The following is a 223891-nucleotide window of genomic DNA, read 5'->3' on the forward strand; positions in this document are numbered from 1 at the left end:
GACAGGCCTGACTGGCCGGAAGGTGGACTGACCAGGGGCACCTCCGTTTTCTGGTGGATCTGTCTCATCAGATAACGTAACGAAGATGTTTCAGAGTATTTGAAAATGGGTTGGAATAACCTTGAACTACTAACACAGCATGCTCTGTACAGTGATTATAGTCGTCCCTCTGGAGTCACCAAGCTGTTGAGTTGTAAACGTAAGGGAAAGAGTTCCACGTGGGTGTGTGACAAGTCAGCATTTGTATTTTACACAATTAAATGGAAAAAATAAATTTTTAAAAAGTCTTTAAAGGAGAAGAATGTTGGCCTGAAGGAGTAATTGGCCTAAGAGTAGGGTAATGTTATAATTTCACATTCTCAGCCCTGCCGGCCACCCATGGAATCACAGAGCACTCTGTCCTAAGCGTTATCAGGAGGCCGAGGGAGGGGACAGAGACCCAGGCTTCATGAAGTCATTTTAAGGAAGTGATAGCTACAGAGTAGAAAACATGACTGAGGCCCAGGGAAGGTGAGGTGCCGGTCGCTGCTAAGGCCAGAGTCCAGTGCACAGCATTCTCTCGAGGGCGGCTGTTAGGAGACTTTTTTATTATTAATTAATTAATTTTTGGCTGCGTTGGGTCTTCGTTGCCGTGTGTGGGCTTTCTCTAGTTGTGGCGAGCGGGGGCTATTCTTCGTTGCGGTACACGGGCTTCTCATTGCGGTGGCTTCTCGTTACGGAGCATGGGCTCTAGGCACGTGGGCTTCAGTAGTTGTGGCACGTGGGCTTCAGTAGTTGTGGCACGTGGGCTCAGTAGTTGTGGCTCGCGGGCTCTAGAGTGCAGCCTCAGTAGCTGTGGCACACAGGCTTAGTTGCTCCGCGGCATGTGGGAGCTTCCTGGACCAGGGCTCGAACCCGTGTCCCCTACATTGGCAGGCGGATTCTCAACCACTGCGCCACCAGGGAAGCCCCGTAATTCACCTTAAAATACTCCAGTGCAGCCGGTGTGATATCACGTGTGTGCCAATCAGCTTCACATCTAATTCTGAGAATGTGCTGCCAACCGCCTGCTACCAGCACTAAAACACAGCTCAGCCATCACCGGCGTGAGCCACCCACAAGGCAGCTCAGTCTCCGTTCTGTGTGCTCGGGGAGACAGCTGCACAGCACCTAGGGCCTTCCAGAAAAGGCGACTCTCAGGTAGATCAGTGCACAAATGGACTTATCCACCAAACAGAAACAGAATCACAGACACAGAGAACAGACCTGTGGTCGCCAAGGGGGAGGGGGTTGGGGGAGGGACGGACTGGAAAGTTGGAGTCAGCAGATGCAAACTAGTATATAAAGGATGGATAAACAACAAAGTCCCACTGTACAGCACAGGGAACTGTATTCAATATCCTGTGATAAACCATCATGGAAAAGAATATAAAAAAGAACGTATATAGAGACTTTCCTGGAGGTCCAGTGGTTATGACACTGCGCTTCCACTGCAGGGGGCACAGGTTTGATTTCCAGTCAGGGAGCTAAGATCCTATATGCTGCACGGTGCAGCCAAAAGCACAACCGAAAAAAACAAACAAAAAGAATGTATATATGTATAACTGAGTCACTTTGCTGTACAGCAGAAATTAACATTGTAAATCAAACTATACTTCAATAAAATTTAAAAAAACAAAACAAAAAACAGATCGGTGGCCACCCGGGGCTCGAAGCTACTATGAAGGGGCTTAACGAACGTTTTATGTCATAGGAAAAGTTCTATATCTTGACTGTGGTGCCCAGCTTAGATATTTGTCTAAACTCAGAGGGGAGTTCCCTGGTGGCCTAGAGGCTAGGACTTGGTGCCTTCACGGCCGAGGGCCCGGGTTCAATCCCTGGTTGGGGAACTGAGATCCCACAAGCTGCACGGCCAAAAAATTAAAACAAACAAACTCATAGAACCCTATACTGAAAAGGGAGGTTTTTGCTATATGTAAATTATATTTCAGTAAACTTAAAAAGACTGCACAGTCCACATTTCACTGTAAATTTTACTTCAAAAAATCCATTTTGGAATACTGGCGTCTAGTTGATGTCCTGTTGGCACGTTTAGGGGTGCTGGGCTGAGGCCTGCCACCTGCCCCGAAATGTAGCAGAAGTGAGAGGGAGGGCGGGAAGGTCAGACACAGATGTGCACAGACATGCAACGAAGTAAATGTGGCAGAACTTTCAGGTAGCAGCAGGGTCTGTGGTTCCCTAAGTGCTGTGCCAGACCGGCAGCAGAGCCTCACCCAGAAGCTTGTTAGAAATGTGTATTTTCAGCCCAGAGCCGCTGCTGAATCAGAGCTGGAGGGAGGCCCCACCCCGTGGGTTTTCACAGACCTCGGAGGTGATTCCGACGCAGGCCGCAGTCTGAGAACCGTCGATTAGAGGCTGGTGTGTTGGTGTTCGTCGTACAGTTCTTCCGAGGTTTCTGCATGTTTTGAAAATCTTCATAACGAAGTGTTGGGGCAGAGACTGTGTAGCCTGGAAGCTGGCCCCCGGCACTGACTCAGGAAGGGACACCCTCAGGGCGGGGCTGTCGCCAGCCCTCCGCCGACTCCATCAACAGCCTGGGCTTCTCTCATCAGCGTCCTGGCCGTCCAAAACGGGGTTTTGTGGGTAGAAGTGGTGTCTTGTTACTTAGCACGATAAATGCCAAAAATGGGCTCGCGTTGGTGAAATTAAAGGTATTTAAGTAGGGATCGGTCAGACTGCCAGAGCAGGCATGGGAGTGTGGAGGCCCGTGGCCTGTGCCCCTCAGGCTGGGCCTGGGGTGGGGCCTCATGGGGGCTCAGCTTTTGCAGCTCAGGAATGTTGCATCCGCGGGTGTCGGGCAGGCAGAGGACTGAGAGCGGGCACTTCTTTGAGCCTCCAGAACAGGTTGTAGGAGCCATTCTGTGCCTGTGTTCTAACCAGTATCTCGTAAATGCCTGTTTGTATCTGAATCCAGTCTGAGACTCACTTTCATTTTGACCCAGGGGTGAGATGTGGGTGGGCCTCACTCCAACCACTTCAAAATTCTGTGTCCGGGGCTCCCCTGGGGGCGCAGAGTTTGAGAACCCGCCTGCCAGTGCAGGGGACACGGGGTCGAGCCCTGGCCCGGGAAGATCCCACACGCCGCGGAGCAACCAAGCCCCTGCGCCACAACTACTGAGCCTGCGCTCTAGAGCCCGCGAGCCACAGCTACTGAAGCCCGCCCGCCACAATAAGAGAAGCCACTGCAATGAGAAGCCCGCGCACCGCAACAAAGAGCAGCGCCCGGTCGCCACAACTAGAGAAAGCCCGCTCGCAGCAACGAAGACCCAACGCAACCAAAAAAAAAAAATTTTCTGGCAGCCGTCACCCCCCAAAGGAACAGAGGGGCTGTGTGTGACCACATGAACTCAGACCAGGTGTAGCAGCAGGGGACCGATCACTTGATAGCTGGATGGTTCAGGAAACGTCATGTGGTTGCCTGACCACAAGTTCAGCCATTTGCCGTCAGTACTTTAGGAATTCCTTCTTAATTAGTCATTGCAGGCATCTATGGCTTCTAGACTTTCTTTGATTCCTGGTTAGCCTTCACTACAGCCTTCTTTTGTTAGCAGGACTTGTCCTTTTTCTCCAAATTTTGCAAAATAGTTACTGATTACTCCAGAAAGCTCATTCCACGTGGAAGGAAATCTAATGACGTGAGATGTATCGTGATCACCCCTAACATTTCATTCCGCATTGAGCCTCTTTCCAGGCTGGCCCTTCGTGTGGGGGATACTAGTCCAGGGCTCCTCACCTGAGGGTCACAGATCCCAAAAGTCTGTGGATGGAACTCAAGAGACTTGTGAACTTGGACGGGGAAAAGTTACATCTTTATCTTCTCCAACTTCGAACTGAAACTTAGCATTTCCTTCCAATTACAAATGTGGGCAGCACGATACAGGCAGGCCAGCAGAACCTGTGCCTTTGTCTCCAGTAGAAATCAGAGATATTTTCACATCACATGACAATTTTGTAGTTATTCTTGAAAGACCATTTATGGTCATCACTGCTTCAAAACTAGGGAAGTTGTTAGATCTGCCAACCCATCTTAATGCATGAATGAAGAAACACATATATTACTATATCACCAGATTTCTAAAATATTTGATCAATATTTGTATTTCAATAAAACAGGTTTCCTTTGGAATCATATGTATTTTATTTTATGCCTTAGAAAATATTCTGAGAAGGAGTCCACTGGCTTCCCCAGACTGTTAAAGAAGTTCCTGGCTCTAAAAAGATGAAAAAAATCCTGCTTAGCCAGATTGAGAGATGTTATTTATTTCTGAAATTTATTTCTGAAATGTGAGGGTTGGAAACCCACCCCCACCATGGCTCTCAGGGCACTGCCAGCCCGACTTCAACAATTGCTCGGAATTCAAAGGAGCTGAAGGGAGGGGAGGTGGCCAAGGGCAGGGCAGTGGAAACAACACTTGCTTAGGGACCAGCCCTCCCATCTGGGCCTGGGGATTTGCTGGTATTTCATCATCACGGTGACAGCCTTTGCTCTTAAAGATAATAATCTTCAGATTCCTCAGTTTTGGTGTGAGCCTCAGTATTTCCAGTGGCTCCAAAACAAAAGTAGATTTACTGCAAATGGACTGCATAGTTTTCAGTGAAGCTCAACCTTGGCCCGTTGTACAGAAACGCATGAAACGGCCCCTGCTTTGCTGGCTATAAAACCCAACTGGAAGCTGTTCCAAGCTCAGGAGGAAGAGGGTTGTTTAATAAGGAGGAACAGGAGGGGAGAGCCCTGTCAACTCTCTTAGAGACGCTGAGAAGACGGGCACTGGCCGCCGGCACGCTCTGGTCATAGCACACAGGGAGCCAGATCTGGATTGGAAACCTGGCTTAGCCACTTACTAACCAGATTTGGGGCGAATTAAAGCCTTTGAGCCTCCTTTTCGTCTCTGTGGAATGCAGTTTATCAGTGGATATTTTAACTTCCACTGATTTCCACTCAACTACACCACTTCCGCCAAAACATGACTGTGAAGCCAAGCGTAAATGGCCGAGCCCGTTTTGAAACCAGCATTCCGCTCGTTAATGCCTTTTGTCCTATCACGTGCCACGTGTTTAAGAATAAATTGTCTTCAAACCAAATGTCAGTCAACGGTGCAACGTCACACAGACCAATTTTTTGTCTTTTACATGGAAATAGCAGTTCAATAGTAACAGATACTTTTTTTTAGAATACAATAAAAAATATTTAATTCTTCCTTCTAGATCACAGGGGTGAAATGATAGGTCTCTCAGCCTAATTCTCGGGAACTATCTTAAAATCATTTTTCCAAGCCCCCAGGCCTCTCACCAGAGCGGGCCCCCTAGCACCTCGTTTGTGTTTTCCACAGCTGCCCTCATTTGAACTTCAGATTCCAGCTGTGATACCCCATGAGCATTCAGCCCTTGCTCTGTTAGTCTCCTGTCCTGATGCTGCTCTGTAAATAGCGCCCCGTTATGATTCCTCTTCCACGTGGGTGGCGGGGTGTCCCTCCATCAGTCCTTTGTGTTCATTCTCTCCGAGCCCTTGGCACAAGAGTGCTCAGCGGACACTACCGGCTGCCACGCAGTCCTGTCCCACCTGTCCCACCTGTCCCGCTCAACAGCGCACCCACGGAAACAGAGTGTTACACGACTGTGCGATCCTGGGCCTTTTACACAATACAGTAACCTGCGTCACCCAGACCTGTGCTCAGCGTTTAGCACTGGAATCACAAAGGCAACTTCAAATATGAAACCTGTTCTCGGCTGAGCAGAAAAGTACTTGTTTCTCACACAGATGAACCCCATGCGTCAGTGTTTTGCCAGTTGTGCTCTTTGCAGCGCTTACGTGTGACGACCTCACTGCACAGTAACGCCCAGCACTGCCAGGGAATTCTCAGGGCTGAGAGCCCCTTGGACTGCTCTCTGGGTTCAGGTGGCCCACGTGGCACTTTAGACCATGCCCGTTAGGAGAGCTGTTTCCTGGAAGCGAAAGGGCAGCTTCCTCCACGCAGTCCTCACGGTGGGGGTATTGCTCCTCTTGGGGAAGAAACTGAAGTCAGTTGACCATCTCTCTTCACCCCTAGTCTCAGGTTCCTGACATTCTGAGAGGTTTTCAGTGACACATTCCGATGGGTGTGTGACCTGCCCACACGGGGTGTGGCCTCGGAGTCCCCCTCTGAACCAGCCTGACCTCCGTTTCCAGCTGAGATGGAGGCCATTTTGTGTGTGTGCACGCGTGTGTGTGTGTGTTTGACAAACGATAGGGCTCGACTTTGATCAATTCAGCTAATTATGCAATGAGTGTAAAAACACTCAAAACAAGGTGGAGTGGTGACATAATACTATCGGATGTCAACAAGTTCAAAGTCATCTGCATGTTCCCCGTCTAACCTGTAAACCCCACGTTTCTTCTCTTTGCGTAATAGCATTAAAAGAAAACTAGGACTATCCCTGAACCAGAACCCTGAATTTCAGAGACCGACCATAACATGTCGCTCTGCTCTCACCAAACAAAATACTTGTCAGGCCTTAAAATGGCTGAGAATTAATTCCACAGCTGGCAGCTGTGATGTTCACCCTGTGGTATTCCTTCCTGAGGTTAGGGAAATTCCATTCAAAGTCCCCAGATTCTTCTATTTTTTTCAGCATGTACAGCATGTAGAATTTAATATAGCTCAATAGTTTTACAAAACAAAATTCACTATCTATAGGATGTTGGTCACAAAATCATCATAAATGCCTTTTTTAGATTTTCTGATCATGATTCCTAAGAATGCACAGCTGTGGGCTGTAACTGGGAGCAGACGGCGCTGTTACCTTCTGTAGAAATTCACTTCCCTCCCCAAATGTGACATTAATAATTTGATTCATGAGATGGAAAACTGACAGAAAGATTATTGGCTTTACCCTCCCTTCTAAATAAGATGTTCTTTTCCCTCTTGATATTTGGTAAGCTCCAGCTCTTCAGGATTTTTCCTTGGATAAAAGTTTCAACAAACACCTACCGTATGCTGGGGACTTCACACGTATGTCTCTCTCATTTGGTTCTCATGACACCATAGGACAGAAGTGAATCCCTACTCTATAAAGGAGGAAACCAGGGCTGTGAAAAGTTCCAAGAAACTGGGTCAAGATCTCATTACTAACCAGATCCGTTGGCTCCAAAGGCTGGGTCTTTCCAGTCCACTCAGCTGCCTCCTGGACCAGAGGTCATGTGCTTGCAATCCAGGATCAGGGAAGGCTTCCTGGAGGAGGTGGCAGGATGGGGAGCTGATTCAAGATCAGGGTGATGGAGCTTTCAGAGCAATGAGTGGCAAAAAGAATTAAGGATCAAAATCACAAGGAAAATAATTAGAAACACAAGGTACACATAGCATTCCTGGGCACCTGCTAATCACCCCGTTGGACAGCAGTTAACTTAAATCGTTCTACCAGATGTATTGGTCACTGCCCATGTGCCAGCCCCTGTTCTCGGCGCTGAGGATGGAACTAAGGCTGAATGGTTCCAGCGCTGTTGGCCGCAGTGGGGTAAGGGCTCTCCTTCCTTCACCTTCACCTACTAATCCATCCACCCCTGCCTTTTCCAGGAGCCTCGGAAGCGCGTCCAGGGCGCGTCCAGGACGCAAAGCTCAGACAGAAGCCTGGCAGCGGAGCAGCGCGAGGAGGGTCTGTCTGTCCTGAGCTGTCACTGGGGTGGGGGTGGGGGTGTCACGGGAAAGGACCCGCCGGCGCCTGACCAGATCCTGGTCCACTGGTCCACTGTCTGCGCCTTTGACCGCCCCTGGCCCCGGCTCCGCGCCCCCGCCCCCGCCTTGCCCGCATCCCAGCGGCATCCCGTCCCTGGGGATGGGGGAGGGCTCTTCCCAGCTACCTTGGCTCCACGCGGCCCGGGAACAGGCGCCCCAGGGTAGGGACAGAGCCCGAGGGGCCACCGGCCGCGGAAGGAGCGGGCGCCCGTGACTCTGGCCCGTCCCCTCCCTCTACGCCTCGCTGGCCTCCACGCACCGCCCCGTCGGGTAAGACTCGGAACCAGCCAGCCCGCCAGAGTTTGGTTTCCAGATGGGTTTTGTTTCGTCAGCAAAGTGTTTTCTCAAAAACGGACTCTGCAAATTTCTAGGCGAGTCGCGCCTGCCGCCGCGGGTCGGATATGGTTCCTTCCTCGGGGGGCCTCACCTGGTGGTCCTCGCAGGTACCTGCCCCTCCTGAGCCGCTTGGCAACCCTGAGGCCAAGCTGGACCCATCCCGCGTCAGCAGCCCCCTCGTCCTCCGAGCCCGCAGCTGTGGTTGGCGGAGGCTTCAGACAAAGGACGCGACAGCAAATACCGGGGCTCTGCTGGCGTGTCCCTCACAACTGCTGCCGTAGGGCAAAAGCGGCCACAGACAGCACCGAACGGCTGCGCGTCACTGTGTCCCCCAAAAGCTTCATTCACAGACACTGAATGACGGATTGCATATCATTTTCACGAGTCATGAAATATTCTTTTTCTGATTTTCTCCCCCAATCATTGAAAAATGTAAACACCATTCTTAGCTCATGGACCACATAAGAACCGGTGGTGGGACAGACCTGGCCCCTGGGCCACGGTTTGCTGACCCCTTGTACAGGGTGAGTTGTGTTCCTCCAGAATTCCTGTTGGAGTCCTCAGCCCCAGGACCTCAGACTGTGACCTCATTTGGAGAGAGGGTCCTTGCAGAGGAAATCAAGCTGAAATGAGGTCTTTAGGGCGGGCCCTAGGCCACGTGATTATGTGTCCGTACACACAGGGGAAGTCTGAACACAGACACAGACAGAGGAAAATGGTGTGGAGACCCCCGCGGCCACCGAAGCTGGGAGAGTGGCCTGGCACACACTGTCCCACGGCCATCAGTGGGACCCAGCTCTGCGGACACCTTGACGGCACACCGCCAGCCTCCAGGACTGAGAGCCAGGAATTTCCGTCGTTTGAGCCCCCAGCGTGCGGTGCTCTGTTAGACGGCCCTCAAACCGCTCCAGCCCTGGCCTCCCCTCTTCCCCACCAGCCCTGCCATCCGCTGTCCACACAGAGGTGTCCAGAGGCCATGTCCTTCCTCAGTGTGGACCTTCTCAGTGACTCCCGTTGCTCTTGGGTAGATGAGCCGCACCGCCTCGCCCCTCCCGGAGGCCCAGCGGCCGTCTCGCCTTCCTCCACGGCGCCTCTCAGGGCTGTGTGATGACCACTCCTTCCCGGGCCCCTTCCGCCCTAAAAATTACAATGCTATTTATACCTGTGTATGATCCAGGCTGGACTTACTGTTATACATTCATTGTTAGTACATTCACATTTTTCTTCTGATTTTAAAACACTCAAAATTAAAACATTTCTTTGGGGCCTGGGCCCGATGGTGAGGCTCACGGGGGATGTGAGGGGGATCTAGGTCACCAGCGTCCTCCCTCACGCCGGCCCCTCCAACTAAACATACCGCTCGGTGAAAACAGTACTGCTCTGCAAAAGCAGCTTGGGGACAAGTCCCCACCCTTACTCAAGCCGACTGGGGGCCCTACCAGCGCCACCAAGAGGGAGGCTGTTTGGTGAAGAAAATGGAGGGGTGTCATCTAGCAAGAGCGGTGAAAGCTTCCCCCCCAGGCAGCCTGTCCCCCAGCACCCCGCAGATTCTTGAGCCTCAGGGCCTGGGACGCTGTGTGTGCCCACCCTCCCTGCCCCGTGCCTGGCTAGCGCCACTCCCTCTGGCGCTCAGAGGCCACTTCCTGGAGAAGGCCAGACCCCACGTGATTTGGTTGGAAGTTCACCTCCTGGAGGCTGTAAATTCTGCGATGACAGGGTCCTGTCTGGTTTGCTCACCATGGTGATCTCAGCATCCAGCACTGTGCCTGGAATTCAGCGCACATGTGGTGGATGAATGAACGAAAAAATGTTTATGATTCCTGAAATTCCACCTAAAGAGATTCAGTCATTGGAACCTTAAAGGCTTTCCATCTCCTGGGTTCCCTCTAGAGCACAAGTACCCGGCGGTTATCAGTTACAGAGGGAACGTGGTCCAGAAGGGCCAGACGTGGCCTCCTGAGTGACCACACGTGGGATGGAGAGAACAGCATCTCCTTCCGTGGGAATCAGGCCAGGACTTCAAAGGGCATTTTCAAGGACCCTCCCCTCTTACTTTTGCCCCCCTCTTAGGGCCCGCTCATAGAAAGGACCTGGGGGGGCTTCCCTGGTGGTGCAATGGTTGAGAGGCCCGCGTACCACAAAAAAAAAAAAAAAAAAAGGACCTGGGCTTGGGATCCTATGTGATCCTACACTATTTTTATTGTACTTAGGAATTAAAAATTAGTCTGGAGAAGAGACTGGTAAACGTGTCCAGAACGGTTCCCCAGTCGGGGCGGGGGAGGGGTGCGCAGGGGGAGGCGGGGCGCGTGCAGCAGCCTGTGTTTGCAGGAGCGAGTTCCGGGCACTCAGCCCCCTCACAGCCGGTTCCCTCCCAGCGTCCGCCCCCGCCAGCTGCACTTCTTGGCTTCTCGCTCTGTGTTCTGCCGCTTCTTCCCTTCCTAGCTAGTTTCTGCTACAGTTTCTCCAGATTTCTGTAGCTGTGATTGGAGTAGTTACACATTTGTTAGAGGACTCTTCAAGATGCTTCACGTCTCTGCACTTTTTTTTTTTTTTTTGCCGTACGCGGGCCTCTCACTGTTGTGGCCTCTCCCGTTGCGGAGCGCAGGCTCCGGACGCGCAGGCTCAGCGGCCATGGCTCACGGGCCCAGCTGCTCCGCGGCATGTGGGATCTTCCCGGACCGGGGCACGAACCCGCGTCCCCTGCATCGGCAGGCGGACTCTCAACCACTGCGCCACCAGGGGAGCCCACATCTCTGCACTTTTAGTTGTGTGTAGAATAGGTGGAAGTGAACTTGCCCTTTTTTAAAAAAAATAAATTTATTTATTTTTGGCTGCATTGGGTCTTCATTGCTGCGCGCGGGCTTTCTCTAGTTGCGGCAAGCGGGGCTGCTCTTCGTTGCGGTGCGCGGGCTTCTCATTGCGGTGGCTTGTCTTGTTGCGGAGCACGGGCTCTAGGCGTGCGGGCTCGGTAGTTGTGGCTCGCGGGCTCTAGAGCGCAGGCTCAGTAGTTGTGGCGCACAGTCCCTGAACATGCCCCTTGATCTGGGGGAAAGCTTTTTTTTTTAATCTATTTTTCTCTTTCTAAATCGAAGTACAACTTATATTCACCATCGTCATTTTTCCTCCATCATAATTTCACCCTGGAAGAGAAACATTAAAATGCAGACTTAGTCCTTCAGGATGAGCCAAGTCCTGTTTCGTGTGAATGTAACTTACTATTATCTATTATCGGCAGTATTGAGAAAAATAATTCCTTGGTGGTCAGCAGCCATTTACAAGAGAAAGTGTCTCTTTATCCATTCTTATTTAGTATTAATTCCTTAAAGTTCCAAAGTCCTCTTCTGAGGAAAACCATGAAATAGAACTGAATTAAAACTAATTACATGGGACTTCCCTGGTGGCGCAGTGGTTAAGAATCCGCCTGCCAATGCAGGGGACACGGGTTCGAGCCCTGTTCTGGAAAGATCTCATATGCCGCGGAGCAACTAAGCCCATGTGCCACGAATACTGAGCCCGGATGCCACAACTAGTGAAGCCTACGCACCTAGAGCCCATGCTCTGCAACAAGAGAAGCCACCGCAATGAGAAGCCCGCGCACCACAATGAAGAGTAGCCCCCGCTCGCCTCAACTAGAGAAAGCCTGCACGCAGCAACGAAGACCCAACGCAGCCAAAAATTAATTAATTAATTAATTAATTAAAAAATAAATAAAACTAATTACATGTCAAGAATAATATTTCTTGTTAACAGAAAATATTCAAATGGTTTTGGGGCCACTGACTGATGAATGGCTTCTACTTTCAGAGAGATTCTATTTCACCTGAGGGAAACGAGGTGCGAAAAGCCCGCTTACTGTGGTTATTTTGTTTCTGCCATGTCCATGGGGACGTCCATGTGCTGACTTATTAGGTAGAAACAATTACTGAGTGACTTCTGGGTACCAGGCAAGGGGCTAGAGAGTTTGGCAGGTACTGTACCCACCCAGACCCTGGGCCCTCACCTCAGGGAGCTGGAAGTCTAACAGGAGAACTAGCACGGTTCTGGAATAAACACTTCTCAGCAGGTGCCGCTGGGAATTCAAAGGAAAGGAAAGTGGTCCTTTCCAACGGAGACCATCAAGGACAGCTCCTTGGCGATGCTGCAGTAGAACCAGGCCATGACAGAGGGTGTAGTACTGACAGTTTCCTCTTGCTGCCGTAACAATTCCACCAACGAGGCTAAAGCGTCACGAGTTTATTATCTTCCAGTTGCGGAGGCCAGGAGCCCACACGGGCCTCACTGGCTACAACCAAGGCCTTGGCAGGGCGGCCTGCAGCCTGGAGACTCTAGGGAGAGTCTGTTTCCTGTCCATTTGGGTTGTTCTTTGTGGTTGTAGGACCCAGGGCCCTGTTTTCTTGCCGGCTGTAGGTTGAGAGCTTTTCAAAGCTTCCGGAGGCTGCACGTGGCCTCTTCTGACCTACCTTCCCATCGTCAGGGAGTAAGCGTAGGCTTCTTTAAGTCACTACTTCGTGGTAGTTTGTTACAGCAGCGGTAGCAATCTCCCATTAAAAATAAAAATAAGGGGCTTCCCTGGTGGCGCAGTGGTTGAGAGTCCGCCTGCCGATTCAGGGGACGCGGGTTCGTGCCCCGGTCCGGGAAGATCCCACATGGCGTGGAGCGGCTGGGCCCGTGAGCCATGGCCGCTGAGCCTGCGCGTCCGGAGCCTGTGCTCTGCAACGGGAGAGGCCACAACAGTGAGAGGCCCATGTATCGAAAAAAAATAAATAAATAAAATTAAAAAAAATAAATCCTCCCTGTGAACCCTCATTCTCCTCCAGCTGCTTCTTGATCACTTTCCTCCCCTTTCCAACCGTATGTCTCAGAGTGTTTTGTCTTCTGCTCCTGTGCTCATCACAGTATCTCCCATCTAGCAGCTCCTCTACCAAAAGAGCTCTTTGCTGAGATTCCAGTGGCTGCCACGTCTTTAAATCCAGGGGGCACTTTCCAGCTACCATTTTACTTGCTTCTTAGTAGCCTGTATCTTGGTTGACCCCTCTCTCCTTGAAACACTCTTCCTTTTGTTTCTGAGAAGCCCTGCTTTCCTCCAGCCCCCGGCGGCTGATCTGTTTCCTGTGCGGACTCCCCCTCCACTTCACTATGAATGTTGCATTTCCTCAGCGTCAGGGCCCCTCCCATTCCATCTACACTGTCTGTGAGGCTCTTCCTCCACACCTTATCCACGGTACCTGTAGGGCAACTCACTGTTTGCATCTCCCCTGCTAGAAACCTGTTGTCCACGATGCCCTCCGTAACATCTCCATCCACTCCACAGCAGCTCAGAAGATACCTCCAAAAACAAATTTAAGGTGTTGGTCCACAGGACGGCACCAGCACCCCCGTTACATAAGTGAGAACCCAGGAGCCACGCCCTTCTCGCGTGGTCCAGACGGTCAACCCATCACTGGGGTCTCAAAGTTTGACCACTGTTATTTCTCCATTTCAGCTACTTTTTCCCTCGTCCACTGTTACCATCCTGGCTCAAGCTGCATCACCTCCCTCTGCAACTAGTAACACTCTGGCCCCCTGTCTCCACCCCCCTCCCCCACTCATTCCCACACAGCTGATCCTGTCATTCCTCTACTTGGGATGCTTTCATGACTCCCACTGTTCTGAGTATTAAGACTGAAATCCTTAAAGTGACCTTAAAGGCCCTGGGTGCCTACCTCTCCTTCCTCACCTCCAATCTCTCCCTGCATCTCTGCACTCCAATCACAAGGGTCTTTTTCAGTGTTTGAGACGCTGGGTCTTGGTTCCTTCCACCACAGGGCCTTTGCACATGCAGTGCTTCCCCCCCCACCCCACCCCCTCTCAGAATGCTTTCCCTGTTCGTCTTGTTAATGTCTTCTCTGATTTTGCATCTCAGCTAAAGTGCTTCCTCATTTCCTAGACCAACCAGGTCACATCCCCTCTATGATAAGAGCTCAAGGAGCTGTGTGTCTTTCCTTTACAGTATTAATCACAATCCAAAATTTCCGTGAGTTTGTAGTGTTACCTGGTGATTATTTGCCTCTCCGCTAGACTCGGAAGCTCCACGATAATGTCTGTTGTCACTGTTCTGTCCCCAGGGCCTAGCACATCTGGGTGCCCAATAATGTTGAACAAATTAGATGCTGCTGGAGAGGGTGACAAGCCTGGCATATCGTAAGTTCTCAATAAATATTTGTCCTTTTGACTTTCAAAGGTTGTCGAGACACAAGCGGGAAAATGTCTAGCAAGCAGCTGGAAGTGGGAAAATGAAAACATTGGATTTTTGTGATGCAGATCATCACTTTCGTGACCCATGAACACACCAAAAATTCCCATTTATGCAAAATACCAGAGAGAAAGGGTAGGCAAACTCAAGACCTTGCTTTTCCTTGAGGTCGTCTTTCAGTGTAGACATAAACCATGCTCCACCCTTTTGCCCTATGAACCCTGGGCACTGTGCTGCCTTCCACCAGAGTGTAGTCCTTTCACCTCCAACCTCTACTTGAGCTCAGTTAAATTTTCTCTCACCTCCTGTGATAGCTCCCAAATATTTTTTCAGCTCCTCTTTTCCCCAAGGATTGACTCGACAGCACATGGTCACGGAGCTGCCATCCACCTTCCCTCTGCTCTCTCTGAAGCCCACTCTCTGCATGTCTTAAATGCCTGCCTTCCTGTGACTTGCTTCTGCCCTGTCCCCCTTCCCAGATCTTTGCCTTGAACTCTAGTTCCTCCTCTCACCTCTGACTTTCTGAAGGGTATTAGCTCTGGGACATTTTTCGAGTTCCAACCCCCAAGCCCAGAAACTCTTCTTCTCCTGGGGTTACAAGCAACCAGATGCAATCTGCATGCCTGCTTCCCAACGTTTGTAGGTTTCCCTTTGCTCTTTCAAGTTGGGCAGCCTGTCTGTCGTGGGCCTCCTTCCACTTCTGCACATGAAATCACCTTATGATAATCTCATCATGGGTTTCATGATCAAAACCCATTTATCCAGCATCTGAAGAAAACACACTCAGTTTTTCTTTTCAGGTTTGGTTGATAAAGCAAGATACGTGGTCTTAAAAGCAACTGTTCAATGACAACCATAACGACACTTAGTAGTTAATTATAAATTAAAAGTTAAAAATAGACCATGAAAATGTTCTTTTTACAATTACACAATTAAATATTTCCTGTCAATTTAGATTGGCTCAGATGTTTCCCTTCGAAAATGTTAATTTTGTTATAGAGATTGATTTTGTTGAGACAAGAGTTGGAGGCTTACACTTTTTGTTCTTCCTAGAGCAAGTTTTACCAATGTTCACTGCAAAAGACTAGATTAAAAACCTGAATGGAAAGTTTTAGAACATCTAGGAGCATACAGACCTTCACAGTAGGATTTTTCTTTCAATTACAGACACAAGAACATTCTGCTCATGTCTGCAAAGGAAACAGAAGTTGCAGCCAACTATAAATGTAATGAGAAGTAAGTAAATAGCTGGTGTCGCTGTCACAGCTCACTCAGCATAAAAAGTAAAGTAAGGAGGATGTGGTAAGAAAAGAAAATGCGTTTTAGCAATTGTCTCTCAATAATGTAAAGTGTCAACATAAGAATTCTTTAAATGCAGAATGTGATTTTTATCTTGACAGTGTTTCTTTGAAGTCTTCTGGGAACACGTCTTAACTTATTGAGCAATTCTGACTTATGCAATCACATACTTCATTATTCATCTGAGAAGCAGAGTGGCTATTCGGAGAATGAAGCTGGGTTCTGTGTTGGAAAGGGCTGGAAAAGTAGGTCTGCAGAGACTGGCAAGGTGGCCACCCTGTAGGGCCTGCTGTGACCCTGGGCCTTTCCCTAAATATGCCCTAGAGGTTTTTACCAAATTTTCCAGGAAGCTCTGTTTTCCAAAATGGCTCAAAGCAATTAGAAATAAATTAAAATCAGAGAAGGTTTACTCTCTCATGATTTTAAGATTGGAAAACACATGTAAGAATTGAAATTTAGGGAATTCCCTGGCAGTCAAGTGGTTAGGACTCCGCAATTCCACTGCAGGGGACATGGGTTCCATCCCTGGCGGGGGAACTAAGATGTTGGAGGCCACGTGGCGTGGCCAAAAAAGAAAAAGAAAAAAAGGAAAAATGGTTAAGATGGTAAATTTTACATCAGTATTGTTTAGCACAATTGAAAAAATAAAATAATTTTAAAAAGAAACCTAGTGGTAGAACTATTACGTACAGGCTTTTGAAAAAAATATAAGGTATGAAGTATTTCCGGTTATGCATCTACTATCTATTAATTGACTACTCTCTTAAAAACAATAATAACCCACTTTTCCATAAGTGTGACTTCCAGTAATATAAACCCTTTGGGAAATGTCCAGAAACTGAGGACAAGAGATGTTTTAATACTTGAAATAGCATCACAAGGCCCTAGCTCTCCTCTGCATAGGAAAGACTTTTAGGAATAAGGTTCTGGTAGCTCTTAGTTTACGTACAGTTTTGAGAAGCGAAGTCATCTTTCATAGCCAACAGCAGACTAAAAGCAGAAAATCAGTGGGAATTCCCTGGCAGTCTAGTGGTTAGGACTCCATGCTTACACTACAGGGGGCACAGGTTCGATCCTTGGTTGAAGAACTGAGACCCCGTAAGCTGTGTGGCAGAAAATTACCTAACAGAGGAAAACAACAAAAAATCCCGCAAAAGAACAAACAAGGTGGGGAGGGAAGTAGGGTGTTAGGTGTTTAATGTGGACAGAATGTCAGTTTGGGAAGATGAAAAAGCTTTGGAGATGGATGGTGGCGATGGCTGCACACAATGGGAAGGTACTTAATGCCCCTAAGCTGTACAGTTAAAATGTGATAAAATGGTAAATTTTATATTATGTATATTTTATTACAATAAAAAGACAGTAAAAAAAAGAAAGAAAAAAGAGTTCGTCATCAAAGCATATCCCGCAACTAATAAACTTGGTACTGCCAAGTCTTTCTAGACGTTCCTACGAGTTTGCAGAACCAAAACCTCCAAAGAACAGTGTACCAGGAGATCTCCCTGGCTGACCCAGAGTGCTTGGTCCTGAGAAAAATGTGATCTTTAAAATTTTGATATTTCAGGGCTTCCCTGGTGGCGCAGTGGTTGGGAGTCCGCCTGCCGATGCACGGGACGCGGGTTCGTGCCCCGGTCCGGGAGGATCCCACATGCCGCGGAGCAGCTAGGCCCGTGAGGATGGCCGCTGAGCCTGCGCGTCCGGAGCCTGTGCTCCACCACGGGAGAGGCCGCAGCAGTGAGAGGCCCGCGTACCGCATAAAACAAAAAAACAAACAAAAAAATTTTGATATTTCAGACATTAAAACAGCCTTTAAAAGTTCATTCAATACATTCAGATCAGCAGTTAAGTTCTCTATATGTAGTTTTGGGGGGAGAAAATGGTCCTTGTTCTTGAGGAATTTATAATCTAATTAAGGAGACAGACCACATGGGTATAAAAAAAAATTAAATCAGTGTAGCACACCTTCTTTCTAGTTTTCCAGGCCTTTCACAATCTAACCCTACTCTACTTTTTCACTACTCCCCATAGAGAACATTCTTTGTAGTTAGCGGATTTGCTGTGTGTCCTCCACGGATTATTAACAAGGAGGCCTTTTCTTTCCAAAAAGACAAAAATTGTGTCTAGAGACCAGAGCCTGCTTTCCAGGCACTAAGGTATAAAGAGGCTGAGTCATAATCAGGTTTCTTGCATTCACAGGTGGGGGAGGGGTGGGGGAGGGGTGGGGGAGGGGAAGCAGGTAGGTAGTCTCAGGGCGCATTGCACAGCAGCCTCAGGGAGAACCCGTAAAACATCCTGGCCCCGCATCTGCAGGTGAGGTGATGCTGGTTCCTGCCAGCCCTCAGCCTCTGCCCTGTCTGCTGCGGGAGGCCCTGGGCCCCCCTTCCTCACTCCACAAAGACCATTCCTCTCCCCTCAAAGTAAAAGGGAGCTGATTTGGTTTCAGTTTCCTTATTATTAAGTACATTGTGATCATGACTGTTTGAGATTACCTGAAGACAGCCTTATAATTCAGTGCTTCCAAGCTCTGGCGTCAGATCTACCAAGGTTGGAATCCCAGCTCTTTGGTCTCTGGCGAGTTAGTTGGGCTCAGTGTATTTTAGGGTCTTCTATAAAATGGGGTTAATAACATGGTTGACTAGAGGATTAAATGAGATAATACACAAGTTTAGGGCAACACCTGGTATACACACATAGTAGACGTATGTTAATCAATTAATTTATACATGGAGAGGTTGCCACTGCCCCAGGCTTTGTGCTCAGTGGGACTTGTGCTGTCTCTCTTTTCTCCTCTTGGCAACTGGATGCATTATGTGGATGAACTTATGTAGCTGATTATTTAAACAGTTTTTAACTATCCTCTTTAGAAGTATCAGGAATTATAAGACAGAAATCACCCAGAATCACTATATCCAGAGAATACCACTTTTAATATTTGGCTGCATACTTTACTGGACATATATACATATTTTTGTTTGTTTAATATACGTTATATTTTATATAATATATATCATTTATATTTTATGTGTATAGCTTAAATATAAATACATGTACTTATATTGTTTCACCAAGTTAGATCCTGTACCCTATTTTGTCACTATATTTCTTTTTTTTTTTTTAATTTTATTTATTTATTTAAGTTGTGGCTGCATTGGGTCTTCGTTGCGGTGCGCGGGCTTATTGCGGTGGCTTCTCGTTGCAGAGCACGGGCTCTAGGCGCACAGGCTTCAGTAGTTGTGGCTCGTGGGCTCAGTAGTTGTGGCTCACGGGCTCTAGAGTGCAGGCTCAGTAGTTGTGGCACACGGGGCTTAGTTGCTCCACAGCACGTGGGATCTTCCCGGACCAGGGCTCGAACCCATGTCCCCTGCACTGGCAGGCAGATTCTTAACCAGTGTGCCACCGGGGAAGTCCTATCGCTGTGTTTCTTGAACGCATCAACAAGAGTGTAAGCTCCACCAATGGGTAAATCGTGTAGTTTTGCTCACTGCAGTACCAATGGTGTTTGGTTTAATCCATGGTTCATGGTAGGTCCTCAAAAAAATTTAAAAAACAAAAAACCCAAAGGAATGATTGACTGCATGTCAATAAACACAATGTTCTCCTATATGGTGTATCAGTTTCCTCAAGTAAGCCTCTATTTGGAAAATTACCCGTTTCCAATTTGTTTCATATATATATATATATATATATATATATATGTAAAAATGTTTAAGATATTTTTTAAAAGGCACAAAGAATAACACACTACACATTATTGGATCTAATCACTCAGAATCAACAAATTTTAAGATTTGGACAATTTGTTTCAAATAAAGAAAGCAAGCACTGGAGAGAAAGTCGTTGTCCTTACTTTTCTCTCGAGTCTAATTTCTGCACTCCTTTCTACACCGGCCACAGCTGTAATGAGTCTGGTGTGTACATTTTCAGTCCGTGACTCTACTCGTATAAAGAACGTGATTAGCATAGGTTCTGTGGGATTTTATTTCTCAACATGGTATCATAGTGTAAATATAATTTTGCCACTCCCTTTTCTCCACTCTACAATGATTTTTGAAGTCTATCTACATATCCTTTGAAAAGTACAGCTAGTTCATTCACTTAGCTATTTTACATATTTTATTTTCCCACAGTTCCCTACTGCTGGACTTTTAGGTTCTTCCTGATTTTTCACGATTGCAAACAGTTCTATAATGGTCATTGTAATCCCAAAATTTGATTAGGTGTCTCGCACATAAATTGTAAAGTCCATTAAATTCCTTTTATTTACGATATATTTCTTTCAGTTAACTATGTTTCTGTCGTTGAAGACACAGCAAGGGCAGGACCTTTACCTGCATACAAAGGGAGGAGGGGGCCAGCCCCGGGGTGGGGGCGGGGGGGAGGGAGGCCTGTCCGGGTGCGAGCGCCCGGGGCGCAGGTGAGGGCGGAGGCGGCGCCGCGCCGGGCCGCGCGTCCAGGTGAGCCTCGCGGGGGGCGGGGCGCAGGTGAGCCGGATCCCGGCGCTCAGCGGTGGCCGGGCCATCGGCGCGCGGGGACCCCGGGCTGTCCCCTGGCAGACAGTCCGGAGCCCGTCCGCGCGGGAGGACGCGGGACGGCAGCGCCGCGGGGGTGGGGGACGGCAGCTGAGGCCGCGGACCCCGCACGGACGGGCGGACGGACGACCGCCGGGCCCCGCGCCCCCTGGGCGGCCGGCGGGCGCGGGCGGGGGCGGCGCTGACGCGGCGGTCACGTGACGCCCCAGGAATGCCAACAATGTAGCGAATGTCCCGCTCGGGCTGCGCGCTGGGCCGCGGCGCGAGCGCCGGAAGATGGGGCCGCCCGCCCGCCCGTCAGCCCGGCGCCCCGCGTCCCCGCCCGCCGGCCGCCCCCGGGCTCGGCGTCCCCCGCGAGGCCCCGGAGCCGCGGGCCAGGCGGCCGCGGACGGCGTAGACGGCGCGAGGTGAGCGGGGCGGCGGGGTGCGGATCGGGACTCGGGACTCAGCGGCGGGCGGGGCCGCGCGCTCGGGCGGAGGGGGGTCCGCGCCGTCGGGCCACCTCGGCCCTAGGCCCCTCGCGGGCAGGTCGTCCCCGGACGGAGGCCGCGCCGCCCCTCCCCCTCGCGGGCCGCCCCTCCCCCCGGGCCGCGCCCCCGGGTCTTCCCCTCCCCCACCTTACCCCACCCCCACCCCGACCCCCGTCTGGAGTCCGGCCTCCCGCGGCGCCCCCCTGCGCTCGGCGCCCGCCGTGCTCCGGACGCGGGTTCCGACCCGGTTCGCGGCGCCTGGCGACCCGGCAGAGGCAGGTGGGGCCGGGGAGACACACGTGCCCCGCCCGCAGGCCTCGGTGGGACCCGGACCGTGCGCGCTGTGTGCGGGGTTCGTCGTGTGGACCGATTACACGTACGTGGGGGGCAGGGAAGGGGGTCTCCCTGGGCAGGAGTCCAGACTTCAGAACTCACTAGCCCGGGACTGTGTGAGACCCAGCGCTTGGCAGGTAGAAATGCAGTGGCCAAACAGCTCTCTTCCCAAAGTGTTCAGCAAATACGTGCAATTGTAGAGGAAGGTTTGCCCCCATTTTACTAAGAAACATGAATGGAAAGTCACAAAATGTGTGATGTTCGCACAGGTGTTCAGTTTGAATTTTAACCTAGGGGTTGACAGGCCTTCCCTTGGTAATGGAGAAGGTAACTCCTGGCCCATTATTGGGGAAATTGTGCTCAGGAGCGCTTGATTCATAGTTTTAGTTGAATCTCAACTCCAATCCCTGCTTGATGGATCGTCATTTCTGAGCGCTCAATCAAGAGACTAAGCTACTTTGTATCTTTTAAAAGTTTTTGCTTTAGCAAATGTATTAATAAGAGAGTAACAGAAAAATCTTCAAAATAAGAATGCATAGACTGTTTAAGAAAGTTTGTTTTAAATTATAATTAACAAGACACTGTGTTATTCAGCCTGTCATAAAATTTGGTCTCATTATCCAGGTATATAGAGCGCTGTTTAAAGAATATGCCAGCATTCCTTTGAAATTAAAATTGCTGAACATTTAATGAATCTCAAAATGTCAAGCAATTTAAAATGATATCTGGGCAGAAGCTGTCATGAAACATTATTAAGGTGAATTATGAGAATCTCGGAATTTTTGAACCGGAAAAGATTCTTCTAGCTTCTTCATCTAATTTGAAATCGTTTTGACTTAGGTGTAATTGGGAGCTGTACATATTTCTTTCTTTCTTTAGCGAATCGCAGGGTTGGGGGAGGGACTTTCCTTTGGTGGGAGGGGAATGTTTTTACAATAAGATGCCTTGTTATTTTAAATGATGTTTTGTAAGTAGCCAGCCCCGGGCTCCTAAATCCCACTGCTTGTGTGGGTTGGGCGTGAGGAGGGGTGTTGAAGCTGATAGATTCGCTGTAAACACCCAGGAAACATTTGGGGGAACTTTGCGGGGGTGTTCTGATTTGTATTGGAAAAACCAGACTAACACAGGTTTCGAAAAGCTGCTTTTATGTTTTATTTCATGGTTATAATAATGTGAAACTTCTAAATAATGTTCCTTACTGACTTTTAAAAAATAAAAGGTTTGAAGAAGTACAGAGGATAAATTCACTGCATTTACTTTGTTTTGACTGTAAATCTGCTCTAAAAAGGAGCAAAATATTCTGATCAACAGAACGAAGAGCTTGGGCTTGAACATTTCTAGAACATTTCCGACTTCCAGCATGAAAAATTCCCTGAATCTCCTTCCTTTTTTAAAAAAAAAAAGCCTATTGCTCAGTAATTCCTATGGACAGAACTGGGCGTCCCGAGTCCAGGGGTCACCATCCCCATTGTGTGCTGGTGGCTGACGCTCTGTGTGGGGCGGGGAGTGGGCTTTATTTCAGAGAGCACCTGTGACAGCTCCCAGAGCCTGGAGGTAGCCCTGTTTGGCCACTCAGGTCACTAAGTGTTAGAGTTAGTACTTTTGAGTCTAATGCTGTTTGATTTACAGTTTCATTTTGAAAGTATGATTAGAACAAGGTAATGCTGGAAATAAGGATAAGGTGCTAAAATTAGGGTGGAAACTGGACGTTGTTTAATGTTTGCCGTTCACTCTACGAAAGCTTTATTTCGCTTGCCACTCGACCACGTCAACCTAATAGTGACAAGTGGTTGTTTAAGTTAATTAAATACTTTTTGTTCATATGCCAATATTTGACATTCACAGGAATTTTCTGGAGGACAAGGGAAACTCATATTGTGTCGCAGTGGTTTGTGTTTACCGTTAACTGTTCCGATACTGCGGCATAGAGCAGATCCTGTAGTCTCTAGATTTGTTAGCACGGTGAGAATCTTTTCGAGGATGTAAGCTGGCTTTTGAATGGAGTGGGCTTCTCTTTGGAGTACTGACCGCCCTTCTCCAGGCCGTGGTCTTCAGCAGGAGTGCTAGGGATCAGCTCGTTCCTTACGCATTAATTAAGTCCATCCTGTCTCACGAGTGTTACTCCTGTGTTTTCATTAAATGTACCCAGATGCACCTGCCTCGCTCCCCGACGTTATCTGCCTGTTCATCTTTTCTATGTTTGAGCCTTTTCGCAGGAAGTTCCGGACTCCAAGAATAGCTTCACACTTCCTCCATCAAATCATAGCCCTTGCGCCTTTCCAACTTTGGTGAAGTGATCCTTTCTCTGGGAGGTTTTCTCCAAATAGGCCTGTGCACTGGGATTCCTTGGATGGTCATGTATCACCTCTGTCCACAGCAGTGACTCTCCAGTGGCATGGGTGGTCCAACCCCTGGCCGCGGAGTTTCCGAAACTTGAAGGGGAGAGGGTTTCAGAGGAGGTGAGGCTTCTCAAAGAGTGAAAGCCCCTGCCGGGGTGTGAAATGGAATATAAGGAGACCCATCCTGTTGGGTTGCTTGCTGTTATGATTGCTAGAGAGAGCAGGTGACAGATTTATCTACAGCCTGGTCATTCCACGTGGTCATCTTGAGTACAAACTTATATAGCTCCGGGCTTCCCTGGTGGCGCAGTGGTTGAGAGTCCGCCTGCTGATGCAGGGGACGCGGGTTCGTGTCCCAGTCCGGGAAGATTCCCACATGCCGCGGAGCGGCTGGGCCCCTGAGCCATGGCCGCTGAGCCTGCGCGTCCGGAGCCTGTGCTCCGCAACGGGAGAGGCCACAACAGTGAGAGGCCCGCGTACCGCAAAAAAAAAAAAAAAACCCTCTATGGCTCCATTTTCTAATGCTGTTATTCATAATGTGTGTCTCTAAGTGTATGTATGTGTATATCTATATACACACACGCACACACACATATATATATATGTATCATACAGATATCATGTACAAAGCAAACAGGGCATGTGGTAGTTTGTTTTCCCTGGATCATAAACTTATTTGGGGGTGAGGCCCAGTTCTACCTGAGTGAACCCATATAATGTCCGGTGCAGCCTTTGGCCCGAGTGGGAGACCTCCGTACCCGCTGAAGCCTTGTGACTGTGCTCTTGGTTGGAGAGACGTCCTCAGGGACCCTCCTGGCGCGGGGTATCCCCTGTGAGGGCTTCCTGGCTGGGGCAGCCCAGGGAGGTCCTGCCGCACGGCGGTGCACGGTTCTGACATTAGGCGTCCGGCTGCAGGCCTGGCCCGGCTGCCTGGTTTATCTCAGCTTTGCCAGTTAGTTAGAGTAAGGATATGATTTAAGTAATAACTGGAATTTTAGGTCCGAGAAATACTGTTTTAAAAGTGCCAGCATGTGTCCGTAGTGCGGGCCCTGCGGCCCGTGGGTTTGGTCGGTTCCTCCGTCGGTCGGGGCTGCATGTCTGTTTGGCAGCCAGTGTGGGTTGTGAAGTACTGGGAGAAATTAGAATAAAAAGTCTTGAACGTCTGATAGCGTTTTCCAGGATTGGTTTAAGAACCAGAACTGGGTTTGGTAGGGCCAAATTAAGGGATGATTAAAGTATTGCTCTCATATTAAGTTTTTACAGGAGCCACCTATACTAGGAATAGGATTTAGTAGTTGTGACAGCTCCAGATTTGAAAATGACTTGTTTCTGTCTTGTGAGCTGTATTGCAGTTTTTTGGGGGTTTTTTGTTTTTTTAAGAAGCATGAGAGAATAACACTTCATTGTTAGGAGATAATACAGGGGCTTTCTTTGCACATCGAGAGTATTGCAGTTTTAAAATTCCAGTGTCTTGTAGTTTCTTTTACTATTTTATTTATTTATTTATTGGCTGCATTGGGTCTTGGTTGCTGTGCGCGGGCTTCCTCTAGTTGCGGCGAGCGGGGGCTACTCTTCGTTGCGGTGCGCGGGCTTCTCACTGCGGTGGCTTCTCTTGTTGCAGAGCACGGGCTCTAGGCGTGCGGGCTTCAGTAATCGTGGCTCGTGGGCTCTAGAGCGCAGGCTCAGTAGTTGTGGCACATGGGCTTAGTTGCTCCGCGGCATGTGGTATCTTCCTGGACCGGGGCTCGAACCCGTGTCCCCTGCATTGGCAGGCGGATTCTTAACCACTGTTCCACCAGGGAAGCCCTGTAGTTTCTTTTGAAGTATATTTAAATCAGTTGATGATACCTAAGAAATTTCTAAACTTAGATTACTTTGCTTGCTACCCCCGTTTGTTTTCTTTTTTCTTTTTTTTTTTTTTGGCTGCACCGTGGCCTATAGGATCTTAGTTCCCCAACCAGGGATCGAACCCGAGCCCCAGTAGTGAAAGCACAGAGTTCTAACCACTGGAGCACCAGGGAATTCCACTACCCCGATTTTTTAAAGACCCATCCATGAGGCTTTAGGGTCGTATTTGTAAAATTCTTGATGAGAGAGCTTAGTAAAATGATACAGTAGTGCGTCAGAGTAGCTCATTCCCAGCTGCAGTCTTAATTTGACGGATGAGTATTCTCGTGAAAAATGCTTTCAGAAGTTCATAATTTCACCATGAAATCAACTGTCGTCAAACTAAAGTCTAAAATACAAGGTCTCAAGCTGAGGAAATACTTTCATTCTTTGTGTAACTGAAGGAAAGTTTCATCCTTACCAAATTATTCAGGCAGGACCAGTTTGCCTGTAGGTGTCCTACATGCTCACGTAGGAAGCCAGGTATGCCCAGGAGACCATGGTGGGAAGGCGATGAGAAGGGGGGGGTGTCTTCCCCCCACCGCCCCCGCATGAAGGAGCTTTCCCAGGCACGGCTTTAGGAGGTATCACTGAATAACTCTTCCAGCTTTCCTGTATGTTTGAAACTTTTCACAATGAAATGTTGAGGGAAAAGGAACCAGGACGTCTGATCCAGATTCTGTTTGTGGGCACCTCCACCTGGTATTTCTTAGCTCGGGTAGAAATACAGATGTCGACACAGAAATGTCTGGTCTCTCCCGTGCTGCTTGGCTTTAGAATTGGAATGTTTGTGGGACACACGGGCACTTAAACCCCCAGTATTTGCAGGCGCATGGCTCTGGGAAGCCCCTCCCCGTTGTGTGTATCAGTGTCCTGGTGGAGTGCGGAGGGGCAGGAGGTTCAGACCTCCTGCGAGGAGAGTTTGTCCACTGCCAGCACACAGTCCTGAGGTCCGGCCTTGCCTTGTGGAGCTGTGTTTAGTGAGGGAACACGAACAAACACTAGCTAGCTGGATGTGAACAGTTAGATGACTTTGCATAATGCTCATCATTGTAACCATTCCTTAGGGTACAGTTCAGCGGCATAGAATACATGAACATTGTCACTGCAGTCAGCACCACAGTCTGTATTACAGACTTCTTCATCGTCCCGGACAGAAACTCTGTACCCATTAAACAGTAACTCCCCCTCCCCGAGCCCCCGTGACTCCAGTCTTCGTGTCTCTCTGGATCTGCCCCGTAGGAGCGGATCCCACGCTGTTGGTCCCTCGGTGTCTGGCTCAGGTCGCGCAGCGCAGCGTCCTCAGGGTTCGTCCACGTTGTAGCAGGTGGCAGAGCTTCGTTTCTTTTCTGGCTGAGTAACGTACCGTAGTCGTGCAGCCTTTTATAGGAGTTTTGTGTAAATGGCAGGAACACTGTGTCTGAAACCTCAGAGAAAGGGCACTGTGTTTCCCGAGGGCCGTCCCCGTCCACAGCCCGTGCTGCGTGTTCTCCCGAGGGCGCCGTGGGGCAGGTTTTACCCGCAGTCCAGGATCGTGGGGACAGACTCAGACGCTTCCGGGCAGCGGGCAGGGAAGCCCCTGCCCTCGTGGCGCTTACAGTTCAGGTGATTGAGGAGGAAAGTGGGCACACTTGACAGTGCTCTGCGGGGCTGTGGGTGGCCTGCAGGGTCTCCGGGGCTGGGTGGGTGGGAGACCCTCTGCCGTGGGTCACAGCTTTCAGTGCTTCTCCCTTTTAGAGTAACTCCCAGGGAATTTACTCAGAACCCTCCTGGCGGCCCCACACCCTTCTCTGCTGCCGTGGCCAGGCAGGGAGGCCGGCCCTGCGTCCTGGCTTTGACCTTCTTACAGCCCTTTTTCCTTCTCCATGGACCATCTCCAGGGGCCGAGTGGAGAGCAGCTTTCCCTATCCTGCCTGTGTCACCTGGCAGCGGCCTGAGGCCCATCACAGCCTGCTGCCGCTCTGAGGACTGCCGCTCACCCGCCTAACTGTCCCTGTCCCCCAGGGGTGTCGCTGCTTCTCATCTAGGCCCCTGTCGTCCACCTGGAGTGTCCCAGCTTTGTCCCTCCCAGCCCTCTGTCCAGTTGGCTTCCTGACTCAACCCTCTAAAGGGCGCTTGGCTGTGTCACTTCTTAGCTCGGCCGCAGACGGTAGCTCCCTGTGGAGTCCAGACGTGGCCGTGACCTGGAAGGTCCTCCCCATCAAGCCCCTGGGCGCCTCCCAAGCATCACCCCTCCAGACTCCAGGAAAGGCCTCTCCGTGGCCCTCAAGCTGGTGGAGGAGCCTGTGGACGGCGCATTCCTCTGCTCCTTTGCTTATGCTGTTCCCTGGGCTGGAATTCCAGTCTTCCCTGCACAGAGGTTTAGTTCTCTCTACTGCGGAGATTTTTCTGACTTTCTCCTGTATTCTCCCATTTGCCAGATGATTCTTTTTCTCCTCTTGGGCATCTCTTTCTTTGGAGCAGTTTATCTGCCTCCCTCACCCGCTCCTCTCTGCAGTGTGACCGTTTGCAGGGGGGATGGGTTGGGGAGGGGTACCGGAAGGACCCTCCCTGCGTGTTGTCAGGCCCCTCCTTCACATCGGTTATTTATTGCGAGGACAGTATGATTTATGACTTCTGTATTTCCATTTTCAAAGGAAGGGAAGAGAGCTAAAGATTGGAAACAGTAGTTTGTGTGAAGGTCGTAGGAAAAGGTACAACTCCTGTCTGTTCTCAGACTCCAGACGTGCTCAGCAGCTCCTTGAGAATCTGTTCATTTTTGTTGGAATGTGAACTTGCGGTTTTAGACAGTTAGGTGTTTCAGAACAGATGCTTAGACCACGAGGTCACTGAGAATGAGTGTGGGTGCAGTGTGCCCCATATTACACCAGTGCAGCAGGGCTCTGGGCTCGGGTCCACTGCACGGGAGCCTCAGCTGTGTCTCAGCCAGTAGGTCACTATCGCGTACTCAAGGGCGTTTCAGCGACTTTAACGTATTAGATATTGTGTTTAAAAATATGAATTTCAGGGCTTCCCTGGTGGCGCAGTGGTTGAGAGTCCACCTGCCGATGCAGGGGACACGGGTTCGTTCCCCGGTCCGGGAAGATCCCACTTGCCGCGGAGCGGCTGGGCCCGTGAGCCATGGCCGCTGAGCCAGCCCGTCTGGAGCCTGTGCTCCGCAACGGGAGAGGCCCGCGTACCGGAAAAAAAAAAAAAATTGAATTTCATGTTGAAAATTTTATGTAGCCTGCTTTTCTTACTTTCTAAATAGAATCTTCTTGTAGTTACAGTGAGAAAAGGGACAGGTAAAACCTTCTGAGACCTTCCATCTTCCCATCTCTAAGAAAGGAATAGTAATTTTAGGTCATTTTTTCAGGTTTACTGTTGTATATGGTAATGTAATAGATCTATGTAAGTTAATTCACATGAAATGCTTAGAACAGAGCCTGGCACTTGGTAAATACTGGATAAACATTAGCTATCTCCCCACCACAGTGGGGGAAAAGGGGTGAAAAAGGCCATGAAGCACGGTTCCATCTTACAGTTAGTTTCTAAGCTCCTCACTGAAAGAAGTCCAGACCCCTGTGCCCCTCCTTCTAAAGGGTGCTCCAAGAAGGGATCAGTTTTCCTTTGTTCATTAAAACTCAAAGTGATTTTACTTCACTATCTGCTCCCTGGGTTCTGTGGTCATGGCCACGTGGGCTGCCTCCAGGGCAGGACAGCTCAGGACGGACACAGCAGTGACCACGGGACGCTGAGCCTCACTCTGTGCTCACCCGCTGCTGCCACCTGTTGGACGGAGGGGAGGGAGGTGACCTCACCTGTCCCAGGCTACGCAGCCCTGAGCCCCTGAGCCAGGTGCTGCCCGGCAGCTGGCAGCTAAGGGCAGCGTCAGGGCGGGGCTCGCCTTCTGGCTGCCGGCATGACAGCACTCAGTGCGTTAGCCGGGAGCAGGTGGAATCATCGTGGGGAAGTGCCCTTGTGACAGCGAGCTCTGCACAGAGAGTCTGCTTCCATGCTGAGGTGGGTGCCGCACACAGACGACTTGCATCTGCACAGCCCTTGTTACTGTCGTCACCGTGTGACCACCCACATGCTGTTACCAGACCCCTCCATGCAAGTGTCAGTTTCCACAAGCGAGACATTCTCATTTTATTTTTATTATTTATTGATTTATTTTTGGCTGCGTTGGGTCCTCGTTGCTGTGCGCGGGCTTTCTCTAGCTGCGGCGAGTGGGCCTGCTCTTCGTTGAGGTGCGCGGGCTTCTCATTGCAGTGGCTTCTCTTGTTGCGGAGCAAGGGCTCTAGGCGTGTGGGCTCAGTAGTTGTGGCTCGTGGGCTCAGTAGTTGTGGCACACAGGCTCTAGAGGGCAGGCTCAGTAGTTGTGGTGCATGGGCTTAGTTGCTCCGCGGCATGTGGGATCTTCCCAGACCAGGGCTCAAACCCGTGTCCCCTGCATTGGCAGGTGGATTCTTAACCACGGTGCCACCAGGGAAGCCCCGAGACATTCTTATCTGGTCAAAATGCCGGTAAGAAGTTGACCACTTTATAAAAAAACCCAGAGGAGTCGTGACCCTCAAAGTCTCATAGCACATTGTGCGAACCTTCAGCGTGGCAGACTGTGGTTTCTCTCAGGAGGTTTGGGAGGGCTTTATAAGAGAGAGTTCCCAAGGTGTGGAAGGACCGCCGGCTGAGGTGAGTGGGGAGGCTTGTTAGTCATGCTATGGGGATGCAGGGCGTGGTGTGGACCAGCCGCTGAGCCCTCGAGCTGTGGATTTCCAAGTGAAACCATATTATAAAGGAGAACTTTAAATGAGCTGTCGGTCATTAGTACTGTTGTTCTTGCCCCAAATTGAGTATTTATAAGAAAGTATTGGCTTCTGCAGCGGTATGTCATTGCAGGTTACATGTTACAGGAGACGCCTGGGGTGGCCCTGCCTGTCATGTGCTCGAACCAGAGGTGAACCGTATCTTTATCTTTTCTGAGAGGTGGTATGTTCTTTCTTTATCTTTCCAAGTGGAATATTTTCAGGATCATGGTCCATTTCTGAAAAGTGTCATTAACATCATGTGGGAACCACAAATGAACACCTCTCATTTTCCTTTTCAGGTAGAGATGGTCTTCAAAGTGAAGTCTCTGGAAAATGTTCGGTTCTCTGCAGAAACTACAGAAATGGAAGGAAAGAACATTTTCAAAACAACATTGTTGTGAAAGTGTGTTTACAACTAACTGATACTGTTGACAGTTTTGTTTTCGTTTTAACTAATAAAACACTTTAAGAAGATTGTATTTATGGTCAAAGGAAACTGGACTAACCATGCGGCCGAAGACTTTTCCCGCCACGACCTACTCTGGGAACAGCCGGCAGCGGCTGCAGGAGATCCGCGAGGGGCTGAAGCAGCCGCCCAAGACCCCGGCGCCGGGGCCGCCCGCGGGGCCGGGCAGTGACGCCGCCCTGGATGCCAAGGCCCTGGGGGGCAAGGACGCGGCTAGGCAGCAGCAGCAGACGAGGACAGCCCCGAAGTTCGGGCCTTACCAGAAAGCCCTGAGAGAAATCAGATACTCCTTGCTGCCCTTTGCTAATGAATCGGGCCCTTCGGCCGCCGCAGAAGTAAACCGACAAATGCTGCAGGAATTGGTGGACGCGGGCTGTGACCAGGTGGGTGGACGCTCCCAGGAGGCTGCGCATCTGGGGTGCAGAGGAGACCAGCAGAGGTCCCTGGAGAGGGGTTTCTAGGCTACAAACCCGAGGCCCTTTCTGCGTCCCATTGCACTGTTTTCCACCTTCTCTCCAAAACCATCTCGTTAGCTGCTTTCCTTTTCAGGCAAGATCCAGAGATTTCTCAGCTCTCCTGAAGTTGTGTCCCGTGCGCTTTCTGTCCTGTCCCTGTGAGGACGGGAAGGCTTTCCCACGTAGCCCTCTCCTTGGGGTTTATTTGGCTTATCGTGAGCTGTCGTGGGGAAGAGACTGGCTTCCTTGAACTTGTGTTTGGTGTGTGCATTTTTTAACTCAGCTAAGGGGAAGGTTGGTTAACATGAGTCGGCTCTTTGCCTCTGTTTTCTCCTGTTTTAAAAGATAGCATCTATGCTATTAGAGGAGACGTAACTATATTAAGGGAATGAGAAAGACTAGAAAATAAAAAGCTTGAGAAATCATCAGAATGGTGGCAACACAGCCTGACTTCTCACTGCTTAAGAATAAAGGCCAGTTAATGGAGGAGACATCAGTTACACAGAAACACACACGGGGACCGTGCGTACGATCCTGTGCTCTTCACGTGGCTGAGTAAAGCCCGAACCGAGGAGCAGGACCGTATAACATGGAGCTCGTGTCCAACCAGGTAAAAACGTGTCCGTGACATGTAACTAGTAAAAATGCAGCTGTCTTATGAAACGGCTTCTGAAAGCAGGTGCTGTGTCATCACCTGTCGTGTGAAAGTCAGAGCTGCATGAACGTGGAAGTAGACCAGGCACGTCTGCCGCCCTGCAAACTGAGTAGGATTTCACGCGCAGAGCGCATCAGGATGGCTTGAGCACTTCTAGTTTCTTAGAAACAGCGTAACTACGTACTCCTGGCCTCACAGTCACGGGAACTGGGAGGAAAGAGAAACAACACCCTCTTTTATTTCCAAAAGCTACCTCAGCCCTCTTATAGTTTCTTACCGGAGAGCTTAGATTTCTCAGATGATCTGTTTGGGAAACTAGTGGCGCTGTTTTGTGGGGCTTCCTTGACCCTTCGGGATGTGCCGGGATTGACCTGGGTAACGAGCTGCTTTCGTGAAGCCCAGGCTGTGAGTGGTGGGTGCAGAGGGTTAACAGTGCGAGCTGACAGCACAGCCACGGCCTTTCTCTCTGTGAAAATATGAAGCTGTCCCCTGACCAGCAGAACTTGATGCTTTTGAAGGTAGGCTGGAGCCATCCTGGGGAAGTAGTGGGTGAGAACTGCAGGTACTCAGCCCAATAACAAAGCTGAAAGCCTTGTGTAAATCCTTGCAAACAAGAGGTCATCAGAGCCGCTGTTCTCGCAGTTGTGATAAAAACAAACAAATCGGGTAAACATCCAGAATCCAGGTGGGATCTCCTTGTGGTAAAATCCATTCGTGATGACTACAGTGCACGAAATAACGAAGCTGGTGCCGTTTATGGTAAAACACCAATATGGTAAAATTAAGGGTCGGGACACCCATAAGTTCCCATCAGCATTTAATTTATGTTAATTGCTGGCAGAAAGGACTCTTTACCCTTTTGATGCTCCTGAAATAATCCGTCAGATTGGTGCATAGTGCTACTTTGTGGCTTAAGACAACTCTGCCTTCGGTCTGACCCTCCAACTCAGACTTTTTCTGGCCTGGTTAGAGGGTACGTTTGCTTTCAGAGGATTCTGGTTGGAAAGTCATTATGTGAACCCAAATAATGTGAGGAAAAGCTCAGCAGTACCTCTGGAGTTGTGTGTCTTGGATAAAGCAGGTGATTAGAATTCCCGTGTAGCAGGTACAGAGAATCCCTGTCTGTGCAGCTTTTCCCCTTGCCTCCTGTTGTATTGCCTTTTAATCTAGGTTCAGTTTTGTTTCCTTATATTTTGAGTTTAAATGCCATTTTAGCCCTATATTTATAAGAATGGCAGTAAACTCCCAGTTTTCCCAAGGTCTTACAGGTCCTTGTTGGTGATGACACACTTTGGTATGCAGTGTTTTATCTACTGCATGTGCACACACATTTTTTTCCCCATTTTATTGGGACTCTGATTCAGTTTCTGGGAAAACGTAAAAGACTGTTCACTGTGTAATGGTATAATGTATATGTCAAACGGTGTAATGTTCATAAGTCTTTTGCACATAAATCATTAAAGACTTACGACAATTTCTATAGGGCAAACAGAGGCCAATAGGTTAATATTTCTTAAGGAAGGAGCTGTTCTTTAAATATAGATTTAAGGAATTGGAAAGATATGTTTTTGATTATGAGCATCCTGTTTTGTAGTCTCTTATTAGCACAAGTGATGACTTAAATTTAGCTCTTACTTTATCTTTCTTATAAAATTTAGTTTCACTTTTTCTTTTAATCTTTATGGTTCCAAACGACCGTATTACCAGGTGTTCCCTCTTTTTCTTCCTGAGACAGTTTTAGAAACGGCTGATTCGGCGTTGCCGCGATGTTCATATGTGTGACATCGCTGCTTCTCGGAAGCACTGATCTGTATTCGCCTGCTGCATTGTGGCGGGTTAGCTCAGGGAGGGCGCCCTTGGGGCCCCTCACAGTCTGTGCTGGGGCCTTGGGAGAGCAAGGATGCCCATGGCTCCTGGGCCCTTAGAGCAGCTGAGTGTTCCATCACGGTGTGTCCCCAGAGGGGGACTTAGGTGAGGAATTTCTTTCAGACGGGGGTCCTGGGACTTGTTCGTGCTTTTTCCCAGTGGCTGACCTGTGTCCTGACCCTGCCCGCCTCCCTCCTTGCTCTGCCATGGGCGGTGCGGAGTCCAGGCGTGGCTATGTTCCCCTGGTCCCGAATTTCTCTGTTGGTATAATTTTCCTAATCCTGACTTAATCCAGTTTTCCTCACTTTATTGTATGTGTTTAAGTGAGTAAAATCTTTAACTAAATGCAGGTAGGAAGAAATGTAAACAAATGTAAAAATCGATTTCTTATGCCCAATTCGGCCTGAGGAAGAAAGCCAGTGGTCAGGGACCCGAGCACAGCACCAAGTAGAGTGGGGTGACTCGGTCAGGAGGAAAAGGGAGACAATTCTTGGCATCCTCAAGCCAAAAAGTGCCGAGGAATCACGTTTCCCAGCCCACCACACAGGTGCTCCTTGACCCAGGTCCTTTTGCAGAGGCTGCGGCGCTGGGCGTGCTGCTGTCACAGTGGAAGGACAGGACCTGGTGGTGGCTGCGACCGTGTGTCCCCGCGCTGTTCTGAGACCGCGTGGCAGCGGTCAGAGAGGGCTCCAGTTGCGACCCCAGTGACTCAGGCTCCCCCCGCCCCGGCAAGCGTGGTCGCACGTGCCTGTCACACACGCTTGAGCGGAGGGAGGACAGCGGTGCCCGCGGAGGGGCTTCCTCCTCAGCGACTTGGTCCCCTCCTCTCGCCCCCCTCCTCCCCCCGGCCACGCTTGCCCAGCCCCCCTTCCCCTGGACAAGCTCACACCGGAGCTCTGTGGACGTGTCGCACTGTGTCGGCGGTGATGCCATCTTCCCTCATCCCTGTCTGGATCAGCTCACCTCCTGCAGGAACCCTGGTTCTTGCCTCCGGGTTTGAGCCAACCCTGGTCAGACCGCCAGGCTCCGTTGTTTCTTCTTTTTTTCTTTTTGGCTGCACTGCACGGCATGTGCATGATCCCCTGACCGGGGATCGAACCCCTGTCCCCTGCACTGGAAGCGCACAGTCTTAACCACTGGACCTACAGGAGAGTCCCGGGGTCCGTTGTTTCTAACTCGTAGGCCCGTGGTCGGCCGCCCCTCTCGGCGCTGGACCCGCGAGTGTGCCCCGCGAGTGTGCCCCGTTGCCCTGGAGGCCCCGCGTGGCCATGGGGCTGTGCCCCTCATTCGGCAGGAGCAGTGATGGTGGGAAACGCAAGCTTTGCAGAGAGGATTCCGGGCGCTGGTCCACTAAACTGTCCCTCAAGTCTCGGGCACTAGAACAGACAGAAGCACAGCTCTGCCTCACTGGCCGTTATCAGGAGAGGGCCAGGGGGTGACCCTGAGGGGCGCTGACGCGAGGCTGCCATCGCTTCATCCTGGTGACAGGTGGCCTCGGTGGTCTCACTCGAAGGCCGGGGTTTTGCTAATGAGGGAGATGCAGGGATTCAGGTGACTCGTATGTTTCCTCCTCTTCCTCTGGAAAGGGGACTAGTGTTCAGGGTTGTCACTGCCCTGAAATATTAATAAGAGCAGGAGGAAAAAAGAAACACTTGAGTTGAGGAATGTCAGTCCTGTAACAGGAAACTGTCTTAACAATGACTGTGGGTGTAGCAGCCTTTGCCTTTTCCCCCTCTGTTTTTTCTTTTCTTTTTTTTTGATTTTCAAATTAATTTCAGCCCTGCCAAAAGATAAACTATACCTTTCTAAATAGGATTTAGACAAGACACTAGCAAATCATACCTTTGTGTCGTACCTTCCCCAGGCTTCCCCAGGTCATTAAAGTAGCGTGTGTTCATTGCATACTTTCAGAAAATACAGAAAAGTATAAAGAGAAAATGAAAATTGCCTGCAATTGTATCAGCCCACATATGGCCACTCTGAACATTTTGGTATAAAAGTGGCCAAATTTTTTTTCTAGTTAAAGGAAATTAAGGGAAGTTATCAAGGAGCGATGTGCCCAGGGTGACAGGTGGAAAAACGCTGGTCACAAAACAGCACGTACAATATGATCCCAGTTCTTCTGTTGCAGAAATATACGCGCTGACTCTCTCCCTGCTCGCCTTCCCGCTCAGCTCTCCCGCCAGGCCCGGGACCGCAGGGCTCCTCTCCCCATCTGTTCCCTGCACAGAACCCTCCGAGCGGTCACTCTGGAAAGGAAGGAGCCTGTCCTTTCCCTCCGGAAACCTTCCCACTGTGCCGGGGACGAGTTCTTGGCCTCAGGTCCCGCCCTTTCCCGCGGTCGGCACCCTGGCCCCGCCGGCTGTGTGGCCTCTTCTCAGGCTTCCCAACTCCAGCCCCGCCTTGCCTGGGTGATGCCCTCTCTCTTTGGAGGCTTGTCTTAGTGTCATGGATTCAGAAAAGCCTTTTCTGATCCCCAGTCTAAGTTGGAACCCCCTGTTTTCGTTCTTTCATTACCGTGGAAGTTCCCTCCGTGGCGTTTATCAGAATTTGTTTCTATGTGTGTAGGTGTGTATTTTGTTCAGTAACCGTCTCTCCCTTCAGGTTGCAGACCTGTGAAGCGGTGGCTTTGTTCTGAGATCACCATCCTCTAGGCCCTGAAACTGTGCAAACCCTCAGAAGTGAAGGGATAAAGATTTCATCATAAACGTTTTTGTCTGTAACATCTGTGTTATATTCCATTGTTCAAACAGATGTTCTGTAATTTACTGTAAACAGCTGGTGTTAAAAGGTAAACCGAGGCATATTAAACATTTTAAGAGTTTATTTGAGCAAAAATCTATTTGAGTTGGACAGCAGCAAGTCGGAAGTGTTAGGAGCTCCAGTGACCAGGCAGGGGAGAGGGAAGCAGGAGGTACTGGTGGGCTGCAGCGAGACCTGGCCACCGCGAGGGGCAGAGTTTCGGGCTCGTGCCCGGGCTGACGTGGCATCAGACCACGCGGGGCTCGCGGCCTCCTCGTGAGCAGCTCAGTGCCGGCGATGAACAGCCTTCTGCGGGAATCATAACGGATTTCACTGATTTCCTGGGAATAAATTTTAGAAATGGAATTACTAGGACAAGTGATAGAACCTTTTTATAGCTTTTATTTGAATCGCCACATTTCTTGACAAGTGCTTAAATTGCACTTACGCTTTCAATCCTACCAGCAATGAATGAGATCTGTCTTGGACTCGTCCCTGACCAGAGCCTCTCCTTCAGTCATTGTTTAATGAATACTTTCCCCGATGCCTGCGATTTTTTACTCCTAAGTAGCTTTCACATCTCTGTCTTCTCCGTGCTAACACCCTGCCCTACCCTAGATTCTCCTGAGAAGTCCCCCGACCCCCATTCCTCCTGGCGGCCTTTTCCTGAAACGCGGCCGCAGCCACCCCCTTGGGAGCCGCTGCACTTCCTCATCCGACCCCGTCCTTTCTCTCGTTGCCAGGCACACCCGCCTGCCCCGGCCGTATCCCCCTCCTTACACGCCGGCGGCCTCCAGGCCGAGTAACTGCCCCCACGCACTGTCCGTCCTCCCGCTGGGGCCTCCCCGGCAGCCCAGCTGCATCCCACCCCGCCAAGGCCCGCTTCTTCCGTGGTCCATCGTGTGGCCTCCTTGGGCAGTGGGTTCCCGCACGAGCCGCGTTCTCCCTTCCCTGAATCCCCGTTTCCATCAGGACCCCCCAGGCAACCGTGGTGGCTTACACGGGGTCTTAGGGATTTGCTGGCCCACCTGGCACGTTTCGCAGGTGAATTAGCTGAGAACCCACGACAGTAGAAGGAATCGGTGAAATTAAATATGGATCAGCGGACATCACACAAGCAAAAAACATAGAAAAGATTGAAGAGAAGTAAACGGAATCTCAGAGGCCTGTGGCACAATACCGAGGGGTCCAGGATGTGTGACGTGTGTGAACTGGAATCCCTGAAGGAGGAAGGGACAGAAAAACATCTGAAGCAGTAATGGCTGAAAACTTCCCAAATTTGGTGAAAACTTTCAGGTACAGTCAGATCTCAATAAAACGGGGCTTCGCTTTGTCGCGGCTCACGCACCGGGGGGTGGGGCCTAAGTGGAGATGCCACTGACCCTTGAACGACTTGGGTTTGAACTTCACGGGGCCACTTATCCACAGATTTTCTTCAGCAAACGTGTCCCACGCACTCTGTGGTAGGTTGAATCCGCGGACGTGGAACCATGAGTGCGGACGGCCGACTGTACAGCTGTACACGGGTTCTCAGCTGTGTGGGCAGTTGAAACCCCTATCCAACCCCCATTGCTCCGGGTTAGCTGTAGCAAGGGTCCTATCTTTTTCCTGACACAATTGGAAATCAACATTTAAGTAGGTGGTGGTAAGTTAAAAATGCATGTTGCAGCCTTTAGAGCCATCACTAAAATACAGTTGGAGGAGACAGAGCTACAGAGTCAGTGAAGAATTAAAGCGAACGACTAAAGCAGCATTTGATTAACGTGGAAGGAGCCGGGGAGGGAGGAGTGGCGGAGTGAAAGCCAGATGCGTCAGTAGGAATGCAGACCTAAATAAAGCCATAGCGATCATTACACTCGCCGTGTAAAGCGATTAAGCACCCCAATCAAAAGGCAGAGACTGTCACACTGAATAAAAAAGCAAGATCCACCTCTGTCCCGTCTACAAGGCACACCTGTTACAAGGACAAGGACACAAAGAGACTGAAAGCCAAAGTCGGGGGGAAACGTCTGCCCTGCAAACCGTAAACATCAAGTAGATGCGGTGGCGACGTTGAAATCAGACAGTCCCCTTCAGAGTGAGTGTTGCTTGAGACAGAGGGACACAATAATAAAAGGGCCAGTACGTCCGGATGATGTACCAGGGAGAACACACCTGAAGACAAAGCTTCAGGCTCTATGGGGTGAGGGGTGCCACGCGGGAGCTAAAACCTGGCTCTCCCGTGGTCGATGGAGCGGCAGACAAGGACCGGTGGGATGCAGGACACGCAGCTCCGCGTCCCTCCAGCCTGGAGCATCGTGCGGGGGTCCTTCCTCCGTGCTGAGGGTGGGAGGCCCCGCCCTCCGTGAATCAGCCGGCCACTCACATGTAGTGATTCTAGATGCTGACGGGGACAGTCGAGGCCCGGATTGGGTAGGTCAGTAGTTTTGATCCCGAGCCAGTAAAAACCAGACAGGGTTTCAGGGTGCTGTGCGTCCCGTCACGGACAGAGCTGAACACCCGAATGGCCCTGCTGAAAGGCACTTGCAGAACAAGAAGTTGCCACCAGCTTGGGCGCCTTCCCTCTGAGGATGCCTTGCATGGTGTTCCGCAGGTGCTCCCGTGCTGGCCCCGGGACACCAACAAACTTCTCCGTCAGTGTACTTGAATTCTAGTTCAAGAACGGTGCAGAACTCACTGGGAGTAGTAAATAGTAGCTTAGACGTAAAGGAATACTGACGTAGCTGATAATAACCTGTTAAATAAATAAAAATCCATGAATCAAAAAGCAAAACAGAATGAGACGGCCAGTCAGTGGGCAGCCGCAGCCTTCCGGGTTCTGCAGTGGGCGCTCTGTGGGCCCGGCGGAGGCTCCCAGGCCCTTACGGCCCGTGGGGGGCGCCTGCGCTGACCCTGGCGGCTCGTCTGAGTTGAAGTCTGCGCTGAGCCTGATACATGCCTTATTTGGAGGACTTCGTGCAAAAAAGAGAATGTAAGATATCTCTGTACCTTTAATATTGATTGCACTTGAAAGAGATATATGGGGGTAAATAACGTATTAACACTAATTCCACTTTTACCTTTTTCTTCTTAAATGTGGCTACAAGAAAATGAAAGTCCCTCTGTGGCCCGTGTTAGCTTTCTGTCGGGCAGTGGTCAGTTGTGCCAGCGAAAGCAGTCGAACCCTCGCTCACTCCCTGCCCAGACCTCGTGCACTAGAAATGTCAACCAGCTTGGAAAGGGCAACTCATAATTTCATGACTACTATAGGTGTATTGTTTTCAAAATCGTAATTTATGTTCCTTATAGAACGTTCTAGACATTGTAGATGAAAATGAAAGCAACTGAAAATCTTACCTCTGAAAGGCAGCCACTGATAAGATTACGTTTTTAACATCAATATTTTGATAGATAAGCACCTTCAGTCTTTTGTGTGTGTGTGTGTATTTATTTGTTTGTTTAGTCCGAGTTGGGTCTTCGTTCACGGGGGTGGGGGGGTGGGGGGTCTACTCTTCATTGCGATGCGTGGGCCTCTCATTGTAGTGGCTTCTCTTGTTGCGGAGCACGGGCTCTAGGCGCGCGGGCTTCAGTAGTTGTGGCACACATGCTCAGTAGTTGTGGCTCTCTGGCGCTAGAGCGCAGGCTCAGTAGTTGTGGCGCACGGGCTTAGTTGCTCCGCGGCATGTGGGATCTTCCCGGACCAGGGCTCGAACCCGTGTCCCCTGCATTGGCAGGTGGATTCTTAACCACTGCGCCACCAGGGAAGCCCCGCTACAAGTGCTTTGAGCGCCTCTCCTTCTACCTGGTCCTTGCTATCACTGTGGCTTAGGGTAAGTTGCTAATCCATCTTACTCTCGGTTTTTGCATCTCTGACACATGGCTGGCGGCACTCATTTCTTGGGGTGATTGTGGCGGATAGGACGGGGCTTAGATGCAGGGTCCTCTGTCTACACATTCACTCCACAGGCCTTCCTGCTGCTCATTTCTTTACAAATCTGCCAACAGCTTGTACGTGCGACTCTCCGAAAGGGGTGCTAATGGCATTTTCTAAGAGCATCGTTTTAAAGTGGGACCACAGCTAGGTAGAAAGTTTGGCTGGAAGATTTCCTAGTGGAGTTCCGGCAGGTATTGATGAAGCTTGTCGTCTTTGGAACTCTTAACTCTGCAGCGGCCCAGATGTTTGAAATTCCTGGCCGAGGGCAGAGCCTCCCATTGTACGAACCTGTCCCGAGGTGTGTCAAAATAGCTGTTTTCTCAGGGAAAACTCATGCACCTCCGAGCACTTGTGTGTTTATTGTCTGGTGTTTAGTCTGCTGCCTGTGGGCACGTGACCAGCTGGAGAAAACAAGCCTCCTTGTAACGAGGAGCATCCCTGCAGTGGTGTCACACGTGTCCGTGGAGGGTGGAGAGGACACGGGTTCTGACCCGCAGCCGGAGCTGACACCCACGCACGGTCTCTAGAAGCCCGTCTCGATAGAGCCGAGAGAAGGAAGCAGATATTTTTAAACAGCAGCCAAAGAAGAGGTGAGAGGAAGTGAGGGGGGGTCGTGGGTCCCAACACCAGGGAACCTGGCGGTTACTTGGCTGCGTTTCTGGAAGATCACCGGGCCCCCATCGCTCTGAGGCGCCACCGCGAACATGTCGGTATCTGGTGTGATTTTTTTTAATTTACAGAATGAGGTCATATCGTGTGTGCTGTTGGGTTTGTTTGCTTTGGCTTGAGTTGGAGGCTGTTCGTACCTGGGAGTGACGGCCACAGCGCTGATGGCAGGGGCTGCGCTGGAGGCCGGGCTTGGCTTCTCCGGAGGAGGGGAGACCCTCAGCTCTGTGAGGTGTCGTGGCTCCCTTGACCCTCTGCCTCACTGCTGTGCTGCCCGTCGGCCCCTCGCTGGGCTGCAGTCTCTGGTCGGAGCTTCGGGTTCAGTGTCCCCAGGGGAGGGCCGGGCCGGGTGGGACCCTGGGTCCTCATCCTCTCCTGCCCGGTGGGCTCACAGCTTGCTCCTGGGCGTTTCACCCCCTCCTTCTGGCTTCTCTATTCCAAAACGTGCTGAGGTCCCTTCTCCGCTGTGACTGCCGCGTCAGAGCACGGATGGAAAATGATGAGAGCGATTTGGCCGCTGACGCACCAGGTATGAGCCGAAGCCCCGTGTGTGTTTGGGACCCACTTTTTGTGCTTGGCTTGTTTTACTTTACAGTATATCGCAAGCATTGCCCGTGTCATTTTATTCTCCGACACACTGTCTAAAAAAACAAAGTGCCGCGTTCCAGTGAATTGATGATAGACCTCGGTCTATTCTGGGGCACCCAGGTTGTTTGAATGTTGTCACCCGTAAGCGACAGCCAGTGGGTCACTCTTTCACTGCCTGACGGGACCCGCTGGGCCACAGGAGGGGCTGTTTGAGGCAGGAGCAGGTGCGGAGGGGGGTGGGATTCGGCGCCTCTAGAGCCTCCAGGGCGGAGACCACGCAGGGACGGCGCTCTTCCCGTCCCCTGTGCGCTCACGAGATGGGGCCGCCAGGGCAGGAAGGGCTGGGCTTTTGCACGTCTGTTCATTCGTCCGTTCATCGCTTTCCGAGCGCCCAAGCAGTTCCTGTCTGCCAAGCCGTGGACACAGACGTGAGCAGGACGCAGCTTCCGGCCCCGAGAACTTCAGGATGAGCAGGCGGGATTGTGGACAAGGGGCACAGGCCGCGCGTGGGCAGGCAGCACTGGGGCTGGCCTTCCTGTCAGACATGCTTGTGATGACTGATGATGATTTTTCATCAGTCAAACGTTTATAGAAGTAGAGAGAATGATGTAACATTTTCCCACCTTGTTCCAGAGACCTTTGGGAGAAACGCTGTGTCACATGGAGCAGCTCCTCTGTGCCTCCGTGCTGGGTTCCTCTTTCCCATTTGTGTTCGGTGCCGTTGCTTCAGACGCGTTCTGTAACCAGTCTGCGGTATTGTTTTACAAGGTTTTTAAAACCCCTGTATAATGTGATTTTGCAGCTTCCTTTTCCCGTCTGCATCATGTTTCTGAGGTTTATCGACGTTGATGGACGAGGCTCCCGTTCATTGTAATTGCTGTCATTTCACCGCCACTTACGTCTCCGTTATCCCACTAATGGATGTTTAGATCGTTTCCAGTTTTCCATTCTCGACAGAAGTGCAGCAGGTGTTCTCCTGTGTGTCTTCTTGTGACACGTGGGGACTTTCTCTGGAAGTGGGGTGTGTGGGTCACAGGATACGAGCATCCCTGACTTTACCAGATGCTGTCACAGTGTTCTGTGTGGTTTACTGGTCAGCATCTCGTCCTCAGCCTCTGCAGGGCGGTCTTCCCTGTCCTAGCCGACACTTGGTGGTGTCAGGTATTTTAAACACTTGTCCATCTAATGAGTGTGAGATGGTTCCTTATTTTAAAAAATGCAGCCTCTGATTACTGGTCTTGTTGGACTTGTTTTGACTGTTTGGGTTTTGAGTTCTGACTTTACCACTGACTGTGTGAACTTGGGAAATGATTACTCGTTCTGAGCCCCAGTCTCCTGATTTTTTAAAGAATATTTTATTTATTTATTTGACTTCGCCGGGTCTTAGTTGTGGCATGAGGGATCTTCCTTGCCGCGTGTGGGATCTTTAGTTGCGGCATGCGGGATCTAGTTCCCCGACTAGTGATTGAACCCGGATCCCCTGCATTGGGAACTCGGAGTCTGGACCAGCAGCGTCCAGCCACTGGACCAGCAGGGAAGTCCCAGTCTCCTGATTTTGATAAAATACAAGCACCTACATTTTAGGGTGATTCCAAGACTCGGAGACTCGTGCACAGCTCCCGCTCCCTCTCTGTCTCAGTCCCGAGTCCTCCCACCAACAGGGCCCACGAGGCTGCGCCTCCACTCAAGAGACCCTCCCAAAGGCTGGTCTGCAGCACGAGAGGAGCTGAGCTCCCTGTGGGCTGCGAGGGCCCGCCAGGGAACCCAGCAGGAGTCCGTGGGGACCTGGACAGTCGGTGCGTCTGCACGGTCACGCCGGCCCCTTAACCTCCCCCATCCCCCTTAGACTGTGCTCTCCACAGCGCAGCCAGGGGACCCTTTTAAAACAGAAGTCGGATCTCATGCTCCAAACACTAGGTGGCTTCCTGCCTCGATCAGGGTAAAAGCCAGCGTCCTTGTCCCGGCCTAGTCGATGGGCTTTCACACTGGGGTCAACATCCATTTCAACCCTGAAAACAGTTTAAAGGATTTCAAACATGTTTTTAAAAAAATATTTATTTATTTATTTGGTTGCCCCGGGTCTTAGTCGCGGCACGCGCATGGGATCTAGTTCCCCGACCAGGGATCGAAGCCAGGCCCCCTGCACTGGGAGTGCGGAGTCTTACCCACTGGACCACCAGGGAAGTCCCAGTTTAAAGGGTTTCGGAACCACGGGGTGGAGTCGGCCAGAAGGGTGCCTGCATAGCAGCTATGTGCCTGTGTGCGGAGCTCCCCAGTGTGTGTCCATTTCAAGGTTACACTGTAACTTTTTCTTTGCTTTTTTTTTTCTTTTTAATAGATTTTTTTTTGTTTTGGGGTTTTTTCTGTTTGTTTGGTTTTGTTTTGGGCCGCGTGAGGCTTGCGGGATCTGAGTTCTCCAACCACGGATTGAACCCGGAATCCTAACCACTAGGCCACCAGGGAACTCCCTAACTTTTTCTGAAAATTACATAAAAACTAGCTTGGGAGTTTGTCTTCAGTACCATGTTTCATAATTAAACATGTTTGTAAATTTCACTGTGTCTTTCAAGGGTGTACAAGTAGCAGAAGACTGTCTTCCTTCTCAAATGAGCCCACAGCTTTCTAGATGGCCCCGTTTACTTGATAACATTAAAAACAACCACAGAGAGGAGAGCTCCCTGAACTCTGCATTAGACGTCCCTTCCCTTTGATGCCTGTGGGCTGACGGTCCCCAGCAAAGTGGGACGGAGGCCGTGCAGAGGCTACAGGACACACAGGAGAAGAGCAGCTACTCATTGAAAGCTCAGAAAGGAGCTCGAAGGTCTGTAACGAAGGATGCTCGGTGGGGAGGCCCGTGTGCTGTCTGTGGGTGAGACGTCTGAATGGCAGAAGTTGGCGGTGGCCCTTGTCTGCACGGGAAGCCTCTCCCCACACACTCAGGCCACTGAATTTCAGGAGCCGAGGCGGGCTTGTAGCCGATGAAGAATCTCTTCTTCCAGAATCACGCGGAGCCGCTGGCGCCTGAGCTCTGCCGGCTGGTCCATGTCCCGGCGTCCTGACGCCCATTCGCGGCGCGGGTCTGGCCTTCGTGGCTCCGTCTCGTGTCCGCAGGTACCAGGCGGTGGGCAGCCCCCGCCCCCGTCCCCTGGGCCCAGGGTCCCGCTGCTCACGCACTGGACTGCCACCTCCTGCTTCGTCATCCGGCATCGTGGGCTGAGACAGAAACCGAATCCTTTCCTTCGTGAAAACCTTGTGCCTCTGACGACAGAGTTCCCAACAAGAGTGCGAGCCACAGCTCCCCATTAAGCCCCCCTTGATTCCCCTCCCAGCCCCGGAGGACAGTGGCCGGAGGCTCTTGGGCCTGCCCTCTCCCGGTGTCTTCTCTCTACCCTGTAGAGCCCACAGTGCGGTTCAGAACCAAGTGTGCAGAGCTTGGAGCTTGGCAAGCCCTTCCTTCTGAACCCTTGTCCCGACCTCCGATCCTGCCCTGAAAGGAGCCAGGGCCCTGCCCAGCGGGGGAGCAGGAAGGCTGGCCCTGGGACCCGTCACACCGCGTGCCCCAGTTCAGACCATCCAGTGAGGCTGTGTTGTCCCCAGGCTTTCTCTGCCTGAGACCTTTTCTTCTGAACTCTGCCCACCCCCAGCTCCACCCTCGTCTGGCATCCTCAGCTCAGGCTTTGAACGCGCCTGTCTCTAACTCAGCGTCAGGTTCTTTGTGTTGGGCCACCACGGACCTCTACCCACTCGTGTCGCCAGGCTCTCTGGCTGGTGGTGACCAGCTCCCCCCCGGAATCTGACTTCTGAGGGGCCTGCACCGCCCACCGCTGTGCTCTCTGCCACGGGCTCCTTGGTTCCCCCAGAACTCAGAACGCCAGGGCTCGTCTGTCCCTGGCAGGGACGGTCTGGCTCCTTCCTTGTTTCCTGGGGCAGAAGAGACTGTCCTAGAGATTTTGTGGTTTTGTGTGTGTGCCTATTTATTGCATGACTTGTGCAAGCCAGGTGTTAGAGGACCTGTCGGCGTCCCTAAAAGCAGGCATGTGCTGGTGAGGGTGCGGTCAGGGGGTTCCTGCCAGAGCATGGGGGGCAGCCATGCTGGGGAGGCCCGGCAGAGCCTGTTCCCTGAGCCCAGCGGCGGGCCCACTGTGTCCACGGGCAGGTTCATGCCGCTGACCGTCCTCAGGAGGCCCTGACCCTGGGCAGCACATGTGCTGTTAAAACTGGTTCCCTACCCTTTCCTGGAGCACGGCTAAGTGTTTTTGTATGTTATATTCTATTTCTCTATGGCTTTTCATTATTGACAAAAATGGGAGTGTTTTTTTCAAAAAGAGGTTGGACCTAAGTTATCGTAATAGGCATATCCAGGAGTGTAGTGTTCCTTTAAGAACAAATCCCACGAAGATACAAGAATGGTTTTGTAGTTAAATAGTAACCCAAGTAAAATACTTATTTAAGGGCCTATGAAGTTGCAAGAGCATGTAGAAAGCAGTACTTCCTGCTGACTGTGTAGCCAAATTATGATAAATGGAAGCAAAGTAGGTATTTGATGATTGGGCTCATAGTAGGACAACTGGAATAACCCGCTGGATGGACTGAACTAAAGACGTTGTTTAGGTTCTCAGACGTCACTAATCACACCAGTATAACGTTCTCATCTCCTGTGTGTGTGTGTGTGTAAACTCATAGGGGATTTTGGTAGTTTCCCTGGAGTGGGTCACACCTCCGCTCACCTATCTCAGTAGTGCCAACAGTGAAATCCTTAATGTTTTAGCAAACATCCCTTGAAATCGTGGAACTTTACAGCTGAAGGGAGCGCTGGGATGACCTGGTGACATCTTGCCCTCTCACTGGACTCAGCTGTGATCTGGAGGACTTTTGTCATCTGCCCACAACTGTGTAGCTGGATAACACTGGCAGCTTTACTATAATGGAACTGGACATACGCATAAGTATTCTCATCATCTTACGCTCTTTAACAAGAAGAAATCGTTGCATATTTCAACATAAAACTGTCAAACTTGTTTTCCTCGTGTTCTGATCAAGCCCTTGTTTGTGGACGAAGCTCAGACACATTTTGCACGTCACTGTTTCTTCATGTTGTTTACGCTCTTGGAAGTCGCACATTTTGTTCACTGCTGTGTACTCTGTAGAGAAGAATATTAGATGCTTAGTGCTTCTCCAGTAGGAGAATTTGGCCATAGCAAGTATTTTTGGGCTGCATTAAGTGTATCCCAGGGAATACTTTAATTATAATGAACATAATTATTCTCTCATTGGATTATTTAAGCCCTTTCTACTCCTGCCCTACACCCTTCTGTTTGAGGGGCTGATTTATTGTATTATATCTAATTCGGACAAACATCTTTATGCAAGTTGACTTTTAAAATAGGATTCTTTTAAATTGGCCTGAGAATTTTAGGAAGTAAAATTATTAAATCAGGGCGCACGTTTAATAACTTTTGGTACTTGTTAACAAACAGTCACCTCAAAGGACCAAAAATATATGACTGTGAAGAGTTTCACCAGCCATTTGCCTTTGTAACTATTTTGTTTTGGTGTTAACAATTCAATATAAAACGCTATTTTATTAGAAGTGTTTCTTTGATCCTTGGTAAGGTTGAGCATTTTCCATGCTTGTTTAATTTTAGCCCAAATTTCTTCTTCATTCCCTACCTATAAGTTACTCTAAAAAACATCTTTTTCCTCGGAAGCGCTCAGTGGGCGCCCTGCCCCGCGGCTTTGCTGTAGGGCCTTGAGCCGGAGTTGTGCCTCATCTTCTCGTCACCCACTCACAGTTCAGATCCAAAGGCCCCTTGCGGGTTTTCTTGGCTTTAGTTTTCTCTTCTCCTTCTCCGGGAACCGCGCGGGTGCCGGGTGTGTCGGACTGGCGCGGGATCCACTCGCTCCGCGGGGGCCTGCGTCTCTGGCTCTGGCCCCAGGCAGGCTGGGTCGCCCTTTCCTTCTCCTTCACAGCCAGCCACCCGCCCTTCAGGCTCTTGGAAGCGCCGGGAAACTGCCGTGAGGAGCTGCCCTGCCCCCAGGCTCTGGAGCTGCGGGACTTTCAAGCGGGGCAGCTCGGCCGGTGGAGCGAGGGAGGGCAGGGGGGAGGGGACGTGGGTCTAGACGCCGAGGGGCAAGGGGGTGGCGCGGGGGCAGCCGTGCAGACCCTGGGCCCCTGCTCATCGGGCTCCCGAAGGTCCCGGGGGCAAGCGTGCTGTCCAGCTGGGGCGGAGCTCAGGGGCAGGGTGTGGGCGTCCCTGGGCACCGGTCTTACAGCGGCACACCACGCTGCTGGCCTGACATCTGGGCACTGGAGTCACAGAAACGGCGTCCTGCTGCCTGGGGGGGTGGAGGCAAGGCAGGGTTGTGATTCCTGATGGGTTTAAAAATGATCCCGAGTTTCCTGCAGTTTGTGGGTTTTTTTTAGTATTTATTTATTTACTTACTTATGTTTATTTTGGCTGTGCCAGGTCTTAGTTGCGGCATGCGTGCAGGATCTAGTTCCCTGACCAGGGATCGAACCCGGGCCCCCTGCATTGGGAGTGCGGAGTCTCACCCACTGGACCACCAGGGAAGTCCCTTCCTGCAGTTTTTAAAGCACGCCTATACATATATGTCTAGTGGTGTCTCTGAGAGTTAATGTACGGAAACTGCACACTTGCTAAATTTGGTGGAAGGGACAGACGGCAAGGGCAAGACTGCCTGACTGGGTTGTTTAGTAGACAGGAGGGCTCATTAGCGTGGTCGGGTGTGTGATGGGCGTATGGTTAGTTGGTCGGTTGTGCGATTCGAAGCAGCCCTGTGAGCACGTCGGTACCTGTGGTTGCCTCCCAGTGTTCTTGCTGGTTAAGTTCCTCGACTGGAAGCAAAGCGTTGGGAAGGTTGGAATCTTGAGGCTGAGGCCAGTGCGCAGCAGGGAGTTGAACACACACACTGTCTGACGTGGTTGGTCCTCAGAGTCGCCGCTTCCTTGACACGTAGCCGGTCTGAAGTGACGCACACGTGCGGCCGGTCACCCCAAAGAAGCCAAAGCTTCGGTCCCGTCCCAGACACAGCAGATGGGCGCTGTCCGCAGCGGGCTGGCTCTCCCCCAGCTCGTGCCCTTTCCTTCGATCCCAAGGCAGCTCTGGCCACCGCTGCCCAGCCTCGCGAGCCGTCCCTTCCGCTGCTTCCCCCAGAGGCCGCCTCCCCCCCAGCCCTTGGCTCACGGGCGGGGCTCTTCCTGCCTCTTCTCTCCCGAATCCCCGAGGACACAGGCACAGGTCACGGCCGTGTGCGTGCTTTGTCCAGCCACCCCGTGGGGCCCGGCCAGGATGGAGGTTAATATTATGTACACAATCAGTGGATGTGAAGCACCAGAGTCCTTCCCGTCCCTGTGTTAGGTGGGTGGGCGCAGCCCTGAGCCACAGGAGGGTCAGGCCCCCAGGCTGTCGCAGTCCTAACAGAGGGGCAGACACACAAGCGCGGGGACAGGTCCACTCTGTTAGCCTTGAAAAGCCCCTGGCCCGGCAGGCGGGGAGAGCGGCTCATCCGTCCTCAGGGTCCGGGGCATCTCCTGGGTTTCTGCTGTGGCTCTTTGCTGACCGGCCTCTGTCCCCTGGGGACCTGGGGTCCTGCTGCCTGCTCACTGCCTTCTCCTCTCCTGTCCAAGCTACAGCAGTGTCTGTCAGGGCTCTCCCACCCCTGCTGCTCTGAGACCCCTCCCCTCCGGTCACCACCCACTTCCTGCATTTGCAGTTCCCTCCTCCTTGCCCACCCACCCCTCCACCTTCAGAAGACCCCTGTCTGTCCACAGAATCCCCTCTCGCTGCCCCTCCTGGTTCCATCCTTGAAGGCTGGCTTCCCTGTCTGGCCACAGCTCTGCAGCGCCGGCCCAGGGCGCCTGGGCCACAGCCCTCGCAGCCCTCCCCCTCCGGCCTGAGCACCCGACCACGGGTTCTGCAGCTCTGCCCCTGGCCCATCCTCTCACTGACCCCGACCCTGCTTGGAAAGCTCCCGCGACTGCCTTCAGGTAGGCGGCCTGGTCTGTGGTGCCTCCCCGCTGTCCTCTCCCGCCTCCCCATTCTTCCCCCACCAGGCCCCTGCTCTGACGGTACCACCTGCTGCCAAGAATACCTTTCCTCCACTGAGCCCTCCTGCTGCCTGAATCCCAGCTGTCTGTGAAGAGCCGGCTGTGCCTCCGTCTGGCCTGTGATCAGCCCCTGGTCCCTCTCTGTCCTCCAGCCCTCTTCCCCGGTGCTCATCCCGCCAGCAGTGCTGGGGCCTGTCCTGGGCTGACGTCCTCTCTCGCCCGCCGCCGCCCGCATGGGCACGGGGCACCATAAACAGTAGATGTGCAGGTCTCCCCTCGGGGCAGGGGTCCCTCCCCCAGGAAGCCTGGGCTGGGGAAGGCCAGTTCTCTGACTTCCACAGGCTGGATGGGAATTTCAGTCCAGTCACAGAATTTTTCTAGCAGGAGCAGGACGTACGGTCTTCCAGGCCCATCGTCGTGGTCTGGGGGTCAGTGAGGTTGTCATCGGCGCCTGACGACACGTCCCCAGTGCTGCTGGCTTGGAGCCGGGCGCAGGGCGGGAAGGCAGTCCTGGAGGCTTCGTGTCGAGGGGACGCGCACCCAGGCCCCCACTAACGTCTCTGTGTCCACCCCACCCCCAGGAGATGGCGGGAAGGGCCCTCAAGCAGACCGGCAGCCGCAGCATCGAGGCCGCCCTGGAGTTCATCAGTAAGATGGGTTACCTGGAGCCGGGCAAGGAGCAGATTGTGCGGGTCGTCAAGCAGACCTCCCCGGGTGAGCACGCTGGGGGCTGCGGGCAGGGGCCGTCCTGACGGTCGCCCGAGGGCGGGGACGGCGGGTGGCAGATATGACACTGAGCTGGGTGCCTCCTACTTGCTGGGTTTGTGGATTTGTTTTGCTTATGAAAGATCGGAAAATTCACTGGATATTAAAATGAGGCAACCCCCGCAGGTTCTTTCTGCTTTCTCTTGGGCTTGTGGGGGAGGCTTATTTCATTGATTCTGAAACACACCGTTTCCCACTCTGTGGCCTCTGAGAGCAGGCTGCCCAGTGGCAGGTTCCTCCAGAGCCAGACACCTTGGGCAGAGGTGTGGGAAGGCCCCCTGGTGCCCCTGGGGAGGGCCAGAGGCCCCAGCACCAGATGTCTGGCCTTGCTGCCTGTCACTGAATGTTTCTGTTTGCTGGTAGAGCAGATGGGGCCCATTTGGGGACCTGAGGTCCCTGGGTTTAGTAAGGGATTCAGGATATTGAACAGGAGTGTTCCCTGTTTTGTGGGAGACCTTGGATAAGCCCAGTTCATCTGCTGAGGGGGAAATTGCACGGGCTTTGTAGCCGTATCTTCTTTGTGAAGAGGACACAGGTTTCTGTTTTCTTCTTGACTGAGGAGTTCCCTTAAACAGTGCCTCGCTGGCCACCGTGTCCAGACTCTGAGGGTCCCGGGGTCTGTGTTGCAGCCCAGCCCCTCAGGAGGCAGCGCCCACTCTCTGATGACCCCGCACCTGCCTTGCTCGTGGTCTTTCTGATGCATCGTCTTAGCCTGAGAACACAGTGTCATTTGCCGTGGCTTCTGCTGGAAGCACAGCTGCAGAGGGTCAGGGCTCGGCCAGGTGCTCCGCGGGGGCGTCCTCGGACAGGCAGGGCACGGCCTTTGGACTGGGAGCCCGGCGCCGCCCACGCGGCCGTCACTGGCGTCAGGGGCCTTCCCAGGCCTTCGGCCGCGGAGTAGCCGTGCCGCGGCGTCAGCCTCCCGTTCCCTCCTCTGCAGGAAAAGGCCTGGCGCCAGCCTCTGTGCCGCGGAGGCCGAGCTTCGAAGGAGCAGGTGACCCTTTCCCGCCCTACGCCCAGGTGAGCGGGCCGGCCTTCGAGGGCCCCGCCGCCCTGGACGAGGCGCCCCGCCAGTACCCGGACTTCCTCTTCGCCGCCGTCGGGCCTCACTGCCGTCCGCACCCACCCAAGGGCTATGCCGCCGCCGGGGAGGCCGCCGGGATGAGCCTCCCCGGCCCCGGGGGCCCGGCGCCCCCGCTGCAGGGCCCGCACTACAGGGCCCCCCTGCTGGTGCCCGGGGAGCCCCTGGCCTACGGCGTCCAGCGCAGCCCCTCCTTCCAGAGCAAGACTCCGCCGGAGGTCGGTGGGTACGCGGGCCTGGCCGCCAAGGGCCCGGCCGTGCAGGTGCAGGTGCAGCCCGGCCTCGCGTTCCCGCCCCCGGGCGGCGCCGCTGCGTACGCGCCCCACCCGCACCCCAAGCAGCCCCACCCGGTGCACGCGGGGGGCCCCCGGGGCGCCGTGTTCGCTGGCGACAGCCCCCCGCCGGGCCTGGCCACCCCCTCCCGGACCGGCCTCGGCGCCGAGCGGTTCGAGCCGAGCGCGCCCCCCGCGCCGCAGTGGCCGAGCGCCGGCCTGGCCCGGCGGGACTCGCTGCAGAAGCCGGGCCCCAGCAGGACCGGCTCCTTCAACGGCCACCAGGCGGCGGCCGCGCCCTCCCCCAACGCCATCACGGCCGTGACGGCCGCGCACATCCTGCACGCGGTGAAGAGCGTGCGGGTGATGAGGCCCGAGCCCCAGACGGCCGTGGGGCCTTCGCACCCCGCCTGGGTGCCGCCGCCGGGCCCCGCGCTTGAGGGCCTGGAGCCCCAGGACGAGCATCCCCCCGCCCCGGGGGGCGCCGAGGCGCGGGGCCGGCCCCCGCCCTACCCCCGGCACCTGCTGCGGCCGCAGGGCCGCGCCGAGCAGTACGACGTGGACGGCCTGTGCGCGGGGCTGCAGCAGGGCCTCCGGGGCAGCCGGGCCGCCGAGCCCCCCGACGGGAGCCCCAGGAGCCCCAGGGGCGCCAAAGGGGAGAAGGCGGGCAAGGACCGCAAGCAGATCCAGACGTCCCCGGTGCCCGTGCGCAGGGGCTGCCGCGACGAGGAGAAGCGGGAGTCGCGCATCAAGAGCTACTCGCCCTCCGCCTTCAAGTTCTTTATGGAGCAGCACGTGGAGAATGTGCTGAAGACCTGCCAGCAGAAGGTGGCCCGCAGGCTGCAGCTGGAGCAGGAGATGGCCCAGGTGCGTCGTGGGGTCGCCTCGGGCCCCTTCTTGCTTCTGCTTCACGCACCTCGCCTCCAGGCCGGTGGCCTCCTGGGGAGGGGGGCTGGTATCGCGAGTCCCACCTGGAGAAGTGCTGCACGTTGCGTTCCCCTCCCCCTCGCTCTCGGGAGGGGAGGGGCTCTGCCTGACGTGCCGGCGCGTAAATGAGCGCATTGGTTTTTATGGTGTGTCCTTACTAGTGCACAAATCCACCAAGTTTTTCTAACTGCTAAGGAAACATTTTGAAAGAGTAGAAAGAAGGTTTGAGGTTTTATACATTGAAATTGTGGGATTTATAAAGACAAATATATCTAGTAGTGATTCATCTATTTCTTAAGTCTATAGTTAGAATATAAGGTTTGAAATACACCCTAGTTGGCACTAAACTGTCAGAAAAGGTAATTATTAATGAAATTATTTAGATTAAAATGCTATGGTCAATTTAAATCACACAGAGCCGGTAACTACAAATTCTAAAAATAAGATTTGTGCCCTTCCCGCTGTCCCATTTTCGTTGACTTTGTTTGTTTTCCCATTTTCCCCTGAACTATTATTAAATTATTACATTGCTCTTAGAGCTCCAGGAATTTTGTGGTCCCCTTTCCCCCAGATTTTTATTAATATAAGTTTCCTGTAGTTTTTAGAGCCTAAGGTCACCTGGAGAAAAAAGTCCCTGTTATTATGTCTTCCCTTTCGATTCCAGATCTGCGACTCTGTGTGGATGTAAAGCACAAAGAGTTATTTTCTCGCTTGTAGTGTCTGGCCGCATTCTTCTGCACCCTGGTTTCCGCGGATCGGTTGGGGTCCCCTGCGTTCTGGGGCCCCTTCCCCACTCCCATCCCCCACCCCTTCCCCCTGGGCTCCCCCAGGGTGACCCTCCCCTGTTTCCTCCTGCACAGGCCGGGCTCTGTGAAGCTGAACAGGAGCAGATGAGGAAGATCCTCTACCAGAAGGAGTCCAATTACAACAGGCTCAAGAGGGCCAAGATGGACAAGTCCATGTTCGTGAAGGTGAAGACCCTGGGCGTCGGCGCCTTCGGGGAAGTGTGCCTGGCCTGCAAGGTGGACACGCACGCCCTGTACGCCATGAAGACGCTGAGGAAGAAGGACGTCCTGAATCGCAACCAGGTGGCCCACGTGAAGGCCGAGAGGGACATCCTGGCGGAAGCAGACAACGAGTGGGTGGTCAAGCTCTACTACTCCTTCCAGGACAAGGACAGCCTGTACTTCGTCATGGACTACATCCCGGGCGGCGACATGATGAGCCTGCTCATCCGCATGGAGGTGTTCCCCGAGCACCTGGCCCGCTTCTACATCGCGGAGCTGACACTGGCCATCGAGAGCGTCCACAAGATGGGCTTCATCCACCGCGACATCAAGCCGGACAACATTCTTATAGATCTCGACGGCCATATCAAGCTGACAGACTTTGGCCTCTGCACTGGGTTCAGGTGGACGCACAACTCCAAATACTACCAGAAAGGTACCGCCTCAGGCCTTTCCTTCCCCTCCTGGGGCGCAGCTGTCACCGGGTGATTTTATAATTTGGTGTGACATCCTTTTCTCCCTGAAGAAGTCGAATGACGTGTGAGGTGGTTTTTTTTGTAAGTTAGTGGCTTCAAATTTTACTAATACGTTTTTAGGACAGTAGGCCATAGCGTCTCATGGGGCCTTGCTGAGGGGCCATCACTCTGCCCTATTAAAACAAGCCTTAAAACACAAGCCTCCCAGCCTCCCAAGGAGCCCTCTCTCACAGCCGCCCTGAGTCTACCTGCAGGCACAGACCTGGCTGTGGATCCAGCTTAACTCCACCTCCTGGAAAAGTCAGAAACAGCTGGTCATTATCTATGGCTTGAATTTTTATAATAGTGATTTTAATACTCTATAGCTCAGGCTTCTTTTTTTTTTTTTTTGCGGTACGTGGGCCTCTCACTGTCGTGGCCTCTCCCACTGCGGAGCACAGGCTCCGGACGTGCAGGCTCAGCGGCCATGGCTCACAGGCCCAGCCGCTCCGCGGCATGTGGGATCTTCCCGGACGGGGGCACAAACCCGCATCCCCTGCATCGGCAGGCGGACTCTCAACCGCTGCGCCACCAGGGAAGCCCTCAAGCTTCTATTTTTTAACTCAAAACTAATCCTAAATCATTTTGTTCATTCCCATTTTTTGTCACTGAAGTCATTTGTGTTCGTATTTTCTAAATCCTCTCACTCTTTTCCATGCCCGTCTTAAAACATGTCTATCAAACAGGTGGTGTTAGCCTTTGAGACGGGCCTGAGAGGCTCTGGGGCCACCATCCTACAGTCCCTGAGCCTTTCTCACTGGCCCTGCACTGTCACCCAGCACAGGGCACAGCCCCTGCGGCCGCCTCCTCCATGCTTCCCGTGTTGGCACAGGAGTGCACCTCACAGCTTGGGTGTGAGGCCCAGGACCTCCGCCACCTGCGAGATGGCGGGAGGAATCTTTCTCTCACTGTGTCAGGAGCTGGGTTGGATTACTTTTCCTTTTGAAGCTGTGGATTTGTTGCATTGTTGAAGAGTGAAAATTAACTTTTTCATTCTCTTCTCTCCTCGGCTCGCTTCCTGGGTGAAAGGGAGTCACACCAGGCAGGACAGCATGGAGCCCAGCGACCTCTGGGACGACGTGTCTAATTGCCGCTGTGGAGACCGGCTCAAGACCCTGGAGCAGAGGGCGCGGAGGCAGCATCAGCGGTGTCTGGCTCATTCCCTGGTTGGGACCCCAAATTACATCGCCCCGGAAGTGCTCCTCCGAAAAGGTGCGTGCTTCCGCCCTGCACCCAAGCCAGTGACCTCTGAGGGTCCCGAGCCCCAGCTTTCAGAGACTCGACGTGTCCCCACGGTGTCTGTGCTCACGGGAGTCCGAGAGCTGGATTCTTCCCTTAGCAAACACAGCCTCCAGTGTGTGTCCCTCTGTTTGGGAGCTGCCTCTGCTTCTGGCCCGTCTCCACTTGCCCCTCCTTAGGCTGGAAGTGACAGGCCGGGTGCGAGGTTGGCTTGCTCCCTGGAGCCCAGAGGAGTCGCTCCAGAACTGGTTTTGACAGAGTCCTGTGATAGACAGGACTTGGGGGGAGGGATGCGCGGGCGTCCTACCTGGGTCACCCACCTTCACTGGTCAACGGGTGTGAGGATACAAACACTGTGTCCTCCAGTTCTCCGCCGCAGGTCCAGAAGCACCTTCAAGGTAAGATTTGGGGACGGCAGTGCTCCGTCCCATCCAGTGGGCGCCTGGCCGAGCACGAGAGGCATCTCTGACAGTCAGCTGCAGGGCCCGCAGCGCCTGCGTTTGTTCATCTGATTCCGTTTGATGAACCCAGAGAGCAGTGGCCTGTCTGTTCTCACGTGTTGTTTCCAGTCATTGGAGCCAGGACCCTCTGTCCTCACCCGTGTTCTCTGTGAGCTGTGTGACCCAGCGCGGGTTACTAGCCTCTCACCGCTTCTCGTGTAACAGCAGTGCCTCGAGAGGTTAAGAGTATTAACCTCCCTGCCCAGTAAAGCTCTCCCCCTCCTCCTCCTTTCAAAGAGGGAGGGGTGGGTGCTGGCCTGCGGGGGAGGACACCCGTCTCCCCCAACCCCCCGTTCGCAGCAGCCCAGCGGAGCCTCCGGGGCCAGACGGGCAGGGGCTGCAGGTCACACTTAGCAAGAATTCGGTGACAGCAGGACCGGAGCGGGGCTCGGACTGGGATGTGGGACAAAATCAAAGATCAGCCTGCTCCGCAGCCTCCACGAGGCCGCCCTGCCCGAGCACCGGGCCGCCGGAGCCCTGCGGGGGGGCCTGGCTCCCTCGGTGCCCCCAAGGGGCGCGACAGGTGGCAGCCGTTCCCTTTGCCAGTTTCCTCCCCCCGGTTCTCCCAAAACCTCCCCAGGAAGCCTCCCCGGGAAGCCTCATCACTGGTCTCACCTGACCTCGGGTCACAGAATTTCTGCTTTTTAGTTTCTATGATTTTAACTTGCGTCTGTTCGTGTTCTTTAAGAACCTAAAATTCTGGTTATTATTGTTACTGACAATAAGAGTAATCTTTTAAAATTAAAAAGCCTTTTATTACAAGAGCATCCGGTGTTTATCACAGACTAATGGTGGAAAATAAGAAAATGCTCGTGACCACGCTCCTCCCACGTGGAGACCGTGGACACCCCGGCAGCATTTTTCTCTCAGACTGTTCTGAGCCCCGCATGCCGGAGGTGGTGACGTCACGCGTGCGCCGCCGGGTGCGGAGACGGTGGCATCACGTGTGCGCCGACACGTGCGGGAGGCCGTGACATCACACGCGCGCCGTCAGGTGGGGCGGTGACGTCACCTGTGCGCCGCCTGGGGCTTCCCCGCCGACGTGAGCCGGTTCTCTCGGGGTGTGTGAGGAGGGTGTGTGCGGGGTGGGAGCTGAGTGACGCTGTCTTTCAGGATACACCCAGCTCTGCGACTGGTGGAGTGTTGGCGTGATTCTCTTCGAGATGCTGGTGGGGCAGCCGCCCTTCCTGGCGCCGACTCCCACGGAGACGCAGCTGAAGGTAATGGGGCACGTGGTTTTCTGATGAACCCAGGAGGCTTAGGCCAACATTTGACCTTTTATTCTGAATAGTGTAGGGACGTCATTTGTATGTCATGGGATGTTTTCAAGTATTCTTGTTATTACCTATTAATTTTTTATCTGGGTAAGTAGAGGCACAGGGTCAGAGCTGAGCTGTGATGCGCGCGTGAACCTGAACCATGGTCACCTGCCGATGTGGTGCTTGCAGGTGAGAACTAGGGGTGGGCGGAGCACCGAGGCCGCAGGTCTGGGCCCGGCGGCAGGTGTGCCGTGCAGCAAGCAACACGGCTTTGAGACTGTGCCCGAGGAAATGGGTTTGATACTTGGATGTTCTGTCGTTACCGTTGGCCAGTTACAAGCTATGTGTCAGGCTAGTTGTACACAGTTCTGATATTCATTTCAAGTAATTAAAAAGTTACTGCGTCAAGTAATAACTCAGTACTGAAGAATTAGTTTTAGAATGGTAGCCATTTACTGTCTGAAATGAATGATTTGATTACTTAAAGACTGAATAGCGAACCTGATGAAACCTTTGGAACTTCTCAGAACAGTGCCCTTACACATGTTCACTGACAGTTCTAGGATGTAGTCACATACCCCGGAGTCCACAGGAGACCCGAAATTAATAACCTCTTAATTAGAAAAACCCTAAATGAAGGCTTGGTTTCTTTACAGTAACAGTGAAATTGGAATTTGGCATTATTTATATCCTAATTGAATTGCTGAATTAGTTACCAATTTGTCTGCATGATAATAACCCAATTTTTAAAATTGTGGTGAAGTTTACCATTTTAACTACTTTTAATTGTACAATTCAGTGGCGTTAAGTACATTCACAATGTTATGCAACAGTCACGGCTACCTATTTCAAGACATTTTCACCATCCCAAGCAGGAGCTTAACTACTAAATGATAACTCCATTCCTCCCTCCCCTCTGTCCCTGTAACAGCTCTTGTATCAATACTTTCTGTCTCTATGAAGTTGCCTGTTCTAGGGACCTCATATAAGTGGAATCATACAGTATTTATCCTTCTGTGTCTGGCTTATTTCATTCAGCATAATGTCTTCAAGGTTCATCCATGTTGGAGCCTGTGTCAGAATTTCCTTCCTTTTTAAGGCTGAATGATATTACGTTGTATGTAATATTGAGTAATACTCCATTGTGTGTAAATAACATTCCATTTTTTTAATCCATCATCTGGCAATGGACGTTTGGGTTGTTTCCACCTTTCGGCTCTTGTGAGTAGTGCTGCTGTGAACATAAGTATGTGTACAAGTATCTGTTTGGTCCCTGCTTTCAGTTCCTTTGGGGATATACCCAGGAGTGGAATTGCTGGGTCATAGGGTCACTCTATGTTGAAACTTGCTGAGGAACCTCCATACTGTTTCCATAGTGGCGGCACCATTTTACATTCCCACCAACAGTGCACAAAGGCTCCTGTTTCTCTACATCCTTGCCAACACTTAATTTCCTTTTGTTTTTTTAAAAATAGTAGTTATTCTAGGGGGTGTGAGGTGGTATCTCATTGTGATTTTGATTTGCACTTCCCTAAGGTTCAGTGATGTTGAGCCTCTTTTCATATGTTTCGTGTTTGTTTGTAGATCTTCTTTGGAGAAATGTCTATTCAAGTCCTTTGCCCTTTTTTAATTCGGTTCTTTGGGTTTTTGTTGTTTAGTTGTAGTTCTTTATATAGTCTGGATATTAATTCCTTGTCAGCTATATGCTTTGCAAATACATTCTCCCATTCCATGGTTTGTCTTTTCACTCTGTCAGTAGTGTCCTTTGATGCACAAAAGTTTTAAATTTTGATTAAGTCTGTTTTATATATATTTTTTGTTTTATTGCCTGTGCTTTTGGTATCATATCCAAGAAATCATTGCCAAATCCAACGTCATGAACGTTTTCCTTTATGTTTTCTTCTATGAGTTGTATAACGTTGGGTCTACTAAAACAGCAACTCAGTTTCAAACCAGCCCTCGTACCGCCTGCCCCGTGCCACTCCTGGTTATATTGGCCTTGCTTTATCCTGACTCCAGGTGTAAACAAGAAGTCCCTTAGGCTTCCTCCTCACAGCAGACAGGTCTCTGTGAGCGTCCTGATGGCTGATGTGTGTGGTTGAGCACCACCAGCTGGGGGTGGCTTCCTCGCCCTGTGCCTCAGGCTGTGGGCTCCTCCTGAAACCACACCAACCGTTTGTAGCTGCTCAGAGCCTCCTATGTCTGTTCTGTTCTCCCATCGTGAAATTATCAAGATCTTTTTAAATTAAAAAAAGTTATTTTTATTGAAGTATAGTTTATTTACAATATTGTGTTAGTTTCAGGTATAGCAGCAAAGTGATTCAAGTATATATTATTTTCAGATTCTTTTCCATTACAGGTTCTTACCAGATATTGAATATAATTCCCGGTGCTATCCAGTCGGTCCTTGTTATCTATTTTATATATATTGAATAGTAGTGTGTATCTGTTAATCCCAAACTCCTAATTTGTCCCCTCCTTCCCTCCCTCTCCCCTTTGGTAACCATAACTTTGTTTTCTATGTGTGTGAGTCTGTTTCTGTTTTGTAAATAAGTTCATTTGTATCATATTTTAGATTCCACACATAAGCGATATCATGTGGTATTTGTCTTTCTCTGTCTGACTTCACTTAGTATGATAATCTCTAGGTTCATCTGTGTTGCTGCAAATGACGTTATTTCATTCTTTTTTCATGGCTGAGTAGGATTCCATTGTATATATGTAACACATCTTTATCTATTCATCAGTTGATGGACATTTTGCTTCCATGTCTTGGCAATTGTAAATAGTGCTGCTATGAGCATAGGGGTGCATGTATCTTTTTGAGTTATAGTTTTGTCTGGATATGTGCCCAAGAGTGGGATTGCTGGATCATATAGTAGCTCTATTTTTAGTTTTTTGAGGAACCTTCGTACTGTTTTCCATAGTGGCTGCACCAGCTTACATTCCCACCAACAGTGTAGGAGGGTTCCCTTTTCTCCACAGCCTCTTCAGCATTTATCATTTGTAGGCTGATGATGGCCATTCTGACCGTTGTGAGGTGGTGTACTGCACTGTGGTTTTGATTTGCATTTCCCTGATGATTCGCAGTGTTAAGAAATGATACGTTCTTTAACACCCTGTCCCGGGACGGCCCTCGTCGGCCTCGAGGTTGAGGAGGAAGGAACACTGGGTGTATTGTCCCTGCAGGTGATTAACTGGGAGAGCACGCTGCACATCCCCGCGCAGGTGGAGCTGAGCCCCGAGGCCCGGGACCTCATCGCCAAGCTCTGCTGCGCGGCTGAGCACCGGCTGGGCCGCAACGGGGCCGACGACCTGAAGGCCCACCCGTTCCTGGGTGCCATCGACTTCTCCAGCGACATCCGGAGGCAGCCTGCCCCCTACGTGCCCACGATCAGCCACCCCATGGACACGTCCAACTTCGACCCAGTGGACGAGGAGGGCCCCTGGCAGGACGGCAGCGAAGACAGCTCCAAGGCCTGGGATGCGCTGGGCCCCCCGGGCAGCCGGCACCCCGAGCACGCCTTCTATGAGTTCACCTTCCGGAGGTTCTTCGACGACAACGGCTACCCGTTCCGGTGCCCCAAGCCTGCGGTGGCCGAGACCGGGACTGAGGCCGAGCAGCCAGCTGCGGGGGGCCCGGCCCCGGGGGCACAGGCTGGGAGCTGCCAGCCCGTGTACGTGTAGACCCTGGGGGACCGGGAGGTCAGCCCCTCAGGTCAGTCGGCCGATTGCCCCTCGAAAGTCTGGTCTGCACCCAAAACCAAAGCAGAAAAGCTTCTGAAAGAGGACTCGCCTCTGACGTCTCCTCCACATTCTGGTTGACGGCGGGGCGGGTGTCAGCATGGCCTGGAATTGGCTTTTGAGGACCTTCACTGCATTAAAACAATATTTTTTAAAATTAGTACAGTTTAGAAAGAGCACTTATTTTGTTTATAGCCATTTTTCTTACTAAATTATAGGGATTAATTTTGACAAATCATGCTGCTGTTATTTTCTACGTTTGTATTTTATCCACAGCACTTATACACATTTAGGGAAAGACGTAAAGATTGAAGAACATGTGATAAGAAATCTCTGTGCAATAATGTAAAAAAAAAAAAAAAAGATAACACTGTTCTGATGTTACTGATACCATTTTATTCACACAGTGGTTTTTGTTTTATATTTTTCCCACATTTCAAAATTGTGATACATGTTAAAAGCTGCTTTTGTTTTGTTCTGTTTGCTTTTTGCATATTATAGTATAATAGGAAGTGTGAGCAGGTGATCACGCGGGTGTGACTTCAGATGCCAAGTGTGGAGAGATCGCTGCATGAACAGGGTTTTTCTGTTAAAGCGTGACCGTGTCTTGCCATTCACAGCGGGTTCTGTGAATACGTTTTGAGTGAGTAATTCTGGACAGTGTGCTGATGCCGTGTCGTCCTGTGGTGACTTCCTCGCTGTGACTGCACCCCTCCTCTCTCGTTGAGGAAATGCACGTGTGCCTGAGAGCTGATGTGACTGTATGTGTCTTGGGTGTGATTGGATTCTTTGGGGGGCAAAGACGTTTGTCCTACACAACACTTGTATACATCAAAAGGGATTCTCTTAGCTCTGCCAAAAAAATGTAAGTTAGTCGTGGACCTCTGTCTGCTTCGCGAGTCAGGATGCTGTCCTGGTGGTACAGCCGCCACGGGTAGCCGGAGCCCCACCCGGCAGACGCCCTGTGGAAGGGCAGTGATCTTGGGGTTCTCTCACCGTGTTTCTAGTGTGCTTTGAAGGATCCATCTTAATTTGGTTTTAGAAGCACATTTTTCTAATCTTTGTGAAACAGCGAAGTGATGTTGAAAAAGAAAAGATATTTAAGCCATACATATTTTCTTAGGAGTGTAAATGTATATATAACTACATAGATAAACACAAAATATTCCTATTTCAAATTAGTATGATTCCTATTTAAAGTGATTTGTATTTGAATAAAAAGTTAAATTCTTTTTTTGCTTTTTAAAAACCTGATGCATCATATTTTTCATTATATTATTCCACATATTTTTCCTTGAGGTTTTTAGCATAATGTATCCATTAGTTAGTGTATCTCTAGGCAGCACACTTACGCGTCTATCGATGGCTAAACTGAAGAAGATGATTCCTGTGTACTGGTTTACATGTGTGTGAGTGGCAGGTTCTGGGTCTGCTGTGCTGTGTCGTGACTGTCAGTGTTTCTCTAGTTTTGCAGTAACGCCGTGTTGTTATTTACGCTCTGACAGACGTCATGTGGTAGGTTCTTTCTCAGGAACTCAATTTAACTATTATTTATTGATATATCATTGCCTTTGAAAAGCTTCTACTGGCACAATTTATTATTAAAGTTTTGAATCCAAATCCACTGGTGTCAAGCTTCATTGGAATTTGTAAGTTCTTGCTTATATCATGTGTTGCCACTCCCCCAGGCTTTCCTGTGATTCACGGGCAGCCAGGGCTGCCATCGGGAGGGGGAGGGGGAGGAGACGCCCCCCCCCCCCCCAGAGGAGAGCGGGTTTCAGGTCAGCACACGGTCCGAGCAGGGGTGCGGTTGTGTGACCAGCTTCTCTTCGCGAAGGTGGTGACAAGTGTACGGCATTAGATTGTCGAGCGGGTAAAGTGGGTTGTCAGGGAAATCGTGAGTGGGAGCTGATTCTCCTGCTCGGGACAGTTACACTGACAGGACAAGGCTAACGCCTCACCTTTGCTTTAAGATGGTTGATGGCATTAAGAAATACAGAAAATACCGTTTGTTTTCCGATGAGTTGGTCTTTTGAAAGGTGCAGTCACGTGGTCCCCACTGGGCAGTCGCGACTCCACCAGGCCGCCTCCGACCCTGTCCCAGCGGGGAGGGGCTCCCCTTACTGCCGGCCCCCGCTTTCCTCTTAGGCTGCCACGTTGGGGAGCCGACGGGCGTGGAGGTCCCAGCGTCCTGCCCTAGCAGGAGTCCCGGCACGTCACCCCAGCAGGACGCTGGGGGCTCTGCTGGCAAGGCCGGGGGCAGGGATTTCTGGTCGGACTGGCTGTACTGGAGCAGTTACTGCCCGTCTGTCTGCCGTCTCCTCTGCGTCGGGGGTCGGGCTGTCGCTGGGACCCGGCTTGCTGGTACTTGCAGGTTGCGGGGCTCAGCTCCAAGCCTGGAACCGGAAAGAAACCCCGGAGCACGTAGCGCTGCGTCGTTCCTCAGGCCCCGAGGCCCAGCTCCCCTGCCGCCGCCTCCCCACCTCTCAGGGTCTTCCGTTCTGCCCGCCGTGTCCAGGAGTTTGAGTTGTACTTGGTGGGAGGCGTAGGAACAATCTGCTCCATCTTCCTGGAGGGGGAAGTGGGTTTCGGTTTCAATTTCAGTTTCGAGTAACGAAGGCTCACAACTCACCTCAGTCACGCCGGCCACGTTGCGCAAGCTTGTCGCCGTGCTCAGCGGCCCACGCTGGACAGCACGGGTCTGCGCAGATCCTCTGGCTGTGCGTTAGCCCTTGCGCTGACACCTGGCAGAATCTGGGCGCTAGCGGAGCAGTTGGCCTTCATCTCTTTCTCACGTGTCATTCCCTCTTGGGTAGTGGAGAGACCACCCTTCCTCGCAGCGGGTCAGCTGACCTGACCACCCACAGTGTCCAGCCTTCAGCTCCAAAGCATCGCGGCCTCTTCCTTTCCTGCTTGCCCGCCGCTCGGAACGCGCGGACCCTCCTAAAGTCACCAGCTTCCTGCCTTTTCTAAGCCGGTGACTGGTGTCTCCAAAAGGATCAGAGTAGCTTATGGGTCCAGGACCCGGGTACAGACGTGGAGCCCGCCTCCCCACCCCTGCAGTGGGAGCTCGGAGTCTTAACCACTGGACCGCCTGGGAAGTCCCCAAATTATATTATTTTTAGAAAAAGAGTCTCTGTCCATATCTCGCCATTTCCTGCTTCCCAAACACAACCTCTCCCATGTCTTCTATGTCATTTTTCTGGCATTTTCACTGATAGGCTCTTAATGATATTTCTTGATTTACTTATTTTAAATATTTTCTATCAATGACATATATGGTGATTCTCTTATAGGCCTCCCTCAACCTCTGTTTCCTAGTGTAAGTTCTCTCACAACTTTTAGTTAAATCAGTTATCAACGTAAATATTATGAAGACTATGCTGGGGAATTCCCTGGCAGTCCAGTGGTTAGGACTTTCACTGCCGTGGCCCCGGGTTCAGTCCCTCGTTGGGAAACTAAGGTCCCATAAGCCTCGAAGTGTGGCCAAAAACAAAAACAAAAGACTGCTAGGTTGTCTTTGAGCCAAATAGTGTATTCTGATTATGTTTCCTTCTCATACAAAAAAATTTTCCTCTTGGACTTAGTAATTACCTTGTTTTTTCATTTACTTTGTTTTCTTTGAAAGTACAGGTGTTTTGTCCATCCTTCCTTCCTTCCCTCCTTCCTCCCCTCCCTCTCTCCCTCCCTCCCCAGTTGCTGCGATGGATCTGTCAAATCCCAGACTGTTTTCCAGGAGCACGAGTGCTGTGTCTACCTCATCCTGCAGTCTGGACCAGCTGCCCTTCAAGCCTGACAAACAGCTGTCATCTTGGGAATTCTCTTTGTCACTTTCCTGTGTTGGATCCCATTTTGCCAAATGCCGTATCTTCCTTTTCCTCAGTTTACACCTGGAAAGAAGTTGGGGTTCTTGCTTGTCCAAAAATGTCCCTTTTTTTTTTTTTGCGGTACGCGGGCCTCTCACCGTTGTGGCCCCTCCCGCCGCGGAGCACAGGCTCCGGACGCGCAGGCTCAGCGGCCGTGGCTCACGGGGCCAGCCGCCCCGCGGCACGCGGGATCCTCCCGGACCGGGGCACGAACCCGCGTCCCCTGCATCGGCAGGCGGACTCCCAACCACTGCGCCACCAGGGAAGCCCCCTTTTCTACTTTATTGAAAATATAAATAAATCTAAGATTCTAGGATGAAATTCACGCAGCATTTTGGAGGCATTAGTCCTCTGTTTCCCAGGTTCACAGTCTTGTTGAATACCCTTTCTCTCTAGAAGCTTCTAGAATCATCTCTGTCTACCCTGTGGTCTACACTTTATGGCGACGTTCCTCCATTGGTTTCGTTTATTGTCCTGAACACTGAGGCTTCAACCTAGAGATGTGTGCCCTTTGGCTCTGGAGAATTTTCTTGCATTATTTTTTTAAAATATTTATTTATTTATTTATTTTGGCTACACTGGGTCTTAGTCGCGGCATGCAGGCATCTTAGTTGCCGCATGCATGGAGGATCTAGTTCCCTGACCAGGGACTGAACCTGGGCCCCCTGTATTGGGAGTGCCGAGTCTTACCCACTGGACCACCAGGGAAGTCCCTTCTGGCATTATTTTGAACTTTATTCCCTCCAAAGATTCTCCAACTCCTCAGCCGATTCTCTGATTTCTTATATTTATTTCCTGTCATCCATGGTTTTTTTATTCCACTTTCTGGAAGGTTTCATTGACTTCATCTTACAGATTTCATATTAAATTTTGGGGGCGAAGGTATTATCTTTTTAATTCCCAAGAGCTCATTCTTGTTCTCCAATCAGTCTGTCCGTCCCTGTTTTATGTCTTCAGTATTTGTGTTTGTTACCCCTCTTATCATTTCAAGGGTTTTTAAATTCTGCTTCCAAATTGTCTGTATTTCCTCTGGGCTCCTTTGTGTTATGTTTTTGCTGCTTGTTCTTTGTTTTACTCTTTCTCCAAATTCATGTTGGAGGCTTTCCTTAAATGACTCTGACCATCGTTTTTTTTTAAATAACTTTAACGAGATATAATTCACATAAGTATAAAAAATTCACCCAATTAAGGTATATCATTCAGCAGTTTTTAGTATATTCACAGACTTGCAGAAACATCACCACAATCAACTTGAGAACATTATTATCACTCAAGAGAGGCCGGGTTCCCTTCGGCCGTAACTTCCATTGTTCGCGACCATCACAAGTGCACTCCTCAGACAACCACTGATCTACCCCCTGTCTCTACGGATTTGCCCCTTTTGGACATCTCATATAGATGAAATCATACAGTAAGAGGCCTTTGGTGACTGGCTTCTTTCACTTAGCATCATACTTTAAAGTTTCACCCACGTGGTAGCACTGTCAGTATGTCTTTCCTTTTTATTGTCAAATAGTATTGCGTTGTGTAGATTTATCCCATTTTATTTCTCCTATTTATCCAACAGTTAGTGAACATTAGAGTTATTTCTGCCTTTCGGCTATTGTGCACAGTACTGCTCTGAGCATTCATATGCAAGTGTTTGTGTGGACATACTTTATTTCTCTTGGGTGTCAGCCCAGTAGTGGCTTTACTGGGTCAAATGGCAACACTGTGAACCTTCTGAGGTGGTGCTAGACTGTTTCCAGAACAAGTGCACCATCTTACATTCTCTCCAGCAATGTATGATGGCTCTAATTTTTCCACATCCTCACCAATTTCATTTTTTCTTTTTGGTGTTCTTTGATGCCCCCCCCCATTTTTTTATTTTGCTAAGTCCAATTTATCTATTTTTTTTTTCTCCTGTTGTTTTTGCTTTGGGTGTCCTATCAGAGAAGACTTTGCCCAACCCAAGGCCATGAAAACTTACTCCTGTATTTTCTCCCAAGACTTTTATAGTTTAACCCTTCATTTAGGTCGGTGATCCATTTTTAGTTTATTTCTGTGCAGTGAGATGCGGGGTGTGATTTCACTAGTGTGCGCGTGAGTAGCAGGGAGTCCCAGAACCGTTTGTTGAAAAGACTAACCATTCTTTCCCCGTTGCATTGACTTGGCACTCTTGCCGAAAATCAACTGACCCTAAAGTTTTAAAGGTCTGTCTCTGGACTGCCCATTATGTGTACTTGCCCTAGCGTCAGTCCTTACCGTCCATTCTCGTGTAAGAGCTCAGCACTGACCACTGACTGGAAGCCCCCCGGGGGTCAGGGAGTGTGCTTTGGTGGCTGTGAGCCTGAGGTCTTTTTGTGTTTGCAGGGAGGGCGTGCCTGCTGGTGCCTGCTGGTGGTCACACACCCAGGTACGGGCCTTCCCTGTGCACCCCTCCCCCTCCCTCGAGAGCCCTGCCCCACTGCTTCCACTTGGCCGTGTGCTCCGTCTCCGGGAAGGATCTTCCATGGTGTGGAAAGAAGCCTCCTTGCAGCGTGACGGCTACCTGAAAATGGTCCCCGGTTACTTGGCCTCTGGCCCTGCCGGCGTGTCTGTGACTCTTAGATGGGCCACTGCGGGCGGTGGACCACTTGTTCCCGCGCTTTCTGTTTGCACTGAGAGCTCTGCCTGTCTCCCCGGGACCACAGGGGACCAGCTGCTCCTGTCTCAGTGTGTTGTACGGGCCCAGCTGGCTACGGATCAGGCCTCTGGAGGTATCTGCATCCTCCCACTTCCCTGACACCATTAACATGACAGGAGAGAGGTTTTATAAATTAACAAAACTTATTTTTCAGAGCAAAATGGAGCGGAAGTACAGAGAGTTCCTGTCCACCCCGTCCCCAGACACACAGCTTCCCCCCAGTGTCAGCATCCCCCCCAAGGTGGTACCTTTGTGACGGTCAGAGAACCCACACTGACACGCCGTCATCTCCCAGAGTCCACAGCGTGCATTAGGGGGTCACTCTTGGTGGCGTACTTGCTATGGTTTGGACAGATGTACAATGAGGTGTATCCACCTTATACTCTCACGTGGAGTAGGGCTGCCCTAAGAGCCCTCTGTGCTCCACCTATTCACCCCTCTCTCCCTGTAACTCCTGGAAACCACTGAGGTCTTTTTACTGTCGCCATAGTTTTGGCTTTTCCACAACTATGGAATCACACAGTCTGTAGCCGCCTCAAATTGGCTTCTTTCACTTAGTCATATGCACTTAAGGTTCCTCCAGGTCTTTTCATGGCTGACAGCTCATTCCTCTTTAGCACTGAATTATATTCCATTTTCTGGATGGACCACAATTTATTCATTCACCCACTGAAGGACATGTTATTTGCTACCCAGTTTTGGCGATTATGACTAAAACTTTTATAAACATCCAGGTGCAGATTTTTGTGTGGACATACTGTTTGACCCACTGGGGTAAGTACTAAGGAGTGCAGTTGCTAGATTGTATGGTGGGAGTGTGTTTAGTTTTGTAAGAAACCGCCAAACTGTCTTCCACAGTAACTTCCAGTGTGCGTTCCCACCAGCAGTGAGTGAGGGTTCCTGCTGCTCCACATCCTCGCCAGCTTTTGGTGTTGTCAGGGTTTGGGATTTTGGCCATTCTAATAGGTGTGTAGTGTGGGTCGTTTTAATTTGCTTGCATTCCCCTGATGATACGTGATGCGGAATGTGTTTCTGTATGCTTTCTTGCTATCTGTACCCCTTCTTTGGTGAGGTTTCTGTTGAGACCTTTCGCCTATCTTTTGACCAGGTTGTTTGTTTTCTTACTGCTGAATTTTAAGAGTTCTTCGTATATTCTGAATAACAGTACTTTATCAGATGTGTCTTTTGCAAATATTTTCTCCCAGTTTGTGGTTTATCATCTCATTCTCTTGACAGTGTCTTTCACAGAGAAGTTTTTAATTTTAATGAAGCTCAGATAATCAATTCTTCCTTTCACGGATTGTGCCTTTGGTATTGTATCTAAAATGTCATCGTTGGTACTTCCCTGTCGGTCCACAGGTTAAGGCTATGCTTCCAATGCAGGGGGCGCGGGTTTGATCCCTTGTCGGGGAACTAAGATCCCACATGCCGTGCAACTCAGCCAAAAACAAAAGTCACTGTCATACCCAAGATCATCTAGGTTTTCTCCTATGTTATACTCCAGGAGCTTTATAGTTTTCTGTTTTACATTGAGGACCATGATTTTTGGTGAAAATAATTTTTGTGAAGGGTGTAAGGTATGTGTGTCTAGATTCACGTTTTTGCATGAGGATGTCCAAGTGTTCAGGGACCATTTGTTGAAAAGACAATCTTTGCCTTTTCTCCTTTGTCAAAGATCAGTTGACTATATTTATGTTTGTTTATTTGAATGTTGATCCAGCCTTTCTTACCTGGGACAAATCACACTTGGTTGTGGTGTATAATTCTTTTTTTATACATTATTGGATTCGATTTGCTAATATTTGTTGAAGATCTTGCATCTATGTTCATGAGCGATATTGGTCTGTACTTTTCTTGTAACACCTTTGTCTGGTTTGGGTATTAGGGTAATGCTGGCCTCACAGAATAAGTTATATTCCCTTGGCTTCTATCTTCTGGAAGAGATTATAGAGAATTGGTATGATTTCTTCTTTAGTTTTTGGTAGAATTCACCAGTGAACCCACATGGGCCTGGTACTTTCTGTTTTGGAAGGTTACTCATTGTTGATCTAATTCCCTTAGTAGATACAGGCCTATTCGGATCATCTGTTTCTTCTTTTTCTTCTTCTTGTTCGTTTGTTTCTTAAAATCTGTTTCTTCTTGTGTGAGTTTTGGCAGCCATTGTGTTTCAGAGAACTGGTCCATTTTATCTAGGCTGTCGGGTTTACCCTCCTAATGCTCATGTGCTGGTGATAATCCCCTCCTGCCTTTCTGATATTAGCAATTTGTGTTTTCTCTCTTTTTTTGTTAATAAGTCTGCCTAGAAGCTTATTGATTTTATTGATCTTTTCAGTGAACTGGCTTTTGGTTTTATTAATTTTTCTCTTCTGATTTCCTATTTTCAATTTCAGTGGTTTCTGCTCTCTTAAGTCTTTATCATTTATTTTCTTCTGCTTACTTTGTATCTAATTGCTCTTTTTCTAGTTTCCTAAGGTGAAAGTTTAGTTTATTGATTTTATATTCTTCTTCTTTTCTAATATATGCATTCAATGCTATACATTTCCCTCTTGTCACTGCTTCTGCCACATTCCACAAATTTTGATAAGCTGTATTTTCATTTTCTTTTAGTTTAAAATATTTTAAAATTTTCTTGAGATTTCTTCTTTGACCCATGTGTTATTTAGAAGCATGCTGCTTCATCTCCCAGTATTCTGGCATTTTCCAGACGTCTTTCTGTTATTGATTTCTGGTTTAATTCCATTGAGGTCTGAGAGCTATGATTTCTGTTTTTTGAAAGTATAAAAGTGTGTTTTGTGGCTCAGAATTCAGTCTATCTTGAATGTTCTTACTAAAATAAAGAGGATTGGTTGAAAATCTGTTTTAGAAGTTACCCAGGTCATCTCCACAACTCTAGCCGGACAAGTGGCTGCCTTTCCCCCAACTGGAAAAAGACGGGAAAGTTTTGTCTGAGGATGGTAAGCTGGAGGGTTGCTATGGTTACAAGGCACTCTGTTTGGGACAGAGCTATGAAGTGAATATGTGTGTACTGACTCCTTCAGCCCTCTTCTCCCACTCAGCTCTCGGAATACCGGCAACAAGATTGTCATCCTCTGGGCAGGAGACTGGTGGTCTCCTCTGGGGCCTCTGAACAGCCCAGGAGGAAAAGACTGGAAGATACTGATATCAAGGTTCTCCAAGTAGAGGGCCCGGCGGGATTACCTCGCATGGCAGCTTCATGTGCACACGCAGAGCTTCCCGTCAGCATTTCCACGGCCAGCCCTCGCATAGGAACCTCTGAAGAGTAATGTGAGGCTGACGTGGACGACGCAGACGAAAACGAGCCCGAATGAGACTGCAGAAGAAGAGCTTCAACAAACTGTCACTGATGTTCTCAAGGTAAGATAAGATGTTGCAGCCTTGAAACAAGAAGAGAATATATTTAAAAGGAACATTCAGAGGACAAGAGGGAGGTCTTTGGAAAATTAACAATGATAGCAAAAATTAAAGTCCGTGGAAAGTTTGGACAGTAAAGGAACTCTCCCAGAAAAAAAGAGCCAAAAAATGAAGAAATGGAAAATAAAAGGGAAATGTAAGGAACGTAGAAGATACGTCCATGTCTATATCTGAACTGTGGCAGTTTCAGAAAAAGAAAAATGTTAATGGAGTTGAGGAAATCTTCAACTCAGTAATTCAGGAAAATGACCTAGAGCTGAAGGATATGTTTTTAGATTGAAAGGAGCTGAAATGCCCAGAACAGTGGGTAAAAATAGACCCATACAAATGTGCATCATAAGATATTCCGGAACGTCTGGAACAGAGAGAATGCTACAAGCTTCGGAGAGATAAAACAGTCCATACACACAGGATCAAGAATCAGAAGGGCTTTGAAGGTAACACCAGCTCTAGACGTTAGAGGGTGATGGAACAAGGCCTTCACATTTTGTGAAAATAATTGTTTTCAACCTTAAACTCTATCCGCAGACAAGCTATTAATCAAGTGTGAGGGTAGAATAAAGACATTTCAGACATTCAAGAATTCAGAATGTTTTCCTCCCATGTCCTCTTTCTCAGGAAGCTGGAAGCAGACATGGGGTCCAAGAAACGGGTCTGACAAAGGGGAGGAAGAAGGGGCTCAGTGGGAGCTGCTGAAGGGGTCCCAAGTGACAGCTGTGCCCCAGGTGCGGGGGGCAGGCTGCTCGCTCGGGACCAGCGGAGGGTCTAGGGTGGCCTTCGCTGGGAAGAGGTCCTTCGCCTGCCTTAGAGGAGATTCGGTACTTGGAGAACAGTTTGGGATTGGGTTTGGGTTGAGGATATAAAAAACTAAGCAAATGGAAAACACGAGCCAATTATTAATTCTAGGGAAAACTAAAGGTTGTATGGAAAAGTGAAAGTGATTATAGGAATAGTGTGGTTCGTTTGGGGATAGCGTTTACATAGTCGTAGTAATATGTTAATTATTGACTTAACCAAACGTCCAAAAGTCTGACAACGTGTATTAGGAAGACAAGGGAATGGGAAGGGCATGCCTGGGTATCAGGGGAAGAGGGTTTAAAAGGAGCTAAATTCTCATCTTCCATAACGGGAAGTAATTACATCATGCCGAGACGAAAGCTCAAGACACTGCTTTACAAGGATGCAATCTGGGTACAAGTCCTTTGTCAGATATACATATTGAGAATATTTTATCCCATTTCCTTAATGGTGTCTTTTAAAGAGGAGGTTTTAATTCTGATGAAGCCAAATGTATTATTTTTCTCTTATTGTTAGTGCTTTTGCTATTCTATTTAAGAAATCGTTTCCTTCCTCAAGATCGTGAAGAAATTCCCCTGTGTTTTCTTCTAGAAGCTTTTTAGCTTTAGCGTTTATATTTGATCTGTGATCCATGTCTAAGTATTTTTGTGTTTAGTGATTTTTGCTAAAGTGAACATGTCTTACTCTTCCATTGACTTCCTGTGCCTTTTTGCGCATAGCAGGCACTTGTTAATTTGTTGTATTTTATCTATATGTTTACCTATATGTTCCTTCTGAGCAGGACCTATGAGACAGTCATTTGTGTTCTCCCTGACCCGTCCCCATCACACACCGCTCCACACGGTAACAACCCTCCGAAAAAGGAGCCCAGAGGAGCGAGGGCACCAGCCACGGCTGTTTGTCCCTGTGCCGCGGAGCCAGGCAATGCTGTGTTCCTCAGATGCAGAAGGTGCATCTCGCAGGCACAGGTAGAGCCCGCCTGGGAAGGCCGCACACGCTGGGCACTGGGCATGGGCAGTGGCTGGCCCTGGGGTCCGTCTTCTGGCCTTTTCTTCCTGGGATTTCACGTGCCCAGATGCTGGCGTTCAGTTTCCGCGCTCTGAATTCTAAGCCAGCCTGTAAGCCACGCCACTTCTTTTCTCCCTGGGAACTCTTTGATCTTAAGCTTTATCTCCCAGTAGCATGGAGTCTCGTTTCAAAATAAACCCCACCTGGGAGTGCACACAAAGTCAATATTAGTAACTCGTTAGTGCTTAGACACAAACATGTTTTTACTTTCATCTACCCAAATACAAAGTAAAAAGTCAACCACAATCATGGAATGCAGCCACCAGCTTCCTGCTGAGAAAACCCAAATCTGCAGGGACTTCCCTGGTGGCGCAGTGGTTAAGAATCCGCCTGCCAATGCAGGGGCCATGGGTTCGAGCCCTGGTCCAGGAAGATCCCACATGCCGCGGAGCAACTAAGCCCGTGCGCCACAACTACTGAGCCTGCGCTCTAGAGCCCGCGAGCCACAACTACTGAGCCCACATGCCACAACTACTGAGCCCGTGAGCCTAGAGCCCGTGCTCTGCAACAAGAGAAGCCACCACAATGAGAAGCCCGCGCACTACAACAGAGAGTAGCCCCTGCTCACTGCAGCTAGAGAAAGCCCCCACGCAGTAACGAAGACCCAAGGCAGCCAAAAATAAATTTAAAAACCCCAAAAAACAAAAAACAACCAAATCTGCATTGGTTCCATCACCATCGAACAAGGACAGGAGCAGGGGGGACACTGAGGGCAGAGCTGGGCCGAGATCCTGCCGCATCTCCCAGGACACTCGCCAGCTCTGGACTCGGCCATGGCTTCCAGCCCAGAGCATGTCCTTGTCCTCATTTCTCTGCGCGAAGGAATGACGTGAGGGGCTGTGGAGGACCAGCCCTCCCCCACCCCCTTGGGGCCCTCGAGACCACTGCCCAGACGTGAACTGCTCGTGCCCGCGTCCCGGAAACAGCCCCAGTCTGAGTGAATCATCTCCCTGATGAAGCACCTTCCATGATTTCCGTTGCCCGAAGACAAGGTGGTGCAGCGCTGGAGAACCTGGCCAGCCCAGCCCAGGCCCCTCGCCTGCGGGGGATGGAATCGTGGGAAGCTTCGGCTTCGGATGGACTTGACTTTCAGTTCCTGGCGGGTCTGAAGCTGTGTGACCTTGGGTGCTTTTCCTAACCTGGAAGAGTTGCTAAACACCTCAGAGGCTCAGGGCCCTTAATTCCTGAACACAAAATGATAACGGTGCCAGTGGGAGAATTAAATGAAAAGCATCTGCAAAGTGATGCAGATACTCTAGATGCCCCTGCCCGGCCGGTTCCCCTCTCGCCTCCCGCCTGGCAGCCACCTGAAGCCACTCCCACATGAATCCCTGTGCACTCGGCCCTCCTTTGCCTCTTTCCTTTACCTGAAATGTGCTTGCCTTCAGGCCTTCACCCGAAATCTACCACGTGCCCTGAACACCAGGTCACCTGCCGGCATCGCCGCGAGGGCACGCCCGCCTAAGGCACCCGTGGTCTAGCCCAGCCAGGGAGCGGGCCTCTGGCCCAGGAGCCACACCTGTGTTGTCAGGGCTGAGGCTCCTCCGAGGCTCCCTGCAGGCATCGCTAGGACCCAGCACCGCTGGGCACAGAAGGAAGCACTTGAAGTGTCTGCTGAGTAAATGAGTGAAAATTAGTACCTGTTGATCCCCTCCCACCCTGGCGTCTGGGGGGGGGGGGTGCCGCCCTTGTTAAATATGACCGCAATCTCTCTGAGCCGCAGTCTTGTTGTCTGTAAAATGGAGCTAATACTAGTGTCTATTTCAGAGATTTTACTGGTAAAGATGAAGGGATACACTGCAGGTAAGGGATGCACTGATGATCTTTTAAAGCGTTAGATCGCTGTCATCAAACCGTGCTGCCCTGGGTAAGTCACACAACTGTTCCTTCTCAGCCTGTGCATCTGTGAGAGGACAGCGCAGAGCCAAGTCATTTCTAAAGCTATTCAAGCCTTCAAGGATTTCTGTAAAGTCAGTGTTTAACAAGCTCATATGATTCTGAAAGGGCGTTTATAGAATAAGCTCTCTTTTGTAGTAAGAAATTTCCAATTCAGGGGCGTGGGAGCACGGGACAGAGTCTAAAGCAGCTTTAGTAAATGAGTACAGCTGAGAAGCGATTCACTGAGAAGTGATTTTTATGGAATATTTTTTTAAAGTTTCTTAAATATCTACACAAAATAGAGAAACTAGTTTTCAGCTATTAACCTAACTGCTGATCCCTTTTTGTGTCGGGAAGCCTCTCCAAACCTGCCTTCCCGTGTCCATCACGAGAGCGCATGTCCCGTGTCCATCACGAGAGCGCACGTCCCAGTGTCCATCACGAGAGCGCACTTCCCGTGTCCATCACGAGAGCGCACTTCCCAGTGTCCATCACGAGAGCGCACTTTCTGTTGGTCCCTCAGAGAAGTAACAGTTTACACTGGATGGTGGTTTTCAGCTTATTTTCATGCCTATGATCTCATTTAAAATTTGTCACGGGGAGGGATTTCCCTGGTGGCCCAGTGGTTAAGACTTTGCCTTCCAATGCATGGGGTGTGGGTTTGATCCCCGGTTGGGGAACTAATATCCCGCAGGCTGCAGCCAAAAAGTAAAAAAAAAAATAAGTAAATAAAGAGAAGATAATTTAATAAATAAATAAATAAACAAGGAGATAAAATTTGTCACAAACCTGAAAGATGGCAAATACTGGCAATTCACCGTTCAGCTGAGGAAACCAAGGACAGGGAGACCTGCCTGGGAGAGCGAACGCGTGTCACCTCTGTGCTCCCAGCCAAGGCTTCAGACTGCGTGTCCTTCTCAAAGACTCTGTTCAAAGAAGACACGCGTTCTTCAAAATAAACAGCCCCGCGGTGGTTAGTTTTATGTGTCAGCTCGACCGGCCATGGCCTGCGCAGATGAAACATTATCTGGGTGTGTGCGTGTGAGGGTGTTTCTGGATGAGACGAGCATCGAATCGATGGACTCATATTTTCTGTATATTTCTAAGTTTCCTACAATGAAAGCGTGATCCTCTACATCCTAATTGTAAGAAGGTAGAAATGGGGGCTCGGCTCTAGGGTCTAAGTGCACTTTTCGCTCTAAAATTCCATACGGTTCACAGTTCACAGCACACGAGGGTTTTTCCCTCCACTGGTATAGCAGGATGTAGTACAGGTTTGCTAATAGCAGTGCTGTCTGGCATTTCGCTTCTAAATCTCGGGAAGACTGCATTGTTATCTGTAGAACTTAAGTGCTGGGTCGTGTTCGTCTGCGAAGTTTGTCCACGCTGCCTGAGGACCAGACTGAGCTAGGACAGTAACGCGTGGAGAAGATAATAACGTTTTACTTGTAAAGGTGACGTCACAGTGTCAGGGCAGCTGGTGCAGCACTTACTCATCCCAGGGGCGTGTTCCTTCCTCCAAGATGTGGTAACGCTTCTGACAGTTTCTTTAAGGCAAGGCGATGAGCCCAGCCTGCTCAGAAAGGCAGACCCAGGGGTGAACCCGGCGTCTGCGCGTGCGGCCATGTGCCGTCAGTCCCGATTTCCCGTCTTTGTTCCCACCTGGGGAGGTGGTGTGCAGAGGGAGAGGCGGGCGGTCTTAACAGCCTGCCTCGGGGCGGGGGTAGGAGGCCCCTGGCTGGCCAGGCCTGTCTTTGGGGCAGTCCGTTGCAAGGGAGGGCACTGCCTGCCTCGGGTCGCTGTGGGGGGCTGGCTGAGGCCCCGGCAGCCTCCTCTGGTGGCTCATGCGAGGGCAAAGCGGGGTCTCCAGCCCGGATGGGTCCCAGCCTGAAGCCCCTCAGCTTCTTGACTCTGCCCTCACGGTCAAGGTGGTGGTGCCCCTTCTGGACAAGTATCCTGGACCAGGTCCCAGGCCTTGGGTGATGACACACTGATTCCCGTTGGTCCCTCCCCTCCCCCGTCTGTCCCATGTTGAGTCCCCTCCCTGCAAAAGCCCGTTTCTCTACTTTCACAGCCGACCTTTACACGCCCCTTAAGGCCAGAACCCGCATCTTCAGCACTCGCCCCTCCCCAGATGTGTTCCTGTCTCCTGCTGAGCCAGGGTGGCTCCGTGTGGTGGCTGCACCTCTTCCACCAGCTCCCGGGTGGGTGGCTCCGTGTGGTGGGTGCACCTCTTCCTCCAGCTCCCGGGTGGGTGGCTCCGTGTGGTGGGTGCACCTCTTCCACCAGCTCCCGGTGGCTGCTTTGTGCTAGTCGCACGAAGCCACGTCTGGTCCGGAGGGCAGGTGCTTTGCGTACCTCCCCACGGCGCCCCGCTGGGGACTGCGCGCTGCTTCCCCTGGTCAGGCCGCCCCGCGGGAGCAGCGACCACCCGGCGGTCTCACGCTGTTCTTCCACAGGAAACAGAAATACGCTTGAGAGAAAAGAAACAGTTTCTTTTTGACAAATGCATGTCTTTGTACACAAGTCTTTTCTGCATCTCTCATTATACCCTTTAGACATTTCCGAGTGGATTTTCTGGAAGGGGTGTGCTAACTTACACCCCGTGGGAGCGTGAGCTCTTAATACCGTTTGTGAAGGTTCTCTTAGTTTTTAAGTTAAAAACATTTATTTATGTTATTTATTTGGCTGTTCCGGGTCTTAGCTGCGGCATGCAGTATCTTTAGTTGCGATGTGTGGGATCTAGTTCCCTGACCAGGGATCAAACCCAGGCCCCCTGCATTGGGAGCGCGGAGTCTTACGCACTGGACCGCCAGGGAAGTCCCTCATTTCTGTATTTTGAATAAATGTACGACGTGATGTTTCCTGTGGGCTTTTCCTTCATTCCAGGCTCAAAGGCTTGGCCGGAGGTTGTTAAGATCTACACGTTCCATTCAGGGAGCCTGGGGACACCCGAGCTTCCTGAGGCGTGCAGGGCGGCGGCCCAGTTGCCACCAGTCAGCCCTCCAGACCCTCTCACTCCTGGCAGCAGAGACTTCTTCACTGGACGGACGTCGGCTCAGCCAGAGCTGTTGCCCGTCGGGAACCCTGTGTCACCCCAGTGGGAGAAGGAAAGCTGGGGAGAGGTGAAGGTTCAGGGCGGGAAGGGGAGCAGCTCCCAGCTGGCCTTGGGGCCAACCCCTCCCTTGGGTGGAGTCGAGGCCGTGGGTGACAAGCGGACCCCAGGAAGCCAGCTCGAGAAGGTACGTGGGAGATCGCGTCCCAGGGCAAGCAGCAGCCTGGCCCCGGGCCTCACTCCTCCGGCCCCTCCAGCGGCCGGCCTGGGACCCGTGCAGCCCCTGCGCGGGGAGGGCCACCCACAGGGCTCGGGTCCCTCAGCGTCAGCCCGAGGGCAGGGGGTTACCGGCGGGAGTGGGGAACTTACCATGAGGAGTCAGGTTCCAGCTACAGGCCCCTCACCTGTGTGAGCCGTTTCTGTGTTTACTACCTGAGGGTCCCCAACCTTTTATACAGTTTTATGAGCTTCATATCTTGATCTGCACCTGACGGGGGTCACAGAAGGAACCCTCGGTCTCCCACACACTTCTTTCTTTCTCCATCAGAGACGCCAGGAAGGAGGAAAAAGGGGGCTGATGCACACCTCCTCGACTCCCACTTCAGGCACTAAGCACTTACGCAGAATGCATCAGAAGTCACGGCACCTGCCCAGAACGTCTCTAAGGGACTGGCTACCCAGTGGGAAGCGGCAGCTTGATTTTGGACAAAGTTCTTGGAGGTGAGGGTGGAGATAAATATGTGCTGTTCCAAAGGATTGAGTCACCCAGGTTGGAAAGTCATAAAAGGATGTGTCGCTGTGGTTCTCAAACTGTGTGCCGAGGTGCCCACGTGCCGCCCACCCACGGGGGCAACGAGGGGGGTTTCAGCTTCTCAGGGAGACAGTGACGTTGGTTGGATAGACTCTACCTACAAGCCAAGGTGGCTCAGTTTCCACAGCACCTACACTACATTCCCCGCAATGACATACATCTTGGCAAAGCTGGGGTTTTACGGGTGCCTTGATGAAAAGCAAGCTCCTGGTGAAGGTCACTGTGGAGTGGGAAACAAAGGTGGCGGCAGCGTCGGGTCTTGTGCCAGGATTTGAGGAGCCGTGCAGTGCCCGACAGGCACACACATCCCACTCGCAGTGGTGGTTACTTAAGAATGAAATTAAAATAGCATTTTCCTTTCAGTTTACTGTATTTTTTTCCCAGATGGCTACTAGGTTTTTAGGACACAGACACTTCTTAAACTGTTTGGAACGAACTACCTAATAAACGAACTGCTAGGCAGTCCTTTTGTCATAGAAGCCCTGAGAGAGCTGCTAAGAACCCATGAAGTGAGAATGTTTGGGAACCTGCCGTGGGCATCCCACCCCACCCATGGAGGCAACCGCAGATGCTGGGTTTTGGTCCGTCCTAGAGATATCTAATGCACGTGATAGCAGCTCACACTTACTTAACTTTTACTTTGTGTCAAGCGCTGTTCTAAGCTTTGTGTTTCTTAACGAACTTAATCCTAGAGATGAGGCCACAAAAGCGCCCGAATCCACATCCCCCCACCCCACCCCCAGTAAGGGCTTCAGGGGCCGAGCTGACACAGACCTGCTCTGCCTTACCTCTGTGCAAAGTCGGGGCATTCGCTTTAAATACGTGTCAATTTGATAGGAAAAAATAGCAGTTGTTAGAATATTAGTTTCTTTAAACGCTTTTTTGTATCTTTTTTGGTCATTTATATTTATTCTTTCCATGACTGTCCTTTGTGAACATCGTTAAGCTTTTGAAATGTCACCGCTTTCTAGGTGTCTCTACAACATTAATGTGTTAATTATTTTGAAACACCCGATCAGGGGAAAGGTTGTCGTGCTAACTGGAACCTTCTCCTCCTCTAAACTTCAGTAGGTCAGATCCATTTTTTAAAATTAGGTGTTTACCTGCTAGACTCAGAAAACTAATCTTGAGCTTTTCCCTCCTAGCTTCTAGGTTAAAATGGTTATTTGAGAAAAAATAAAAAGAGAAGACTCTCCCTACCTCATAAAAGAAACCTTAAAACGTTTGTCTCGGACAATCCATGACTGTGGGCACTGCAGAAGTCACTTCTGCTGATTGATTTTCTCGTAACAGGGGACTGTTTTTTTCCAAGTCTGAGGAAGAAATCGATGCTGTGTGACATTTTCTTATCCAGGTTTTCTGATGTTCACGACTGACCTTTGCTGACTGTCCTTCACTTCTCCACGTGAGACCTTGTTCCGCATCCTGGTTGGTCTGGAAGGGCTTTGGTGTCGCACTGCTGAGGCCTCCATTTACTGGCTGGCAGCCCCCTGAGTTCACGTGAGGAGTGGAGTTCTGAAGAGTCATGTAGATTTCCTTTTATTATATTACTAGTTAGTCCAGACAGCTAACCTGCAGCACAGGTGTCACGAAAACAAACTTGGGTGTGCTTGCCCCAGCGCGATAAAGCCAACCTACTGCCCCCAGGTTGTGGTGAGGAAAGGGCAGCGTTTATTGTGTTTAATTGCAGGCCCCAAGCAAGGAGAACAGGCAGCTCAACGCTCAAAAGACCCAAACTCCCCGATGGGAAGGCCTTTTAAAGACAGGGGGAGGGAGGAGGCTTGTGGAGGGCGTGATCAGCTCGTGGACGTTCTTCTCATTGGTTGGTGGTGAGGTAATTGGGGGTCAACATCATCAAATTTCTGGTTCCAATTGGTCTGGGGTCTCCGTGCTTGTGGGCAGCATGCAGTTAACTTCTCCCACCCGGAGGGGGTTTTAGTATCTGCAAAAGAGCTCAAAGAACATGGCTCAGAATATGATCTACAGCCCTGGAGGAGGAACTAAAGGTCCTTGACTTCGTTTAATGGCTAAACTATTATCGTTTTGTCTTGCTTGACTGTTTTCCTTTCTTTCTGCATTTTCTCACTTCTCTGATTAATTTACTCTTTGGAACTCGGGGAAGACCTATGAGGCAAAGGTTTCTCTACAGACAAGAGGCAGGTGGAGGGCATAGCGGGGATGGGGGAGTGTGTGTGTGTGTGTGGTGTGTGGTGTGTGTGTGTGTGTGTGTGTGTGTGTCTGTCTGTCTGTTTGTCTGTCTGTCCTGGGAAGGCCCCACAGGGTCCCAAACAGTCACACATCAGCTATGATCTGGACTTCAAGAAAAGGTTGTTCCCATAGAGTTGCTTTTTCTTGGATCACTTCACTTTTTTTACCCAAAGAGTGATTGTTGTATAAAAATATAAAAGATTCCTTTTTCCAAATAAACCTGTCTTTTCCAATTAATCTGGGGTCCTTAGGAACTAGTAAAATAATGTAGGTGAAATACACCAGGTATATAGGTATTAACAGAGGAACAATATAGAAACTAAGATAATGCACTTTATAAGTGGATCTATGAGTATTTTTTAAATTATTATTTACTTTAATTAAGGAGAAATAACTAGAATCCACCTTGATGATTTCAAGAAGGCTTTAGTACTTGGAATGAAAAATAGTTTAAAGCTAGGGAAAGAAAATAAAATTGTTGCCCTAAATACAGCTGCAAGTTTTCTTCCTAATTAAATTAGTTGTTTTTCCCCCAGAATTGTGACCTTAAAGAGCTGATGAACAGAAGATGAAGGCTTCAGTTCAAGGCAGAGGTGGCCCCAGGGCATCATCTCGGCAGCTTGGGGATTTTCTATTGAAGTGGCTAGTTGTTTGGATAAGTGGGGCTTCACACCTAGAGGCTTTAGAACTCCATAGGTGGGTTTGGCTACTCTGCTCTGATCTTCCACAAATAACTTCCAGAGATCATCTGAATTTTGTTTAGCAGATTTTTTTTTCATGTTTCTCTTCTGGCCCATGTAATTTGTACTAAATAGATATAAATAAATGTTGCAAGTCATTTCTTCGCAATAAGAGGTTATATGATCACAGCTGAAACAAAAACAGATAGTATTGAATATAATAGTAAGAATATATATAGAAATGCTCTTGTGCAAATGTGTTTGGTGGTTTGATTTCCTTTGCTCTGGAATATACATACAGAACAGACTCGCCTGTGCCTACTCCAGTAATAATTTATCCTGAATTCTATACAGAGTTTTAGTCCAAAAGGTACCATAGGTTCTCTGAGTTCCAAGTTCAACCAACAGACAGCAGAGGGAGCTGGATGCTTTTGCAACTGAGATTTGCGCTCACCTTGAGGGCTCACAAGATGTCTTGGCGTGCCCTTTCCGTGGAGAGGAAAGTAGGGATTATTACTAAACCACCCGCAAATTGCAGTGTTTTCTTTTCACATTTTTAAAAAATTGAAGTATAGTTGATTACAGTGTTGTGCTAATTTCTGCTGTACAACAAAGTGACTCAGTTATACATATATATACATTTTTTAAAATATTCTTTTCCATTATGGTTTATCTCAGGAGATTGGATATAGTTCCCTGTGCTATATAGTAGGGCCTTGTTGTTTATCCATGCAATGTTTTCTTTATTTCTTTTTATATCTATATATGCTGGGAAGGTGCTGTTGAACCTACACAGTCACTTAGAAGTGATAAATACTGTGCAGATTTCTATGTTAAGGCAAATCTGCATTATGTGTCCTTCCCCTTCCCTCCTCCCCACAATTTAAAAACTAGACAGTTGTCAGGGGACCCTGGAATGGCGTGGCTTACTCTGTTCTTGAACTACTGTGGGTACCTACTACTTGTGCATCACACATTGAGTCAACAGAAATATGTCGGACAGCACTGTGTTCAGTGTGTACATTGAGCGCCACCTGGCACATGTTGAACCCTTCAAATGGAAGCTTGAATGTTTTAAAAGCCATGGGAGTCTCTACATAAATTTGTCACAAGTTTTTTGCAGGACGAACAGTATGAAGCAGATGGGATTAGCTGATTCAATGAGTAAGTTCTCTAGTCATTACTTTCCTCAGACTCGGAGAGCAGATTATTTTAAGGCTACGGAAAGAACAGAGTTTTACCTGAAACGTGACTTTTCCTTTTACGTAAACAGTGCGGGGACACAGTCGGGCGAGCCGGCGGGGGCTGTCTTTGAGAAGGGGTGGGCTTGCGCTTTGTTGGAGGGTACACAGGACTGCAGTCATCACAGGAGGCAGGGATGTGGCTCCAGCTGAGGGTGGCAGTCGTGGGGACCGTGGGACCAGACTGGCCAAGGTTGTTAGAAAAGCAAGCAAGCAGCGCTTGCCAAATGCTGTGTTCCTTCCAACCAGACAAACCGGAGGACGTGCTTCCAGATGGCTGCATTCACCAGTGCGGCGGTTCTCAAAGTTTCGTTTTGGATCCTTCACGGTCTTTCTTTTTAATATAAATTTATTTATTTTATTTATTTTTGGCTGTGTTGGGTCTTCATTGCTGTGCGCGGGCTTTCTCTGGTTGCGGTGCGCGGGCTTCTCATTGCGGTGGCTTCTCTTGTGTGGAGCACGGGCTCTAGGCGCGCGGGCTTCAGTAGTTGTGGCACACGGGCTCAGTAGTTGTGGCTAGCGGGCTCTAGAGCGCAGGCTCAGTAGTTGTGGCTCATGGGCTTAGTTGCTCCGCAACATGTGGGATCTTCTCGGACCAGGGCTCGAACCCGTGTCCCCTGCATTGGCAGGCAGATTCTCAACCACTGTGTCACCAGGGAAGCCCTCCTTCACACTCCTAACAAGTACTGACGGCCCCACTGAGCAGGCTGCTGGCTGAGCTGTCAGGTCGGGAGAGGAGTTAACAGCGCTCCTTCTGGGCCTCTGTGAGGCAGGCCCCTCGCCCCCCGTGGCTGCCGGGTTTACCTGTTTTGCTGGCATCAGGTCCACGCTGATGACACAGGGCTTTGTCCAGCAGGTAGAGGGATGGATCCAGAAGACCCTGCAGGGAGAGCCCATCCTCCCAGGAAGAACTGAGGAGGATAAAAATGAGACCAGAGGCTTTAAAAAGACCAGAATATTTTGGAATGTTTGGCAAAATATTGAAAGTTGCCATCAATAATGACACATAATACTCAGGTCAGGGCTTCCCTGGTGGTGCAGTGGTTGAGAATCCGCCTGCCAATGAAGAGGACACGGGTTCGAGCCCTGGTCTGGGAAGATCCCACATGCCGCGGAGCAACTAGGCCCGTGAGCCACAACTACTGAGCCTGCGCATCTGGAGCGTGTGCTCCGCAACAAGAGAGGCCACGACAGTGAGAGGCCCACGCACCGCGATGAAGAGTGGCCCCCGCTCGCCACAACTAGAGGAAGCCCTCGCACAGAAACGAAGACCCAACACAGCCATAAATAAATAAATAAAATAAATAAATAAATAAATAAATAAATAAATAAAATTAAAAGTCCAGTTCCTTCCTAACTCCACTAATTAATAACTTGTCCTTTGTAAACTTGTTTCTTCATCTATATAAAGGAGCTAAATTCTGCTTACTTTATAAGGCATTGTCAGGTTCATACAAAATACTGCCTATGAAAGTCCTCAGAAAAAAAAAACAACAAAAAAAACCTCAGGTCAGAGGGTCCAAGTGCCAGTGTTAATGGCACCTGTGTCTGGTTGGAGGATGCTCTCAGGGCTCAAAGTGAGAAGACAGCTGGGTGGAGATGGCAGGACACCTCTGCCCCCAGGCCCAGAGCTCCTGCGGGTCAGAGGACAAGGCCAAACACATCAAGAACATGAACAGAAGCTGCTTCAAGACATTTATAAATTAAATCCCCACTTTCTCAAATTACCCGTTGGCTTCAAACGTGAAGAACAAAGCAGAGCTCTGCTGACAAAGCCCCAGACCCTCTCTTGGGGGCCTAGTGATTATTCCCAGGGACACCCAGCAGGGATAGCCTCCACCAGCCCTTGTTCTGTCAAAACCAGCCCAGGCGTCACTGTCGGTTCCTGGGTCGCAGCGCTCGAGCCCCTGTGGCAGGGGCAGGGACAGAGTCGCAATTGCTGTTGAGACAAACCAACCCCGTCCCTGGGGGGCCTCCTCCTGGCCCAGTTCCTGGGGACTCACAGCAGAAGCCGGGCCATGTCGTCCTTGGATGTCAGCCCTCTGAAGTCATTTAAGAGCCCCATCAGGCCTGCTTGAGGGGACCTTGGCCCCCCTCCGATCCCCTTGCTGCCTCCACCCTCAGCTCTGCCGGGGCCCCGGGCTCTGACCCTGACGGCCAGCAGCACCCCTGCTGCCACCTCTCCATGACACTTTCTCAGTCTTGCCCCGAGGCGCCCGCAGTTTCCATCTTCTGGGCCCGGAAGCCCCTGCTCTTCGGTGGCCTTCCCGTGCAATGACATCATGCTCTCTTGAACGGTATGGCAGCCTTTCAGATGGTCACTCCTTAGCCGGAGTCTCTGGCCAGGGCGTCAGGAGGACTCCCAGCAGCAGGAGGCTCGGTTACAGCCTTTGGGAATCTGTGAACAACTCATGCCTTTAGGTTGTTGGGTCGTAGGGACAATTCCAGAGATTTGTCTGGAAAAACAGAGGTCTTTATCACAATCTCAAAAAATTGTAATGGGATGGATGTCTTATAATGTTGAGCTTTATAAGGAAGGTGGCGTATTGTACTTGGTTATTGATTAGAAGCATTTTACTTAATAGGAGAGTTGCTAAGTTCTTACATATCATACAAATTTTAAAAAGAAAGAAAAAGAAAAATAGACTCTATAATTATGGTGCCACCCTGCTGAATAGGGTTCAACAGCGTGAGAAAGTCTTGATTTCATGTTGTAAAAGTAAAGTGGTTCAGAAATAAATTTCAAGATGATAGGTTGTGAGAGCAGGAGGGATAAAGCCACGGACTACGTTTTGCAATTACTTCGATATACACACATCAACACTGTGCTATATTAATCAAGTATTTAGTATTTAAGAACTCCAAAGAGTAACATTTCACAGACATATCATATGTGCAGAAATACACTTTATGTACAAGAGAACTATTTTAAAGACATATTTCCCTTTTGGTCTCATGTTTCTGTTTCTGGGGAAATATATTAAGTTCCTATAATTTGATACCATAATACTTTTGGTTCTATACTGCTACCTTGAAAGGTTTCAGAACTTTGGGTTATAAGATCCCTTAACACTTTCTAGATCAGGTGTCTTCTATATCAAAAGGAATTAAGTGTTCCCATCTAATTTGGGCTTTAGAGATGCCTTCTAAAAGAGAGATTTTGTTCTTCTATGGAGTCTCTCAAGTAAAATAGAATAATCTCGCACTCTGTTGCATAATTCATCTATATTCATGTAAGGGCCTCACTGTAGTTTTGATTTGCGTGAAATTATTTTCTTAATTTCCTTTTCTGATGGTTCGTTGTTGGTATATAAAAATGCAACTGATTTTTTAAAATTGATTTTGTGTCTTGCAACTTTGCTGAATTCATTTATTAGTTCTAACAGATTTTTGTGGAATCTTTAGGATTTTCTATATATAGGATCACATCATCTGTGCACAGAGATAATTTTACTTCTTCCTTTCCAATTTGGTTGCCTTTTATTTCTTTATCATGCCTAATTGCTCTGGGTAGCACATCCATTAGTATGTTGAATAGAAGTGGTAAGAGGGAGCATATAGTTCGATCCTGTTTTTCATCCCTTTAGCCAATCTATGTCTATTTTTAAAGTTTTTTAAAATAAATGTGTTTATTTTATGTTTATTTTTGGCTGCGTTGGGTCTTCGTTACTGCGCGTGGGCTTTCTCTGGTTGCGGCGAGTGGGGGCTACTCTTCGTTGTGGTGCGTGGGCTTCTCATTGCAGTGGCCTCTCCTGTTGTGGAGCACGGGCTCTAGCCGCGCAGGCCTCAGCAGTGTGGCACGCGGGCTCAGTAGCTGTGGCTCGTGGGCTCTAGAGCGCAGGCTCAGTAGTTGTGGCGCACGGGCTTAGTTGCTCCGCGGCATGTGGGATCTTCCCGGACCAGGGCTTGAACCCCTGTCCCCTGCACTGGCGGGCAGATTCTTAACCACTGCGCCACCAGGGAAGCCCCCAGTCTATGTCTTTTGATTTCTTTGTCAATTTAAAGTAATTACTGATAGGATGATAGCCATATGAAAATTCTTTTGACCCAAGACCCTCTGATAGGATCTTAGGGACCTACTAGGTATTCTGGGACTTAACAAGTGTCCCCAGGCCACACTTTGAGAACTGCTGCTCTAAGGTATTTCATCAATATGTTTATGTTGACAAGATGTTTATGACTTGACAAAAACAAACAAACCCAAACCAAACCTGTTTCCAAGGAGAAATATATAATATACTCAACTAATCACTTTTGGTTAAGAATAAGTAGGAATAATTTTGCACCCCATGACATCATAGGTGTTAAAGGCATACCCTAAAAGTACAGGGGATGTACTATCTGTGAAATGTTTTTGATTCCAGGAACACTTCGAGCAGATTTTAGGCCATAAATATTTCTCTTTTGTGTCTAGTGAGAAATTATTGGAATTTGCGCAACTTTCTTCCCTTCTACTTCAGGATATGAAGAGCCTGTGGCTAGGCTGGACTACTACTCCTTACCCCGTCCCGCACCCCCAGGAGAGCGCTACTGTTGCATAGTAAACCAAGAAATAACAAGAGTCAGGCATTGGAGGGGAGGTTAAATTAGTGGGCAAATTCTAGAATCTTCCAACAGTGAAATTCTACAACTCTGCCCTAAAATTCATGGCTCCATTATGGGAGATGTAACTTCAAAATGCTAATTTGATAGGAAGCATACTCATTCTCACATTACTTTTCCTTCTTCCTCTTTCTTAAAGAGTGTCTAGATGTAAAGTTCTTATGTAATTGCACAAAACAAATGCTTTGGAACACAGGGCCCAATCTGAAGCATCATAAGCCTCAAACATTTAATGTCACAAAATACTCATTTGTCTACACTTTTGCAGATATATCATGGAACTGCCGTAATTACTATTTGTAGTGGGTAGAGACATTTTGTAATCTTTTTGTAGGTTGCTTTATAAAGATCTTCCTTGACTTAGGATGGGATTATGTCCCAATAAACCCATCGTAAGTTGAAAACATCCTAAGGTGAAAATGCTTCTAATACATCGAACCTACCAAACATCACAGCTTAGCCTCCCCTACCTTAAACCTGGTTAGAACACTTAGTATTAGCCTACAGTTGGGCAAAATCATCTGACACAGAGCCTGTTTTAGAATAAAGTGTTGACTGTCTCATGTAGTTTGTTGAACACCGTACTGAAAGTAAAAACCAGAATGGTCTTAACGGTACCAGTGGTTCACCCTCGTGATTGTGCGGCTGACTGGGCGCTGTGCCCCACGAGGGTATATCGGACAGCGCATCGGGACCGCACATCGCAGCCCCGGAAGAGATCAAAAATCGAAGCACGGCTTCCAATGAATGTGTAACGCTTTCACACCATCAAGAAGTCGAAAAATCGTTAAGTCCAGACGCCTGTACTTAGTGAAGTATTTATTGAATGCCTACTACATGTTAACCACCTAGTTTCACACAATTCTTAAAGTAAAAAAGGCCATTCACTGCACTCACTTTGCCCTTTTGTAACGAAATAAAAGGTACTTCGTTTCTCAAGCAATGAAAGCCTTGTTAATTCACTTCCTCAACTTCAAGTTGTAGAGATGCCCAATATAAGAAACCCGTTTTTCAATGGAGCTAATAATGCAATTCTGTTGCAGGGACATAAAAAAGGGAAAACCCCAAAGTATGGCTTATTTACCACTGAAAGAAGAGATAAAGGAAGACGTTAACAGAGGAAACTTAACGAACACTGAAATGAACGTGACTTTCTGTGCAGCCCCAAGAAGCAGAACAGCACCAAGAGCTAGAAACCTACGCGTAAGTACGTGTCAGCTCAGAACAGAACAAGGTTTCCAGCAGTTGGAGCTGGTGTGAGCGCTGAAACAGTGAGGGGAGGAAGAGTGGGTTCCGAGGTCCCCTAACGGACCTTCCCTCCAGGCTCCACACCGAACATCGCTGCTGCGAGGTCCCCACACGGCACAGCGGGGGCGGCGCGCTCCACCGACTCCGGAAGCTAGACTGCCCGCCGAGGGGGCTCCGGCCTCGTCCCCGTCCGGTGCCCGCAGCTCGGGGCTGTGTGAGGGGGGGGGACGCGAGCGGGGAGGACGCGCGCTCCGCGGGGTCGCAGGCACTTCTAGTCCCGCAGGCCGCCCTGCCCCGGATGGAACGCGACCGCAGAGGACACGTTCGGGCCGGAGGCGCCCCCGGGTCGGGCGGCGGGTGGCGGGCGGCGGGCGGCAGGCGGGCAGGCGGGGACCGGCCCAGGGCACGGGAGCACCCCGCCGCGCGCCCGCAGCCCTAACCCCGCGACCCCGCGTCGACGTCGGCGGCGGCGACGGCTCCGGCGGGAGCGCGCGAGCCCGGGGCGCCGCGCGATTGGCCGGCCGGGCGCCCGCTCCCAGAATGCAGCGCATGGCGCGTCATTGAAGAGAGACCATGATGGCGGCGGCGCTGGGGCCCCCAGAAGTGATCGCTCAGCTGGAGAACGCGGCCAAAGTTCTGATGGTGAGTGGCCGCGTCCCCGCGCCCCGCGTCTGCTGCCTCCGGCGGCCCTGCTGCGCTCGGCCTTGGCGCCCGCCGGGCTGGCGGCCGGCCGCGGCCTCCCGGGAGCCCGGGGCTGGAGGGGGCGGCTGGCGTGGCGCAGGACTCTCCCTCCGGCTGTGCGCCTGCCTCCGTGCCCCTGGCCGGACTGTCCCTTTGCTGGGTGTCCGGCGCCCCCGCCGCGCAGCGGAGTGGGGAGCCGAAGGAAAAGGGCTTCTTGCGCCCCAGCCCTCCCGCGCGGGGTCGGGGAGAGGCGGGCGCGAGGTCGGGGGCTTGTGCGCGCCGCTGGGGGGTGGGTGCTGGCCGAGGGCTGGCCCGGCCCCGGTGCTGTTAGCAGCGCTCGTTCCCCTCGTGCCTTCGGGTCCGCGAGTGCTTTCTCCGGCCTGCAGCCACGGTTGGGCAACCGCAGTCGGCCGCACGTGGAAGGACCGGCGGGCGGGCGGGCGGGAGGGAGGGGAATCTTAGGGACCAAGGTCATTGGGGCAAAACTTTGTCTAGTACTGAGCTCTGTGCGGGTCGCGCGTTGAGAAGAGTTGGGTCTACGGTCCTCGTTGACTTCTTTCTTCCCCTTACAGTACAGTGAACAGAGCAATTTAGTGAGTAGGTTATTTACCTACTCGAGGAGTTGAAGCCTTCCACGCAGGGAGTAGAAGTAAGGATAAACCATATTTAGTTACTCAGTAAACTGTATTTGCTGGCTCAGTTTTGTTTTTTGTAAATCATGACTTCCGTGCTTGTAGATCTCTTTGGAAGCTAGAGGCTTATTTGATTTCTTGAATTGACACAGCCTTTCTAAGAATTGAATGTAGCCAGCTTCGTTACCTTTTTGCACCTTTTTTCCCCTTTTGGTTCGGTGTTTGGGTTATGTGTTCAAGCATCATAGTTTAAAATATTTGAACTAATTCTAGCATAGTTTGTAGTTCCTTTTCTCAAGTTTTGTTTTCACACACAACACCAGGTAGCTCATGAAATTTAGCTCATGAAACTGAGAAGCCTAATTAAAAGCAGGATTTACTTGCTGCATTATGAGCGAAGTTAGGTGCATCGTTTTGTCACAAAAACTGACTTAGAGAACGTTTTCAGACTCTTCCAAGTTAAGTCCAGAAAAAACTAGCTACGATTCCCCCTAAATACAAAGTTCTTAAAATCTCTGACTTACAGCGTTTCCTGAAATATCCGAAAAATTTCTAGGAGCTAGAGGCCCCATTTTCATTAGACTTTGGAAGGAGTATGTGACCCCCAAAACACTGCTTTAGTTCTAAGGTCGAAAAGGTAAAAATGTGCCCTTCATCATTGGCCTGAGTATTTATTTATTATTTTTTTTGCGGTACGCGGGCCTCACTGTTGTGGCCTCTCCCGTTGCTGAGCACAGGCTCTGGACGCGCAGGCCCAGCGGCCTTGGCTCACGGGCCCAGCCACTCCGCGGCATGTGGGATCTTCCCGGACTGGGGCACGAACCCGCGTCCCCTGCATCGGCAGGTGGACCCTCAACCACTACGCCACCAGGGAAGCCCCCTGGCCTGAGTATTAATTAGCATTTGTGCTTGCTAGGACCTTCTGTCTTCCCTGGCAAAGCTAGTTTTATCACCTATAAGGGAGTAGCTGAGAAGAATCGGAATAAATACTGTTAATTGAGTGCACATTGCCTGCCAGATGCTGTGCTTGATGCTTTACATGCTTTGTTAACCCTTGCAGCCGCCTTACAAGGTTGAGAGAGAGCTTAAGGTGGCCCAGGTTATGTAATTACTAAGTGGCTGAATTAGGTCTAGAACTCGCATCTGTCTGGCTCTAATACTCGCTCTCTTTCTACTCTACCTTACCACCTCTCATATGTGTTGTATAGGTATCCATTTACGTACTTTTAAATCTTTCCATAAGAGTATTGAAAAAAATGTGATTAAAAATAGGAAATTCCTGGGAATTCCCTGGCGGTCCATTGGTTAGGACTCCATGCTTCCACTGCAGGGGGCCCGAGTTCCATCCCTGGTCAGGGAACTAGGATCCCACAAGCCCCGAAGCACGGCTGGAAAAAAAAAAAAAAGGAAATTCCTTTTTGGAAGTGTCCACTTACTATTTAAAAATGTGGAAGAGTAGCGCTTACTGCATGATTTCTCAGTATGAAAGCTGCATTCCATTTTATTATAATTAACAATAATAGCTCACATTTTATCGGGTGCTTACCGTGTGTGAGGCACTATGCAAACACTTTGCATATATTACCGTATTTAATCATCAGTGACTATGGTAGTTATTACTTTCATTTCCATTTTCTGGACTAAGGGACTGAAACGTGTAGATGCTAAGTAATTTACCCGGATTTTCAAGGCAAGTAGCAGAGTGGGGACTCCAGCTCAGCTTTGTCTGTTATCAGCCTGTGGTTCTTGGCCTGTGGGGTAGTGGGACTAGAAAGCAGGTAGATTCATTAATTTGGGGATAGCTAAGATTGTCAAATCTCCTTCAGTTACTTAGCATTAGAAGATTAAAAAAAAAAAGAACAGGTGATCGTAGCATTTATCGGGTCTGTGGGTCGGATGGATATCCCTCTAAGGAAATTTTTTTTTTCTTTTTTTTTTTTTGGCCACGCCACGCGGCTTGTGAGGCCCTAGTTCCCCGGCCAGGGATCAAACCCGTGCCCCCTGCGGTGGAAGCGTGGAATCCTAACCACTGGACCGCCAGGGAAGTCCTTGAGGAAATCTTGTTTGTAGAAAACTGCTGTGTATTTTAGCTGTTACTATGTTTTGGGATTCAAAGAAATTAGTGATGTCTTTCACGATTATTTTTGCTTAATTTTTCCATTTGGTAGTCCATATATTTCTTTCATGAAAATCAGCTTGGAGTTTTAGTGTGTAAAACAATCTCAGGAGATCTTTTCATGCAGAGGTCTTAGGGAGTTCACGATGGGTATTAGAAGGGAATTGTAAGTAAATTTTTGGGTGCAGACATAACATTTTTGGTAATAGGGTTTATAGCTTTTATCAGCCTCTCTCAGGAAATAGAGACCCTGAAAAAAAAATCTAGTTTAAGTGTTTTGCCTTCCATTCTACGGATGGGGAAACTGAGGTTCAAAGAGGTAGAAGTGACTTGCCAAAGGTAGGTCACAGAACAAATTTGTGATAAGAGTGATCCAGAACCTAGATCACCAGACTCCCATTTCAGAACTCTTTTAAAATTTACTTACTCAACCATGTTACTTCTCAAAGTCAACATATTATAATACTATAAATGTTAAATTTTATTGCTTGATGGGAAATTTCAAAATGTGTTTTTGGTTATTGCAGTTGCTTCACTGTGAACACCTATATTCTTTCCTCTTTAGGTTATTGGATAAGCTGCCAATAAAGTAGTATATTAGACCTTTAGAGTAAAAAAGATGTTTATGGGATTTAGAGATGTAGGTCTCAACATAAAGCCTGATTCCCCGCCCCCCACCCCCAAAGTAGTAATAGGGAGCATTTTCTGTACATGTTTGTGAATACTGCTTAGTCTTCTGATTCAAGACAGTGAGGTTACTTGCTGGAAAATAAATTTGAAGGTGAACAAACTAGAATGAGGAAGGGCTTTTGTAAATTAGTAACAGTATGCACGTGACGCCATCTATTCTGAAAACAGTGTGCAAATGGAGCATTGTTTAAATAGGTCTTGAAATTTTCTGTTCCAAAAAGATTCCAGTTGTTGGCTTCTGCTTAAGATACCTAACCATGCGTTTTTGAGAGGATATTAAATACATACAGAGTAAGTAAAGTGGACCACACTTCTGTGCTGACATTCTCAGCAGTGAGAGTGACTGTAAGAACTTATAGCAGGTTACAGTTACAGACCTGAAAATTTGGTGTTGCTGATACATTTTATGTCATTTACAAATTATGACAGTAATACTGGAACATGTTATTTTAAAGTACATCAACAACACACAATGTACAGAATAACAAGTGTTCCCTCCTTTCCCCACTCTCAGTCCCCTTTCCTAAGCAATCTGTATTAAGTTTGAATATACTGTGACCTTATTTCCTATGCTTTTACAATATACATTATGTAGTGCTTTCTGTATAAATGATACACTGTAAATATTATCCTTGATTTAAAAAAATCTTATCAATGCCTTTCTGAATAGTAAGAAATTCAAGCTGTGCAGAAAGGTATATGGGGAAAGTAAAGGCTCCCTAAGCCCCCATCTCCTCTCTTCAGAGGTCACTGTTCCTTGGGTATCCATCTTGAAGATCTCTGAGCATGTAAGAGCACACATATGTCCTTTTTTAAAATAATCAATCAATTTATTTGCTTATTTTTGGCTGCATTGGGTCCTCATTGCTGTGCGCGGGCTTTTCTGTAGTTGGGGCGAGCAGGGGCCACTCTTCCTTGCGGTGTGAGGGCTTCTCATTGCGGCGGCTTCTCTTGTTGTGGAGCATGGGCTTTAGGTGCGTGGGCTTCAGTAGTTGTGGTACACGGGCTCAGTAGTTGTGGCTTGCGGGCTCTAGAGCGCAGGCTCAGTAGTTGTGGTGCATGGGCTTAGTTGCTCTGTGGCATGTGGGATCTTCCCAGACCAGGGCTCGAACAGGTGTCCCCTGCAGTGGCAGGCGGATTCTTAACCACTGCGCCACCAGGGAAGTCCCTAATGTATTTTTTTACATAAATGAGATGGTGTGATCCATATCTTCCTGCACTTTTCTTTGTTGACTTCATTGTGGATGAATTTTAAAGAAGTTTATTTCCATTTTCTCCTTTATGTGAATAGATATAAAATAAAGGATGTGTTAGGATTTTACAGACACCATAATGGAGAAACCTAGTATTCTTTTGTTATTAATATTGCATTTGTTTGAACCATAAATCCAAAGAGTGATTTATTTATTGTCTTAAATTTCCTTGGTTTTGCTCCCCTGGCTCCCTTGGATAAAGGGTTGTCCATAACAAGTGTGTGCAGTGACAATATAAAATAATGCAGAGCACATATGTTAATTGATACTTTATAGGAAAGTAATTTCATATATTTGTTTTAAAGCTGGAATGGATTTTAATAAATCTAAATGCAACTTTAATGAGAGAGATTCATGATTGGCTTTCATGGCTTTTATTTTGGAATTTGGTTAACATTTTAAAAGCATCTGCAAAAATGTAGTGCTGTAGAAAAATCCTTACCATCTTGTTTGATTTACTTACTCTGCAGCATTTCTTCAGTACACGTGTGCTGGGCATGATGCTACGTATGCTGAGGAGACAGGAGAAACAGGCCTTGTTTTCAAGGAGAACAAAAGTCTAAAGGGGGAAGAAAGGCAAAACTATTAGCGAGTATTAGGTGATGTTATAATAGGAGCATATGCTGCTGCTCTGTGAGAGTACAGAGGAGGGACGTCTATCTGAGGCTGAGATGGGACCTAGAGAGGGCTTCTCAAAACCTATGTGATCCTTAAGCGGAGACATGAAGGACAAATTGGAGTTCTCCAGTTGGATAGGGGTGTCCCAGGTAGAGGGATATATTTGTGTGAAGCCCTGAGAGAACCACGTGCAGTGTGTTTGGGGAATAGTTGAGCATTTATTTAGTGTTTCCTGAGCCCCTTCTATGTATAAGGTATAATGCTTTTTGTGTGTGTGTGTGCGTGCGATCAATAGTGCACGTCATAAAATTAATAATTTTGCTTATAGCATTTACTTTTCATATTGAAAAGATTCATTGTATCGTGTAAGCATTGTTATTTATTTCAACCTTGTCTTTTCATCTCTGCTGTGGCGCTAGATATTAGACTGGCACTAACAGTTCTTTTTCTCAAAAAACTAGGTAACGGGAAATTTTTATTTAAAATTCAGTTTAATTAAATTTGTATTTTGCAGTTGGATTTGTGTCAAACTCAGCTAACTGCAACATAACCAGTGATCCAAAGAAGAAATGTGAAAGACATTTGAAATCATCCATAGATAACCTAAAAGGCAGCTGATAAAATTTAACAGCATTTTATGATTAAAAATTCAATAAATTAGGAAATGATAAATCTATGATAAAAATAATTATTTGAAACCACCAGTAAATGGAGATAGTCTTACGAGTAAAATAGGGAGTTCTAATAAAACTATTATTCAACACTTTCTGAAGGGGAGGACCTAGCTGATACAGTAAGATAAGAAAAAGAAATAAGGGACTTCCCTGGTGGTCCAGTGGCTAAGACGCCGTGCTCCCAATGCAGGGGCCCGGGGTTCGATCCCTCTTCAGGGAACTAGATCCCACATGTTGCAACTAAGAGTTCACATGCCGTAACTAAAGATCCTGCATGCTGCAACTACAAAAAAGAAAAAAAAAGATTCTGCCTGCTGCAACGAAGACCCAGTGCAGCCAAATAAGTAAATATCGGAAAGAAAAGTAAAAAGATCATAATTTGCAGGTGATATTCAGAAAGAAGAAATCCAAGGAAATTAACTAAAAAACTATTACTAGAACCAATAATTGTTTGGTAAGGTGGCCAGATATAAGGCAAATAAACCAATTGTAAGATTTCCTTTATACCAACAATGGTCAGCCTAAAAATGGAAAAAAATCTCATTCTGTTAAGAATAAAAACTGGAGGAATAAACTGTAGGACACTATTTAATAAGAAATATACAACATTTGTGTGACAAAAACTAGACCGCTTATTTGAAGAATGTAAAAGAAGATCTGAATTAAATGAAGGTTGTGTTCCTCAATTCAAAGAGTTAATCTGGTTAAGGTGGCAGTTCCTTCCTCATTAGTCTATATACTGAATGTAGTATCAGTAAAAATCCCTCTTCCCTCCTCACCCTTTTTTGAGGTGGGAGAAAATCTTGACTGATTAATTAGAAAATATATATTATCTGGAAGAATATTGCATGACAGTAACAAAAAACGTTAAGAAAAAGAAGAAAGGAGGGTTTGGGGGAGTTTGTACCAGTTATTGAAATGTATTCAGAAGCTACAGTAATTGCAGGGTTGTGGTGCTGGCGTGGAAAAAGAATGGGAAGTTGGAATAGAATAGTGCAGAAACAGCCCTGTGATTGAGACGATATTTCAGGCTGTGGATGTATGGAGATGGACAGTGTGTGTGGACGCATAGCAGGCTGCACGTTTGGGAGATGGTCTGGAGGTGTGTTACAGGAGCCTTGAAAGTCTGCATGCCCTCTGACCCAGCTGTTCCACTTCTGCCCCTTCATTCAGCCTCCCGAAATACTTGCATATGGGAAAAGCACTTACTGTAGTGTCTATATACCTTGCTGTAGCAAAGAACTGAAACAGTGTGCATGTCTACTGGGAAGAAATTGTGGTAAATAAACCGTGGTACTCTGTATAGTGGAATATTATGGAACTTTCAAGAAATGTGGGTCTAATATGTGATAGTTTTTTTTGTTTGTTTTTTAATTTTTTGGCTGTGCCACATGGCATGCGGGGTCTTAGTTCCCTGACCAGGGATCAGACCCGTGCCCCCTGCAGTGGAAGTGTGGAATCTTAACCACTGGACCTCGAGGGAAGTCCCAAATTTAAGTTTTGCTTTTTGGAACTTTCTGGAATTTTTTCCCCAAATATTTTCCATCTGTAGTTGGTTGAATCCTCAGATGTGGAACCTGTGGATTCAGAGGGAAGATGATAATTATTTACAAGTGTAAATTGTAGTACATTTACAGCTCATGATTCTTGCAGAACATTTTTTCTAAAAAGATTGAACTCTTCACATAAATCAGTTTCATGTGAGTTTGAATTTAATTTTAGGTGTAAATTTATGAATATTTTAATGTTCCTGTGACAGTTATTGTTACTTGCAGAGGTTATACAAGAAACCACAAGTAGCTTAATGATTTGTATGTAATTAAAAACGCCCATTTATGTATCCTGTGGTTGTATCTTCAATTGTAGGAAAAAAGTAAAATTGTCTTCCTCATTAATAAATGGTTCATACAGAGCTTTATGTTAAAATAGCATTCTTCTCCATTGAGTGTGACAATCTCTGAATTTAATTTCTATTTCTAAACCTGTAGATGTTTGCTTTGCTGTAGCAGTTTGAAAATCAGAGATTCTTTTTAAAAAATATTTGTTTATTATTTGGTTGCACTGGGTCTTAGTTGCGGCAGGTGGGCTCTTTAGTTGCATCTTGCCAGCTCCTTAGTTGTGGCATGTGAGATCTAGTTCCCTGACTAGGGGTTGAACCCGGGCCCCCTGAATTGGGAGCACAGAGTCTTAACCACTGCGCCACTAGGGAAGTCTCCAGAGAGAAGAATCAAACTTTATGAAAAATTCTGATAACTCCCTGAAATGCTTTATTGTGGTGTCCGTGTGTACATTTTTGTTTTGTAGTTTACTGAGAAAGTTTACTGACTTCCTGTCACAGTGCTCAGGCTGGAGAGTTAATGTCTGTGCAGGTGCCTCAGTGACGGGCTCTGGGGAGGGAGATGCAAGCTGGCCTCGCCATGGGTCCGGGTGCTGCTGCCTGCTTGGGCCCAGCTCCCACCCTAGCCACCTTGACCCGGTGCCCCAGGCTGCCTCGAGACACGTGCACGTGTGCCTGGCCACCATCCTGTCCTCACTACTCCCATGCACGCTCCATTGTCCCATTGGGCTTCGCTTACAAAACACAGGTTCAGAGATAAAATGATTAAGAATTTCAGGATGGCGAGCGCAGAGTATTGCATTAAGCATGGGGCCCTCTGGAGAGTTGGGCCCCATGCTACTGCCCCGGTCACACATTGAGGAAGCTGGCCTTGGGCTGCGCAGACTGGGCATCAGTCCACACGTTGGATCTGCTCTCTCCTTCCTGAACCTTACACGCATGGATTCCCTCGGCTTAGAACACCCTTCTCCCTCTTTTGCCTAGTTGACATTTAATTTTTCAGATCTCAGTGTAGGTGTTTGCTTTGACAGGAAAGTCTGACCGCTCTGAACTAGGTTAAATTCTCTTCCCATGGCGCCATTTGCTTTAGTAACATTGATGGCATCCACAGTTTTGTGCTGCTTATTTGATTATGATTGACTTCTCTGCTGGATTGTAAGCTCCTTGGGAACATGGATTCTGTTTGTTTTTGTTTATCAGTGACTCACTGTTGTGTCTGAAGCATCTAGCACATTGCCTGGCACATAGTGGACATTTGATCGTAATTTGTGGATGGAAATATGCTGTAAGGGAAGGGTTCCAGAGACAGATTACCCAGGTTTGAACTGAAGTTTTATTACTGCTTTCCCTTTGTGAGGCTTTGGATAAGTTTTTATCTTTCCAGCTTCTTCCTTTTTTTTTTTTTTTTAAATTTATTTAATTTATTTATTTTTGGCTGTGTTGGGTCTTTGCTGCTGTGCGTGGGTTTTCTCCAGTTGCTGCGAGCGGGGGCTACTCTTCGTTGCAGCGCGCGGGCTTCTCATTGCGGTGGCTTCTCTTGTTGCGGGGCACGGGCTCTAGGAGTGCGGGCTCAGTAGTTGTGGCTTGAGGGCTCTAGAGCGCAGGCTCAGTAGTTGTGGCACACGGGCTTAGTTGCTCCGTGGCATGTGGGATCTTCCCGGAGCAGAGATGGAACCTGTGACCCCTGCATTGGCAGGTGGATTCTCAACCACTGCGCCACCAGGGAAGCCCATATTTCCAGCTTCTGAGGACCCTTCTCCCATCTTTTTTTCTGCATCAGCCACACTAGTTCTTTCTCCATCCTTCCCTCTCCTGTCCTTGGTCCTGTCACAGAACCTTTCATACACTGTTCCCTCTGCCTAAAACGCTCTTCCTCTCTCTCACCTGATCTTTCAGGTCTCCCCATAGTCGCTTTCTCAGGAAAGCCTGCCTTAGCTTCTCAGAAAGGTGAGACTCACCTGTCCTATACTTAGATAACACCTGCCCCATCTGGAATTTTACATTTATTTGTGTGGTTAATTAATGAATGTTGGTCTCCCTAGCTAGATGCTAATATGTGTTAGTTTAGGGACCTTGTTTGCACATAATAGTTGCTTGGTAATATTTGTTGAATGAAAGAAATGAATAAAGGGGGAAGGGAGATGAGCCTAGAGAAATAGGCAGGGGCTGGGCTATGTAAGGTCTTATTTGCACAATAATTAGCTTGGACTCACCCTGTAGTGTGACATGTCGGTTCTGTGGTTTCACTCTGACAGCAGTGTGAAAATCTCATCTGAGGGAAGCAATTCGTGAGGTGGAAGACCAGTTAGGAGGCTGTTAAGTTGTTCTGCAAAGAGATGATGAGACTGAACAAAGCCAGGGTGGAAGGGAATATATTAATATTCTTAAAATTTGTTTTACTGCTAAGGTGACTCTTATGGTAAAAAGAGAGTGAATATATATTTGGCGGGAGCTAGGGAGTACACCAAAACAGCTTGTATAAGCTAAAATTTCTCAATTTTTATCTTAAAAAGTTAATAGAGGGACTTCCCTGATGGTCCAGTGGTTAAGACACCACACTCCCAATGCAGGGGGCCCGGGTTCGATCCATAGTCAGGGAACTAGATCCCACGTGCTGCAACTATGCAACTAAGACCTGGCACAGCCAAATAAATAAAATATTTCAGAAAAGGTTAATAGAAATTTTATTCTAGTCCATAATATATCCATGTTTTAATATAAAATTATTTGACCCCAATCTTGCTGGTCTATCTATATTTTGTGGATTTGTGGCAGGAATTAGAGAACTAATTAGAAAACAACAGTAGTATGATAGTGACCTAATCAGATAAGATGTTAGAAAAATCACCCTATTGCTAGACTAGGCAGCACACATGGAGCAGTGTTGACATTTAGGAATTGAGCAGCAGTAGAACATAGAGAGTCTGGAGCCAGACTGTTTGCATTCCTCTTGACTCCACTCCATGACTAGCTGTGTGACATTTGGCAAGTCACTTAACCTCTATGCGTCTGTTTCTTCTTCTCTAAACTAGGAAAATAATTATTTCCAGGGAGTTAATGTGTAGATTAAATGATTTCATTTACATTAAAAGGAAAGTGTTTAGAATAGTGCCTCATACATAATAAGTGCTCTATAAGTGATAGCAGTTATTTTGTACATTAATCTATCACATAACATCGCATCAAATCATATGAATCTAGGTAACCTTATAGTAAGCACTCTGTAAATATTTGTTGAATTAATTAAATTTCTTCAAGAGTAACGTCTTCTATATCTGCACTCTCCAGTGTGGTGGCCAGTAGCCAAATGTGGGTGTTGAGCTCTTGAAACGTGCCTTGTGCAGAGGAGGAACTGAATTTTTTACTTTAATTAATTTACATAGTCAGTGGGGGTAGGGACTGCCATATTGGGCTGCGCGAGTCTGGAGTGTGACTGTATCTCTTTGCGTTCATCTTCTGCTCTGTAAATATTGAGTCCAGGTTTCAAATACTCCTCATGGGTCCTGTCTCTACTCCTGGTTGTTACATTCTCACCCTCAAAATGTAGTACTGATTCTAGACATCAGATGAATCTTTAATACATTTTTGCTTATTATTCTGATTCTTTTTCCTGCTTTAGAATCATCAAAACAATACTTTTGAAAACATTGATGGCATTTAATATTTTATTTATTTATGTATATATGTACGTATGTATGTCTGTGTTGGGTCTTCGTTGCTGCGCGCGGGCTTTCTCTAGTTGCAGCAAGTGGGGGCTACTCTTTGTTGCCGTGCGCGGGCTTCTCGTTGCAGTGCCTTCTCTTGTTGGGGAGCACGGGCTCTAGGCGCGTGGGCTCTGTAGTTGTGGCACGTGGGCTCAGTAGTTGTGGCTCGCGGGCTCTAGAGCGTAGGCTGAGTAGTTGTGGTGCACGGGCTCAGTTGCTCCGTGGCATGTGGGATCTTCCCGGACCAGGGCTCGAACCCATGTTCCCTGCATTGGTAGGCGGATTCTTAACCACTGCGCCACCAGGGAGGTCCCAATGGCATATAATATTGATGAACAGAAGATGACCATATTTTTTGCTTCCTAATTGTGAGTCATTTTTATTTTTAGATTTATAGACACCAGTTAGAATGAGCAAGACAATTACTTTTTTTATTATCTTTGTATACACACCTGCCTTTAGCATTTATCCTTTAATGAACTGTATCAAGCAAACTTTTTACACAGATATCGTAAGAGGGTAAAAAATACTGTCATATCCTTTTAGCAAAACAAGTTGGTTCCAGTTATTGTCACAGAATATTGGGTAATAAAGTAATTCTAGCGTAATGACTGACTGGATGAGAATAGCATGTTTCCTTTTTGTCCTTCGAAGTATATTGTTCATTCACTGATTCTTGAGTTTGAGAAAATTCACCTAGGGCAGGATTTCTCAGCTTTGTCACTGTTGGTGTTTTGGGCTGGGTTGTGCATTGTAGGATGTTTAGCAGCGTCCCTGCCCTTTATACACTAGTTGCCAATAGCACTCCCCAGTGTGGCAACCAGAAATGTCTCCAGACATTGCTAGATGTCCCTTGTGGGACAAAGTTGCCTCAGTTGAGAACCACTGATCTAGAATATCAATATCTCAAGACTCAAGTTCTGAGGTTACACTTATAAGATTAGTTTTATCATCGTTAATGGAGTTTGTCTGTTAAAACTTTCTGCAGTGATAGGAATGTTCTGAATCTGTGTTGTCCAGTGTGGTAGCCACCAGACACGAGTGCTATTAAGCACTTGAAATGTGGCCAGTGCAGCCAAGGAACTGAATTTTTTTTTGTTTAATTTAATTTTAACAAATGTGGCTAGTGGCTGCTGTTTCGGACTGTGCAGGTTTAGTGTGCTGCTGTATGTCTTTTTGCATTCAGCTTCTGACTTATCTCTTAATTGTGAAATGCCTCTCCTTATCAGTTTTTTTCTCTTTGTCATTATGGGTAGAAAATTCTCAATTCCCAACACTCTTCAATGAAACCTTAAAAAAAAAAAAAGACTACAAAGATGGTGTTCCCAGATTTCATTTATACCTTGCTGAAAGATCATGTTATACTCTGAGCAACGTAGTAAGAAAGTTGAGGATAATGTAATAGTGCTGATTTATTTTGTTATTGTATTACTTTTCTAGGTGATTTTATCATTTCTTATTTATCTTTTAAATAAATTATTTAATTTTGGCTGCATTGGGTCTTCGTTGCTGCTCGCGGGCTTTCTCTAGTTGCAGCGAGCGGGGACTACTCTTTGTTGTAGTGCGCGGGCTTCTCATTGCGGTGTGGCTTCTCTTGTTGCAGAGCACGGGCTCTAGGCGCGCAGGCTTCAGTAGTTGTGACACATGGGCTTAGTTGCTTCGCGGCATGTGGGATCTTTCCGGACCAGGGATCAAACCTGTGTCCCCTGCATTGGCAGGTGGATTCTTAACCACTGCACCAGCAGGGAAGCCCCCATACTCAGTATTTTTGTAGATTATATTCCATTATAGGTTATTACAAGATAATGGCCGTAATTCCCTGTGCTGTACAGTGTATCCTTGTTATCTATTTAACGTAGTTCTTTAATGGAAATATTTTCATTTTTATCTAGAGAGCTGTAGAGGGTGCTATATCATTAGGAATAGTAGTCTGAACTGGCTTTAGCTAATTATAAGAATTCCTTTAGGCAAGAGAATCAAAGTTAATTTTTCTTGGATTTACTTCTTTTTTTTCTATTTTAACTGAAAGTAGAGTAACTAATGTTGCATAATTGATATAGTTTGTAATGAATATTAATCTAATATACCTGGTTATGTTTTTCATCTTCCAGAGTCTTTGAATACAGTTGAAATGATGATTTCCCCACTTTATATTGGTTACAATAACAAAGGTTTATTTTCCTGCCAACTCCCCTCACCCTCCCCTCCCCTCCCAAATTGAGAAATCTGATATTTTGTTCTGTATGCTGTATAAGCAATCTCTTCTCCTTCTCTTCAGATGGGTCTCAGTAAGGTCAAAGATAACCTTTGAATGTATATTTTAGGAATGTATATTTTAGGTAGCGCTGTTCAGAAGAGTATTATCTTTGGAAGAAAGACTGTTAGAACAAAATGGAATTTAAAAACCTGAGCAGACTTTTAGGAGCTGTTTTTGTTGAGAGAGAAGGCTGGCTTTTCTGGCTGATTAATTGATTATTCAGAAAGGAGTTTGGTAAACTCCAAACTTCGCTGTTCCTAATTTTTCTGGTTTAATAGTGATTTTAGAAAACTAGAGGTAGAATTATCTGATAATATTTCTATCTTAAAGGATTGTTTTTAGAAGTTCAATTTTTAGTAATTTTGGATTCATTTTCACCAGGGCTGAAGAATAGAAATTATTTGAACTTGGTCAGTTTAGATGGAGTGGTATATTTCGGAATAAAAGGCAGTGAGTAGGCTATGTTTTTTTAAAAAATTACAAAAAGATGTTAAATAAATATATCTTTCTTAAATGTAGGCAACTTGAAAGGATTCTGATCCAAACCTTGTCAGGAATTTGTTTCTTTTCCCTGAAACTGTATTTTAAATATTTATCATGAAGTTAAATACTATAGTTACTTAAGAAAAATTAAGCAAGAATTTGTACTCCCGTAGTCCCCTGAAAGTGAAAGTATTTCTCTTGTTGTGGGTAAAAGGATTGCTATTGTTCAAGCTTCCTTATTAAACAAGTGTGCTCTGTGTTTGTGTTTGTTTTTAAATCTCAAGGCACCACCTTCCATGGTTAACACTGAGCAGCGCCAGCATGCTGAGCATATATTCTTATCATTTAGGAAATCAAAATCACCATTTGCAGTTTGCAAGCATATTTTGGGTAAGTGTTTACTTTAAAAATACCTAGTTTTTCTATCTTGAACTTTAGATATTTTAAATTCCTTTAAAAATAAGCAGGTTTGTACAGTTATAATTTTCCATTAATAATCATTCCACTGAAGTGGCTTTAAAGATATTCCATAAAGCCAGAGAGAAAACTCTGATTTTGCTTTGGATTTTTCTTCCTTAAATAAAACATGCAATAAGTTGTTTTATTATTGACCGTAATATCAAGGCTGTTAATGGTGGGAGGAAAATCTAATGTTTTTTCTGTTGTTTTCAAGTATGATATCACTTACAGGAAATGTACTATAACGTATTCCAGTGTTTTAAAATTAAGATTATTTTTGGGGGTTTCTACAGTTTCTTTTAGTTGTTTTTTCATCGTTTTTTAAAAACCATGTAATTTGTACTCAGCTCGCTTAGCGAATATTGGTTAGTTCTGTGTAGGATCTTCATCGTATGTCCTAAAATGAAGCATTGATTTTTAAGTCTTGTAAAAAATGTTTTGTGAGTACCTTATGTCTGACATATGTATGGAAGTGATCTCTTTCCTTTAAAAATTATCACAGAAGTCATAACTTATTCAGAGATGGCATTTTCTCTGCCTCTTAGGTATTTTTCAATAATAGTTAAGAGAGATTTCATTGGTTATTGTTATTTTATAATCTGATAATTGTTGGCTGTTTTTCTTAATTGGAGCCACTTTTTTGGTAACCCATATTGAAGGCTTAGAAAAGAAGGCTATTTGAGTTGTCCATGACCACAGAATTGGTTAGTTGAGTGTTAGGAACTAAACTATCTGACCTTTTATCCTTGTGCTTTTAGGAAGACTAATCCGTAGCCACCAGCACTCTGGTTTCTGGATGGAAACAGCCTGCCATTCCAGCTCTGTGTGCAGAGTGCTCTCCAGCTCAGGGCTGGGGCGAGGACTGTGGGGCTCAGTGGGCAGGGCCGGGCGCCAGGGTGCCTGCGGCCTGGAAGCAGCTTGAGGAAGTCACTTCACCTCTCAGGCCCTTTTTTCATCTGTGAAATGGGCATAATGATGTCGTTTGCCTTAAATGGACTTGACCGTCTTAAGTCGTAGTGAGGTGCAGATGTAGTAACATATGAAAGCACTTTGTGAACAGTCATGTAAATGTCATTGCCCCGTTACTTCATTTCAGATGGCCTTTGAAAAATGCTCTGTCCTCTGCACGGAGCTAGCATCGGCGGTAAAGGCGGCCTTGTCTCCTTCAGGAGTTAGATCTTACATTAGAGAAGCAGTTTAATAACCACCTTTAATTCTAAATGAGGCGGGGATTTTTGTTTTTCGGGTTTTTTTGAGTACTCTGTTTTTATACTCGGTTGAATTTGCTTCTGGCACTAAGGAAATTTGTTACCTTGTGGAGAATAACTCAGTGTTAAATTAAAAGAAGCAAAACTAAACATCATTAAGAATTTAAGGGAGCCTTACTTCATCCTTACTGCCTTGAAACTGCTGAGCATTAATAGATGTAGAAAACCTCAGATGATCTGAGTCTGGCTCTTGTGGCTGTGCCCTCACTGCATAAACAGGGTCCCAGCGGTGTTTCATCTGACTTCCGACTGACTGTGACTCAGTTGTCCTTCTGTGCTAGCTGGAAATACCCGAGCTAAGTGATAAGTATGTTATTAGAGTGTATTTGTTTATACCACTCTTTCCTTTTTAGAGTATGTATATTTTATGAAGAACTATTGCTTTGTTATGATGTGAGCTTGTTTTAGAATACTTTTGTTTTCCTGATAAAAATTTCTAAAGAATAGTATTGCTAGTTCCAGCCGCGCTATTGGAAGCAGTTTGGGTTTTGAGACATTAACTGTTTAAAAGGTTGGGTGCATGTGTAATAAGCATAATCATTAATGTACTGCAAAGCCTTGTGTTACATTAATGTGTACATCTAAACTTCACAGAAAATCTTAACTCCTTACTCAGTTGCCACCAGCCCAGAAAGGTTAATTCCTCTAAGAAGACTTCTCATGCACGTGGCAGTCGATCGCAATCCAGAATTTTCACATTCTTATTTCGGGATTATAAGTCATTTTTATAGAATGTCTGGGTGATAGATTCTAATGAAGGGGAGACTTTCTCTTGGATGCTTCCCTTTTCTGGCCTCTTAAAATTCTTCCTTCCCACTTCTAACTTAAGTTTTATTATGTTTCTCATTTTATCTCATTTCTTTCTCGTCTTATTCTTTTGTTTTCACTGTAGTTTTAATTTCTTTGCTCTTTTCTGTGTGTTTGTGTGCGTGCGTGCGTGTGCATGTTGCATGCTTGTGCGTTTTGTTAGAAGAGCACTTTCAGACCTCTTGGCCTCAGAAGTCTTTGGCACTTAGGAATTTACTAGTTTTATAGGGTCAGGTGTTCCTTCAAAAAACCTGTGAGTTCTGCTCTTGTTAAAGAAATACCCCCAGACCTTGAGGGGTCGGTCCAGCACTTCTGGAGCTAACTTAGCAGCTTCCTTTTGCCCTTTTCTCAGGGAGAAAAGGATTTCTTTCGTTTCTTATCTTGGAGGTAGCCGAGACAAAACAGAACGAGCCTGAGACTTATTCCATTACTGTTGGTGTGCTTGTGTGTGTCACTGTGCAGCTTACGTTGCCTCTGCTTTGGACAGGAGCCCCAGGGCCGGAGAGGGGAGCGTAGTTGCCGGAAGCCAGAACGCAGTGCTCTTCCTCTCGGCCCTTACCTTCACTCTCGCTTTAGTCTTCCTGGCTCGAATTCAGATGGCCGACAAGATGTGTGTGAATTTTATTTACGTAATTATTATTAAGGAGTTACTGTGGTAGGAAGTGAAAGCTTCCTGCTAAAGTGGCTTAAACTAAATTGTCGTCTAAACAGTGTCCTAGTCAGTGGGAAATCATCCCTAAGAGTATTAGAAATTCTAGATGAACTGTGAGTTCTGCACAAGGACCTTGCAATTTGAGCATCTTTCCAGCAGGAAGCAAGAATAAGGCTCCTGTGTGTGTCAAGTCCTCATCCTCTGCTGGCAGGCTTCCGGGGCTCCGGCGAGCATCTTCCGCACATTTCTGTTGTGTTTAAGTGCAGTCTGTGAAGGCCAATGGCAGTTTTTATGAGAAAGTGTAATTTATTAGGTTAGGAAGACTTTTAACTTTGGAATCTGGCTTCTTTTTTTCAGATTCCTCCATTCTTAGAGACAGTTTCTTATAGGAATAGTAATTTAGAGATCTTCATTGATACCAGACAGAGAAATCTAAGGAAAAGAGGTATCTTGAAAACTTCTGAATGTGATTTACTTTCTGTAATTGTACCCCTACTGACCCTTGCAAAAAAGGGGAGGGGGCAGAAAAAAGCTAGGCTGTAAGCACAGGGAGTTAGACAGGAGCGTGTTTCCTTGCTCACGAGAAGCAGGAGTATGTGCTGGGCCTTGTCTAGTTGGCACCTGCGCTTAGGGCAAGGCGCGTGTCACCAGAGGACACCACCCAGCCACGCGGGCTGCAGTTTCCTCTCACAGTCAAGTGCAGGGATCGGATTAGATGATCTTTGGAGTTCTATTTCTAAAATTCTATGAGTCCCTACAATTTTGCTTCCTTGTTAAAATCCATGGTTAAGAATTTCAGGTCCTTAAAATGTTTACGATTTCAGTAGAAAGTACAGATAGGCAAACCATCATTTTCTTTCAAGCAGAGGTTTATAATAAGAGATGATTTGAATTACATTTATGAGGCAGTACCATATTTCTCCTTAGTGAGCAAAATAGATAGAACTGGTTTCTGTTTCCAGTCCTCTTTGAATAAAACACTTTTTGTTTTTCTCCTGGAACTTTAAACACATCTTTTTATAATAGGTTTACATTTTTGGAAGCTGTTGCTTTATTTATTCATTATATTTTAAGGTTTCTAAATTTTTGTGAGTTCTGATTACCATCTCAATTAGAATTCATGTTAAGATGGCATGGACTAATCAAACTTAAAAAAAAATAAAGGTCCAGATTGGTTCCTCTTACTAGTTTTAATATGTTCAAAACTCCCGTGCTGTAGTCTAGTGTGATAGGAATTGATGTAGGCATACCTTTTCTCGCACATTTTTATAGAAAATTGTGTCAAGATCACTTGTAATATTTTTAAATGATCTGTGCTTGAAATGGAGAGAAAATGATGTGCCTGCTTGTATCTTCATACTCTTCTGAGAAGTTCTTGAAGGTGTTATTCTGTGCCTAGAGGTATTTCTCGGGCTTCCAGGCACTCCTGTCTAGTGATCTTGGCAAATACCCAGGAGTTGAATCAGACTCTGCATGGGTTTCGCATGATGGTTATTTTGTAGAGCTTCAAAAAATTTCGGCTTTTTCTTGACTTCATTTTGACTGTTTCTCCCTTTTGATAATGCTATTTGGAAACTGATTGCAGTGGTATTGCTGAATTAAAGAAAAAATAGAAAATTAATGTAAAATATTTCTTCAGTATGTTAATTTTCTATTTTTTTCCCCTCCTGATTCAGTTCTTAGGTCGGATACTGTAACTTGCTAGTTAAAGCTGGATCTTTCTGAGTGCAGCTTTGGGATTTTACTCAGTTTGATCAGTATTGCAATCAGAAAATGCACAAGAACTTCTCACCTTGTGTAAATGTGACCCCCCCCCCTTTTTTTTAACATTTTGAGAAAATGAACATGATTGTGTTTATTTCTGAACTTGCTATTGGAGATGGGCCATCCTGCTGAAAGCTTAATTAATTACTGAACAGACATGTTTTGACAGCATGGCTCCTCGCAGATAGTAATGTTCAAAGACTAGTTTATTAGATACTTTTCTGATACAAAGTTCTGTTTTGCACAGGGTGAGAATCTCTTAGGAAATTTTCTGATTGCTTTATATTTTTATTTTATTTTTTTTAAAGCTGTGTTATTTTTTAGTTCTTCATGCTTTGGAAGTAACAGTTGAAGAGAGGTGAGGAAAGTTTGTGAAAATTGTGATCGGTGATTAGCTGCCACCTGCCTGAGGTGTCTTCTGAGAGGAACTAACCTCTTTGTGGTGCTAGAGCAAAGGTCACTGGATAAAAAAGGAACAGGTAACCATCTCATTCCTTGTCTGAAAGTTCTCTTTAAAATTAAGAAATGCAGAATGTTCAGGGGAAGGTGAGCTGCTGTTTGAAGAAGGTGTCTGTTTCCTCCTTAGAAACGAGTAAGGTAGACTACGTCCTCTTTCAAGCTGCCACAGCCGTCATGGAGGCCGTTGTCCGCGAGTGGATCCTCCTGGAGAGAGGGAGCGTCGAGTCACTGCGCACATTCCTCTTAACCTACGTCTTACAGAGGCCTCAGTAAGTGCGCAGGGGAGGCGCCGCCAGACGCTTCCCTGAGCCATCCTTTGGGATGCTTTTTCCTTTACTTTTTAATGATTGACATTTATGGTTAAGCTCTTTGTGGGCTTGTATTTTAAAAACCCACACACGATTGTAGGTTGTTTGGGGACTTAATGAAAGAATACTTTTTAATTTAAGCTTGTGTCAACTGGGTTTTGTTTCTTTGAAGAGATTGTGCTTTGATGTTAGGGTTTTTTGTTGTTGTTTAGTTCCGGGATTTTGGTTATAAATAAAAGTTGATCTTTGACTCTGTCGAAAATCCTTTATACTTAACTTGATCTTCTTTTGGTTCTTGGTATGTATTATAAGACGTAAGTGAGTAGCCAGGAGGGTGAGGGGAGATCAGGCACCATTATCAAACCAAACGTTACACGTATATATATGTGTCAATACATAGAAACGTGCATTGAAAAGGTTGTAGAAGAAAAAGTACCAGATTCTTTAATGATTTTTTTTGGATAGGGGATCAGATTTGAGGAATGGGATGAAAGTGAATTTTCTTTTTATATTATACACGTATTGTTTAAAAAATTTACAAGATTGTGTGTATTCATTGCTTGTATGATTTAAAAACAAATGAGGAAAACTATTAGCCGTACAACTTTGGGAGAAATTCATTTACTCTGTATCTTTTTTTTTAAAGTCCCCTTAATTCCAAGTTGTCTTCTAAGACGAGGCAGCGTACATTGTATGTATGCAGTTTGTGCCGTTGAATACTTTTTTCATAGATACTTAGTTTTACACTCAGTGAAGAAAATGTTACATAATCAGAAATGCTGGCAATTCGGAATGTTGATTGACGGCAATAAAGATGCATAAAACTTTCGAGCGTGCTGTCATACCTTTGTTCCTGCTGACTTCACTGACAGCCTCTGAGTTCATAATATTTAATAATAATTACTGGCATGACTTCTGCACTCAGTAAAGTGCTAATAAGTGCTTCACATATCGAAAAATGTATGAGAGGAAAAAACCAAGTGTTACTTAGCCTATTAGCATTACAGGTTTAATGGACAGCGTGTTCCAGGGATGAGCAGGTATACATATCTCTGAGTGAGGGTGTGGCTTATTTTTTCTGATTTTAACAGAATAAGGAAAACTTGCCCCCATTTCAAACCTTTCTCTTCTCCTTCATGCTGGTTTTCTTCCTTTATTTACATTTTAATCCGTTGTTTAATGAACCCTTTTGGGTGGATACCAACTTGCCCTGGAGCTGCTGATTTATCACAGCCCCACCTCCACCCCCCACTGAGCTCGGCCGGTTTCAGCTGTGTTTATGCATGTCATCTCTTGTGTCATCCAGAATCATCTCACTGTAATAATTTTGATTCAGGAGTTATTTTAGAGTTGATTGTAGGGTTCCACATTGAAATAGTTCACTTATATATTGTCTCCCAAACTCTTTCTTTTTTTTGCTGTGCAGCTTGTGGGATCTCAGTTCCCCCACTAGGGACTGAACCTGGGCCATGGTACTGAAAGCCCAGAATCCTAACTACTAGGCCACAGAGAACTCCCCCAAACTCTTATTTTGGAAAAAAGAAAAAAAAAGTTTTCAGCCAAGTTGAAAGAGTAGTACTGGGAATAGTACTGGGAACACTCACGTGCCCTCTCCCTAGTAGAGGCTCAGCCAGCTTTTAGTGATACTACATCCCTGAAGACTGCAGCATGTCTCTTCTAAGAGATCATCTCAATACTCCGGATATAATTACTATATTTATATTATTTAATATAATTCTGACCTCATATTTTGATATTCCCAATGTTCTGGAAAATGCTGTTTATATCCTTTTCCTTCTTTATAGGTTACTTTTTTGATCCAGGGTTTAGCCTCAGATTACATGTTGTATTTAGTTGTTGTGTCTCCTTTTTTTTTTTTTTTGCGGTACGCGGGCCTCTCACTGCTGTGGCCTCTCCCATGGCTCACGGGCCCAGCCGCTCCGCGGCATGTGGGATCTTCCCAGACCGGGGCACGAACCCGTGTCCCCTGCATCGGCAGACGGACTCTCAACCACTGCGCCACCAGGGAAGCCCTGTGTCTCTTTTAATCTAGAATAATTCTGCCTTTTTTTTGTCTTTCATGACACAGACATTTTAATCTTGTAGAATGTCTGATGAATGGATTAGAGTCAAGTTAAAACTTTTGGTGCTCTGCATGGGTAGAATGCTACAATACTGTAGAATGCAGTATTCTATACTGTAGAATACTAAGTACGTAATGTTCTCTACTTCCCATTGCATGCATGGAAGTTTTCCTTTTCTATTTTTTCCTCCTAATTGTGATTAAAATTTGCACAGAGTGAAATGCAGGGCACACTTTTTAATTTTTATTTATTTTATTTTTTGGCCACACCGCATGACATGTGGAATCTAGTTTCCTGACCAGGGATCAGACCCACACCCCCTGCATTGGAAGTGCAGAGTCTTAACCACTGGGCCACCAGGGCACACTTTTTTAAAGGCAGTATGGCATAGTGGTTGAGAAAGGGGCTGTGAGTCCCCCTCTGCCACTTAACTCCATGACCGTGGGCAAATTATTTAACCTCTCTGTGCATTAATTTTCTGATTATTAAATGGAGTGAATAACAGTACTGATAGTACTTTACTAAAAAGATTGTGAGGATTAAGTGTACTAATTTTTGTGAAGTTAGTTTATATAAAGACAGGTCATAGGCACTCAATAAATGTTGGGTATTATTATTTATTTTCCTAGTAATTTATAATTTTTGCCAGTAACAATGTTTAAAGCTAGCTTTATGTACATTTCTAGTAGCAGTCAGTGTGTTTGAAACTATCGTGTCCCCTCAAAAGTACGAATATTCCCTTTGGTCAAGTCACGCTCTTGCACACAGTAGGATCTTTGCTTTTATTCACTTAGTGAATGCTTCAAGTCTGTTTTGAAGGAATACTTTTCGTTCTTGGCAGAGCGAGACACGTTCGTTCGTTTGTATGAATGTCTGGCGAGTGCGTGTTACGCAGCAGGCGGCGTGCTTCTCTGTGGGACTACAGCAGCATGCTCGGCGCGGCGTGCTTCGTGTCGTGTGAAGTGTGAGGGAGCCCTTCTGTGTACTGACCAGCCGCGTGCAGAGAGTGGCATTTACAGGCCAGGAACTGAAAGAGGTTTGGTGTAGCTGTGGTCACGAGAGTGCGTGGAGGGGCTGCGATGAGAGGGGAGCAGATCCCTGGCCATGAAGGGCCCTAATTAGAAGTGGGTGGCCATATCGTTTATGTCCAAATGGGGACACCTTTCAGAGTAAAAGAAAGCACTATTCATCATTGTTCTGGACAGCGGGTAGATTGGGAGTACCCCAGGAAGGCTGGGATGGGACCCACTGCTTATAAGCCGTGTTAGGGAATTTGGGTTTTATCCCAAGGGCATGTGGTGGTTGTATCTGTACGGCATTCTAGAGGCTGGATTATAGTTTAGGATTATGTTTTCTGAGCCTTCTTTTTAAGAAACCGTTGTGAAAAGGCAGTTAAATCCGTGTGCCCTTGTGGCCCAATGGCCCTTTGTAGGAGGTCTCCATCTGAGGTGGGTGCTTCTGCCACCACACTGAGGGACAGATATGAACATTAGATATGAACATTTACAAAGGTTTAGAAGAGCGTGTATGTTTCCATAATGTTGTATCTTGGCTAGCTAGCATGTTGCCTTTCCATGTTAAAGGGAATGGATCTAAGATGATACTGCTGGTTGGAGATGGAGATTAGGTCCGAATGTGGCTCTTAACTGGTAGAATGTTCATCTGGCTTAGTGAGCTGATAACACCACCCGGAGCTGCTGACACTCACGTAGCGCTTAGTGTGCACGGGGTGCAGTGTTAAGAATATGTGATTCTTGTGACAGCCCTGTTAGTGTTATCCCCATTTCACATGTGAGAAAACTGAGGCTCTGAGTGTGAACGGTCTTGCCCAGGGTCACATAGCCAGTAATAACTGGAGTGTGGATTGGAACCCAGGTCTCTGGCTGTGGAGTCAGCGCATAACCAGGAGCACGCTACCTCAGATGTGAGCCGTGCTGTCAGCAGCTGCAGGCACAGTGAGAAATTGGGGAGTATTTTTATATTGGATTTGTGTAAAAGTTTTCACAATGATTTTTATGTTTTACAGCCTCCAAAAGTATGTTCGGGAACAGATTCTATTAGCAGTAGCAGTAATTGTAAAACGAGGATCATTAGATAAATCAATTGACTGCAAAAGCATTTTTCATGAAGTCAGCCAGTTGATAAGTAGTGGCAACCCCACTGTGGTAAGTGTGCTAACTATTCGTAAATACTTAAAAGTTTTATTTTGTATTACGCAAATACCGTTATAGCAACAGTAATGGATATCTACATAAAAGAAAAAAGGCACAGTCTAAGAAATCAAGCAATTTCCATTTGTTCATGTTTTCCTCTAGTCCGTTTTTTACATGTGTACGTACTGTAGATACAGTATACTTTGCTTTTTCATTTGATTGTTTTTTATGTTGCCAGTGTTCATAGTCATCATAAGTTCATAAACCTCGTATGGTTTTCGTAATCCTGTTTAATGGTGTCAAATATTACAAGCTAATGTACCATAATATTCTTAACCATTTCCCTTCTGTTGAACATTTTCCCCTATTTTTAATAAACCTTTGACAAGTACTAGTGATAATGGAAATGTGAATAAAATATAAAATGATATCTGACATAAAAATTCTTAAATGTTGCAATACTAATAGGCCAAGGTATGCCATGACTACCAGGTGTGACTGTCAGCTTCCTGAGTTTTCTGGGAAGCCTGGTTGGTTTTTCCCCTCTCCATCTCCTGTCTGCCTGTGAGAACCGGTCAGCTGGGAGGGTGACGGGTTGTGGCCGCCCTGTCAGAGGCCAGAGGAGCTGGAGCTGGTGTTACTGATCAGCTGTGGTTGTTGGCTGGAACCATTGACTTTTATCAGCTGGGTGAGATTCAACTCATGTTGAATTGGGGTTGGCAATACCTAGCTCTTCTTTTTTTTTTTTTTTCTTTTTTCATTGAATTACAGTTGATTTACAGTGTTGTGCCAGTCTTGGCTCTTCTGATTCTCAGGTATTAAATCTTTAAATATTTTGGGTAGTCTGTTCACTTTCCCAGTTTCTTTAATCATTTGAAAGATATCTGTGAGGCTGTACCCCTTACGATTCTGTATGGTTGGTGTCTTCAGTGGGCCCTCGGCGTGCGGTGTGATTTTAGGTTGTTTGTGGTGTGAGTTAGGGTGCTGTGGTCATTTTAGGAGGACCGCGCGCACCGTCCCTTCCCTTTCACAGTGTCTGGGTCTCTCCTCGCCACACAGACATGTGCTCACCTTCCCGCTCCTGCTGTCTGCCCTCCACTCTGCTGGGAGTGACCCAGCAGGGTCTCCACCGAAGGAATAAATGAGCAAGTTGTCAGGATTTCCTGTATCTACCCTAGGTATTTTTTGTTTTTCCTTTGGAATTTTCCTTATCAACTTTATTGAGGAGTAATTTACATGCGTTACTGCGTCCATTGAAAATATACACTTCAGTGAGTTGTGACAGTTCTGTGTACCAGTGAACAGTCACACAATCAAGATACAGAATGTTTCTATCTGTGTTTTCATTATTGATTGTGTAGATACTGTGTTCTATGTCATTTTTGTGGCAGGTTTCTTCCGAGAGTAGTGCTGTCCAGTAGAACCTTCTGTGTTGATGCAGTGTTCAGTATCTTTCCTCTCCAATGTGTGGGACCGCACTAGCCATATGCTGATTTTGAGTGTTTAAAATGTGACTTGTGTGACCAAGGAACTGAATTTTTAATTTTATATAATCTTAATTAAATTTTATTTGAATTCAGATAGCCACATGTCGCTAATGGCAACCATATTGGACCATGTAGTCTAGAGACTTTAATATCTAAAGGTCTAATTTTATGTTCCTAACACTTAATCTTAGTATTCTAAAATTTAATTGTTTATCTAAAACTAACAACTTCGAAGATGTGCATGTTTGAATCATTACTTTTTTTTTTTTTTTTTTTTGCGGTACGCGGGCCTCTCACTGCTGTGGCCTCTCCCGTTAAGGAGCACAGGCTCCGGACGCGCAGGCTCAGCGGCCATGGCTCACGGGCCCAGCTGCTCCGCGGCATGTGGGATCTTCCCAGACCGGGGCGCGAACCCGTGTCCCCTGCATCGGCAGGCGGACTCTCAACCACTGCGCCACCAGGGAAGCCCAATCATTACGTTTTATGAGTTATTTTGGCTTTGATTTATATAGTGAGGAGCTCTGTTGAAAATAGTCCCCAGATAAGATTCCATTTACAATGTTTTGAGGTGAAAATGATTGGGAAGCTACTTTTTACTAATAATAACCTATATGCTCTCAAAATTCTCTCTATTGGTAGACATAGTCTCCCATTTCTGATGAAGAGCTTTGCTCTCGAGATACTGATGCTTCAGGGCTGCCCACATTCATTGTGTCAGTACATCCGTAGTCTTACATTTCCGTGGATTTCTGTTAGCATTTCCTGCCTAACTAATGGCCGTGTGCGCAGTCCAACGGGGACGTCACTGTTGGTCAAGGGAAAATCAAGTGGTGGTCTGACTAGCCAGAACTCGTAGGGAAAAGGCTTGGAACGGAGGCTGCTACTTGGAAATATTATCCCAGCCTCTACTGCTCTAAATCAAGTTACTCTTCATCATTTTGGCTCTCTTCGTAATGTGTCAGGTGACACATTGTTTCACTTGACAATCTGCAGTGAAGGAGTCCAGCTCATTGGATTGACCAGGATTTAAACTTTAGGAACTTGAGCAGCAACTCTGGGATCTCTGCTTTTATGATTGTAGTTGGGTGATCATGTTGACTGGGGTTTCAGTATTAAGGTAGGATTTCTACAGTCTGTTCTCACCCCCACGAGTAGCTTCTTGGCAGCCGGATGCCGAAGGATCCGGAGCCCTGGCCCCTCAGGAATGAGCACACACTCGGGAATTGTGTTCTCCGCTTCCTCTCCCCTGGGTAATTTGACCCACCATAAAAAGTAGGCCCACTGCAACCTGGCAATTGGTTTTTTTGAGCCACTGAAATAACTGATGTTCTGAGAATGATTGGAACAGATGTAGCTGTCTAGTTAGAGAGGATTTTGCTCTGTTCACAGTACATACACTTTGAGGGGAGTGGATAAATTTAATATCCTCGTGAAATATTCCAAAGCAGGAGGAGTTTTTTAAAGTTGAATTTCTGCTAACAGGGTTGAGAACTTCTGTAGCGGTAAGAAGTCAGTAGCGGGGGGTAGAATTTAATTTCAAGATTGCTGGATGAATTTATTTTGGTGACCACACTGAAAACACAACTCAGAAAGCATTCCTGCGTTTATATGGCAAGTTCAGAATTCCTGCCTGGAGCCATTCCTGCTCATTCAGCAGGTCTAAAAAATGAGGTTAGAGGTTACAGACCAGTAAAACATTTTAATCTATCTTCGTCTCTGTCTTCTCAGACTGTTAAGAATTTGTGGGAGTGCTTCAAGAATTTACTTAAGATTTTCTTAGTCTCAGAGACATGAATAGCAGTGGGAGAGAGGTTTAAAACTTTGATAAGAAAGTAAAATCAGAATATGGATACAATGTTGGCTAGAAGCTTTCTTTATAAAGGTGATTTTAAGAGATATTTGAAAGGAAGAGAGAACTGACTCTGGTTTTTTTTGGATGAAAGAAAGGGTTGACCTCATGAATCATTAAGTTAGGCGACTAACTTTACCCTTGCACATCTTCTAGAATGATGCTCCCAGTGAACCCTAATGGACTGGGAACTGTACGTAGTCTGGCTTCCCTGCCTGCTTGCTAAGAGTGTATTTTTTGGTCCAGCATCGTGCTAGTCAAGTATGCGTGTTTAAATGAGTTTAGGGGCAGGATAACATGATACAACACAGATTTTGATTTTGGATTTACACGTAGGTTCAAATCCTAGCTCTGCCATTTACTACCTACTTAACTTGAAAAATTGTTTAACTTCTCTAGGTGGTGATTTACTAATACGTGGAATAAATGTGGTAATATCCAGGCCCAGAAGAGGAAAGACAATATTAAGTGCATTTAGTAAGCATTCAGTGAATGTTTGTTTTATGTCCCTAGTTAGTGGTTTCACAGCCCTTTGTTTATAGAATCTTAGGACATGAACTATCATCTCTTTCTATCAAATAATATTTTAAGTGTTGAAAATCAGAAGAAAGTATTTATACTATTATCCATGGACGGAAACTAATTGAGTATTTAAAAAATATATAACCAACGTATTAGCTTTCCTTTAAACGCTCTGAGAAGTATCTTATGGTCTTTGTTCTCTGTAGATATTTATGAGTTAAACGATTTCCTGTGGAGATTGTATTTTGTAGCCCCATTCAGTTTTCTGTGTATCGTGATGTCCTCTCAGAGGGACAGTGCTCGTGCGGCTCTTACGTTCTGTGCTGTCTGCTCCAGTCTGTGTACAGGCTGTCCTCCCTCTGTGGCTGCTTCACCTTGCTTTGCAGTGGTGTTAGACCTCAGAGGGATACATACAGAGGCTTCACTTCCCAAAGAAAGTGGTCAAATTTTTAATTTTAATTAGCATTTAAGCTAAATTTTTAACCTATTTCATGTTTGTTTTAGTTCCTTTGAAAGAAGTAGGCCTATTTAAGTCACTTTTAAAGCTGTTGAACGCATCATTTAAGCCTCCTTTCTTCCTCTTTGCCATGCTAGAGAGAAGAGGGTGAGAAATTCCCCGTGTGCTGCAGTGCTGCCCCGGACGTGATAGCAACTTAATCTCTCTTATCACAAGTCTCATTGATGTTTGCTTAGAGGAGCAGCTGGAAGTCTGCTTTATGTATGGCAACCTTTCATAAAGTTTATTCTTGGTAATAAAGCTCCTGGGGTAAGAGCCAGGCTATTATAAGAGACAGTCCTCTCTCTGAACAAGAGTATTTTATTTTGTCAGCTGGAGTTAGTGTTTGAGTATCTTGTTCTTGTGACAGTAGGCTGGAGAGTAAGGCAAACTGTCTCTGAAGGGTGTTTTTCCACTGTCATGAAATTAGTGTCTTTTACTGGAAATGAGAATTCTGCTGAAAGATTTTTAATGCGAAGACAGCAGTTACTTCAGTTGTTAGCCAGTGAATTAACTTGTGATTTTTTAGTACTTCAGTGAAAGAAAACATATTAGACTCTTTCATAACCTCGAGACCTCATTGAATTTCTTCTACTTGTTTTACATATTTAACTTTTCTCTTTGAAATTCATCAGTAGGGAAAAAAAACAGGGAGCACATCATTTATTCATTTTCTGCCTTCCCTTGTGTTAATGTCGTGTCAGGCACAGAGGCAAACATTGGTTTATTAATCCAGGTGATGTTTAGTGAGTATGCACTCTATTGCTCTAGTGATGCTTTAGTTTAGTATTTTTTTTTTAATGGATAACTTATTTTGTGATTTTAATTTGGTGGATTGCAGATAACAGTCAAGAAGGACTAAGACGCCAAAACAGGTTTTTTTTTTGTTTTTTTTTTTTTGCGGTACGCGGGCCTCTCACTGTTGTGGCCTCTCCCGCTGCGGAGCGCAGGCTCAGCGGCCATGGCTCACGGGCCCAGCCTCTCCGCGGCACGTGGGATCTTCCCGGACCCGGCCACGAACCCGTGTCCCCTGCATTGGCAGGCGGACTCTCAACCACTGCGCCACCAGGGAAGCCCCCGAAATAGGTTATTTTTTATGATAAGGATGAGAATACTGTTGCCGCTTCACCTCATATCTTATCAGAACCTGCTACATTTACATAGTACTTTTTGTTGCGTTATCTGATTTGAAGGTTAGGACAATCGTGTGAATTCTGCAGTGTGCAGGGTAATAGCCCTTTTCATAGATAAGAAAATCGAGGCTCAGGTAGATGAAGTGGTTTGCTCTCAGTTACTTGAGGTGGTAAATCTTGGACTCTCAGAGCGCAGATTTTCTGACTTCTTTTTCTGCACTATTGAAAGAGACTGCAGAGTGTTGTTACTCAGAATTTATTGGGAGATAGTTGTGATAACGATTATTGTTTGGTTTCTGACCTACTGAAAATGAAAGCTGTCACTTTGGGACTGCTTGTTAGTGCTGGTCCAGTGGCCAGCAGCAGCGAGTGACAGGCACAGACAGAGTGATTGGGCAGAGCGGTGGGCAGACGCGCATCGGGGCTTGGGGCTCTGCCCCCAAGTGTCGTAGGCTGGGAGCCCTGCCCTGTGTGTTTCAGCAGAGTCCAGGTGCTCTCCTTGTCACCACGTCATGTAATCATTGCCTTAGAAATGATTCTCTTGGAAAATTTTACATGAAGGAAGTTTCATTAAAAGTGTTTGCTTGCTGCATTTGGAAAATTAAGATACTACCTGAATTCTTTATGATCCTGGAGAAGCATTGCCACGTGAGCCTCTTGGAAGTCTAAGATTTGTACTAATGGTACTCTATACTGGCTTCATCCCTGTTAACTTCAGTGTTACAACCCCATATATGCTGCTTACTAGTCAGTCCGTCACCTTTCAGCTGGTTTCATTGAGACTCACCTCTCTGCAGTACCCACCACAGGTTTTGTCTCCGACCCTCTGAAGTATTGGCATCACCATCTCTAGTACAGAAATAAGATCCAGCCCTGCCTGAGGCAGAGGCAGCCCTGGAGGCACTGGTCCGTCGGGGGAGGGAGGGGGGTCAAGAGGTAACACACTCGGGGTGACCCCTGACACCTAGAGTGTGAAGCAGGCAGACGGAACGTCCACAAGGGTAAGGACGACAAGAACTTGTGGGTGCCTTTCCCCCGCTTCCTTCCTCCGTTTCTCTGTCCCGAGAAGGAGCTTCCCTAGCTGTCTCAGTGCCCCTGCTCCGCAAGTCACTTTATGTTAGTGAGATTTAATTGATAAATGGTTGTGGAAACGAATAAACGTATCGGGTAATGCGTCTTAGACACACGGTGTGTGCTTGATTCCTCTGTGAATAGGGAGAAGTGCTTTGCTGATCTGTGCAGAGTGCTTTGCTCTTTTAATGTACAATCAGTGCTTCCTATTCATCATTCTCCAGGAATTTCTTAATTAGCACCTCTGAGCCACGGTAGTATAATCTTTTTTTTTTTTTTTTGGCCACACCATGCGGCATGTGGGATCCTAGTTCCCCCACCAGGGATCGAACCCGGGCCCTGACAGTGAAAGTGCCAAGTCCTAACCATTGGGCCGCCAGGGATTTCCCTATAATTAATGTTTATGATGCTAATCTCAAATCCTTTCAGGGCTTCCAGGTTAAGGAGCAATTAAACTGTTTGGTTATCTTTTAATGATGAAAATATCTTACTGAATTTTAGTTCTTATAAAGCTGGTAATTTTAGGTGGGTCAAGGCCAGGACATTTGACTTCTGGCATTACCACAAACCATGCTGCATAATTTATTTTTATGTATTTCTTAAGTCTTTGAGTGGTAAATTTGGTAAGGAGACACTTGCTTTGGAAAATTTGTCCTTTTATTCCATAAGTGGAAAGTGGAAAAAGTAGAATACAAAACAGTACATTGGGTTAATAGTAATGGTATTGTAATAAATAATGTATAACTGCATTTCAGAATTGGAAAGCTGTAAATAGATATTACAGTAGTAATCTATGGATGGTTATTTTTGTAGGAAGAAAAAGTTATTTAAAAACAAAATATTCTTATGCTCAACAAGCTAATTCCACAATAAGAATGTGTTTTGTTCATACTTATGCACTAAGAACACACTTTCTTTTATGGGTGAATTTGTACTTCATTGTCGTGAAGTTTGTAGTTGTGGTGGGATGTTTTTATTGCTACATCTCAAAAACAGTCCCATCCCACCGAGGGCTCCTTGTTTGTCTGCTGAGGCTTTTACTTTTAAAAACTCTTCCTTTTCCTAAGTAGTAACCTCAAAAAGCTTGTCCCTTTTCACTGCTCCTGCCCTTTTCTGCGCTCACTGACCACAAACATGTGCTTGTAATCCTAGGAAGTGTTTATTTCACAGAAAAATAAAGCTTTATTGTGAGTACATGTTGGCTTCAATCATTAATTAGAGTTGTGTTACTAAAAATTTAAATATGGTCATAGTCTAAAAATATGTTGTTTTGTGGTGAATATAGTTTGGCACTAAAAAACAATTTGTGGCTAAATTACTTGTGCAAAACTACTATAGATAATTTATTGGTAAGAACGATAAGTTTGTGTTTGATGGTGCTTCTGGGTTCTTTTCAGCTTGCATGTTTTTGTATAAGTTGTGCATGAATTCTGTTTTCAGTATTCAGTAGATTGATTATCTCACCTGAGATTCCAAAATTAGTTTCCTTTTTTTAGTAAGACGCATTTTCTTAAACATTTAGGTATCTGTTCATAGTGTCCTGTTCACTGAAGTCTTATTTAGAAAGGGTAGGAGAAGAGCAAAAAATATGGGGAAAGATTGTTTTCAGGATCATATGGTCTTGTAATCCATCATGGTAGATCCTTGTAAGTTAACTTTTCCTTTTGCATTTCATTAATTTGAATTCAATACTACCCACTTTCCCCACCAAAGCCTAGCTGTACTTAAAAACTGTTCATGGTTGATCCCAACGGTATTTAAATGTATCTGAACTTTTGATTGCTGGCACTTTGGTCATTAATCACCATTTTAAAAGAAAGCCATTTTTTAAAATACAATTTTGTTAACTAAAAAAGTGAACGATTGTACTTGATGTGTTTCTAAGGTCTCTTTCAACTGTAAGATGAAGTATGTGATAAACTGTTTCTCTGTGAGAGGCTCTTTAATGCTTGGTTTCTTCCTCCTTGTGCCTGGGTCCATGCAAAGGCAGTTGAACTTACGCACTTTTCTTGAAAATTGGGTAAAAGGGGACATTGTAATGTTAAAACAGATGTATCAATATATTTTGAAGTACAATTACAGAGAGAGATGGGGGGAGAGAGAGAGAGAGAGAGAGAGAGAGAGAGAGAGTGTTTAAGCTAAAGGAGCTATAGTCAGAGGACTTACTGTTGAACACAGCCCTGTCTGTATACCCCCGGATTCCCAAGGGTATTTGCACGTATTGTGTGTTGTTAGGGCTTCTTGGTGTGGAAAAGTCTGAGAAACTGCTTGAGTCTCTGGGCTAGTGTGCCATCGTAATTGCTCATTATACATCATACTTACCCTAGTTAAGACTGAGGCAAATAGGAATTTAATTCTTTTTTACATTTTCTTAGAGGAAAGTTTTAGACATATACACAAATATACAGATATACTACAAATAGTCTGTTGGTCACCTATGTAACCATCATTCATCTTCAACAAATATCAACTCATGCTAATCTTTAGGAATTTAATTTTATGTATATTTGCTAAGATTTGCCAAGATAAGCATCTGTAAGGTCAAGGTACTGACATCAGAAGCATTTCTGAGCAAAGATGTTGCAGTTGGTGGGCGGGTAGGACCGTGCTCAGCTGTTGTATAAGCTGCATAAATAGTATCATCTTGACTTTAATCTTTCGGTTGTTCAGAGGTAGTGTGCATATTTCTCTGTAACCCTTGGAAACTTGCCAGAATAATTTGTATCAGCCCCATCATGGCACCTTGACTCTGAATAGTCCATGAATAAAAGCAGCGAATTGAGAGTAGACGCTTGTTGGATACAGCCATTGAGAAGGAAAATCGTCATTTTCAATTTTAAAAACTTGGGAGTACTACGTGGTTAATGTTTTGGAGACCGTAAAATCCGTTTCACTTTTCATCTATTTGGAAATACATTTTACAGACATCAGAACGTAGAGTCAGACAGACCTGGGTTCAAATCTCAGCTGGCCCGAATTACCTGCCCTTTGAATCTCACTTCTTTCAAATGTAAAATGGGGATAGGGATTGTTGTGTGAATTCAATGAAATGATATGTTAAATACTGATCATCTTAAAATATCATTTACACTCTGTAGTTGAGTACTAGTAGGAGTACTCAGGAGTGTGTCCTGAGTTCAGGTCTCAGATAGGTTTGTGTAACTGGAGTGAGGAGGAATACTAAACAGTCCCAAGGCCACTGGGAAAGGAGAGCTAATCTTTATCTTGTCATATCTGACTTTCTGGCTGGTAGGTATAAGATCTCAAGATACCATGGAAGATCTAAAGATAAAAATGTTTCATTATGTTTGAACAAATATTGTATTGAAACAAAGCATCGGGGAAATAATGCCTCACAATGATTTGTTATCAAATAATTACAGCAAACTCTGGCCTGTTCTATTCTAACTGCACTATTGAGTGAATTCTCAAGTTCAAGTAAAACTAGCAACATTGGACTGAGTATGGAGTTCCACGGCAACTGCAAAAGAGTTTTTCAGGTACCAGTATTTTTGTTCTTGTGTTTTAATTATTAGATCACTCACTTTTCACTCAATTTGTTGCTAATGGAGTGAGGACATTGCTTTTATCTAGTTGAACAATAGCCTATACTTGAAGGTTTGCGTTGTGATTTCACAGGATATAGTAAAGCGATAGGTATGGTGAACATAGTTGACGGTTTAAGATTATTTAATTCTAGTCTTAAAAAGGAAATGCTACTATTAAGACCCTTAGCTTATTAATTTTGTTCTTATTGTGTTTAGATAGAACTAATTCAATTGGTGGGACTCCGCTGGCCTTAAAAATAGGCCTGGCTATATGCCAGAGAGGGCTGTGTATTTCAGTGTTATTGCAGATGGTGTGGGCTCTTTGTTTCGTGTGTATTGTTTGGCTCTGAAGTAAAGTTGTGTGAAGGCACTGGTTTCAATCCGAGGGCTCCCACTGAAGCTGCTGAGCCCTCAGCTCTGTCGTGGTCGTCAAGACCTGCTTCTCTAGGGAGTGGCATTTATGTGACAGTAAATGTATTCAGACCGGCATCACTGTAACGTAAAAGCAGGCCTAAAAATGGAAGATGTCCTTGAAGAAGCGATATTTTCTGTTGGAAGCTTTAAGGTTTTTATTTGTTTGTTTTGTTTTATGGTTCTAAAAGGGAACATATCTTGAATAAGCTTTAGATACAAAAACACGTGTGGTTAATTTACTGCAGGAAGAAGACCTCCGTCAGATCTTCCTGCTGACGGTGGAAGTCCTGCAGGAATTCAGCAGGCGGGAGCACCTCAGCGCCCAGATGTCATCCGTGTTCCAGCGCTACCTGGCCCTCGCCAACCAAGTCCTGAGCTGGAACTTCCTTCCTCCAAACTATATCCTTTCAACAACCGAACGGTTTATGTGTGGTCACTTTCGTAGATTGAATTAATTATGGCTAAAAGTACTTTATCTCTGCAGATTTATGAAACATGTTGTTTGAAAGAAAATAAGAATCTTTTAGAAATGGAATTTTACTTTATTTTATAATACCACAATGCAGTAGAGTACTTAGAAAATTTTCAGTTTCATTCATAACTTTGTAGAAGAGGGTTGAATAAATGGAAACATTTGGTGGGTCATTGGGCTGTTGCTAACCAAGGGATAGGAGTATGCCTTAGGAAGGGAAGGGAAAAAGGTGGGAAGTGCATTTTACCAAGAAACGGAATCATTTTCTCCTGTAACATGTAAATTCCATTCAGATTTTGACTGACTTTCCTTAAGGCGGGCTTGGAGTTCTCTATTTGATCTTTGTGGATTACAGTTGCTCAAGTGTAGATAATAAGGTACTAACGTGTTTACCCTTCGGAGAGTGTTCCCAGTATAAAAATAGGAAAATTCCATTTCTAGCAGGTTATTTATTAGGAATACAAATTAAGTTTAAATAGGTTATATTATAGATACAAAGTGTCTACCTTTTTATCATTTACTAAAGTGGAGAAATTTGTGTTAGAAATGGAATTCTAGTTCAGAGTTTATGATTTGCTTTTCTAGAACATTGCTACCTTGATAGATTAGAAACAGTCATGTACGGTGGGCTGCCCGTATGTATCATAGGTGAGTCACACAGATCCAGGCTCAAGGTTCATCCAATCGCAGGCAGGTTACTTAACGTCTCTGAGTCTCAGTTTCTCCAAATGTAAAATGAGGATATGGATTGTTGAGTGGATTGAAGGAAACAATACATTTAAAATACACTCAGGAGTTAGCTCCTGTTTATTGAGCTCTTGGTAGCCTCCTTGAAGTCTCCTCCTCAGCTTGCTGTGCTGTGCTGTTTCTTCTTGATCTGGTATACTGCTTATGGTATAGGAAATTACGGGAGGTTTACTTTAACCTGTTCTAGGTATTGTTAATAGGAGGACAGCGGTGAGGGTCTATTTAGGAGAAAAGGGCAGATGATAAGCAAATAGGACATAGATATCCAGCCACTTGAGAGATGAGGATGAGCCGGGAGCCCTGCACTCACCGACACATATCTGAGCTAATTACCTGGGCTGTAAACTGTGAGGTTTTTAAGGGGGCACGAGCGGGGTGTAACTCTTTCTTCTGTTTTCAAGCTAATAATTCATGTAATAGAAAATGAGTTGTAAGATGCCATGTAGGGTGCGAGGTCTCTGACGGGAGCCCCGAGTTCTCAGTTCTTTCTCAGAGGCGGTCGTGGTGAGTGGCTGCCTTGCAGGGCAGAGCTCACAGGGAGGCTAGTCATGCCCCCTTCTACCCTAGTCGCTAATCCTCCTTCTGCTAATAGTCAATTTTATATCTTCAGTATATTCCTTTTGGCTGGTAAGAGGCACATATTTTCTTAGGTTTGCTTTTAAAAAATTTTCCCCTTTGTGTTTTGCTATCTAATTTTTGCTCTAGTTTTTGTTAGGGAAAAAAAAGATGTTGAAAAACTTTGAGACAGATTTAAAAAGTAACAGGCCATATGGAGCTATCAAAACATTAATTATATATGGGAAAATCAAGGAAAGTTACACTGCATATATTGTAGCCAATTTTAAAGTCTGTTTTAGGGGAAAATTCAGTTGGCTGAAAAGTGACTGTTTTGTAAAGGGAAACAGTGCTCTAGGAGTTTGGAAACAAAGTTTGTCTAAAGATACACACATAAAATATTTTTATAAAGCATGTAGATAAAGCTTTGGAAAACTTGTCATCTAAAAATGATAGGCAGGACTACAGTGTTGCTGAAGGAAAGAATTCATCGTTTAAAGAAAAGTAGATCTTGCTCTTGATGTACAATGTTCTGTTTCATGGCTTACAAGTGAGCTTCTTTGTGCCTATATGTGTTCCTACCGCCGCCATTTGTTGGGTAACAGCTACAGTTAAGCATTCCTTCCTTTAAGTGGATTAGCTTAAGTGTAGGACAAGAATATGGCAATGGAATTAAATGAAGCTGCGTTGTCAGTGCTAACAAAGAAAACTAGTTTCAGGGAACCCAATTCTGCCATAATTTCTAATTTTGGCGATTACTTGCTGATCTGCTGTTCAATAAGCTGGGAAGGAGTTCAATAATTATTTAGTTTTTTAAATTAATTAATTAATTAATTTTTGGCTGCGTTGGGTCTCCGTTGCTGCGCGCGGCTTTCTCTAGTTGCAGCGAGTGGGGGCTACTCTCCATTGTGGTGCACGGGCTTCTCATTGTCGTGGCTTCTCTTATTGCAGAGCACCGACTCTAGGCACGCGGGCTTCAGTAGTTGTGGCATGCGGGCTCAGTAGTTGTAGCTTGCGGGCTCTAGAACGCAGACTCATTAGTTGTGGCGTATGGGCTTAGTTGCTCCATGGTATGTGGGTTCTTGCTGGACCAGGGATCGAACCCTTGTCCCCTGAAGTGCAAGGCGGATTTTTAACCACTGCACCACCAGGGAAGTCCCAATTATTTAGTTTTATACCTTGAAAAAGGTCTAATGATCATATTTAACTTAATTAATATATTGAGTTGATGTCTTTTTAAAATACGATTTGACTTTTAGGATAGACAGAATAGCAAGTAGACCTTGTAAAAAATACGTTGTGTGCTTTGTATCACATCTATTTGATCATTTAGAATAGTATGTTAAATGAGTCTGTGTTAAATTACCAGTATCAGTTCCTATTCATAATTTTTGTAATCTGCTATCTTCTTTGTATCTTTTTATTTTGAAGTAATTTTAAGCATGCAGGAAATACTACAAGGGTAGTTGAGAGAATTGCCGTATGCCCTTTACCAAGATTCACCCGCTGTTAACATTTTGTCCCATTTCTTACTCTTCCTGTCTCTGTCTCTCATTACACACACACACACACACACACACGTGTACGTGCGTTTGTATGACAGTATGTGTATATTTAAACACATTTCTTCTGAATCATTTGAGAGCACTTGCAGACATTATACCCATATACCTCTGAGTACTTCACTGTTTGTTTTCTTGTGATCAAGAATTTTCAAATTGCACTGCGGTTCTTATAGGAGAATGTCTTACAAAACTCTAGTATGATTTTCAAAACCAAGAATTTAATGTTGACACATTGTTATTATCTAATCTGCAGTCCATATTCAAATATTGTCAGTTGTCTCACTAATACCTTTTGTAACTGTTTTCAGTACTTTGTATTTAGTTGTCCTAAGTCATCTTTGATCTGGAAAGCTCCTCAGCTTTTCTTTGTCTTTCATGAATTTGACATATTTGATGTGTATAGATCAATTACTTTAAAAAAATACCCCTCAGTTTGGGCCTGTTGGATGTTCCCTCCTGATAGTTCTGGGTTATTCATTTTCGTAGGACTATTGAGTAGTGGTTCCTTTATGTCAGGAGGAGTGTGATCCAGTTTGTCCCATTTGCGGGGAGCGGGGCGGTTTCTCTTTGATCTTTTGGTTAAGGTGGTGTGTGCCAGGTTTTTCCATTGTAAAGTTGCTGTTTCTTTTTGTAATTAATAAATGATTTGTGGTGTTATACTTTATATAAATATCCTGTTCCTCCTAAAATTTCAACCATTAGTTCTAGCATCCCTTGGTACTCCTGGCCTGAAACAGTTGGTGCGGTCGTTGCACATTGGTGATTTTTCTGATCCCATCATCTCCTTTTGTGCTTATTTGCAGCTTTCTGCCATAAAGAAGAGGTTTCCTTTCGTCATTGATTTATTCATTTATATCAGTATTGACTCAGGGATTCTTCTTCTTCAGAATGGATTGTGGTCTGTTGCTGTCATTGTGTATTTTGCTGCCCACGTTGTGCCAGGTCTGGCCCTTGTCAGCTGCCTTCTGTGTCCTTTTGGTTTGTCCCACTGTTCTAAGTTTTAACTGAAACAACCTGGGTTTAAATTTTTAGGAATGAATGACTTATTTTAGATGTTCTATGAAGAGTTCACTCTAATTATTTAAAAGTTTTCTTTTAAATGTTAAGAAATTTAAACACTGAGCTCCCTTAAACAAAATATCTGCATTGGACCCACTTTGTCTGTGCCTGTGCTCAGGTAGTGTCCGTTGCAGTGATAATTGGTTATTTTGTAGGACAGCTTTATTGAGATGTATTTCACATACCAAACCATCTGCCCATTTAAAGGATACAATTCAGTGGTTCTTTGTGCGATCATAGACTTGTACAGCACGACTGTCGTTAACATTAGAACATTTTCATGACCCCAAAAAAGAAGCCCTTGTAATCTGTTAGTGGTCATTCCCTGTTTCCCCCAAATTCACCAGCCCATGTCACTCACTCATCTCCTTTCTGTCTCTATGCTGGACATTTCATGTAAATCGAGTCATATAATATATGGTCTTTTGTGACTGGCTTTCATTTAGCCTGATGTTTTCAGGATTCATTCATATTGTAGCATGCATCAGCACTTCATTCCTTTTTATTGCCACATAATATTCTGTTGTAAGGATAGGCCATAATTTTATTTATTCATTGATTAGTTGATTGACAGTTGGATTGTTTCAACTTTTTGGCTATTATGAATAATGCTGCTATGAACATTCCTGTGTAGTACAAGTTTTTGTGTGGACTTAATATTTTCATTCCTCTTGGGTATACCTAGGAGTGGAATTGCTGGATCATAAGGAAACTCATTGTTTAACCTTTTGAGGAACTGCCAAGCTGTTTTCCAAGGTGGCTGTACCATTTTACAGTCCCAGTAGCATTATATGAGGGTTCCAATTTCTCCACATCCTGGTCAACACTTGTTATCTGTTTTTTGTTTATAACTGTCTTATTTCGTATGGAGTGGTATCTCATTGTGATTTTGATTTGCATTACCCTCGTGGTTAATGTATCAAACATCTTTTTTGTGGTCATGGGCCATTCGTGTATCTTCTTTGAGGAAATGTTTATTCATATCCTTTGTCCATTTTTAAATTGGGTTATTTGTCTCTTTAAAATTGAGTTGTAACAATTTTTTATATCTTCGGATAAAAGTCCCTTAGCAGATAAATGATTTTCAAATATGTCCTCCCTTTCTGTGAGTTGTATTTTTACCTTGTTTTTTTAAACATTCATTCATTCATTCATTCATTTATTCATTTATGGATGGCTGCATTGGGTCTTCGTTGCGATGTGCAGGCTTCTCATTGCAGTGGCTTCTCTTGTTGCGGAGCATGGGCTCCAGGTGCCAGGCTTTAGTAGTTGCGGCACGCCGGCTCAGTAGTTGTGGCTCAGGGGCTCTAGAGCGCAGGCTCAGTAGTTGTGGTGCACGGACTTAGTTGCTCTGCGGCATGTGGGATCTTCCCGGACCAGGGCTCGAACCCGTGTCCCCTTCATTGGCAGGCAGATTCTTAACCACTGCGCCACCAGGGAAGTCCCTGTTTTTACTTTTTTATGGTGAACTTTGAAGCACAGAAAATTTTAATTTTTATGATATTTAATTTATGTCTTTTTTTCTCTTGTTGTCCTGTCTCAGAAACCATTGCCTGATCCAAGGCCATGAAGACTTATGCCAGTGTTCTTTTCTAAGACTGACTTCTTACATATAGGCTCTTATATTGAGGTCTTTGATCCATTTTGAGTTAATTTTTGTATATCATGAGAAATAATGATGCAACTTGATTCTGTTGCATGTGGATATCCAGTTATCCTAGCAGATCACTGACGGTTGATGAGAAGGAGGAAGAGTCTGGTGGAGTAGGAAGCACTGGAGAGAGAGTGGTGGTGGGCGGTGACTGACTGCAACTTCGTTGCCCTAACGTCATTTGTGGGTTATTCGTCTTTTTAAGATTTATGAGTTGTGGGACTTCCCTGGTGGTTTAGTGGTTAAGACTTTGCCTTCCAGTGTAGGGGATGCGGGTTTGACCCCTGGTAGGGGAGCTAAGATCCCACGTGCCTTGCAGCCAAAAAACGAAAACATAAAACAGAAGCAATGTTGTAACAAATTCAATAAAGACTTTAAAAATGGTCCACATAGGGGCTTCTCTGGTGGCACAGTGGTTAAGAATTCACCTGCCAGTGCAGGGGACACGGGTTTGAGCCCTGGTCCGGGAAGATCCCACATGCTGCAAAGCTACTAAGCTTGTGGACCACAACTACTGAGCCTGCGCTCTAGAGCCCGTGAGCCACAACTACTGAGCCCACGCGCCTAGAGCCTGTGCTCTGCAGCAAGAGAAGCCACCGCAACGAGAAGCCTGCGCACGGCAACGAAGAGTAGCCCCCGCTCACCTCAACTAGAGAAAGCCTGTGCACAGCAACGAGAACCCAATGCAGCCAAAAATAAATAAATAAAAGAAAAATTTTTTAAATAAATAAATAAAAATGGTCCACATCAAAAAAAATCTTTAAAAAGAAAAGATTTATGGGTTATAAGAGTTCTTTGTGAACTCTGAATATATAACACAAATTCTTTAGTGGATGTATGATTCTCACATATTTTCTCCCATTCGGTGGTTGTCTTCTTTCTTGATGATGTCCTTTGAAACATAGAAATTTTTAGTTTTGTTGATGTCCAATTTATCTATTTTTTCTTTTGTTGCTTTTGATATATTTAAGATGGCTTTGCATAATCCAAGGTCACAAAGATTTTTTAAAATAGACTTTTGTTTTTTAGAGCAGTTTTCGGTTCATAGCACTCTTGAGCAGGAGGTACAGAAAGTTCCCACGTGCCCTCTCCCCGACACGTGCATGGTCTTCCGTCATCACCACCCTACCAGAGGGGGGCTTTTTTTTATAATGGAAGAACCTGTATTGACACATCATTGTCCCCAAAGTCCGTAGTTTACATTAGGGGTCACTCTTGGTGTTCTGTAGGTTTGGACAAATGTACAATGACATGTATCCACGTTGCTGTCTCACATAGAGTAGTTTCACTGCCCTGCAAGTCCTTTGCGATCCACCTGTTCACCCCTTCCTCTCCCCGTACGCTAGGGACCCGCTGATCTGTTCACTGTCTCCACAGTTGTGCCTTTTCCAGAACGCCATATGGTTGGGATCATACAGTGTGTAGCCTTTTCAGATGGGCTTTCCCCGAGTCACATGCAATTAAGGTTCCTCCATGCTCCTCCATGGCTGATAGCTGATTTCTTTATATCGCTGATTAATATTCCACTGTCTGGATGACAGTGGACTCAGCCATTCCACCAATGAAGGACAGCTTGGTTGCTTCCAAGTTTTGGCAGTTATGAATAAACATGTGCGTGCAGGTTTTTGTGTGGATATAAAATTTCAGCTCCTTTTGGTAAATTCCAAGGAGTGCAATTGCTGGATTGTTTGGTGGGGGGGGTATGTTTAGTAAGAAACTGCTAAACTGTCTTCTGAAGTGGCTGCACCAGTCTGTGTTCCCACCGGCAGTGAGGGAGCGCTCCTGCTGCTCTACACCCTCAGCAGCGTTTGGTGTTCTGGATTTGGACCTTTCTCCTAGGGGTGGGGTGGTATCTCATTGTTTTGCTTTGCATTTCCCTAAAGACCATGTGATGTTGAACATCTTTTCATGTGCTTATTTGACACCTGTGTGTCTTCTTTGGTGAGGTGTCTGTTAAGGACCTGGGTCCATTTTTAACCAGATGGTTTGTTTTCTTATTGTTAAATTTTAAGAGTTCTTTTTATATGTTGGATAATAGTCTTTTATCAGAGATGTCTTTTGTACATATTTCCTCCCAGTCTGTGGCTTATTGTCTTATTCTCTTGACAGTGTCTTTCACAGAGCAGAGGTGTTTAATTTTAGTGAAGTCCAGCTTATCAATTCTTTCTTTCATGGATCATGCCTTGTTATTTTGCTAAAAAGTCATTGCCAAACCCAAGGTCATCTAGATTTTCTCCTATGTTATCTTTTAGGAATTTTACGGGTTTTTGTTTTTTTGACCACGCTGTGTGTCATGTAGGATCTTAGTTCCCCCGACCGGGGGCCAAACCCGCACCCCCTGCGTTGGAAGCATGGAGTTGTAACCATTGGACTACCTTACAGTTACACATTTTACATTTAGGTCTTACAGTTACACATTTTACATTTACAGTTACACATTTTACCTTTAGGTCTATGATCCAGTTTGAGTTGATTTTTGTGAAAGGCGTAAGGTCTGTCTGTATCTTGATTCTTTTTTTTTTTTGGTATGTGGATGTCCAGTAGTTAAGTACCATTTGTTGAAGACTTTTTTTGGCTCCATTGCAGTTTACTACTTTGTTAAAGATCATTTGACTTCACGTATGTAGGTCTGTTTCTGGTTTCTGTATTCTGTGCCGTTGATCTATTTATTCTTTCTCCAATACCATACTGTCTCGGTTATTGTAGATTTATAGTAAGTTGAGTTGTGTCAGTTCTCTGACTTTGTTCTTGTCCTTAAGGTCACAAAGATTTAGTCCTATATTTTCTTCTAAGAGTTTTATGTGGGTCTGTCATATGGTAGGTCTGTGATCCATTGTACGTTTTGTGGAGATATAAGGTATAACAGGATCCTGTTGTTCCTGCATCATTTGTTGAAAAAGGTATTTTTTTTCCGGTCGAATTGTTTTGGCCCCCTTGTATAAAATCACCTGGCTGTAAATGTGACAGTATTTCAAGATTATTTAGTCTTCTCTCTGTCTCTTTCATATCCATTTGAAGTTTAGGATCAGTTTATCAATTTCTGCAAAAAAGGCAACTGGGATTTTGATAGGGATTATGTTGAATCTGTAGGTCAGTTCGAGGAGAACTGCCATGTTAACAAATGGCAGAATATTAAGTTTTCCAGTGCATGAACATGGGATGTCTTTCCATTTTTTTAGATCTTTAGTTTCTTTCAACACTGTTTTATAGTTTTCAGAGTAGAAGTTTGAACTTCTTCTGTTAAATTTATTCTGAGTATTTTATTTTTTAATTCAATTATAAATGGAGTTGATTTTACAGTTATTTTTGTGTTCATAGTGGTGTATAGAAAAACAAATTCTTGTATATTGATCTTGTACCATGTAGCTTTGCTGAACTTATTTTTTAGTTCAAATAGTATTTTTCTGGATTTTCTGTGTATATGTCTTCTGCAAACCTTTTTTTTGGGGGGTGGGGGCAGTGCCATGCAGCATACGGGATCTTAGTTCCCCCACCAGGGATGGAACCCGTGCTCCATGCGTTGGGAGCGTGGGGTCTTAACCACTGGACCGCCAGGGAAGTCCTTGCAGACCATTATTTTTCTTAAAGGATTATTACATGTAGGTTTTATACATGTAGAAGATGATTTAGGAAAGCATCCTCCACTCCAGGCCTGGTGCAAAGTCTATAGCTCCTGGGCTTTGGCAGGTGTTAAAATCATCTCCTGGCCCAGTGAGCTAATTGCTCTGGCCATTCTGCCCTGGTCTTACTGTCTTGAAAGATCTGAGATGAAATCCACCTGCTTTTCATTCTGTTTTAGATTATTATTGTGTAAAGAAAGTACCCTAGTCCTAGGATCCTCTGTTGTACCACCACCCCATTTACAAATGGGCGCTAGGATTCTGGATGGTCTGGTCTCTACCTTTCTCTCCGAACTCTCTTTGTCCTCTTTCTGTTGGTGCTGCACCCACAGGCCAAGTTTCCTTCTGCCCTGGCACCTTTGCAGGTGAACTTTTCCCTTGCCTCCTAGTTGTGCCTCCGTCATTCACTCCAGACCAGGTCAGGTTTCTTTTGATGTGGCTTTTTTTTTTTTTTTTTAATTTACATTTTTGGCTGCGTTGGGTCTTTGTTGCTGCGTGTGGGCTTTCTGTAGTTGCGGCGAGCAGGGGCTACTCTTGGTTGTGGTGCACGGGCTTCTCATTGCGGTGGCTTCTCTTGTTGTGGAGCACGGGCTGTAGGCGCGTGGGCTCAGTAGTTGTAGCTCGCAGACTCTAGAGCGCTGGCTCAGTAGTCGTGGCGCACGGACCCAGTTGCTCCGTGGCATGTGGGATCTTCCCGGACCAGGGCTCGAACCCGTGTCCCCTGCATTGGCAGGCGGATTCTTAACCACTGCACCACCAGGGAAGCCCCTGCTGCGGCTCCTGATATGCATGTTATACACACTTCTCTCCCATTTAGCCCACTTGTCCATTGTAATTTTCCTTTTGTTAGCCTGCTGGAGCAGTACCTGTTTACTGCTTGTCTGGAGGCTCAGGAAAGCACAGGCCGTGTTTTGTCCACTGTGTTGTCCACACTGTGCAGTATCTAGCATGTAGTAACAGATGCCTAACAAATAGATATGTTTTAGTTATTGAGACAAGGTGATTCAGAAGTAGTGTCTCCGTTCTTGGCTGTCTGTTCATGCTGCTCGTATTGTTTAGCCATTAGCTCACCTAGCGTCCGTAAATGCTTCGGGGTTTTGGCAATGCTAATCATAAATGACAATATCGTTTTGTAATAAGAATGCTTGGCAGGTATGTTTGGTATGTTGGCTTCAGTAATAATTCTTTTTTTAGTTTGGTTACACTGCCTTTTATTGGTATTCTATTTTTGTGTATCTGATTTGGTTTTGGTAAAAATTTTTTCAACTCAAGCTCTTGGGGAAAGCTAACTACATCATAAAATAGTAACGGGACACAGAAGCTTTCACCTAAATTAGGATTTCCAGTAAAGCCAACGTTACTATTTGGAGGCAAGGCTTTGGAAAACATTCAGGTGAGGTCAGTTCTCCTTTATTTCAAAGGACTTTGGTTACTTGGACTAAGTGCTATGTGAGACCGGGCTCAGTGGTTCCGTGCTGTGCCAGAAATAGCAGTTTTTGTTGTTAGAAAAGTTAGTAGTGACAGAGATTAAAAATATAAGAAGAAAAGCTGGGCTTCCCCTTGCTTCTGAAATTTTGTTTTACTAATGAGGTGGGATAAAAAGAAGATGGGAAGATGGGGAAATTAAAGTATTCCTTTTGTAAAATGTCCATTGTTGCTACAAGATCTTCCTGTATTGTGAAGTTCTTATAAGAATAGGCAGTGGAGATTTTCAGACTTTCCATGTTTGCCTGAGGGTAATTTGTAGCTGTTGTGTGCCTCTTTTGTTGTTTTACTGTCGGTCACCACCACAAGATGATCCCCATACAGAAGGTGTTCATAGATGGACTAGACCTCATTTGCATGTGGAAGGCCCGGTGTGTTTCAGAGGTGACCACCCCCCTTCTGTTAAGAGCATGCACTTACAGGTCACACTGTGTGGTTGACACAGAAGACTTTGTGGGTTTATCCAGTGGCAGTCGTGGCCGCTGCGGCTGAGCTCTGTCCTCCTGGCTCCTCAGGTGTGTGTGGTGCTGGCCGGCATGTCCAGGGCAGGGCAGGTGCTGCGTGTCTGTGCCTCTGGTTTCTCAGGAGCGGGTGAGCTTCCCCAGCAGAGAGCTTTAGAGCTCGGTAGGATGGCCGTGGGAGAAGGGCCAGGAGACGGAGAGTTAATTCTTCAGTGTGTGTGCGAGGTTGAGTTGACTTCCAGCTGTGACTGATTTCCAGGGGACTGAGAGCACAGAGGTCAGAAGACGGGCTGGGTTTTCGGACTTCAGAATTGCAGCCTTGCTCACAGACGGGCTTGTACGGTGTCCAGTGACAGGAGAGTCCTTGTATGGTAGCTCCTGGTTCTCGAAGTGGTGAAAACACGGCAAGGTGAAGTGATGTTGATGCGATGACAGATTTTTAAAAAGACATAGGATTATTAAAGGCTGAAAGCAGCGCTCTATGGCTGTCACGTGGGTTGAATTTTATTTGATCACAAAATGAATGATTCTGATACAAAATATAAATTACCTGAGTTTAGTATTTATTTTAGAAAAATATGTAAAGCCATAGCCCCAGAAAATTCTTGGTTTAAAATCTGATTTGAATTTTGGTAAATAATTGCTATTTAATGGTATCAATCTGGTGTGACTCATATGTCTCCTAAAATCTAACAAGCATATAATAAATGATCAATTAGTAAATAATCACTTCACTGTCAGACTTCTCTTTTATTGGTAATATATTTGGATAAAAATAAAGCAATATAATGTTGATATTATGACATGGCTGTTAAAGTAGTTCTGTGAACTGAAACTTCTGCAGCTTTTAAGTAGGAACCTGCTGCTTTATTAAAACTGTTAGAGACTGTTGCTTTGTATAACAATGTTTTGGGAAAAGTTATTTTTGGGTATCAGGAAGAGAGAAACATGATTAACATTTGTATATGATAGTCTAGGCTTGGAGAGAATTATAGGTTATTAAACAAGAACTTGAAAAAAGTAAAGATTTTTGAGAAGGAATAAAGGAAGACGCAAAACTAGGAAAGAAGGAGGAAATACTGCTTGATTTAAATTTTAAATCATTAAAAAAATATTGTCTTAAGAGGAGAAGTGATAGAATTTTAGTGATGGTCTTCTCCTTGTTGTTTTTAAAGTATTCTACATTAAGAATTATCTGGGGAGAAGTGGTATTTTGGGGTCACTTATACACAGATACAGAAATAGTTGGTAATACCAAATTAAAAGTTGAATTGAATGTGCAGAAACGGTCCAGATCTGCATGTGAAAGTCTGTTCACACTGTGATAAGCTTCTAACTAGCTTTTTAATTGAAAAGCAGTGCATGCGCCGTCTTACTAACAGTATTTCAGGCAACACAGAAGGGCCCTTATTCCCTCCTCTTTACAGGCAGCGCCCTCAGCAGATTCACAGTCCAGTGTGCTGACTACGACGTGTATTTCTTGTTCGAATAGCACTGTTCTTAAAAATGTGTTCCATTCATTACTGTACTGTTCTTTTTGCTGTTTTTATGTTAAGTTTGTATTAAAATGCTTTTGAAGATAATTACATGTTCTTTTCGTAGAGAGAGAGAGATTATTTATAACTAAGTCATACGGTTGTGTCTCACTGTACACACTGGAGCATGTGTTCATTCTTATTAGGAACAACTGGTACCGGGTGGCAGTGCTAGGCTGGCTGGTAAAAGGGAAGGTGGGTTAGTCTGCAGTGCTGTAGGGTAACTCTTCAAAGAACAGTTAGTGTGGCCTCTGTGCCAGGAGCGCTACCAGTGAGCTTTCTTAATAGGAGGCAAATGTCATGCCAGAGGTAAAGATCCTTTCCAGGTTTGGAGTTAAAAATAAAACTCACATGGAACTTTAAAATAATTATTGGAGAAAAGTATTTTATGATTGTGTCAGATATTAAAGTCTCAGATCTCCTTGTGCTGTGGGCAACATGCAAGGAATGACAATTCTAAAACCATGCTGGTCGTCAGCTTTTTAAGAACATTTGGCCATACAGACTGGGCACTGGGAATAGTGTGTTTAAAACAGGCCAAGATCAAGAGAAGCTAACATCAGGATTAAAAAAAATAAATAAAAGATTTGAGGATTATTTTGCACCTGATGTTTAGGTGAGCAATTGCATTTAATTCCATCTCATAGCTGGAAAAAAGACTTCTCTCAAACTTACATCCTTCTGTTTCCTCTTAATGTAGGTAACTGATATCTACAAGTATTTATGGAGTGTCCACATTTTGTAATTGAATGAAAGATAGCAAAGAGATCTTGGTCTAGGTCTCATTTCCTTTTGTAATATTTATTAATCTTTGACGTTGATCAACTCTCACTTGCTAAAGGACCTGGGCAACCCCCTGCTGTTTTGTAACTGGCAGCCTTGGTCAGTTGCAGGGCTCTTCACTCACTTGAAACGGGCTTTTCCACATTTCCAAGACTAGCAAAGTCCATAAACACCACTCTTGGCGTCCGCCCGCAGCGCCCCTCCTCTGTGTTGGGCCTCTGAGGGGCCTCCGCTGCTCCTCACCTGAGGGCTGCGTGCATTTGCTCTGCCCAGGTGGCTGTGCGAATGAGACCCAGGACAGGTGGCCTGACCGTTTCATTACGGTTCAGTGACTCTGTCTCACATCCCACCTAAGGTAAAAGTAAAATCATGACACCGTTAGTGAGCAGATAAAGTATTAAGACATTCTGTTATTTTCCTCATGGAAAGTGTTTAGTGATGATACACATATTTTGTTTGTTAGATTTGGGTGTCTGACACATAAAGTTTCTTACCATTTTAATGTCAGATTGCAGCTCCTTAAAAAATGTAACTAGATTGTCATAATTTGTGCATCTTTGTTCAATGTGGAACTCAATATAAGTATTTAATAAATACTTTTCATTACTGAACAATTTATATACCAAAAAATTGCCTTTTAATTGAAAAAATAGGACACTGAAAATTAAGGGAATTAACCTGGAAAAGAAGTGGAACATTTTTTATGAAGTACAAAAACTTTGTCTTACTCTCAGGTGCTTTATTTCATGTGCTTGAGCCTCCTTGTTTTTTGGTTTTGTTTTTTTTTTGCAGTACACGGGCCTCTCACTGTTGTGGCCTCTCCCGTTGCGGAGCACAGGCTCCGGACGCGCAGGCTCAGCAGCCATGGCTCACGGGCCCAGCCGCTCCGCGGCATGTGGGATCCTCCCGAACCGGGGGACGAACCCGTGTCCCCTGCATTGGCAGGCGGATTCTCAACCACTGCGCTACCAGGGAAGCCCGAGCCTCCTTGTTTTATGTCCCAACTTTTACTGTGGAAAATTCCAAAGGTGCACAAAAATAGAATACAGCTTCACCAGCTGTAAGTTTTATTTCCTCTCTGCTCTTCCAGCCCCAGATTATTGTGAAGCACATCCCAGACATCACATTTCACCCACCACCATTTCAGTTTGCTTCTCTAAAGGATAATCAAGCCCCCGTTTTTAGATAACACATGGAAAGACCTAGTGTTTAGCTGTTGTGTTCTCTTCTGGGTGAGAGCCCAGTACTAACAATCTCACACCAGCTAGGTGCCTCGCGAGAAGATGAAGTCGTTCTAGAAGCTACGGACACACCAGTGGCTCTGGGTCAGGAGGCCCCGCGCTGCTGCTGTTTCAGAGTCCGGCAGCTCCTTCCTTTTGGCCCCAGTTCTCCCTGCCCTCCACAAGGGGGCAGACAGAGGAAGAGAAAAGTGAGATTTAAACGAACCTGGTTTGAGTTTCACTTTTATTCAGCAATTAAGTGCAATCACAGAACATTTCTGGAGTGATTGTTCAGAAACAAGCAATGGCTTCTTTTCTGAAAGAACTCTTGGTGCCCCTCCTTGCTCTTCAGACACAAAATAATATTAGTTATTTTAAAAGAGGGTTAAACAAAAATCTTTTTAAAAAATTTCCATAGCGTTGCCTTTAATTTTCTCTGTTAATGATTTGGGCTTTAATGAACATGTAGAATTTGAACTTATATCTAATTTTTGCAAACCGTAGTTTGGATAACTTGTTGAAATTTCTCATTGGGTGATGAGAATGGTCTGGCTCAGGGGTCCCCAACCTTTTTGGCACCGGGGACCGGTTTCATGGAAGACGGTTTTTCCACGGGCGGGGCGGGGGGCGTGTTTCAGGCGGTGATGCGAGCGATGGCGGGGTTGGGGGGGTAGCGGCAGAGGAAGCTTCACGTGCTCGCCCACCGCTCACCTTCTGTCGTGTGGCCCGTTTCCTAACAGGCCGCGGGGCTGATGCTGGACCTCGGCTCGGGGGTTGGGGACCCCTGGTCTAGTTGGGCATTTGATGAGCGTGGAAGGGGCGTAACGCTGTCTGTGCCCAGACAGGTTTCTCCTTTCCTGAAACCTCAGTTACCGTGTCTGTGTCCCTGAATGAGTTATGTTCACAAACACCTGCAGGTGTATTTTATGGTTACTCTCTGTGTGGTAAAGACGGTGTTCTGTTTGAAGCAGCTTGACAGTGAACACCTGAACATCATAAGCGTTGCTTTTTAGCCTGGGATAGAGTTTTATGTAAAGTGATAATTGTCTTTGTTGTGGAGTTGATGATCTGATGTTGGAAGTTCTTCTTCTTCGGTAGGATGTGTATTTGCTCCTCCTTTACTCTTTTTGTGTCCCAGTAAGTGTATTTCTTTTGGGAAAATGCTATTTTTCCAAGCAGACTGTATGAAACTCACATTTTGTGTAAGTGGTTTTAGCTGCTGTAAGATATTGGGGGACATGATGGGATCAACATGTAGAAATGGGTTCTTTTCTTGCATGTGTTTTGGCATCTGTTTTGCGTTAGTGTTTCTCCTCCTGTTGCCACCACTCAGATCACCTGTGCTCAGACTTTATGTACCCCTGCAGCATGATATATAATTATGATGAAACTGTTACCTACATTCCTCTAGCATTCTTTTTTCCAGCACTTAATGCCTTTTATTCCTTAGCTTCAGGCGTGAATTATGTAGCATATGTGAAGAGGCTTAACCTGTTTCCATTACATTCTTTCTGGATGGCTCCGTTATATTTAGGGGATACTTACATCTTAGACAGAGTCGGAATGTTACTGTGGTTGACCTTGACCCCAGCTAACTGGGAAGACATTATATAGCCATGTTTGAGTCCTCGCAAAATGTGCTCCTGAAGCCCACGGAGTCCTGGCGGGAGGCCCTTCTGGACAGCAGGGTCATGGAGCTTTTCTTTACCGTAAGTCCTGCTCTCGCTCGCCACAGGGAAGCCACAGAAAGGTGCCACGGGAAGAGTGCGTGCTTTTGTATCTTTTTTAAGTAAATCAAGACAGATTGCTTTTCTCCTCCAAAGCCTTCTCTCCTGATCAGTATATTTGCTTAAACAAAGATTATATAGAAATGTTTTTGCTGGTTTATTAAAATGTTATATAATTATGAAGGGTTTAACGTCGTAGAGCTCAAGCTTTTTGGTCTCAGGGCCTCTTTACGCTCTTAAAAATCATCGACGACCCCGAAGGGCTTTTGTTTATGTGGGTTATAGCTATTAGTGTTTACCATGTTAAAAATTCAAACTGAGAACTTTAAAAAATAATTTATTAATTCACTTAAAAATAGCAATACCAGACCACTACATATTAACGTAAATAACATTTCAGTGAACAAATAGCTATGTTTTTTAAAACAAGCAGACAGAAAGTTTAGTGAGAAGAGTGGCATTGTTGACATTTTTGCAGACCTCTCCAATGTCTGGTGTCACAGAAGACAGCCAGGCCCTCTCATCTGCTGCTGCGTTCGCTCAGTTGCAGTGTTCTATAGTCACGTAGAACGTGGGTGTGTGACGGTAGGAATGGAAAAGGCAAACACTGCCTCAGTGGTATTATGAGAGTAGTTTTGACCTTACAGACAACCTGACAGGGTGTCAGGAACCTTTGGGGACCCCTGGGCCGCACTTTGAGAAGTGCTGTTCTAGAGCAGTACACTTGTTGTGTACTGATGAGCAGCCGTGGGTTAAGTTAGAGTTACTGAATACCAGTTTATTTCAGCTGTAACTTTCAAATACCAGGAAGTTAGGAATGTGCTCCCATGTTTGCCCTAGAGGGCCCCCCAGTGTAATAGTCAAAAGCTGGAGAAAATATGGAAAATACGTGTGTGTGTGTTTTGGATACAGGTTTGCAGATGTAGGGCAAGCATGCAAGTTAGTTAGGTATAATGACTAGGGCAAAAGTCCAAATAAAGACCAATTAAAAAGAAAAAAGAAAGCTATTTTGCTAAATCCCAACCATTAATTATAGTTTACCTTTTCATGTGTTTTAAAGGTACTATTCACGAGCCTTACAAATTTCACCCCTAGGTGTACATAAAAATATTTTTCTATAGAAATGTTTAGACTGAGTATTACCTTGCATTTTCTCCTTTAAATCCGAGAAATGATGGCTAAAAACGTTATCAGTATCAAAGATAATTGTAACTACATTTTAACATTCTGTTGCCTGCCTCTGGCAGAAATTGTTTTGATGTGTATCCAAGTTCAGTTCTCTGTGTTATTCATTTGACTGAAATTGGATCCCATTCCAGCAGTTTTTGAAAAGGTGAAAAACTTGCTGGCAGTGCTGGAAACAGCTCCCCTGTCTGAACAGCTGTCTGGATGCGGTAGACAGCTGCTCCTGTCAGCTGGGAGCCTCCACATGCAGATAACTTCTGCATCTGAAAGTTAACCCCTTTCAGCTTGTGATTTTAACAGTTTTGTGTTTGTGGCCTATTACTTTTTCATGTATGCACTTATGAACAATTTTAATTTTGTTATTTGTTAGAAAAATGTCAGTGACTAATCTTTTCATTCACTTTTTTTTTAAGTTTATTTTCAGTTATGTGAATTCATTGCCTATTTGAAGCAGTTTTCCACTGCATGTCACTTTTTCTCTAGATCTGAATCGCTGCACTTATGTGTACTGTGTCGTGGCCTCGAGACCCAGCTGTGACCCATCTGGGTTCAGGAGACCTTAGATGGCCTTCTGCCCCCTACAAGTTCACAAGCTTCTCCAGTTTTCTTCTTTCCATTAGGTGTTGGAGAAACCACTCTCCTTAGTTTTTCCTTTTTGACATATTCTTCCTGATCTCATTTATGGTCTCTTCTTACTCTGCTCGTTGGATAAATACTGGTGTTCCTATCTCAGTTCTCAGCTTTGCTGACTGTGTACGTGTTCCTTGGGCTTCTTTTTCCACTCGTAGCTCACCGAGCGACACTTCTGCACCAAGGACTCCTCGTCTGTATTCAGCACAGGCTGCTCCTGTGTCCCAGAGCCTCGTAATCCTTGCGCTGGGCGCTTTAACTTGGATGCCCGAAGTCGTCTCGGATTCAGTGTGTTCCCATAGGACTCAGCGTCTTACTAACGTACTTTTCTTTATTCCTTGTCCGTATTTCTTGTCTTGCTTCTCCAGTCACCTCCCTGGGTCTTCCGCTAGACTTTGCTTTTCTTTATCCCTCTGCTTTTCCCTATTCAGGTGGTGAATTCAGTTTTTAATTTGTGTAACATGGTTCAGATATGGTAGAATTCCTTTGTAATGGAAGAGAGCAAGAATCTACCGTGTTACGTAAGAATCAGCCATTGATTTATCATGTTTTATGTGGTTCATATTTTAGGAAACATAAGTATGCCCAGTAAAGTCAGGCTCTGAGGACAGTTTCTTATTTTTATTTAATTTAATTACATAATCCATGTTGGCTGTTTCTTTTGCTTCCTCATGTCTGGACCAGGATTGAGCAACCATTTGGCTGTGTGGGTGGAGAAGCAGCCCTCTGTGGTCCCAGGTTGCGTTGTCTCTGTCATGTTTAAATGTTGATAAGGTTAAAAAAACAAGGTGACAGAAATGTAGGTACAGTTTTCAGATAAGGAACTTCAGAATAAGCTGTGTTCAGAAGTTCTTGAATAGAACGGATATATGGATTTGTGATTGTACTTTAAATTTACTATATATAAAACTTAGAATGTATTTTGAAAAACCCTTGTGTTGTTCTAGACCAGGGATTGGCTGGGTAGAATATTAGGCTTTGCAGGTCATTAGTTCTCTGAGGCAGCTTCAGCTCTGGCCTCTCAGTACAAGCAGTTACAGCAAAACTTCACTGATGGCTGTTACAACGTGAATTTTGTATAATTTTCACATGTCTTGAAATATTATTCTTTGGTTTTGTTTTTCCCAACCACATAAAAGGGTAAAAACCATTCTTACCTCACAGGCCGCACAAAAGCAGGCAGGAGGCCAGGTCTGGCCTGTGGGCTGTGGTTTGACAACCCCTTTTCTAAACCCCTTTCAGCATGTCAGTAGATAAATTAACTTTGTAACTTAACAGCGAGTTTTTAATATTTTAAATTTCTTAGAACCTTAAGCAGTTCAGGAATTAAAGATTAATAGAATCAACCAGTGAATTAAGGGTTTATGAGTATTCACTGTGTCCCCGCACTGTGCCAGTGAATAGTTGGGAAGCATCCTAACTTCAAGTAATTTATAAATGATTGCAGAGTCAGAGTGAAATAACCTGACACAGATAGAGAATAAATGTTTAAATTGTGTGACACTCAGAAAGCACAGAGATTTGTGTAGGGAAAGAGGGGCTGGAAAATTCAAATCCTTGTGGAAAGTGGAAAGTGGCCACAGTAAATGTGGTGGATTAAGATAAACAATTACCTGTGATTTCTCTGCTAAAAATATTTTCCTTGTCTGTTTTAATTATGTAAGTCTGAGGATATTAATGACACTGTAAAATTAGGGAGCAGTATTTTGGGAGTGTTTCTTTCATCAGAACACTGTATGCCAGGTGTTTCACCTCAGTATTGCAGCATTGAAATAAATTCTACGTGAGGTTTAAAGTGAATTTAAATATAATTTAGGTAAAATTTAAACATTTAAAAAATTTATTAATAGCAATGATATAGGATAAAAAGAGATTCAAATAAATTGTAGGCAATATCAGAGTTGATGAAATACCATGTTAATATATTGTTTGAATGAGTGAATTTCTAGGAATTGGGGGGCATGCTGGTTTTGCGAGTGTGTAACTGTCTGCTTCCAGCGAAGCAGCATCTATATGCTCTTGCCCGAACTTTGCTGACTTTAGCAAGAAGCTGCAGCGGGGCATAGTTAGCATAATACAGATGACTGTCGTTGCTGCTGTTTTTAGAAAAAGCAGTATGTCTGACTGGCCGGCATCTGTTTCTTTGTCATAACACGCCGGAGACAGTTCAGTTTTCAAAATGTAGGTAGCTCTCCACTGACAATTAATTGGTATGTTTAAAATCATGGCCTATAACATAAAATGGACTGAGGGACAATTTTCAAATTTAGTTTAACTCGGGAATTAGTTGTCTAGAAATGCTCAGCTACAGTGAATTTTTCTCTCACCTCGTTTGGCACGATAGACACGTGACCCTTACAAAAGAATTTATGTTTATGGATTAGCGATTCTTTCTGACAGGTACATCGAAAAATCAGAGAAGATTCCGACATGGCACAAGACTCCCTGCAGTGCCTCGCCCAGTTAGCTTCTCTTCACGGACCCATCTTCCCCGACGAAGGGTCCCAAGTGGATTATCTCGCACACTTCATTGAGGGCTTACTGAATACCATCAATGGGTAGGTATCCTGGCCCTTAGAACCAAAAAGGAGCTTCAGTTCTTCCTCATGATTAACAGTGGAGGAAAAAAGAAACTAGCGATTCCCTGCTTTTATATTTTAGAGGAGAGTTACATGTGTCAGTTGAAATGAGTACACAGAGACGTGCCTTTGAAAATGAATGGGTGCATGTTTGGAAACGAGTTACCTCTGCTCCACTTAACGCTGATGCTCATGCCTTGGGTTGTAGAATTGAGATAGAAGATTCTGAAGCTGTGGGGATCTCCAGCATCATCAGCAACCTGATAACTGTGTTCCCTCGCAACGTCTTAACCGCCATTCCAAGCGAGCTCTTCTCGTCCTTTGTGAGCTGCCTGACACACCTCACGTGCTCTTTCGGGCGCAGTGCTGCACTAGAGGAGGTGGTGAGTGGCTCCGACTGAACCGCGCTATCTCGCAGGGGGACCTGCTCTGCCTCTGAGGCGTGTCTCATGGCCGCTAATTGTTTTAAAGGAGTGCGTGTTTGTTTATATGTGCAAATCATTTGGCAGTCTGTGCTTGGGAACATGACTTCTTAAAAATTTGTGGAAAATCACTTTAGTAGACTAAATTTTATTTGTCTCAAGATTTTATTTTATTTTATTTTATATTTTTTAAAAATTTTTGGCTGCGTTGGGTCTTAGTTGCTGCATGCAGGCTTTCTCTAGTTGCGGCGAGTGGGGGCTACACTGTGTTGCGGTGTGCGGGCTTCTCATTGCGGTGGCTTCTCTTGTTGAGGAGCACGGGCTCTAGGCGCGCGGGCTCAGTAGTTGTGGCTTGAGGGCTCTTAGAGCGCAGGCTCAGTAGTTGTGGCGCACGGGCTTATTTGCTCTACAGCATGTGGGATCCTCTTGGACCAGGGCTCGAACCCAAGACCCCTGCATTGGTAGGCAGATCCTTAACCACTGTGCCACCAGGGAAGTCCCTGGTCTCCAGATTTTAAGTTGAGATAATTTAGTACCTGAAAGTAGGAAATGGAATGAAATGTTTTTATTAAAAACTATGTTGAAAGCCATTTTAATAATAAACTCTTTAAGTTCAAGGGGTGCTAGGAACTTTATGGTATGGTTGTGATTGTGTATAATTTTAAGTGTTTTTTGAGAATTTAGAAATCTTGGGCTTATCTGGAAATTATGTAAATATAATTTAGTTCAAATAATTGTAACCCTGCTTATTTTGATTAATTTTTTTGGTGTTTTTTTATGGTTTTAATAATATATCTTGGTAAATTTTAATTTGCATTAAAATTAAGACCAATTCCTGTAGTAAAGATGTTTTTTGGTACAGATTTTTAAATGCTTATCTTCCACATTTTATATTTAATTTGGAAAACTCGTACTAAACTCCTTGACAACACAGCTGTGTTTGTAACAGTTACTGGGAATAACTACGTTAATCTTGGGAAGTAATTGATTTTTTCCCTACCAAGTAGTTATTAAATTGTTGAAACTAATTGTTTTTTTAATGAAATGTAGATTCTTTTCAAAGATTGTAAGGGTAAAAAGAATACTTGTAGACCTCTGATAGAATTTCATGTTAAGTCCGAGCGGTTGTTTTGTTGGGGGTTTGGCAACATGTGTGGGAGTGATTTGTGCCCCTTCAGAGGTGTCAGAGCACGAAGAACTCGGGAATGACTGTGTTCACAACAGTGGGCGCCCCAGTGGTTTGACGGGAAAGGAACCAGGCCAGGAAGTTATTTATGTGTTGGAAAGTGTCGGTCATGGAGGAATAGAAGTTTACGGGCCTCATATGTGAGGTCTGAATTTCTAGGGAGAAAAATCATGTACTAAGCATGGGAGCAGAGGGAAATTTTAAGTATTTAAGCTGTACTCAAACTCTTTTCAAATGACCACAAATTCTGAATCACTCGGGTTTCACGTAACATCCCCCTTTCCCCCACCCCCTCCCCCTTGGTTAAATGGCACGTTGATCACATGTTTAGAAACACAGCTGCCTTTTATTATAGTTTGTTTGTGGGTTAAGGATGCTTCTAGAGGAATTGCTGGAAGATTTGTAACATTCTTGGCTTGCACATTTGAGGTTTAGAATTTATTTTGCCTAGGGGACTAACAACTTGGAAAACAATTTTTCTGCCAAGGTTTGACCTAGAAGTGTTGGGACACAGGGAGCCTGGATGCGCTTTCAGAGAGTAGATGTTTAATTGTGCTTCACAGGGAGGCATGCACTGTACCTAATGGGCCTCATTCAGGAAAACGGCTATTTCTTTTCCTTTCTTTTAATTGGTCGATTTCTTTTAATCTGTTTATGACATTTAAAAAATGGTGTTAGAAACAGTTGGTTACCCATTGAAACAGGCAGAGGGAATAGATTTGTCTGATGCTTTTGCATGACTCATAGCAGCCAGATTGGCGAGGGTTGGTGAAGTCGAGGGCTAACGGGGGTCCCTGCACGATGAGTTACCAGAAGACTAAGCGAATCCTAAATGTATCTCAGCCGCATGGGGTTTTCATTCTGGCTGTGTGAGGTGGGGGCGGGGCCTGGGGAGTGGGCGGCGGGGCGGCGAGGTGTAGGGACAGACCCAGCCCGGCTGCGGTGGAGCTTCTGGGACGCAGGGCAGGGCACCTCGTGCACAATACATAGTTGTTGACCTAAGATGGCAAAAGGTATAAAGAAATGAGCTTATACGTAAAAATCGAAAAGTTGAGGCATATTAAAATAACTGCTTTGGGGAGTCATGCGTGGTGAGAAAGATCAGGAACTTTTGAGGGAGACGCTGCGGCGTGAGCCAGAAGGAGTCCTCAGCTGCAGGGCCTTGGGCAGGTTGCTTCTCCTTCTGTGAGCACGTTTCCGTGCGGTGTAGTTAGGATGCTGGTCTCTTCTGATGTTTCGTGGGGTGGATTAATGTGAAAGTGCCCCTACGGTGTGCACAATAAAATGTGGAATTATAATGATACAAATGAACCTTTATAATGGGCTTTACTAACAGCCGTATTATGTGTGCTGTCCTATGAGTAAGACCAGATCTTGAGTTTTGTTGTTTCATGCAAATCAGTAATATTATTTGTTTATTTTTTAAAATGTTGTCTTTTGTGATTTGCTCTCAAATTATATCTTTTTATTTTTTTTGCAGTACACGGGCCTCTCACTGCCGTGGCCTCTCCCGCTGCGGAGCACAGGCTCCGGACGCACAGGCCCAGCGGCCACGGCTCACGGGCCCAGCCGCTCTGCGGCACGTGGGACCCCCCCAAGACCGGGGCACGAACCCGTGTCCCCCTCATCGGCAGGTGGACTCTCAACCACTGTGCCAGCAGGGAAGCCCTGTATCTCTTTTTTAAAACACAAATTTATTTATTTATTTATTTTTGGCTGTGTTGGGTCTTCGTTGCTGTGCATGGGCTTCTCATTGCAGTGGCTTCTCTTGTGGTGGAGCATGGGCTTCAGTAGTTGCAGCACGCAGGCTCAGTAGTTGTGGCACATGGGCTTAGTTGCGCCGTGGCATGTGGGATCTTCCCGGACCAGGGCTCGAACCCGCGTCCCCTGCATTGGCAGGCAGATTCTTAACCACTGTGCCACCAGGAAAGCCCCAAATCAATAATTTTAATATTAGGTTTTTAAAAACAATTTTAATCTTGTGAAATGTTTTGTTTTTCTTTAATATTGAAAGAGTTTCTTTTCCCAGTAGGAAAACAGATTCAGCAAAACACTTTTCTTGTTTTTTTAGTTGTGCTCAGGAAGGAAGGTTTTATTTTTATTTTTAACATGTATTTATTTATTTATTAACATATTTGTTGGAGTATAATTGCTTTACAGTGGTGTGTTAGTTGCTGCTGTATAACACAGTGAATCAGCTATACATATACATATATCCCCATATCTCCTCCCTCTTGCGTCTCCCTCCCACCCTCCCTATCCCACCCCTCTAGGTGGTCACAGAGCACCAAGCTGACCTCCCTGTGCTATGTGGCTGCTTCCCGCTAGCTATCTGTTTTACATTTGGTAGTGTGTATATGTCCATGCCACTCTCTCACTTCGTCCCAGCTTACCCTTTCCCCTCCCCGTGTCCTCAAGTCCATTCTCTACGTCTGAGTCTTTATTCCTCTCCTGCTCCTAGGTTCATCAGAACCAATTTTTTTTTAAGATTCCATATATATGTGTTAGCATATGGTATTTGTTTTTCTCTTTATGACTTCACTCTGTATGACAAGACTCTAGGTCCATCCACCTCACTACAAATAACTCAATTTCGTTTCTTTTTATGGCTGAGTAATAGTCCATTGCATATATGTGCCACATCTTCTTTATCCATTCATCTGTCGATGGCCACTTAGGTTGCTTCCATGTCCTGCCTATTGTAAATAGTGCTGCAATGAACATCGTGGTACCCAGCAATACACTTTTGTTTTACTGTGGTATTTTTTCAAAACTATATTTATTTAGGAATACATATAGATTGTCTCTTGTTTTAGGAACTCGTGTCTTAGATGGTGATTATGTTTCTGTAGCAAGAATTTAAAAAAGCAACTTCATGGGAAGAAAAATTCTTGATACTAACATGTATTCTTGAACTATGTTCTTGTTTGGTGGTTGTAGCGTGTGTATGAAGAGAGGCTGTTATTTATGACTGCCCTCAACTTGCAGTGAACTTGAAAGTCTCTGCTCAAAAAGAGCAACTCCAGTCTTCAGCCACTTTATTCTGTTGGCTGTTAAAATTTTTAGGTGTTGGGCTTCCGTGGTGGCGCAGTGGTTGAGAGTCCGCCTGCCGATGCAGGGGACATGGGTTTGTGCCCTGGTCCGGGAAGATCCCACATGCCGCGGAGCGGCTAGATCCGTGAGCCATGGCCGCTGAGCCTGCGTGTCCAGAGCCTGTGCTCCGCAACGGGAGAGGCCACAACAGTGAGAGGCCCACGTACAGCAAAAAAAAAAAAAAAAAAAAATTTCTTGGTGTTACTTGAGGCTTCCTGAAGCCAAGAATTTTTTCGTTGCACCCGAGAAATCAAATTTTTGTCTATTGCTAGACTGGAGAAGTGAGATGGATTATAAGATGAAATTATTGCCTTAAAAATTAAAATCCTAACAAAATAATTGTTCATATTATTATGTCAACTATTTTATAAAATGTCTATAATACTAGTATATGCATTTGAATTGATTCAGTGAAATTTGAAGAGAATATGGCTTGAACTCTAGACTCTCATTTGTTTCTTGGTTTCTTTTGTCGGTTAAGTTCAGCCCCCAGTAGGTTCATCAGCCAGAAGCCACATAACATGTTAACTGAACAGAGCAACCGTCATGGTCCTTAAACTTTGCAGTGTGTGTGTGTGTGTGTGTGTGTGTGTGTGTGTGTGCGTGCGCGTGCGCGTGCGCATGAGGGCTGTGGGTTGGGTATGTAAGGCAGGTGGGGGCGATGGCAGTAAACTTTGCAAAGGAAGAACTTCATATTTAATTTTAGTCCATTTGCTCCCTAACCTCAAGACCAGCAGGCCAAGGCAGAAGAAGAAAAATCTTGATAAAGTCGTTGGGAAGTCCATTATAGAATGTAATGCAGTAAAATAATTTCGCAGTTCCTTAGGTGAGTGAGTGCATTTAAAGTTCAGCATTCTTAACTCAAAATCTAGTTTCTCCAGCTCGATGGATAATTACTCTGTGGAGAGGAGGTGTGGTGAAAGAAATGCATTGAAGCCAAGTTACAAATGGAGAGGTGGGAAGCAGGAATTTGGGGGTATTTCAGGGATAAGAGGGAATAACTTACTGTCTGGAATGGTGATGTCAGTACAACACAAATGTGTGGTCGACCCTGCACCTTAACTCCCGGGGGAAGGGATGGTTTGAGAAGCTGTGCCAACCTCCCTACCCAGCATTCTGCTGGCCGGGGAGGAATGAATGGATGATAGTCCAGACGGCGACCCAGCTGTCCAGCTGCGCTGTGTGCACTCATTTCCTCTGCTTGTTGATCAAAGAAGAATTAAATGAGATGCATGAGTAGCCTTGCACATTTAAAGTATGCTTCTTTTTAATCCTAACAGTGGCTTTACCTCTGTTCAGGATATTTGAAAGAAAATTGGTTACTGTTACAACTTAAACACAGATTCTTATTGAAAGAAATCCTTAAAATAATCTCTATGTTTCATTTAATTCTGGTTGGGTCGTAATTTTGCCATGCAGTGTTTCCTAACTTGGATATGAGTCAGCCCTGATTTTTCAGTCTGCTTCCAGTCCTAGCACAGAACCAATGTTTGTTTTACAGAATTCTTGCACTTGAGATAGAATGTAGTGGATTTAGATTAAAGCTTATTTATCGTCATAACTGTGGTTTCATATAGTAACCTTTGTATTGCTTACAAGACTAGCATTAGAAACATAACCAGAGCTAATGGGCCAGGGTTTTGAAAATGGACGCTAGAATGAGGTGGAAGAAGAGATGGCCCTCCTACCTCAGGTAAGGCAGGTGAGTCCCAGCAGTGCCGGCCCCTTGGAGTACTGCTGAGTCAGTTCAGTTCCGTGAATATTTACCCATCACCTACATGTGCCAGGGACTGTGTTTGATAAATATACGTTCTTTAGCATTAAGAATTTGGAAATACATATATGTTTCCAAAAGGAAGAAGTTACGTTAATCTAGGAGTGTAACATTTAAAAACTCTCTGAAAATTACACCTTGGACTCCTGGTGCGTTTGTGGGGAGTCGATTTTTTTACGTGATCTATTTATAGGATTCTTCTAGCAGCTGCACTGCTTGTCCACTAAGTCAATTTCTCTTAGGGGATTTCAGAAGCCAGGAATACTGTCAGCTGCATAGGTAGTCTGGAGTCAAATTAATTCTGTGCTGTCAGGACTGGCTATGGAAAAAAAAATGAGAGAATGAATTAATTTCTTTTGCATTTGACATTCAAAGACTTCTAAATTCTTTTTAAAATGGAGAGCTCATGATCTGTTTGTGACATTTCTGCGATTTTTCTCTGTATTGCCATTGTTGCTTTCTATGATGCTACACTAGGAAGGAATATTTATAGCAGATGAGTAGCAGCATGAACTATTATAATTCAGTCTTTAATCTTTCATGTGCCCTTTCTTATTGTTTTACACCATGCAGTACATGTATTATTTGATCTGTCATTGGACTTGGGGGTTATGGCTATGCCTGTAAATTTTAAACTTACTGTGAAATATTCTGTTCACATAAAGTAAAAGCTTTATACATATATATATAAACATTTGTAAAGAAAAATAAAATGAACAACTGTCTGCCAGGCATGCAGATTAAGAAACAGTATATTGATAGGACCTTTTCCCCCTTCATTTACCTGGAGTTTCCCCGTCTGTTGTTATAAGCACAGTTTATGTTGTGCAGACTTATTTCTGCCAGTTGATTTTGTATCATGTTTGCAAATGAGCGCTGCCAGGGAACCCCTGGCCAGTGCTGTTGGCTCCTTTCCCACCCTCTGCGACCTCTGACTGTTCCGTTTGCTTTCGTTCCCAAGTCCTTATGAGAGCAGTAGAGCAGCCCCAGGCTCTAAATAGGGAACACCGAGTTAAACAGGGCTATTCCTCAGAAATGAAACATTCCATGTGAGAGCTAATGGCCCACACCCACCTTATTGCAATTTTTATGTCTATGAATCATAATGCTTTTCTTTTTTGTTAATAAATAAGTAAATTAATTTATTATTATTATTTTTTGGCTGTGCTGGGTCCTCGTTGCGCGCGGGCTTTCTCTAGTTGCGGCGAGGGGGGGCTACTCTTTGTTGTGGTGCGCAGGCTTCTCATTGCGGTGGCTTCTCTTGTTGTGGAGCATGGGCTCTAGGCGCACGGGCTTCAATAGTTGTGGCTCGTGGGCTCAGTAGTTGTGGCTTGTGGGCTCTAGAGCGCAGGCTCCGTAGTTGTGGTGCACGGGCTTAGTTGCTCCGCGGCATGTGGGATCTTCCCGGACCAGGGCTCGAACCCGTGTCCCCTGCATTGGCAGGCGGACTCTTAACCACTGCGCCACCAGGGAAGCCCCTATGGATCAGAATGCTTTTCTTAACTGACTCATGTAACTTATGTTTACATATGAAGATAGCACTCAGGGTCAAAGAAAGAGCTTTCCGATTTCATGGAGATGATTCGGAGTTGTCACGTTGGTTATTTGCTCTTTGTAGAAGAAAAGCTATTGGAGTTCTTTGCAGCATAACAGATATTAGAACTACTGTAGCACAGGATTTATCATGTATACTTTTACAGTATCTAACATTAGGGACACATGCATACACTTAATTTTTTTAGAGCAGTTTTAGATTCACAGCAAAATTGAGTGAAAATACAGAGTTCCCATCCCTGCCCCAGTACACCCAGCCCCCCGCCATCAGCATCCCTACCAGAGAGTGCATGTGTTACACCTGATGAACCTGCACCGAGGCCGTCATCATCCTGAGCCCATGGTCTACATCAGCGTTCACTCTTTGTGTTGTACACTCTGTGGGTTTGGACAAGTGTGCAGGGATGTGTAGCCACCGTTACAGTCTCATGCAGGCTAGTGTCACTGCCCTGAAAATCCCCTGAGCTCTGCTCTTCACACCCCCACCCAGCCCCTGGCAACCACGGATCCTTTTATTGTCTCCATAGTTTGGCCTTTTCCAAAATGTTGTATAGTTGGAATCGTACAGTAATGTTAGATTTTAATCTGAAGTTCACATCATTGTTAAAAGGCGGAGCAGTTCCACATACTGAAAGTTGTCTTTCCCAAGCTTCATTTGCCAGCATGTCCAGAGACAAAATGAACTGCTGCTTCTATATGTCCAAATACTCACCAGACGCAAAAGCAGATTTCTTTCTGCGGCTGAAGAGCTGCAGGTTCACCTCCAGTACACTTGCAGGTTAATTATGGACGTTGACATGTCAGTGCTGATAGCATGTTTTGATTACCTTCTCCACCCTCCGTTCCCAAATGGGGAAAAGTGGAGTCAAGTCGCCTCCTAAGCTCTGCGCCCCTCTCCAAAGCCCTCCTGGCAGCAGGCCCGAGACACCCCAGGCACGAGCAGAGTGTCTGGCTTGGGCCCTCGTCATCTTGGGGCACGTGCTCCGGCTTGGCGGCTGGGTCTTGGCCAGAGGGGCTGTGGAGCAGGGCCAAGGTATTAGGAAAAACCACTCGGCTGGGTTTCAGTTCTCTGTGATTAGCCTGAAAGATTTAGCTGCCAATTGTCATCAGCCAAATTGCTCACACTTTGCCTGATGAGTTACTTGTATTGGTTTCCAAGTGGAACAGAGGCCCTGTACAAGTTTGCAGTTCTTATTTTAAATCACCATCCAGTGATAGGGGCTCTGATGGTCCGCTGTGATCTTCTGTTTTGTCTAATATCAGGGCTCTATGGGAGGAATTATGGAATGCTCTTCCAATAGTAAAAGGCTTATAAGGCTTTCCCATTTTATTTGTACTTTTCTGTATCTGAATGATTACACCATGATAAGCATGCATTGTATATGTGCTAGGGAACAACAGAGAGAGTTCTTAGAATTGCCTACTGCTTCCTTCTGAGCGGTGGGGTCAGAGGATGCTGTTCCTCTTAAGATATGTTCCCAGTCTGTTTATTTTGGCAACATAAACTGTTAAGACTTAACAAATGATTTCTGCAAAGCACATGCTTTAAGTATGCAGAAACGGTCTTACTCATCTCCTGCTCCGGTACTTAGCTGGCATTAGTGATTTCTGCTGCAGGCACACACCAGCTGCTGCAGCGACCAGATGGGCACTTACCTGGCCTTTTGTTTAAATTTTTTTTAACATCTTTATTGGAGTATAATTGCTTTACAGTGGTGTGTTAACTTCTGCTTTATAACAAAGTGAATCAACTATACATATACATACATCCCCATATCTCCTCCCTCTTGCGTCTCCCTCCCACCCTCCCTATCCCACCCCTCTAGGTGGTCGCAGAGCACCAAGCTGATCTCCCTGTGCTATGTGGATGCTTCCCACTAGCTATCTATTTTACATTTGGTAGTGTATATATGTCCATGCCTCTCTCTCACTTCGTCCCAGCTTACCCTTCCCTCTCCCTGTGTTCTCAAGTCCAACCTCTGTGTCTGTGTCTTTATTCCTCTCCTGCCCCTAGGTTCTTCAGAACCGTTTTTTTTTAGGATTCCATATATATGTGTTAACATACGGTATTTGTTTTTCTCTTTCTGACTTACCTCACTCTGTATGACAGACTCTGGGTCCATCCACCTCACTACAAATAACTCAATTTCGTTTCTTTTTATGACTGAGTAATATTCCATTGTATATATGTGCCACATCTTCTTTATCCATTCATCTGTCGATGGCCACTTAGGTTGCTTCCAATATCGTGTCTGTTGTAAGTACTGCTGCAGTGAATATTGTGATACATGTCTCTTTTTGAATTGTGCTTTTCTCAGGGTATATGCCCAGTAGTGGGATTGCTGGGTCGTATGGTAGTTCTATTTTTAGTTTTTTACGGAACCTCCATACTGTTCTCCATAGTGGCTATATCAATTTACATTCCCACCAACAGTGCAAGAGGGTTCCCTTTCTCCACACCCTCTCCAGCATTTATCGTTTCTAGATTTTTTGATGATGGCCATTCTGACGGGTGTGAGATGATAACTCATTGTAGTTTTGATTTGCAGTTCTCTAATGATGAGTGATGTTGAGCATCCTTTCATGTGTTTGCTGGGAATATGTATATCTTCTTTGGAGAAACGAGGTCTTCTGCTAAGTTTTGGATTGGGTTGTTTGTTTTTTTGATATTGAGCTTGCATGAGCTGCTTGTATGTTTTGGAGATTAATCCTTTGTCAGTTGCTTCATTTACGAATATTTTATCCCTTCATCTTGTTTATGGTTTCCTTTGCTGTGCAAAAGCTTTTAAGTTTCATTAGGTCCCATTTGTTTATTTTTGTTTTTATTTCCGTTTCTCTAGGAGGTGGGTCAAAAATGATCTTGCTGTGATTTATGTCATAGAGCGTTCTGCCTATGTTTTCCTCTAAGAGTTTTATAGTTTCTGGCCTTACATTTATTTTTTTAAAGTAAATTTACTTATGTATTTATGTATGTATTTATTTATATATATATATTTATTTATTGTCTGAGTTGGGTCTTTGTTGCTGTGTGCGGGCTTTCTCTAGTTGCGGTGAGCAGGGGCTGCTCTTCGTTGCGGTGCATGGGCTTCTCGTTGTGGTGGCTTCTCTTGTTGCGGAGCAGAGGCTCTAGGCGCGCGGGCTTCAGTTGTCGCGGCACGCAGGCTTCAGTAGTTGTGCCATACGGGCTCTAGAGCGCAGGCTCAGTAGTTGTGGTGCACGGGCTTAGTTGCTTCGTTCCCTGTGGGATCTTCCCAGACCAGGGCTCGAACCCGTGTCCCCAGCATTGGCAGGCGGATTCTTAACCACTGCACCACCAGGAAAGCCCTGGCCTTACATTTAGGTCTTCAATCCATTTTGAGTTTATTTTTGTGTACAGTGTTAGGGAGTGTTCTAATTTCATTCTTGTACATGTAGCTGTCCAGTTTTCCCAGCACCACTTATTGAAGAGGCTGTCTTTTCTCCATTGCATATCCTTGCCTCCTTTATCAAAGATAAGGTGACCATATGTGCGTGGGTTTATCTCTGGGCTTTCTATCCTGTTACATTGATCTATATTTCTGTTTTTGTGCCAGTACCATACCATCTTGATTACTGTAGCTTTGTAGTGTAGTCTGAAGTCTAGGAGCCTGATTTGTCCAGCTCCGTTTTTCTTTCTCAAGATTGCTTTGGCTGTTTGGGGTCTTTTGTGTTTCCATGCAGATTGTGAAGTTTTTTGTTCTAGTTCTGTGAAAAATGCCATTGGTAGCTTGATAGGGATTGCATTGAATCTGTAGATTGCTTTGGGTAGTAGAGTCATTTTCACAATGTTGATTCTTCCAATCCAAGAACATGGTATAATCTCTCCATCTCCTTGTATCGTCTTTAATTTCTTTCATCAGTGTCTTATATTTTTCTGCATACAGGTCTTTTGTCTCCTTAGGTAGGTTTATTCCTAAGTATTTTACTCTTTTTGTTGCAGTGGTAAATGGGAGTGTTTCCTTAATTTCTCTTTCAGATTTTTCATCATCAGTGTATAGGAATACAAGAGATTTTTGTGCATTAATTTTGTATCCTGCTACTTTACCAAATTCATTGAGTAGCTCTAGTAGTTTTCTGGTAGCTTCTTTAGGATTCTCTGTGTATAGTATTATGTCATCTGCAAACAGTGACAGTTTTACTTCTTCTTTTACGATTTGGGGTCCTTTTATTTCTTTTTCTTCTCTGAATGCTGTGGCTAAAGCTTCCAAAACTATGTTGAATAATAGTGGTGAGAGTGGGCAACCTTGTCTTGTTCCTGATCTTAGAGGAAGTGGTTTTAGTTTTTTACCATTGAGACTGATGTTGGCTGTGGGTTTGTCATATATGGCCTTTATTATGTTGAGGTAGGTTACCTCTGTGCCTTCTTTCTGGAGAGTTTTTATCAAAAATGGGTGTTGAGTTTTGTCGAAAGCTTTTTCTGCATCTGTTGAGATTATCATATTGTTTTTATTCTTCAGTTTGTTAATGTGTTGTATCACATTGATTGATTTGTGTATACTGAAGAATCCTTGCATTCCTGAGATAAACCCCACTTGATCATGGTGTATGATCCTTTTAATGTGCTGTTAGATTCTGTTTGCTGGTATTTTGTTGAGGATTTATGCATCTGTGTTCATCAGTGATATTGGCCTGTAGTTTTCTTTCTTTGTGACATCTTTGTCTGGTTTTGGTATCAGGGTGATGGTGGACTCGTAGAATGAGTTTGGGAGTGTTCTTCCCTCTGCTATATTTTGGAAGAGCTTGAGAAGGATAGGTGTTAATAGAATTTGCTTGTGAAGCCATCTGGTCCTGGGCTTTTGTTTGAATTTCAGTGCTTGTGATTGTTCTGTTTATATTTTCTATTTCTTCCTGGTTCAGTCTCAGAAGGTTGTGCTTTTCTAAGAATTTGTCCATTTCTCCCAGGTTGTCCATTTTATTGGCATATAGTTGCTTGTAGTAATCTGTCATGTTCCTTTGTATTTCTTCAGTGTCAGTTGTTACTTCACCTTTTTCATTTCTAATTCTGTTGATTTGAGGCTTCTCCCTTTTTTTCTTGATGAGTCTGGCTAATGGTTTATCAATTTTGTTTATCTTCTCAAAGAACCAGCTTTTAGTTTTATTGATCTTTGCTGTTGTTTCCTTCCTTTCTTTTTCATTTATTTCTGATCTGATCATTATGATTTCTTTCCTTCTGCTAACTTTGGGGGGTTTTTGTTCTTCTTTCTGTATTCTTGTTTCTTGAGGTAGGATTGTGTTGCTATAAACTTCCCTCTTAGAACTGCTTTTACTTCATCCCATAGGTTTTGGGTCGTCGTGTTTTCATTGTCATTTGTTTCTTGGTATTTTTTGATTTCCTCTTTGATTTTTTTCAGTAATCTCTTGGTTATTTAGTAGCGTACTGTTTAGCTTCCACGTTTGTATTTTTTTACAGTTTTTTTTTCTGTAATCGATATCTAGTCTCATAGTGTTGTGGTCGGAAAAGATACTTGATATGCTTTCAACTTTCTTAAATTTACCAAGGCTTGATTTGTGACCCAAGATATGACCTATCCTAGAGAATGTTCCATGAACACTTGAGAAGAAAGTGTATTCTGTTGTTTTTGGATGGAATGTCCTAGAAATATCAGTTAAGTCCATCTTAATGTGTCATTTAAAGCTTGTGTTTCCTTATTTATTTTCATTTTGGATGATCTGTCCATTGGTGAAAGTGGCGTGTTAAAGCCCCCTACTATTATTGTGTTACTGTCGATTTCCCTTTTTATGGCTGTTAGCATTTGCCTTATGTATTGAGGTGCTCCTGTGTTGGATGCTGAAATATTTACAATTATTATATCTTCTTCCTGGATTGATCCCTTGATCATTATGTAGTGTCCTTCTTTGTCTCTTGTATTAGTCTTTATTTTAAAGTCTGTTTTGTCCGATATGAGAATTGCTACTCGAGCTTTCTTTTGATTTCCATTTGCATGGAATATCTTTTTCCATCCCCTCACTTTCAGTCTGTATGTGTCCCTAGGTCTGAAGTGGGTGTCTTGTAGACAGCATATATACGGGTCTTGTTTTTGTGTCCATTCAGCCAGTCTGTGTCTTTTGGTTGGAGCATTTAATCCATTTACATTTAAGGTAATTATCAATATGTATGTGCCTATTACCATTTTCTTAATTGTTTTGGGTTTGTTTTTGTAGGTCTTTTCCTTCTCCTGTGTTTCCTGTCTAGAGAAGTTCCTTTATTTGTTGTAAAGCTGGTTTGGTGGTACTGAATTCTCGTAACTTTTGCTTGTCTGTAAAGGTTTCAATTTCTCTGTCGAATCTGAATGAGATCCTTGCTGGGTAGAGTAATCTTGGTTGTAGGTTTTTCCCTTTCATCACCTTAAATATGTCCTGCCACTCCCTTCTGGCTTGCAGAGTTTCTGCTGAAATATCAACTGTTAACCTTATGGGGATTCCCTTGTATGTTATTTGTTACTTTTCCCTTGCTGCTTTTAATATGTTTTCTTTGTATTTAATTTTTGATACTTGGATTAGTTTGTGTCTTGGTGTGTTTCTCCTTGGATTTATCCTGTATGAGACTCTCTGTGCTTCCTGGACTTGATTGACTGTTTCCTTTCTCATGTTAGGGAAGTTTTCAACTATAATCTCTTCAGAAATTTTCTCAGACCCTTTCTCTTTCTCTTCTTCTTCTGGGACCCCTGTAATTAGACTGTTGGTACGTTTAATGTTGTCCCAGAGGTCTCTGAGACTGTCCTCAATTCTTTTCATTCTTTTTTCTTTATTCTACTCTGCAGTAGTTGTTTCCACTATTTTATCTTCCAGCTCACTTATCCGGTCTTCTGCCTCAGTTATTCTGCTATTCATTTCTTTTAGAGAATTTTTAATTAATTTATTGTGTTGTTCATCATTGTTTATTTGCTCTTTAGTTCTTCTAGGTCCTTGTTAAACCTTTCTTGTATTTTCTCCGTTCCACTTCCAAGATTTTGGATCATCTTTGCTGTCATTACTCTGGATTCTTTTTCAGGTAGACTGCCTATTTCCTCTTCATTTGTTTGGTCTGGTGGGTTTTACCTTTCTCCTTTATCTGCTGCATATTTCTCTGTCTTCTCATTTTGCTTAACTAACTGTGTTTGGGGTCTCCTTTTCACAGGCTGCAGGTTCGTAGTTCCCGTTGTTTTTGGTGTCTGCCCCCAGTGGATGAGGTTGGTTCAGTGGGTTGTGTAGGCTTCCTGGGGGAGGGGACTGGTGCCTGTGTTCTGGTGGGTGTGGCTGCATCTTGTCTTTCTGGTGGGCAGGGCTGCGTCCAGTGGTGTGTTTTGGGGTGTCTGTGAACTTATTATGATTTTAGGCAGCCTCTCTCTTAATGGGTGGGGTTGCGTTCCTGTCTTGCTAGTTGATTGGCATGGGGTGCCCAGCACTGGAGCTTGCTGGCCGTTGGGTGGAGCTGGGTCTTAGCGTTGAGACAGAGATCTCTGGGAGAGCTCTTGCCGATTGATATTATGTGGGACCGCGAGGTCCCTGGTGGACCAATGTCCTGAACTCAGCTCTCCCACCTCAGACGCTCAGGCCTGACATCAGGCCGGAGCACCAAGACCCTGTCAGCCACACAGCAACCCGTGCAGATGTCGTATTGCCAACCTGGTTCCAACTGACACTGTGAGGAAGGAAGGAACGCCGAACCGCCCTCACCAGCAGAGCGGGAGAGGCGAGTGCCTCCCCCATCCCCCGTCATGCCCACTGTTCCCACACTCTACTGTCCGACGCCTCTACCTGGCCTTTTTAAAAATTAATTAATTAATTTATTTATTTAGACAAGTCTCTACCTTTATTGGCCAGCAGGCTACTTAAGGGGGATGAAGCGGGAGGAGTGGGTGGCCCCAGTGCCGGGCCGGCCGTGCTTCACAGGCTTGTAGGTGATGGAGAACTTGCCTAGGTAGTGGCCGATCATCTCAGGCTTGATTTCCACCTGGTTGAAAGTCTTGCCGTCGTAGACGCCCACCACGCTGCCCACCAGCTCGGGCAGGATGATCATGTCGCGCAGGTGCGTCTTCACCACCTCGGGCTTCTCCATGGGCGGCGCCTCCTTCTTGGCCTTGCGCAGCCGCTTCAGCAGCGAGTGCTGCTTCCTCCGGAGGCCGCGGTTCAGCTGCTGCCGCTGCCGCGAGCTGTACAGCTGCATCAGCTGCTCATAGGACATGTCCAGCAGCTGGTCGAGGTCCACGCCGTGGCAGGTGAACTTGCGGAAGGTCCGCTTCTTCTTCTGCTCCACTTCCGCCATCTGGTCGGCTCTTCAGAAAGGCTACCTGGCCATTTTATATGCCTTTTCTTCTGTCCTCAGAACCAGCATCAGTGACTTTATTATATCATATATGATGAAGAGAAAAAAATAAAACAGATAATAAAGTGACAGTGGGAGAGCCCACAGCCCAACTCGAGAACTTTCCTGGTCCTGAGGTTGCTGTAACTGGAGTGCTCATCCACTCCTGTTGCTAGCTGCCCGCCCCCCCTGCAGGAGAGGTGGCCGCTGTTCTAAATTTTAACATTCCCTTGTCTTAACTTCTCTGATCATTTATATGGTAAGCTGTGTCGTTGTGTGAATATTATACCACACCTTGTTTTCCCATTCTGCCGTAAAGGAAATTTTGGGTTTCCCTTTTCTGCCGTTACCGTGTTAAAGTAAACGTTCTTCCACGTGTTTCCTAGCAACTTCCGTGAGACTTTCCTAAGGTCTAAACCTCAGAATGGAAGTTTTGGATCATAGGCTATGTAACGTTCAGTTTTCAAAGATAGTTTCCCGGAACTTCCCTGGTGGTCCAGTGATAAGACTCTGTGCTCCCAGTGCAGGGGGCCCGGGTTCGATCCCTGGTCAGGGAACTAGATCCCGCATGCTGCAACTAAGAGTCCGCATGCCACAACTAAAGGTCCCACGTGCTGCAACTAAGATCAGGTGCAGTCAAATAAATAAAATAAATGAATAATAATAATAACAAAAAGATAGTTTCCCATCGTTTGCTCAAGTGACTGGACTCCATGCTCACGGTGGTGTCTGCATTCCCGTTGACCCACATCTTCACCAGCACAGCTTCTGCCAGACTCACAGTATGAAATATGATCTTAATTTGCTTTCCCAGGTACTAATAACATTGAGCATCTTTTCATACATATCAATACATAATTCCCATGATTATTATTATGAAATGCTTGTTTACTCTGTTGCTTGTTTTCCTATCAGATTGTCTTTTCCTTACTGATTTAAAGAAATTCTTTATATAGTCTGCACACTCATTTCTTATTGGTTTATTTGTATTGCAGATCTCCTGGTTTTGTGGCTCCTCTTTTCACTTTATGGTATCTTTTTTTTTTTTTAATTTGGAATACTTCTAGATTTACAGAAAAGTTGCAAAGCTAGTACGGTATTCCCATATACCTAGTTTCCCCTAATATTACCATCTTGTATAGCCATGGTACATTTATTAAAACTAAGAGACTAACATTGGTGCATTTTTAAAAAATTTAAAAAATTTTTATTTAAAAAAATTTATTTATCTGTTTATTTTTGGCTGGGTTGGGTCTTCATTGCTGTGTGTGGGCTTTCTCTAGTTGTGGCAAGCGGGGGCTACTCTGTGTTGCGGTGCACAGGCTTCTCATTGCGGTGACTTCTCTTGTGGAGCACGGGTTCTAGGTGCATGGGCTTCAGTAGTTGTGGCACACATGCTCAGTAGTTGTGGCTCGCGGGCTTTAAAACGCAGGCTCAGTAGTTGTGGCACACAGGGTTAGTTGCTCCATGGCATGTGGGATCTTCCTGGACCAGGGCTCTAACCTGTGTCCCCTGCATTGGCAGGCGGATGTACAGTCTTGATATTCAGGCTGTAATATCTGTATATACAAGTTTGACTTTTTAGAAGGGGCTGAAGATACAGTTCCTTAGGAGGATATCATGCAAAAAGAGGAAGCACACCTGCTTCTCAGAGGAATGTTTCCTAATAATAAGTAAAAAGAAAAAGAAAAAATCTCTTGCAAAGCTTCATATAGTGAACGATACGGAATCCTCAATCCCATGACAACAGATGATGCTGGAACAGGTTTTATTCGGCTCTTTCTTACAACATTGTTTAACCCTCAGTATACCACCAGGGTCTAGTTTTTGAGTTTCGTTTTTGAACAGTTCTAACTATTTTAAATGTCAGTTTTTCATAACTTTTATTCTTTCTTAGAGACTTTAGAACAAAAAGAACATTTATTACCATGTAATTATCTTAGTATAAATCTAAAACACATTATGGATTTTTAGTGATCTGATTTCTCCCATATCTTGAAGCATTTTGCTATTTCATGATCTTGGGAAGTATTTCACCATTACTCATCAACTCCCATCCATAATAAAAAAGAGACTAAAAGAATAAGAAAATGGAAGAATGATAGAGTCACCTACAAGGATGGTATAGTAGTGAAATGAATCACCACAAATAGAATAAATGGCTACTCTTCATTATTTTTCAGTTTTCTAATTGCATTTTCCAAAATATAGCACAGTCTTTCAAGAAGTCTTGAAATAACCATCTTTTACGTTTTGTTGTTAATTGTTGTTTTTAACATTTCATTGGATGCTATTTGAAATTCAGAATTTTTCATTTTTCTGCCCATAGTAACAAAGAAAAGGAAATTGTCAGAATAAGATGTTTCAGTGATAAAACAAATCAGAAGGTGAATGTAAAGAGACAGTTGCACTCTGAGCCGTAATAACGTTGGTAAAATTGATAGTATAAGTGAAATCTGGGACTGAGTTTTAGGTGATCAGTTTTCTCAAGCTCAGTAATTTATGAGCAAACAGTGTATTTCCAAGGACAAAACGAAAATATGGCATTCCCATCCAGTCAGTTATTCCATGGAAAACCTTCACCCAATATTCTGTGAGTTTAGAGTTTACTAAAGGATACTGACAGTATTTCTGTATCTTTTTTGATGTTCATGCAACAGCATTTACTTAGTATGGTTTGTAATTGTATTGATGGTGAAAGCAGTATTTACAAAAGGGGTTGGAAGGAAATAAATGATGTAATGAAAAATATTGGTTGAATTGATCATTTTTATTGGTATTTATAAACCTAAATGAATATGTTATACTGCATTTATGGAACCAGGAATATGGCTGTCCTTCAACAAAATTATGAGCCGTCAAGGTTTTAAAAAGTGTAAAGCGTTTTGATGGTACATGAGCGAGCAGAGCCAGCATTAGTAGTAAGTTAGAACCTCCTAGAGTTGGATTTTGCAAGTACAGTTGGTCCTCATCCTTTGTGGATTCCATATTTACAAATTCACTTCCTTGCTAAAAATCCTTTGCAACCCCAAAATCAGCACTTGTGGAACTTTTCATGATTGTTCATGGACATGTGTGTGCAAAGAGTGACAAAACGTATGAGCCGCCGGCTTGCTTGTTCCCAGCAGGGGTCAAGCCGGGCGGTCGCGCTCCGCCTTGTTGTTTTCGCCCTCACACCATAAACAGGTGTCCTTCTCTCCGTCTCCAGTGCTTCATTTTTCGCATTTTTGTGTGAAACGGCATTTTCCAAAACTCTGTCCCAAAATATTGAAGTTCTTGCAGTGCAGTGACTGATAGGATGATTTTGCTGTTTCCGACGGCCTCCGGGTGCTGTGCCCAAGTGCAGGGAGGGTGGGGTGAGCCTTAGGGAGAAAATGTGGGTGTTAGATGAGCTTTGCTGGACAGGCTGCTGGCCATGAATCAGCAGTGCATGTGAAATAAGGTGTCTGTACACAGAAGCACACATAAACAAGGTGGTCACTGACCTCTCCACCTGCGCATGGTGAAAGCTGCAGTGACCAGAGTATTAGCTAATTCAGTGTTTGCGGGGACTTTGTAGGACACAAACACCACAGGTAATAGTAGGAGTCCAGTATTCACAACGTGAACATGTCCTAGTTAGTTACATTCAAAGAATGTTGCCTGTTTTCAGTATAAACACTTTCAAGGCCAGAAAAATAGGAATAAAATTTGGGTTTGCTATTTTAAAATTCTTAATAAAATTATCTAGTGAAGTTTTTTTCACTTTCCCTTTAGTCTTATGTAAAGTTTTCACAAAATTACTTTAAAAAAATAAATTTATTTATTTATTTATGTTTGGCTGTGTTCGGTCTTCGTTGCAGTGCGCGGGCTTCTCATTGTGATGGCTTCTCTTGTTGCGGAGCACGACTCTAGGTGCACGGGCTTCAGTAGTTGCAGCATGCAGGCTCAGTAGTTGTGGTGCGTAGGCTCAGTAGTTGTGGTGCACGGGCTTAGCTGCTCTGCAGCATGTGGGATCTTCCCAGACCAGGGATCGAACCTGTGTCCCCTGCATTGGCAGGCGGATTCTCAACCACTGTGCCACCAGGGAAGTCCCCACAAAATTACTTTTAAATATTTTTTAAAAATTTAAAGGTTCATTTGATCCAGAATATGACAATTTTTCTTTGTATTCCGTGGGTTAATAAAAGCGAAAGACATAAAACACCATTCACTGGAAGCAGTTCCTTAGGTGCTTGTGTATTCTAATCTGGAGGTGGTATCCTGATGGTCCAGCTTACGCTGGAATACTAGAAATAGATCTCCCATTACTTTCTTTTTTGAGTCATTGACAAATTGCTGAAATAACAGTTTGGGGTGGCGTTCTCTGACGGAGGTTCTAGAGTTGGTGTATTTGTAGGTTGAGGCCTGTTTTGGAAACCAGGAGAGCAAGTTGTAGACCAGACCTGTAGACCTTTCGTGTTCCTGGTTCCTGGTTCGCTACCTATTAACAGAACATCTGAAACTGTGCCAAACAAAACCTTTTAAGGTCGAATACGTAGCTCGAAGGCTCTGCTCCTTTATTTTTAACAAATTACTTACGAGAGATGCCGTTATTAAAAACTGACCCCGGAGTGTATGCTTATCTCTTGTGGCCTGTAGTGTATTTTCTGCAAGTGCTTTGCTTGCTTCTCACTTTTTTCCATTGGGTTGAGCTTGAAAGTCAATGAATGGTATGTTATTTATGTTTTTGCACCAAACATAGTGCTTGACACCTAAGTGTTCCGAGTTTCACTGAATAGTGATCTAGTGAATTTGTGGATGAAGAAATCGATGCAAAGATTGAATTATGTACCACATTACTAACTAATGGCAGAATTCGGACGTGGATTCTTGCCGGCATGTGAGAAGATGAGCAGAGCTGTCTGGCGTCCTCCGTGTGAGCTCTTCCTCCTCAAGTGGCAGAATCCTTTACTCTGAAGCTGTGTTAGGACCCAGCCTGTACATGGTGGTCGCATCCAGGCCTGGCTCCTTCCAGTCCGTCTGCTCACCGTCCATGGGGCTTCCCCGTGGGTCCTCACACGTGCTGCGCTGTTCCCGAGGGCCCTCCTGCCTCTGCGCCTTCCTCCGGCTTCTTTGAGGCCCATCCTTGCCTTCCTGGTTTCTCATAAAATGTCAAGGGGCATCTGTGAAGCTCTCCCCATGTGTTCTTAAATATGCTAATTAGGCCAGTCTGTTCTCATCATTCTTCAGTTTTTCTAAAATCATTTAATCTTACTTTAATCTAACAGTTCTCATCTTGACTAAAGAAAAACATTAACATTATTTTTGTTTGAAAAACACATCTGCAAAGCGCTGAATGGCTAGTCTTTTACAGAAATAAACATTAATTCCTATTTGCCTAAGAATTTAGATTGTTAGAAAGATTTTAGAAAGTTTAATAAAAAGCCTACACATATTTACTGCAATGTTTGAATTGATCAATTAATTTTAAGACGAGCTCAGTTAGCTTGATCATTGATTAATAATTGGGAACCTTTGTTAAAGGAAAACCTGTAACCCTGTCTGTCTGGCTGTGGGATGCTTGCTGTGATGTCCGTCTTACTCTCTGGCCATCTGTCTTGTGAATGTCCTTTGCTCTCAGCTGGATAAAGACGACATGGTGTACATGGAAGCATACGACAGGCTGCTGGAGTCCTGGCTGACGCTGGTCCAAGACGACAAGCATTTCCACAAAGGCTTTTTCACCCAACACGCAGTTCAAGTGTTCAATTCCTATATTCAGTGCCACCTAGCAGCTCCCGATGGCACAAGGAATTTGGTAAGTTTTAAGCCAGATTGTAATTAAAAATCTATTTCATCGTATAATAAATACTAGAAACATAGGTGAGCTCCTTCAGAGGACTTGCTGAGAGCATCAGATGGAGAGCAAAAGTCTAAACAGGTTCGTGTTTTGTGGGATGTGGCTTGTAGTTACCTTCATCTCCTTAGTTTTCAGTAACCCACCTGTGCCCTGTTAGTTGTCAGGTGATATCCAAAGGACTGTGGATCTTAAAGGTGTCAGATCTTTTCAGTGACAGAAGTTGAAGTCTCTGGTGTGGGAGGTGGGTGGGAGGTGTGCACTGGCTGTGTTTACGTGCGACAGTGGGGGGGGCCATACCCCCACTCTTGCTCTTCGAGTTTCCCCCTTGTTGGTACCTGCCTGGGCAGCCGGCATGGCTCTGCTCGGCCTTCCTCTTCGCGTGTGGTGTTGCGGTTACGTGACAGCTCCGTCTTTATTTCTTTCATCGATAACAGACTGCCAACGGAGTGGCCTCTCGTGAGGAAGAAGAGATAAGTGAACTGCAGGAGGATGATCGAGACCAGTTTTCAGATCAACTAGCCAGTGTAGGAATGCTAGGACGCATTGCTGCAGAGCACTGTATACCTCTCCTGACAAGGTACACACAGTCCAAAGACACCCCATGGACAAATACTGTCTATTCACAATCCCCCGGCGAGCACTTAAAGTGCTTAAAGACTTTAAACACCCCCTCCCCGTACCCCAGCACACGGAACAAATGGACAGAAACACACTCACGATTGCGTTCCTTGGCTTGTACATTTGGAGCCCAGGCACCACAGCATAGATGGCAGAGAGATTATGGAAAACATGGTATGAGAAGTGATGGGACCCGTATCAGTAACATCTTGGAATAACCGGTTTTCAAATGCCTGTTGTAATAAACCTTGATTGTTTGTAAAGCGATGTTTTAATTCTATGTCATAAACAATAAATCACAATTCTTATAGCGCCATGAGAACATTGTGTACATAATAAACATTTTTGTATATGTGTTTTGTGCTAACATCTTAATTTCTGCTGTCTAATAAGTGGCAATAAGTCGTTCTGGGTCTGTGCTTACTGAGCTTCACGAAGCCGTTGATATTTTCCTTCTTGTAGTTTATTAGAGGAAAGAGTAACGCGGCTCCACGGGCAGTTGCAGCGGCGGCAACAGCAGCTCCTCGCTTCACCTGCTTCAGGCTCTGCCGACAGCAAGGTGCTGGATGATCTGTACGAAGATATCCACTGGCTTATTTTAGTTACAGGTCGGTTGGTTGTTTCTTTGTAAAATGTCATTGCCAGCAGAGTAGTCTCAGCCCCAAGAGAAGCTTCCTGAGTTAATAATGGTAGTTCATACGTAGGGTTGGCTTGAGATCTGGATACAGCTGTGGTATGTCACAGAGCTACGGCTGCTTCTCTCTACAGTACTGGCTGGCACGTGTTCAGTGCCTGTTCTGTACCACATGTTTTATGTGGAATTCATTGTAGCCCCTGCATTAGTACTATTATTAGGTATTATGGTTGTCCTTGTTGCTGTTATTATTACTATCATTGTTAATTATCACCCCGTCTTATACGCAAAGAATCTGAGACTTGGAGACCAGCCCTGGTCACACTGGTGTTAATGTTTGGAGCCAGAGTTCAAATCCCAGCAGTCTTACTTTTCTTTAGGGTCTTCTTCTGTAACCATGTTGTCAGTGTTTCTGTATTTTAAATAATCAGGGAAAAAAAACATACAACTTTAATGTTTGGAAAGGCATTCCCAAATACTGACTTTTGATAAAGATAATAGTAGAATTCCTATTAACTTTACAGAATATAGTACTGAAAATTATTAAAAGATTACAGAATAAAAAGCCTACATGTCAGTATGAATTATAAAATTGGTGAATAAAACTTTTGTCCTTTGTCCTTTCCTGTGTTTTTTGAGGGTTAATTATCTTAGAAACAGAAAGTTTCTCATCAAACTTGAATTAACATATTAACATTTATAATTTACTTTTACATCAATTTATATGGTGTATATAAATCAGATAAAACTGAAAACATTTATAGTACAATTTGTTAAATGTAGATTGTTAAGTGTTCATTTTTAATTTTTTTTAAACTGAAGGCTACCTCTTAGCTGATGATACTCAGGGAGAGACTCCGCTAATACCTCCAGAAATAATGGAATATTCCATTAAGCATTCATCTGAAGTTGACATTAATACAACACTTCAAATTTTGGGATCTCCAGGAGAAAAGGCTTCTTCCATCCCAGGGTACAACAGAACAGATTCTGTGATTAGGTAATATGACCTCTATAGCTGTGCTCTTGTAATTGATTCTGTTTTATAAGTTCTGAGTTGACGGGTAGATGACTCGAGGGACGGGCGGGTTGTAAAGCTGACACACGAAAGAAGATAAAACTCGGAGAAGCCTTGAAACAAACAAGGATGGCAAGTACTCAGCACATTTAAGCGGTGCCACTCTGGTGGGAATTGGCAGCTGTGTCCAGTACCGAGGAGGACAAGTGTAAGGTTATTCTGGATGCATGAGGCCTTGAAGGGACATTTGGTCTAATTCCTGCAGACACAGCCCTTGACCATCAGAAAGCAGTGCTAATGCGGGTTCAGGCACCTGAATGAAAGCACCAAGAGTGGGAAATTCTTAGAAACCAGGTGAACGTGAACACGTATTTATTGTTCAGGAAGCTGGAATGACTTTCCGGTGGCTTTCCTGGCCTCTCATAAAGTAGAAATATTTGTCCTGAGTGTGTGTGAACCTTGAGAGCCCTGTTATAAGATGGCAGTGTGCCTCAGATGAAAGAATTCACTGTGATCTTCCTGAGAGGAGTGGTAAAACTTCCATTAATTCTTGATGGTGAAGTTAAGGAGGGATGAACGTGAACTAAATATCCTCCTAAAAGTGGATTTGAAAACAGCAATTTAAGTTTCAGCATCTTAAACTTTAAATTAGGTTGCAGACAGACAGAATAATGACATAATATTGGTTTTTGTCTGTTGCAAAATCATGAACTCAAACAAGGTGCTGTCCCCTCATTCTTTTTATTTTAATGCAAAATAACATAGATACCATTTAAACCTGTGCAATAGAAAATATGTTTTTTTTTAATTAAACTGTTAAGTGGATATCAAGGAAATGTTTGGGAATTTATTTCCTTTATTGTTGCATTCTCTGATTTGAAATAAAATGTCAATGTCAATGCTCTATTGGAAAAGTTTTATTTCTTCCTTTTGGGATTGCTTTCAGCATTAGGTGGAGTAATTGCTTTGATTTGGTTCATGGTGAATGTTAACTGCGGAGTCAGTTCATTTCAGGGTGCTGTCCTGTTGTGTTCTGTGTCACTGTTCTTGCCTGGGCAATACCCTCAGGAATGCTTTCCTTGTATTTTCAGTGCTTTTTCAATTTTTGCCAGTCTTGGGTATCAGTGAGGGAGCAAAACATTTTGGTGTCTGAGAGCAAAGCCTGTGAAGGGTTGAGGTGGGGACCGGAACAACAGGAGTCACCGTTGTTCTTCAGTCCAAAGAGCGAGTGTGACATTGAACGGCAGGAGGGAGACAGACCTTGTTTACTAAGAAAGTGGTTTGCATTTCTTGAAGAAATCATCATTTGACAAGTAACTATCGAGTGCTTACTCCGTACCAGGCACTGTTCTAGAGCAGACAGATTGCTCCCGCTTTCAAGCTCCTCGTGTGGGAGAGGGAAGAAGTAAGGGAATGGCGCGGTTGTTAGCAGACTGTCAGTGCCGTGGGAAGGAGGCCGGCTGCCCGAGGGCCAGGTGTGCAGACCTCAGGGTGTTACAGACCTGTTGGTGTTACCGGGTGCCGTCAGCGTGAGCTTTATTACTTCACGTACTTGAGGGACCCCACTGTTCTAAAGACGCCTCCCATTAATTTATGTGAACGTGTTTTCTCAGTGCTCATATCTATTGAAATGAAAAACAGGAATCAAATTACACATGGACTAATTTGGAAAAATCAAACCCTGCCACATTAATCTTATTAAGATACATCCGTTTTATTTATTTATTTTAATATTTTTAAATTGCAGTATAGCTGGCCTACAATATTGTGTAAGTTACTGGTGTAGAATATAGTCATTCACAGTTTTTTAAGTTTATGCTCCATTTATAGTTAGTATAAAATATTGGCTGTATTCCCTGTGTTGTACGTAAAGTTTCATTTTTAATAAATGTGTTTAATAATTTATTTAAATTTGTGTGATATTTTGCTCAATTGTGTACTACTAAGTTTTGTAACGATAACTCAATCCAGAAGACATTTTTAACACAGTCTTATCACTGGAAAGTTTTAAAAATTATATTTTAATATCTATACATACTTGTTTCAGAGAAGTATATGGTGTGATCGATAAAGCGAGTATAAGAAGTTTATTATATTAGGATAATAGTCTGTGGGGAAATGAAATAGGAATAAAAATTTAAGGCGAAAAAGAAAGTGTAAAGCTTCCAACTGTGAAAGAAAAACTTGTTTCTCTTTCACATGGATGGTGATGGGTATCAGAATTCTAGGGTAGTTAAATCCCAGTGCATACATTTACATGGTTGCTGTGATTGCTTAGTGCACGTTCTGAGAGCCTGCAGATTACATCATTTAAGCTCTTTATTCTTATGGGGAAAATTTGATACTTCAACTTAAAATGCATTGTGAGATCGTTGGCTTAGTTTTGCTCACATACACTCTAAAATCATTTTTAAAACTGTGAGCACTGTTGGCATAGCGAGTGTATGTAGTGAAACAAGAAGACCGTAAACCCACCTGTGTAAAGAAGACGGTCAGAGAAGGGGGATGTCGCCAGCTGCGAAGGAGGTAGCAGTGGGTCAGGGGCTGAAACTGCCGTGAGGTTTCACAGCAGGGAGATGGCTTCACTCACCCTGAGAGCAGCAATGAAAGCAGCGTTCCTGCCTTAGCGCTGATATTCCTAGAATGGTGTCATGATGGGCTCTTTCGCCTAAGTCCTTTGCTTCTTTGCCTTTTAGCTAAAGTCAGGTTAAATACAGATCCCTTGTGCCCCCCTTCCAAACCCAGAACAAAGCCTTTTTTTTTTTTTTTTTTTTTACTGGTCTGCATATCGTGCTGTGTTAACGCTGCTCAGCGTATGAATTCGGTAGTGTAGAAAGGACAATACATGCACTTATGTAGGTAATTCTAGCAACATTTTTATTTAAAAATAACGTTAAAAGTCAAGTTTGTTAGGAAATAAATAGGACTGTCAGATTTAGAGACAAGACTGAGTATTCAGAACGTTCTGGATGAGTCGCTGGCCCGTCCCCACACCATAAAACGACCAGTGTCCATGGGTTTTAAGTAGCTTTTAACTGTGTGCATTTCTCTGTTTTGAACCTGAAAAATCTCTTTAGACAGTAGTGCTGAGACTCGCACGTGTAATCACAGCCCAACAGAGGCCATGACTAGTCCAGCCACGACTCTCTTCCTTTTCTCCTGCTTCCTGAAAGGTCAGCAGTAAAATGGGGCATCTGTCTCCAACCCTCTTGAAGAAAACTTCAGAGAGTTGAGAAACAGAAAAGGGCTTTTTAGGAAAAAAATATGGTTAGACAGCCAATAAACTGATAAAGGAATAAATGACTTCCTTTTTGTACCTACAGGCTGTTGTCTGCTGTTCTCAGAGTTTCAGAAGTTGAGTCTCGGGCAATAAGGGCAGATCTCACGCACCTGCTAAGCCCTCAGATGGGCAAAGATATTGTTTGGTTTCTAAAACGCTGGGCAAAGACTTATCTCCTGGTGGATGAGAAACTGTACGATCAGGTCAGAATGTAAAACCGTTTGATTTCGTTTGGATTTATGAGCATGGGAATTATAGAAATGAGAACATTTTTCTTGGTGATTTTCTCATCAGAATGTGAGTAAGAGCTGAGCATCTTCCACACTGGAGAAAACTGTGTGGACAGCGTGCCGTTTTGTTAACTTTTCCTAGAGCATATCATGTGATTTCTGCTTATTTTAACCTATATTAAGTTCAGAGTACTGTTTGGGAATGGATTAATTTATGTTCTTTGTATTTGGTGTGAATGTGTGACTGTGTATGTAATATGAGAATAATTAAAGCTAATAGGAAAACCACACTGGGAAACATCAGTGGATTGATGATGTTCCTTTTTGGACTTTGGAAATGAATACATTTAGAAAATTGGTGTGAAGTAAGCAATACTTCTGATTTAGTGCTAATTTCAGTTTGATTTCTCTACGGGTTTTTTTGTTTTTGTTTTCTTTCCTTTTTCCGGCAGATCTTTCTTTCTGACCTTAAAAAATTTGTTTTCTCTGAAGATAAGCGTGCCATTCAGTACAGCATTTGGAGCAGACACAGAGGGCTCTCAGTGGATTGTTGGCTACCTCTTGCAGAAGGTCCTCAGCAACCTCTCGGTGTGCAGCAGTGAGCAGGACCTCGCAAATGACACAGTGCAGCTGCTCGTCACTTTGGTGGAGAGAAGGGAGAGGTGAGCTGACATGTGTGACTTCAGTGGAGTCTTTTCAAGTGGTGAACGGTTACACGGTCCTAAGGTTTAGGTAGACCCAGCGTTTTTGGAGCAATGTGTTTTAAAAAATATATCATAGTCTTGTTACAAGTGCAAACAGGGCTTTTCCATGTTACGACTGAAGATTGCATAGATGTTCAAGGATTTGTCATCAGAGAATCTTTATGAGTAACATATTTAATTCAGTAATTTACAGTTTTAATATAGAATAGTCTTATTTGAATTTTCAGCTATCGCATTAGTATTATCCCATTTTAAAGATGAGAAAAACTGATAATTTGACAATAATTTAGTTTTGCAAAGTAAAATTTTTAGTGCTTTCTACAACAAATTCTGGAGATGTTTTCAGTTTTCTTACTATATAGGAAAATGATTGTTATTATTACTGTCATTGGCTACTATTTATTGAATTCTTGTAATTTATTAGGTACTGTTGCAAACACTTCATATGAAGTATCTGATTTAATCATTTCATCAGTCTCAGCCATGAAATTTAGGGCTGTTATTACTGTTGTTATCTTTATCTTATAGATCAGGAAACTGATAATTAAGAGAGATTAAATAAACTTTACGTTGACAAATGGCTAGTTGGGTCTGAATACAAGACTCCAAAGTCTATACCAAGTTGTCTGTGCTGGACTTGAAACAGAAGTTGAAGCTCGTAGCCCTGCACTTTGTTTACTTAGTGCACATGCAGTGTAAGCAAGTAATGCGTCTTGTCTCTCCCTGCAGGGCAAACCTGGTGATCCAGTGTGAAAGCTGGTGGAACCTAGCCAAGCAGTTTGCGAGCCGAAGCCCACCTCTGAACTTCTTGTCCAGCCCCGTGCAGAGGACGCTGATGAAGGCGCTTGTCCTGGGGGGCTTCGCTCACATGGACGCAGAGACCAAGCAGCAGTACTGGACAGAGGTAACCATTCCCCTGCCTTTGACGGCTTTTCCACGTCGCCCTGCCGGCGTTTCATCTATGTGTTGCCGCAGACAGTCTGTGGAAACATAGCTTTTCTGGTGTTTTCCCTCCTAACGAGTGGGTTGGCGCTTAGAGTTTGTCCGACCTGCTGACCTGCTTGCGTGAGGACGTTGAACGCTGTCGAGTGCCCGGCACTTTAGACACCTTTTCCCCGACGCGAATGACAGCCTGAGCTGGTGTGTTGCTTCTCCATGAAGAACCCGTGACATGTTCCTTTGTCTTGGACAAGGACATACAAATTAACCACTGCGTTGGCTTGCTAGGGCTGCTTTGACAAAATACCACAAACTTAGTGGATTAAACAACGGAAATTTACTGTCTCACGGTTCTGGAGGCCAGAAATCCAAGATCAAGGTGTGGGCAGGGCTGGTTCCTTCTGAGGCTGTGACGGAGGGCCTGGGGTTCCCGGCCTTTCCCGGAGCTCCTGGTGCTTTGCTGGCAGTTTGCGGCGTTCCTGGGCTTGTGGGTGCATCACCCTGATTCCCCTGCATCTCCGTGTGCCCATGTCTGTTCCAAATTTCCCCTTCTTATAGGAACACCAGTCATACTGGGTTAGGGGCCCGCCCAAAGGACCTCATCTTAATAACTAATTACATCTGAAACAGCCCTATTTCCAAATAAGGTCATGTTCTGAGGTACCAGGGGTTCGGACTTCAACACATGAATTTTGGCGGGATGTAATTCAAGCCATAGCCACCACCCTGGACACGTCGTCTTATATAATAAGGTTTAAATTGGGAACCAAGAGTTACCAGTGCATGTAGGTTGCCAGCCTGTAATCCCTGTGACTGGATGCCCTTAGTGTTGAGAAAGGGCACAGTAACAGAAATAGGCAGTAGTCTGCGACTTCAGAGCCAGAATGGAAATCAGCCTGACCATGTGTTTCCAGTTTAAATCATTTATTTTCATACGTGCAGCTTTAAATAGAATTAAGAGATCCTCTTCATGAATGTGCCTGTTTACTCTTATACCCAGGGGAGTTGGAAGGGGAAAAACAGGCTGGAGCTTTGTGTTGGTCTTCACCCAGTAGGACAGAGGCTGGACATTGCAGCCCACAGACCAAATCTGGCCTGCTGTTTTTATAAATAAAGTTTAAAAAAAATATTTATTTAGGGCTTCCCTGGTGGCGCAGTGGTTGAGAGTCCACCTGCCGATGCAGGGGACATGGGTTCGTGTCCCGGTCCGGGAGGATCCCACATGCCGCGGAGCGGCTGGGCCCGTGAGCCATGGCCGCTGAGCCTGCGCGTCCGGAGCCTGTGCTCCGCAATGCGAGAGGCCACAACAGTGAGAGACCCGCGTACCGCAAAAAAAAAAAAAAAATTATTTATATATTTGGCTGCGACGGGTGTTCGTTGCAGCATGCAAACTTCTAGTTGTGGCACGTGGGATCTAGTTTCCTGACCAGGGATCGAACCCAGGCCCCCTGCATTGGGAACGTGGAGTCTTAAGCCACTGGACCACCAGGGAAGTCCCTATAAATAGTTTTATTGAAACACAGTCATGCTTAACCGATTACATCTTTTCCATGGCTACTTCTGCACTACAGTGAAATCATAATTGAATAGTTGGGCCAGAGATAGTACGTCCTGTAAAGTGTAAAAGATTTACCCTATGGCCCTTTATGAAATATCTTCTCTTTTTTTTTGCTAATGGGAAAGAGATGAAGATAGTGGCAGAATCCTGTGAATGGTGTCAAGGAAGTCTTTTTTTTTCTTCTTTTGAACTTAAATTACCTAAGGAAGTATGATGATAGCATGCACTTATATTTTTTCCATAAGTAATAATTTCTTTTTTTCAGTTTTACTGAGATGTAATTGACATACATCATGGTATAACTTTAAGGTGTACAGCATAATGGTTTGACTTACATATATTGTGACACGGACAGCATCTGTCATCTCACAGATACCAAAAAAAGTAAAAGAAAAAAAAATAATTAAGGAGCGTTTTTTTCCTTGAGATGAGAACTCTCTGATCTCCTCTCTTCACTTTCCTACATCTCATATAGTCATCATGATGTACGTTACATCCCCAGGACTTTTTTTTTTTTTTTTTTGCGGTACGCAGGCCTCTCACTGTTGTGGCCTCTCCCGTTGCGGAGCACAGGCTCCGGACGCGCAGGCTCAGCGGCCATGGCTCACGGGCCCAGCCGCTCCGTGGCATGTGGGATCTTCCCGGACCGGGGCACGAACCCGCGTCCCCTGCATCGGCAGGCAGACTCTCAAGCACTGCACCACCAGGGAAGCCCCCCAGGACTTATTAATCCTGTAACTGAAAGTTTTTATCTTTGTCTTCCTCCCTCCTCGATTCCACGAATAAGTGAGATCATACAGTATTTGTCTTTCTCTGTCTGACTTATTTTACTTAGCATAATGCCCTCAAGATCCATCCATGCTTTCATGAGTGGCACGATTTCCTTGCTTTTTATGGCTGAGTAATATTCCATTGTATATATGTACCACGTCTGCTTTATCCATTCATCTGTCGATGGACACTTGGGTTGCTTCCGTGTCCTGGCTATTATAAATAGTGCTGCTATGAACATAGGGGTGCGTGTATCTTTTCGAATTAGTGTTTTCACTTTTTCAGATAAATATGCGAGGTGAAATTGCTGGATCCTATGGTAATTCTATTTTTAATTTTGTGAGGAACATCCGTACTGTTTCCAAAATGGCCGTACCAATTTGAGGTCCCACCAACAGTGTACGAGGGTTCACTTTCCTGCACACCCTCGCCAGCACTTGTTATTTCTTGTCTTTTTGATGGCCATTCTGATAGATGTGAGGTGGTATCTCGTTGTGGTTTTCATTTCCGTTTTCCTGTTGACTGGTGATATGAGCACCTTTGCACGTGCTGTGTTATTTATTTGTTTGCCAGAAGTTAGGATCCCCTTCAAAGTGGGGCTTGTAACATGTGGTTCGGGTATTTTTTTGTTTTTTGTGCTTTTTTGCCTCCAACAATTAGAAATGTTTTGGAAAGTAAATATTTACCCAAGCTGAAGAAACGAAGCATGTAAATCAGACTTCTAAAAACTTCACGCTTTATTTTTGTAGGTTCTTCAGCCTCTTCAGCAGCGATTCTTAAGAGTGATAAACCAGGAGAACTTTCCGCAGATGTGCCAGCAGGAGGAGGTGAAGCAGGAGATCACTGCCACGCTGGAGGCCCTGTGTGGCATTGCTGAGGCTACCCAGGTTGACAATGTAGCCATCCTTTTCAACTTTTTAATGGACTTCCTTACCAATTGCATTGGATTGATGGAAGTTTACAAAAATACCCCCGAGACTGTCAATCTCATCATAGAAGTTTTTGTTGAAGTTGCACATAAGCAGATATGCTATCTTGGAGAGGTGAGCACGGTCTACTTTGATCCCTTCCAGATCAAAACTCCTGATAGCTATAACAAAATGATAGATACTTTGCTTCAGATTAAATGAACGTTATTTGAGATAATATTTCTATACCTCCAAAAGATTTTTCAAAAGAACTCAGAGTTCAGAGGAAGGCATATTGAATGAATGTAAATTCTTGCCCTAAAAATGTTAATAATGAGGCATTTCTTAGGGCTAATATGTTACTCTGTCAAACTCATTCACATGAGGAATATTTGATAAAACAAATGGATTATGGTAGAAAATGTTAATAAATTGCTCTGTGGTAGAACCCTAGGACTTAGCATTTTAAGTGGCAGTTTGCATCTTTGTTTTGTAAGTCAGATGAATGTTCAGATACACTAAGTTCTTTTATATTCAGTCAGCAAGGATGTTCGTGATTTGTGTGTTTGTTGTTGTTGTAGATCAAAGGAGCCAGCTTAAAAGTGAGGTTACATTTGGTCAGTGTTACAAAAGTCGTCACAGGTGCACTGTTCAGAGCTCAGGCCAGTGCCCTTTATTCTAATGCTTGGTGCTCTGTGCTTCTGCACCTTAAACCATTCTACAGCTTAAAGTAATCCACGTCGTACAAGAAGTTAAAGAGCAGGAGTAAAGCGGTTCTGTTGCCAAAATTGTATTGTCTTTCTAGTAGGCACAATCTAATGCACACAAAAAGAGTGTCAAATTTTATTGTTAGAAAACTAATGTTTTAAATATAACCGTAATCTTTATGCTTTCTCATTTTCGTCAGTGCTGTAATGTAGTTTACGACAAGCGTTAGAGCTGCTGTTGGGATTCAGAGTAAATTTATTGGATTACATCTTGGACTTCTGTAGTGTTTATGTTCCCCAGCCAGGCTCCCCCAGCAGCCTGACCTCTGCCTGCTTTTTCCCAGTCCAAAGCCATGAACCTGTACGAGGCGTGCCTCACCCTGCTGCGCGTGTACTCCAGGAACAACGTGGGGCGGCAGCGGGCCGACGCTCCCGCGGAGGAGGAGGAGCAGTACCAGGACCTGCTGCTCATCATGGAGCTCCTCACCAACCTCCTGTCCAAGGAGTTCATAGACTTCAGCGACACAGGTAGGCGCGCCCGCGCTCGGCCTCTAGGCCTGCGCTTGCTTCTGTCCAAGCGAAGCAGTGCTTGCGGTATGTGACGTCTCACGAGGAGGCCCCATTTACAGAACAGGCGGAAGCCAGCCGGTCCCCGCGGCCACGGGCAGGGCGGGACCAACAGCCCTGTGTGCCTGGCCTTCCTCTGGTAGAGATGAAAGTGCTGGTGTCTTCCCTGTCCCAGGCTCCTAGCCAGTGCCGGGCACTGTCCCTGTCATGGCAGCATGAGTCTGGTGCCACTGGTGCACGCGTTTTAGAGGCCAGGAAATAGGCCCAGGAGTTTACACCACTTGCCTGCAGGTGTGCAGCTCGCGCACCCCAGCGTCTGACTTCAGAGGCCAGTGTCAGAGCTCGCTTTACTGACGAGTTCCCCCTCCGTGTCCTCTGAGGAAGCCCCAGCCCTGTGCCCACTGCAGCCTGGGAGCCACTGGACTTGGGGGCTGACAGGCGACACTCCAAAGCCCTAACCTGGGGCTCCCCAGCAGCATGACCTTGCGGAGTCTGTTGCCTTCCTGGGCCTCCCTTGCTGTTACAGGGGCTGTGACGATCGGTGCCTGCCAAACTGTTCACGATGTGCCGGCAGGTACCTCCGGTGCCTGCCGTTGCCGTTCTCGTCACCGCTGTTGTCACAGGCAGGCGTGTCCGGGTGCCCGGAGCCCCGCGTGTCCGCAGCTCTCCTTCAGCACCTCTTGCCCACCGCCTGCCTTGCCTCAGGACACAGGGGCCTCCAGCTCCACGGGGAAGATGTGCTGTCCACGTCTCCTCCCCGGACTGAGCTGCCCGCAGGCAGCCGGTGGTGCTGCCCCTCCCTCCTCCGACCCCTTCTCGCCCCCTGCGCTCAGCACACCTGACACTGGACGTGTTCTTCTCTGTTCCCTCCACCGGTTCACTCAGCAGAGGTTTCTGGCAGAGCTGCCCTGTGCCAGGTACCGTCAGCTTCAGCCCAGGAGCTTCACTGCCCTGGGCGGCTGACAGGGCACCAGGTGAAGGGCGTCCGCTGCCGCTGTTTCCAGGCCCAGCCACTCGTGCGCGTGTCGGTCCCAGACTTTCTGATTCCTTCAGGCCGGGGTTGCTTCACCTTTTCTAGATCAGATGTGCCTCTGAGGCCTCAAGTTGTTCTGAGCCTTTGCCTTGAAGGGTGTATGTTACATGACCCGCTGAGGTTCACATGCCGTGTTAGTTGATTTGTAGACTTCCCAGGGGTGTAAGGACCAGGATAAGAGCCCTGTACCCTGATGAACTGACTCTCAGTTAAGAACTGATACTGAGAGGGATGGGAGAGCTTTGTATGAAGGGCATCTGGAGGGGACAGAAGCCCTCTCAGGCTCCCCTGGGAGTGAGCTGTGGAGTAAACAGTATGGGTAAGTGTGGACGGGCAGGTTTTCAAAAGAAAAAAGCAGAAGGATTGAAATCGTAATACAATGTTAGAAAAGAAATTGAGGCCAAAATGCTCAGGATTGAAAGTACAAAATAAGGGTAAAAAGAATAGAATAAGGTGGATAGGGTTGAGGTCTAGAAAAAAGAAAATGAAGACAATTAAAATAGGAAATGATCAAGCAACAGATAAAATAGATGGTAAAAAGGGAGAGAATATTTTTAAGTAATTATTAAAAATAAAATACAGATAATAGGTGAGATAAGAGAAAATATTTTAAATATTATGAAATAAAATTAACATACCAGGTGAGATGTAAAAGCATAACTGAAAATGAGCCTCTGCATGACATTCTTGAGCCCCTGGCAGAGCCCGTGGCTGCAGAGCTGAGTCCCACAACCCAGGCCAGGAGCCGTCTCTCGAGCAGACCCAGCGGCGGTGGCCAGCCTGCCATGGCCCCGGCCCAGCAGGCCCAGGCTTCCTACTGGATGGATCCAGGCTCGCCATGCCCGGCTTTGGAAAATGGGATTCTTGCAGCTGGAACTGAGGCTCTTGGAGAAAAGTAAAGAATTAGGCTGAAAACGTGGTTTTTAAGTAGAAGTGCTTTTTTTACCACATTTTGTCCTTTTTTTCCCCCTTGTTCTGAAAGTAAATACGCTCATAATAGAAAACACTTGAAGTACAGGGACAGAAAAATCACCCATGCTTTGACATAATCCAGAGTAATTGCATTTTGTTAATTTCCCTTTTGGTTATTTTGTATAATTTTTTTGTGATTATGCTCCAAATATAATTTTATATTCTGCCTTTTTCATTAATGTATTATTAGCCTCTTCCTTGTCATTAAAATTTTTCATGACTTTTTGATGGCTGCGTGGTAATCCACATTTTGGAACCTAACCCTGTTTTTGTAATACAGGACATCTGGAGTATTTACAACTTTGCTGTTACAGTGATAAACTAATTACTTCTGTGGATGAATCACTGTCTAAATTTATGTTTATATCCTTACTATATACAGCGCTCAAAAGTCTCTTATTATATTGCTTTTGAGGGTAACTATCACACTGTATCCTCACCACCATTTACATGTTATCATTCAGAAGTCACTTGTAATCTAATGAATCAGAAGTAGTACCTTCAAAAACTTTGTATTGCTTGCTTAATGATTGGATCGAACTTGTTTTTTTTTCATTGGGCTTATGGTTTTGTTAGGTGTTTGTCTGTGGATTTTGGTCCTTTATCTGTTAAGGTTTTAAGATTCTGAGTAATTTATGTGCCTCCTTTATGGATTAAGGGTAATAATCCTTTGTCATATTAGTAGCTTTTTAAAAAAAACTTTCTTTTTTTTATGCAATATTTAATTCCTATATCTCCCCCCATTCCTTTCCAGCTTAGAAAAATCCCACACACCTAGGAGAAAAGTGAATAGTACTATGGAAATTATTTAACTCACAGTATGACAAATGTGTCAGTGGGGTCAATTTTACTTTTCAAAAAACATTGATTAAGCGTTAGTTTTACTTTCATCGTCGTAGAATGATAATGTAAACACAATATCTGCGTCCAGTATTCAGACCCTAAACAGGACAACACGAAAGGCTGTATTATCCTCTTGTAGATTTATTTTGTCTTGGGGGCTTGACTTCGCTTTCACTTTCATGCAGGAGAACATACCCACCTTCGTAGGTTTATTGATGTTACGGCTGTAAGACTGCGTTGTTCTCACTTTATAGATGAAGTGTTTAGGGGTCAGGAGCCTGGGCCAGCAGCAAACAGATCTGTGTCGGCAGCCGATGTTGTGTTATATGGAGTGAACCTGATTCTGCCCTTGATGTCACAGGACCTCTTGAAGGTAAGTGAAGAAAGGAATGTGAAGTTAAAACCGCATATGCTTGAACTCGAAGGTTCAAGATATTTCAGGCACGAATACACGTCCGATTTAATTAAGGGGGCCAGTACCTACTCATCTGTTAAGTGTGTGTGGAAATAAAGTGTTTGTGTGGCTGTCCTGTGTCCTTCACACCCATGCCTTCCCTGGAGCCCTGCACTCACTGATCCCTCAGTGTCAGGGAAAGGCTGGTTCTTCTAGAACCCGAGTGCCGATGTTCGCGGTTTTGATTCCCTCGTCATTTGTCGTTCAGCAAATACAGGAAGTTTCATGTGTAGTGTATTTCTCTGGTGCTTTCCCAACATCATTCTCAGGCTGAGGGTTTGGGCAGCAGAGGGCATTTCCCAGCCGCTCCGTGGAGAAATGGAATGGTAAGAAACCAGGGCTCACACAGCTGGTCAAGTTCCATACGTTCTGACTGTACTGGGCCTTGGTTTCTCTCACTGGTTGATGTCAAGGGTGTGGTGGTGATGAGGCTGCCCTTTCTCCCACTCTGAGTACCATCGAGGGAGGGTGTCTTCTGCGTTGTCAGGAGGTGGGAGGTTGGAGAGGAAGAGTGAGGTGGACAAAATAGAGGGGCAGAGGGAGGGGCCTGGGGAGGAAGCAGGGCTGGGAGGGGCCTGTGCAGTTGAGGGTCAGAGTGAGAGCTGTTAGGTTCCCAGCGCGCGGCTGTGACTGTAGGCTTGTCCCTCCTGGAGAAGTGTCTCTGCGGAAGGCAGCCAGCAGGATGGGAAGTTTAGGAAGCTCTGTGTATTGATTTGCTTTTCGGGTTCTTTTGTTTTTTGGTGTTTATTCATCAAATAAACCATTAGACATTTAGATGTGTATTTTCTTAAATGAGGTTAGCTGTAGATTACCTGCTTTTTACCTCAGTTCTCCAGGACTGTGCAACCAGTAAATAGATGTTGGAAGTGTGCAAGGCTGAATACTCCGTTCTAATCCTGATTTTAACAGTTTGTATTACGTTCTTGTATTTTTCCACATGCTTGAATGCAAATGCTTTTATTCACAGGCCGTTTAGTAATTTGAGATTTGGCTGCTTTGTTCACTTTTCCAAGGTAAACATAGAACACCTGGAATTGGCTATGGCTTTGGTAACTATCCAGAAGATGACTGTTTCTGCTACGTGTTACTTTCATATTAGTTACTAAAGTGTTCCCGTTTTTGTAACTCACTTTTACATTTAATTAGGTCTTTGTGTTTTCTGTATCCTGTATATGTTTTAAACAAATCATTATACTTAGAAGCTTGATGGTTATTACTTTATTCCATTAATGAAAACAAGTTAGATATCATTAAACATCTAAATATTTAATATTTCTTTTTCAGTTTCCAACCCTTTGTAATCAATACTACAAATTAATCACATTTATCTGTGAGATTTTTCCTGAAAAAATACCACAGCTTCCTGAAGATCTTTTTAAAAGTCTGATGTACTCGTTGGAACTAGGAATGACGTCATATCCTTTGAGTGAACATCGTGATCACTTGTCACTAGGGAAAAAGAGGTTGCTAGAAGAAAAGTTTTCAAAATTTGTATTTTTTCTTTTGTGGTTCAGTCTTATTTCTTTAAAAAGCAGTCATGCCTATAGCTGCCCTACTTCTGTGTTTCTTTCATTAACCTGCCCCCTCGTCCTCCTTTCACAGACCCAGAGGCATTCGGCCCCGGGCCCCAAAGTCACTGTCTCATGGAGCCCAGGTAGTAGTGCCACATCCTGTTGCCGCGTCTCTGATCTTTGCCACTTGGTTGTGTGCATCACAGTCAGAACACACACAAAGCTCCAGTCCTGGGCCCCAGACACATACGGATAATCTTGGAAACACTGGGACTCTCCTGTCCTCACCTAGCTCAGTAAAGACTCACCGACGTACTCACCTTCTAGAAACAGCCATCCATTGGATAATAGCTTTAATTGTTTATCTTCTGTAAGTCAAGTATCTCTAGTTTGTTCTTTGACCTTCGTGATCAGAATGAGTTCGGAGGTTTGCCAGCTGTGCCTGGAAGCTTTGACCCCGTTAGCTGAACAGTGTGCAAAAGCACAGGAGACAGACTCGCCACTTTTCCTGGCAACACGGCACTTCCTCAAGGTGAGATGTTTGGGTGCAGTCATTGCCCGGGGAGGGCGGAGGGGGGGGGTCTTCCCTCCAGGGGGCAGCACCTTCATCCACGAGGAGATCATGCCTTTCTGTTCACTGCAGTTTTTGGAGATCAGCTTTCTTGGATACGTTATCCTCCACGGTTATTTTGTGTTCCTGAAATTTTATGTGGTGAATATAACATGGAATTTGATAATTTGATTATTTCATACACCACAGCAAGCAATAACATCTTCATGTTATCCTTGGATTTTTTAAAAACCATTTTCTTTACTTTTCAGATTTGTTTAATAAAGAAGAATAACCTCTTTGTCCTTCTTTTTCCCTTTCGCAATGGGGAGCGGCTGGAGGGTTATATGGTCATCATGTGTCTTTATTGAGAGGTGTTACTGTGTACTTTCAGCTGGTGTTTGATATGCTGGTTTTGCAAAAGCACAACACAGAAATGACCACCGCGGCTGGCGAGGCGTTCTACACGCTGGTGTGCTTGCATCAGGTACTGGACGCGCCTCCCCGGGCCCCTCGCTCTGTGTAGTGAGGGGATTTTCAGACAGATGGGCTGTTTGTCCCTCAGTCCTCAGAGGGTCTGTGCCTCGGTGCTTCCCCACCATTCAGTGAGGCTGTATTTCTTTTCTTTTTTATTTATTTTTGGCTGTGTTGGGTCTTCATTGCTGCGCGCGGGCTTCCTCTAGTTGCGGCGAGCGGGGGGCTACTCTTCGTTGCGGTGCGTGGGCTTCTCACTGCGGTGGCTTCTCTTGTTGCAGAGCACGGGCTCTAGGCGCGCAAGCTTCAGTAGTTGTGGCTCGCAGGCTCTAGATCGCAGGCTCAGTAGTTGTGACGCACGGGCTTAGTTGCTCTGCGGCATGTGGGATCTTCCCAGACCAGGACTCGAACCCGCGTCCCCTGCATTGGCAGGCGGATTCTTAACCACTGCGCCACCAGGGAAGTCCAAGGCTGTATTTCTTCACACTCTCTAACGTTTAATTTTGTGTTTATCTGACAAGCTGTTAATAGCAACTACTTTCCCTTCTCCACTGTTATGAACCGTCCTTTATGTCGATCGCTGCCCTAAAGCTTGTCCTTACACAGCTGTGCTGGGAACCAGGACTCAGGACAAAGTAACGGAGACACAGTCTCTGTCCTTGAGGAACTCACAGCTTTGCAAGGAATCAAGACGGATAGACCTGGGGACCCCGACGAGTCTGCCTTCAGAAAGCAGGAAAGCCGCAGTGTGTTATTTGTAGCGCAGTCTGGAAACTGGTTGGTTGGGGCCTGGAAAGCCTCTGCAGCACCCCGTGACGGGGCTGTAGCAGAGGAGGTTAGGCTGGCTCGCCTGTCCCGCCCTGTCCCTGTGGAGGGTGCCCGGCAGGTGTGCGAGAAGAGCTGTGTCGGGTCCTCAGCTGCCTCGGTTTCCAGTCTGTACCCCCACCCCTCCTCCCCACGCACAGGCACACAACCCAGCATGACCAAGTCATCGGCCAGAGCAGCTTTTTTTTTTTTTTTTTTTCCTTCAGTATAGAGGTTGTAGCATTTGCTGTGACTGGTACGCAGGGTTTGATTTTATTTCCCTTCTTTTAAAAAGGGAGGATTTTGAGGAGTCTTGCATGATACTTAAAGACCCCCTTCCTGCAGCACCTGCGCCCCAGGTGGGGCGGCTCTGGACTCATCTCTTGCCTCTGCCCTGGATACTGCCTTCTGCGGATGGTGCCCTTCTTGGGGGTGGACCTCCTTGCTCTGCATACATAAGCCGTTGCGTTCTGATGTCTTTTTTTTTTTTTTGCGGTACGCGGGCCTCTCACTGTTGTGGCCTTTCCCGTTGCGGAGCACAGGCTCCGGACGCGCAGGCTCAGCGGCCATGGCTCACGGGCCCAGCCGCTCCGCGGCACGTGGGATCTTCCCGGACCGGGGCACGAACCCGTGTCCCCTGCATCGGCAGGCGGACTCTCAACCACTGCGCCACCAGGAAAGCCCCTCTGATGTCCTTTTAAAAACCTGGGTGCACGTTGTAGACAAGGGATCAGGGACTGGGGCTGGGCTGGCCCTGGAGGCACTGCCATTTCTCAGGCAGGGGGCGCGGTGGGTGGGGGGGACTTGAGTTTATACTTATCCCCGTGCGCAGGCCTGCCTCTGGGAAGGGCAGCTAGCGTGGCCCCCTGGACTCGTGCGGTGGGGGCGTGCCTTACTACTCTTTTCCAAATGGAGTTAACATCTGGTTTCCCCATTTGCATCTATCATGACATCCCAAGAAGCTAATGAGGAAGAGTGACAGGCCTGCTTTTCTCATGAGAGCTTAGCTTTGAGAGCTGCCCCGGTTCCGTTCCCCTTAACCCCACACCCTCTCCTCTGTGTAAGGCTTTACATGCAGGGCAGTAAACCCAGGAAAACTCCAGCCATGCCCTACTGTTCTGTGTCGCTGAGCCCCTTCCTCGGGGAGCCCCTCTGCACAGCGCTCCCTTCCGCCCCTCGCCACCTCCCACGCAGCCCCCATCTGCACGTGTGCGCATCTGCCGTGTCGTGGCTGCTGCCGTGTGGGCAAGACGTCTGTGTAAACCTCCAGGAAATTTGAGAGTCAGCTTGCAGACTTAGGGCCTGAGAATCTACCGTAAATCTGTCGTACTAAGAATCTACCGTAAAATGCAAAAAAAAAAAGTGCTTTGAAAACACAGAAGGAAGAGGCAGCGTGACAAGGTAGGTGATCGTATGGGTTCTGGCGCCGCGTGGCCGGTTCTTGCTCAGAGGCCTGTGCTCTTGGGTAGGTTGTGTGATCTCACCGTGTGGAAGAACTTTGGTGTGTAAAACAGGGATATAAACGATATCTTCCTCACACGGTTGTTATAAAACAGTGAGTTACTAATGGAAAAGCTTGGAACGGTACCTAGATGACAGTAAACTTTTAGTAAATGTTAAATATTCAAAAGAGCTGTCAGACCCTGCCTTTGGGACCCCCGTAGCCCACTACTTTGTATTTCGTGTGGTATTGGAGGAAGGTGCGTGTTCTTATGTGTACTTATCTCTTCAACAGGCGGAATATTCTGAACTGGTTGAAACATTACTGTCAAGTCAGCAAGACCCAGTTATTTACCAGAGATTAGCAGACGCCTTCAACAAGCTCACTGCGAGCAGCACGCCCCCTGTGCTGGACCGGAAGCAGAAGATGGCCTTCCTGAAGAGTTTAGAAGAGTTTATGGCAAATGTTGGTGGTCTCCTTTGTGTAAAATAAACAACAGAGCTTTATGCTTAATCAGATCCTTCCTGCAAAGTGCACTGAATTGCTAACAGTTGACTTGAGTCTTGTCCTTTTTGTCAGTTCGTTGGCCGTTTGGATTTTGGGAGCCTGGCAGGGCACTGTGTGGTGCAGGGAAGCATTACCTTCAGTCCGTCGTAGGTCTTGTAGCTTTTGAATGGTGATTTCAGATTCTCAAAATGAAATTCCACATATGTGCAAAGAGATATGGGCACCATGAAATACGTATTCAGTGCCTTTTCCCTCTTTATCAAAGCATTAGGTGGCTACCCAAAGTTTAGCGTTTTCACTATCAGATATCAGCTGGATATCTGCTCATCTGTGTCACTGAGGAGCTGGTTGAAAAGACAGATTCCTGGGCCCACCTGTAGACAGACCCTCAGAGTCAGCATTTGTTTGTTGGACCTTGGATTCTTGGTTTTGATAAGCGCCTCTCCTCTGCCACCCCTGCAGTTTGCAGTCAGTGCAGAAGGCCGGAAAGCGTCTAGAGGGGTGTGCTTGCCCAGCCCTCCCTTTGAGGAGGGGGAGGGGACTGGGCAGGGGGAAGGGCACCGCCAGGTGTTTGGCTTCCTGTTACCACGCTCTCCCTGTCTGTCTTGTGTCACAGTAGCCCGGTAATTGCAGGTTTTGTGAACCTACTCTGATGCCTGAACTTGAGGAGGAAAATACATGTATATTTTTGTTCCATAAGAAGAACTTTAGGAACTGTAGCCATTTCATTGCCTTAATTTTAAGAAGGAATTACACAAAGCAGATTTGTTTAGTAAGAAATCCAGTCTTGCTGCGTCAGAGTCGGGTTAGGGTGTTAGCTGCTGTGAACGTGGGGCCCTCTTGATTGTGTGTATTTATGTGGTTTTATGGGTGAAGTGAAAGGCTCATTCAGATGTAGTGTAACTTTCTGAGTATGTTTCTGTCCAGCCACGTAGCCCATGGCTAATAATTTGCTCTGAATGGCTTGCTTAAGCAATAACTATTTTAAAGGGTGTGAATTACTGATTCATATAGACTCTCACACATTGGGACATTAGGGCAGTAATTATTCTAGAGTGGGTGTTATACTCATTTCACAGGAGCCGTGTAAATTTAAGAGATTAAAAAACTCACTTTAGATCCTGTAGTTTGATTTTTCTAATCAGGATTTTTGTACTGCTGCCATGCTCCCCTTAACTCTGTGTGCCAGCTTAAATTATGGAAACGAAAGCTAACTTACAAACACCGGGCACGTGACACTGCCCACTTCAGTGTCAGAATCACACAGCACAGTAACAGGCGCGTTCTGAAACTGCGCCTCCGACGGGCGGGCTTTCTCGTCCCGTCCTTAACATCGTGTGCTCGGCTGACCTCCGAATGTGGTGGTAACAGCTGGACTGCACAGAGTGGATGCGCCTCCCCATGCACGGCTGCACAGCGGTGAGGGCAGCTCCGTGCTCTTGGCAGTTGCAGTTAAGGAGACGGAGCATCTGAATTCCACCCAGCCTGGGCAGGCGCCGCTGGACGCAGATGAAAGCAAAGCCTAGAGCCACGGCTTTCTGAGAACATAACCGAGGTGGAGCAAAAAGTCTTAAAAGACATCTAGGGCAAAACTAGTATCACTCTTCCTGAAGCGTACGTATTATTGTGTTCTTAAACATACTTTGGACAGTGCATTTACTTTTAGATTTCTTCTTCTTTCCCTTAAAGAACTTGAAGTCAGAGGCAGCGGTAGTCACTTTGTTTGCATTGTTTCTGGTGTTTCATGTTTCCCAGCTCCCTAGCGCCCAGCAGTTGTGAGCTAAATATGTCCCTGTTCCTTTGCCTAAGGGCACCAAGACACGCAGCCGACTGGATTGGTCCACTGACTGTGACAAAACTGTAATCAAGTTGTTATTGAAAATAAAGATGAGTAGGAAAGGAATGCCATGGTAAACAAAAAGGGCATCTGTATCTAATATCTTTTATCTAGACAGATGTATTTGCTGTTTGCCCAGATTTTATTACAGTCCTGCATTTTCATTAGACCGCTTTTAATTGAAACAAGAGTTTCTTCAGATTGGACCAAATAATACATAAGATATCATCAGAATGTTGGTTAGTGGCAAACTGGAAGGAAACGCCACCACCGTTTTTAGGTAGTGGGAAAGGCCACTTAATGGCAACAGCCAGGCTCTTTTCAGTTGTTCGCAGTTTGTTTTCCTGATTGGATATTTGTTTAGTTTGGGGCTTTTATTTTGTCAAGTTTTGTCTTCAGCTATGTTTGTTGGCTTTTCAGTTTTGGGGCGTTTTGTTTTAATGCTTTTGGCCCAGTGGGTGTCAAGAATACTGGCTTAATTCTAGTAAATTGATTTTTACTGCTAAAACTGTTGTCAAAGGAGTTTTAAAAACAAAAACATTATTTGTGCCCCTTTCTATATATGTTAAAGGGACACTGTTGAGTATTTGATTTTTTATAATGCTGTGTTTTATAAACTTTCTCTTATTCATACACAGTATCCTATCACCTCCGTTTTCAGTTCAGTCTTTGCTTGCTTTTATTTTCCTTGGCCCTTTTATTTCTGAAGGCACAGTCTCTGCAGACTTTGTACCTTCACAGTTTGTATTTGTGTGGCAGCACCTGTAACTAATTCTTGTAGCTCTGTTTGAAGGATTGGTTTGCATTTGTGGTCCTGGATGGGTGGCTGCCTGGGGGGTAGGCCACCTGAGACAGTATCTGACAGTGTCCTTGCTGTCTCTTCATCTGTTGGGAGACAGTGGCATGTAACCATCACTGCAGTGAGTTTTCAACAGTGTGACCTTTTATGTAAAAAAGCTTTGGAATTTTTTTCAAACTGGTTTTAAGAATTTAGTCTTACTTCGTTGTAAACCGTGTTTCTAATTATATTACATCACTGTTCAGAGGAGATGGTTAGTACTGTTTTTTCACAGTTTGCATTTCAAAACCAAACACCTCTGTGATGCTTACCCCAGTCAGCATTATTTAACTTCCCTTACTGTCTTTGAACTTTCTCTTCTACCAAAAAATGTCAAGTCTTCGTAGTTTTCCTATCACCATATTTCCCATTTCTGTTAATACTCGTATGAACCCCTCAAGTATTGAAGGGAACAAGTTGTCAGTTTCAAGGATTTCAAGTTTGAGTATCTTAATTTACCGTGTCAGTTGGACCCTTAAAATACTATTTTTGTCTGTTACAATTTTACTTCTTTCTGTTTGCCACCTCTGTCATTAGAGGTGTTGTCATTAGACCTTAGTAAGTTCGCTGTCTCTGACAGATGATTATCATTGTTAGCTCCTGAATAAAATATTAACTGTTTCGAAACCTCAGTACTTCTTAGGGGTTTTTCAAAACCAGAGAATAAGGCACTGATTTGGATATGAGTTTTTAACATTATAATTTTCTGTAAATTCCTCTATAAAACAACATAGCTGATTTGAGGATGTAATAATGTTTTAAATTATTTTAAAATGTAGGTGGATATTCTCTGACTTGGTAACTATATTCTGAAAACACTGCATCTAAGAATTCTTGAAAAATTGATTTTCTGAAATTTTAAAATGTCCAGCTTTAGGTATATTGCTGAGCTCAAATTAATTTGCAGTGAGTGCCATGGTTCACGTTGAACTTTAAACGATTTAATTTAGATGTAAGAAATGTGAAATATTGCTGATTGATTATAATGGGAACCCATGACATATTTAGCCAAAGACTGTATTTGGTTCAGGTAAAGATAAAAGCTTAATAATGGGCATCCATTCTGTTCTAAAGAGGATGGATGAGGGGATGTGTTTCTGGCCCCTAGCTCTGTACACGTAAGCCTTCGTAAAGGCGGAAACGTGGTGGCGGGGAGGCCCGTGTGTTAGCCCCCTGAGGCTCACACTGCAAACTATCTTTGTCCCCCTCGTCCTCTGTGGTTTGCTCTTCGCCTGGTCCCAGACTTCCCAGCAGTGGAGAGATTTTGTTTTTGGCTTTTCTTCTAAGTCTGTTTTCTTAGGCCTCTCAGCTCTTAGGAGCTGTCAGAATGTACTAACAGCTAATTTTCCTAGCCTGACATTCAGCACTGCATCTGCACTATGTACCTAACGGGGATGTGACCTCAAGTGTGTCCTGAGCCCGGGCTACCTGGTGTGGTGTCTTTTACCACATACAATTATTGACAGATTGCAAAGGTTGGTATTGTGATTTGGTTCTCTGTACAAAGGAAAAGGCTCCATGCAGTGAGTTTCTGGTTTGATGGTCACAAAATGTTAGCACTGCTACCATTCAGCACGTGTAAAATTTTTTAAATTTATAAATATTAAAATTTTAAACTTATACTGACTTTTCAGTTTTTTTAAGAGACCCAGGGATGAGTATACTGTTTAAATATTTACCTCTATTAACATTATTAATAAAGGTATAAAGTTGCATTTAATTTTTCAAAAGATGCTACAATACGATTTTAGGAAATAAGGCCATGTACTGAGCCAGTTACAAGCTGAATATAAAATTTTATTTGTATTTTTTAATCCATAAATGGGAGTTAAAATATGTCTTTTCACTAAATATTTTTATGACATTTTTGTTTTGACCATGTGTGATTTGTTCATGGGTGTCTAGCTAGACTGTTGCATGAAACTTATTGAATGGTGCTATAGTTCATTTACCAGCCTAGGGTGACTGACACTGGGGACATTACACAATCAGAATAATTTTAAATAAAAAACATGAGGACATATCTGCACAGGCAAAATAGGGATTTGCATTACCTTCTGGGAGAACACCCACCCCTAATAGAATCTCCAGAATTCAGAAAGAAAATCGAAGTTTCGTTTATACTCTGTAATATTGAGCATATTTATTTTTATCTCAGCTCACAATCTTAGAAACAATTTCAGAGTTACTAGTTAAATCATTGGATTCAGGGCATATTTGTAGTAAATGTAGTTTGGGTCATTCTTTTTGGCCTTTCAGGGAAAGTGGAAAGGTACCATTCTTCTGTGTGTCAGACAGACTTTCCTTTTTACCTAATTCTAAATCTTGTAAACATATGCAGTGAAAAGTTATTTTTTTTAAGGAAGAAAATGCGTTTTGAAAATATATTTATTTTAAACTTTATATTGCTTGGAATGTTCATTGATTTGTAATGGTATTTCTTAGGTTATATTGAGATCTGATTCCACTCCAAGGATGGATAAAGAACCATTAGGCTGTTTAGGAACTAAGTAGAGCTCATTCATTTTCAAGGGGGAAGCCTTAGGCCCAGGCTGATCACCTTTCATTGGAGGGAGCTGTGGATGATTTTAGAGGCCCCAGATATAAAAATCTGGTATTGTTTCTTAAAAGACATCTTTAAAATATTGGTGCTCTCTAAAAATACAGTCTGTTTATATTGAGTGGTTTATGAATGATGACTTTGGTGCATTAATTAGATTGTGAAACATTTTTGTTTGTTTCTTAAACATAGGATCGTGCACTCTTTGTAATCTCGAATGGCAGATCTTTTAAAACTAAATGGAAGCAAAGGGCATATTCGGCGATACTAAGGAGAAAATCTTTTGCTTGGAGTCTCCATACAGTCCCAATGGTAGCATACTCTGTCGGTTCTAGCACGTAAGTCAACATCCTGCTGAGCTCTTGCAGTGTAAATTACTTGATCCAGCAAGAGAGTGAACTGTGGTTAAGTCATTGATGCTTCCCAGAACTGATAAATGAAAAAAAACGGAAGCAAAGAGAGTTTATTTTTATTTATTTATATTTTATTAAAAAAAAATTTGGGCTGTGCCACGCAGCATGTGGGATCTTAGTTCCCCGACCAGGGATCGAACCCGCACCCCCTGCATTGGAAGCGCAGAATCTTAACCACTGGACCTCCAGGGAAGTCCTGCAGAGAGAGTTTAAACAGGGATGTGCTAAGTATTTTTATTCCCATAGTAGTTAGCAGTTTTGTTTTTAAGTTTCGATAGTGTTCACTACTGATTACTTTGCCAGGTCAGTTTTCAAGTATTCCTTTTAGTAAGCTCCAAATCTTAGGCTGCACTTTTGCAGCTCATAACTGCACTGCCCTGGATGGTCCTTTCTGAGGACTGATTTGGTAAAGCTCTTTGAACTGGCAGAGTACAGGGTAGAGGCCGGGAGACCTAGATTCAGTTCACAGCTACACTACTTAGGGTTTACATGGATTTCCACAGTCTGTCATCTTATCATAGGACCAGAAGTGTTGTTAATTCCCAAAGAACAAATTGAAAGCACAGTGATGGATAAAATATAATAGTAGATGCTCAATAAATTCCATTCTGTTTAAAGATCATTGATAAGAACACATTTTGCTCCACTAGATAAATGTGTCCTAACACAAAGTCTGACACCTGATAGTCATTCACTCCGGTGGTATTATGATAGAGTTAACTGTATTATTTACTGCATCTTCTTTTCTAAATGAGAGAATTGATCTATTTAAGTCAGTGGTTTCAGTTTCTGTTGAATATGCTCGTATTATTCCCACAACAAAAAGGCCTAATAGTGATTCCCCAAATAAGTTTCATGCGCCACTAATTCTTTATAACTTAGCTGTTACCAAGTAATTGGAGAAATAAAACTAGTTTCTTTACTGTGTGAAGTTAAATGCTTTACTGCACAAGTGCACGTTGGGAGGCTGTAGGGGAAGATCTTAATCCGACTTTCCTTACGTGGTGGCCTCTTCACAAAGCACCTTATGGGACTAGACTTCTAGGGACTATCCTTTGCAGCATACTTGGGTTAATTTGAGTAATTTGGTAACAAACCACTAAAAGAAGGAAGAAAAACCTGAATCTGTGTTCTTGTAAGTATAGGTTATACTAGATATTTTTAGAGAGGAAAACCAAGTCTCGCTCCATCTCTAAAGAGGTCTTTCCAGAGTAATCTCCATTTCTTTTATGCTCCGTTTCTGAAGAGTAGCATGACGAACAAAAATCACTTCTGAATACACAAAAGGAGTAATTCCTGAATTAAGGTTGATTTGAACTTGCCTGGCAAGTCCAGTTTACTGGACAAATAATTTCCCATTTATTTACTTACTTAACTTAGCCCGCGGCTTGTGGGATCTCAGTTCCCCAACCAGGGATTGAACCCTGACCCTCAGCAGTGAAAGCGTGGAGTCCTAACCACTGGACCGCCACGGAATTCCTGTAATTTCCCCTTTATTTCAATGATGATAAAATTGCCTCTTAATATTTTAAATTTTTTATGATTTGCAAAAACCGTTACATTACATTGCAAAAGTTTCATCTGGAAAATTCTGATCTTCATGTATCACTGTGACATGCTGTCTGAGCAGTCAGCACTATTGGTGGAGGTGTAACTATTTGAACTTCCTGACAATTATGGTCACTTTAATTATAAAAACAACATAGTAATACACATTACATGCAGATAACACTATCGTGTCACATGATATGAAAGCAACTGAAACTTTGAAAGCTTAAAATAGATCTGTTTCAAACCAAAACTAATTTGCTTTAACGTAAGCCTTCCTGTTTAGCCAAGGCAGTTTCCTATGTATGGAACACTACCTCTGTAAAAAGTATACTGCCATAAAAGTTGGTGGTTATTTCTCGGTTCATGTTGCTTTCTTTTAGCTTGTGTATGTTTGCTTTCCTGCTCCTTTGCTAATAAGTTACAGCTGGTTTTGAAATACCTGGCTTAGTGGAGTTGTCATCAAAGCAATCAAAGAAAAAAAAAAGTATGGATTGCTGTAAGCCCGGAAACAGTTTTTAAAATGGAAATTATGGTACTGCCAAAGCTGTAAACCTGTTTTTTCATTTATATCCTTACCTTACACCGAAAGGATGTAAAGCTATTTAGCAGAATTTAACTTAACAAGATCATAGGATTGGTAAGGAAAATGAAGGAAAAGAAGGTAGGAACATAATACAGATAGATAGCCTTGGAGAATGGAAAGTGAATTCATCACTTATAATTGGTAACTGCCAGGGTGGAAGGGAGCCTTCCTTTCCGTGTGCAGGTGCTGTGTTGGGTGCCTTAGAGCCGGCCTGCGAGCGCACTCCTCCCTGGAGGCTCTGAAAGACTGAGCCAGTGGGCTGACCAACACCATCCTACGTTTGGGTCATTTCCATAGAAATTGTAGTGGCTTCATAATGAGACTATTTGCCGGAGTAGTAGCTGGTCTTATTTCAGCGCGGAGACAGCGCGTGCGTCTTCGGTTCAGGCGCCTCTCGCCCTCTTCACAGCGAACCCCAGCGTGACAGGTGCAGGTGCTGGTCTCACCTTAACCACGTCAGGTTTGGGAAGGGAGAGCACACCGCGGAGGAAGTCGAGCGCAGGGTTTTAAAGGTTTTTTCTAATGCTATCTTTACTATAAAGCTTCAGGTTAATGTCCGAATTTCTCGATTAGACGGAGGAGACGGAGCAGACAGAGCCTTAATGTCTGTGAAACGTACAAGCGTATCGAGTGCAAAAGAGCAGGTCCCTTCGTATGCGTTTGACCTGAAGGGAATCTAGTTAAAACCTCAAGTACCTTTTATTGCCTCCATCTGAAGCACCTGCTGAGTGCGTCGCCTCCCACCAGCACGAGGCGGCCCAGCGACTGACGCGGGACCCAACCGCCTGCCGGAAGCGCCCGAGTGGGCGGTGTACGCGTGCGCGTAGCCAGCCACCCCGCCCACGTCCCTGTTCTGCTGGTTACTGCGCGTGCGCGGGCGGGGCACCGCCCACGCTTCCGGCCTGGCGGGACAGTGTGCGCACGCGCAGAGGCAGTCGGCTGTCCGGGCCAGCGACGGGAGGCGGCGGCGCACGGGCGGAGGCGAGTGGGGCGCGTTGGTGAGTAACCAGAGCAGCCTCCGTGCTCCTGTGTTCGGGTTTCTGCTCCTTCGGGTTTCCCGGCGCAGCCTGGGGGCTGCGGCTGTAGTCAGCGGGGCCGGGGTAGGTGGGAGCTGAGGAGGGTCAACCCCGGCTGGCGGGGGCGGGGCGGAGGGGCTGCCGCCTTCCGTCCCCTCAGGGCGGCCGCAGGGGCTGAGGCGTCTCGGCCGGGCAGAGGGGGCGGGGCGGGCCGGGGGCTCGTGTGCGTCGAGCCGCGCTTCAGGCAGGTGGATTTCACCCCCGTGTCTTAGTTGTAGAATAACAGGGTAGAGTTTTCGAAGGCGGGAGAGCAGGCGCCGTACGGAGCGGGAGACCACGCGGACCGCCCGGGCTGTTCCGCCGGGTCACTCGGGAGGCCCCCGCGCCCCGCCCCCCTCCTGCGCGGCCCCGGGGTGGCCTTGGCCAGGAGACACTGTGTGCATGGTGTGGACAGGGAGGAGCGGCCGGCTGTAAACCTGACACGTGGAAGTAGGCTTGTGTGCGTTTGAAACGTGCATGGCCTAAGGTTGCTTCTTGTGGGAGGGTCGCTTTGGTTTTGTGGAGTTGTTCGCGGCAACGCAGGGTAGCCCGCTCCTCCCTGCTGACGCAGCTCCTTGACGTGCAGCCTTCGCGCGTGCTGTCCGCCTGCACGCCCCCTTCCGCATCCTTGCCTGTCCCTCAAGGCCCAGGTACGAGCCACCTGCTGCTTGTCTCCGCCCTCCACCCGCACGCGCTGCTCGTTCTGCTCTCAGGGCACTAAGCGGTGCCCCTCGGATAGAGGGCTCGGCACGTTGCCACACTCAGCTGCCTCCTGTGCGTCTTTCTGCCGAGAGCAGGGTCTCAGCCCTAGCGCTGGTGACTTTGGGGCCGGGGAGTTCTTTGCTGTGGAGGGTGATTCTCTAAACCGTACGGTATTTACCAGCATCCCTGGCCCCTACCCATTAGATGCCAGCGCACCCTCCGCAGAGAACCACTGAGCTGCAGTAGCAGCCACACGAGGCTTAGCATCAGTTTAACAGCAGTGTAGCACAGCACTTCCCAACTCCTCTTGGCTCCTTTTTTTCTTTTTTGGCTGCGCCAGGCTGCTTTCAGGATCTTAGTTCCCCAACCAGATCTTGAACCGGCCCCCGGGCAGTGAAAGCATGGAGTCCTCATAACCAGCGGACTGCCAGGGAATGCCCTTCCCAACTCTCTTGGAATTGAAAATCTCACAGCAGTTTCACAGGCCCACTTAGAAAAATTTTTAAAGATGCTAAAGATATGATGAAGTAGTGACTTAAGCTTAAAAAAATTTACTGTATTACAACTAAAGTTCAGTTAATTTAGAGTTTAGTAATGTTTATTATATAAACAGATTTTAATTTTTCCCACTTGTGATGCTCTCATGAACTCACTCTAATTATGTGAAACAGTGTATGATTGCTAACATTTGCAGTTCATGTCTCTCCATTGAGCGTCTCTTACCGTAATCCAAAATATATTTTATTCCTATTGTTTGTTTTCTCCCTGCCTCACTAGAACGTAAGCGCCAAGAGGACAGGGACTTGGAGTCCCATCACCAAGAATAGTGCTAGTGCAAGGTAGTGCCTTGGTAAATGATTATCAGCTTTAAAAATAAACTTTTAGGGCCCAATTCATATTGAAATACAGATTGAAATTTAATTGCTTTTTACAGCCACAAAAGTAGGCAGTTTTCTTAAATTGCTCTTTGGAATTCTTTCATTTGAACGAAGTCAACTTTTTTTTTATGGTTTTCATGTGTTATTTCTAAATAATTAGCTAACAGATTGCAAGTTGCAAATGAAAACCTTTCTCCATCCACAAATGCAGCTGTGGAAAGTGTTTAGTACTAATAAATAAAAATTCAGATATCCCTGTCTGTATGAAGGATACACACGTATATGTGTATATATGACTGTATGTGGACACACATGTTTTTCTTTGTCCTTCTTCTAGACAGTACTCTTCTAGACAGTATTGTGGGGCAGCTTGGATCAGGAATCGGTTGTACACTTCAAATTTCTCAGGAGACGTTGGATTTTAATATTTGCCTGATTCTGACTCTTGAAATACAGGACTAAAATGAAGCCTCTTAGTACTTTGCAGATAAGTTTGCTGTGTTCTCAGACTTCCTCAGCTCAGCATTGCACACACTAATAATTCTCCCTTCTTCTTTTCTTCTTCTGGGACTCCCACAGTGCGTATGTTGGGCCACCTGAAGGTGTACCCCATCTCTGCTGATATCTCCATTTTGTTCAAACATTGTTTTCTTACTGTTCTCCACATCTTTTAGTTCTTTTAGCATCTTTAAGACAGTTGTTTTGCCATCTGATCTTTTTCAGGGATGGTTTCTGTTGGTTTACTTTTTTCCTTTGAGTGGGCCATACATTCCTGTTTCTTTGTATGCCTTGTGATTTTTTTGTGGAAAACGCTGGAAATCTCAGATTCTCCCCCTTCCCCAGGATTTGCTTTTTTTGTCATTCTGTTGTTGTTGCTATTATTGTAGGCTGTTTTTGTGCCACGGATCAGCCTGAGGAAACTTAAGGTCTTTCTAAGCCTACACCTTTTCCTGGGCATGCATAGTGACCTTCTAAATTCCTCCATATATTCAGTTGCTGTTTATAATGGTCTAGTCCTTAAATGTGTGGCCCCCAAAAGGGCGAAAAGAGAAAAATGGAAGCGGGGGAGGTGCTGGCACTTTAAATCCCCTCAAAGTTGCTTCTGCTGGAGGGGGGAAGTGCTAACAACAATATGAGCCTTGCAGCGATGGCTGCCTGACTCTGTCTTTGCCTCCATGATTAGAAGTAGCTGTCAACGATCAGAATACAGATCCCCATTATTTGAAGGGCGGGTCCTTATTGCCCACCTTGCTCCCACAGGCTGCTCCTGGAGCTGTTGAAATTGTGTGTTCTCAGACTTTATTATGTTTGTCTACTTGGCATCCATTAATTACAGGGCCAAAGTAATGGCCCTGTAATTCCTTACATCTTCTCTGCACGTTAGCTCTCATGGGCACGTGAAAGTCGTATCACAGACCTCCCAAACCACACATTATAGAATGTGTGTTTTCCCTTCTTGCCCACTGTCCTAACAATAAAAATAAAGACACTGTCCCAGTTCTCTCTCTGCTTCCTTGTTCCTGCATGTGACAGGTTTCATGTGGTCCTTCACCATGTGCTGTGCCTCTCATTTCCTGGGGAACTGTGAATAACAAACTCCTCTTTCAGTGGCATTGACCTCTCCATATCCTCATTCAGCTGTATAAATTAATCCCTGAGCACAAAACAGGTATTTGTGCACACCTTCCTGAGGCAGGAATGAGGAGTGAGGAATGGGTAGCCACTGCCGAGTTAAGTGCCCAAATGGAGTGAAATTAACCAAATGTTAAGTCTTCCCCTGGGAGTTGCAAGCCTTTGAATAGACTCTAGGGATCCAAGATAGTTACATCAGATAGATTTTGCCAGTAAAATTATCTAGGTATGGAGACAGTCTTCCCAGAACCTTCTAATAACCTTTATACACACTCTCTCACCATTCACTCCCATTGATACCACCTTGATGGTGTCAGCCTTCAGAACAAGTCTCACCTCTCTGACCACTTTATTTTGAGGCTGTAAAATGATAGATCTGCTATATCTGCATTTTGTCTAAAAGTGATAATAGTGATAACTGTATTTTATCAAATCTCAAGAAAACATGCTGACAATTAAACTTACACTCATTTTAAAGCCATTTGTTAAAGTAATTTAAAAAAATGTGTATCTTAAGTCTGAATGTGATACATGTGACAAGTCAGTCAAAGTCAGTCCCGCTCCAGGCAGACAGCGTTCACCGTGCTCCACGCAGTTTCCTGTCACACTTCATAGTATTCCCTTTAGTTACTAATTTCCTGTGCTCCAGTTTCACTCATTCCCTCTTCTGCCAATTCACTTTTTGTAAAGTAGACAGTCATATGAAGGTACTAAACTGTCTTATTTAGTGGTTGTAACAGATACCATATTATTAGTGGTATACTTACAACTTCAGGGAGTACTGAAGGTAATATTTGTGTTCCTGTTGTGTGCCAAGGACTATTAGGCACTTTATAGATAGTAATTCATCTAACTCAAAATAACCCTATTAAGTAGGTGTTTGTTAATATTTGTCCATTTTATAGATGAGAAAATTGAGGCATAGAGGGGTTAAATACTTGCTTCAAGCTATGCAGTTAGTAAGTGGCAAAACCATGATTTAAGCCTAGGTAATTTGGCTCCAGAGGCCATGCTCTTAATCCTGTATCATGTTTTTCTGAATGTCTAAATAATAGCAGAAATACTTTTTCACAATTAGTATAAAAAATGTTATCAAGTATAAAAAATGTGATCATCTGCTTCGAGTAAGAGTTGTTTATATGATCTAGTCCAGTAAAGTATTAGAACATCTACATCTTGAGATGGGTGTGTGCACAAATTACAGATAGTTTACAATGAAAAATTTCAAACGTTTAAAACGACAGCCTGTAGTAAGAAGTTTTGTATCATGATACATGACCCTGTACACACATGTGTATTTTTTGCTAAAACATTTCACAGAGCAATACTTAACTTCTACTATAAGCCATATACTTCGATACAACTTTTTCTATTTAAAAAAAAAATGCTGGGCTTCCCTGGTGGCGCAGTGGTTGAGAGTTTGCCTGCTGATGCAGGGGACACGGGTTCGTGCCCCGGTCCGGGAAGATCCTACATGCCGCGGAGCGGCTGGGCCCGTGAGCCATGGCCGCTGAGCCTGCGCGTCCGGAGCCTGTGCTCCGCAACGGGACAGGCCACACCGGTGAGAGGCCCGTGTACCACAAAAAAAAAAAAAAAAAAAAAAGCTGATGTTGTCCTACTATATTAACTTCATAACTTAAGGGAGATCACTGTACAGTGTGAAAAACACGGATAGAAGAACAGATGAGCTGTTCCACGAGATTTATTCTAAGTTCTTTCAAAAAGTTTAGTGCCCTGGGGTGGCATCAAACTGTTTGGAAGCCATTTTAGGCACTTTTTACTTACATAATCAAGTCCATGGGTCTCTGCAGATATGTAATAAACATTTAAAAAATTATGTGTATCCTCACTCCCAGAGGTAATCACTATCTTTAAGCTTCAGTTTTTCATTAACTTGCTTTTATCTTCATGTTTCTGAACTTCATTTAAATAGAATTATTTATACTATACGTATTCTTCTGTAACTTAGTGACTTACATGTTCTTGAGATTCATTCCTGTTAGCATATATATGGCTGTAGTTAATTATTTTTTACGGTTGTGAATTTCCACTTGGAGTAACAAGGGCTAAATTTCCCCTCCCATCTGATATAACTAAAAAACAACAACAACAAAAACCAGATAAAATATGTGGGGAAAAAATGTCTTTGAAAATATTGGCCACAAGACAACAAAGGGCAGTGGTCCCTGAAAGAGGGGAACAAACAAAATGAGCCTGATGATTGCCCCATCTTACTACCTGAGAGACTTTTCAGACTGCTGTGCAGGGGAGGGAAACCCAGACAGAATCCAGAGAGCTCTCTGAATTGAGGAAATAGTTCATAGATCCTGGGGAAGCCACATGGGGCCAGAGTGCAAGGCAGAGTGCTGTACCAGAGAAAGAACCCTAGAGAACTGCAGAGGGACCTCCTTGAGAAACTACCTGAGGCTAGAGAAGACAAATACCTGAAAGGATTTGAAGGAACAGAACTCACTCAAGACTGGGAATAGTGACTGTTTCTACCAGCTGTACTGAAAAACCTCATAATTCATGGGGCGTTGGATAAAGTACTTAGAGATACTGCTATTTTGTTACAGTGGTGAGCAGTAATTAGTGCTAGAATAACTGCTGTTCTCCTCTCTACTAACAGTCTTAAAAGAAGACCCGAAAGGATAAAATTGTTTCCAGGTAACTTTACTGTGTCCCAATACAAATCTCAAGAATACTTATATTTTTAAATACTAATTTATGTTTATATACTTAAGGAGTACAAAAATACCTGCCATCGAACAAGTTACATTTCATAATATCTAGCATTCAATAAAAAAAATTAACCAACCATGCAAAGAAGAAAATATAACCCATAATGAGAAAATCAGTTGGTTGAAACTGACCCAGAACAGACACAGATGTTATAACTAGTAGACAAGGAAAAATCAACAGTTATAACTGTATTCTGCACATTCAGAAAGCTAGAGGAAAGACCGAACATGTTAAGTAGAAATATGAAAGAAAGATTGGGTTGGCCAAGTGCCTTTGGGTTTTAAGTAAAAGATACATTTTTCATTTTCACCAGGAACTTTATTGAAAATGTATTCACCGTTTTGTTCCACTACCTTCTGCCATTTTTCAGGCAACTTCATAAGTCCACTTTCCCAAAATGTCTTATCTTTTTAAGCAAAGAACTGTTCCAGGTGGCTTTTACAGTCTTAAAGGGAACTGAAATTTTTTCCATTAAGAGAATTTTGTAAAGACCAAAACATGGAAATGCAAAGGTGCAAAGGTGAATACGGAGGACGAATCAGAACTTCTCAGCTGGAATTTCCCTGGTAGTTCAGTGGTTAAGCCTCTGTGCTCCCAATGCAGGGGGCCCGGGTTCGATCCCAGGTCAGGGAACTAGATCCCACATGCAGGCTGCAACTGAGACCTGGTGCAGCCAAATAAATAAATATATTTTTTTAATTAATTTATTTTTGGCTGCATTGGGTCTTTGTTGCTGCACGCAGGCTTTCTCTAGTTGTGGTGAGTGGGGGCTTCTCTTCATTGCGGTGCATGGGCTTCTCATTGCAGTGGCTTCTCTTGTTGCAGAGCACAGGCTCTAGGCGCGCGGGCCTCAGTAGTTGTGGCTCGTGGGCTCTAGAGCGCGGGCTCAGTAGTTGTGGCACACGGGCTTAGTTGCTCCGCGGCATGTGGGATCTTCCTGGACCGGGGCTTGAACCCATGTCCTCTGCATTGGCAGGTGGATTCTTAACCACTGCACTGCCAGGGAAGTCCCATAAATAAATATTAAAAAAAAGAATTTCCCAGCCAAGCTGTAATAGTTTTTGCCTGATCATCAAAGAAACGTGCTGTCGTGCGTTATCCTGATGGAAGATTATGCGTTTTGTTGGCTAATTCCGGACACTTTTTGGTGAATGCTGCTTTCAGTTGGTCTAATTGGGAGCAGTACTTGTTGGAATTAATCGTTTGGTTTTTCCGGAAAGAGCCCATAATAGAGGGCTCCCTTCCAATCCCACCATATACACATCACCTTCTTTGGATGAAGACTGGCCTTTGGTGTGGTTGGTGGTGGTTCCTTTTGCTTGCCCCACGGTCTCTTCCAAGAGTACAGTATCCACTTTTCATTGCTCTTCACAAATTTGTTTTAAAAATGGAACATTTTTATTACATTTAAGTAGAGAATCGCATGTGGAAATCAGTCAAGAAGTTTTTTCCACTTATGTGGAACCCAAACATCAAAGCAATTAACATAACCAAGCTGTTGCAGATGATTTTCAGTACTTGATTTGGGTATTTTGAGTATGTCGTCTATCTCCTGTGTGGTATAATGTCGATTGTTCTCAATTAATGTCTCGATTTGATCGCTGTCAACTTCAGCTGGTCTACCCAACCTTGAGCATTGTCCAGTGAGAAGTCTCCAGCACAAAACTTTGAAAACCACTTCTGACGCGTTCGACCAGTCACAGCACCTTCTCCATACACTGCACAAATCTCTTTTTGCGTTTCAGTTGTGTTTTTACCTATAATAAAGCATAATATGCCAAAAATGTTGTTTTTTCTTCCATCTTCAATATTAAAATGGCTACACAAAAATTCACTAATTTTGATAAGGTTTTTTTATTTTTTTAAAAAAGATGTTGGGGGTAGGAGTTTATTAATTAGTTTATTTTTGCTGTGTTGGGTCTTCATTTCTGTGTGAGGGTTTTCTCTAGTTGTGGCAAGCGGGAGCCACTCTTCATCGTGGTGCGTGGGCCTCTCACTATCGCGGCCTCTCTTGTTGCGGAGCACAGGCTCCAGATGCGCAGGCTCAGTAGTTGTGGCTCACAGGCCTAGTTGCTCCGCGGCATGTGGGATCTTCCCAGACCAGGGCTCGAACCCGTGTCCCCTGCATTAGCAGGCAGATTCTCAGCCACTGCACCACCAGGGAAGCCCTGATAAGTTTTTTTTAATTGGAGTATAATTGCTTTACAGTGTTAGTTTCTGCTGTACAACGAAGTGAATCGGCTATATGTATACATAGATCCCCTCCCTGTTGGACCTCCCCCTCACCCTCCCCCATCCTGCCCACCTGGGTCATCACGGAGCACCAAGCTGAGCTCCCTGTGCTATATCGCAGGTTCCCACTAGCTATTTTACACATTGGTATAGTGTATTTGTCAAACTTAATCTCCCAATTCATCCCACCCTCCCCTTCCCCATCCCACCCCCACCCCCACCCCCACGTCCACACATCCATTCTCTATGTCTGTGTCTCTGTTCCTGCCCTGGAATTAGGTTCACCTGTACCATTTTTCTAGATTCCACATATATCCGTTAATGTGCGATATTTGTTTTTCTCTTTCTGACTTACTTCTGTATGACAGACTCTAGGGCCATCCACATCTCTACAAATGGCCCAGTTTCGTTCCTTTTCATGGCTAAGTAATATTCCATTGCATATATATATATACCACATCTTTATCCATTCATATGTCGATGGGCATTTCAGTTGTTTCCATGTCCTGGCTATTGTAAATAGTGCTGCAATGAACATTGGGGTGCATGTGTCTTTTTGAATTATGGTTTTCTCAGGGTATATGCCCAGTAGTGGGATTCCTGGGTCATATGGTAGTTCTGTTTTTAGTTTGTAAGGAACCTCCATAATGTTCTCCAGAGTGGCTGTATCAATTTACATTCCCAGCAACAGTGCAAGAGGGTTCCCTTTTCTCCACGCCCTCTCCAGCATTTATTCTTTGTAGATCTTTTTTATGATGGCCATTCTGACCAGTGTGAGGTGATATCACATTATAGTTGTGATTTGCATTTCTCTAGTGATGTTGAGCATCTTTTCATGTGCCTTGTGGCCATCTGTATGTCATCTCTGGAGAAATGTCTATTTAGGTCTTCTCTTGTTTTTGATTGGGTTGTTTGTTTTTTTGATATTGAGCTGCATGAGCTGTTTGTATAGTTTGGAGATTAATCCTTTGTTGCTTCATTTGCAAACATTTTCTCCCATTTTGAGGGTTGTCTTTCCTTGTGCACTTGAGAAGAAAGTGTATTCTGCCGCTTTCTGGTGGAATGTCCTATAAATATTCAATTAAATCTGTCTGGTCTGTTGTGTCATTTAAAGCTTGTGTTTCCTTATTTTCTGTCCGGATGATCTGTCCATTGGTGTAAGTGGGCTGTTGAAGTCCCCCACTATTATTGTGTTACTGTTGATTTCCCCTTTTATGGATGTTAGCATTTGCCTTATGTATTGAGGTGCGCCTATGCTGTGTGTATAAATACTTAAAATTGTTACATCTTGTTGGATTGAACCCTTGATCATAATGTAGCGTCCTCCCTTATCTCTTGTCACAGTCTTTATTATAAAGTCGATTTTATCTGATATGAGTATTGCTACTCCAGCTTTCTTTTGATTTCCATTTGCATGGAATTATCTTTTTTCTATCCCCTCACTTTCAGTCTGTATGTGTCCCTAGGTATGAAGTGGGTCTGTTGTAGACAGCATATGTATGGGTCTTCTTTTTGTATCCATTCAGCCAATCTGTGTCTTTTGGATGGAGCATTTAATCCATTTACATTCAAGGTAATTATCAATATGTATATTCCTATTACCATTTTCTTAATTGTTTTGGGTGTGTTTTTGTGGGTCTTTTTCTTCTCTTGTGTTTCCCGCCTAGAGAAGTTCCTTTAGCATTTGTTGTAAAGGTGGTTTGGTGGTGCTGAATTCTCTTATTAGCTTTTGCTTGTCTGTAAAACTTTTGATTTCTCCATTGAATCTGAATGAGATCCTTGCTGGGTAAAGTAATCTTGGTTTTAGGTTTTTCCCTTTCATTATTTTAAATACATCCTGCCACTCCCTTCTGGCCTGTAGTTTCTGCTGAAAAAATCAGTTGATAACCTGATAGAGATTCCCTTGTATGTTGTTTGTTGCTTTTCCCTTGCTGCTTTTAGTAGTTTTTCTTTGAATTTATTTTTTGTTAGTTTGATTAATATGTGTCTTGGTGTGTTTCTCCTAGGGTTTATCCTGTATAGGACTCTGTGCTTCCTGGACTTGGGTGGCTATTTCTTTTCCCATGTTAAGGAAGTTTTCAACTATAATCTCTTCAAATATTTTCTCGAGTCCTTTCTCTCTCTCTTCTCCTTCTGGGACCCCTATAATGTGAATGTTGTTGCGTTTAATGTTGTCCCAGAGGTCCCTTAGGCTGTCTTCATTTCTTTTCATTCTTTTTTCTTTATTCTGTTCCACAGCAGTGAATTCCACCATTCTATCTTCCAGCTCACTTATTGTTCTTCTGCTTCAGTTATTCTGCTGTTGATTCCTTCTAGTGTATTTTTCATTTCAGTTGTGTTGTTCATCACTGTTTTTTAGTTCTTCTAGATCTTTGTTAAACATTTCTTGTATTTTCTCAGTCTGTTCCTCATTTTATTTCTGACGTTTTGGATCATCTTTATTATCATTACTCTGAATTCTTTTTCAGGTAGGTTGCCTATTTCATCTTCATTTATTTGGTCTTGTAGGTTTCTACCTTGCTCCTTCACCTATAACATATTTTTTTGTCATCTCATTTTTTTTTTTTTTGATGGGTGGGGCTGTGTTCCTGTCTTAGTGGCTCTTTGGCCTGAGGCGTCCAGCAGTGGATTGCAGGCAGTTGGGTAGAGCCGGGTCTTGGTGCCAAGATGAGGACCTCCGGGAGACCCCACTCCCCTTAATATTCCCTGGAGCCTGAGTTCTCTGTTAGTCCAGAGGTTTGGACTTGGTGCTCCCACCACAGGAGCTCAGGCCCGAACCCCGGCCTGGGAACCAAGATCTTGCAAACAAACAAACAGAAGAGCTGAACAATAACAATAAATAAAACTAGAGAAATAAAAAATATATTAGAAAAAATAAAAATATAAATGAAACAACAACAACAAGGTAAAACAGGGACTTCCCTGGTGGTCCAGTGGGTAAGACTCCGTGCTCCCGGGTTTGATCTCTGGTCGGGGAACTAGATCCCACATGCATGCTGCAACTAAGAGTCCACATTGCCACAACTAAAGATCCGGTATGCTGCAACGAACACCCCGTGTGCTGCAACTAAGACCCAGCATAGCCAAAACAAACAAATAAATAAATAAATACAACAAGTTAAAACAACCACAACAGCAAAAAAAAAAAAGAAAAGGCCTTGGCTGTGGGGGGCGGGGCTTAGGCTCTGGACCCTCGCAGCCAGAAAAGGCCCTGAGTGGGCGGGGCAGGCGCAGGGCTTAGGCTCAGCATGCCTGGAGGGGGCCTCAGAGTGCGGAGGATCAGGCCTGGGACCTCAGCAGGCTCCCCGGGGCCCGAGTGGGCAGGGGAAATTCTGGCTGTGTTCCCTTCTGATCCTCTGATCCCCCAAGGGTCTCTCCCTGTCCCCGTTGATCCCCTCACTGTGAGTGGGCCCCTCCCCCAGCCACCCCTCAGGGATGCTGGTCCTGTCCTGCCTCCACTTCTCCTCCCCTCTCCCTCCCCCCCACGTCCTACCCCGTCACTTGGGAGTTCCTCCCGTCCCCTTAGGTGTCCGAGGTCCCCCACCAGCACCTGGTAGGTGCCCTAATTGTGAGGAGATGCAAACTCCACATCAGTAAGTTTTTTTAAAATGCATGCTGATATGACAGCTGTCACAATACAATCTAACAAAACTGTTTCAAATGAAGGTAAAGACATCTAAGTGCTACTAGAGCCATCTTACAGAAAAACCCAAATGAACTTTTTGGCCAACCCAATAAAAGAGACCCAAGTCAAACTTCTGGTCATAAAAACTACAATATCTGAAATAAAAAATACACTGGGGCTTCCCTGGTGGCGCAGTGGCTGAGAGTCTGCCTGCCGATGCAGGGGGACGTGGGTTCGTGCCCCGGTCCGGGAAGATCCCACATGCCGCGGAGCGGCTGGGCCGGTGAGCCATGGCCGCTGAGCCTGCGCTCCTCAGCGGGAGAGGCCACAACAGTGAGAGGCCCGCGTACCGCAAAAAAAAAAAAAATACACTGGATGTGATTAACATCAGGTTAGACATTGAAGAATAAAAAATTACCAAACTCGAAGACCAGAAATGAAAACTTATCACAAATGAAATACAAAGAAAAAAGTTTTGTTTTTGGTTTTTTTTAAGTGAACAGAGCATCAGAGAGCTTTGGGACAATTTCAAGTTACCTAACATTCATGTATTTGGATCCCGGAAAGAGAAGGACAGCAGAAAAATATTTGAGAGGGCTTCCCTGGTGGCGCAGTGGTTGGGGGTCCGCCTGCTGATGCAGGGGACGCGGGTTTGTGCCCCGCTTTGGGAAGATCCCACATGCTGTGGAGCAGCTGGGCCTGTGAGCTGTGGCCGCTGAGCCTGCACGTCCGGAGCCTGTGCTCCGCAACGGGAGGGACCACAGCAGTGAGAGGCCCGCGTACCGCAAAAAAAGAAAAAAAAAAATTTGAGAAATAGTGGCCAAAAACTTCTCAAATTTCAGGAAAACTGTAAACCCACAGATCCAAGAAGCTCAGTAAACTCAAAGCATAACAAACATGAAGAAAACTACACTGAGACACATCATAACCAAATGCTCAAAACCAGTGATAGAAAAATCTTAAAAGCTACCAGGGAAGGAAGACACAAACAAAAAGTAAGAAAACTAAGGGTGACAGCAGATTTTATGTTGGAAATAATGCAGCTAACAGTGGAGGAATCTCTTTAGGGTACTGAAGAAAAACTCAACCTAGAATTCCATCGCTCCAAAAAATAAAATCTTTCAAAAAGCAAGGCAATGTAAAGACAGTTTTAGACATAAAAGCTGACAGGATGCATCAGCAGTAGGACTGTGCTACAGGAAGTGTTAAAAGAAGCCATTCAAGCAGAAGGAAAATGACAACAGATGGAAATATTAATCTGTACAACAAAATGAAGTGCAGTGTAAGTGGTTACGAAGTAGGTAAATACATAAGGTTTTTAAATTTAACAGTGTGGTGTGGAGTTTATAACAAATGTAAAAATAAGATGTTGGTCAAACAGTAACACGAAGGATTGGAGGAGAGAAATGGAAGTTATAAACAATTATAAAATTTTTATGTAATACAAGAAGTGATATGTTATTTGAATGTATGCTGTGATATATATATACTGTAAACCTTAAAGCAACCACTTAAATAACAAAGCTATAGGTAGCAAGCCAACAAAGGAGAAAAGGGTGATATAAAATGTTTTCATTGCTGTGTAGTAGTATCCCACTGTAGGAATATAGCAGTATATTTTATAATGTCCAGTGGGTGGATACTTCAGTAATTTTAGTTGTTGCTAGTACACATTTCTACTTTGAACGTATTTTACATGTCCATTTATGTGAATTACAGGAGTTTCATATAGTTATATGATCTATATGTATATACAGAATTACTGAGTTGAAGCAAGGGTAAGGTCAAATTGTTTTCCAAAACGTTTTCATCAGTTTACATTTCAACAGCAGAATAGGCAATTACCATTACTCCACATCCCCCAAAACATTTGGTATTATCAGTCTTCTTAATTTTAGTCAATCTGGCAGGTATATAGTGGTGTCTCATTATTATCATAATTTGCATTCTCTCGTCCTTTTTATTTTTCACATCTCTTCCTATACCCCTCCTTTATGATCCTTCACTTATCCTGTCAGTGACACCCAGGAGCCTTAGGTCACCTAAAAACAGTGACATTCACACATAAAAAGATCTTATTAAGAGAATCTACTGTGAATTAGCTGCATGTGGCCGTTGGGGCACCAGAAGAAAGTGAAACATCTTTATAGTATTTATGGTAAAGATTTCACTCTGCAAGGGATCATACAGGTGTGTTTCCTTTATACAACTCATTTTCAGTTTGGATCCCTGCTGTGAGATAAAATTTTTTTAATCGTTGTTTGATGGAAAAGAAAAAACAAACATCACTTATACTCATTTCCCTGCAGGTGTGAAATGAGCAACTCTGAAGATGAGGACCTCCCCCAGCTCTCTTCCCATGCCCTGGCAGCTCTGCAGGAATTTTATGCTGAGCAGAAACAGTACACCGACCTCGGTGGTGATGACAAGTATAACATTGGAATAATAGAAGAGAACTGGGTAAGTTAATGCATTCCCCACCCATCAGGAAGTGTTGGTGTGGAGCCTATTCTGTACCTAGTCCAGTGTTTGTCTGTATCTGACCTAATACCCAAGTTTATCTCACTCGTCACTACGAAGCTGATAACCTGTTCAGGAGCTAAGACAGAAAGCAGTCCACGAACATTTTAAGACAGTATAAATGCAGATTTTCCTAATTCTGACTCTCAGGCTGCCTGGTGATCAGAGGAGGGGACATTTCAGATAGAAGAACAGCGTATCATTATATCCAACACAAACTGTGCTTCCTTCTTGTATGCAGATGCATTCTGTTGGTTGTTACGGAGCCCAGCAATCCTTGAGAAAAGGGAAAAATTGATCATTGCAGTAATGGGGTGACTGGACTTAAACATGTAGTAAAAAAATAGATGAAACTGAGTTTTTAAGAAGATATTAATAGTTTCTGGGGCACACTGTGTATTTTAATTGTATTTTTATGGTCCAAATAAAAATAGGAATTTAAAAAAGTGAGTTCAGAAAAACTAACCTAACCTGGAATGTAGAAATTTACATTTTTGAAGGAGATAGTTGAGAAATAGATGAGGCTTGAAATTTCTGTCTGTGACTACCCCTTGATAATAGATCTGCCTCTCTTTGCAGCCGGAAGGAGGGGTATGTGTGTGTTCAAGCAGACGTTTACATTTTGTGTCAAGTTCAGATCTCTTAAGTTATATAAAATTTCCCTGTTTACCATCTGTTTGAGACTGGGACAAAAATGTTTCTTTACATTTATTCTAAATGTTCCACTTACTCAGATGCCTCTTTCTCACTGCTTCCCTTCTTTATGTGCTTTTGTCTTTAGCCTGATTCTTTGAATAGTCAATATTAGAAACTTGAAGTACGTTATTATTCTTGAGGTGGTCTTTTTCTCTTTTCCTTCTGCTAATTTAAATACTATGTACTTTTTTCTGATTCTAAAAGTAATCTATGGTTGTTGTAGAAAATATATAAAAACATGAACAAAAAAACAAAAGTCATAACTCCACTACCTGAATTAACTATTTGTATATTTTTGACACTTTCTTTTGGTTTGTTTTGTTTATAAAATTAAGGAGATCTCCCAGGAAGTTGGGGGGGGGGGAAGACGATGATACAAATTATAGAAAGAAAACATAAAATTAGAGGATAAATCCAGGAAGCTCAATATTCAACTAACTGGAGTTCCAGAAAAATAGAACTGAAAACAAAGAGGGGAGGAAACCTTCTAAGAATGATATTAGAAAATTTCCCAGAACCAAAGACCCTCACTAAGACACATTATTATGGCTGAAAATTCTGGATATAGGTGACAAAGAAGATCCTAGAACCTTCCAGAGAAGAGCATGACACCTACAGAGTCTCAGGTCTGCAAGTCACATTGCACTTCTCAGTAGCTTTACTAGAAACTAGAAAAAAGTGGAGCAATTCCTTCAAGATTTAGAGTGAAAATTTGTTCAGCCTAGAATTCTACACCCAGCTGAGTTATCAGTCAAATGTGAGGATAAAAGTAAAATGTTTTAGACATGGTAAGTCTCACAACATTTACCTCCTACGCACCACTTCTCAGAAGCTGCAGGATGTTGGGAGAATTAGGGATAGGTTCAAAGAACCCAAGCAAATGAAACAATCATGTATTAACTCTAGGAAAAACGAGGTACCATATATTACTTGGCCCAGCAGTGAACACTGATAATTGATATAGTATATATTGATATAGTAGATATAAATTAAAAGGATAAACTCTATGCCAGTTGTAAAATGATTTCACTCATTCCTCTGTCATAGCAGCTGAGCCAGTTTTGGTACACTCCGGAGACCGCCCTGCGCCTTGCAGAGGAAGCCGTGGCAGCTGCTGGGGAAGGTGGCAGGTGAGATCAGTTTCATTTCTCTTTTGCCTTTTAATCTAAAGTAATATTTTAAATGTCCTTCCTAGATGGGACATGGTTGGTAAGAAGGCTGAACTGTAATCTGCAAAACCTGTAGTTTGCGATTCGCAGAACATGAGGAAATAAGAACTGCTTCACTGTTGAGTCTGGGGGCACACACAGAAATCTATTCAGTGTAAGATACCTTATCTCTGTTCCTTATTTTAACATTTTCTACCTGTTACTTTTATACCCCTAGAGTTTGCTTTAAAAGAAAAAAATCTTGACCTTTTTGAAGTTTTAAGAATAGATTTTTTTTTTAATTTGGTTTTTACTTCTGTCAAAACTCTGCACGCATGTAAAGTCTAATGGTCCTAAAAGACTTGTTCAGAAAATAATCCACTGTTAATTTTCCCCTGGTCCACCCGCTCGCCTTTTCAGCTCTTTCATTGACCTCTTGGTATTTACAGACATTTCTAAATAATGTTTCTCTTGGCACTTCTTGACTTGTCACTCATAGACCTTATTTCTTGACTTCTCACTTTAAGAGAATGAGGACTTGGCTCCCTTCACTGGCCACAACTGCCACATACGTGTCTGCTTTCTGTCCACTCTCCCGATAGAGTTATATCCTTTTTTCATTTTCTTTTTTTTAGTGGCTGGACTCTTTGCTAATTTTTTGTGTGTGTGTGGTACGCGGGCCTCTCACTGTTGTGGCTTCTCCCGTTGCAGAGCACAGGCTCCGGACGCGCAGGCTCAGCGGCCATGGCTCACGGGCCCAGCCGCTCTGCGGTATGTGGGATCTTCCCGGACGGGGGCACGAACTCGCGTCCCCTGCATCGGCAGGCGGACTCTCAAGCACTGCGCCACCAGGGAAGCCCCATCTTTGCAAATATTTTGTTGAGGATTTTTGCTTCTATGTTCATGAGTGATATTGGTTTGAAGTTTTCTTTTATTCTCTTGGTTTGGGTTTCATATTGGTTAATGGTAGCTTCATAAAATGAGCTGGGAAGTATTGCCTGTATTTCTATTTCCTGGAAGTGACTGTGTAGAATTGGTGTTAGTTATGTCCTAATTTTGGTTAGAACAGGGTTTATGTTGTTAGGACAACATAGATGTTCTTTACAGCTGAGTCTTTTCCTTTTCTGTGCAATGTTTCATCTTCCCTGAAGAAAATAATTCTTTTTTTTTTTTTTTTAGTATTTCTATGTCCATATTACTAATTAACTCTCAAATTCTCCCCAGTGGTGTGAATCTCTTATCAACAAATTCAAACATATTTTTCAGGTCCTTGAAAAAAATGACTTCCAGGGCTTTGCACCCTGTTCCATGTGGACTGGTTGATTTCTGGGTTTGCTGCAGCTCTGGTCTACCTCTCTCGTGTTCCAGACGCCCTCTGTCCAGTACCCCAGGTCTTAGTTTACAGCTTTATCCTGGTTGGGTATATCCTTCAATAGTTTCCATGGGAGGGAAATTCTTAAAACCTTTCATGTCTGAAAATGTTTTTATTCCACCCATTCTCTTCATGTGTTAGTTTTGTTGGCTGTCGAATTCCAGGTTTTGAGGGCATTGCTTCATTGACTGCACGTTTCGGTAGTGCTATTGGAAAATACAGTGCCATTGTGGGAAACCTGTTTTCCCATCCCTGCCTACTGCTAGCTTAGGATTTTCTCTTGATCCCCAGTATTCGATGTGTCTTGGTGTGGAGCGTCCATCTGTTGTACTGGGTGAAAGCCCTTCCATCCTCATAACTCAGGTCCTTCAGTTTGGGAAAATAGTCCTAAATTATTTGATTTCCTTCCCACTTTTTTTTTTCGATTCCTCTTTCTGGAATGCCTATTATTTGAATGTTGGACCTATCTACTTGTTTTTCTGTCCTTTTTCCATCTTTTGACCTTCTTCTGGGAAAATTCCTCAACTTTATCTTTGAAACTTTCTACTGAATTTACCATTTCCGCTGTCATGTACTTAGTCATCTATACCATAGTTCTTTTTTGGGTCTCTGAATATTTATTATTGTATCTTGTTCATCCTTCTGAGGATATTATAGGATTTTTAAAAAAAGAGCTCCCTACGCAGTCTCTAACGAACTGCACACATGCATCTTGTTTACTTTGGCCTCTGGTATTATTAGATGCTTTCCTTGAATGTCTGCTGTCCGTCCGTATTTAAGGGTGAGGCGCTCTAGGGCTGGAGGTTCTGATACCTGGGCAGGACTTCTCTACTTGGGTGTCTGCGGATGGCTGTTTCCCCTTCAACGCCCAGGGTCAGCATGTCCAGGCCTTTCCTTGTGGGCTGGTTAGAGCCCCAGGAAGTCTTCCTGCCTGGAAGTCACGCACCTCGTTGACCTCATCCCAGAAGGCTTATTTCTGAAAGAGGGTTGGGGGTCCCAACATCCAATGGGTTTAACGTGATCCTTGCCATTTCCACATGGTGCCTGGCACCCACCCTTCAAGCCCCCCCCAATCCAGAGAACATCTATGGAGGCTTGGGATAGGGAAGAGAATCCTGGGGGGGTGCATTTTCCTGTTTGTTGCCCCACCGTCCCCCCCGCTCCTTGAGTCACCTGGTTGTGCAGCTTCCTGAGCCACGGGCGCTGTGCTGTCAGCCGGGTTCCTGCTCAGCCTTCCTGGCTGCCAGTTTGGGACCTGGCTAAATGAATGTGTTCCCTCTGCCATCTTGAGCTGGAAGTTTAACTGGAAGTCCAAAGGTTTTCTTTTTTCTGTCCTTTTTCTATGTAGTTTATTACGTTTTTCTTAACGACATGTTTTTACCTGTATTTTCTTATTTTTACATATAAGGGCTTTGGAAGCAACTTATTTTTTCTGAAAGGCATCTTCAGTATTTTTAGGAGTTATGTCATAATTTTAAAGATGAGTAGTAAGAGTAGCATTTATTGAGTACTTACTGTGTGTCCTGTCTCCTGGGTAAGTGCTTTCTGAGGGTCATCTTGTTTAACCCTCACACCTCTGGAGGTAGTTCCTGTTATCCTCTCCATCCTAAAGACGGATGCTGAGGCCCACGCGGTCACATCACTCGCACAAGGGCCCCAGCTGGGAGCAGCAGGCCGTCCGCTTCCCCTGCCACTGTCGCCACACCCTGCTCCTGTGCCGTCCTCCACCTCAGATCACTGTCCTTCCGCCGGAAGTACCTCCTCTGGGGTTTTTAGGGAAGGAGGTGCTGCTGTGGTTCAGGTCCTCTGCACCCCCGGCCCAGAGCTCTGGCAGCAGGCAGGCTGGGGTCTGGTCCCCACAGAAGGCGGTCAGGATGCCCCCAGACTTCTTACGTGCTTCACGTGCATTTGGGCCAAGAAGCCTTTGAGCCCAGCGTGGGCACCTAACCAGACGTGTAACACTTCTCTGAAGAAATGCATCTCACAGTTTTAAAGCTGAGTTTAATTCTCTAAATAAGTAGTTTTCTGAATGATTTTATGTGTGTGCGTGTGTGTGTGTGTATAATAAAAATCTAAAAGTGACAAAGGGGATGGAGACAAAAAGTCTCTTTCCCGTTGTCTGCAGACAAGCTGTGTATCTCCAAGAGGTAAGCATAAACCCCACTCCATGGAAGCACAGTTTACGCTCTCCTGAACTTGACTGTCTTGGAGAGTAATGACAACATGGTATTCCACTGTAATAGACGTACCACAGTCAACTGAGTAATTCAACATTTAAGGTACTTCTAGCATTTTTGGCAGTTGGCTTTAAAAGTTAACTACTGGAACACTACCCATTCATAAACTGGAGATGCTTGTAATGAGACAGATTCTTTAATTTACTTATACAAAACAGCAGCAGAAATTCGAAGTAGTCTGTCTGCACTGAGACCTAGTTTTAATGTACTTTTTTGGAAAACTAAAGTTGTTTAGGAAGTTATTTGGAGTTTTTTCTTCAAGACTATATTACAAAGTAACTTCAAAATATTTAGTTTGAGGCTAAAAAGTATTTGAAATAAATGTTAAGAGACCACCATGAAAATACTAAGTAAATTCAGGCCATGGGCTTCATAACCCTTGTCCTAATAATGTTTTACTTTTTTTTTACCATGAAAAGCACATTTATCCTTTCATACTTTAAAATTATGAGTTGTAGATTTGTAAACAGTAGATTCCTTAAAAGTGAGGCAGTAGAAAGTCTTCTTTCTAAGTGTACTGCTGTTATTACTTCAGTTTGCATTATTGTTTCCTTTAAGAAAATCTGGACACGGGGACTGTGGCTTTTCAGTGAAGTGGTTATTGACGCCATGTGCTGTCACAAAGCTCAGTCACGAGTTGGCTCCTTCTGTTCCAGAGTAGCATGTGTGAGTGCCCCCAGCGTTTACCAGAAGCTGCGAGAGCTGCACAGAGACGACTTTTCTATCTGCATCTTCGAATATGACCACAGGTTTGCCATATACGGAGAGGAGTTTATCTTCTATGATTACAATAACCCAGTGGATTTACCTGAGAAAATTGCTGCACACAGTTTTGACATTGTAATAGCAGATCCCCCTTATCTCTCTGAGGAATGTCTCAGAAAAACGTCGGAAACCATCAAGTACCTGACCCGGGGCAAGATTCTGCTGTGCACAGGTAGGTGCCAGATTGGCAACACACATCCCATGACTTTAATAAACAAGGTTCTTCCCCTCTCTGTGCCCCAGTCGCCTTATCTGTACAGTGGGGCTGAGATGCTGCCTGCCTCTCAGGGTTGGGGAGAATTAAGTGGCATGATGCCTGGGAATCGGGGTTCGCCACTGGGTGAGTGCACCAGGAGTGTTACTTGTACTCATCAACGGCAGTAACAGTAACAGTATCTCACTCAGCCCGTACAATTGATAAGGAATCTCGGGGGTTAAAGTGGATGCCAAAGGTTACAGCGCTAGACATTAGATTAGGTTTACCAAAGCTGAGAAAGAGACTTCCGCACTGGTGATGTGGATATATTTTCTTAAGGTGGACATACTGGCATTTGACTGAGAACGAAAACGTTAAGTGCTGGTCTCCCTACTTCCGGGCAGCTTGGCATCCAGGCCTGCTGTGTGGGCCCTGCTTCCCCCAGTGCAGTGGGTGCGGAGGACAGGGCTGGAGGGAGGAATGGGCTGGTGTGAATGTATTGGTACAAGTTTGCACGATTTGCTACTATTGAAAAAGGGGTTGTTGACTCGAAGTTGGAAAATGGTGGTTTTTAGTAATTATTTTTGCTTTCCTTATGTTACTTTGTGGAATATAATTATTATCTCAGCCTTGCAGATGTAGGAAAATTATTAAATGAAAAAGAAAAGGGAAAACATAGGTAATATGCATAAATGTTGGAGGAAGTAAAAAAGGAATATAGAGCACTGACCTGCCCCCTTATCGCTGAGTGGTACCGTCAACTCACCGCTTCCCGCATCTGGTCGAGAATACCTCCCTGGCCGGCCTGGTGGGTGTGGAGCTGAGACATGGTTGGTGCCTCAGTCTCCGGGTTCATCTGGTTCTCTTCAGGTGCCGTCATGGAGGAAGAGGCAGCAAAACTTCTTGGAGTGAAGATGTGCAAGTTTATTCCAAAACACACTCGAACCTTGGGAAATGAATTTCGCTGTTACGTGAATTATGATTCTGGGCTGGACCGTGAACTGTGAACGCAGCTGGTAATACAATGTAGTAAAGGACCCATGTGACATTTCCCTCTTTTTATTTTCTTAGTAGATTGAAAAGCTACGGCCTCCCCTCCGCCCTCACAAACTGGGGCTCCCCCGGCCTAACTTTCAAGATGAAGAAGACAACATCTTGTTGTGATTTCCTTAGTGAGGGCGTCCCTAGAGCTTGGGATGCTTGTGCCAACTTGAGTCAGTGGAATTATATTTGGAGAAGCCATAGAAGCCATCTAGTCTACTCTCCACTTAACGCAGGTAAAGAGCAGAAGTACAGGCGGCTTAGTGATTGGCCAGGACCTTGGCCTCTGCCTTGGGTGCATCCTGTGTACTACGGGTGGCTGCGGACACCTGCGTGTGCTTTGACAGCCATGCGGTTTGGAGTTTTAGCTGAGGACGAGGAGGGGCTCAGTGCCCAGAAGAGGGCACATGCTCAGTATTTGTTGAGTGTTCCAGTCAGAGAAAAAATGCAAATACAGGTTGCCTTTCTAGATCTTGGAAGGGAAAGCTGATTCTTCCATTGGAATTGCGTTACCTGTTAACAGCTAACGTTAGTTAAACTGATGCTTAATACAGTTCATGGAATAGCAGTATTATCCCCATGCAAGCCGTTTACTCTGCTTCAGTCCGCTCCTCTGATGTCTGCACTGTTTACATTTGAGGAGTGGCTAGACAATGTTACACCACAGTGGCAATGCTTGAAATAATTACCCAAGGTTTGAAAGGCAGTTTTTCTTTTTAATTTGTGGATTTCTTTGTTGACGTATGCTAAATATACCACCACTAGGCTTACCTTTTTTTTTTCCCCAGAGGTTGAGCACAGAAGTAAAGTTCCCCAAATGGTATAGAACTACCCACAGCTATCAATTTCAATTTTGAATTTTTTATTTGGAATTTTGCTCAGCAGTGTTTTTCATGCACAACCTCTGTCAATATTTGGTACAGATTGAAAGTTCTCTCGGTTGACCTTCTGTCCAGATCAAACCAAGACTGATTGTAAGTAGGGACAAGAGCATATAAACGAGGCCGACTCTGCAGATGATCGTCCTTGAACGTTAACCATAAAATTAAGATACAGTGATAGACCTTAATTACCACTGTTTCCTCTGAAAATTAGTGGAGCCCTTAGTGGAGCCCAGAGAGAAATGCACAGCCAGCATGCCCTTCACCTACAATTGTTTTAAGGATTTTAAAGAACTTTTAAGCCTAAAGAAAAGGGTAAAGGTTTAGCTCACGTTGCGGTCGTAGAAGAGGACTCCACTCCTGATTTCTGGGAATCGTAAGTCTGCAAGTGAAAAAAATTTCTAATTGTATAAACCTTGTAAGTGTGAGATTCTGGGGTGAGCTGAGCCTCCCAGAGGGAGGGCAGGTCCTAGGCAGCCATGTCCACTGGTGACCGTCGGCAACAGGCGGGGTTCAGGGACCCAGGCCACAAGGCGGGCTAGAGGGTGTGCTTCTAAAAACTCCTGCCGAGGAAGTGAAAACAATGTTTATAAAATGTTTACATGTCAAGTAAAATGTTTTTAATATACTTGCTCAAAATGGCTAACATAAAAAGTTTCTGCCCCTACTGAAAATACCTGAATAAACAAGAAGGTATATATTCTACTTTTTTAAAAAAAGGTGGTAAGTGTTGTCCTCGAGGCTCTGTGCCCTCCCAGCAGTCCTTGCAGTGCTATCACCCGTGGTTGCAAGGGGCCGGTGGCCGGGAGCCTCAACGAACTCTGGCGAAGCGGGTCACCTGTGGTGGCCCCAGCCTTGGGCCGCCCACACAGGGCTGCGACGTGGTTGGTTCCCGCCACCTTTCACTGCCCTGCGCTCCTGCCCAAGAGGAAGCCTGGGGGACGCAGGAGGTCAGGCTCACACGCAGTCCAGTCCAGTCCAGCGCTGGGTGCTCCGTCCGAGTTTCCTCGGGGCCTCGGGGTCCCCGGATTGGGGATGGGTGCTCAGGGCCGGGCCGGCTTGTCCAGGCTGGAGTTGGCGCCGTCTGCATCCTTGTCTGGCCCGGGCACGCAGGTGCAGCCCACGGGGATGGTGACGTACTCCTCGGTATAGACGGCGCGGCCGCCCGCGCAGGCCGGGGTCCGGCGCAGGACCACCGCGGGCACGAGCACTGGGGCGCTGCGCAGCCGCACATCCTCCTCCCCGCGCGGCCCGGTCAGGCAGCCCCGGCACAGGCAGTAGGCCTCGGGCAGGTACCTGGGGAAGCGGCCGGGGTCGTAGGAGATCCTGCGGGGAGAGGACGGGCCCTGAGGGCTTGGCTTCTGGGCCGGTGGGGCTGGGGTCACTGACTACGCGAGGGGCTGAAGCCGAGCAGCCCCTGGCCTTCACTGTATTAAAGTGAAGACGGTTGACGGCCGCCACGTTCCCTGAAAACGCTCAGACTCTGCACCAGTGCCCGCAGGACAGGCGTACACCACACAGCCCGCGTGCTCCATGAGATGCCCCCAGCCACCCTGCTCTGGGCCCTCACCACCCCACGGGCCCAGGCTGGGCCGACCCTGGCCTCCCCGCCACTGACAGAGCCTCAAGCAGAGGCGGCTGCCAGACACTACCTGTCCAGGAGACCCTGCATCCCACTGTCCATCAGGGTCCACGTGCCCTCCCTCCCGCGTGTGGGAAAGGGGCCGAGTCACAGCAGGCGGTGGGGGGCGGGCAGGAAGGACTGGCTGCCCAGGACAGGTGGGAAGTGAAGGATGCCTTGAACTGGACCACTTCCGTGTTCCTCCAGGTCTCCCTGCTTTCTGGTCAGATGCCAAGACCGAAGTGTCGGCACCCAGGACGATCCTGTGGCTGCTGGCTGGACCCTGCCCTCGCCTCCCTGAAACCAGGAGGTCACTGATGGAACCCAGGGCTCCTCCCTAACGTCCCCTTGTATGGGGACGCTTGCCCCACCTCATGGGATCGCCAAGACCCCAAACTCTCATTTCTGTTCATCTGCCTTCTTACTTTTGGAGCTGGGTCCTTGTGACGCTGAAGTCTGAGTCACAGCCGTGACCTGACCTCACAAGGGACACGCATCCATACGTCCACAAGCACCACGCCCGGGAAGGCCCCCGAGCGCTGGCCTGAGGGGAGCCGAGGAAGGAAACGGGCCAAGCAAGATGTGCCCAAGCGTGCCCACCCCTGGGACCTGGGGCTCCGCGGGGAGGGCGTGGCCAGGCTTCCAGAAGCTTCTTGTCCCTCACACGCAACTTCTGTGGACTAGTGTCCCTCGGCCCTCACCGTGCAGGACTGCAGGGCACCAGCCAAGCCAAGAAGTTTCCAGATGAGAAGGACCTTCTGAGAACCAGTTAACGAAAGCGCAGAGGTGGGAAGGCACACAATGGGTGAACTGGGCAAACTGGGCCGGGAGGCAGAACCTGACCAGCTGTCAAGCGTGGGGGACTGGAGGCCGCGTCAACCGGGCCAGCTGCCCATGGCCTGTGGACAGCCTCAGGAACGGTATCTTCACGCTTGACACCAACTGCATGCCACTTACACAGCAGGAAAGAACTAAGGCAGGGTCAGGCCTGGGCCCGAGCTGGGCCCGAGGGAGGGAGGAGGCCGGTGGGGAGGGGCGGGGCGGGCCTCAGGATGCGACCAGACGGAGGGTGGTGCTTAAACTCAGGGACCACACCGCCCTGCCCCTGAGCATCCCAGAGCCCAGAGGGACATTTCTGAGTCCTTGGCCACCATGTGGATGTGGGGATGAGGTCAGGGGAGAAGTCGGGGTGACCAGGAGGATAGCAACGGGGGGCAGGGAGGCCTGGCTCTGACTCCCTTCTCACTGCTGTGCAAGGAGGGGCCCTGGAAATCTGTGCGCCAGGAGGAGGGCAGCGGGGCCGGCCTGCGAAGGCACCTGCCTGCCCCCGGGACACGGAGACCCACAGCAACCCCACCCAGCCCGCATTACCACAAGCAGGTGAAAATCTTTTATAAGCGTCTCATCGCTTTTCCCTCAGTGCTGCCTTTGGAAGAACTTTACTTTTCCAGCTTTTCCACCCCCATAATGCCTCATTCCCATCCCCTCCCGGGGCACAGGCCCCCCCACACCCCCTGTCGGGCAGGGGCGGTCATGTCAGGAAAAACCCCAGCTCCTCGGCTTCGCCTTCAGAGGCCTCCACGACCTGCCCCTCGCCCACATACCTTCCCAGCCGTCCGCGTGCCCGACACCCGCCCCCAGAGCGGGACGCCTGGCAGGGGCCACGGCTAAGCTTTGGCTCAAGATGAACTCTCCCCCAGACCAATCTCAACTCAGCAAAGACTTGCCATGTTTTAAGGTCCAATGCAAGTCATTATCTTCATTATCTTCCAGAGTTTTCAGATTTCCTTCGTCAGATTTAACCTCTTCTTTCCCCATATTCTCATAACACCTTGGGCCTCTCAGACAAAACTGCACATTTTCCACGTCTTCCCCTGGGAGGGAAGGGTAAGGACTGTATCTGGACTCACTCTCATGCTCTAACAAGCCCACCACAGCGCCTGCATAGAGGAAGAGTTCAGTAGACGGTAAGAGGGTGGTGTTGAGTCTGGACTCCTCAGCTTCCTGTCCTCCAGACCCTTAGGTCAAGATTAGACCCTAACTTACATTGAAGGAAAAGGAATTTATAATGTCTGCAATCACATTCAACATTCATTCAACAAACACCTAAGGGCCAGTGGTGTTTCAGGCAGTAGGAATATAGATGAAATACTATAATAATCTACCATCCAAGGACTCACCCTCTCAGGGGATAAATATACAAAGAAACAAAGAGTTAAAGCAGGCCATCACAGCAGAGGAGGCTTCCTGGTAAAGTGGAACCTGGGTGGATTCATCCAGATGAAGAAGGAGAAAGGGCATTTAGGGCAGAGGTCAAAGCCTAGATGTGAGGGACCACGTCAGTTATAGGAGCCGCAGCACAGGAGAAGAAGCAAGAGCTGGGGCTGGAGCCATCTGGGGGGGCCTCCAGTTCCTAACAGGAATTTGGATCTGACCCTGAAGGCAAGAGGAAGGATGTTAAAGAGAAGTGACCCCGTCAGACGGAATTTTAGGTCCCTCAGACTAGAGTGGAAGCCGGTCTGGAGCCCAAGAGAGATCTTGGCTGGAGACGGAGATTTTTAAATTATTAGATATGAATAGTAGTTAAGTGAGATCATTCACATAAGTGTATAGATACCAAATAAAAGAAACTCAACAGAGGTTTCATTCCAAGAGGGAAAAAAGAGGCAGGGGAACCTAAATATTAAAAGAGCCTTGAGAAATCATCAACAAAATGAAAAGGCATCCCACTGAATGGCAGAAAGTATCTGCAAAGCATATATCTGATAAGGGGTTAATATCCAAAATACAAAGAACTCATATAACTCAATACCAGAAGAACAATCTGATTAAAAAATGGGCTCAAGACCTGAATAGACATTTTTCCAAAGAAGGCATATAAATGTCCAATAGGCACATGAAAAGATGCTCAAACATCGCTCGTTATTAGAGAAACGCAAATCAAAAGCACCTCACATCTGTCAGAATAGCTATTATCAAAAAGACAAGAGGACTTCCCTGGTGGCGCAGTGGTTAAGAATCCACCTGCCAATGCAGGGGACATGGGTTCGAGCCCTGGCCCGGGAAGATCCCACATGCCGCGGAGCAACAATGCCCATGGGCCACAACTACTGAGCCTGCGCTCTAAAGCCCATGAGCCACAACTACTGAAGCCC

General features: G+C 45.6%; 4 protein-coding genes across 6 annotated transcripts; 3 read left to right on the forward strand and 1 right to left on the reverse strand.

Annotated features, from left to right (window-relative positions):
- The first annotated feature begins 20478 nt into the window (after positions 1-20478).
- Positions 20479-62303, forward strand: LATS2 (large tumor suppressor kinase 2). Its single transcript, XM_082675779.1, has 8 exons — positions 20479-20551; positions 30263-30812; positions 49964-50096; positions 51088-52367; positions 53288-53870; positions 54979-55161; positions 56802-56908; positions 60137-62303. The coding sequence occupies exons 2-8, from the start codon at positions 30471-30473 to the stop codon at positions 60632-60634; spliced, it is 3126 nt and encodes a 1041-aa protein (XP_082531905.1). The 5' UTR covers positions 20479-20551; positions 30263-30470; the 3' UTR covers positions 60635-62303.
- A 26513-nt stretch (positions 62304-88816) lies between these two features.
- XPO4 (exportin 4) lies at positions 88817-192150 on the forward strand (the record flags this gene model as incomplete). The annotated part of the gene is made up of 23 exons (XM_082675474.1): positions 88817-88885; positions 103473-103578; positions 108725-108866; positions 113016-113154; positions 123084-123200; positions 123908-124089; positions 140419-140524; positions 144758-144915; positions 145145-145319; positions 166870-167046; positions 167523-167665; positions 168169-168314; positions 169163-169340; positions 172682-172841; positions 173361-173530; positions 174302-174476; positions 177590-177883; positions 178800-178983; positions 182125-182243; positions 183609-183739; positions 184250-184367; positions 184780-184872; positions 187399-192150. The coding sequence occupies 23 exons, from the start codon at positions 88817-88819 to the stop codon at positions 187594-187596; spliced, it is 3480 nt and encodes a 1159-aa protein (XP_082531600.1). The 3' UTR covers positions 187597-192150.
- LOC309836167 (small ribosomal subunit protein uS19-like) lies at positions 160749-161301 on the reverse strand. The gene has a single exon (XM_082676009.1). It carries the CDS (start codon positions 161226-161228, stop codon positions 160791-160793), a length of 438 nt encoding a protein of 145 aa, XP_082532135.1. The 5' UTR covers positions 161229-161301; the 3' UTR covers positions 160749-160790.
- A 902-nt stretch (positions 192151-193052) lies between the features above and the next one.
- On the forward strand, positions 193053-220070 carry EEF1AKMT1 (EEF1A lysine methyltransferase 1). Of its 3 annotated transcripts, none has more exons than XM_082675403.1 (5): positions 193053-193184; positions 210569-210719; positions 212523-212605; positions 216889-217169; positions 218064-220070. In XM_082675403.1, the coding sequence occupies exons 1-5, from the start codon at positions 193156-193158 to the stop codon at positions 218198-218200; spliced, it is 681 nt and encodes a 226-aa protein (XP_082531529.1). In that variant the 5' UTR covers positions 193053-193155; the 3' UTR covers positions 218201-220070. The 3 variants fall into 3 exon arrangements, with proteins under 3 accessions (XP_082531529.1, XP_082531530.1, XP_082531531.1); XM_082675404.1 differs by having other exon boundaries at positions 212526-212605; XM_082675405.1 differs by lacking the exon at positions 193053-193184 and adding an exon at positions 196306-196391.
- The last annotated feature ends 3821 nt before the right edge of the window (positions 220071-223891 follow it).

Source organism: Grampus griseus (assembly GCF_964374135.1).
Source record: "Grampus griseus genome assembly, chromosome: 18".
Classification (NCBI taxonomy): domain Eukaryota; kingdom Metazoa; phylum Chordata; class Mammalia; order Artiodactyla; family Delphinidae; genus Grampus; species Grampus griseus.

Excerpts from the sequence above, each read along its gene's own strand:
- LATS2 (XM_082675779.1), top strand. The coding sequence starts at position 30,471 with ATGCGGCCGAAGACTTTTCCCGCCACGACCTACTCTGGGAACAGCCGG. Across the intron at positions 50,097-51,087 it reads CGTCAAGCAGACCTCCCCGG|GAAAAGGCCTGGCGCCAGCC; the intron begins GTGAGCACGCTG and ends CCTCCTCTGCAG. Across the intron at positions 52,368-53,287 it reads TGGAGCAGGAGATGGCCCAG|GCCGGGCTCTGTGAAGCTGA; the intron begins GTGCGTCGTGGG and ends CCTCCTGCACAG.
- LOC309836167 (XM_082676009.1), bottom strand. The coding sequence starts at position 161,228 with ATGGCGGAAGTGGAGCAGAAGAAGAAGCGGACCTTCCGCAAGTTCACC.
- EEF1AKMT1 (XM_082675403.1), top strand. The coding sequence starts at position 193,156 with ATGGTAGCATACTCTGTCGGTTCTAGCAC. Across the intron at positions 210,720-212,522 it reads GAATAATAGAAGAGAACTGG|CAGCTGAGCCAGTTTTGGTA; the intron begins GTAAGTTAATGC and ends CCTCTGTCATAG. Across the intron at positions 217,170-218,063 it reads CAAGATTCTGCTGTGCACAG|GTGCCGTCATGGAGGAAGAG; the intron begins GTAGGTGCCAGA and ends GGTTCTCTTCAG.